Source organism: Megalops cyprinoides, chromosome 9 (assembly GCF_013368585.1).
Source record: "Megalops cyprinoides isolate fMegCyp1 chromosome 9, fMegCyp1.pri, whole genome shotgun sequence".
Lineage (NCBI taxonomy): Eukaryota > Metazoa > Chordata > Actinopteri > Elopiformes > Megalopidae > Megalops > Megalops cyprinoides.
The window spans coordinates 27,551,726-27,840,083 of NC_050591.1; the positions used below are offsets into that span (position 1 = coordinate 27,551,726).

The following is a 288,358-nucleotide window of genomic DNA, read 5'->3' on the forward strand; positions in this document are numbered from 1 at the left end:
TATAACCAAAGGCATTAAGAGTAAAATGCCCTTTGTAGTTTTAAAATGAAGTGTTATGAAAAAGGTTATATCTGAAAGTATGGGTTATAAGACTAGTGTGCTTCTAAAGACCTACACATTGTAGAATGGGGCCAGCACACCTCCACATCTAATGCACTTCAGACTGCTGTGGGAGGCTGTGTAAACTTGGTTTCCAGAATAAAAGCACTTTAGACATGACCCCTAGGCAGCCCTGGGGGCAAAGGCTATTAACGTTTACTCATACCCAGTCAAAACACACTCTTCTGTCCTGGGATCAAGCAATCAGTGTGTTAAAATGTATTCCTGACTGTGAGGACAGGTTTTAGTAATGGGCCTCTTTTAAAGCATTCACATCTCTTCTCATTTTAAAAGCTCAGTCTCTCATAGCAGAAACGGCTAATGAAATCAATGCTTAAAATAGCACACAGCTAAAGACGCACTTCAGTCCTTATGTATACTGACCTAGGTTTTCTCAGATAAACCATTTTATTAAAAGTAATAATAAAAAAAAACTTTCAAACATGTTCATACTTTATTTCTTGTGCGAGAACACCCTTGAGTACTGTTCAAGTACAACAGTTAGCCATAAAAGGGACAATAGTTCACACTGCTGAATTCACATTTTTATAATGTATTTTATATATTTTTAAAAAGGACATTAGAACCATTTGAGTAAAATAGCCTCCATTTTTTATACAGATCTCTTTATTCCACAGTATTTTCTGACAAGATTGGCTTGAGTCTGTTTTCATAACAGAGTAATGACCACAGTAAAGTATAAATAAATGGTAATTTACTACAGCAATAATCTACAGATTGGTTACCCTCTTCCTTTCCCTACCCATTAAAAATACAGCATAAATAAAAACACCAAGAAATGGAATCCTTCCCCTTAATCTCCCTCACCCTCCATGTACTAATTATGCCATTTGGTCAAGTTTGATGACAGGTACAATGCATGTAAACTGAAAGACAGACAAGCCACCACAGAAATTCACTGGAGGTGCAACTGAGACGCGTCCCCAGTTTAGGCATTGCCTGAGATTGCAGATGAAGGCAAACGTTTCTTTTGAAACACCACAAGAAATTACAACCAAGTAGAGGATCAGACGTTTGACTGGAACATAGACAGCAACATCTGAACTGGATTACTGTAGTCCCTGTTTATTTTTATTTTTTTTATTTTTTATTTTTTTACAGTGGCAATGTTTTCAAGTATAAAAAAAGAAGCGAGTAAAAGAGAACGTCTCTCCTTGGCTGAAGCGCGAAAAAGGCAGAATGGAACAAGCTTGTGAATCACAGTTTACTTGTCACTGGCAGCGGAGTAAACCACAGAACGCTATGCATTTACACCCCTGGCTCGTAGATTCCCTTTAACAGAATCAACAAGTGGGATACCAAACTCGGAGGGGTAAAAAAATTCACCAGAATCTAAAATTTCATCCTCTTGCAGTCGCACTTGAAGGGCAAAGACTGTCAAAGAATAAAAAAAGAAATAAACACCGGGGCAGTCTTCCTTAAATGCAGTGCATCTGTATACGACAATGTATTTTTTCTTCAGAAAAAAAAGTTAACCACAGTCAAAGAAAAAAAAAAAATAAAGCGGCCGCGTACGTAACTGTCTTTGGCAAGAAGTCCTTGACGCCGTCCGAGTCTGTCACTCGAGAGCCTCGTGTTCCTGTCACCTTCGGCCCATTTCGCTCTGTCTCATGAAGTGGATGTTGTTAACACTGTCCGACAGCTCGGGGTACTGGTCCACCGAGACCAGGTAGTAGCCGTCGTAGCCCTGGACCCTGCCGGAGCTCAGGAGCTGCTGCCGCTCGCCGTCAGTCCAGGCACGCGAGCCCTCCTCGCCCTCGCGCAGTCTCTGCCGCTCGCGGGCCCAAGCCTGCGCCACGGCGCGCTGGCGGGCCAGCTCCAGCACGCGCGCCTTCTCCTCGTCCACGCTGCTGCCGTAGCGCGTGTTGAGGCAGAGTGCGCCGTGCTGCAGCTGGATGTCGGTGATGCGCCTAGTCCTGCCGCCCAGCACCGCGTTCATCTGCGACACCGTCACGTTGACGCCCGTCTCCAGCGTGCGCCGGCCCACCGTCATGCCGATGAGGGACAGGTCGCCCTCCACGGGGCCCGCCTTGACGAAGTAGTGTGTGTCCATGCCCCCGACGGTGAAGTGCAGGTCCTGCAGGTAGGTGGCGCCGTTGAGCACCGCCGCCATACGGCGCCCATCCTCGCTAGCCACACTGATGATGTCGGTGGAGACCTGGCCATTCCGGATGGCAAACTTCACCCCTTTTCCGAAAATGGATCCCCCTGATGCGAAGAGCGTCTGCCCCTCAGACTGGGAGCATCCTGCACTGCTTGCTCCATAGACTGGATTGAAGCGCTCCAGCTTCACGAAGGCCTTCAGCTGCCTCTGTACCTCACACTGCACCCCCATCACCATCTGCAAAACAGGACAACCAGCCAATCAGTTAGACACTGCCAACACAAGAGCCAATCACAGCAAGCATCTGTACATATATGCCAAACTGTCCACTGAAACGCATAAACATTGTGGCACATATTGACATTACATAAAGCTGTGTAAATTGACAGTAGCTTGTACGTTGTCTGGCCAACTATTGAAACTTGGTCATGCTGCACTTCTGCACCTTATGTGGCTTTTGTTTGTGTTGTACCCTTCCTCACTTGTAAGTCGCTTTAGATGAAAGTGTCTGGCAAATGAATAAATGTAAATAATATGTAAGATATTTAAGAGGCCCCCAGATAAGGTATTTGTTATTGTGTAAAATCACATTCCTGTTTGTTATTGTGCATTTCGAAAATATTAGCGAGTTTCTGTGGCAGCTCTCTAGCTCCAATCCGCTCTGCATTCCACACCTCTGATCTCTGGTTTCATTGGCGCATGTTCCATTTGCCTGACAGCTTATTTGTGCGGAGTCACAGCAGGAAACCATCTCATTTGTTAAGTTTTATCTCCACCAAAAAATGTGGATTATGCTGCTTCATTAACACTTCAAACATTTCAAATGTTTTTTTCTCTCTATGCAACATGAACCATTCTTTTTCATGTTAAGTTGTGTCATTGTGATGGGATCAAATGTCAATAACTTTACAGATTTCTCTCACATTGCAAGAAGGCTTACATTTTTTTGCCGGCCAGATTGCAGTTTCTCCGATTTCGAAAATTTCAATAATCACATTTGTTTTCTAGAGAGGTTCAGTTCTTGGTAAGACAAAAACATCACATTTTCTGACAGCAGTAGCAAATGAAGACAAATTGGAAAAGTTCAAACAATAAACATAATGGAAAACTCTACAATACATTACCTCAGACTGGCTGACAAAATATAAAACAAAAAGGAAATGATGATAAACCAAAAGTATTAAATTGAGGCTTCCTTCAGCACCTGAGTCCTAGAATAAATGAAAATGTCTTCAAAGGATGAATCAGTTTGAGTTATATTTTCTCCAAGGACTTGTATTTCCACTGATGTTACTTTTAACTAGCAAGAAAAAAAAAACACTAAACTGTCAAATCCAAGACACATTAGGTGAATGGACTGAATACATTCTGAGGTCCAAGCCACACAGTAGACAAGGCTTAGAACTTCAGATGAAGGACAACTTTTGTTTCTGTGTGTAGTATTTGCCTTGTCAACATAGCTCTTTGAGGGCATGGCTAAGCAGCTGCCCTTTTCACATTAATTAGAGCCCTAAGACTATTTGCTTTAGTTTTCAGATCATATATCAATGTTCACTGACAACAAGGAAATGAGCACTGTTAATTGCATGATCACATGAAAACACCAAGGTCACAGCATTTAACATGATGCTTTTAGGTTAAGCTGTTTTGAAGTAAGGGCCATTTGCAATAACCCTTGCAGAGTTACCCAGAAGCAAGTGTTTCAAATGAGCTGAACTGCAAATTTTTCCAAACACACAGTAATATATTTTTGTATTTTCTTTAATATGAAGCTGATAAGTAGACCTGTTCATCTATAATGCTGTGCTCAATCCTTGAATTGTTGTCTCCCTCTACAGTATTATACAGTCATTCTCTAAGTTTACAATATCTGGCATCTGTGAGCATGAGGTCCCACTGCAATGTACAGTATGAAATGCTTGGAGATCATCTGTCACTTCTCAAGCTAGAAACCTTACCAGGATGTTCACAGAGATTACAGAGATTCCATTAGGCAGACTCAACTAGGTTTCCACTTTTTTGACACCTGTTCAAATTAATCAGAGTGTAACACAAAACAAGCCTGGCCGTGCAAAATGGGGAAGTTACAGACGGCCTTGTTTACATTCCTGCTGGTTTATGATATGGATGGCATTTGAGAATGAGGACAGACAATAAAGGGAAATTTCAACAGAAGATTGACAACCACAGTGCGTGTTAAAAAAAGAAATGAAAGGGAAACCAGCTGTTAAGTGTTGGTGTAATTCCTGAAGGGAACTGAGTTTTATGTCGATGTTTCGTCCGCGGGGGCTGAAAATAATCCTCTCCTCTAATATTCCTTGACAAGAGATCCTTCCCCGGAGAGAGAGACTGCATTATAACGCAGAAAATGATCTGAGATGGAAGCTAACGGACCATGGCGAGACAATGCCCCTGAACGAAGAACGCGTGCGGCAAAGCTGCCGACCGCCGTGTGCCCCGCAGCCCGGGCCCTGCGAGGGACAAGGGACGGAGAAAGTTTCCAGGGACTGCGTGTCCTGGGGGACCTCCATCTAAAGGACCCCACGTCTCGCTGACAGCTTCTAATTCTAACTCTCTGCCGGCTGTGCTCCCCCGCTGCTGACCCCGGGAGGTCCTCAGCGACCGGACTCGGTCATCAGTGCGCCTGCTGTGTGTGACACTGCGCCTGAGGGTCAACTTCCCCATGGTGGTTGGTGGGAGGGGAGGGGGCGGGAGATGGTTTGAATCACCGCGCACCGCCCCCCCTCCCCAGCCACATTTGTTTACAGCACCAGCTCTGTGACCCCGTGCACCGCCTGGCCCTCGCTTCCCAGAGTATCGTCACAGATGCCGTGCCACGCCTGCACGGACGAGAGCAGCGAGCCCGCATTGCTGAGAGCTCAAATAGCATGCGGTCCATCTGGCCTGACGTACAGTCAGCCTGCAGCACTGATCAAACTCAGAGGTGAACCTGGGGACACTGTGGACTTCATTGTACACGCACTGTGCATGCTATTGAAATTCCAATGTGTGTGATGCTCTGGGTAATGTGTGCACAAATGGAAATACATATAGCCTTTCAACTTCAAATGTGCCAGCGTATATAACCTATGCAGGTTAAAGGCTGGCTGTATGATAACCTCAGGATACAAAGATGTAAAATTTGAATTGCATAGAGTAGGCTAGCTAAGGTAAAGCCCCATACACTAATACCATAACTCAAAACACTGTTTCTGCAGGTTAATTTCTACAAGGAAGCAAGTATCTTGAAACTGAAGAACTTGTTACAACAAAGGTTTGCACATCTCCCCAGGAGATAAAGCAATAATATTTCATATTCTGTTTGTACCTGTCCTTTCATATAACGGACACATGGAGAGAACCAAGCTGTTCCAATCACATGGATCCTGTCGAGCAAACGCTCCAGACTGTCTTCACTTAACCGCAAGCAGGACCATTTGGAATTCAAATGCTGTGGTGTTAAAGCCCATTGCGAACCTCAAAAGAGCAATGCCAAATATCAGTCATTCAGGAGGCAATTAAATGCCGCACTTCTTCTGACAGCAGGGGAGGACAGTGCTAGTGGTGGGGCTGCTGTGAATTATTGGCACCTTCACAGCCCATGGCGAGACTGCAGGCACAGGAGTGCTGACAGATCATTTGGGGATATGTGTGTGTGTGTGTGTGGTGTTGGGGGCAGGGAGATGGGAGGGGGGGGGTGCTTTGACTTCCACTCTCCTCGACAAAGTGGAAGTGCAGGATTACTTTCAAAATCAATCGTCCCCGATGAACAGGCACACATACGCGATTTGATTCTTTTTTCTTTTCCACCGAAGTAGATAACATTTGAAATGGAAATACAGAGAGGATTTTTGGATTCAATTAAACTGGCCTTTTATGTGTCGTTTTTTTTGTTGAATGTGTGGCTGGAGTGAGCTCTGATTCCCTGAGGAGCTGCGGAGGTGAGGCGAGGACAGGAGACCTTCCTTTAGGGCTCTGGCGGGACCTTTTCCAGAGCATTGGACTGCAGAAGCACACACACACAGACCATGGGCACTCTTCCTATCTGAAACTGGCTTTTATACAGAAACAGTTACAAATGCTAAAACCACCTAAAACACTAATTTGTGATCTTACCTGACATTGTTGTTTTGTTCTTTTGTCATGTTTCAATCGCAAAACATTCAATAAATTCCCACATATTCACACCAATGACTTTTGCTTCTTGACTCAAAGATGTACTGTTTTTACTTCATTATGACTGTAATGAAAGGACAGATACAGAATACAGAATTGAGCAGAACTGTCTATTACATATAGACTGAAGCCAGCTAGTATGATGTCAATTTCCTTATTTCTGCTTCTCTTTCAACCAAGAAACCATTTAATATTCTAGCTAAGCACTACATTGGTTTAATAGGCTATATCTCAATGATCCTTAACTTTTAATGAATAGCTATCTTAAAGGGCTAATGATAGCAACTCCTCTCTTTGGAACAACACAGCAGATAAACCCAGATATATCTTCTAATGTAAAACCGGTTTCCCAATCATGTCTTTAATTTAAGTGAGTAAGTTTAAGTAAGTTTTCATGCCTAATTTTCTTCCTGCTCTACAAGTGGATGGAGAAGGCGCTTGTAACAAAGTGAGCAAGATAGTTCCTGGGATTTTATTATATAAGGAAAATGTTGACTCAGAGGGTTGTTTGCAGAGTGTCTCGTCCAAAAGTAGAATCTGGGAACTCCACAATGACTCAGCTGATGTCACTGTTTGCTCTGAAACCATCACATCTGTTCAACCTAACAAATGTCAAGCAGTATCTTTAAGCCAGTCTTTCCTTGGTGGTTTCAAAGAATGCTTGCGGTTATTTATGAAACCACTTGCATTGTAATGAGCAATGAGTAATGTACCTCTGCATAAATGTGTCTCGGCAAGTAATAAACACTGTTTAAGACAGTATAATTAACAGTACGCAACATGCAAAAACAAATAATTTGTATTAGGACTTCAAGCTGGCCAAACCAGTCTAGCTTTAGGCTTTTTTATTTTCCATAAAATCCATACTAAATCAGTCAACCTGATGTGTTCCAATGGCCTTTTTCCATCACTTTGCAATTATCATCATATTTTTCAAAAGCCTCCACTCACAGCACATAATGTACTAAAAAACCATGTTGTAAGCATTTATATACAAGTTATACTGAAGCCAGCATCCTGCAGCCTGTAAGATTGATATTGCCCAACTCTTACTGCGTATGGCCTTGCAGCAAAGTAATGTGAGAGTTGAAAGTGCTCTGCAACACTCCTCATCATAATCTAATTACGAGCACTGTCATTATCAGGGCTTTCAGGCCGACAGAAAGCTTGATGGGGCCTGTTCTCTTGAAGATGTATTGCATGCGTTAGTGAGTGACTGAGTGTCACTGCTCTTGGGAATGCCTTGAGCCGCCCCCACATTGCTGAACTGAAACTCATCTGTAGCGCGCTCTAACTGTAACCCAACCCAAGAGGACAACAACAACCTCTTCAATTATTCAGGGGACTTAAAGGCGGCTTTAACGGCCTGGTAAATGCAGGCTCCCAGTGAGCCTGCTTCCTTTCTGACCATGGGTGAGAGTGAAAGGGAGAGCCGAAATCAATGGCTGCTGGGGGAAGCATGCAGCATGGATCTACAGCCCCCCCCACCCGCCCCGTGTCTGTGGGGGGACTTTTCCATTAAAGAAAGACACACGGAACCAAAGGAAAGGGGGAGAAATCTCCCTAATGGCAAGGCAATAACAAGCGCTCTTTAATTTGACCCTCTTCCCTCCACCGAGCTGCAGAAACCCGTTAATTTGACTGCAAATGCAGGTGATTGCTGGCGGTCCGGTGGGAGTCCTACTGATGGGGAAAATGAGAACGACAGAGGTATAGACAGACTGAGCAGGAGGTGGATGAGAGGACAGGCACAGGATGGGAGGATGGCTACACGACGAGGGCGGACAGGTTACCTTGCTGCTGTCCCATTCCTGGGTCTTGGTCTGTGTGCGGATCAGCTCGTAGGAGGGCTCCATTGCGTCTGTGTCAGGCGTACGGTACCCAGGGATGACGTTGTACAGCTGGAAGCCGAACGTCAGAAGCCAGCTGTTCACATCTGCGGAAGACAAGATGTGATAAGACACAAACAAGTCAGGGCCGTGTACGACGCAAATGCCAATGCATACTCTAAAGCAGCAGGGGGAAGCAAGGCTTTAAAAAAGATTTATATGGTGACTATTGTGATTAGACCTGACTTTGAGGGGCTGTCTATTGTTGGAAGAACAAGACTCAACCAGACCAACTGGACTCTGTCACCCCATGAGGAGTTCTTAAATGACTGTTCTCTGTACTTCCAGATGTGCAGTACCAGAACCAACCTAATTCATAAGAACTGGCAATGAGTAGTCTTCAAGAAAAATAATACTTTTAACTATGCAGATGATTCCAATTTCAATATCTGCAATGCAGCAGAAAACATCAGAAGTATTTTAATACTTCAGTATCATGTTACCTGTAAGCTTTCAAAAACACTTATTAAAAAAAAGTTTTCTTTACAAGAGGTACTGTTCCTCTCTTTGTTGGAGAGCAGGGGATGTAGGAAATTTACCCTGACAAAAGATCTGTCAAGATCCATCAATTTGTCAGGAGCTTGGCTCACAGTTGTGGACAGCTTTGTCCAGACCCACAGAAATATATGGAAATATGCAAATGACATACAAATAACTGTCAAAAGTCCATCTGAGCTGTCACTGATAACAAAACATGTAAATCAGACTATTCATATGGCCTTTTTGTTGTGTATTGGCTGTCAATAGGGTGCAATATGGAATGCTCCCGAAACAAGAGCCAGTCGAGCTCTCTGCAGAGATGAAAGTCAGACTCATTTCAAAAGAGCTTTGAGTTGCTCATTACATGAATAAAACATAATTAATGCTGAACGATCATCCCACAAAATTATACAGAGTGGAAAATGCCAATTGAATATAATGTCATCAATTTGCAATTTATGTATATCTGTTCTGCATTATCAGTAGATGGTTTATGCAGGCTTTTAGAGTGTGACAGAAATCCCGACAGTAATTGTGGTTTCTGTTGCAAGTTTTAAAAGCCAAATCAAATTCTCTGATGTTTCATTAAAATGTAATGTTTTGTACACCCGGATCATATTTACAGGGTCATTAATGTCTATAAATCCTCAGTAATGTAATATGTAGGGCCCTATTGATTTCTACATTAACATAAAAATGAGATGTATCTTAGAGCAGGACAGTGCAGATCAAATCGCTGTCTCCTAGGTTAAAGACTTCACAGGGGGGAAGCTCCGTTTCAAAGACTGGACACAAAGTAATTAATGTGGTGAACTGAATCTCCTGACAATCACCTTTAGAGATTGCATTCATAGTTTCTTTTGCGGATGCAAAATAAAACGATCAATTCAGTGTTTTACGAACAGAAGAAAATTCTGAGTGGAGCTCTCAGACAGATGTCCCTCTTTAGTGTCTTTCTCATTTATATTTCACATCCACTTGCTCTTGGAAAAATTGTGCTTTCTGCTCTACTTGAAAAGGAATCTATAGTGTCTTATCATGTGACAGAACGGGAAGGAGCCATGACTGATAAAACAGATTTTTGGAAGGATTCAATTTTTTTATTTAAGATATTTGTCACAGCATTGCTGTGACACCACAGGGTCCTTTTGTCACTGCTTTATTCTGTAAGTATGTACTGACAGGGCTTTTAAATTATGAATTTGTTTAAGGACAATGAAAAGACCCCAATTCAAAAGTCCACAATTCATAAGGATGGAACAGAAATGCCAGCACTATCAATCACAATCTAGAGAGTGGGCCACTATTGTCTATCTAACTATCTAAAGTCTGCCTCACATTCAGTGGTCCAGACAGAGGCACAATGGCAGAGAACTGAGTTTGATGGCTCACTCTTGAGCTGGGTAGTAAATGCACCAATTACACAATAATACACAAAAGAAAAGAAGGCAAAGCCTGAACTGTGAGGAGTAACAGAAAATGTAGAAATCTTAAAAAGGGGCTTTTACACTTGCTCCTTCTTATATTCAGGTCCACGTCAAGTCCTTCAAAAATATTACAAAATAAAAGATATTCATCTGGTGTTGGCCATATAATATCCTTTGAAATATTTAACCAAATAAAACACACGTTTTTTAAAATAAGAGCCTGCTCCAAACAAAAAATTGTGATTATGATTATGTTCATATAAAACCAAAAAAAAAACATATATTACATATATATACATATATACATGACACACACAGGATATAAACAAAAGAAAATATGCCTTCAAATATTCTCCATTGTCGGTATCCTGTTATTTTGTTTACTTGGTTATGTTTTGCACAGCTGAGGCTGATGCGACAGCTGCTGTCCCTTGGTTGTGTAGCCCCCGATGCGTCCCTGCTGGGAAACATTCACTGCCATTTACCTCCCTCTCCACAGAGACACCAAGGAATAATGAGGTATTTCAGGAGAAAAGGACCTGAATGCTGAATAACACAGGACACTTTGCACTGCACTGTGTTCCCTCTGAGTGCTTTAAAAATGAAAGGCATTGAAAACACAGCCAGGACTTGGCAATGGGGACGCATTGAAAAATGACCCCTGCACCCGAGTGAGGAACCTTCAGACTTTCTTTATGAACTGATTCTTTAACTTCGATGCTGTAATCAGGCAGCGTGCCAGATTTTATATTGGCTGTGTCTCCTTTATACTCCATGAATTTCAATAAAAATGGAACAATAAAACAGGTCACAGTGGAATTTCCCTGATTTTGTCTATCTACAAAATCTACCATAGTGAACCAGAACAGCCCCCCCACCCAGCAAACCAGAGTCGCTTGCTGTGTTTGTGGACCTACCTGTCATGAAGCACTTGATATCCTGGCTGTTACTGATGGGGTTGTTGTTTTTGAACATGTAGAGGTTGAAGGGCACGATGTTATTGCCGTTCAGACGCCTCCAGATGTCGTGGTCCGGGGTGGTCCAGCGGCCGGCCAGGACATCATAATCCCTTCGGCCCATGTGCACCAGCTTGGTAAGTGGCTCATAGAGGCCGCCCTGGTACCCAACAATCAGCTGGAAGCTGGGGTTGGTGTCCAGGTAGACCTCGCCGTAGGCTGTGTGAAGGATCTGCTTGATCATCAGGCCGTTGGAGCTGAAGACAGCCAGTGGTGTGCCGATATTGTCACACGCCACATAGAACTCGTCCCCGCTGCTGAGCTCCATGGCAAAGAGGTGGCCCTGCAGGTCGTAGTAGAGCGAGGTGATTTCCGAGCTGGAGTGGTTGTACATGTGTGTCACCCGGGTCGGGCTGGACAGGTCCGCGTAGAAGAACTGCAGGTGGTGGCCGTAGCTGCTCTTGCTGGACACCCGCCTGCCCAGGCCGTCGTAGCAGTACTTGATGTTCCATCCGCCCACCTTGCTGTAGGCTTTGACCAGCAGGCCGGCGGAGTTGTACTCGAAGAACTCGCTGCCTCTTTGCTTCAGGAACCCGTCCTCGTCCATTCTGTACTGGACGTCCCCCAGCCTGGTGATCCTGTCTCGCAGGTCATAGCGAAGCGGGGTCAGTCGGGCGCTGTTGCCAGGGCTGAGGAGGTGGAGATTGCCGTTCAGGTCGTAGCTGTACCGCCACAGGGGCTTGTCATTGATGGAGACCGTCTGCAGCTGCCCGTCGGCATCGTACTCGTAGGAATAGCGGGTGGTGTTGGCATAGGGCCCCACTTTCAGCTCCTTCCCCACCACCCGGCCCATGTTGTCGTACTGCACCATCATCCAGTACATGAGCGAGCGGAAGATCTCGTACTGCACTTCCTTGACGCGGCCGTAGGCATCGAAGTGCTTGGTGTGTGTCATGACGGCGGTGGTGATGATCTGGTTGATGTCATAGTAGATGACGCCGAACTTGCCGAACTGCTCCGTCTTGCCGGAGACGTCGTCATAGCGGTAGAGGTCGATGGGCAGCGGCGTCTCATTGATGACAGCCTGCATGCTGGTGACCCGGAAGCTGTTGTCATAGTTGTAGTCGAAGCGGGCGTTCACCATGCCCTCCTCGCTGAAGCGGAAGATCTGCCGGTCGATGAGGGGCCCGATCTGCCGGTACCGGATGGTGCAGACGAAGCCCTCGTTCTGCAGGTTGACGGTCTTCAGCATGCCCGCCGTCTCGTCATAGGTGAAGGCCACACGCGTGGCGTCGTACAGGATCTCCAGCAGCTTGGACAGCTTGCCGTACTTGTAGATGACCCGCCGGCCCGTCCCCAGGTGGGTGGTCTGCAGCAGCTGCCCGTCCTCGCTGAAGTCCTGCAACACTGAGGCATTGCCCTCAGGCGGCCTGTAGGTGTTCCTGTAGTACCCGATGGAGCGCGTCGTCTCCAGAGTTTGCCGTGCCACGTTGGGCATGGTCACAGAGGACAGCCGGTCATTCTTGTCAAACTCAAAGATGTATTGTCTCTGGCTGTACAACAGCAACACCATAGACTGGAGTGGTTTGTTGGGAAACAGAGGTGGGAGAGAAGGAAGAGTAAAGGAAGATTTAGCAGAGGTAATTCAAGAAATTAGTTCAACAATCAACACAGTTTCCAGTTGTTTAACTGGTATTACATTTTCAGCTCTCTTCCACTTTTTCCTCATTGATAACCAATGAATGCACAGATGAGCTCCTAGTACTTGATCCAATATGATCACTTATGTACTATGGACAAATAAGAAATAAAGGAGGCCAGCTTTATGCAGATATTTGAAATTAAAAAAAATCCGAAATGTACTAATAGAAGAGGCATAAGCATGTCAATGAAGATAACAGTACACACAAGAATGATTAAGTGTGGGGAAAAACAAACATATCCAGTGCAGTTCATTGTGAGAAAGAAGAGCATCTTTGGTTTTTTTATGTCAAGGCATTTTGATCTCACACTACATCAGCGTGAGACACCTTTAATGAAAACCGTTATTTGGAAGATAAGTGACACCTTTGATGACTGCAGCAGCCATAACCACAGGCTGTCTACATTACACTGTTTGGAAGCAGCTTTTCAACCAGTTCAAATTGTGAAGACAATTAGAGGGTAAATCATTGCCTTTTTCTATTTATAGTAAAATTTGAGAATTGCAGCCTTTTACATTCTCCCTGAGGATCCTCACCTTCAATACTAAGTGACATTTTACTTCTTTCTACTGATTAGTGCTATTCTGGGTAAAACTATACTGTCAGCCTGTCTTCTGCTGCAATGTCTAATCCAGGGAGTGTGTGTCAGACAGCCTTTTGTGGCATCTCACTGATGTCTTGAAAACACAAAATGAGGCCCGCAACAGACAGGGAGGTTAAAAGTCAAACTTGAAAAGACGTCTAATATTTGATCTCAATTTCAAGGGGTTTTCTTTTTTACATGCCTCTTGAAGAAAAAAAAAAGATTCTCCCACACATTCATATTTCTTCATTAATCTTCAGAATAAAAGACAGGGGAGCAGTGAGGCAGAATCTTGCAGTCAGTGCTGCAGGGATATGAAACTTGGCAAATCTTTACCTTCTCGAGGTAGGTGTAGCTCCAGGATTTTCCGTCAGCAAAGGTCTGTGAGATGATCCGGCCGTTCTGGTCATACTCCATGCGCACTGACATGGTGCCCCTCTGTATGCCTGCAATGTGCCCCCCGGGGGAATAGGTGACGTTGATGCCGTTGAGTCGGCTGCTGGGAGCCCACAGCGTGGGCCTTCCCGCTTGGTCGTAGTGGATGCGCAGGGTGAACTTCCTGTGGTCGTCGTACACTTTCTCCGTCCTCGTGATGCGGTCAAAATCCAGTGACAGCAAGTTCCTGTTGTGTACCTGTCAGATGACAAAGAGACATCGGAAAGAGTCATAGCCAGACTTTAATACAAGCCTTGAAATGGACCACATTGTAGAAGAAATGCAAAATGAATGAGCAAAGTTTACATGATGATTAAAAAGAGGAAATTACAGATTCAACGCTCTTTGAAATACAAATTTGATGATTGCTTCAACAAAAAATGTGATTACATGTAATTGCGGTAGAAGTATGTGTCAGACTTCTTCCTTGAGGAAAAAAAAGATGTTATAAATATTAAAATATTTCTTTGTTGCTTCTGAAATGCAGGCAAGAGAAACACAGGGGGAGCCAGTCTATTCAACTGAAGCAAATGAAAAGCACAGTGATGATTAAAATCTCAAAGCCTTTAGAGGAGCATTATCACAAGTAGATGACGTTCATTTTACTTAGCCCTGTTTTTTTTTTTTTTTAAATTGAGGAAAAGAAAAATCAATTCCACTCCTCAGCCACAGATTAAGTCTGTGCCTCGTAACCTTGTTTGAATGACACTTTAGTTAGTCACAGTTTTTTTTTTTAACTCTCTTACTTTGTTTTAAGGCATGAGGCACTAGTGACACAGAGAAGGATGGAATAATAATCCGCGGGGCATTTGTGGGTCAGCCCACTGAGGACTGCTGTGGAGTCTGGTTGTGAGTCACATTTAGTGCTGCCCGAATGAGCTGGTGGCCTGGGACCACATTTCCCTATTAACACCCATGATGCTTTGCTTGCACGCCGCATTAAAAAAATTAAACATCTTAAAACAAAGCAAAATAAAACAATAACCGACGACCAAGGGAACTGTGTAATGACACAGCATTTCCATTGGGCCTACTTTAGATGGCAGTTAGGCCCTTTTCAAGGATATAATATGCACAGCTTTGGTCATCAGCTGGAAGAGTTCAGGGATTTGTTTATGGGGGAAATGATAAGATTTAATTAAAATGCAGCATTGGCTCCCTGCTCCTTTTTGTCACGCTGCTCTGATTAATCGGTTAGCTTCCTTCCAGGTATATTAGCACAGAGCTTGGCACAGCTTAACAGAGTCTTAAAAAGGGGGATTTGATGGCTACTGTTGGCCTCTCTCCAGTGTCACGGTGAAGAGCGGACAGCTTGTGAGATGGACCCCTGCTCTCTTTTTTTTCCTCCTTCTCACATTCGGCTGGCCACGCCGGACTCTCCCATCTGCGAAGTGACAATTACACCGGGGCCAATTAATGTCGCTAATATCTAATTGAGAGGATTATTTTACAATAAAAGCAACTGGTTCAGGAATAATAAGATTCCCTGTTGGGTAGGAACACAGAGACAAATTTGAGCAAGGCGAATTAGAGGTTGAGGTCCTGCTGGTGTCCTCCATGACCCCCCGCCATGTTATCACTGACACAGAACTCAGAGCAAAGTCACTGTACAAAAGCTTCACTGTTCTTGTACCGAATATCTTATTTTCTTATCATGGTTCCTCTCCAACATGTATAGGCTGTTGCTGAGATGATGGTTAAGAACAATGCAGAAGGGCAGAGGTTTGACACAGAACACTGGACAAATGGATAACTATCATTTAATCACAACATGATTAAATGATAGTTACTGGACAAACGGATGTTAGTATTTCTTTATTATTTCAATCAAACCTTGATTTTACCAGGAATGATCCTATTGAGATTCAAAATCTCTTTACCTATAAAATGACCTCCTACTATATACTGACGGCACACTGGATGGCATGACATACCCTGACCACATACTGTATGTGTGCCCTGCTGGGGCACTGTTTCTGTACCCTTGGGCAAGGTACTTAACCAAGGTACTTTACTGGGGTGTAGCAAATGTAATCCTCCGATACACTCACACGCCAGCTGTGACTATTTTTCACACTGCAAGTCGTCAAGCACACTACAGTGAGTGCAGTACCAGCTGCAGGATGGATGTGACTTCGCTGATGTCATCCAAGCAGCGTGCAGGTGCCAGATGAGTCATAGGCAGGGTGGTGAGATGAGCAGCCCCTGAAGACAGACCCCATCCTTATCCCCAGCGGAACAAAGCCAATTTGTTCTGTCACCGTGCGCCCCATCATTGTCGCCCGTTGCCTTGGCTGGAACAGAACCTGGGCCTCAGCATGCCCACAAAGTGAACGCTTTAACCAGTGAGTTACTCAGGAGCCCCCTGGATTTCTTCATTTCAAAGATTATCACACCTCCAACCTCAGATTTTAGATTGCACTGTGGTGCCAGAAAGAGTAACCTCTGAATATGAAAAATGATAGTGTTTTTAAGCTAACTGAAATTTCAGGACACCAGAGTGATAACACAGGTCTGTGCTCTGTTCTGTTTCAGTAAGAGGATGAGAGGAATGTTCTGGAATTGATACGTGGGAAGGACAGCTGTGGAAAATGAAGGCTCTTCATGCCACGTTCTGGTTCAACAAAGGCCCAACGGACTGGAAAAAGCTGTTTCCGCTGAAAGATCGTGGACCGCTGTAGGATAGAAATGCACTGAAGAGGAATATTTTAAATTGGACACTGCCTTGAAGAGGGTAAGCTTAAGCAGAGAGAATAGGTGGAGCAGGGTTTGAGGAAACAGCGAGCACATCCTATCTTTGCCATTCGAGCTCATTCCAATGTTGAAGGACGAGAACGCTTGGATGCTGAAAGCTAAATTGGTTCCATCCCATGTTGAGAAAGAATTCCGTGTTCCCTGGTTTCATATGGTAAACATTAACCCTTTACAGGCTACGTATTCAACTACTTTTTCAATTATTTGATCAAAAACAGATGTCAATGATATAATATCAATACCATGTTTGATTTTGCTGCTTTGCTCTACATAAAAATAGGTATCATACATTACGCATTGCATTGAAAATGAATAACGCTATCCATTATAGTGAATACAATGTGCATGTGAAAAAAACATGAAATGGGAATGAACACCTATTATGAAATATTTCATGAGGGAACTGTTTAATTAAATTTGACATGACCTGAGCTATCCTGAGATAACTACTGTGAAAAACACCACTATTTACTCTGAAATGTGCCATTATTCAATTAGGCTACAACAATTATAATTCACTGGCAACATTCTTGATATTAGCAAAAACATGTAAAAATGGCTGATATGTCTTCATGTATAAATAAATATGTATTCATTTTTACAGAATGTTGATATGTAGGCATGATGTCTGGAATCAGAAATCAGACAGAGAGATGTGTAAAAACAGAACATGTATTCCTAAAAAGCAATGATGTTGTACAAGATGTGTCAGCTCATATATCTATTCATCTCTGCAAGAACACTATTAAAGCACCCACTACGATTGAACACAATTTACTTTAGGGCCAAAGTGCGTTAATATCATTAATATTAATCAGGACATGTTATCATAATATCAAATATTAATGCACAAACATAATTAAAGTTTGATCATATTGGCTGTTTTACTTTCAAGACGAGCACATTAAGGCTATGTATTTCTGTACCAATACTTGGTGTATGTGATTACTTTATGTGCTCCCCGTGATTTTAGTATGTTTTTAAAATTTACTGAATTGTTTCTGATTTGAATTGTTTCTGATTGTTTCTGATTTGTGCGTGTGTGTGTGCACACGCATGTATACACAAATTTGTGAGAGATGGTTTACAGGTTGAGTATGTGACAGTCTCTCTATGCAGAACTTCATGGTGTGAGGCTGGAGGCAGTGTATGGCATTACAACATTAAGTGATGCAAACCTTGTGAGAATTGTCCAGGTGATGATTTGGAGACTTTTTTAAAAAAATATGTACAGTTCATGTACTGTAGTGCTGCAGCATGCAAAGCAGAAAAGACGCAGCATTATCACATCTGCCTAGAGGGCCCGTTTCTGTGGACAGTCACAACATTTTAAAGCCTCTGTGGAATCAATAACATGACCTGGGGAGACCTAACCAAATGGCAGGAATCTTTGCTGAAGTGGGGGGAGGGGTAAACTAAAAAACCACTATTGACCCCTTGGTCTTTGGGACATAGTGCGTGTATACTCACTCTCCATCCTTTCATGCTCTCTCTCTCTCTCTCTCTCTCTCTCTCTCTCTCTCTCACACACACACACACACACACACACACACACAGATCATCACGACTTTCAAGGTCGCTCAATGACTCAGTTGCAAGCCTGGGATTCGAGCTCTCCTCACATCTCTGTTCTCACCATTAGACTGCTCCCATTTCCAATCTCACCCCTGGGGCCACTGTCTGTTACATACATTAGAGGCTTTCACTTCTAAAGAGACAAGGGGGCAATTAAACTATTAGCCAATGACAGACAAAGTGGCACCTCCTGATTAGTTCTGTCCCTGTCAACCCCAGTTTGACTGCCCTCCTTCCTTAGGTTAAGACAAGATTGTGTTTCCTTACAAAACAAACAAAGAAAAAAGAAACAGGTTTACCATAACATAACGTATTCAATAAGCACAGGGATCTTCAGAATACATTCAGGGCTGCTGGTTCTTGCTGAGTTATAGTTCAAGTCACAAATAGGTTGTTTCTGCTCTCTGCTCCGTCTGTAAGATTTCCCATCTGGAATGGGAGCCTTGTGTTATTACTGCAATGGATGCCCTATTGGAAGGGCCTGCCAACTGGGTCACATGGATTGATTTGTCCTGTTATTACTTCTCTGAAGGGACTGGCTATTATGCTGTTGAAATTTGAAATGACACTACTTTTTTCCAGCTTTCTGCACCCTGATCTAATTATAATGTCGGTGTTAGTCAACAATGCGAGAACACTCTATGGTGGTGAACTCTGCCTGACCGCACTGCTACGGCCAAACAGCTTTGATCTTGTGATTACCTCCAGATGTAAATACAGATATATGAATATACTGAAAGTGCAAAATGACATGAGGTACAGAAATGGGACAAGTAACATACTACGTTAGAGTCTGCATTTTTTGAGTGCAAGTCATTTGCGAAACACTGGTAACCACTAAATTAGGGTTATGACCTAGTGCTGCTGCTCTGTAAAATATGACAGCCATTTAATGAGTTCACCTGTGACAAAGAGCATTTCTGACAGGTAAGGGGTCAATTCCTTCAAAGACCACAAAATTAATAAAATGCTAACTGTTCTGGCTGGCTAGAGCTGACCTAAGTGGGCCGTTTATGCTGACTTTAGGAGTAATGAAGACAAGACAGAAATATTACAATCAACATGCAATTACATGGTGGGAGAGCATAACTGAGGGATCTGAACTGACAAAAGGAGCAGAGATGGGTTGTGTGTGTATGTGTGAGTGTGTTGGGGGGTGGGGTTATATCAGTAGTGTGTTAGTGCACAGAGGTCACAGCCAACAAAGTAACTTCAGTAATTTCAGTAAGGATTTATCAATGCTCTTGCCCACAGTGCTGCATGTATGCACTGGCCACCCCTCCACATCTACAGCTTACCTGTATGTGTGATTATGTACAGTATCTGTGGTGCCCTTTGCAAACACACTGTACATGACTGTGTTTGTGCGTGTGTGTGTGTATGTGTAAAGGATAAGGATGAATGTGTATGCATGTATGTTTTTGCACATGTGTATGCATGCACACGCCTTGTGTGTGTGTGAGAGTATACGTGTAAAGTGTGTAAGTGCCAGGCTTAGCTGACTAACCCGGAGTCTGCGTCCATATACAGTGATCTGCCCGCGGGCCTGTTCCTTGCGCTGCCTCCATTCCACCAGGTTGAGGCCATTGTCGATGGGCAGGGTGACATTCCTCTTGCTGACGGTGGGGTTGACTGTGCCGGCCAGCAGGTGGGGCTCTGTGTGCAGGGACACCTCCATGCCATTGGCCAGAACCAACCGTAAGGAGCCATCAAGACCAATGTAGTAGCTGTTCCGCACTTGATCTAAAAGAAAACCACATAAACAGATTTTTTTTTGATAATTTAAAAAATCCAGTAGGCAATATCTCACTTTGTTTAATAGCAAAACACATTCAATTCCTCTGCCCACTGTACTGTTCATGCAAAGCTCAAAGACAGCAGAAAGCACCATAAATTAAATATAAAGACATCATAAATGAAATACTATTACTGAGCATGTGTACATAATGGTTAGAAAGTGTTTTACTGTCAGTTGTAGGAAAATTATTCACAACTTATTAAGCAAATCTAAATCTTATGCAGCAGAAGGTAGTTGGCATCTACGTCCTGGATGTGAGTCAGGTAATGTTTTATATCCACAAACATTTCTGTCACATTGGGACTGACTAGCTAGCAAGCTTATGTACTCATGGTATCAGGTAGCTAGCTTTCAAGCAGTCAGACTTGGAATGCAACTAAGTTCTAAATAATTCTGCAACCAAGATTCTAAGCAAATTTGCAGTAATCAGAAACCACACACAAATGGAGGTTACTGTTCATTTTAATGGTTCAACCATGTTTGGGAAGAACGTGTAAAGCATAGAACAGAAATGTCATCAATACAACAGATAAGGATGTAAAATCACATTTAACTAATACTTTGAGCTTATGTCATCCAACATGGCCACCCGGCTCTGGCTGCTGATGGACTGTGGAATTCAATGAACGGGCCTGGTGCAGTAACTTTATATCTGCGACCACATGCTTTCATAAAGCAAAGCATAAAGTTTTACAACTATACTGCTCCAGCAGCCCCGAGGACGGGGTGAGAAAAAGCACAATTAAGCTTCTCGGAGTGTGTCTGTGCCCTTAGAACAGACTGGGAACAGACAATGGAAATAAATCTTGGCCTGTCCGTTGCCATCCCCAGGTGCTTAAACAGAATGCTCCAGGTAGAGATCAGTGAGTAATGCTTCCTTTGTGCAAAGCTTTTACATTCATCACTTTCCAGCCTTTGAGCCTCCTGTCAGAACACCAGCAGAGCCCTTGATGAATATTACTCTCATTACAGACCTTTGTAAATTAAGGAGTTTGGGGACTAATTACTTGATTGCACGCTTTTTTTGAAAATCATACACTCTATTTAGAATTATAGAAACACAGGCAGACTGTATGATGGCCTGAGACACTGCGGCATAGAGTCGCAACTTTGCATTTGAAGAACCAAAGGGTTTGATGTATGTTATGCATTGACTATGAATAATAAGATAGTGGGCATCTCTTTGTCACGGGTCTAATACAAACATTTGTTGTAAAGTCAGAGAGAGATGAAAGAGACAGGGAATACAGGGATATTGCAGTGAGCCTGGTCTGTTTAAAATGAGATCTGACAGACAGTTTAAGGGTTACGAGGAGTACTCCAAAGAATCAACATCCCTGCAGAACTTATTTTACTGAAGTGAAATTGCCTTGATTAGGAGAAGTAGAAGAAGAAGAAGAAAACTTGATAGGGCATAATTAAACATATCCTCAACAGAAAATGTGGGAAAAATACAAATCCAAGCGACTACTTTCCTCCATTTTAATCAACTTAAAATGCATCAAATTGCTTCATTGAGATTTAAAAATACCAGCATCCGATTCAGACTTGAGATATGTGCGTGTAAACCTTGCACAAATGCTGGAGTTTTGAGCCTTTTTACAGACATGGGTCAACTCTTTTTGGGAGCTCGGGATGCATATCTCGAAATGAGGGAGACATGAATGACACACTTCATGATGTGGTCCTATGATCTAGCTGAGAAGGGATAATATACTTTTCTGTGTACACAGCCAGATCATTTTTTCTGCTCACTTAATCTGAAAATGCAGTAACTAGCTAGCTAGCAAGAAAATGCTATTATTAAGTCATTATGTTTTAATATTGTCGGGTTCAAAAGGGGAGAACAACTTGTTATTTCAACTGCAGTTATGTTTGCTACAATTGCAACGGTAGCTAGTTAACAGGGCTACATTGAATCTTCAACCACTCATATTGACAATGACAACAGGACTGCACCACAATTGCAAGTGGAATAGGCACACAGGGCTTACACAATTGTTCTAGCAAGCTAGCTGGCAAGCTAACTAATTTGTTCAGACAAAGGACAACCTTCAAATACTCGGTGTCCTTAAGTCTGAATCAGAGAAAAACTTGCCATATCCACACGCACACACACAGACTCTCACATACAGACACTACATCATGTTGGAGAACAGATCCAGATCAGCTTGACCGGTGAGTTATTACTGAGGTGTCAACTCACAAACTGGACAATGGCGAATCAATTAACATCAGAGCGCACACAGTGCCTCTCCCTGCCAGACGTCTGGCACAAGGTCGTCACACTGAGGTGACCGCCTGCCCTGCCCATTACTTTCAGCCACAGAGGTTGTCATCGTCCCTTTCAACTGCAGCTTTCACAGAGGGACGAGATCGATGTGGGAGGAGGAGCCGTCTTTGAAATCCAATGTTTCCAGGACAGCAAAAATCTTTACTGTCTCTTACAAAGTATGGACGGAGAGTTCAAAGCTCTGCATCGGCAATCAATATAGCAGTTTGTCAGGAGTCAAACGGGATACTAAAATACTGTGGTATGCATGGAAAATAGCAAGCTCAGGGACTGACCTTATGACCTCAATTACAAAGGGATCTGTAATTTGTCAGCTTCAGGTATAAGGTATTACCTAACAGTTCCCTTATAAAGCACATACTGTAACATCTTCTATTCCAAAATGCCTATTCCAATATTCATGTGAAAAATAAAAACAGGATTAAATGTGTATCCATGACTCTGGTGAGTGGAACTCCTCATTAGTATTGCATAGAGCATGTGCTAAGCAAGAAATTTATATAATTATTACTGTATCTCAAATCACATTCTATTTCTGGTTCTCACTCTGGAAAATTCATTTTATAATACTTTCTCCCCTTTTAGCAGTTGTCAACCATATAGTAGGCTTGTCTCATCATAACAACCTCTCCATTCGTTCAGGAACACTGGAGATGCCTGTAGCCTGCAGTGATTGTTTCATACTACAATCCCTACCCTGCACCATAGTGATGCAAATGCCAATTTGAGGAAAGGCAAGGCTCCATTGACATAATCTGTGTGGCTCAAAGGCACCAGACAAGGGTACCAAAGAGCGGTGAGACCCACCGCTACCACAGGTTTTTCTGTGGGCTCCTGGTCATTGTAAGATGATGACACAGCTGGATTGGAACCTGCACAGTAGGGCTTAGATTGAGCCTTAACTGCCGGAGCCAATTAGAGCCCATATACATAATTTTTACTCCCCCCTCCACTGTATTCATACATGCATAAAAAACTTACATGAACAAATACAAGTTTTGTCGCTGTTTGACATTGGTATCCAGATTACCACTGCCCTTTCCCATGACAAACAAATAGATTGTAAATCAGCAGGACATGACCTAACCTTTCAAATTACATTGCCACAGCTCACATTATTGAATAATAACCCCGTTATTGAGGTACTTACCCTGCATGAGTGTATAGAATGTTCCGGAGGCAGACAGATTTGTTGTAATGGTGATGTCCTCTTTGTTGGAGGCCTCTGTTTGGACGCTTACAGAGCTGTCAGAGTTGGTGCGAAGGCTGCTGACTTGCCCGCTGGGGTAGGTGACGTTGGTTAAGCGGCCATAGCTGTCATACCTGACAAGAAGAAGAGATGTGAGACCAAGGAAGGGAAGTACACTGTTCCCTGCTCATATATCACATCTTCCAGTAGGGGATGCTAATTAATATATTAATTTGTACATTTCTCTAACAAATCATTTCCTTATAAACTTACTGTAAATAGTAAATGAGTATAGGACTGGTAAGGTATTCATGTTGAATAAAAGATACAATTGTTATTATTGAAAGAAAAGTTCCCCTGAGTGAATGCCTATAACCTATCAAATCCATAAAGAATAAAATAATCCATCCTTTACAGAACTATATATATATAGTACAGAACATATATATACCCCCACACAGTCATAGCATTACACTTCAACTCGGACAAAATCTACTTTCACCTAGAAAACTTTACTGCTACAAAATGTGCAATCACATGCTTACTTAACATTTTCTTTCTCCAGACACAGGACTGACACAGCATAGCATTTCCTGTAGCAATCATCAATTTACCTATTGAGCCCTGAAATTAGTTACATATAGTATTTACTGCTGACAATGCAAGCATTTTAAAAGCATTTATTTTAAAGTCTGAAAAGGCCACACAATGCACCTTTCACATTTGGGGCAGCACTGGGCAGGAAGAAAAAATGACAGTCAGCTTTTTAATAGATGTTCAATCCCCATGGAGCAATCAAGTTATAAAAGAAAAACATGTTTCATCCTGTTTTAAGGAACAGATCTGTCAGTCAGTTAGAGAGGTTAATATTACTTTATGTATTGATAAAATATGAACAGGGAGGCAGAGATGAGGCAGATAACCCTGGTAAAACAGAATTCACACAAACAGAATCAACAAACAAAATAATAACAAAATGTAAACACACCCTGCGGGCTTGTACAGATAAGAGAAAAGTTGACGTAGGCCTACCAACAGCAGGTACCTCATTGCACAATTGGGTTTTGAGAGTGAGAAGAGCCGTGTCCTTTATTATCAGGCCTGGAATTATTCTAAATCTTTCTACTCCTCTGTCCTCCGCAGTCTGAGTGAGGGATTTGACATTTTATTGAACAAGGATTTGAACTGTAAGCCTCACATTCATCTTTTATCTTTGCTGTGATTACAAACTAGAAAGCACTCTCGACTGTAACCAGTTCCCCTAATGCACCTTAATAAACGTGATAGCCATTTCGGAGGCATTTTCACAGCTAGCCCCGTTGTGTTTAATCAAAATTGAAAAGAAAAAAAAAGGGAGTGAACTAGCATTGCCATGGTCAAACTTATCTCTAGCTGAACTCTTTTCAGATACAATTGCGCACAGCAAGCACTTACAAACGGAAGTGGACTGTGTCGATTGCTTGTGTTGGCTGTTTTGATGTTGATTTGAGACTACAACAACTGCTGCTTGCATTAGCTAGCAAGCAAGTAAACTAGCAAGTGTGCCTATAGTTTGCTGCCTCTCTTAGTGAAAGGCAGCAGGGAATTATTTAGTGTATTGGACTACATTGTGACAGGGAAGATTCATTTTATTTAGCTTTCTACACTGGTTTTATTTCAAGCTAGCTGGCCAGCTAGCTCCCTTTCATTTAGTTTGGTTCAGGCATTGTTGATTTTTGAGCAACGTGTGCATATTCATAAGATTATCTAGGCCACAGCCAGATAGACTGTTTCAGACCGGGAAAGCACTTCACACATATTATTTTGTGTTTTCCACTCACATAGGCTAATGGCTATGAAATACCTTTATATCTAGCATACCTGTGTTGATGTTATAGACAATTGGCACCTTGTAACCTTGATTTGTATTATGAAGAAGAGATGTGAAATTGAGAGAAATCTACAAGCCTCCAATTTTCTTCCCAGAAACAGTCTCAAGATGATTGGACATTATTCTTTAACAGCATCTAAACTGTTATCAGCCCAAAGAGGAGAACCCAAAGTTGGGATGCACTTATAATATTAATAAATGACTGCTGAACTTCACATCTGGCTGACACAAATTCAGGTAAGTATTCTCTTGTCAGCAATTTACCTTTGCAGGAGGCTAGGGGTGCAAAAATATATAGTGTTAAAACATGGCAACCATATTATTCATTCAGGCAACCAACCAATAATTGATGACTGGTTGTCCAGCTGGGACAACCACATTGAAAAGTAAGTGCTGAGCCCTGCCTCAGGGGTGGAATCTTCAAATAAAATCTTACGAGGAGTCTGACAAAAAAAGCACAGAAATTTGTCCCCTGCTGAAACGCCTTGATGACTCAGTGCTGGTGATGTATTAGTGGTGCATGTTATCCTGAGGAAGCATGGGGATATTGATATGGGACTTAAGATGGACGGAGAAGCTCATTCTACCCATAATTCAGTCTCCTTCCAAAGGACTCTCCCTAATGCAAACTTTGCCATGTTGCACCAGCTTCAGTTTGTGTGGAGCTTGTGAGATGGGTAATGGGCACTGAGGTGTGAGGTGAGAGCTCTTCCAGAGACAAGCTCCATGGCTCATTCTGATAAGTAACCCAGAGGTCTCTCTGTCAAAGCCTGGAAAAAGAAACCCTGCTCAGGCTCCAATGCTGGGCTCTTATGGCTTCAACCTGCTCACACACTGAGCCCCTTCTTATCTCCTGCCACTGGATTTGAGTGCCTGCCATACCAAGGCGCATACAGGAAGAAGGAGGACCTGTGGCTTTTAACTTAGATGCCCAGAGGCCTTTCGGATTTGTGCCATGTCATTTTCTGATGCTAATCCACTGACCTGTGGCGCTGGGAGCTTGATTATGCTGGACTGAGCCCATCCCAGAACCACTCTAATCTGCCTACAGGTCCATGGAATATGGCCATCTAAGCCATTCCTTTGCCCAGTCACTTGTTCTCCCGCAGCTTTATATCAAGGAGGATTATGGGACATTAGCTTGCCCTAATCACAAAAAAACAACATTAAAAGGTGCCACCAAAGTACAGCAGAGGTTGCCATAGGGTTTAATCTTGGGTGGGGGGAACCACAAAACAGATGTCATTGTTATTGCAGGCCCTCTGTGCTTTGTTACAGCACAATTACTAAATTAAATTCTGTCTATAGGCTAAACGCCCGGCACAGAAATTAATTAATTTGAGGCTAAGCATATGATAAAACAGCTGTCAGAGTGGAAACAATGTTCAACACTTTGTTGTGTGGAGATTAATGCTGAAGCCTGTTCAGTTCCAACGTAAGGAAATTGTGTCTCTGACCCTCAGGTGGCAACATGACCTTCAAAGCTAATTAAGCAAAAATAACAAAAAGCCTTTTTATTGGGCTAAATTAAACATGAAAACCCAGCTCTGCCGATGGGGAAAATGTAACGTTTAAGTCTAATTGCTGCGTAAATTATTCCAAATTAAAGCAATCGTTATCTTATACTTGTTCTTTCTTTCCTTTAGAAATGTCAGTTGCTGAGCTTCTGTATTTCTGTGGTTATGCCTGTTGCATTATTTAAGGGAGAGTAACTGTAATGGGATCATTTTCACTGTTTCAGGAAGTCTATGCTCTTAATTACATTTCTTTTTCATAAGAATAAAAAAGATTAAAAAGGAACACATTTTTATTCTTATCAAACTATAAAAATGTCTGTGACATAGCAAGAGTCTTGATGTCGATGATGAATTCTGAACAATCAGAAACCACTTATGCAGGATTCTAGTAGCACAAAAAGTTGAAAGTATCTATGACAACATATGAACTTTCATTATGATGACCACTACAGACTACTAATTAGCGTAAGAACTTGATCTGTGCAGTTAATAGTTGACACTACATAAACATATTCCTGTTTAACTTGGGAGACACTGGATAAGCCTGAGGTTTTGGGCACACAATACATGTGTAATTTATTTATTTGCCTCAGCACTATATAAAATGAGGAATGAAATGAGCATGCATCCCCTTTTCACAAACTCACAGTGAGTGTAATTGTTTCAGTAATAAATAGACTTAGGGGAGAAAGTGAATCACCAGTGGGTAAAAATAGCTATGCAACTGCACTAAAAATACGGCAAATATGGAAAATCAAATAAGCATGGAGTTCAAATAAGACACCCATGTAAAGTGTTCCTTAAAGCCTCTCCATTTCCTGAACCAGCAAATTTTCAATACCATGTCTTAAACTCTACCCCAGATGTCAAGCTGCTGCCACATGCCCACCTATATAGGCCTGCGGTCCAGTGTGGACTGGGCTTGCAGCATTCGCCTGCCTAAGAAACTGTGCCCTATGAAAATAAACTCTTGGAACATTAGGCAGGATCCAAACGCATTTTTTCATTATCAGTATAACAATTTTGGGATGGTATTTTTACAATAACACCACACTTTAACCAGTAGTAAAATCAAATCCTCATAGCTAAATGAATTTGCTTTCAACACTGTCAGTCTTAGGTATAACAGTTGAAACAGTTGAAATTGCTAACAATATGGTGCCATTTTTGTAATAGCTAGCTGAACCAGTATGTAGTGAAACACAGTAACAGTAGCTATACTAGGACGCCTCAGTGTAACTATTCAGGAAATGTGGGTAGAACTTCAGATCAGTGATATGTGACAAAGGTAAGGAGAATGTGACAGTTTAGCAGTGAAGTAGGGGATAAACAAATCCTTTACATGCAATCTCTCATGTGAGCTCAGCTAACTCTCCTTCAGTCTTCCAGTGGATAATTCACTGATCCCAGCTGATGGCAGGTTGCCCTCAGTCACAGTCCCTTGCTACACCTGTCCTGCTCAGATGCACTTGTGCATTGTCACTGAAGTCTAAGGCAAAAGCGTGCCGTCCAGTATGCTTTACTCTTCAATCCAACAGCACAGCGGAGGCTATTATTTATAATCAGTTCCAGCAGGTTCCAAGCCTCCGGGTCCTCTCTAAAATATTCACAGACCCAGGATATGTCATAACAGCAGGCAGAAGTCATATTCTACATCACTGCATGTGAATAGGCTTATGGTGTGTCCAGGTGAGCAAACCTCACAAGAAATGTCTACAACAGATGTCTACAGACAGCAAAAACACGGCCTATTTCTGGCACAGCATTTTTTCTTGTTTAAATCCCTGCAACTGAATGTAAAATCCAAAACATCACTAAAAGGGTTGTTTTCTGTTGAATTTCCACCACAGTCCCTTTCAGAGATATCTGTGTCAAATTTTAGGGTGGTGAATAAAAGGTAAGAATCAACTTACTCATAGAATGTTGTCCATCCATTTTCATTGGTCTTTGTTGCCAGCAGCCCTGAACTCCCATGATAGGTCATCATGGCCAGCTCTTGCCCCTGCGTAGCCACACTCTTGAGGGCACTGTTAGTTCCAATGGTCAACCAGAAAGTCTGACCGTCGGGGACCAAAACCCAGAGGGGCATTCCGGTGCCGTCCCTCCGGATGCTAATGATGTTCTTGTTCTTGTCGATGATGGTGCTGACGTCGCCCTCTCCGGTGTAGGTGATGTTGTACAGGTAGTCTCCAGTGGTGAGGCTCTGGGTGTAGATGTGGCTGCCGTTGGCGTCGAACAGGTAGAGCTCGTCTTCGATGGGGGAGGATACCTCGTACAAGTTGAGCGGGCTCAGGTAGGGCTTGTTCTTGCGGACGTAGCGAATGCGGATGTTGCCCAGGTCGGCAATGAAGAGCTCGCCGTCCGGGGACACGGCCAGGGACGAGGGCGCGTTAAGCTTGGCATCCTTGGCGTAGCCGTCGTCCCCAGAATAGCAGTCGCAGTTTGCGTCGTTCTTGCAGTCGCAGCCGGTGGGGGCACCTGCCACCAGGGAGATCTCCCCGTTGGTGGACACCTGCCGCACGCGGTTAATCTTCTTCTCATCCGACTCGGCAATGTACAGGATGCCGCTGTGGGACACCGCCAGCGCCGTGGCAGACTCCAGGGTGGCGTGGATGGCTACCTTGCTGAGTAGAAAGTGGTCGATGCCCGGCACCTGGCAATGCATGGGGCGACCGGCTACGATGCGCACCTGGTGGTTTTCGGAGATCTGCAGCACCACGTTGTTATCCAGGACGTACAGGGAGTTATCCATGGGGCTGACTGCAAGGTCAGTGGGCCATTCCAGACGAACCTGACAGTAAAATATCACACCATTGTTACAGACCAGCCTCCAAAAGCACAAGGCTTTTTACTTTTTAAACATGCTACATTAAAGAGATCTGTGATAGGAGGAAGAGAATTGCTACGACTTCACAGACACTGAAAAATACTACAGTGCTCATTAAGGGGTTTCCATTCTAAAGAAAACCCAGTGCAAGCAATTTTACTTCTCAGTCTTTGGGACTGAAAGGATTATTTCTGAGACGCTGACCATCTGATAAAAAGGCAAAAAAAAAAATCATTCACACTGTGGTATTGTTAACCAGAGACACACAAGACAGGAGACCTCAGATGTGCGCGGATAACAACCAAGGGAGGAAAGGACAATAAATGGGGAACACGTCAAATAATCAGATTATCCCAGGGAAGAACAGTGCCATTGATCATATGCGATGTGTTCGGCTAAATACTTGTGCATTTGTCAGCACATGTAGAGGATGTCTTTTTTTGCTATAGGTTATTAATTCCTTAATGGAATAAGACTGCAGGAGACAAAGTCCTTGAAAATAAAATGGAGCACCTTTATCAGATGAAAGCCCTGCCTGTTTCCAGCCTCCCAAATTATGACTTATTGTTCAGAAAATAATGCATCTGGCTTTTAACAGGCAGCAATTACTGCCTGAAAAAAGCTTCAGACCTTAGTCTGTACTCCATTGAATCCCTGAGTGCTTTCTCTTTCTGAGGAGCAACCAATGAAGTGTCTCATTTTAATAGCACTCCTAGAGTAACAGCAAGAGACTGTGATTAAAATCTGGTCTTAATTTACTGGAAAAAATATTATAAAAATGACCCATGACTCACTAGGATGCATGAAAGCAGAGTCAACATTGATTTGGGTATTTTTAAGATTCAAATATCTATTTCTCTGTACATATGGGAAATCTACTGCGGGATAATGTTACCTTGCAATTATTCCACTTGATCATGTCATAGTGGAACACTGATGCAAGCCCCCCCACCCCCACCCCCGCTTCCGAACCCAACTTAATCAGAATGAAATCCCAAATGTATTCCATTACAGGTACAAATGCCTAAAATTGATTTTTGAAACATCATAATTAACATGGGGTACATTTTTACTATAAACATAGAATGATGATGAAGTAAAACATAAATCCATATTCAATTTCATAGCCCATTTACAGAGATATAACATTTTAGCTCCAGATATTTTTGAAGTGAAAACTTATCTTGGAGAACAATCACAGCACGCAGAGAAAAAATATCCAGATTTAATATTTCAGTACACAGTGCTGTCTGCTTCAATTTAAAAAAGCTATTTGAGTTAGTACATTGAGACGAACAGTTGACCTTTGGAGAGTACACAGTGAGGCTGAAGCATCACTGAATTGTGATCTGGCTTGCAGCAGCTAACAATTCAGCTGGCGACAGTTAAACAGTGCATCAGCAAAGAATCAAATTTTTTAAAAAAATCTTCAAATTGCTGACTTGTACAGTAATATCCCCTATGGGATGTACAGATAACTGTGTTTGATGGAAAAAAAAGTTGAGGTTGCTAAATTAAATTCCAGTTCACATGCAGCCTTACTCTGCAATCCAAAACAACTAAACCATTTGTCTCAGGCTTACAGTCGAAGCACCTACCTTGTCACATAAATACAGTATCAGCAGTCAATACATGATGACATATTCATAGAAAGGATTTATGCATACACACATATGCACACACGCAGACATAACCAAACCAAAACTGTGTTTGAAGTTTGAGCTTAGGCTTTTGCTGTGCTTAATAATCTCACTTTAAGACTACCAGTGAACCTGAACTTCTTGGAAGCTAGCCTCTGAAGGATCTGGATATATCTGAATATTTTATGCTCTTTTCTTGGGTGTTTAGAACTTCTTAAATTGTTTTGTGATTGCAAGGCAGTTTACTATTTGCTCTACTTGCACTTGCATCAATTAATATGAAATTAATCACCCTGGGTTACAGTTTATGCCGTAGAAATAAATCAATAACACCATCTGTCACACAGCCGGTAATTAAACGTCTCTTCAAGAGATATGCGCTGACCCCTCATGCAACTGCATGTGAGAAGGGGAACTCATGCTGGGACTGTGAAGGGGGAAGATGAAGCTCTGTTGTTTGACCCTTACTCTGTGTTGAAATTCTGATTTGTTTTTAAACTTATCACCCAGATTTCATCCGGAGACAATGGCTGCTATTACACGCCTTTCACTAATGTGTACCCCATCTTTAAGATTGCACTTCTGCAGAAAATTCCCTGATCATAAAAATGACGTCAGACTCTGGCCATTTCCATGGTGTAATGTACTTTAGTGCCCCATATTATACAGGAGACAGACACTAGATAAGTCTGGCCTTTCAGTGAAAAGAAAAACGAATAAGAATGCATTTACTTTCGGAATGAGAGAGGGAATTTTCAATTTCTTAAAACCCATTCCTTGTCAACACTGGCGGTTAAATATTTTATGACCTGGAGTGTGGAGTGGCTCGGGGGAGTGGGCTGTGAGAGCTTTTTCCGCCGCTGTGAATGATGAGGGGATATTTCCCCTGGCACCTTCCCCCTTCTGGCAACCTTCAGCCCCGGAAGAGCTGTCATGGGTGCCTGGCGTAACGACCCATGCCGGACAACAGCCTCACCCAAGAGCAAAGACTGGGTTGGGTGTCAGTTTGCAAATAAATGTGTTAAAAGAAAAAAACTCCTTTGATTTATAAACCCTCGGGTATTCATCATGTTCAGGTACCATTCATGCTAGTTTTCTTATTCATTGGATGCCTACCTTGGGAAATAATCTCCCAGTCGGTTTAAAGCCCTACTCTGATTTGAACCGGATATCACTGACAATATGGTACAGATGGAACTATGAGGAGCACATAATGTCCTTGGAGTGAAAATATGTTTAAAGTTATCTCATTTCAGGGCAGGACTTTTCACTATGGACTCAGGATCACTGGGGGATAAAGAGAATACCAGTGCTAAAAAAAAAAAAAAACACAAATAACATTTTCAATAAAAGAGTGCTTCAATATAAAACTGCATCAGCAACATTTCTCAAAGGGTTGAAACCATTAACCTCTCGCAAAAGGAACTGCAAAGTGAAACAGAGCAATAGATTGCATTTGTGGATATTGTTTCACATATACTAACACACAAACATTAATGAATGCGATCTCATGTGACACCATGCAACAACCATAGCCAAAAGACCTGCATTCTAAGAAGACTCCAAAGCTGTGAAATAATGAAGGGAAGCTAATAAGGTGGCCTTGGGGAGAAAAACTGAAATAATCCTTGATGAAACTGTGCAAGAGGAAAAGTGGAGTGCTCTCTAATAAGTCCTTAAAGGAGGAAGCGGGCTTAAGCAAGACAGGCTCGTGTTTGAAGAGGGTGTAGCATACTGGGGCTGAATGCTTAATGGATGCCTTTTACATTCTGATGATCTCTGGCCGTTAGTGAGCTTTGTCAGATTTGCCGAGCTGCAGTCAGCCTGCCTATGTCACCCTTACTGCCAAGCCGAGGTGGCAGGCATCCCAAGGGTGCTGGGGTAGCAGACGTCCCATGAGGTCTGCGGGGGGGGGGGGGGGGGGGGGGGGTCCTGAGGGGCCTAGGGGGGTGAGGAGGGTTGAGGGGGGTGAGGAGGGTTGGGGGGGAGGGGGGGGGGGGTGTTTCAGCTTCAGGTTCTTTCCTCTGCTCTGTTTGGCTGCATCTTCCCACAAAAAATAAAACTCTATTGGCAGCTGGGGCCTCTGCTGGGCCCATTTGCCAAGAGCCACAAATAACCTTGTCTCATTCAGATCCTGCAAATGTGGACAGAGCTTGAGGATAGGAGGGTGCCCAGAGAGGAAACAGAGCACAGCCTTCTGAGAGCACAGAGCGCTACGGCACAGAATGATGATGAATACACGCCTTGATAACATAGTGATTAATCTCCTGTGTCCCGCAATCCAAAAAAGTTGCTACTGTCAAAAAAAAAATGTCTGTATGGACACTATCATGAACATTATTACCACCATTGCTATCAATAATACTCTTCACTGTTATAATGTAATTTACTCATAATAATATTATAGTATTATGCTTAATGGAGGTCACTAGGTAAGTAATGGTTCATTAGCTTTAAACGGCACTTGAAAGTGAATGATTATAATGATATTATACGAGGAATGAATGGTAGCAGGTGGATCATTTCATGATTTAAGGCTCAGACAGTAACACCAAACCTGTGAGATGATGCCATCTGCAGCTCTTGGACAGAATAATTAAACCTTGAGGACAGAGTGGCATCCTATCAGAGGAATGCCCCTGTAGGGGTCAGAACCTACCACTTTAGATGGCGGATGGCCTTTGCCTTTAGGGGGGCAACAGTGAAGCCACTGCCATTTTTTTTACGTCCCGCAGCTGTGGGCCAAAGTTGGCGTGCATGGGGCATTATGTGATCTCTCTTGACATCCCTCCATGGCCCCACGGCCGGAGAGGCCAGCTGCAGAGCATAGGGCTGAAACGCTGCAGGCAGGAGGATCACAGAGACTGCGGACAGCCATGAGGCCCGCGATCAGAGCTGAGACAGGCCTGCTGTGGGGGCAGGGACTGATGGGGTTGGGTGTTGGTGATTGGTGGGGGTGGGGAGGGTGTTGGTACCTGGGAAATATCCATCACAGAGTCGCAGCTGAGGGGCCGGGCCGAGGTGAGGTCATTAGAGCCCAGTAGTGTGGAGATGATTCCGTTCTGGTCGATCCGACGGATCATGGTGCCGTCCACAAAGTAGATGAGCCCGTACTTGTCCACAGTGATGCCTGATGTGGAAGAGTTAATGGGAAGGGGTGCAGTTAGTTAAACTACTGCTCAGCAGTTAGTATTAGCAAGCTCATCAGAAAAAAGCCTGTCAATTTTGATTTTTATCCTGATGTATGAACACATATTAATCATATGAAAGTACACTGAGGGCTGAGCACAGGCCTGAAATGGTCATTAATCAAAGGAAATAAAGCACCACAGGGTAAGCACCGATGCCAAATTTAGCACATTTATTCAGTTATTGTATGTGGGTCATTACATGCCAAGTGTACAAGACTCGTAGCCTCGTAGAGTTAAGAAATAATATAATTTAAAAAATGTACTTCATGTTGTGACCCGGCAAGAATCAAACAAAAGGGATATACTGACCTAGACTATTAAAAATCATCATAGGCTCTCATTTACTAAAGCCATCATGTCTACCAACTTGTTCAACTTGTCATTTCTTGTACTTTCCAGAAAACAACCAAAAAGCCCTGAACTCATATCGGAGAGGCTGCCAGAATATGGATCATTTGAAAGGTATTATTTCAACTGCATCCCTGCCCTTTACCCTATGGTACATGCAACTCATAAAACATAGGTATCACTGAAAGTATTTTTCAGAACAGTTTCTGAGCAGTCCAAATGCTTCTGAAAACCTTTGGCTTCAGAACCCCCAACTTTTTAAGCTAAAATTCTTTGGACAACAGACAAGAAAAAAAAATGTTTGTTAATTTTGTATTTCTGATTATTGATTGAAGTTGCAGTTGTGTTCACTCAATGCGCTACAAACAATCACTTTTGTGAGGTTAAAGTACAAGGAGGTTCTTGGTATGGAAAATTATTCAAATGAGTAAGTCAAGGGTTAGAGTTATTGTGGCATCAGCTAAGAGCTAAAACAACAGGCTAATTTGTTCGTCAGGCTGTTTGTTAGCTCATGACCTCATACACTTGTCACGAAAGGACCAACACAATTTTGAACATCAAAGAAGTTTTGGTCCATGAAAATGCACTTTTCTGCATGAGGAAAACATGAACCATTCGATCTCTGTGGTGGACAATGGCAAGATACAATGAACATTATCACCGTGTAACATTATTCCAGATTCAATACAATGACCCTGAGCAATACACATGGAAAGACACCATTTCTGTAACCAAGGGTTTTTGTCAGGAAAAACCCTGCTCCTCTCTGTGCTTGGCAACCCTGAGCCGGAGAATGGGCCAAGTATTGGCCTGAGAAAGAAAATATCATTATGTGTCTGAAAATTGAAGTGCATTGATCTGACCTCCTAGAGCTGTGTTTTCACCATGTTCTCTGCTGGCCGTGTCAGAAATCACTCCTCAAGTCCTGACAAAGAACTCACCAGACAGAACAGTTACCCTACGCTGAAGATCCAACTCGTTTTTTCCTTCTCACAGACGGTGACGAACAGGTATGATATTACTTTGCAACTCAGCTGTCAATCAATCAGCACAAAGTGCTTTGATTGAACAGATGCAGTGAAAACAGGATCCTTACTTAAAGTTTCAGAGCAAAACAGGACAAGCCCTTTTTTTCCTCCTGAAACAGCCTTACATCTTTTCCCTTTTTCTCTATTTTCATAATTATTTATTATTTACACATTTTTCCCATGATAGTTCTCAAATAGCTCTCCATGCCCATCACACTCCCCTCCTCAAAGCCTTAAAACTTGGCAAAGACTGAGACTGTCTCGGAGGAACTGTATGCGCTAAATATCTTCAAAATAATTCTCCAGCGCTAAGACTTGGAAGACACCTTCAAAAAATTGCCGAATCTGAATATTGCCCTTCTGTAATGTGCTTTGCATTTATCATATCCATAAACTCTTTACCACACTCCTCAAACAAATATGTAAGACTAAAGAGTAGCAACTGATAGTACTCACTGAAGAGTCTAGGTGGGTGTAGCTATCATTTGCTCTCAATTTCTGACTGATATGAAACGACCCATGCAGTGCCCTGCACCTTCCCCACATGAACAGATATGAGCAGGAAGAGGTTCTTGGCATTTGGCAGTGGGTATTGTGTTTGGTCAGTACCTCGAGGGTTGGTGAGCGTGGCCTCCACCGCCTTCCCTCCGTCCCCACAGCGCGTCTCATCGAAGGGCAAGCACTGATCTCCAGTCCCGGCCACCACCTCCAGGTTTTTGGCCACATCTTTAACCACAGTCAGGGACTTCACCTTCAGCACTTTCCTGCTGCTGGTATCCGACAAGTACACAGTCCCCGACACAGGACAGGCCGCCAGGTAGTATTTGTGCGCTGGGCTGTTGCTGAGCGAACAGGTGAAACGCAGGTCAAAACATTAGACAAATCACAAAGAGATAGACAGTAGTTAAGTCTCTCAAAAATGGCTTGGATCATTTCTATTCACTGTAGGAACACGATTAATTCCATGAATGATAATTTCAAACAGGGAGACACTTTGTCCATAAAAACATTTGTATCGGTATCAGATGAAGTGTGCAGCAAAAAGGAACATGACTGTTATGAAAATGTGAAAGATTTTCTTTATACTTATATGCATTTCAGGTACTTTTGAACATTTTCCAAATATATACATCTGATCAACAAACATGCCCTGGTTTTAAAATAGCTTAACATGTTTATAGTACATGAATAACAGGTTTCCAGAGACAAAATGTGCACACTGCAAAATGGCAACATATTCTGCATGCTTCTTCTGAAACCAACAGCTAACACTATTCCCAGGGAGTGGTGTACTCATAAAGGTACATGTAGGTAGCTGTGTTGCAGCCTCCCCTCCCGGGGATTTCTGTTCTGTATAGAGATATATGCACAGTTGTGGTCCTATCTAAACACATTAGGTGGAGCAGGCCGCCAAACTACCCCATTAAACCACGGCACCATTCTGACATGGTAATCTGTCATCTCTGTACAGGGGGTGCAAAAACATGAAAGGCTGCCAAATGTGCCGGTCGGTCTCAAGCAAAGGAAATCGGCTACCTGCTGAAATGTTCCATTCAGGAAGTAGCTCACAGCACACTTTCATAAAACAGAAAAAGAAAAAAAAAACTCGTATTCATGACTACAAAGGGAAAAAAAAAATCATGGCTGCATAAAAGTCCCACACTGCCCATAACTCCGTGCTACTGGGCATTCCAGCTGTCCGACTGCTTGTTCTACATCCAAATTATGCACTTATAATTTCAATATCAATGTGCAACAAAAGTCAGTTTGAGGCTAAACCTCCTCACTCAAAGTCAGAAATAATTTGCACGTGATTTGAAGAACAGATTAAAACTGTGCGCCAGTTATATACATGTAATTCCTCAGCAAACGTTTAGGGAATAGGGCCCAGTGTGAGGTTGCAAAGTGAAATTCTCAATGGTTTATTGGTGGTGAACAATGTCTTCCTCAAATACTGCAATTTCTCTTGGCCAAAGAACGAGAGGCCATATTTTCTGAAAACAGAAAAAAAAGCAAAATAAATATAAAATATATTACTCAGACAGATGTCCCATGACTAGTCCACACGGACACATCTGCTGGTTGACTATTAGAAGCGTAGTGTACTGCCGCCTTAAAGATGACTCCAGTTGTTGGATCTTGACATGGCATTTCAACAGACGTCTGCCACACGTCATTATCGTTATTTAATAGCCAGGCATTGTGATTCAAAGTGGATAAAAACATGATATTTTTGTGAAGCTGTCAAATCATATCTTGCAGGCCTAGCTTCTCAGTGTCAAACCTTATAACCTTAGAAGTGTTTATAGGACAAGGACTACAAGAGCTTCACAGGTCACAGCTTCATAGCCTCATTTCCTTATTGTGAATGACAACTGACCTTCTCACCACATCAAGGTATAAACCTGAGATAAAAGTAAAAATAAATAAATAAATGAATAAATAAAAAAATAACACAAAAAACTGCCACCTGAGTACTGGAGTACTGGAGGACTGGAAGACTGAAATGGTCTGTGCCCTATTCTCAGTTTCAAAGTGGCATACATTAGAGGGACAGTTTGAGAGGATGGTGGACAAACTGTAATTCCTGAGAGTCTCTGCTTGCCCTCCCCTCTATTTTGTCCACTCTCTTCAGATGTAATCACATGGTACATTATCAATCTGGCATTGCCTACAGAGGACTGCGGACCCACCCCCCACTGTCCCCTGAACAAAAGAAAGGAACGCTCTGACCTTCAGGCACGTACACACCATCTATATTCTTTGCACTGACAACATCTGGCTTGTGGAGGATAATTGAATTTAGCTGCATGCTGGTGCGCCAATGGAGAGAACCTGCTTCGGCAGGACCAAGAGACAGACTCACAGTGGGGTGGGGGGGCCTCCCGGTCAGATCTTGGCCTCCCCCTCCACACACCTTTCACTGCACCCTGCTGCCAGGCGAATATGGTTGAAATGTATTTGCAGTCCCTGTGCTGCTCAAAAGGAGCTTGCGAGTTAGATCCGACTCTTTTGGAAACAGTCACATCTTAATCCAATTTACATTCCTTTAAAAAATAAATCCTTTCTTTAACATTCTCCTCTCGCCTCATCTTGAGGGAGAATAAAAAGTGGCATGAACTATCCTATGTGATATGAGTCAATGACATCCCAGAGTCCAGAACCTATATGTGGGACCATCGAGAGACACACTCTCGGCTCTCCAACACAAGGTGTTTCTGAGGAGCTGCTTATGGGAAAAGAGCTGGAAATCTTTTTCGGAATCAAAAGAAAGAGTACCTTCACCTTCCTCCAGCAGTCACCACCATAAGTCAATAACATTGGACAAATACAAGGATCAAAAATACAACAGATTATTTCATTTCAGCATATTAAATAGTCATACACTTGGATCTTCTGTTTTCCCAGGCAAAGTTATAAAGTGATACAGCAGATCTATGTGACAACATGACAGCCAGACCAACTCTTCCCTTTCACAGTGATATTTCAGTGAATGGCTCTACTAAGTCTAACATTTACGGTACAACAGAAATTTGTTTCAAGTTAACACAGCTCTATCTTGTCATTTTGCGTTTCCTTGACAATGTTTCTTCAGTATGAGCTCTGTATATTTAAAAACCTTTTCCATTTTGCAAACCCAGGATCAATACTGTTTGGCCATCTGTCTTTTCATTATTGGAAAGGTCAGGTTCACATTCTGCCATAGCAGGTAAGCCATGTACCGTTTTAGAAGGAAGAAAAAAGTGATTATCTTCTGTAAAAACCCCTTAATCCCCAGACGGAGCCCCCATTTAAAACCTGAAACAGAGCACCTTTCATTAAATCCTCAGCCGCTCTCCATTTTTATATCTGACATTTAAAAATATGGTCCATGTTCTCCTTCACTCTCTCTCTCATACGCTCTCCCACACACAAAAACACAAGTATTTTAGTTTTCTCACTCTAACTCCATTATCACAATGGAGGGCCCAGTTAAATCCTTCCACAAAGCTATTAGCCATGCAAGTTTAAGTGAAGGATGAATTACCTTGTGTTAACAACAGACAGTTAAATGTGACCCTCATGTTTGAGAAACTTTCATTTACAACTGTGTAAGAGATATAATTTCTGCAATGGTCTTACCTATGCCTGAAATCTTTATTTCTGACAGAATAAGCCAAAGGTAGCAGGGAAAGGGGAAAAACAGCAGAAAAAGATGTTAGCAGTTAGAGAGAATAAGTAACTAGATGTAATATTTCAGTAAATAGAGGTGTATCAACAGCTACATGCACAGAGGATTTTTTTTTCAAAATCAATTCACGAAAATCTAGAACAGAACTGAACAAAATGGAATCCAAAAGTTAGTTATTTATTTAAGAGGTGTTAATGTTACAAAGAAGAACTGCCGCCTGAAGCCAGTGAATGTATGCACAAGACTGAACCAGGATAATCACCTCTGTCTGTTTTTGGGCTACAAAAGACCACATTGCTACCATTGCCATGAAAGGTTTACAGCCCCATAATCAGGGCCGCGGAGGCAGAGGAGAAACCTCCCACCCGCTTGGTTACCTCAGCTCCAGGACGCTGGTGACGTTTCCCGTGGAGAAGATGCGGCGGACGTAGTTGAAGTCGCCCACATACAGACTGCCATCAGAGCCACAGGCCAGCGCCACGGGTGCCAGGAGCTTGTTGCCATCCGCAAGGCCATTGCAGCTCGGGCAGGAGATGCTGCGCCGCCGCCCGTTGCCCATGACACTGCCGATGATGGGCGGTTGCTGGGAGATGAAGACGTTCTCCCCATTTCCCTTGTGCAGGATGCCTGTGAGAGCGGAATGGACATCACTTTAAGCCAGGTTCGAACCACCGCTGCTATTGCAACATTAACAAGACTGTCATTACCATAAAGACCACTACTGACATTATCGCCCTCTGACACAATAAGAGGAACGTACAGATGCACACAGGAGTCTCCAATCAAAGCTGGCCTCTGCTAAAACCTGGTACACTTTCACCGGCATCAATTTGTAAGACACTGCTTTTTTTTTTTTCCACCGCGGGCATCTGTTGACCTTAATCTTGCATGAGATGCGGAGCCTTAAGACATCAGAGCTAATGATGAAGATCGCCACAGCCTTTGCTACTTTGTTTCGTGACATTTGTGTGTCTCTTTTTGTCTTAAAATGTGACACAGCTGGCTGCTGAGGGCTGCTGCCCGAGGAGCGGAGACAACCAAATTTAATGACAACAGATTTTTTCAATTTCTGAAGCGTGAACTGGACGCTGAGAGGACAAGAGGACTGGCACTCTGCCGCAGACGGGAAAGCGTTTCAGTTTAAAGGGTTCAGGCATTCTTGCAGAGTGCCTTTCCAAACAGGACAGATCTTTCTCCAGCACTTTTCATGTAACTACGCCTCATTTCCTTTGATGACACCCTCCTGACAGCAACTGGCTGGGGCCTTCTACTCGACGAGAAGCGTGAGAGTTTTGTCTCTTACTGGCTACTCAGCGATTCAAAGGTAATTCAGTCGAAATAAGAAAATTGACCCTTTTCGCCCATCAGAGACAACGGCAGTAAAAGTCTGACTTCACAAAATAAATAACAGCTCTTTTCAGTCAGGAAATGACACAAAGCTATTATAGGGTGGACAATTCCTGAATTTGCTCAAATTTCTCACACCCTGGTGAGTTGCTCTACCTCAAGCAAATTTTATATGAGCATAAACGTACTACTGCATCAACAGGTTTTCGACAGAAAAACCCTTTCAGCTGATATTCAACTTACTTTAAAGGAATGGTAATGGAGCAAAAATAAATAAATAACAATATGGAGTGTTTACCAGGACACACACACATGCACTCAGTTTTTACTACTACATTTACACTACACATATAAATCCAAATGTTTATTGAGGAATGGTTATCACAGAGGAAAACGGTAAAACAAGCGTGTGCGGATTCAGCATGTACATATTTCAGTTTATCTTCGACCGTTGTTGTACTTATGCTGTTTTTGGCCCAGAAAACCTGCTTTCTGTTCAATGTCGAGGTGTTACATCACATCACATTACACATGAAACTTTTGTGAACTGACCGCTCTGGATGTTGAGGGCGTGGTGTTTGTCCAGAGACCAGCCGCCCAGGTTAGAGGCACTGCTCTCATACCCCTGCAGGACTGCAGTCCTCTTCTCCCAGAGAATAAGGTCAGGGCAGGATTCATACTCATAGCCCACTGAAACTGGAGGGAGAGAAAACTCATTAGTACATTAGCATCCTTCTGACACCAACATGTGGACTAAACAGCATAAAATCAAACTGGACATACAGGTGGTTATTATTCCCCACTTACCAAAGGCCTCGCATAGCCCGTAGACCTTCTGGCTGTAGACATCGGTCTTGTCCCAGATGAAGTAGTGGGAGAGGTTGGGTGCGGCAGCAAACCATTTCCTGAAGAGGCGTCCCTCAACAGCCACCATGAGGTGGACCTTCATCAGGTTAAAGGGGATGGTGGCGTGGGTGAGAGTGACGTGCAGCACCGACTTGTAGCCTGGGGTACGGCTGCTCAAGTAGCCCAGCCTCATGTCTGTGCCAGGGATTGGGATCTCCTCCTGAAGTGTCTGTTGAAGAGGGACCAAACGGGCTGTAACACTGTCATACAAGCCTTTTCGGCATCAGTTCAACTCAAAATGAGACTGACACAAACTACGTAGGACATTTTGTGTTAGCAGTTGTTATAGGACATGTAGATGGCCTTGCACCTGTACTTTGGACAGTCCCTTGCTTCTGATGGTCTTATAAATCATATAACTTATGTCCTTGGATTGAGATGCACACTCATTTTGGACCAATTTAGGAGGCCACGTGCTCATTTAGAGAGATGCTAGTCATGTGTGTCTTCAAGTTGTCTATGGGTTTGGCTTTAAAAGCACCCCTACATGCCTGCTTAATTGATCAGAATGGAACGTTACAAAGTCTCTGTCAAGTGATCGATGTCCCAGAGAGGGCTTGCGGGGTGTAGGGTGGAAGAAAGATCATGTCATTATTAATAGACTGCTGTGCAGGCTGAACTCAGTGGTATGTCATTAATCTCGTAAAATGGAGTGGAAAACATAATAATTAGAGAGGGACAGACACACAAAGAGAGCCACGATTACCCTGAAGAAAAGGGAGTCATGGCCTTTAAACTCTGACTCCTTCTCCCATCTGTGGAGAAACTCAATGAGTTCTGACTGTTCTTTCCCCCTCTTTTTTGTGATCAAATCCTAGTTCTTCAATGCATACCAAACTGAAGTGGCCAGTTACGTTCAAGACATGCAATGACAGCTGCAATGAGTCAGAAATAAAATATAGTATAGATGGCATGATGGCAAAGCATCACAGTTAAGGAAGTGAATTTGTAGCTTGTTCAAACCCTGGATAGGCACTGCAGTTACACCATCACACAAGACCATTACCTGAATCATCTCAACAAATATTTCCCACTATACAAGCAGAAAATAGGTAAATATGACATATAAAGGCCCTTGGATATGTTTTTTGCTGACAAAAGATTTTATAACATACAATTACATTTCTCATCCCTGTCTGAGTTTGACAACAGTCTTAGCACTGTTGAATCAGTACCAATCACTGTACGTTTATGAGAAATGAACAGTATTAACGTCTGCTTCAGTCACTGCAGGACACAAGTAGTGATGGTTCCTGGAGGGACAAGTCACCTGGATCTCTGGGACGATGGCCCCTCTCTCGGAGCAGGCCCCTGCAAAGGCGGTGAGGGGGGCGGGCGAGACGACAGGGCTCGGGCGAGCAAAGCTGCTGAGATCACAGCTGGGGATTTCGTTCTCTTCGTGCCGCATGACGATGGTGTCCATGACGAAAAAGCGTCCCCATGGCAACCATAGTGTGTGCTCCTGGGTAATGAACGGAGCTCGCTCGAACCGCAGGCCGATAGCAACGCCCCCATTGGTCACCAAATCGAAACTATAAGATAACGAAAGGAGAAAATTAAGTCTTTCACCTTGGCATGGGGCCAATTTTTCAAACCTTCAATCCAGCTGATTACAACTCAGCACCACATAACTTATTGTTTTGGTCTGGCGCACAGCAACGTAAAGACAAATGTGTGTTTGTGAAGTACAGCAAAACTCTTTAAATGGGGCTAGTGAGAAATGAGAGAGTGCTTCTGTACAGGAGGCAAAGCTTCCCATCTCTGCAATGACCCTTCACCAGAGGACTGCACGCTGACACATTGGCCATTAGTTTGAAAGCCCTGTAATGTAATTACACTCCTCTGCACAGAGAAACTGCCAGTGATGGACCTCGCCTCCTCGCTGCAGTCAAGCCTCTCTGTGATTCATTTACCTGCACTGCCTCCCATGCTGTAATAACTACAGGCCTGCACCTGCTCTGCGCAGCAGTGCTTTTTAACAGGCAGTTAGCGCCTAGATATCTGCAGCACCCCAGGGAGGGCCCTGGCCTCCATCTAGGACCCCTTGCCTCAAAATTAAGGGTAAATCAGCAGAAGCCAGACGCGTAATCTATGAATGCTAATTCTGGAGGATTTCCCAAGATGCATTGCTATAAAAAGCCAATCAGCCCTTGACGCCCTCTAGTGAGCGCAGCAGTGGCAGCGGTTGCAGTTTCCTTACACTTTCCTTTGCAGCTCCAATGCCTGTGGTCTGGGTGGGCCCAGCCCAGCTGCCTTGCCTGATTGAAACCCATTAAAATACATCCACATAGGTCCTGGTGGCTGCTGCGCCAATTGATAACATACTCAAAAGCAGCTATCAATCATACTTACAGTCTTTTTCCCGCTGACAAACTTAAGCATGTCATCCACAGTGTTTAACTTTCTTAGGCCCAAAATGCAAAGAGCCAAAAAGGTACAAGCATGAGCACATATTAGGTTCACAATTTCATCAGAAGGTCTTAAAATGTTTACTAAAACACATCTTTTTTCTCTTTGCAACAATCAATAAGACTAATTGCAAAAGTGAAAGACTACTGGACATAAATGGATCTGAATTTTTCACCTCAGTAGTTCTGGAAAAATCAACCCAGTGCAAACTTTCAGGAGTTTCACCGCCTTGCTGGACACACTTGCCGGTGCAAATTTCAAGGAGCTCTTCCCTCGGCTAAAAGTTTTCCGATGGTGAGAAGGCAATTTTGAAAGCTAAGCCCCTTGGACAATAAAAAACACATCATAAAAACTATGTGAGAGAGCTTTCCCATTTCTGAGTGGATGAACAGGTGCATTTCTGATTTCACGCTGCAGTGAACCTGTTTACTGTGATTGCAGAGGGGAGTTGTGGGAGACTGGGCATGTTTACAGGGGAAACTGGGATATGGAGTTGTGTTTACAGATATGCTGGGAGGAGATCTGGACAGAAGTGGGAGAACAAAGACACAGAGAAAAAGAGAGAGAGAGAGAGAATGTAGAAAGACAGATTAGTGTACAGAAAGAAGACAGGAGCTGAGAAATGCAGTGGGAGTGCAGTGACAGAGAAAGAGAAAAAGAGAAAGACAGAGAGGAGATGTGGAGGCAGAGAGGGCAGTAACGGAGAACGGAAGTACGGAGTCACACTAAAAGTGGAGTGTTGAGGAAAGTTAAATGAGCTCAGGAGTGGGGACAGGAGAGGGATAAGAAGAGGGAGAGGGAGTGTGGGAAGAAAGAGCGAGAGAGGAAGAGGCAGAGGGAGATAAGGAGGGACAGAGAGGAAGATCACGCTTACTGCAGGGATGTGGCCTGTGAAGATAGCACTGACTGATAGAGATGCTTGGGGGGTAGAGGAGCTCTGAGAAAAGGAGCTTGACCACCTAGATGGTTTATGAAAAAAAGGTGCTGTCTACTTCCACAAGGAAGTTTAAAGAGCACTACTTTGAAGACAGAATCCAGCTGAAACTATTTTGGAAGCAGGGATGAATCCAAGCACAAACCTGCTTTCCTATGTACAGTACCTAAATCAAGAAATGTAAAATAGTAACCTTCAGTCTTGCAACAGTATCTGTAGCAGGAGATAGATTTCTGAAGTGTGCTCAACGGAGAAGCAGATTCGTTCACCCTTACACGAGAAAGGACCACCTCACCCCATGTTTAACAAAGCCTGCAGTGGTGTCTGTAGCATTCACAGTACCTCACAGGTATAGTCTGACCTAATATGGGAGCAATTTCTATGGCTCATTTCCCAACCTGACATTCATATTGTTATGTACATTGTTTAACTGCATTTCTGAGAGCGTCAGCTACAAAATGAAGAGAAAATTCTACCAAAAATCTTATCTGCCATTCTTACTGGATCAAATTGTATCGGATGACTAATTGCTTGAGAATGCAAAGGGATCCTTAATAACTGTGCTCACTGAATTTGCTAATGAAATAATCTATTCTGAAAGTGTGCTGTTCTACTTAAGCTTAGCCTCTGTCCTTCTCATAAGATCCATTTTTAAAAAAAAAAAAAACTAAAACACTGAAGAAGTTTTTAAAGTTCTTCAACTGGCTTCAACTAGCATTTTACAATATACAATTGGTCCTGTTGCGCCTTTACATGTTTTAATGCTGGAGTGATATTAACCTATAGGAACCACTTCACTAGCCAAAATACATGGAGAACACAAGACCTTCATGAGTTTCATGGAGCATGGTGAGAGTCAGAGGTGGCAGTATCTCACCTGCCATCTTGTCTTGTGATGGTGTACCCATAGGCAGGGTTGTTGATGAAGCTGATGTTCACTCCGACCAGAGGGGTCCCATCTGAGGTCACCACTTGTCCCCGGATCACACAAGCGTGGCTGCAAAGGAGAAAAAAAGTGGCAGGCTATTCAAAATGTAGCTACATGTGTGATGGCTGTGATTCAAGCTCTAAAGCTTTCAGTAATTCTGAGAGGAAAAACTCAGTTACAGCTAGTTTAATGGTGCTGAAGGAGTCTCCACTGGGATGGAGAACTGGAGATGATTGGAATCAAAACACAGAAAATTGTGAATGTTTGTTTTTATGCATGCTTCAAGTAGATACACAAGCCGCTACAAAAGGGGCCCACTGTGGATTTTATAGGATTTAAAAGAAGATGAGAAGTAAATATGAGCTTTACAAGCTTCTTTACAAATTAGAAAAATGGATTTAGATTACTTTCTTTTCATCTCCTGTTATCACAGCACGTAAACACATCACAAACGTATACAAGAATGTCAGCTTTACGTGCATTTGCATTTAAAATATGCCACAAACAGTGCACAGTCTCAGCTACCAATGACAAAAATGTGCCATATACATTATTGCATTTAAATGGTAAATAATGTGGATTCAACAAAATGCAGCTCCTTAATATAATATAAAAACTGTAATATGGACCAACTGTAGTCCTCCATTCCCAGTTAAAATCCAGACTCCAGGAGCTACGGCATCCCTGCATGTAACGTCACAGCTGTTTTTGTGTCCCACAATGTATAGTAACCCAAAACACAGGCCGACGACAATGTTCAGTTTGCCCTCTGAATTCAGTCCCGCTGCATCCAGGAAACAATTAACACAGGACTTGTAAGCAGCTGCCCTTTGTGATGTCAACTTGCCCTTACTTGAGGCAAGATCGTTTACCTGCAGTATTCTAGTCCCCAGGAACCAAGCTTAATGCTAATTTAGCCCGCTCTCCTTTCCCTTCAGGAGACCTTGGCTGAACACTATTACTTTGTAAAAAGGCAAAGAGATGGAGCACAAACCCTTGGCACTGACACAAAGATCCATCTATGTATATTTGCACAGCGTTACCTCAGGAGCAAACACACGCTGCCTAGCCTTTTTTGCATTTAATTATTCATGCTGCCAGTTTAATTTAGAAATCCCTATTTGAAAGGTGAACAGTCTGTGTATGTGTGTGTGTATATGAGTGTGTATGTGTGTGTGTCTGTGTGTATTTTTTTTTTTTTTGAGAGAGAGAAGGAGTAGAGAAACTGGAACTATCTCTTCCCTGCCTTACTGAACCACATGGGGAGATGATTCACTGCTGTCAAGACAAATGATTTAAATATTGACATCAAATACAGCAGGAGCTGCAGCGAGGAACTGTGAAGACTCCGCTCCAGAAACTTTGCATCAGGTGAGATTTCAAAAGGACTGGCACAGAGCTGAGCTGGAATCGCAGACACAAAAGAACTGTAATCTAATGTTTATCTCATGACACTCAGACACATGCAGCCACAGAGACACGTAATCGTTTTTAAAATAACACTAACACCGCGTTACAACTGCACTGCTGTATAATAAAATGGACGACCTACAGTTTTGTACTATGCTATCCAAATCCAGACATTCCGCTAGCTTGTCTGCAGGATATTGTCGGTTCAGTTTGTCAATAACACACGCTGTGTCAAGCTGTCACTAACATTATGGTTAAGAAATAGGTCTTATCACACAAAAACATCAATTCATAAAGAAAAATTGACTAATGGAACCCTGAGCTCATATATTTGGCATGATTACAAGGTAACCTGCAAGGCAAATAAAGACATTAGCACTGAATAAATATGACTGCACCACTGCCATTTCAGTGCTTGTCTGTGTAATTAGCTTCTGGTAAATGGAATCAAATGAAATGTCATCTCCACCTCTGACTCTCCAGGTATAAAAGACTGGTTTGGGAAAATGCATTAGGTAATAAGAAAATATATTCAGTTCAAGTAAACAGACTACTTTACCTGAGTGCACTTTCAGCAGAATACATTTATGCACTACTCAGGCCATTGTTATAGGAAAAACTACATAAAAACTGATCAGTATACTGTAAAATAATTATGAGAAAGGGCATTTATTAATCATTTACTGACTGTATCAACACAGAGCAATCTTCCAACAAGAACTATAGATGGTTAGCCTATATGTTCTCTTCGATTCCATACCAGTGTCCTGTAGGAAGAATTAAGATTGCAGTAACGACCACTGCCTGTGATAACAAGCCACAGCGTCTGATGTCGCACAGCGTCTGATGTGGCTTGTCACAGCTATAGGGCCTTGTGCTGTGTACTTTGCCGGAAAGGCCAGCTGCTTTCAAAAAGGCCACCCTACAGTACTTGCTCCTTGTGGTAAGAGACATCGGGGACAGCACTTGAACATACTGAACAGCAAGGGGAAGTGGTTAGTCGATCAATAGAGGGAAGATCAGGTGACGAGGGGACGGGAGGGGCGCTATGATCCCAGCTGAGATCCAGACTCCGATGTGACCCAGTCGATGCACCTGCTTTCCTTGTCCCTTACCATAACTGCTGATATCGTTCTGTAAGAATAAATACCACTGATACATAATTTATGGTTAAGGACGATTTTTAGGTGAGATTAGGTCTTGAGTCTCATAGTTTAGTTTTATCTTCTGGGTTATCATTTATTTATGAGGACTTTTGTTTAGAGAGAGACAGAGTAAGGACTGAAACCTTGCTGTAGATGTAAGGGTCTATTTAACCTGAGTTGTATGTGCAAATGACATGTACCATGTCTCAATCAAACCACAATCACCAACCACTGCTATGATGGTCAGAGTAAATATGTAATTTATCATGATATTAACAAATGTCTAGCTGTCTGATTAAAAAAATGCTCACAAGGTGGAATTATTCAAGTGAACACAGCACTAAACGGCAAAGGCTCTCACGGATGGGAAAAAAGTGCCTATGTGGTAGAGCCCTTGTTTAAGCTTGAGGCCTGGATTGCAGCGGTGTGTGTGTATGTGTGTGTGTGTGTGTGTGTGTGTGTGTGTGTGTGTGCGTGTGTGTGTGTGTGTATATGAGTGTGTGAAGAGGATGATAAAAGCATGGATCAGACATAGTCAAAAGGACATGTGACACAAACACACAAAGGGAAGGCACTCCACCTAATGACTCCGCATGGCCTGACACACTAAGCCAAAGCTGAAGCACTGTGATGTGTGGCAAATTAGAGCAGCGGGAAGCATCCTGCTTGAGCACAGGAGCTTCTAAACATGGCGTCTTACTGGAGGGACAGGGCATCAGCTACACTAGGCTAAAAATAGAGCTCAGTAAACCTGGGACCTCTTTGGCATGGTATTTTTTATCCTTCTGGAAGGAAAAGGATACCAGACTTCACCAAAAAATGTGTCTCCTGCCAAAAGATCTTCTTTTCCTTTTTATTCCTCTCTTCTTACTTTTCTTTAGTCTTAGAACAGTTTGGTGTGTGTGTGTGTGTGTGTGTGAGTGTATTGGGGGTAGGAAAATATAAAAGAAAAATAGTACCAAATAAGAATGAGAGAATATGAATCAGAAACAAATGCAAATGAGGTGGCACAGAATCTAAGCTGCGCTTAAAGATGAAAAGAAATGAGACAAAGGAATAAGACACTGCGATCTGACATGGGATTTGGTGAACATGGCTCCCTGGAATATGACAGCCTCTCTGATTCCGATCCCGCTACATCACTCAAAAACACTGCCTTAGGGTGTCAGCTACAGCTGTGGCAGTGTAAAAGTCGATACTATACTATACTATACTATATATATAGTACTATATACAATACTATAACTACAACATTTGCACAACATTTTCTCTCTGCCCTTCAACCAGTCCAGTACCAGTCTCTTTCACACTGCTAGTGACAGCCAGCTGACATTTTTTCCCTGGGACTTCTACCCAGATTCATACGCCCTATGCATTCAATGTTGACAAAACAGAGCAAAAATCAAATACCAATAAAACAGCTTTGCCTGAACCAATGATCTTGGCATACTGAACTACTGACATATTGCAGAAAATTCTCATTGATGTGAAGCTCCAATTTTATATTGTATTTATTTACTGATTAAGTTTTTAATGAATAATCCTCAGCGACCTTTAAGTAAAGTATGTTCAGCCATTTTAACCCAATTCAGTCCTTACTAGAGTGTAAGCAGATTTGTGCGTAGCAAAATAGCAACCTTATTCATACCTGTGAATTAATGCTATTGCTATATATTGACTGCATTTATCTTGCACTGCTTAAGTCAGTATTAAGTGTGTGTGCACACTTCTAAGCCATCTGTTGCCTCACAGATGTCACACAACCAAGTAGATCGAAGAGAGACAGTCTCAGCAGTGTTAACAATGTGCAGAACGTTCATTTGTACACATTGCAATCACACTGGAGTACCCATACTTGAGACAACTCATCTATGGCTAGATCACTGTGTCCCTACACACCACTGTGCTCTCCATCTCTCTGTAACTGGAAAAATGGAGGAATTCAGTGCTTCTCTGAATGTCTTCCAGGCAGCCCCTGCTTCCTCAGTGACTCACCGGCCCTCGAAGGGGTTGGCTCCTGGGATGACGTGCGTGCTGTCCTTGCCCACCAGGAAGCGCACCCGGTCGTAGAAGGACTGCAGGCTGCTCTGGGTGGAGGGCGTCTGCGTCTCCTGGATGATGTCCAGGGGGTCCGGCGAGCCCACGCACAGAGAGGTGACGTGACAGGAGGCCTGCAGACAGCAGTCCGGGTCCATGCAGTCCACCAGCCCGTCTGCACACAGGACCGAAACTCATATCACCCCCTCAGGACTCCCACCTGTGATGCTTCGACATTTACTTTTCTACACGCAACGAGCACTCTGGCCACACTATAAGAACTCTCATTCCACAAGCTCAGCGCAGGCCTACGCCACCCACATCTCTGTGAAAGCGGGAAATTACTTAAATTGCTTATAAGTTCATCTGCGATAGAGTGGTGTTCGAGTACATCAACCACTGAATAATCTGAGCCCTCAGTTGTTGCTCACTTAGCAAAACACTTTGAATCGAGATCTTTACATTGCATTGTGAAGAGCCGTCTCTCTCCAGAGAATAACACCCTTGCACACTTTGGCTTCAAAGCGCTTTGCCTCCTTGACGAAATCAACTGAAATAATTCAAACGCTGTCTAACAGCTTTAGAGTGCACTTCCTCAACTGAACTGGGTCATCTGACTCGGTTTTCTGGATCCTATCCGGCCAGATGGATGGTAAAAATAACCATGCTGTCATAAGTTAGTCAATCCCCTTGTAGGTCTCCATCTCAGCCGGTGTAAGCCTGGGCCCAACGGTCAGGCGATAAACAGCCTCTATAAATAAAAAGTCCTGCTGCATAACGCAGACGTCTCAATCAGCAGTGTGATTTCAGAAATCACATTTGAGGCATGTTCTGGAGGGCGAACATGTTTTCTGGTAAGTGTGATTTGTGCCTGGCTCTAGCTGGCAGTGATTTAGAAAGCTCCCCGTTGAGTGTTCCCGGGGTTGTACATGCTGAGTCTCAGAGGCCTGTCACTCAGTGGGTTTTCAGAACCATCAACAGGCTCTCATTTAGAGTCTATTTAGAGTCTATCTTAAGCATGCCCGTACAGTCTCTGAAAAACAAATCCTGAGAACCAGGGCCCGCTCAACACATGCCCTTACTTACTTTGTCTGGAAAAGGTAAACAACACATAAGAAAGCAAGCTTCTTCCTTACATGTACAATGTCTTCCACAATGCCATATGATACCAATCAACCTAATTTTTTGTGTTTTGATTGTCTCAGTTTCACACGCCCTCACCTGCGTCGTTGTCCTTGCCATCGTTGCAGGCTGTTTCCATGGACGTGTCGCACCCGGCCCCTCTCCAGCCCAGCTGACACACGCAGTACCAGCCGCTGTTACCCAGAGTGCACCTGCCATTGCCGTTGCATAGCCCCGGACAGCCCTCTGCGCCCCGGCAAAGACCCCAGAAACAAAGCTGTGTTGGTGAGGAAGTTAAAATAACAAAACCTGCCCAAAGCATTGGACGCAGTGCTGGTAATATGAGACAGCACAAAAAGTGGAGACAACTGCACAATGGCAGCAATACTAAGAAAGCAATTTCATCATAACTAATTGAGGAAAGAACTGCAGGAAACATCTTTAGCTTAAGTGGTTTAATTTGATACACATTTTAAAGGCTCTCCCTTCCTGTTCTATTTTGAAGTAGAATTTCTAAGCATGGATTTAAAACAGCGATATTTACTCATTAGTATAACAGATTGGGTTCTAAGCTCAGAGCGAGACAAAGACCTGCCAGTGTGTAGTAATGTCATGCTTTTTCCTAATATCCTATTGTAAAAACTTTAAGCTACTTTCCCTTCGCTGTTGAGACAGAATTCAAGGCCATGTAGGGCAGGTTCTATGAATGACATCTAAAATACACAATGTTATGGGTGCAGATTCAGACAGAGTGGTACTAAACTGCCTAAGCACAGTTACAACTAAAACACTTGCGAAAATGTAATATTATTTGGTTTTATCACTACAGATACATAACTATATATCCATCCTGTCCCACAGGAATTTAAAATGTGATCTGAACATACTGACAATATTAGTAAATGGTGATCAGAACCATTAAAAGGCACAAAGGACAACTGATCAAAGCAAATCTGATTTGTCTTGACATGAAGTTGCTTGACACAATGATACATGAGAAATGGATAAACAGCTCTTTTCAACCCGGTTTTGAATATCAAAGCCCCGACGAAAGCAGCACCGGGGATGGAAAGATTGACTGGGTTCGAGAGCTCCGACGCCAGCATGACCAGCAGGGCCCAGATGTCATGTGACCAGGGGAGAGCATAATTCTCTGTCCCCGCTTCCCGAGGACATAGATAGTGGCGGATTATTTTTCACCAAACCTTCTCCCTTGCCACTTATCCACTGCCTCCCATTCCAATCTTGCCCCGATGCAAACAGAGATGAAAGGCGGAAATCCGGATAGTTTTGAAATGCAAAATCTTGACATGTTTTACATCAGAGAAGAGAGACATGAGGAGGTTGTAGAAATGCTTGTTCTGCCCCATTTCTGTCAGTGAGGGCTGTGCCATCAGTTACCTCACAGTGCTTACATCATGCATTCAAAAGAAGCTGGCGAGAAGTGAGCCAGCCAAATGGGGGTAGACGCTAGACAGGGACCCAGGTTGGCAGCCACTGTACATTTAATCCCACTGATCGAATATGTCTGTGAGATAAGGAGTCCCAACTTTTCAGTAAAACTTATAATAGCGAGGACTCTGTACTGTGTATAACTCGCACCTGCTTTTCACCCAGTAGGATACATTAATATCTACGTATCTTTACATTCATTAGACCTTCACTGTTCCATTTCAAAATATATATAAAATGTATATGTGGAAAGGCTGATCCAGAGGGACCGCCTATGTGGCTATGCTTGTATGAGCCCAAATTGGTACATACCTCCTACTGTCCTCCTTTGAAACAGGGTGCTACTGTGCAGCTCCACCAGCCTGGCCCATTTCCTGTCTGCTTTAAAAGTTCTGCTAGTTATACCAGGTAGCTTTTAAACACAGCAGGTGAGGGAGCCCAGCTAAACACGTGGCAGAGCTAGCCGATTAGCTGGCTCAGGACACTTATTAAAAGAATAAATACGTTAAAAAGCCCTCTCTCCGCTGGCAAGCGCTCAGCTCAATTGGCAGCCTTTTAAGGAGGGGGGCCCCCGTGGGCCATGTCTGTCTGAAGCCGCTCAGAGCAAAACCTGCCTCGTCAGGAAGACTCCAGCAGGGATGTCGGCTCCCATCGCGGGCAGTCCATTACCGAGGATGAGGGAAGGAGAGAAACCCCCCCCACCCCACCCCCTCGCACCATCGCACCATCGCACCAAGCAGCCCATGAACTCTTTTAATTAGTGAGGATGCAACTTCAGCACCTATCGGACCCTCTTCCCAGCTCTGCAGTCATACATTATGCATCGCACGAGTTACAGGACCCTGCCTCCCCGCCGTGCAGAGAGCTGCAGTACTGTACCGTGTTAAGGGCGCACAGCAAAATGACACTGTGTCCCCGCAGACCAGTGGCCAGAGGACTCCGCTGCCACAAATGCAGCAAGTAAAAAAAAGTAAAAATATCTATATATCTACCTATATGGTATGACCTTGGTACTGTAAGGTGCACGAGCAGGAGGAGGCTGTGGTTTTTCAGGGGTTGTGGGAGATGTGAGGAGAGGAAGGGGGTGGAGCCATGTGTTGATGCAGGACAAACAAGGCTGGCTGACATGGACGACCGACACCGAGTTGAATCGAATTACAGTAGGAGAAACCAAAAACACAGGAGGAAAAAGGAGTGCCATACCTTTCACTACCTTATCCAGATAGTGAGCTTTGGGAGATAAAAGACAGCACATATAAGGGAGGGTTGAACAGCGCCATTTCCACCACAGATGTGACGGCTAAGGCTGTGTTAGTTGTTTACACTACAAAAGGGAGAGATAAGAGTGATAGCGAGACACACTGCATGCACTGAAAGCGTCGCATCAAGCACAAGCCAGGACAGAGCTTGGGGGCGGGGGTGGGGGTTAGACAGAGAAAGAGAGATGGAAAGAAAAGAACATTTCAATCCGTTCCTCTGTATCGAGTCCAAGGATCAGCAGAATCTCTCGCGGACGCATCGTCCCGATCAGGTCCAAACCAGTGATGGATTGGCTTTTGCAGCCTTTTAATCTTTCGGGCAATATTGTCGTGACAGCGAGGCGAGGGTGCTCAATAGAGAGGAGATTTCGAGCCGAGATCGTCCCTCTGCGAACAGCGCAGCTAAACGAAGGAGGGTGCACGGAGGATGACGTAAACCCGGGCTCTCACGAGCCCTAAGTCTGATGTGTGTCCTGGTTTTCCATATTTTCATTACACCTCACGCTTTTCATTAAATATTTAAATTTGGTCTAGATTGTAATCTTCGGCTTCTTAACACACAACTCTGCTGTCAGAGAAATTCCAGCCTGTACTGTCTATGTCCATACGACATATATAAAAAGGGGTATCAATAATGCACACACAGCATATTAAACATTCACAGTACTTACTCTGCCTTTGGTTTCAGCTGAATGTCTCCCTGTCATGCTCAGTGAGAAATAATCTTTCCCCATTCTAATTCTGGAATATGCTTTCACCTTAATGACTGTGATTCTGTGATCTTTTTTTCCCACTTTTTGGCTGCAATACTAGTCTTCAGTGTAATAGCTTAGGGGGCCACATTGATTTCCTACACTCTCCTCACCTGAAAGGAAGCAGGGCCACTGACGTACATAAACAGCATAAAAGTAAAAATTACAGATGGAAACACTAATGGCAGCAAAGAACTACTTCTGCCACCCACTTCTGCTAATAGATGCAAAGACGTTCTTTGGGGAGAGGACAAGAGGGAACACATAAAAGGAATTGCATCTGAGGAGTGGGAGAGATACTGACAGAGAAATAAGGCTTTAAGAGATAGGCAATCTGGGAAAAGTTCCTTGGAGTATGCCTTTTCATTGGAATTGGTGTTTTGAGTTGTCTGCATATAGTTTTGAGCACATACAACATTGGGACAAACTTTGAATAAAAATATAAATAAGCCGTAATGAAAACATATTATGTAAAATGCCAGTCAAAAGCCAACACATATATTAATACATGTAATTATTACCAATGCATATAATTATTTCACTCTAAACAGACACCAAACTGTTCTCACTAATATTCAAATGGGTTAAGATCAACAAGATCAACAAGCTATTGGAGAGCACAAAGATCAACTGAAGACTTGAAAGCTGGATGTTTCTGAAAATTGCCTGGAGTGTGAGAGAGAATTGGTCACTCCAGCTTGTACAGACAAGAGCATGACAGCCTGTTTGTCACAGTGATGTTTACATCATGCTGTTGGGCCTCCTGCAACACTGAGCCTCAGCGGAAAGATAAAACAGTTTAACACATCCAAACAGTTTGTGGAGTACTGAACGATTATTAATCAACTGGACAGGTAACTGTGCTGTGATTTTACGTTACTTAGGACATGTAATATAATTAAGAGAGGTGAAAGAAAAAACTAAAACCTAGTTTTATGAAAATGATTTTTCACTTTTCACTAAAATGTACTGATGAAATTTCATGTGTGAACATTACACAAAACTGCCTAAATTTTTCAACTGTGAAAATTAAATAAAACTCCCTTAACCATGAACACATTTTTTTTCCACAGTCAACACATATTCTAAAAGAATGCGGTTCCAGTCATTGCACTCCTCACTGTGAAGTAAATGTTTGCCTTTGAAATGAACAAGCAAAAAAAAAAGGAGAGTGTGGGGGAAAGACGAAGGGAAAATGAAAGGACACTTCAGCGCATTCCCACATTAAAATGCATGTCAAAGCCTCAGATCCACCAGCAAACCCGCTCATGCTAAGCAAACTTTCACAAATTCATCTAAGCATGCTTTTCCTTTTATTCTACCTCTGCCCCCCAGGACCCAAGGCCCCCAAGCTGTCCCGCTCCCCACATCTACACACACACACACACACACACACACACACACACACACACACACACACACACAGACACACAAACACACACACACACCCCTACCAATAGTGCAGTGCTCTCCATTCCACCCCGGGCTGCACTCGCATTTGCCGTCCTTGCATGTCCCATGCTCGTTGCAGCGCGGGTGACACGCCCTCTGGTCACACCCAGCGCCCATCCAGCCGTCGTCGCAGCGGCAGGTGCCCGACACGCAGATGCCGTGACCACCACAGTCCGCTGCACAAATCTCTGTGGGAGAGACGGAGAAGAGTGAGCGGAGGGAAGAGGGGGGTGGTGAGGTGTGCACAGGGTAGGAGGAGATGGCGTGTGTGAAGAAAAGATCATTCCAGGAGTTATTGTCAGAGTGAAGCCGCCACGCTCCACTACCTTGTCTGATGGGCGCTGAAAAGAAATTCCTGCACCTCATAAAGGCGATCCCCCTTTGACAATACAAATCTAATAAGTCCATTACAAAGAAAGGACACGGGTTGCAAACGCCTTAGTGGACCAATTCCTCCACTTGTCTCTTCTCTCTTTTGTAGAATTCCTCCCATTGTGAAAGGAAGGAAGAGGAGAGGCAAGAGTGGACCAAACATCCATTTCCAACTTTCAAAAACACATGCCAAAGCACATGTCAGATTTAATTATGGCCTGGTATATGGCACTGATAATGAGGTGAGGACTTCTACAAAGAAAGTCTCCCTTAGTTGATGGAACAAACACCGTATTGGTGATTCTTATTTTCTCTAACATGTCTTATTTTAAGCCTCTTGGGTTTCACTGCGAGAAAACACAAGTGGATCAGCAAAGCAGCTCTTCACAGTGAAATCTATAAACTCTATAAAACAATAATAATTCAAGAAATAATCACGTTAAAGCCAGTTCTATCTGGGAAGCTGTCTATGCAGGACTACACTAATAGGGAAGACTGCACTGCCATGTGAAGTTTGCAGAGACCTCATGCAACCTCCCCAAAGAAATCTCTACTGATCATTCATCAAACAGGAGCTGAGTCAAATGCCTACAGACAGGACAGAGAGACATAAATAAAATCAATTCATATAATATGCACAGGCGTTGTTAAATTTGCTGAAAGTTTTTTGCTAACACACAATTGAATCATTGTAGGTGAAATTCAGTCTAAGCCAAAAGAAATAAAACTGTGCCTTTGTGTCCTTGGCTGCGCTGGACCAGCAGGGCACCATTGTGGAGGTACAGTCTATTGAAGCCACTCACTAATGAGTCAATTACAGTTTATCCGGTACTCTTTTGTCATTGTTGGAAATGAAATTGAGTAAGTGAAAGTCTTTTCAGCCACGGTTCATAGCATGAAGTAAAAACCCCATAATAGAAGGAGAAACATCCCTCCTCCTCGCTAATTATTGGACAAGGCTTTCTCGAATTAGGCAAATGCACTCTCTTTCACATGCAAGTTTTCAATTAGATGCATCTTAATAAAATTCCATTTGGAGGTACTTAAAGTAGTCTAGGCAACACACACACACACACACACACAGTGATGATCAGTGTGCATTTTAAAAATATACCGCTCAATAATTTATTTTGGGAGAATGCTGTATAGGCTGTACTTGTACAGTAAAACAAAATTAATTCCACAGCCTGACATATTTAACGGGCTTGTTAAATGGATGTGGCTAAGTGTCACTTTATTGTCATACAGAAGAATAAACTAATACAGTATCTCTTGCATATTTAGCAGAGAAGGAGAGCCAACTGATATTGAGTCCTCCTAGTATCTTCCCTGTGAGTAAGGTTTAAAAACTGCCCAAACACACACAAAAAAGAGCTATTTTCTGGAAACACTGCCTTCTTCCAACAGAATTGAAAACAAAAGCAAACAGTAAAAAAAAAAAAAAACTGTTTACTTGGAACTGAAGAGGAACCAAACGCCTCATAAAATATTTTGTATTGAGAGCTTGCAACAACAACCTTCATTACTGAGAGCATGTACTGTTCACAGTGAAATAAAATGAATGCAATTTCCCATGATGAAATTTACATTTTGGAGAAAACATCTCTTTAAAGAGATCTCTTTGCATCTTTTTAGAACTCAATGTAGTCAACAGAGTAAGAAGTCACACATTGCAAGGAGCATAGACATCTTTCTGAGTTTGCTGCTGGTGGCTTTGTTGAAATCTCTTGTTATGTTTGGCAGTACAGTGATGTTTGTGTCATGCCAAAGTGTCCCTGAAGGATGCCACTTGGGGGTAATACTGAGGTTAGTGTTCAAGTCGGGACTCATGACTGGCTCAGAGCAAAGAAACTGGGGCGTAGAGCTTGGGTTTTCAGAAAGAAATATAAGATTTAATTGCCATAAAGGCAATGTTCTAAAGTTTAAGCACTGTGCAGGCAGTGCTTCCAGTATTCTGGACTTGTGACGTGTGCTCTAAGTGCTGCCCTGGCAGGTGGGTGACATAAGGCTACGACTGCTGACACTCCAGGCCACAGGGGGCATTGTCACAGCAGTGGGGCAGTGCAGATGCTGATGGCATACTCCAGTGTCAGTGACCGCAGAGACCCACAGGTTAGGCAGCAGTCCAGCTGCACCCTCCACGCTTCCCTCTCCCATTTCCTGCATTCCCGTTACCATGACCACCTATCACAGAGAACTCAGACACTCTCACTCCAAGTTCTTTCAATCCCCATGAAAAAAAAAATGCCAACACATGAAAAAAAATGCCAACACATAATGATTGAGATCAGCGCTTCTTCAAAGCAAAAGCTCTACGCTGATCTACGTTCCAATTTCCCTCAAAATCCCCAGATTACCTAATAGGCCAGGCATCCTATCTTACAATCATGACATTCAAATTAATAAATGCCAAGGGTTCCTTCATTTTCACAAAAAAAAAATCCTCCTCATTCCAATCACATTTTGTACAGTTTGTTCAGCCAGCTATTAAAAATATAATACTGTGAATTCTGCAAAGTCCTGGGCAAAGGCTGATCTTTTTTTAAATATTGATAACCAATAGGTCACTGCTCTGTGGTCAGTCTAAGATAAGAGAGGTTAAATGTCCAATCGTTTATTGCTTGGAGCACAGAGAGCTTGCTAAATTTGGCATGTTCTAATGTTGCAGTACTATGAAAATACCCTCAATCCCAGATGCCCAATTTTCATTGAGAGCAAGGCATTTTATGACACTGTATCTAGGTAGAATGGTTGTACTTAATTTTAGATCTAGGATGTCAAAATCCTCCTCTGCCCTGTACTGGCAAACAAAGGAGGAAAATGCAGGGTTCTGCTAAGCAGAAACAGTACAGTAGTAAGATCAGCAGCATCAAGAGCTTCTATGTGAGGGAAATAGCTTGAGCTCATCATGTAATTAATTCTGTGAATGTCATGGGCCACTGACCCCCTATAATTAAACTCATTACAAAACCGCACCTTTTCTGAGCCAGGAAGTGAGAACTGACAAAACCTTGCATGGTCCTGTGACTCTGACAATGCACTTACATAGCTGCCTCATTCCTACCTGCTCAGTAACTTTTGTGTGGAGCTCTACAGGAAAAAAAGGAAACATTCTAAAATGGAAAAGTGGCAAACTCTGTCTATTTATTCAGAGCCCTATTTGTTTGCCGGCTTTAGAGCATCTGCTAAATCCCATCAATATGAGTAACCGCTGCTTTTATGAGAAATGGTTCCCTTTTATTCAGTCACAGTACTTATCTCCTGAGAAGTTCTCAGTGTTGGCTCCCCATTACTATAAATCCAAGGCAATCAAATCATCCGGCGAGAGACTTAGCTTTAAATAAAAAATTGCTTTCCACGTTGCCAAGGCATAATGACTCGGAAGGACTTTATCAATAGTAATGCAGCCAAGGAGACTGAAGCACTCAGAAACAACACTGCTTACTGTTCGTAAGCAGAAACACAGACAGCACCATACAAATAAATATCAAACAGAAATAAAGCACTGAACTGCATCACAAACACTGGCTTGCTTTTATGGGCCACTATTTTATTCTGTATCTCCTTATACTTTTTAACACTTTGAAATTCATCAAAGCAATTATTTTAATGGAAGTGAAATGCAGACCCATTTGAAATACAACCATCATTTGTTATTTTCAGATCTTGTGTTTATGAAGGTATTTATATTCTGAATGCAGCACTGAAAGCAGGTACTCTGTGAATTCCAATGATGACATCAACATTTAATCTAGATTCAGATGTGCATTTAGCAGTTGTACTAGCAGCCCTGTAGCTTCAACAGTTCTTGTTGCCTGCAGTTACACCATCACATCTGTAGAGGGCGAGATTCCATACACTGTGCAGCCACTGCACCTAACCTGTAGGGTAGGGAGGTCTTCTACTAACCACAACTACAACTTGGGCCTCATCCTTTGCACCAGAGGGATTGGCTATTCCTGGATGCATGAGTCACTCACCTGTAGAGCAGTCGTGTCCGGTCCAGTTTGGGTCACAGCTGCACGTTCCGGTGTCGGAAAGGAACGCCCCATGCCCTGAGCACTGGTCCATGCAAGATGCGCGGGGGCTCTCGCAGCCAGGTCCCCCCCAGCCCACCAGGCAGTGGCACTCCCCACGGACACACACCCCTCTCCCGGAGCAGGTTGGGTCAAGGCAGTCGACTGAGTGGGAAGATAAGAGACCGCCGTCATGGACGCCGCTTCACGCTGCGCCCCTCGCGGGAGATGAGCGTTGCGTCTCTATCTGAGACTGAGAGGGACAGGAGCACTGCAGGGGGTCTATGCTCCACCATTGCCTCGACAAGCCAAGAAATCCATACAGCCATGTGGGTCGGACACGAAACAACATGTGAGGAAAGCGCAAATGCTTTGAAACAGACAGGGTTTACAGTAGGAGTAAGTAGGAGCCTACTCAGTGTAGCTTTCTGCAAAATAATCAGCAAGTCTGGCCCGGATTTCGCTTAACACTCCCTTAGTGTGCAGTAATGAGATTTCCTCCCAAACAGTGAGGGTGTCTTAAACATGTCTTGTTTTTGTGGGTGCTCTGCAATTGTGCTCGGCCCACTGCAGTGCTTAGATCAGAATACAAAGAGGGAGACCTTTCCGGTAACATACATCTGTTATACAATATGGGTTTACCTAAAAAGTCTATCATATTGTGTGAAATTGAAAAACAATCTTATTTCTCACACGTATATTAAGGAACTATCACAACAGGTTTACTGTAATAAATGACTGTGTGGTGTATGCACCACATGTTTAACAGGTTTAACATGACAATAAACCTGATAGAAATACAGATGACAATGCATAAAAATGTATACTGAGAGGTTTTCAAGTTGCACCTTCAAAGAAACCAGGAAAAAATGCTACTCTTGATTCAGTCATTGAGGTGATGCAAAAAAGCCCATTTGCTGTGGTGTTGCTGTTAAAATTAAAACCTTATAACATCTGAACTTAGAGAGCGAATGAAAACTGAGGATCTGTCATGTATAAACATGACGTGTGTTACTGTAAGTAACTAGTAACTACTGTAAGTAATTTCTAATTTGAAATAGCACTGTATGAAAAGGTAAACAATGACCGTCAAATAGCTGTGTGCTTATAAAAATTGTTTGCAATGGTGCTGCTGTGGCACATGAAGCACAGGGTATTGTGTACTTACCAAACACATCGGACTATTGCTAGCGCTATCGATTTTAGCTGAAGGTTCTGTTTGCTCACAGTATCATTCATTAGCGGGTGCTGTGCAGACCCATGTTCATCTAGATTGCCTGGCAGTCCAAAGTGACTTCTACACGGATACATCCACATGCTAGCAATGTGAGTGGATGTGTGTACAGTGCTCAGAGCCTGTTATGCACTGATGTACTTGAAAAAAACTTATTGTTAATGGAGGAAAGTCATTAGAAAGTTATCTGTATTATTTACATATACTGTCATTGCATCATTGCTGAGATTTTTATATACTGCTCGCTGCAATGGGAAGTGTTATGCAGTGGTCATTTTCAAAGTAATGTAAAAGAAGAACTTTTGTGGTTGGATACCACAGAGTTTTATACACACACCGCTGTTCGACAAAGAGAGGATGAAAAAATTTGCCGATTTGTAAAACAGCGATGTGGCTTTATTGGAAGCTGGGGCTTTTGGACATGATGTAATGAGAGTTCCATTAATCAGAAGTGCGGTTACCATTGGTGACAATACCTGTTCACAGATGGCCAGTGAAAGCCAGGCGAAATTGGCGTCTGGGCACTAGGATCAGAGGGGGCTGTTTCATGGCAGATCCCCTTCACCATGACATAATGGATATAAAGGCCATTATAATAAGGCAAACAGGATCTCTCATCCCACGGCAGATGGTTTAGGCTCATGGCACAGAGATCACAGGCTAACTGACACGAACCTCTCTCCTGGCAATTAATCACTGTGGCTGAAGGTCGCCAGAAAGAAAGGTAAAAAAATGTTAAAGGGCCCCTGCGCGCTCTCCTCTCCCCTCTTTATGACTAACGTTGGAACCAAAATAGAATGGGGAGTTACGGGTGTCAGAAACCCCCCATTTATCAAAATCCCATGGCCCATTTTTCATCTTGAAGTGAGAGCCTTCAAGAGCTGACAAAGACAATGGCGACTTCAATCTTATCGCTGCTCGCCTTATCCATTTAGGGAGGTTGCAGCAAGGAGACTGGGAAGGGATTAAAGTCACACTTGCTTCGCTGCCAATTGAGCTGAAGGGATTTGGGACAACAAAGGCATAGTTTTGCGTTGGTCATGGAAAGCTATGGACCACACCAAAGCAGACATGTCTGCATGGAGGAAGGAGTAACGTGAACTGAAACGTGCAAAGAGTTGAACATCTTTGGATTTGGGTCCCAACACTCTTCTAATCTAATGATTACTGCAAAATTGCCAAAACAACTGAAATGGGATCTTTCTACATCATTAAAATATCTTATTTGTAAAGCCGCTAACTTACAAATTTATTTACATATACAGTATCTGTAAACCTATTTAGGAGTTTAAATTTATACATTCATACAGTATCATTCTGCTGGTAGAAATGAATTCTGTTGTAGTTCGTGTGCAGAGAGGAGTTGTCTGAGTGTTAAATGAGCAATCGAGTGAGCTGGTGGTTGGTGCAAATACAACAGCCATTTCTGAAACTATCCAGGCCTGTCTGGGTTAACTGAATGCTGACGTCACCTTCCTCGCAGTTCTCGCCCTTGTAGCCCGGGTTGCAGATGCACGTGCCCATGATGCAGGTGCCGTGGCTGCTGCAGGTGACGTCGATGCACTGGCTGGTGGGGACGTCGCACTCGGAGCCCTTCCATCCGCTGTGACACATGCAGCGCCCTTTGAGGTACTGACCGTTTCCACTGCACAGCACCGGACAAGAGGCTTCGGAGAGAGAGAGCAGGCGACACACATGCACATTTCAATGGGCTCCACGGATCATGATTTCACAGAATTTAGCTAGTACTGCCATCTGCTTGAATGTTTTACAAAGAGTTGATTGCTTTTTTTTCTGTTCAGATGAAGACAGAAGCTTGGGGGGGGGGTCAATACTCCAGTTTGAACATGCTGTCCTGTTTGAGTAATGTGAGGTCCCTAATTTTACATGTCTGTTTATGACTAGTGAATGGGGAAACAGACAAGATCAAGATGTTAGCATACGTATTGTTTCACCAAATACAAATCTAGCTGAGATATACTTTTTGTGCTCTAACACTGTTGGAACTATTCCAAAATGTGGCATCAACAAGGTGTGAAAAAGCCGCATTTCTTGTTTTTGAACACGGTGTTGTGAGCTGATTTTGCTGTATTTTTTTTTGGCGGAGAAGAAAAAGAATGCTCTGAAGATCCGGCACCTTAAATTCCTCATAAATATTTAATGCACGTTTATTTACAGATGATCTGTGAGCAAAGAAGAGGAAATTGTCACTCCTGCGGAGACGTGATTAAATCTGTTTTTAGAAGTGTGACATGTGACACAGGCACACAGAGATGAAGGCCTGCAGGAAAGCAGGTATCTTTTCAGAAGGATGGCTTTTTAAATTGATGACCATATTGAAACCTGCTGAACTGGAAGGGAGAAAATCAATGTGGCACAGATCAATCACATCAACTGTACAACAGATGGCTTGGTGAGCCAGGACTAAAGGGGGACTAGGCCAAAAATGAATAATAGCAGACCCTTAATATGGCCATGTGTTAAAGATTCAAACTTTCACAGGAGTAATCTGTAATGTGTTGGCATAACCTTCCCCTCAAAGGATAAATAAAGAGTAAATAAAAAATGAGGATGAATTCTGTGAGAGTGATATAGTGATTGCTGTTCTAAAATTCAGACAGGACAGCATGCTATTTTGGGTACCTAGACTTTGCCTTCATTCTCTTTTCTCTGTAGAATTCAAGGCATCTTCAAACAAGCAATGGTTAAAAATGAAAAGTGAATATGTCAACAGACAGTGCTATGTCCTCATTATTTGTGTAGGAGTATATATATTTATTCACCATTTCACATTTATATCTAACGAGTGTTTAATGTTCAGGAAAGCAATGTAAAGTCAAGTATGTGAGACCCAGCAACTGAGAAGTTAAGTAACTAAGATCACTTGAATTTCAATAGCAATCCTAAAAAACACTTACAATGTTTAAAACATTTAATAACACTTATTTTTATACACTAAAGACAGTCAGGGCCTGAGACCCAAGAAACATGGAGGCCACTCTCTAGTCAGAGGGAAGGGCCACAAAAAAGGGAGACTTTAGCTCACCTCTTCCACAGTCCGGCCCCCGGAACCCTAAAAAGCAGTGGCAGGTTCCAGACACACATTCCCCGTTCCCAAAGCAGTTGCTGGGGCAGTCGTCAATGGAATCTGGAAGACCACAAACAAGGGACAAGCTACATCAGAGGTGTAAGAGGTGTTATTCACACTTAAAATCTATATCCAGAAATAAAGTGACTTATTTGCTAATGTTGACACCGGTCTTGTCACTGTAACAGGGGTGTGATGGCAGACTGCTGCCTTCAGCAAGTTTAGGCTATTTGTTCTGGGCATGTAACGGCTGTCAAATTGCTGTATTTTAAACGTGGAAGGACAACATGTCTATGGCTATCTGTATGCAATGCAATCGTTAAGCAAGAAAAGGATATGATCTCCATGAGTTCAGCTAATCCTTCTGAAAACGTTTCCACTTAGAAATCAGAGCATGAGCTCTGACATCTTCCCTACCACCCTGAAGTTGATAAGCATTAATTAGTTTAGGTGTTAAGAATCCACTTAAATAAATGTGTTTGAAAGCACTGCCAATGCATGTCATTAGATGGACAGGTGTTCAATTTTTCCTTACAATCCACAACACAGCTCTATAATCTAATGAGTCGGAGAGTGAAACGCGAGATCCCACTGAATGAGATTCATTCCTGTCCATTGCCTACAGGCTGCTCCCGCTCCCGGGTAGAGCTTGTGGAACAAAGCGGCTTTTGTGTTTGACAAAGGGCTAGAAATGTGACAGAGGGTCAGAAGCTGCAGGGGCCTGCCATTTGAATTTCCTCCCACAAGTACAATTATGCAGGAATGATTCCTGGTGTGAGTCTCATGTTACAGTCGGGGGAAAAGTGGATTGGAGGCTGGAGGCACAGCGGTGTTTTTCTGTGCCCCCCCCCCCCCCCCGCCCCCCGCCCCAAATACCTTTTCACGGACCCTTTCAGCATGCAAATCCATCCCTTGCTGGAGGATGCAAAATGTGAAATCAACTTCAGGGTTCTACACGAACCAGACCATCAAGTCACTGTTTGAAATGTTTTTGCGCAAAATTCCATCTGTTTCAAAACAAATTTACACATGTTCGATGCCTGATCAACAGCGCTTGAAATACTACCTGCAGCCACACACCAATCTCCCAAATGGTAATCCCTGTTTACAAGGAACGGGAGATGTAAGTCAAAACTCTTCCTTTCTGAACCCTGGAGGAAGGATTTTCTTTTCTTCCTGTCTTTCGCTCTTTCTGGACCGTAAAGATGCACAACACATGGGCATGTAGAGGAGACACTGAATCCAACTACCAGCAAATCTGCCCAGGAGAGGAACTGGCCCATACACTCTGGTGTGAAGATTTACACGCTCGAAGGACTCAGCCACACAAATGTTTTCCCCACAGAAGCTCCTGTCAATACTGTATTTGGCAGACCCCTCCTGCATAGCATCAAGCCTCCTTGTATAAGTAAAGCATAATTATCCCACCACCTTCCATTAAGAAAATGGAAATAATATAAGTCCATTGATTATACATCAACCCACAAGACACATGCGTGTCCACACGTGTGCACTAAATGAGCATCAGCAATGCAGTTCTAGGATTTATCTATGGAGAAACTGGCTGAAACCCAGTTGTTCATGTCATCTTCAATTATTTGAAACAGAACAGAACAGAACAGAACTCCTGACAACCCTTTCCACCCTCATTTGTTTGGGGGTTACAAGTTTAATTAAACACTGAGCTCCAGAGCAACAGAATCAAATGTGCCACAAAAAAAAAAAAATCTATCAGGTCTTAAAACATCCACTGTTACAATAGCACAATTTTATCTATGATAAAATCCTAAAAACACATTCAGATTAATTGCTTTTTTTGGCCTGGGCCAGATTCTCATTTATTTCTTCCTTGCATTCAAATACAAGAGTGACCGCTGCCTTTCATGTGGGAGGAAACTAAAGCCCTCTGTTGAGCCCCCTATCGCATGGAAGGAGAACAAAGCCGCGTGCATCAGTGCACCCTCGTCAGCCGCAGTCCGAGCGCCCATGAGGACGCGGAGCGCCGTTGTTGAAATCGGACCCGGGCCAAGCGGCAGGGCCTAAAAAAATTCCCCTCAGAGAGCCACTGTAGGATGCGTGTGCAGGGGAGGGCACGCGTGAAAGCCGCGTTAGCGAAGAGGCGGACGGCCGCAGCAAGGCAGAGAGCTGCTTTCCGTTACGGCGGGCTGTGCGGGAACCAGCCTGCCGGAAACAACCGTGGACGGCCGGGGGTCCGTCACCATGACACGAGTTGCCGCACGCAATCAAATGCAATCGCTCCCTTTCCCCGTTCCATTAATTGCTGCTGGTCTGAGGCACGCAAATTCAGCAGAAGACTAGATGAAGCGTCACAGCTGCTTTTTGTTCATTTAACCTAAAAGTACAAGACAACATGCGTCTATTAAAAAAAGATTCATTTGGATGAGGTTGAGGGACAATGATGCTTTTGAAATGCCAGTCTTATTCTTAGAAAATAGATCATAGAACTATTAAAAAGCAATGAGTTCTGACTCCAAATATTTTTTTTTCAATAATCTAGTACAAAAGTAAATAAATAAACAACACAACATATAGTATTAGCAAGCTTGAAAAGCAGTCTCCTCCAAAACAACGCTCTGATATCTTCCAAAACGCCATACAATTTAGTCAATTATTCATTTATTCAGGGCATTGTTCAGACGACCCATTTCCAAAAACAGAAACATGTCCTCTCTGGCTCCCTCTGAGCTACACTCTGACCTAATCAGCTCCTATCCAAGCCAACAAAGGCAGAGATCAGTGACTAAATATGTTACAGTCTGGTGTTACAGGAGATAAACAATTTGGTCCACTTGTGCTACATCACACAGTTTTATGGCCTAAGACTGAACCCTTCAGACAGTGGCCCTCACAGTCAACCCTGAGCGATCTCTTGGCTTGTTTGAAAGTGGCTTCACTGATGGAGTACATAGCCACTGCTCCTCCTCGTTGCCGAATCCAAACTGGCAAGAAGGAAACTGACACTCAGCTGAGCGCAGAAGCAAAGAGCTGAAAATAGTATTTTATTATAAATATAGGTTCAGGCATAAGTCAATGCGTCTGCCTGGGCCCCACATATCCTACCATCACACTGCTGAACCAGGTGGCTGTGTTCTATTTTTTGACAGATATAACAGAGGCTTCTCTTTTGGTTAACACCACCAGCCCAACATTTTAAATCTCACTGGTCACATATTTTACTTCTCACTTCTGCTTTCCTGCATAAACAGCAAAAGAACCTGTACCGATGACCCCGCACTGATGCAGCGTTGTTTGCACACAGGGCCTTACGACAGTTATCAGTTGACACTGCATCTGAGTGAAATGCAGATATGCCTTTCTAGTCGAGGCTGTAAGAAGCTGCAAGAAGGCAAGGGTGACAGCAGCTTCTGAGTATGTAGATTGAGGCATGTTGTTAATCCAACAAACAGGAAGACTTCGTACTCAATGTAGTGCCGCAAATGTTGGCCTCTGTGATTGCTAAGCCACCCGGTGTTTGAAGCTCTCTACAAATCACCTCAGAGGGAGAATGAAATCAGACTTCAAAAAGCTGGCACAGTGCCAGGTGGGCTGCCAGCGGACCCTTTTCACAGTGGTGTGAGGGCAGCTCTGATAGCGGGTCAAAGCTGGAAAAAAGGCATCTTTTGCTGGAGTGCGAAAGAGGTTAGCTTTTGATTTTACGCTGAACTGCTGCTTCGCACAGTACTGTCACCAATTCGTGGACCAAGAGCGTTCAAATAAAAAAAAAAAAATGCAAAAGAAGATGGCACCCAGCTCCAGTCTCTGTGCAGCCTTACACCTCCTGCGTCTCTACAAATTCAATCAGGGTTTCTTACACCTGCCCTTATAAACCAGCAGTCATCAACTGATCTTTAAGTAAACAAATCAGCACTTCCTAAAGAATATACTAAGAGAAGTCACCTCCGCAATACTTGCCTGAAAAAGACATCTGAAGCTGCTTATTTAGAAAGAGGTAGCCATGGAAAATCATTATTTTTTACACAAGGCAATTGAAGTAGTTGAACTGAAGTTGAATCACAGGGCATGAGTAGTGGAGTACAAACACACACATTGAAATGGCACAGCAGCATTACAAGCTCTAAAAAATGCAGAAAACATATGCAGCTCCACACACCTATGGTAATAGTGCACTATCAACTGAAAATGAGAATTCCAGGGCAATTTAAATGTTCAGTATAATACTCTCCTCTAACCTGCTTATGTGCGTAGCTTTGCCATTTACTTCTTTAAAAAGATGACTGACCTATTGCATCATTACCACACATGCCTCAGAACTTTAAAGCAACGTGAGTGCACCATGTAAATACCATGTAACACTGACGGTTACAACACCCAAACATTGATTTCATGAGCACTTTTCTGCACATAAGTTATCTGTTTTGGGCACAAATAGACTAAATATCTCATTTAATTAGGCGTTTTGAATTTTATATCGCAATGTGCCCATCCTTCCTTGATGTGAAAGCACATCTTTAAATTGGGTACAGATGAAAACCTTGAACCATACACAATGGTCAGAAATAGCCACCGGAGCCGACTGGGATGCTGGATCAGCTGGTGCCTCCCAGAAACATGAAGCCCACCTATTGCTGTGGTGATGAAGGAGATCTGCTCGGTCTCTTTGCCGTCATTGTAGACCGCCAGGTGCCAGATGCCCGAGTCCATGTACTGGATGAAGCCTGTGTCGTGGTTGGTGACAGGCGCCAGACCGCGCTGCTGACTCTGAGGGCCCTCCAGACCGCGGACTTCTGGGGCCAGCAGCCGTCGGCCATCCAGCAGCTCCACAAAATCAAACTGCACAACAAAGAGGACCACAGACATCCTTCAGGCTGACATTGAAAACTGAAGGCTGACCACTCTCTGCAGACGTACTGTATTGACTCTGTACTGTCACTGAAAGCGAGCAGCATCTGGAAATTTGCTCAGCATTTTTATATCAGGCTTAGGGTAAGCTGTACACAAAAATGCTTCAATATAAAATCTGTGACATTTGTCAAGAAATATTTTCAGACCACGTATGCCTACGAGATAAACAAAGGCAATAACAAAGACAAGTGCAAAATAACATTTGCACATATTACCGTCTTGCATAAGAGACGAGAGTAAATACAGTACAACAGATGCTTTATAAATGTATTGATATCTGTTTGAGACTAAAACAGTGAGATATATTGTATAAGGTATGAAAAAAATGCCAGACGACCCCCCCCAAAAATTGCATAGTTCCTGTAATGACTTCTATTGTTTTTTCTTGTTATTGCTAAATCAGGCACTGTTGTATTGATGACATCTGTCTGAATATGTATAATTCATTGATATTGAGTAAAGCATGAAATCTAATGACACACTTGAATAAAGGGCAATGATGAATTCTTCCATTTAAGTTCAATACAAATACACAGCTTAGGGCAGAACCACCATGTGTGCTGGAATTTATAAATACCAACAAATATATGCCTAAAGAGCAAGATGAAATTATGTCCCCAAAGCCATGTACCAGTAGAGAAAGCTTGCCATTAATATCATTCACTTGGTTCATTTGCTCCACTCAATGCATGCTCACTTACTGTACATTAGCTTGTGAGAATCGATACAGATGTAAGATTAAGATATAAAATGACATAAATTTTGAGAATTATGCAGATTCAGCTCTAGGGAGATGCGTGAAGACAACATTTCCTTATTCTATTTATTCATGAATGTGCTTTGAGACAGTGTTTTCTAATTCTGGCCCTGGGTAGAGCATTGGCTTAGCTGGCCTTTGCTCAAACTTCTGTTGATAAATTAGTTTGATAAAGTGGATAACTGCTGATGTTGATTTTATGTCTACAGATTTAACTGTTTAACTGATGTAGTGCATTTTTTGGAAGTGTTTGTACATGTCATTTCAATGTTCAACTTCTTCAAGTTATTTTTTTATTAATAAGTAATTTGTTGAAGAGGTACAAATCCCCCCTCCCCCCTGCTGCACTTGCAATACTAACTACCATCTAAGGATAAGGTCAGTTAAGTGTGCAATAAAATGTTTTCTGTATTTCATAACAATTCTAACACACTCTACTAACTGGGTCCCCTCTGGCAAAAATGCAATAATCATTATTCCCTCAAGTAATCCTCTTCTAAGTCTGCTCTTCACAAAAAGTCTTTTTCTCATTATTACTCAAATTAGCTAGATGCTTTCTGATTCATTACACTGTTGTAGGAATTAAATCAACAATGCAAGGCTTTTAAACATTTTAGATGAGAAAAAAAAGAAAAATGTCAAGAAAAAAAAAAGAACACACAACAGCACAACTGGCGGTACCCAAAGCTAGGATTAGGAAAAAAAAAACTTAAAAAGATCTTTCATGCAAGGATGTTAAAGGTCATAAACACAGGTCTAGAACACATGTACACCAGTTTGATTTGAGGCTTTATCAATGGGGACGTCCCCTGAACCACCCTCATCACGCCTTCTCACCTGCGTGTGTGATGGAGGCAGACCTCTCCTTCCATAGATTCCCACCAAGGCACCCTTGCTCAGAGACACGTTGAATTTGAGGTACATGGGGTGGTCAACAAAAACCTGGGACCTCCAGAATATCCCAGGGGGGATCTGCTGGGCCACCTTGCGTCCCACGTCAATCTCGCCCATGTCTATAAAGCTGTCGTCTGGGAACAAGCCATCCAGTTTCCCTGCATCGCGCACACACATTGGATTACATATGTATTATATATGATTACAACTCATGGGTATCAGTGATGAGAGGGACCATTCAAAAATGTGTATGTACAGCACATCGCTACACACACAGACACAGACACACACGCAGACACACATGCAGCTGCAAATCATCCCTCTCATTATCGACACAATAAAATAAAGGCCCTACATTTTTCCCTCAGTCATAAATTGATTATTTTATTATGAAATTCTGATATTTCCCCACAAGCATCAGGGAACACATGGCATGGTTTCACTCTCCACCGAGTCAGACCCCTATGGACATGTCTACATCTGCTATCCAATGCAGAGAGGCCAATTTCAGCAATGATTTCTATTACCTGGAGATGAACATAACAGTGCTAACAGCATTTTCAGACAGACTTGGCACTAAGCTGCACACACACCACGGCAGATGGCAGTGTGCACTTTTCAACAGCCGATCAATTCTAATGTATACAGCACTATCTGAGGACATTGGGCATTCATGCTCACCTACCTTTGATAACCTGTTCAAAATTGAATCATTCTGAATCTGGGATAGAATACGTTTTTCTTCTTCAGCTACTCAAATGACAAAAATCTCTAATCTGCAGTATGTCACAGCTAGATTTGGGTCAAACATTGCATGCACTTCAATGAAACAAGTAATGCAAAAGATGACCAGCATACAGTGTTGAAGTGATGTGAAGTGACTATATGTAATTTGATGGAAAAATGTCAGTTTAGCAAGTCACACACAGAAAGGTGGACATAAAAACAAAAGTGTGTGTGTGTCTGTGTGTGTATGTGTTTGAGTGTGTGTGGACACAACATAGATTGATTTGCTGCATTGTTGTTGACAATGCTACACTGTCAGGCAGAATTAGAAAGCCATTGCTATTGATTTCCTTTCAACAACCCCTGCCACTCACGCAGACAGTTTGACAAAGGCCTCAGTTTGCTGCTACCACTGTTTACACAAACTTTCTGCAGTCTGGTATATGAGACAGACAACCCTGGCATTCATCCCTATGGTAATGGTGTGCGATCCCTCACCTTTGCCTGCTGTCTACTATGAACAGAGTGGTTAAATTGGGAACATTTGTTCACGAGTTGGGGTGGACAAACTTTTCAACTCTGTTCTGGGGTACTCCAGGGCTGGTGCATGCTTTCTTCTGCTGCCAGGAGCGGAGTCCAAATCAGAAGATGAAAAGGAACATGTCCGGTTTCAGAGGGTACATGACTGGTAATCCGCCTCCAGCCCCCAGAAACAGAATCCTCAAAGCTGCCCGATTTTTGCTCCGCAAACAAACAATATTATTCCACTCACAGCAACTTCCCACACTTTCTCACTGGATTACAATGAGGAGGGAGCCTTGGGAGTGAGCCGCAACGCAGCAGCAGACGACAAATCGTTATGACTTTTCAAAAGAGGGATTTGACGGAGAGCAAAATTTGTCAGTTCCATTACAAAGGCCTGCAATTTGCTTTAAGCAGAAGGGCGAGTCCGTGTGGGTTCAGCCATTATCATTACGAAGTTGTTTCTAAAATGTCCCTGCTGTGCTGGAGCAACTCCCCTAGGATGTGTTGAAAGCTGGGACCAACAATTGCGGCCACAACAGCTCCCAAATCCTCCTCCCTGAACTCTCAACTTTGCTTTGACCATTTTCTACACGCAAGCATCCTTTAACTTCTGGACATGATGCTTGCGTTGAACAGGGAGCTGAAGTGGCATAACTGAATACAAGCACCTCTGTCTATATGTGACCAGACAGAAAGTCGATGGAAGGTAGAGGCGGCTGCTTACCATCCTCCTTGCCCCTTCGGTCAGGAACCTCCAGGCCCGTGTTCCCTAGCGGTGGCAGGACCAGGTCCGTGGGGGTGGGTGAGCCACCGTCGCTAGTCTCTGCCAACTGGTACATCTGTCTCTGCATGGGCTGCAGGTGCCAGTTCAGCCCGAAGAGGCGCATGACTGTAACAAAACCCCAAAGACACCTTGTTACTTCCACCATCGATCAAAGGCACAGGTTTTAATGTCGATGGCGGTGGGCAACGACAGTCATCCGGAGCCTGTTTGTCCTTGCCTGACTCCAGGACAGCCTTCAACAAGCAACTTCTTCAGGCCTGGTTCAATTTTTCATCAGATAAATGTTATCTATTTTATCATTTTAAACCTCTTCAAAATCCCACACCAAGATGATTAAAGCAAAGCTAATGATAATTCACTGCTGCTACTGAGCCACACCCTCACAGAGCCACACCCCAAATGACAGCAATCTCTGATGAAACCTTCTTTGTGGTTTGAACATTGGCACAGGGATTGGATTTTGAGCAAGTAGCATCACCTCAGACGTGCAAATAATGAAATAATGAAAAGCAAATAATGAAAAATTCACACGCAGACACAGAGACACACAGACACAGACAGACAGACAGACAGACAGACACACACACACACACACCTCAGAAGTTTGAGGGGAAAGCACATTGGAATGGTGCAAGTAATGAACCACTCCATGTGCACTGACACACACATACATACATAAACACACCTCAGATGTTTAATGGTTAAAGAAATGTGTTTTAAGTGCTGACTCAACAAGAAGTTAAAGGAATCATCAACCTCAAAAGAAAATAAAAGTGCTGTGCTACCAGACTAGTTGTGTGATGGGGACTGTGTGTGTAGGGGGTTGGCACCGAGCCCCCAGACCCTGAGGAGAAAAAAGCTGCAGGGTGACTCCTTTCTTCTCATCCCTATTACCTAACTAATTCCCACCGAGGCTGGGGAGACAATGAAATGATCAAGTCAGCAGGAAAGCAATGGTGTTGAACGCTAAAGCTGGAGAAAGAGCCGCCAATGTTTCACTAGGTCAACAAAAGGAACAGCCTCTGGGACAGGACGATGGAGTGCAAAATGGAGGGAGGGGGAGGAGCTGACCGTGATGGATCACCAGAAAGAGTACAGACAAGACAAGCCCAGCAAGGCAAGAGCTACCCTCAGAATACACCTGTCAGCAGAAAAAAAGGCACCACGAACGTATTACAGCTATTAGCTTGCCAGCTCTCCAAAACATTCTAGTAAATAACCAGGCAAACTGATTATGAAGTGTGAAATTAGCAGCCGGTTTAAAGTGCTAGAGCTGAAGGGACACATTTGTCTCTGCATCAACACATGTGCTGGTGTTTATACATTTTCCATCTCTCCCCATTGTAACAGAAATGACTGAGGTTCCAAGCACCCTTTTAGTCCAGTCCCTGACAGCCACTGCTGACAGTTCAGGCAAAATGATTTTTCCACTCGGCTCAATACTAAATATAGATGTAAGCTTATTTGTTTTGTTGTGTGACTTACCATTTCAAAATACATTATCCAGACACACACAGATAGCCTAAACACAATGTTTTTAATGCTGAAACGTGAGACTGAAACACAAAGCTTCAGCAATTTTACAGCCTTGAATCAATGTTCATTCATTTGTGGCAGTGTTTTCAAATTTGTTAATTGCATTGCTTCATGTTCCAGCAATACACTATGTGTACAATATGTCAACACATAAAACAAAGAGAGGTATGCAAAGGGGGATTTTTAAACAGGTCAGTTCATAAAATCAATGGTGTCTAATGGTCTGGTAGGCTTATTTGGCAAGTTTTGATAGGTACTTCTGTGAATTGATAACAGCAATAAGTATGTGGCGGAAGTTTACAAAAGATGAGCCAATTTAGAATAATCACAGCAAACCATTACATGTTCAGACATTTCATTCATTGCTTTACCTAGCTGTACTCAGAAGAACCACTTAAAGGACCATATTCCTGGCTTTACATGTGATTCAGATAATGATCCTTGGGAATCAGTAAATCTTTACTTGCTCTGGTTAAATTTTTAGAATCTAAACATCAAAACCATAGCTCTATTGTGACAGTCTACAGATCAAACCTGTTGGGTTAAATGGAGTGCATTGTTCTTCTCCAATGGGTACCCTTCAGGCACACTAGACTGCAGCACACTTCCATTCTTGAACTGGAATACTGCTAAATATCTGGCCTGAAATATCATGACCAATTATGAGACCTTTCATAAAGGCTGCAATAAAGGATGAAAGCAATTTTATCCAGCTAACAAAATCAATAGCTGTTTTCAAAAAAAAAAAAATCCTTCAGAATCTTTCTGTAATCAGATTCCATGACAAAATGTTTTGCATTCTCTTTGTGAATAAGTTTTTGCCCTTGGTTTGAGTGGTTGTACACAGAAATTACAGATGAAAGAAAGGGTATCAATGAAACAATAGACACGAAAACAATAAAACAAAGCCACCCCCTTCAACAGCTTTTGAATCAAATGTGGCAAAGGAAGCTGAGCTGAGAGACTGATGACTTGGATTGCCCATATTGTCATTTTGTTGGCTTCAGCAAAGATGCTGCCTTTGATTTGTAGCTCTACATCAACCACAGATGCAGGAGGATTGGGGGGGGGTGTCCATTGCTGCTGTCAGAACACTTGCATTAAAGGCATTGGGCAGTGTTTCATTGCTAGTATCCAAGTAATCTCTTTTCTGCTGTGCCCATTTCTCATCTAACTGGATCCAAACTCTCCCAACACTACCAGGAAACGTCAGCCTCTGCCAAGAAAAAAACTGAGCATGACGTGTACTCTGTACAATGGCTTTTGGTTCTTGGCAATTTAGTAGGGCACTCCTTAATATCTGCACCATGTGGAGTGTTAAAGATGGCTTTGGAAATGCTTTCTGAAATTCACCTACAGGTTCCCAAAGTTCTTTGCCTCCACACCACCCACGAAAGATCTGGCCTGCTTTTGGAGGGTGCTCAAAAGAAAGACAGGTGTAAACCTAACGAGGCAATTTTAACGAGAACATGGCCGGCACAGACAGCAGGCTCGGGCACAAGGTAGGAGCCACTGACCTTCAGGAGTAAAACAAGAAGTGGAAGCCTGTTTTACCTGGAACACACACTGGGCTCTCCTGCCACTGGTCTTTTGGGCAGGAAACTGGGCAGAGCTGTGTGCCAATTAGATGTAGCTGCTCAGTCCTTACACAATCCAAGAAGAAGTTTGCCTATTATTGTGCTTGCTCTGCCTGTACCCAATTACCTCTGTGCTCTGTTTCAGCAGCCAAATCCAGCTTCAGTTCAAGAGGGCCCAAAATGTACCGAAATAACGGTGCTACAAAGCACAAATAGGGACACTACTACGCTTTTTGACACAATTCCAACATCCCAGACTGTCACATGAGATGAAATAAAATAACATCATAAAGCAAACCACAGAATCTACCCTAAAACCCTGGTTTGGCTTGAGAATTGTCTGTCTGCACTCATCTGTCAGCAAGTGGACTATGCACATTTGCAAGCATATGGCTAATTAATCCCTTTTAGACACTTGAATGGATGAGCTGTGAACCTGGCAGCCTTCGGTCACTCATTATACACCTAATTGCATTTGCACCTCTCCAACAGAAAGAACCCGTCGTGCAAGCGACAACTCTTTTGTCGGACTTTGCAAATCAAAACAGCACTTTTAACCATAGCAGTCCCACCGTAACTCAAATCGATATTTCAAGAAAGTAGGCAAGGAAATATTCTGGAAAGAAGAACTATTTGTGCCTTTGTTGTACTGTCATGTTAGCAAGATTTTTTATGAAAATGAGCATGAGGGACAAACAATGTCCTTCACTGTTTTAAAGGACCAGTGCTATTTATCAGGTTTGTGATGTGGATATTTTAATAGGTAAATTATTCCTTACACGAAAATGGCTTGAATGAACCATATTTCCATTCAAAGATACATTCATTAAAACAGGAAAGGCACCTGGAAACTGGTGTCGTAGCTGAAGTGTTGCTCATAAATAATGCATATCTGCATTCACTTCCTGGATGATTCCTGAAAGCCTGACTCATATGCTGTAATTAGAAAGCTTACCAAGGATTCTGACCATGAAATATGCATGTGTTGTACACACGCAGGACAAATTCTTTTACGTACATCTAGAAATGGACCATCACACTGACAAAAATGACACGGGGGGGAAAACTTCAGAAAAGCTTAAATGTTCCATCAGTTTTTACCCATTGTTTTGGATTTTTCACATAAAAACCCGTCTGAATTTTCTGGTGACTCTCTGTGACCAAACTGGCAAGACCAATTCTTTAAAGTATCCCGGCAGTATGAAAATGCTTTTCTAACATAATAATGGAAAAAAGTGTATTCTCAGCAGGAATAAATGTCAGTAAATCAAAGGCGCTACACCATTTTTCACTTCATTTTTCACTTCCCAACTGCAAGCTTGATCTTGGCAATAACACTTCTGTTTCTAAAGTTCTGTGCATGTATGAATGACACCTAAGAGAAAATCATGCTCATTTTAGTTATAAGCTTGCATCTTAAACTGGCCTGAGTAGGCCTACTTTTACACCATGCATCCCTGGTATCAACATTCCTGTGCAGGTATATATATATATATTGCATAGACTCTTGCAATTGAGTCAATGTCTACGTTTTATGGAGGCACAATTCCCAGTGGAGAACACATGGAACATCTCCCTCCTACACACGAAGAGCACACCAGGGCACTCTAAGCAATAATCAAATGCGAGGATGATACAGAGGGATGCGAGTGTAAAGCATGATGCAAATTCCCCCCTGAATAACTAAGAAACAAACAGGTTTCACAAAGGGGCTACAGTGAGGGCGTCTGCTGGAACGTAGCACGCGGTCCCTTCTCTGAGCCCAGCGAAATTTCGTGTGAAGTGGCAGGCACTCTGGCCTTTGAGTGCCCAGCGTGAGAGGAAGGCAGCGCAGGGGGGATCTCGATGACCTTATGAGGGTGAGCGGATAATGAATGCACTAATGAGAGTACCACCGCAGAGAAAATGGCAAGTTTCTGTGTCTCCAACTTTTCCGTGCTAAAAATGAGTCCGTGCAGCAAGACGAGCACGTTGCAAGTCAAAACATCTGTCACACAGTTTAATTGTGCTCATTAGACAACTCAGCCAGAGCTCCCAATTACAGGCCTCAATAATTCATTGCACTTGAAATTAAATATATTTTTTTCATTGTCGCTTAATTAAATATGGCCCTCATTCCTGATTTAAAATCTAGATCTCGGGGTGAGTTCTGGTTTCCAACATGTTTACCTCAGGTGCGAAGGGATACGGTGTGTGTGTGTATGTGTGTGTGTGTGTGTGTGTGTGTGTGTGTGTGTGTGTGTGTCAGTGCACATGGAATTGTTCATTATTTTCACCATTCCAATGTTCTTTCCCCTCAAACTTCTGAGGTGAGTGTGTATCTGTGTGCGCGCGCGCATAACAAATAAATATAACTAATTACATTGAGTAGTTAAGGCCTCTCAAACTGATGGGCCACTTGATACATTCAATAAAACAAAATCCTCATGTGTAGCCATATATGTAGTTTATTGTTATATTAATAGCCCAAACATGGAAAGCAAAGAAATTTGTCTTTAACTGAAATGCAGTCATTAGACTGGTTCTGGAACAAAATCGTTCCACTTTAGCCAAATCAGCCTGAAGGAAAAGCAGAAATTACAGTTTTATCATACTTGCTGTATAATGCAAATTTATTACTGTCTGATATGGAGAAACCGCTTTTCCACTCAATGTTTCATTTTCTGTTGCATACAATGCCATTTTATTTCCACTTCCAAGTGAGATGAAAATCTAAAGATGCAATTATTTATATGCTAAGCACATGCACGGCATTCATGACATTGTAAGCTCAAAATATGAAGCGGACCTGCATAGTACGTTATACATTCTTGTCACACATGTCTGTGTATTTGTATAAATGTATGCATAATTTGCTATTAAATGCCACTAGCCAAAATAATATAAGATGAAACCATCCAGCATAATTGTTTAAATATCACAGATGGAGGACACAAAGGGTACGGCAGCCAGCCCCCAGGCCACTTTACAATCACGGATGCAAATGAAATAAGAGACATGTCACTTACATAATACATTACATGGCAGAACTGGGAACAGTGCTGGCTGCAGGCGAGGCCACTCAGCTTCGAGCAGTGGATTCTGGCAAAGGGCATTTGCACAAGCTATCTATTTTAGTGGGTGAGGCATAGCTCTCCTCGGAGTAGGTTTTTTCTCTCCCTTCCTCTCAGGCCTGAACCCTGCATTTCCGAAGCACGAGAGATGAATGGTCACCTGACTAGGATCTATCAGCCCACTCCGGGCTGAGATACTGGGTTCCTGGGATTGGTCTGAGTGTTGATCCTACTCCTTTGCCTCTATTCTGGGATTTGTACTGATAAACACTTTTCTTAAGAGTATACTGTGATACATAGCGCTCACTTTTGAGATTGGTATTAAATGCGTATATTTTTAACTGTAACATGTATGTTGAGATACCAGGTGCACTGAATCATTCCCTTCTGCACTGCACCAACGGGCACTGAATCATAAGGAGGCACTCACCAATGAAGTAGGCCAGCAGGAACACCAGCATGACAGAGATGATAATGGCGCTCAAGGCGGCACATTTCCAGTTGCAGTACTTGTAGGGCTTTTTCAGACTGAAGGCCGGGCGGGAGAAGGTGCTCCGGGGCAGGGGGCGTGGGGGCGGGGAATAAACCGTGCTGGAGGTAAGGGGGTACCCCGGAGAAGTAGTGCAATACAAGGGCGACGTCCCACCAGGTTTGAACAGGAAGTGCCTGCAAAAACATACAGTTACCTCAAAGAGCGTGCAAGTATCCCAGCTAGCGCTGCAAGCCGGTGTTTCTCCTTCCCTCAGCCCGTGGCACAAAGAGCATGGTGTGCAGAGTGCCTTGTACTGGTCACTAATGCTGTCTCTCAGTCACAATACCAGCTGCTGGCCTGTGTATGTGCCCTTCTGTTGGGCTTCTGTCGATACAGAGGTGCTGAGGTTGTGCAATATGAGCTGTCAATCAATATTCAGCTGCAGGACTTGTGACCACAGCAGAGTCTTGTTCATTTAAAGTTGCTTACCAACAAATTAATTAACTCTGTTTATAAATTGTAATAGAAGCAATGTCTCGGACCTGGACTGTATAAAGAACAGTTTCAGGCAGGTGTTCAACCTCAATCAGGGCCAAGTTCCTCTCTTTAGAGATTTGTTGAGCTGCACTATAGAGTGAGGTATCAGCCCACCAGTAGGTGTACCAGCAGATCTTGCCCCAGTAGAAACAATATACTTTCAAGGTAATTCTGAAATGACTGGAGAATGATCTGTGTCTCAGTACCCAATGGGAACTTCTTCATGAAACAAAAATTTCCAAAGTCCATGCTAAATTGAGCTAAAGTACAGAAATTGGCGATCTTTTAAAAGAACATATCAATGTAACTATGTAATCAATTAGTGTCTATGGTGAAGTTAAGAGATCATACATATAATAAAGCTAAATGTATTTCTCTCAGTACGCTAGCATTGATTTCAAAACACATTATGAAATACGGACAGGCACAAGGGATGCATCACTACAGTGCATGGCAAAGCAGATCTAATCCTAATCGCTGTCGAGGACTGAATATGTAACATACCCGTCATTGTATGGAGCGTCTCCGCGTGCAGACGCCAGAATGTCCATCTCAATAAAGTTGTCCTGTAAAGTCTCTAGGAATGTCTGCTTTGCTATGTTTCTACACACAGATGGAAAGATGAATGAAGCTAGAGTGAGACATGCATGTAAGGAACAGAGACGCCAAGCACACACAAAGACAACATAGGTGCTCACCAAACAACACTGACGACAACACTGACGGCCGGAACAAAAAAAGGAGACCCTTATGGAACTAGACTACCGTCAACATATTAGTGAAACACTTAACACCTCCCTCTCCTGCTCCGTGTTTATAGACAGCACACTGGGCCTTCCCAGAATGCCCCATACCTTGTGTTGTACGATCCCTGCCCTTCTCTGTAAGCGTCTTGCTCTTCTCTGATAAACAATAGAGTATTCTGGCTCCTTTATGGTCATGATTAAAAGAAAACAGTGCATCACATTCAATCAAACCTTCATGTTCATGCAGTTTTGAGATACAGTGCAATACCACAGAATGACTATCATAAGCCCTGGTGTGCAGCGTTATCAGAAAAAGAGAAACAGGATTATCTTTATCACACAGTTGACAAACAAAGATCCGCTCACACCGTGAAAGGATACCATCGGGTAGGTGTTTGCCGCTGCTTCTGAAATGACGCAGAGCAGCGTCGCAATCTTTGGGTTTCGACAGTGCATAAACGGCATATTACTGACATTCTGAGGGAAATCTGAAAAACCCATCCCGTCCGTTTTATTTATGGATATGTGTTGTGCTGCCGCCATAATGCGCCGCCCCAGCGAGAGCGGTGTTCCATAAGGGAGGGCTGAGATAATGAAATGGAGAAATGAACTGTCAACGTGCAATGTGCAGCCCGAACATGTTCGATTGGACAGGAGAAAAGACTTGTTTTCTTTCTTTCCTTTCCAGCCTGCTAGCACGGCCTGTTTATTGCGCTACAAGGCTTTGCTTCAGGATGGAGAATAAAACTTTTAATGAAGGGGAGAATTCTGGCAGGGGCTCATCAGAACGCAGACGAACGAAAGGAAACAGGCCCGGCTTCTGGCAATCCTCCAGGAGGGAGGTTTGGTTCAACCCAAACAGCTGGGAATTTATCAGGACCATTCTCTCCTTTTGACAAAAACTGGGGAGAAGAGCCATTATAATGCCATTAACTAAGTTAAAACGACAGGAGATGTTTCAGGGCCCTTGTGGATATTACTAATGATTCCAATTTTATCAGCGCTATTCTAATAATTGATGGTACTTTAGGGAGACTGCTAATTCATATCGCTCCAACACACTCTCCTGCCTAAGACCTGCTTTCTAACAGCATCTGTTTTTTGCTCCTCTGGGAATACCTGCACAAGATTAAGCACAAATAATATACAACAGTTAATCATTCATTATTCCACTAACTGTCCTTCCACAAACTAGCGTGATGTTCATCTTCCTGTTGAGTGGACCATCTCAGACAACTGGCTGTGTGCATAGAGGGAACAGGTCGGCACACTGTAGCTTGTGTAATCGCCCGCCAAATTATCTTGGTAATTCTCATGTCAATTTAGGTCTCTCAAGAGGCTTGGCAGCGAGCGTGTGGGAAGATGCAAGATCCCATAGTTTCTTCTTAACGAAGGAGCTAGGCACATTGCCTCCATCACTCATCTTCAAGTGGCACCACCCTGAGCCCACAGCTGGTGGGCTAACAGAAGTGTCATCTTCTCCATCTGAAGGAGTGCAGAAAAATCCACACATCCCTTTGAAATTCTGCACCAGGCGGTTTACTTCCAGGGTGAATCAAGCTCGGGACCTTTAGGCTCAGGGATTCATGTGCTCCCTATTTTCTGAGGTTGTAATCGAAACACCAGAACAGTTGGCTAAAATCACATGGCCTTTGATGGTGGTTATTTCTCAGGGCTGAGTATTAAAGGCAGCCAAGGGAATCTAAAACAGCTGACTGTCAACACTGAGCAACACTTGACTGATTAGTGCCTCCTGTTGAGGGAGAGTCCAGGAACTGAAGCACAGACTAGTAGCACTCTCTGTGATTATCATTACACCTGATGAAAAAAGCAGCCATAGTATCAGCAGATAACTGGAACAACAAAAAAAACAACCTTTTCTCCTGTCTCTCAGCGAATCATGTTCGAAAAAGCAAGTTGACTGGTACCCATACAGGGTTAGTCCTCAGTTTTTTGACGGGTGCCTTCCACAGAACTATAGAAGGATTGGAGGGCATTTAGTAAAAGAAAGACAGATATCTTTAACATACTGTTAGGAGTGGGGAAAGAAGCAGGTAAGGAAGCTCTGTAGCCAGTGAACAAGATGCCCTGCATAACACTCAAGCGCTGCTTAATATGACAGAATCTGACAGTTATGCTGGGACTAACAGGCTGGGCCTGGTGGATGGTGAAGTGAGCGTTACCTGGTCTCCAGGGGGATGTTGCTGTTGAGCAGCCAGTTGTCCTGGGCACTCCCAGACTCCTGTACACTGCCGGGGCCCTCAGGCGGGATGGAGCTGTCTGTGGGGGCCGGGCTGGGGTTACTGCGGGGTGTGTAGTTCCCACGGTTCAGGGAGTTGACAGAGGCCGCATGGTGCTGGCTTGGCGAGTGGGAGTGGGACAGTGGGAGTGGGGGCGTCCGGAGCTGGGAATGGTTCTGAAATGTACCGTCTGAAACAGAAAAACAGAACACAAGCGCTTAGATTAATTAATACTTGACTACTGGTGCCGGTAACATTGAAATATTTGGACACTGATAATGTAAAAGGTTTGAGCTTTGTTCTCAATAAGCTGATTCACTTACTTAATCACAGTATTTGTTCTGACCACACAGACTCAGAACTGTTTCAGGAAAGAATATGTGAGCTCTGTGTACCCTTATGCTGTAATAGAGTAATTATTAATCCCCAAGAAAAGCAAAAAACGCTGTTCTGCCTCATCTGAAACTATTGGGATGGTATGTAGAGGCGTTCTGACACAAATTAATTTTCCACACTACATGAAAAAAAACCTATGTGAAGAAGCTTGCCAACTGCTTCTCACATTTAAAGGTTTTCTTTCAAAACAAAATAATGGAGTTATCAAAAAGACAAGTATATTATAAATAAAAAGGAAAGGTTGAAAGAGGTACAAGGGATAAAAATGCTAAATTTGTATTACCTGGTTTCCCAACTGGGAGGTAGGGCTAATCAATTAAACAATTCTCCAGTGTCTCAATGTAGGTTTTGTAGAAGTTATTTCTATTTTTATTATTTGGTAATTTGTTATTTGGTAAAATTGTTTATGTACATGGTAAATTAAGCAAAAATTGAAATACACTGAAATGGTTGCTGCACTTAATATTACGTAATACTTAATATTACTATTATTAGCATTACTTTTGTTGTTATTATTAAATAAAAGACCAGTTCCACAGCTGAATATTTCTTTATTGCCCTCATAAATACTTGCAGAAAAATGTGAAGCCTATGCTGCTTTTTCATTGGAAGTAATTTGATTGATCTGCGCCTAAGCAACAGAATTCTGATCCCAATTTACAGAATCCTGAACGAGACAGGTAATACACCATAATGGCCTCTCCTTTATGACAAGGTCCTCTTTCCTCTTAGGGGTAGGTGGTGGATGGGGCTTGAAACTTGGTCCAGGTTCATTTCAGCTGGTGGTGAGAGTGACCACAGCCATTAGTGTTTAGCTGTCTTGGCTCATCAGGCAGCTGGCCTGGTCCCACTCTTGATGCAGGTTAATTATGAGACCCCCGTCTCCAAGCAATTGCCACATTAGTGGCATGGTGTCAGATTCCAGGAGCTGTTCATTACAGCGTTGCAGAGATCCCCTCCGTGCCCATAACTAACAACATCACATAGCTTTACTGCACTTCAATTCCCCCCTGCACTGCCTTTTCCTGCACAAACATTTGCTTTCCGCCCGATTTTTCCATAGATACTTGTGACACTGGCTGTGCTTATTGGCTGTGCAAAAAACAGCCTGTGAGTTGGTTTGCTATAGCCATTGGCCTCTCTGTGACATCACATTACTTGCACTACTCATCTGCTGTGCAAGGAGTCTAAAACGTTATCTGCAAATGCTCAGAGCAGGCGGGGAAGCTGAATGGGATGTGTCACTTCTGGCAGGAATTAAGCAGCATTAGCTACTGTATCTCCAGGAGTGACAGTCTGTCATTTACCTGTGTTGAATTACTGCTGCCAATCTGTTTTTGGTTTCACTCAAACAATGAGGTTCTGTTGCCCTACAAGGCTTTACTGCCAACAAAATTCTGTTTTTTTTTTATTTTATCCACTTTTTAATACTACTAAACTTCAAGCAGATGCCTTTCTTTCAAATGATTTGCTTGGTTCTTTGTGCATTTAAAAGATCAAACTGTTAGAGCCCTTGAGCTCAAACACTTTTCACTAGTAGCTTTCTAAAACTGATTTGAAAAAGCAGGTGATTAGCATGAAATAATTATGACCTGAAAGTGACAAGCATCAGGCTCGAACGGGTGACAGAATGAGCCTGAAATGCCTGCCGTTCTGAATGCCTGAAGGCACCAAAATTGGTGTCGAACGTTAACCACAAACAAACAGCGAGGCTCATTTTGACTGCTAATTGTGACCTTTCATCAAACAAAGAAGCTTGTTAGTAACCTTTTTTGTCCAACAAGTGCATGTCAACGATATGGTGTTGGATGTATTCAGAATGTCTCGACTTGATGTAGATTCTCAGGTGAGACTGCAGGCTCTCTCACCAGGTCGTCACCTCAGTAGTTGACCTTTTGGTAGGCTATCCAAGACCCCCATTGTGTCTCATCACTAGTAAACATCAGCCTCTGTCACGCTGTGAAATATGACACTACCTAATTACGATTACAAATCACTTATAAATAATGCATGGACAATGGGGAAATAGAATTGCAAAATATTTTTATGTCATTCAAAATTGTTACAGTGTATTAGAACCCACAACATTGAGGACGTACTGCTACATGCATGAATTAATGAACCAGTGAGCTAACTTTCATTTTGGTGTGTGTGATTCAAGGTCATTTGGAGTTTGTGTAATGAGATGCAGAAATATGAGGATGACAATCTTGCCAATCAACTGTGATATCTTTTTGCTACTGCACGCTCTCTTAAACTACAGCATACTTTGATTCTAAGAATCACATCCGTTCAGGACAATTTGATTCTTTTAAGTGCTTGATCCTTAATAATGGTTTTTCAAATATAGGGGTAAAGTGATTCATGGTTTAAACAATGTTTCTCTCTTAATTGACTAAATAATGTCTTTAGACAAGTTCTTCAAAGAAGAAAAGTAATAGGTCTGGAGTGTTCAACAGTTTTATAGTATGTTTTATTAAATAATACTAAATGAAAAGACATCTTTATAGTTTGAATATCTCCATGTTAATTGCTAGCACTGTGTAAGCTACAATGCTGTGGTGCATTAACTCAATTTCCCAGCTTTTGGTCCTTGGTCTTAAGCTTATAAGACTACACCTTAACCCCCAACTGTGCTCCTTTCCCCTCCTAACACATGGTAAAAGATTAGTGGCAAAACTAATGGCAGTTTATGCAATGATGACAAAATTCTGGTGGTAGTTTAAGTTAATTTTTGAAGCAGCAAAAAATCCAACGGTGGCTAGTAATTGGTGTTAGTAGCATTACGTTGTGTACCTTATGACAGGACTCACTCCCTTTTTGTCAATATTTTCCACACTATAACTATACTTCATGTATGACACTGATGATTAAGTATCTATGCAGCCACTTACCTAACCCTGTTGAATGCACTTATTGCAGGTGGCTCTGGATAAGAGCATCTGCCAAATGAATAAATGTAAATGTAATACAAATGTAAGTCTGAAGAAGGCAGCACTTTGCACCTGTAATAACCACCTTTGTATTCCTTCTATTATGACTGGTATCCATGCATCCAGCTAAACTGCACAACTTTTTTTCTCAAAATATTTTACAGGCAAGTAGCTTTGGTAATTAGCACAAGTTAAGAGATCTACTGTCTTCAAATTCTAACGTTTTTTTATTATTAATTATGCACCATAGCACTCCACTGAGCACTGTATTACATGTTGTCAGCGGGCCCAAATTGATTCTTCTAAGCATACTGCTTGATTCTAACAAGCAGAGTTTTTAAACAACATTAATATTGGAAAGATTCTGTCTCAGTGTTTTTGATCACTATATGTGGCTAATTTGGCTAATTCTTATATCAGCATATCTCATAAGTGGAGTATACTGTATTACCATACATCCTGTGTCATGAATGATGCACAGGCTAACTGATGTGCAGAACTGGCAGCTTGTTGTCTCCATAACATTTGCAGCTATTGCATAACAATCACTCCTAATTTGCAGTGTACAAAACACATCCAGACACACTTGTACACGTTCCGATCCCTGCAAATCAGAGAGTGGGTTGCGGACGTTACACGAAACCCAAGATTTCAATTTGGCTTAACAGGGCAGTATTTCACATCTGCACCAAGACACATCCACATCAAGGCAGAGAATCTGAGGATCGCTGTGCTTTATTCAGATTAAGACTCTTCACACTAGGGATATCAGATGTGCATAAAACCATCCAGCACAATTTGATACTCCCAACCTACCATGCAAGATAATGCACTGATGTCCTTGCGCACTTTGTGTTAAGAACAGCACACTTTATCCATCAATTTCCATACTTGCTAAGCCATTCATCAATCAAAGGGCTTCTGCCTCTCAGTGCAGAGTGATGCAGCTTTTCTCCTTAACAGGCTGCCATCTTTTATTCAACTGATATCCACTCCAGACGATTGCCAATTATAAGACTGTAGGTTATAAAAAAAGGAAAAAATGCACACAAGTGCACACATCTGCTGAAGTCTCGCTTGTCATTATCAGTTTGCTCGCACACACAGTAGCATTCACCAGTGTTTCCAGGCACGCTTTCAAACTGATTCCTAGAGATTCCTAGCTGCGGTCAACATGTTGATTGAAATCATTATCCGACCACCGCCAACTGCTCCCAGAGGCAAAAATAAACAGTACAGCCAACAGAGTGAGACAGGGCAGTAGCTGCATTCATCAGAAGGTGAGTGCCAATATGACCCTCATTAGGACAACTGCAAAGCAAAGCAATCTGCACAGCCTGTTAATCTCAACACTCTCACCAATTCAAAATACCAGTATAATAGAACATATACACACACAAACACACACACACACACACACACACACAAACACACACACAAACACACACACACTGTGATGGAGTGCCGTCAGACACACACACACCAAAAAAAAAAAAAAAACGTTGAAATGATTTTTTTTTTAATACAAATAGGGACCTGCTTTAACTTGCAGTTCTCTGCACCAGCTGCATGGTTTATGGGTCAATATTTGTTGATGACACCTGATGGGAGGCCTTGCCCATGTCCATGGGCCATTAGAAAATGGAGAAAAGCTAGAATCCACCGGCTACACTGCCATGATATCAGTGATAATATGTTGACTCATGCAACATGGTGAACATATTTTCAAACCCATCATTAAAGAAACATCGAGCTGACAGAAATCCAGTTACTTTTATTCTCTTTCGGTTTGGACACAGACTATATCATTAGTCAGGCTGGGTGACAGATGGTTGCTCACAAAGCTGCTTTCCCCCATTGCTGCCTCCACAATTACTCATACCGCTGCAGTTCTGCGATGGACACATGTTGGCAATGGGGATAGAGACCAGCTATGAGTGAAACTGAGACAAGGTTTTCTCTGTATCCTGCAATTAGTAAAACTGATGACCAGGGTTAGGGCAGCCAACTTATGCAGACACAAAAATAGCTCCCTCTGGATGTACACAAAGTAATCTGTTTACCCTAAAATCTGTTTCAAACATCTTCCAAGGGCAAAAATACATTCAGATCAGACATTTCCTGGTGTGCACTCATTGTGTAAACAGAACTATCAGTCCCCCTGAGAATTACACTTAGCAAGACATTTACACAAACAAAACACTCAAAATACAGCAATCTTATAGTCTGAGGCTTTCACCAGCTAATAGCTTCTGACAGAAAATGTCAAAAACTATACATTAAAGAGAACTGAGGTTCACCAGTACTTTAAGCAACCCAATTCTGTCCTCCAATTCTGTTTCCTTCTGCCTTTGTCCTTGCTCCAGTCTTTGGCCCTGGAGCAGCTTTGCTAGCATTGCAAACTGGAGGCACCGTCAAAGGATAAGTGTTTCATTTTCGCTGAAAGGTAAAAGGAAGACATGGTTTATCACAGTCCTTGAAACAATCAGCAGTTCCACAGCAACACCAAAAAGAGTCCATGATTCAGCAACAGTGAGTCATCACAATTCAGCACAGCTGCTCTCTCTTCTACACAACCAAAGAATCACTGGAGTTTAAACTTTACCTCACTTCCTTCAGAAAAGAGCAAAAGGACCTCAAAAGCTGAACTTTAAGATGACAGAACACTGTCTATTCATAGTCCTGACCACCATCATTTTTTTCAATCTCAGTGTATCTATTGATCAGAATATTCACCATTCAGGTGTCTATTGATGGATCAGGTCCTGGGTCAATCTGGGTAGGAATAGACATCTTACTGCATTCAAAATTTCCAATAAAAGCACTAAGAATAATCCCTCATCATGGAACACCTGTGTAATAACATCCATATTGACTCATTACACTACAGCTTGTAACTGTGTGGTTCTGCACTGTGACCTTATTATGTATTGTATTTTGACAATCAATGTCCCACTAACAAATAACAAGCCAGTCTAATGACCATCAGCTATATTTTGACGTGGACTGCTCTACAATATTTTTAGATACCTCATAACTATATCTCCTAACAGTATGATGTAAGTAGCAATGCTAGTTTAGTGCATAATGTTGACAATTATAAAATAAATAACTGGTTAATACAGACTCTTTTTTTCCTTTTTGGTTCTGCAATGGCATATGCATCATGACTATTTTGATATTCATTTCAGGAAGATGTAAACGGGTTGAGAAAACCTGTTCTTCAGTTCAGTGTGTATAGGCATCAATAGGCAATTAAGGCTGGCTACGGACAATCTCTGAGGAAAATCCGGTTGCTTCAGAAGGCAGAAGGCAGTGTTAGTTCATAGTAGTGGGTAATACCAATCAGTAAATACCAACAGTGAATTGATGAATAATTGATGAAGCATGGGAACAGCTTTTCACAAAGAAGGCATAACACAGTGAGTTCTCATCTCTCCAAAGCGAATACTGAAATGCTAGGATATTGTAAATATCCTATATTGGATATTGTTTCCCCCACTGTCCACTGTATGTACACTGGAGATGCAAAAAATTATCTTGTGCTAATAACCTACTCACTTAAATCTGTGGATAATGCCAAAGAAAGAAAAAATGTAAAACAGAAAAATGTAGAATCCAAGCTGAGTAAGTCACATCCTAATAAAGTAAGTAATATTCCAAAAAGCACAAAGGCTTGGCATTTCCATACAACATTTATCAAAAGCTTGCCAAATAAACAGTCCACAAGTGTTCCCAACTGCTGCTTCCTAAGAAGCTAATAAAAAAACATCCCACCAAGTTACATTAGGCCAAACACAACAATAATATTTCTTGCCAACTCACTCTTCCAATCAGAACTCTATTGAATCTAAACACAATGCCCTTTGTTCCAAATATGAAAATTAAAGTTATTATTTTACTTCTTACACATCAATTTTTGTCATTTCATGTAAACTGATTTTATGTAAACTGATAAACTGTGAAAGAAAAGGTAGGAAAAAGGAGCTTTGTTCGGGGCAAAGCACATTGAGGTTAGACTGAAAGTGCAACTCTCCTTCTGAGCCTCTGCCACTGACAGAGGTCCCCCACATCACAGACTTCTGAGGGGGGAACCGAGTGGGAATACTTGCTGTCTTCACAGGGTTCATTTGAGAAGTAACAGTTTCAACAAACACAACACGGTGGGTATCGTTCTCAGCATCCGCTGGTCTCCCTCCCAACGTTTGAGTGACAGGCCCCCAGCCTGCCACCGCCACATCCCTGCCTACCTCCATTAATTAGCAGAGGGAAAAACACATCACGTTTATTTGCGGCGAATACCATCTTGTCAGTGTCTCTCACCCAAGCTGCCAGCTAAGCCCCACGAGACAAAGCAGCAAAGAAATAATGGCACAGGCTTCACAGCATCACAGTTTGGATTTGGATTTTAACACACTTTAGAGGCACAGTGCAAGAACAGAAATGGCTCTTGAAACACGATTGCAAGTTTGCAAAATGTTATTACATTTTGCAAATGTTATTACTATTTTTCCAATCAATGTAATTGCCCCAATCAACATTTTGTCATTCTTTTGGAATGAAGCCAAACCATCTGGATCTTGTGAATGCTGTGCATTGTAGATGAAACTTTATTAGTGTTTTTGTTACATTATATTATCAAAAGTATAAAGATATTAAAGGAAAATATATGTTATTTTTAGTTTTGCACAGGTATTTATATTGCTGATTTTACAGTCAGACAACATGCAGATGAATTATCTGATGACTGTGAGATTCAAAATTCCACTGGAAAATGCACTAAAATATGCAAGTTGTACGTATTTTCATGCCATGTATAAGTGGCCAAAGATGGTGTCTGATTGATGTCTTGCCAGATCAAAGAATGAAAGTATAAGTAGTCTTTCACCCTTTCACTCATAAAGTCTAAAATCAATGCTGGGACTGTTACATTGTTTTTCTTTTCCACTGCATGCATTCAAAATAATTTTCCATTATGTAGCTGAAGACCTTTATTCCCTTATTTATGCCTATATGATTCTCAAGTAAAAGACTAAATACTCACATTTTTCAGTCAGAGAGTTAACTAGGATTATAATCAGCCTTCTGTTGTTCCATGTACTGATTCCCAAAAGCAAACCAATCGCTGAGGCAAACATCTTGAAAAAGCATTCAAAATCCCCAGCCAAAGTGATGCTCTGTCAGCCTTCAGCACATCAACACAAAAAGGCCTTACTACATCAGCTGCTCTGTGGATTGCATCAAGTAATCCACCAGCATTTTTTTTTTTTTTGATGAAGGTGGAAGAAATTTAGACAAGTCAGACAAGTTGAATTCTTTGAATGCTTCCAATCAAATAAGCATTCAGAATGTCCAAATATACAGTAAGGCATGCCAGTGTAAAAACAAACATAAACAACAGCAGATTAATGTCCTTTCAAGTAGTCAGCTAATGTGAAAAAATTCAACTGACAGCCATATAACTGCCATATGCTTTGTCAGTGAAAACATTTTACATATACATTTTTAACTTTTTTTTTCTCAAAATAATCCATTGTCCCCCTTCAACACAGTTTTCATCATCATCATCAGAAAAAAGGTCATGGTAAAATTTAAATTATTTCACAAATATTACATTTGCTCCACTTCAAGAGTAGTTTTTTTAAATCTGATATTGGTAAAATAGGACAGTACATGTGATGTCATAACACAGGTCTTTCAAACCAAAATACATGATTCACTCACTTCAATATCATGTGATGCCAAGTTCATAATGTTTTCTAAGATCTAAGATGTGCTAATTTCTCAAGGACTTTTGAGTTGCATTACATTCCAGGATATTTTCCATTAAAGAAAATTTGCTTCTACCCCAACCAGGAGCATAATTAAATGGTTCAAAGGATTCTGGAATTATTGCAACAAGTTTTTCAGCTTCTTTCCTGCAATACACGCTTGATTTGTAAATGCTGGAGAGTCTTTAATCCAGAGTTGCGAAATAGGGTAGGGAAAACCTCACCCCACCCCATGTTGCTTTGCATTAAAAGATGCTAAATGGGAGAGATGCTGGGTCTGAGCTTGTTTGTGACCCAGCGGGGAGCTTCTCCTTCTGAGAAGCTTTAACAGGCAGGCCCTGTGAGAAAGCCATGGGCCTTGGTGAAACACATGCTCAACACAATGTCCGCGGGCTTCAGTGAACAGCCTAAAGGGGTACTGGGAACCTCTTCATCTTTTTTCATGGGGTGGGGTGTGTGTATGTGGGAGCGGGTAGAGTTTACACACTTAAAAGAAATCACCCCCCTGGAAAACTGCACACATGTATCCATGCCATGAAATAATATAAGAACTGCACTTTGCATTTAATGTTTCATTTTTAAATGCCATAGAGTGAAACATAACATTGAGCATATATTACGCGTGGTCACACAAATTTTTCACAGCTCTGCTGCGGCAAAAATGCCTGGTGGGCCAATGATTATTTGTTTGGTGTATCATATCCCAGAGTTCACTTGCTTGCTCACAGATTCTGCTTCAGTCTTTAATGGAATCTTTGTGGAAAATTGCTTAATTTTCATTTTTATAATGTTCCCAAAACTGTAATGCACAGCACTCTTTCCACAGATTCTCTCTGTGCCAAAGAGACTAGACTTTGCATCCTAGTCTGTCTTGATAACATACATTCTTGGATTCTTGGATTAACTTTTGTGTCTTCTCATTTTCAGTTTATACGACAATATTCTGGAGTAGTATTTTTATGACAAAATGACACAAACATTTTTTGACTAGTATAACTCCACAGCTGCAATGGAAGGCATTACTGGAGTGTTCCAAAATTCCAAACAACTTTTTATATAGTCTGAAAAATGTACACTACACTGCTCCACACACAAGGTAATAAACAGTCTATATTAAATATCTGACATATTTCTATTAAAATACATTAAACGCCATGCTCTCAGACATGCACACATGCAGCTTTCTCTCAGGGGAAATGGCTTGCACAGTACTGTTTGGTAGACGTTTTGTCACATCGTTAACATGCAGCTAGGGACTGCAGAACAGAGGAGGACCATGTCACAGTGCGGTCAAAATGCCATAATTTACTCATTCCATTTACTGACTTTGGATAGCTCCAAAAGCTGAAATGCAAAGGAAATACGACTAACGTATCTGGGGCATCTGACAGGTAATTGCGGACCACATTTGTTAATATTGGTGAGCATTCCAGCAGGAAGAGCCAATATTTAATCCACTGAGAAATATGACTTTTATTTATTGCTACAAATATGAGCAGCAGCTATATTTGTTGAACTGGGGTCAGGCACAAACCGGAATTAAAACTGAAATCTATCCAAGTCATTACATCATAAATGTTCCACTTCCATTAACTCAGGGCAAGTCACATTGAGATTTATTAGAACAGGAGCTGTCCAATGTGTCTAGAGACACAATTTAATTAAAACAAGTGAGTGCTTCTTAAGACTGACACAGACATTATGAGAACTTGTAATGTACGGCTTGTCGTTATTAAATGTTTTCAATATGTGAGTTTTGTATTTGCATAGTCTATTCGTACCAAGTGTAATTGTGAACCAAGAACAACACGCAAATAAGTCATGCATCACTAAAGGAAAACAAACCAGGATTCTCACTGTGCTGAGACAGAAGGACAAGTCCAGGGAAATGCATGAAAATAGCCTGGGACAGGCTTCAACAGTGCATAAATAGAAGAGTATCTCTTTATTATTGAAATGGGGCCCTTGTACTGTCAAACCTATGTTGGTACAGTGGGAAAACAATGCAAAAAGACAGTGAGCTCACAGTAAGCTCTATTTGCATAATTTACTGCTTATTTACATATGCTCAGAATTTGGGGGGAAAGGTCTTTTAAGAGTAGAAGTGCTTCATTGCATGCTTTGCTGTAGTTTTGTGCAAAAGGAAAACTAGATGTGAATTAAACAGAGGGAGAGCAAGAATGCTAAATCGACAAACGGCCGCCCAGAACAGTGAACATTAACACGGCATCTGGAAGGCAGACCGTCAGGTGGCAGACATACCCACAATGCTTTAGTAAAGACGTCATTTACTTTTACTTTATTGTGATCAGACATGTGAAAGTCTGCGATGTAATGCTACTTCGTGGGAGTCTGATAAAGTACAAAGTTGACAGTGGGTTGCTGGGAGGATGGGAAGCTCTCCACAGCTCCCCAACTACCCCTTACTGAGCGCCTTAAGGCAGCCTATATTTCCATGCAAATTAGCACCATTGTCACAAGATAAATCTCCTGAAGAAAAGGATGTCCTTTACCCCCCCCCCCCCCCCCCCCACGCACATCCCCCTCTTTAACACCCCAGAATCTGTGCTAGGTGATAAGTATCATGTCCCCATAAACTTAAATGAGTTTAGGCGATTTGGGGATTTGGTTGAAGATGATAAGTCTTGCAGCAACCCCCGTTGAACCAATTGCAACAGTCTGGAGTTTGATTTAATTTCAGCCTTTGGTTAATTAAGTTGTCAAGTCCTATCAATTATTTACACAATTTTCTAGCTCTTTGAACAACATGCCCCTGAGAGAAGCTAAGAGCTCTTTTCTCTAACAGAGACTGCTTTTGTTGTGATCAGCTACAAGAAATGGCTGAAATGGAAAGCAGTACAAGCTTTGATCTGACCCTGACATCAATAAAGAGTGTTATATTCACACCTACAATGTGAAATGATAAACTTCCTTTTATGAAGCCCTATGTTTGCCTCTATGAATTCTGGGCCTTCTGAAACCTTATCAAAGACATCCATCCACGTTTTCTACATGTGTACTGGTGGGGTAATATATTTCATATTCCTAACAGCAAATCATGGTTTGCCTCTCTGAATCAGCTCATCTTCAGATGGAGGACAGTATAATTCTATTCAGGGGGCAAACCACTGATTCATGGCACCTCATCCTCACTAGATCACCGGTAACTGTCACAATTACAAAATCACAACGTACTATGTTTTATTGAAAATTTAAGATGGCAAGAAACACTTAAGCCATATGTCTCAGTTGGCCTTGGTCAGCTATTCCTGAAGATGGTAGAAAAATGTAATGTTAGATTAATGTTACGTCCTCCTCTAAGTCTACGATTTACAACCTTTTTTTTCAGAATATTCAGAGTGAATGTTTTTGTTTTTGAGATGTGTAGGCAGACTATAAACAGATTGATATGCTCCAGAGTTAATTAATTCAGAATGCCTGCACAATACGTAAAGAGGTTATTGAGCATGGACAATCACAAATGCCCTGCAAGACCAGAATCGAGCAGTCAGCATTGTGTGTTCCATAGTTTGTTTCTGATTAATTGGATTGATACATTATTAAACAAACAGCAAATACAATGAAAAATGACCAGAGATGATGAAGAGGGAAGCAAGTGACTAAATGAAAAACTACGGCACACGTGATGGCCAATATTAAGTTTTATCACCAGCAAGACACACTGTGAGGTTATCAGAAAAGGTTCGGAGAAAAAAAAAAAAAAGAACTAATCTTTCTCCACTTTACATTTGAATTTCCCTCACTTGTAAAACTTCCTGTGTCCTTTCTGCCACTGCTTTAGGCACATTCTAGCCAGAATCAGTCCGGCACACACAGAGTTAGAGAGTAGTAACAGTATTACAGCGTGAACAGCATAAGATTTGTTTTCCATAATGTAGCTGAAAATATCATTGATGGTATAAGGTGGGTTTCCAGAAAGACTTTTGACAGAACATGTTCACCCTCCAAAAAAACGATCCTAAAAAGAGCAAAACAATAATTTTTTATACACCAAAGGTTAATACTGTGATGAAAAAATATTAGTAAAATGTTAATAATTGGGGGAATCAAAAGTGCATCAAACGAAACACTTGTCCTTCAAGATTTGAACGGGTAAGAATTAACAACGGGTAAAATTTGCCATGACAGCTGCCCTGGAGAAATATGGCCAGATCTAGATTTCTATCTGAAGGGACTAACAAAGGCAGAAAGAGTTCTACACCATGACATGTCAAGAATGATTAACAGAAGAACAGACATCACCCACTGAAAAGAAACTGTGGCAGGTATCCCTAGTTAATGTAGATCTCAACCTTGAGGTCCAACCTTGATGACCCTGAGTCTACAACTAAACTCTTAACCAAGTAAAATGGTAAGAATTGTGATGGTGATCATGATGACAACTATTTTAATGCGGTACACATAACATGCATTGTTGATTCGATAATCAAATTATTCCTCTTCCAAACATCACATTACATTGCCTGCTTTTACATGCACAGTAACATACAATAAGAGAGACATTTTCTCTTTTTATTGTGCGTTACAGCAGAGGAACTTGTAATGACGTATTTGAAAGGAAAAATTTGTCAAAGGAAAAAATAAATATAAATAACATGAAAATAATGTAACACAGCAAAACAGTTTGGCATATGAAGCATTTGCATGTTCAGGTAAGTCTGAAGCATTGGTGAGATGAATACCACAGGCAACAAAGTTTCACTGAAAAAAATCAATTCCAAGTAACAAACTTCTCTTCATCTCAAGCTATGGTTGTTTCTGTCTTTGATACGGGTTCTTCTTCCCCTCTAGAGATCTCAGTGAGGAACATTCTTGGATAACCTGGGGCAAATGTTAGCGCTAACATTTTGACTCTCATCTGCTTCTCCCCAAAAGATTTACACAAGAGGAGCACTTACTAGCCGCTGGCTAATTCTATGTGCAGTAAAACATAAAAAAATTAGGAACCCAGGAGCCTCTGTAGCAAGCAGCAATAGACTGAAGACCAACTCACCGGTAGCAGTCGCAGCAGAAGAAGCATAGAGGTTCCCTGAGCCAGTTCTAACTAAGAATGAGTTAGGGCCAAACTCATCCTCAGAGTCAGAGTCCTGGGTTGGCTGAGCCTCACAGTTACCTAGCAACCTTCTCTGGCTTTCATTGGCTTCAAGGGAGGGGGGAGGTGAGGGGGAATGTTCAACGGGGGTAGAAGAGGTGGATGAACAATGCAGGGGAGGACCTGTGGACCACAGAGACAACACAAGGGGGAAAAAAATAAAAAACACAATTCCAGGCAAATCTAAAGGAGGACACAGCACATGCAAGACAAACAATAAGCCATGCATTTCTGAAACAGTTCTGTCTTTTTCAAATCTAATGTGTGAAAAGAACAGCAAGGACCATGGCAGCAATGACCAACTCTGCACTGCTGTCCAAGATGTTTTCAAATTGTAAAAAAATATGCAGCTCTTTGGAGATTTTTTTTTTCTTGACCCATTTCAAAAGACAGATTTGTTGTCTATGCATGGTAAAACAGAATATAAAGACAATATATGGATGCACATAAATTAAAACAGCAATGAAATCTGTGTTCTGCAGAGGTATACTTACACTTAATCACCCATTCACAGCAAACAGTGAAGGTTATGTTACAGATTAGATTTAAACAGTAATGTATCTGTGATAAATACACATTTGGGCAAAAAAACCTCAGGGCAAATATGAAATATTTTCATTATGTTGTTCTTCAGGGCTTTAGGTCTTCACAGTTTAGCTCAAAAGACAGCAGCACACAACATGGAGCAGACAGGGTTTAGCTCAAAAGACAGCAACACGCAACATGAAGCAGACTAGGGTAAGACGATATAGCAGAAAAATGTTTGTTAAAAAGTAGTACTTTGACAGCATAGTAAAATATACCTAGCATAGCAAAAATATATTTAGTATAGTCAAATGTATACATACATATACATGTTCAAATCACATTCAAATCTTAGTGATATTTTTAGTCCTCTCTCAGATTCTAGTTCTCTGCCAACAGACACACTGCTGAAATGCCTTTGGATTCATAAGCTAAGGGAGGTTAATATCACACTGAAACCTACTCATTATCACCTTTTGAACTGTCTATCAAAGCTACATGACTGAAAATTGTGCTGTTTAAAAATTCACAATTAAGCCCAAAATACTGCTCTTACACCAGCTTTGTAAATCAAAGTCTGTGTTGCGAGATAGAAGCAGTGGTCCTTTTCTGGAAGAGATGAGAATTAAAGCCTTTGTCAATTTGACAATTGTTTGCTTGCTGTAATCCAGTCTTCCTCATTTAAATGTCTAGGTGACCACATAATGTCTTTAACTGAGGCTATTAATGCATAAAATTCCTCCTTTGTCAATAAGGCGATGACCAATAATGCCTCAGACAGCAATATACTGGGAGGTGTTTTTGCAAACACTCCATCTATTTGCTGCATGGCAACAAGCGTATTTAGTGGGTGTGTTGGTATCATATGTGTTCAGATTACACTATGAAACCTCTTTGTTTCTATTCTCAGTCTTGTTAGATAGAGTAAAATTACCACCAAAGTCCTTCAATGTGTGACTAACATTGATAGTTCTACCAAACAGTCAGAAATGTGGGCTTATTGCTTTAGAAATACTGCTGCCATGGCCAAAGCCATACAGGGTATAATCACATTTGTTGGCAGACTTTTCACTATCTTTGCTTGCACGTGTATATAATTATCTTATAATCACAGTAATGTTTTCTGTATTGATGCAGCTCAACCAATTGGAAACAATTTAGACATAATTAGTAAAATTAGCCCATTTGTTGCAGACATACGAGCAACCCACTCCAACAGTTCCTTGATACAGTCATGGCTCACTCACGTTACACACTTTCAACATTAAAGACCACGTTGTACACCAGCCAGGTCCTACAACAGCTTGCACATTGGCCAGGAAAGGCCATAGAAGAGCCCTCTTATCGCCTAGTGATGTCATCACATCATCTTATGGCTGACAGTCAGGACTTTGACAGTCTTTCTGTGAGGAATTTAGCATCTTATGTGCCACAGAAATAAGTCAGCCACAGAAGTCAGTCATGTGACCTAGTCTGCCTGCAGCCTACTGGCCATGTTACCTGCTTTTGTACTCACGCTGTAAGGCCCGTGCCACACTTATAAGTACATAGCCACTGCCCCATCTTCCTTTCACAGTCAGCCTTCAAAAGAATACCAGCACACATAGCTGTTTAGCCCCAGGTTCTGAAACTAATGCCCCCAATAAAACCAGTGGTGAGACAGTTTTTGTGAATGGCCCCTATTCTACCACACATTCACACAGATGTTTGTTTCATTTACACAATGAGGTACAATGAGGTACAATTGTGTCGACACAAAGTCACCAGAACAGACAAGTTCTATTTCTATGCATTAAGAAGGCGAATAGTATCAAAAGTCATGACTGAAGAGCATTTGACTCCAACCAGGTCAAAACTAACCTTGAATCACTGAATGTCTTTCAGCCTATGGATATATTCAAGACAAACTGATTGCAATGGTTTAGGAGATGTTCAATCCTGAGGGTATCCTTTCAGATGACAGATGCACCACATGCTGGTTGTAACATTTTACAGGATAAAATGTTTTAGAAATGGGAAGCAATATAACTGCAATTAACAATTTAAAATAATTTCCATTATATAATTTACATTATAAATGGAAATGTACTTTTATCATAAGATTTGTATTAACTGTATACATTTCCCTGACTTGTTGAATTAAGTGTGTATGTTTCTTGGACCTTCTGTGATCCCCTGCCAAAATTCCTCAGCTAGTTGTTTATATAATGCATTGGTAACTTATGTACAATGTACTGGAGATTTCTTTAAAGTGCATTTTCAAGTGCACTACTGCCATTACAGTTTAAATGCCTTTCTAATCCTTTTGAACTGTGGTTGCACATGATTCTATATTACTAAAAGAAAATGTGTACTCATTTAAAGTACATCCCCACAATAGCAAAGGTGATCTCCTCACTGTATCTTTAACACATGAAACTAATGCAGAAATACTTCGACTTGAATTTTCATCAGAAATGATTTATTCCCCTTAATCAATTCCTTGGTGATACTGGGAAATAGATTAAAGTCCTCTAAAACTGGTCCAAAGTCAGAACTTAGGTTAAAGAGTTGATGCTTCTTACACAGAGGACATTTGTCTTCCGGACAAAGGTTTTGCTGTGTGTCGCCTTGTTTAATTAATGTCGGGTTTGGGTATGCCTCAGTTATTTCCAGTCTCCATGTACCTAAGGCTATGGAGAAAGAAAAGCTTGCAAGGAGCAGGTTAGGTGCCGGGAGAAGTTTCACCGTCTGCCAAGGTTGATTGCTTTTGCCTTCACTCACCGCATTACAACAGCAAAAGGACCTTTAGTTAGGAATCCTCTGACCATGTGCTCTTGTTTAAGTTCTTGACAGCTACTCTCTAGAGGCCTGCCCTTCAAGCCTCAGTGATGACTGCCTCGCACTGAAAGCCCAATTCAGTCCACCACCCAGAGCGCCAAGTCTTTATCTTCTTATAAGCAACCTAATTAAATGACTGGATGAACAAATGGGCGACTGTGATCAGCAGGTAGGGAGAGCCATGGTCTCCATGGTTACTCATTGTATCCCACCTACTCCTGAGGGACCTGGCCGAACATACAGAGCCAGCTGCAGGACAAACAGTACAAACAGCAGGGCCAGATCCCACATTGCTTCAATGCTCGTGCTATAAGCCTACCTTTCTGGGCTTCTTCAAATAAACATCCTGGGCTTTCTAGGCAAATGAATACAAGCATTTCTGCAAATCTGTTTCAGGGCCTCTCACACACCGCCATCCTTCCGACACTGAACAACAGTGTCCCTGACAACCACTAATGCAATAAGAACTAGCTTGTAACACAATAAATAATGTTTGCATCAATAAAGCTTTCAACCGGTAATGTGCACACCCTCTATTTTGAACCTTTTTTGAAGGACCCAGTAAATTATGTCATTATGATCAATTTGGTTGTGTGTGTGGGGTACTTCACACGATAGAACAGTACTTACAGAGTCCTCTATTAAAATACAACCTGGGCGCAGAAAAAATTTCAATAAAAGCCAAAAAATGTTCTTTTATTGGAAAGAGGCAATAATACAGACATTACAGAACTGTATGATAAGGACTTGGTCAAAGGCTCAAACAATGGTCTCCCAGTAATGCCAAGAGGTGCAGTGGAATACCTTGTGATGTTTCTTTATCAAACATTCAAAAGAACATTTATGATTAGGTTTGAATTATTTGATCTTTGTGAGTATGTGCATGCATGTGTTGAAACAGTGGAATTACAGACATATGCTATAATGTTAACTTTAGAAACAGAAGCTTCAATATAACACCTGGGTCTATTTATTACACTTGAAAAAAAACTGCAGACTGCAGATATTGTGGAGTTGACTATTTCTCTTGAAAGCAAGACAGTAAAAAACCCTTACTTTACATGCATGTCTGGTATAAAACTGGGCACAAAGACAACTGATGGTGAAGCGAAGAGAGACAGTATTTGTAATTTTCAGGATATGCTGCCGACCAAAGTAAGTTTATTGTGCAGATGAGTGTTAGTCAATTTCATATACTGCATAACAACCTCTTCAACTACCAGAGTCTACATGTAAAAAGGTCATCGTGCAAAGTAAGGGAATATGTAGTGTACGTGATTCCTTGCTTTCCCATCCGAGGAAATATGCTTACATTTTTATAGACCGAAGCAAGTAAACAAAGGCTTTCGTTATCTTAGCCAGCGCAGCTTTGAGGTGAGAGGGAAGCGTGACTCCACCTCTGCCATGAGCATACTCGATTTGTTCATGACTCAAGTGCGAGGCGGGATCAGCAAAAGGGTGCACCTCTGACAGAAATTCTAACCTCTAACAAACATTCCAGGGCCTGTACCCTCCAGCCACAGGCTGCTCTTGCACAACACAGATGCTGGAACATCTGCTCACAGACCTTACTTCCTGCAGTATCAAAAGGTTTTATTCAGCATCACGGAAAAAATCAAATACACCTACCTATATGTAGTTTTTGTCTCCACACTGCATGGAGTGAGCCTCTCCACAAAAACAAGTCAGCACAGAATATGTAATTTTCAATTTAAGACTGCAGATTCTTTGCATGTCACTGTGTTACCATATCAACAGGACTAAACCCTGAAACATGGGAGTCCAGTGACCTTTTAAAGATATTTTTGACTGAGTCATCTCATCACATTATACTAATCTTTGCACTCCAAGAAAGAAAAAATAAATAAAAACATTTGTCCTATCACAGTGACCGTTATGATAGCCGTCTTTGCTGTTTCGTATGATAGCGCTGCTGCCAGTCAACAGCTTGTCAGCCTAATACATCGGGCCTGTCTGGTAATCCACACTCTAAACAGGGAAAAGGGCAGCCAAAGACTGAAAGTGAATCCTGAGCGAAGGAGTCAAAGTGAGTTACAGCACTGCCGTGAGGGATGCGTCCCTGGGCACAGGGCGCACAACAAACGTTATGGGGGGGGGGATTCAAGTCTTTCTGAGGATGTCTTACAACACATAGGCTTTGGGTTTCCAAAAACCCATGAAAAGAGGCTTCGAAAAGTCTCTTGTTTTCTTTAAATAGATTCGCTCTGTTGAGGCAGTGCTATCTAAGCCAGTGCAACAACCCTGATTGAATGTGCCCAGTGCTCTCCTCGTCGTACTTGGCTCAGCGTTATCATCAAAGACCAGCTGAAGTAAAAAGCCAAACGAAGGCCTTCGAGTTGAGCACATCGGCTTTTTCCCATTCATCGGCCCATTAATTAACAAACAAGGGGATGCATAAAATGCAAGTCACTTAGCTGTATTCGTTAACATATGGGAAACAAAAAAAGGCACTCATTAAGGATACCAGCACCCTTTCAAAGAACCTCTGACTGCACAACTTGTGTTTTAATGAGCAATCTTCACTCACATTGAACACATCTGGTTATCAAAAAATGTTTTGTGTATCATTTCTCCAAGGCCAGATTGGTGCAATTATATTTTTTGTCCATTGAGGACCTTAATCTCAAGCATTTTGTGCCAATGAGCTTCAACTGACAATTAAGCCTCCTTGCTCCAAATATCTACATAATTTGATTACTACGCACTCTCAAAATCTCTTCAACATTAGGTGTGCTTTCATCTCTCTTAAGTTTGTCTCTCCTTGCCAATTTCTATACAAGTGAGAGTCAACTGATGCATATATTTACGCAAAATCTCCAGTGAGTACTCACCTGGAAAATTGATCCTTCCCTTTGTAATAATTAAAACATTACGGAGGCTTGTGATTTAAAGGCAACATTTTACATCCACAAGCAACACATTGCAGAGTTTTTTTTTTCCCCAAAAGAACCAGAACACTTGTCATCTGCACTTTCTCATCAACAGATTTTGGAGAAGGCGACCCGCTGCGACTTGCAAATGGTGACTAATCAAACAGAGACGGTGAAAATTCTATTCTCAAAGTGCTGCTGCTCACATATGGTCAAAGATGGAGGCCACCAGCACCCAGCCCACCACTTTCACACCATCCCATAATCCACTTCCATCTAGCAGGAAACCGCACACCCAGGAAAGAAGTTGGGACTTCAAAAACAGGACTACTGAACTGCAACCTACAACGGAAAAAACTAATAAATTTTCTCTGACAAAAGCCATAAAGCTGCACAGAATCAATACCATAGCATTTAAGAGGCAATATAATGTATGTGAAAGTTGAAAACACACAGCAAATACCCATAAATACTTTTTTATAGGCGGGGCAGTCCATTAGAAGGAGAATCAGGAAATGATCTACACATCTAATAAAACACTTCTTAATGCCCACAAAGCCAGGGCTCAAGTTAAGACTGACTAATTGTTCTAATTGAAACTCTATATCCACACACCTGTCAGTTTCAGGCCTGTATGGGCAAAAAAGAGAAAATATGGATGGCAATATTTCATTTTTACTTTCATGCCTAACAACCCAGTCCAATCCAAAAAACAAACTCACAATTTCTAAATGCATTTGAAACTGATTGATCATTTTGTTGTGGTGACAGCAATATTAATTTTAATGTGATGATGAAAACAAAAAAAGTCATTTCTGTAAAAACACTGGATTTTTTTTTTTTTTTGTTAGAGTTTTTCCCCCGTTTAAAGCAGTACATTGGATCCGCCACATGGTGTTTGCCATTTAAGACAGATACAAGAGAAGAAGGAGGGATATTTGTGCTCCTCTTTCTGCAGGGCCAGATCCATCAGAGGACAGGACATTACGCTGGAGAAATGACTTTCTCACCGAGAGCTGCATTCAGGCAGTGGGCGTGCAGGGGGGGAATGAAGTGTGCGTCTTTCCAACAGGACTGCGGGTCTCTCTCCTTTACTCACGCCGCGGTCTCCAGACTATCTCCAGCCATTAGCCCAGAGGAGATGAAAAGGAGGACATGGAGAGGCTAAGCCTGGAGAGGCCCGCTTCCTCCGGCTGATTACGAGTGCACTTTCGTTTCCCAGTCACCCCAGCGCTGGCACGGGGAGCCAGGCTCTTCCTTTCTTATCTGCGGAATTCGCTTTGGAGAGCGAACGTCTTTGCTCGCCAATCCCCTCGCTTTGCTGAAAGGCGCCATCTGTTCGACTGCTCAGTGGCAGCGCGGGAAAGAGGGACCAGATTGAAGTCTGGAGATTGAAATCAAAAGTCCCCTAAATAGGGATTTTCGCCACAAAGGGTGAAGGCTCAATGAAAGCGGCGGCTTCTTTCCAGCTGCCTCTGTACGGCCCTGTACTTTTTGTTTTTTTAACAATATTCCTGACAGGTTTCAGAGACTATTTTTTTTCCAATTATGAATGATATTTCATATGAAATATTGAATTCGGCAAAAAATAAAACCCTTTATTTTAACTACATAGAAATACAGCAGTTGTAAGTTAAACGTATAGGGACAAGCTGAGCTAAAAAAAAAGGCCACTTATCAAATGACCTACTTAGACTAATGAGAGAGATTAAAAGAGAGAACTGCAAAGTACTGTTTGCCGGACTACTTCAGGCTCACTTTTTGACCCCGGGACATTTCCATTAGTTGAAGGATCCGCATTAATCTGGGGCTGCAGTTCTACATATTTTGGTTTTCAGATCCAAATGTGGCTCTGTTTGATCTCGACCTGGTCTCTGATAGTGATGTTTGCAATGAGCTGGTACAACATGACAAGGCCTGACATTGCCAAATCCTTTAAAGAACCTCCATTCAAATCTCCCCAGAGCTCCCTCTGTTGAAAGATTAAAAAAAAAAAGTTTGGATGTCTTCAGCTTCAACTCATTGCACTAACAATATCCTCCAAGAGTGTGATCAGTGTGTCACAGTGTCCCTCTGAGTGGGACTGTGTCATTTGGGGAGCTATTGCTGTGGTATAGTATAAGAAGAAGAGCAGCCAAAAAAACAAATTCACACAGGCTTTCTTTGCCTTCTAAACTACTTTGAACTTCAAAGAGGCACGTTAATCCATTTTCAACGCATTGCTAGAACGCCCTATCATGTTGGTAGTGCAGCTAAATGAACTTCAAATGTGTACAAGAGTTTCAAATAATGCTGATTAAAAAAAAATCTGAATTCAAATGTAATTTTCAAATGACATGCAGAACACGCAGTGCCATCAATAAATGGTGACCACACAATCCTCTAAAAGTCTCTGAATTTCAGCGACAACCCTGGATTTAGTTATGGAGTTCATTTAACAAAAATGATATGCAACTAAATAATCATCTTAGATTAAAATTTCTTGCTGAAACATGCTCCAAAATAGATACAAGCTCACAAATGCACAATAAATTATTTAACTACCAACCTTGACAAGCTGACTGCCTAGTGAATTGGATTCACTGTCATTGATTGATGTTGACTGCATGTAAAAGAGAAGCTATATGACGATACTGTATGATATTACAATTATGATGACTAAGTTAATGACAGTGGGATGATGCTTTTTTTCCCTTAAGTACAATGATATTGAAACCAGCAGCATTTGCAACATAATATTCCTCAAGTATTACTTTTTATTATTATGTATTATAATCTGCTCCATGGAGATGTTTAATATAGATAATGAAAGCATACGGTTTGAATGAATTTGAATTATTGTAGTTTGTGCATGGACGATAGCCATAGCTCACTGTAGAAATAGCCAGTGATCGATTTAAATTGTAAACTATAGATGTCCACTGCAAACAATGGTGACAAGAGCTGCACTACTTCATGAAATGCATTACTTACAGAGAAAACAAAATCAATAGCAATAACTCTTACAGAATATATAGTTTCCATCCTTTTAAAATATTCACTGATGTCCCTTCAAAAATGATGAAAAGAAACAGTAGCTGAAATCAAAAGTAATATTTACCTTAATCCAAGTGGGGAAATGGTGAGATACACTTAACAGTGAAGAGCATACATGTGTATCTGCCTCCATTCTATGCTAATGCACTATGGGTTGTAATTACAGACCAGAATACTCAACTGAATGTCACGTTTCAGCCTCATTGTGTTTGGCACAAAGAACTTAAATGGTTAAGCACTTTTGTAAGAGAAAAATACCCTTTTCTGAAATTGCATTTGGAAAGGGACAAATTTTATGTACTGCGGACTGTGTCTACGGGGTCATTCTTCACTCCAAATAGCACTAATTTTGCCATTATCATAATTTAGCACAGGACAGACGCTCACTCCAAGAAAACATGTCACATGGAGTACAAGGAAACTGGCTGATGAGTTTTCAACCGTTAACAGTGAAAGTCTAAGGTACACCTGCTTTTCATCTCCTTAATGGTATGACATCTTCTGCCTATTTTTTGAAAATATTTCTATCATGTTTCTTTTGATTCATGTAGTTACTCCATAGAATTGGTAAGAATTTGGAACTAGTAACAGTAACTCTGGTAAATACAAACATAGTTCTGACCACATCATTCTCTCATATCATTTTGTTTTGACACTGACAGTTGGACACATCTGATGCTTTTTTTTAAGTGCAGGGCCACTGAGGCAGACAGTGCAATGAATGAAACATTAGAGAAAGGATTGTATCTCCTTATGGCTCCTTTGTGGTTTATATGTGAAAATGCAGCTAAGAGGCCGTTTCTGTTCAGAACCTGACGGAGAAACTTTGTGAGGACTTCTGAAAGAATAATTTTGTGAATTTTCTCAAACGTATCCCAAGCAATTTTCTCAAACATATACCCGTGGAGGACATTCACTTTTTCCAGCACACTTACTCAGTACAGCATATATCCAGAAGCGACTGTTAAATTTCCTCCCTGTTAAGTGTTACTGCATCTTGGGTTGTGTTTTAGATCCATTTTAAGAGTGTATATGTGGGCAATAAACATGAAATTAACATTTCCTCTCAGTATCATTTCCTAACATTTCCTATCTGACAGAGTTTATAGGAAATAAAAACAAAAAAAATTGCTAGGAACAGAATTAGCTGATCTTACTTCATTGATATACTGCCAAAAGGTCTTGCCAATTTTGGCAGTAGTTTTCTAAATGCTGCACTTGAATCAGTACGTTTCTCACTTTTGCAGCAGGCACCAAACAATCCATCTCGAATATTCAAGCATTAAATATTTCAGGATTCAGATCATTACACAAAAATTGCATGCAATCACAGAAAGGTCGCATAATGTCACAGCAATGTGTTACATAAAACACTGAAGCTCAAAAAGTGCTTTATGTGTACTGTTAGTATTTTATATAACACTTGCTGTTTTCTGAACTGTTCAGCCATTATTATTTTGTGACTTTTGCTGTGCAACCAGCTCTGTTGACTAAATCATAGTCATCATCAAAAATTAAATCAGATGCACAACACTCTACAATTACACAGAATTACATTATTTTGATTATTTTTATTTCATGATTTTTATGATTATTAGCAAATCGGTGATGACAACAATAATAGCAATAATAATAATACTAATAATATGATATTTAATATTAAATACTGAAGTGGTAGCACCAAAACCTTTCTTAGACTTGGACCTGCAACCTTTTGATTACAAGCCCTAACCACTATACCACACATAATTTCAGATTTATGAATAGTAATCTCAAATACCAATTGAGAAACAGTGTTTTCATATAGCCTCAGAATACACAGTAAACAACTTACACAAACAAAAACCATGCACTACAAACACAGTAATAGCTAAGGGTGATGTTGCCAATTATTCAAACTGTGTATTTTACATTTATAATATGTATCAACAAACACTAACATAAATGTGGGGAAAAAAAGGATTTGTCCTATAGTGCACCACTTTATCTGTGGAATGATGTGTCTTCAATTATTGCTGCCAGAATTAAAAAGAAACCCATTTCCATTACCGTTAAGAGGCAAGACTTCAAATTCATAATAAGGGTAGGGTAATTTTTTTTCACTTTCCATTCATTTTTAGCTGTACCTAACATAATAATGGAGGAAACTCACAAAGCTAATGAGAACTTCAAAGTTATTACCTTTTCTTGTTCCTGAGGAAATATCTAAGACCCTTCTTTGATAGCTTTCAGAGGCCCACACAACCTGAACAAAACCCCTCACCTGGTATGGCACCAGCTGAAATGACAAAGAGCCCCCAGCACAAATGCAAATACATGTATATACACTCATATGTACACCAAAGAAAACAAGGCAACAGGGTCGGTAATGCACAGATGCTTGGGGAAAAACTGCCCTAAGTAATCATAAAAGCTCCAAAAATCACAGCGATGAGAGCAAAAAATGCTCTTGAAATTATTACTGCAATGGCTAAATAACATTTTTTCTGTGTCTACTAACTCAACATAACTAGACAAATGTCATCCAGGTGAACTAAAGTTACAAGGTCTTGTTCAAGGTTCTCACTACTTAATTACGGCATTAGCTAAACATGCTCTCACTCTGTGAAATGTACTAGTAGCTAGCTAACTATGATAAGCGTGTTCCTATACTATATCAACTTGAAGTGATACAAAATAGGAAGATAAACCCAATACTATCACACTACTTAAGTTTTTTTTTTGTTTCAGTGACTTATGCCCCTCTCACATGCACATGCGCACGCACACACAAATATCAAATAAAATCACAACACACCATGTATTCCATATTAAAAATATCAAAACTGAATGCATTCAATGTCCTCCCTCATCAACCTCAACAGCAATTTCTGGGAAGAGACCCATCTTAGGACATCTCCGAATACCTTGTACAGTCAGGATAAAAGCACTCATCAATATCATGTGTGCACACACACACTCACAGAGCAAGGAACTACATAGGGAAATAAAAGGAGCCATAATTCTCATCTGTCTGAGAAAATGGGGATTAATACATTACATTAGAAAAGCCTGGCGAGCTTACAGAGTGAGTAACGGAGTCTACAGTATAATTACAATTGATTTAAATGCAAAAACGGGATTAGAAAATTAGCGCATTCATTAAAGTTCTTTCTGTGTATTCAATTACATCCAGTAATGAGACTGTAACTATTATCTGTGACCGAAGCCACATCTTAGGCTTTAGACTAAGCCAATGAAATAACATGGAAACTGTCTGGGAATGTAAAATGTGATGTAATGTCACAATAAATCCCCTTTGCTTTAATATTTAATTCATCACAAGCTTTACATTCAGCACAGCTTCGATATCTCTCTGTCTTGCTTGAGCGAGTCCATTTTGCACTGCTACGCAACAAATGGAAGAAAAAGAAGAAATATCGTGTTCATTTATAACATTGTTTCAAGAGATCCCAACACCATCACCTCTTTTGCTTTAAATCAGTGCAATGTAAACTTTTTTTTCAGTGTGCTCCTGTCTGTTCTCAAAGAAGCTCATAAATCCTAACCAGGGCATTTTTGGAAGTGACAAATTTGAGCAATGATTTGATTAATCAATGTAGAGGCAAAATACATTCCATTTCATCTTTGGCAAGTGCTGAGCATATAAGGTACATGCATTCATTCACAATTAATATTGTCCTGGACATATTACTCATTTCTGAGGACAATTTCTTCTCGAAGTAAACAAGTATAAACAGAACACTGACCTATTGGGCCAAAAATTTACGCCTTACAGGCAAAAAATTTATGGCAAATGAATTTACACTACTTTTACAGAGGATGTTATTTCAGCATAGTTTTTTTCAGTTTGTCCAGAGTAGCAACAATATTAAAGACAGCTCTGTACTGAGGCAAGTAAACAAACTACTGTTTTTCTGTCAATGATTGAAATTCCAGGATGCTTTTATTAAGATCATTCTTTTTGATCTGCTGAAATTTATGATGGCTGTTTGAATATAACTACATCATCTAGTTAAATTCAGAAAACCAATTTATTTCTGTTGTTGTAGCCATGAATTCTAAGATTGGGGGGTTTCTACCAAGAGCTTCAGATATTGCTTCAGGGAAGAGAATAGAGAGATAATGCCATGGCACACTAAAAAAAAAAAAAAAAAAAAAAAAAAAACATTTATTTTTTTCAGTAAAAAGAAGGAAAACATTACTGTCATTTTAGCAAAGTCCCTTTCGAGAGCTGAAAAAGACATTAACAAGCATGCTTGATTCTGAATGATGCTGAATTATTAACTTGATAAACATGCAAATAGGAAAATACTGATGTTTTGTTGCATATGTGGCAGCTAGGGCCAATTATCAGTTAACAGTGTAGAGATTGCAGAGCTACAGAGACTGAGGGTGGCTGTTTTGCTTGGCACAGCTGAAGAAGACTGAGAGGGGTATGAAATTCCTCTGATAAGAGACTGGGGCTATCTACAAGGTCTTAAAAGACTCTGTAAATTAGTCTGCAAATGAGCCTGAAAATATGCAAATCCAGGGGCAGAGGACTTAGGATGCCAATTACATGGCCAAAGTTAAGATTTCTCCAATGGCTCACTTTAAATAATAATACGCATCCCACCCGTAACACATCACCCTGAACTGACCCAAAACAGTATTCCATTTTATAAAATAACAAGCAAGTAACACAGTTCTGGACGCAGAGCTAGATTTCATAAGCATCTCCTGAGCAGCATGACAAACAGACGAGGGATGTAACCAATTTGTGGAACAATCGACTATCAGTCATCAGTGTGCATGCAGACATTAAAATCTTACCATCAACAAACTCTTTTTTTACCCAAATTGTTCAAAATAAGAAGACTATTAAATGTTATTTGGTGATATTGGATGATAGGGGGGATGGGAAACTTGTGCATGACTGTTAAAAATACAGACAGACGTGGGCAAAATTCTTTTAGCTAGAACCTAACTTGCTACAGACAGATGCTGAAGACACTATAAAGCACCTAGCTAACAATGACTAAATTTTTAAGCAACAAGATCTGATTAAAAGGACTTGTGTGACATATTTTTTGAATTAGTTTTCTCATGAGCTAGCTGGCAGCAGTAATGTTAGATTAGCTTGCTAACAGATGCTAGTTCATTGATTGCTTTCTTACTAGCTATCACACTGAGCTAGCATGGTTGGCTAAAATGTGAGCAAGTTGGCTAGTTAGTTACATTTACATTTATTCATTTGGCAGACGCTTTTATCCAAAGCGACTTACATAGGTTACAGTTCTTTACAATGTTATCCATTTATACAGCTAGATATTTACTGAGGCAACTGTGGGTTAAGTACCTTGCCCAAGGGTACAGCAACAGTGACCCAGCGGGGATTAAACCGGCAACCTTTCGGTTACAAGTCCTGCTCCTTAACCACTATGCTACACTGCCGCCCAGTTGGCTAGTTGGGATTGAGATTGCAATGAAGATGTCTCTTTTCAGAGAACATCTGATTCTCCAGCATCTAAATCATGCTCAAAAAGATGGCTATCAGGAACTAGCTGACATGGCAGCCAGCAAGCCTGGTTAGCTAGCTAGCTGTCATTAACATTAGTGAATTTTTATTAAATTTATCTAAAGTGGCAAAATGGAAAAAATGTATTTCATTTTAATTATCAAATAGTTCATATAGAACAGCCAATGCTTTTCAATGGGCCTATTCATTACCCTGTATAAACTCCTATTTCATTAAATAAATGCAGTGGTGTTCTGTTGAAATGCATTTGCAGAAATAAACACTTTATTCCCTTAAGTAAATCAAAATGCTTTTGAAACACTTTAGGCTTCTTCTGACAGGGCTTGCTGTGGTGAAACAAGATGACAGAGTTTGTGTTAGCCAGCAAAGTGCGCAAAGAAGACTAAAATGATAGTTTTAGAAAAAAAAATACTAAATCAAGCTGGCAACATTTGCTTCATTTTTTGTTGTTGTTCTTTTTACCTTGTGCTCCCTGTTCAATGTGATCTCTGGTTCAATGTTTTATTAGTGTAATCCTATGGAAAATTAAAAAAAGCACTCATTATCTTATCAACGGTCAGAAATATGTCATTTACATCCCCAAAATGGACAGCCACATTCTTGCACATAAGTATTACAGTGTCATCTTTCACAGAAGTGGATACAGTTCCCACATTCTAAGAAACATTTAATTTAACAGCTGTACAGATTATCTCTAAAAGAACTATTAAACCTGAAAACGTAATACAGTAATCTACTGTGACGGTTAACCAAATTTCAAGTCAACAAGCAGTCAAGAAGCATTAACATATCAAAGGAGGAATGAGTTCAGTTTACAGATTGCAATTATATGAGTTACAGATCTCCCAACATGGGATATACTTACAGTTTTAAAGAGAGAGTGAACCTATGTTACCTTACATATTATTTGAAGGCTGCTCACTCTTTTAATTGATTCAGTGATATAAAATTTAAATTACAAACAGAAACATTTAATTAATATTTTTTCATGTTTCTGATTCTTTCATCCACTAAGCTCTAAAGTAGAAGATGATACATGTTCGTCACTGCTTGTCGTACGTGTCATAAATTCTTATCCTTTCAAGAGGACAAAAGGCTGGAGAAAATACACTGCTGTCCTTGCAAAGATCTGTAAACAGATTTCTTCCATCAAGACACTTGAAGAATAATACAAAGGAGAGCCTGCAGACCATCTCTGCTGTGAGGTCTATACGCATATATATGCTCCTTACTGATGTTGCTACAGTGCTCCAAGGTCATGTTTTATAATACTGCTTCTCAGACATTCAAATACCATAGGGCTATAAAAGACAAAAGATAAAAGTTTTTTTTTTCACCAGATGCCCTTCATTCACAACAACTTACAATATTACATTCTGTGTGTACTGTAATTAATTTATACATTTGGACTTTTTACTGGAGCAACTGAGATAACATACTCTGCTCAAGGGTATTTATTCATGCAAGATTCATTTAAGGACACATGAGATCTGAACCTGATGCTTTCATGATAAAACTATCACTTCACCAGTTTACTCCACAGACTCTTGATATGGCAGCAAGGCTCTGTTCAATCAGTTCAAAGGACAATGTGAAATAAGAGCATTCTAAATCAAAAGGAGACTCCTGTTGAAAATACTTTCAGTAGAGGGTTTTATCATGGGTGTCAATAATAGTTTTCACCCAGAATTTCACTTTTATTATGAGTGTACTGTTTCAACACATGTTAAAAATCTTTTGATATAACTTCAATGGTACCTATTCAATTATACTCTGCATTTTGTATCTTTATTCTACTATTTAGAAAATAAAGAAATATAGCACAGAGGTCTGAAAGCTTCACAGGCAATGCAGAACATAATTTCACCAGATGATGTCAGGGATTTCTGGAAAGGAAACATGGTGGCAATAATAATAAAATAAGGTAACAATATTACCAAATGAAGGAATTACATCCCTTCAAGATTCATTGTTTCACTTGCATTTGCATTTTTTCACTTGAATTTTGCATTGACCAGGAAAAGTCAAATATGGATTGAATATGAAGCTGTAAATCATTTATAAAGACTTGGTACTTAAAAATATACATATACAATTTTCATGTTTTCACTAGCTTTGTTTTTCCTCACAGCAATGAATAAAGTAATATAGTGATCAAGGATGGCAAAGCCATTTTTGAGTAGTTCATTTTTGCTAGACTTCAATGGACAGTGACAAATATAAACACAGATATGTTCACTCAGCTTTTTACTGCAGGTAATGTGAGATCCCCTAGTGTGGGAACATTCACACTGAACAAAACTAGTGCTGAACCTTGGAGCTTCATCGCACTTTTATATCCACACACACGCACACACACACACACACACAGGAACGATCCATGTAAAGATATTGCATACCCACACCGCATAAAAGTGTAATTACATCAGCTCAAGTGATCAGCTCCATGCCTCAGATGACGCTGATCAATGGGGCGAATGTAATCACCCAGCGAGATATTAACTGAGAAATTAACTGAATGAGAACAAATCTCCACATCCAAAGGTCATAGCAAATTCTTAGTTATATCACAGTTTTTCAAAGGGATTTCTTTTTTTGTAAAGAACCAACATTCAAGGACAGTAGGTCAAACTACATATGAGGTCTTGGACAAAGGACAGAGGAAACTACTATGTATATACTGTGTATATATGTGTGTGTGTGAGTGTGTGTGTGTGTGTGTGTGTGTGTGTTACAGTTAACCATTGAGTAAAAATGCACAACTTACAGAACAACTGGTGCAACAAGAAATAAATGTTTCAGCAGTTCCTCACATACAAGATTTGTGTTTTTGTGTACAACTCAAATATTCCTGACTCAGTTATGACAGACTGAAAGAAGCCTTTTCAAAGACTAGAAATGTCAAAGGACAGTCTGCACAGTGGCCATACAGGCAAGGGGCTTTGAGTATTACTAACTAAATGGGGGAACCAACAGACTGGCAAAGATCTAGCCAGCTGTAATGGAGCAAATTTTTACATGACTGACCACTACACCCCTGCCCTACATCCTGCCCTTGATATGATATTAATTAAAAATAATAATAATGGTGAAATCAAGCCCATCTAGTGTATAATGAAAAAGAACAACTACTCTAGCTAATATCACTCCACCCAAGATAATGGATAACCCACTTCATTATTCAGCATTCAGTTAATTTTTACTCTTTGCTGTCATTCGTAACAAGCTTATGAAACGCATCAACAGAATTCATTTAATAAATGAACCTTGGAGCTTTCGAGTGGCTCAGTCAACTAAAACCTGGTTCGAGTTCATGTCACCAGCTGAAAATGACCAGGAGCCCACAGAGGCAGAACAAATTGGTTTGAAACGTCAGGCGTAGGGCTTGAGAGGCACCTTAAGAGGTCCCTCACTGATGTCAGTGGTGACACTTTCGTTCTCCAATCTTTGCTCCACTGTAGTGCACTTGCTCGCAATAGGACTTGCAATAGCTGTTAGCAGTTTCCAGGTGTATTGGTGAATTGCGCCTGTCTCACTTCAGCACCCCTACATGAGCATGGAAGGTGTCCACAGAAACGAGCCTAGTGCACAAGTGGCAACATTAAACTGGGTGAAAAGGGGGGAAAAGCATAAAATAAAGTACAAAAAATGAATTAATAGTGAACACTTCTGTCAGCTGCTAAAACTATAATTGTTAGTATAACTAAAAATGGGAAAGTGCAAAATAGCACCATAGCTTGGCATAAGTTCAACAAATTACTTTGTTTTTGACCTCCATGCACCAGCCAGTCAAACTGTTCACGTATAACAATGTCAAACAAATCAATTCAGCAGACAGAGAGGGAACAGAGCCATGGTCAGGCCACACAATGTTAAAAGTAATTACATTACAAATTTACATATGCCAATGGCTGGAGATTTCTATTCAGAGATATTTGATGTTTGCCAGCTTTTTCTGAGTGCCCCTGAATGCCATGACCACAGTGCCCAGCCCGCCTGTCTAGTTCAACATGAAGTCACATTTGTCTCTGTTTAATCCCAGCTGTCAGAACAGCTGGACAGAGGTAACATACCTGGTGTTATGCTAATTATTGCGCAAAAAGTGTCTTCCAGACCTACAAAAACAGAGATCCTCAATGGCTGCTCATAGTCTTTTGAGTGATCGGAATAAACAGTTCAGAAATACAGATGTAGAGTGTTCAATAAATAACCTACATCCATTTAATCATGATGAAAATATAATGCCTGTTGACAGAGTAGTTTAGAAGTCAGTGCATGCACTGCTCTAGCGCTCAGTTTAAATGTTGATTATCCTTGCAGCAGGGGTTCATGCATTCCATCCTTCTGAAGATGAGGAGCTTTAGTTTAGCGGAGCCTTTTCAGCTCACAGTCTGCATCGTACTGTAGAACACCCATACACGTGTGCTGATCATCATGCGTGTTCATAGCTCCTGCATTCTTTTATCCGGGTTACTGCAGGGTGGCGGTGTGTGTGTGTGTGTGTGTGTGTGAGTGCTGAGGGGGTTGAGATTCAGATGTTCCTGACACATTGACAATGCCCACAGCACCCATCTGCTCCATCAGGCCTGTCTGAGCGGGACACTACCGGCGTGGGGGTCACCGTGACTCAGCAGCAGACCTGCTCTGCTAAGTGCCTTGGAGGCTCTCCCTCGGGGATCAGCTGCAGCTCTCCCGTACGGCGGCTTACGCGCTGACACGCCACAGCTCGTCTAGACCCACTGCAGACATCACAGACTCGCACCACTGATGGGCAATGACTGCATCTGTTGCTAATTACGGGGGTGGGGGATTGTTTAGTCTGGAAATCAATTCCCTAGAGGTGACACTGATGCAGATTAACTGCTTGCCATCTTTAAAGAAAAAGAAATGCAAAATCAGATATCGACAGATAACCAGGCTGTGACTGTACGCCTAATGTAGTTGAACAAAGCCCATTTCAATAAAAAATATGGATGCAAACTGGTATATTAACAACATGATCATATCACCATAAGTTATATTTATTATTTGCTACACACTCCCAGTTAAAGAAACCACACAACAGAAAAGGACATACAGGCCCATGACAAGAATGCATTACAGGAAAATACGAATGGTTCGTGGATGTAAAGAGAGTAAAGCACAAGCAGCTCAATGGCATTTAACTTGTGGAATACAGACTGTATGTGATTAGGCTGTGAGAATCTGCATGAATGAGTGCAAAAGAGGCTGTTGAGGATAATGACTGTTTTGGTATACACAACTAATAGCATATAGGAAATTGTAGCATAGAGGCTATTTGGATGCTATATTTTTCCACTGCTGGCTCATCTTAATGATGTACAACATTCAAAATGGAATGGTTTCAGAGGATCTGCAGTGTGGAACTGCAACATGTCAGAAGTAATATGGTCTGTAGGACTATGACACATCACAGCCATTTGTGATATGAGAGTAATACAACATATGCTGGGGTGCACAATTCAGAGAAGCATTGCACTAAAAGGTAAAATGATCGTGGTTTAAATGAAGATTTGTAGGCTTTGTGTAGAAACCATCAGCTAAATTCATTCTGGCTTCCACATCATGGAAAAAGACTGACTTTAGTAAAGATGAGTCATAAACAGCTGTAAAATTCCACTTTTCACAAAAAATATAAATAAATAAGAAGTCTTTCTGCATTTTCTCTAAATCCTGTACTCCTGCAGTCAAGACATTTACATTTGACATTTACTAAAATACATCTTGCAGCTTTTATTTCTCCAGCTACTTTTTTTAATACTCTCACAGCAGCTTAATCGTGTCCGTCTTTGACATGTTTTATAGTGACAGATTCCTGGGACGAAGTGACCTTCCTCGCTGGCACAGAGACTCATTGGACCCTTGGGGGCAATTTAGACACTCCAGCCCACAGGAAGACACAACCAGTAAAGTTAGTTTTATATTTTCAGGAGCTCTGGTGTCAACACTGGGACCTGCCACTCGCTCTCAAAGCTGAAACCAGCCTACACACACACTTGAGGTATGTTTACACCAGCTTAGAACCAGCTATTTACAAATTTCATATGATGTCATACCCATGAGCGCAGCCATTCTGATTTTCATTCGGATTTTTGGAAGGCCCTTTTGCTGCTTAAATTTTGTGGAAGATTCCAAAGTTTGCATTAGTCATTTGTAATGGTTATATCAGTTACAATTTTTGAAATAACATCCATGTGATGAATCCTGGGTTATTACAATCATATACCAAAATGCTCAGAGACTTTATGTTTTATATTCTTCTGAAGGATGGAAACCAATCAAAACATGACTCCTTGTCAATACCATTAGTGATCGCTGGACCACAAGAGAGAACATGCATTTATGATGCTAGGAACCAGGCAAGCTACTTATTTCACATCCAGTGGCTAGTTCGATAACATGTCTCAGTTTGATACTCGATGGATATGATACTCAAAGCAGACCAAGTGGAAACAGACAATTTTAATACAATGTTGTGAAATTAGAAATCAAGATGCCTCCATTTTCACACATCTGGCTGGCTTTTTTGTGTCATTGTGTTACACTGACAGACACTATGGGGGAAAAGAAAATGCATTCAATAACTGCTTATATTTCTACACAGTACTGCAATGAATGAATTTCGATAGAATACTGTAATGAATAACATTCTCCCACATGGGAATGCACAGCACCCCTCAACTAGTTGCATTTGCATCAGTGGAGGAGGTGATTTAAGTTGCTATTCCAGCTGAGCTGCTGTGGGGAATGCAGACAGAGAGCTGGCTGGAGACACACAGAGCAGATGAATCCTGAACTGAGGCAGTTTGCATTCTCCAACAGCCAGGCAGACTGATCACACTTTGATCTACTGATGTACCTAACTTTCTACCAAACAGCCCCTTACGTTCTTCACACAATGTATGCAAAACAATGAAGATATAGTGCCATAACTGTTCATTTAAACTGATTTTTCACAAGGGAAAAAGTAAACAGTATGAATGCACAAAATAACAACAATTTTCCAGCTGTGTTTGACCATGTTGTATTAGGCGCTAGGATGTAGGGGTAGAATGAGGGGCACTTGAACTCTGACACTGCTGGAAGGGATCCAGGAACAATTATACCCATGGGAATTGAATGAGAACACACAGCCATTTTTAATGACTTCTAGTAGACAGCACAGGCCAGGTTCACTTGTGTGGTCAGTAAGAACACAGTATAACATGTATATGCAGTATAGTAGTATGCATTGTTTTAAAATGCACACACACACCCACACACTTTAAATAAAGACATCCCCTCTGTTCATATACAATACAGTAAAGCTTGATGGAAATTTGACCTATTTTAAGCTTCAGTCCAATCATGTACATATCACTTACCACACATTTGTTTGCACTTCATTGCTCCTCATCTATTCCTCTTAATATCTTTATTTTTGTTGTGGCTTTGTTTATCTTTATGACAAAGAAACTATTTGCACACTAGCGATGTACCACATGTAAAAAAAAAAAAAAGAACTGGCATAAACACATAAAACATAACATAACACATTTTTCCAAAATGTGTAGTACATTATGTATTCACTCATATCCAAGAGTGCTGACAGGTTAGGAGAGATTAACTTAAATTCACATGACACAGCTTAGTACAGCCATACTTGTACATTAAAATGAAATATTTATGACACAGCTTTCTACATGCATTTTAAGCATCTGATGCAAATGGTTCATGTTCTGTCTATGTGGCAGAAAAAATATGCATAAATACATTTTTGGCAGATATTGCTTGCTTCCAAAATCAAACTCAATTCAATTTTACTGACTGAGTTCTCAACCAGATGTCAGACTGAGACAGCAAAATTGTACCCACCATTTGATTTATAGCGTTGCTTCTCTGTCTCAGTTTGTACAGCACATAGACAAAGTCACATTCGCTAAATAGGAAAACAGGAGAAACTGAAAACAGCTTTAACTCCCAAAAATCAGACAGTATGTTTGTAGAGGCAGGCTAAAATAAACAGCAACCCTGGCAAATCATTGCTGAATGATTTGTATACACTGCAAGGATAAAAACAAATATGTTACAGTCAAGAGGGCACTTAAAGATAAAAAAATATAAAATCATTTCTGGTTTTGGCCATCTGATAACTCATGGCAGAAGGTGACGTGAGCTAAGGTAGCGCCTGCCTTACCGTTCTCCGTGTTTTCATGTTCCGTGTCGGTGAGCGTCAGGTTGGAGTTGGCCCGGCTGGACAGACACGAGCTGCGGCCTGACTTGATGTTCCTCCCCCAGAGCCGCACGGCGTGTTCCGGGGACATGATGCCTTCTGTCTCCGTGTCCGCATCGGAGCCGGCGCTGACCGAATACCCGCGGTGAGGCAGTCCCAGGTCTGTGCGGTACGCCGCCATGTGGGAGGGCATGGCCTCGCCAAAGCCCAGCTCTCGGAGAGAGAAGTCTGCCCCTGCACAAACACACATGGAGATGACTTTTTCATTACATTACATTACTGGCATTAAGCAGACTCTGTTATCCACAGTGACTTACATTAGCTTTAATTTTTCACATTACCCATTTATACAGCAGGATATTTACTGAGGCAATTCTGGATAAAGTACCTTGCCCAAGGGTACAACAGCAGTGCCCCATCAGCGAATCAAACCGGCAACCTTTTGATTATGAGTCCTGCTCCTTACCACTACGCTACACTGCCACTGCTACACTTTTTCTTATAACTATTTCGACACATCGGTTTACTTGAAAAGTATGGTCATTTTATCATCTGCAGGCAATCTAATTCTAAATCAAGTAATTCTAAACCAAGCACCGAAGTACAATTTAACTACTTGCACCTGTAACATAACAGCATACCTTCCTTCCTATCATTTAACGTATCATCAAAAAATAACCAGTATGATGGAAACACACTACAATTCTCACACAAGTCAATGCTGCCAGTAATTTTTTGTAATAAAAAAGTTAACAAATAACTTATACTTGTTCCTAATACTCTTGCTCTACATTTGCTGATGATCCTAAGGATAGCTGAATGCAGATTTTTAACGTTACTTCAATTAGACAGATAATGACTGCCTTGTAACAGCTTTCAAAACTACTTTTTTTTCTATATTTATTACTCATCTTCCTATACATACATTCACACTAGGTTTTCATAATCAGTTGTGCCAGAATCCATTGTTTTTCCATTGAGAGCCCTGCATTAAAAGACAGAACATTTGTCATCTTGATACCAGCCCTTGCTCTTTCACGCATTGAAAATAGGCACAGAGTCTACAAAGCTATTTTGTTCCCTCTAACAGTGCTTTAAATAAAGCCTGAAAGACGCACAAGCTAAACATATCGCTCCAAAAATTTTACTTCGTTACAGAGTGGGACATAGCAGCAATGTGAACACCAGAACTCTGAGCTCCAGTAACACACGTACACTTGTATTAGCTGAAACTCTTAGGGTGATTAAAGACCTTGCTTTTAATTCTTGGTACTTCTAATACTTAAATTCCTCTGATTTCTGAGAAGCAAGTCATAAGGTTGTTTAGTAGAGCTTCATTGTTATTCGTTACACATGTAGATGGATTTATACCTGCAGATCACTGGCAAGTGTTAATAAGTATACTGTACATATACTTGATATCATTTGGAGAGAAACAATGACTGTCAGCACAGTATTAGAGGCCTATTCATTATTATGTGCAACTTCACTTTGTGCCATGTACGAGCATACACTTAAATACAGTCTTCAGTTACAGTCATGGCTCAATGTACATTGTAGTACATTGTAATTGTCACAAAGGTCATGGAAACAATGTCAATACCCCCGCAAAGGGGACATTGTTTGAGGTGAGTCATCTAGTAGCCAACTACTATCTCAGTTACAGGCCCAAGTGCTTTAACTCAGGTTTCATTTCAGGTTTACTCTGGAAAGCTACATTCATGTCATATTCATAGCTTGTAAAAAGTGTGCAAATATTTGCAGGTTCCCATCATCAGCAAACATCTGGATGTCATAAACCATCTAAATGGCATGTTACTGCAACCCATCCATATTAATATTAGGGAGCAGTAATGGCATATCTCCGATATGGCTAAGAAGTAACAACTCATTGCATATTTAAAGCATTTAATGCTGTCTTGGTCTAAAAAAATCTGTGAATATCTTCAAAAGGATCAAATTGCGTCACCGTTCCAAACGCTTATTCACTCTTAATGCTCAGTGTGAATCAAGCAGAATGTATTATGGCCCATACCAAAGCTAATTACATGGATTTTAATGCAACTTGCTGCACTCTAATATCAAACAGGTCAACTACAGTACTACTGAAAAGCATGTAAAAGGATATATATGATACATTAGGGATGAAAGGAACAGTTTTTTTTTTTTAAAGAAGGCACATCTTTAGAATGCAAAGGTCTGATTTATTTATGTCTGTAAATATGGATGCCAGTTTTCAAACTATAACTTCAGTTAGCCCTCCCTTGATAATTGGACGCAGTATGTGCCAATATCTGAGGAGGGAGAGGTGCATCAGTGATACAGAGTGGGAAAAGCATTTCTCTGCTTCTGAGCGGATATGTGAATGCATGGCAAGCGCTCACTCAGACCTGTAATGAAACCAATCTTCAAATTCTGATCTGACAGCCGCAGAGATGAGGACGAACCAATAACAACGTCTGATAGGACAGTGTATCACACTGCATGGCACTCCCTACCTTACTGAGCTCTCGGCTGCACTTTTCAACCTTTACCTTCACGGTAAAGATAAATACACACAGCATTCCACTACAGCAAGACCTAGGGCCAAGCTAGCTGTATTGGCATTTACTTATTGCCAGTTACATTCCAGATTACCCGACCCCTTGCTGGCTTGGTGTTCAGCATTTGCCAGGGCAATCTTCACTTCACAAACCGCTTCACTTGGATGCTTTACATTCCCACCCCTTGTGCGACACGACCTCCAACAACTAATGCCAGTTGCTGAAGCTTCTGGCATTGCTCCTGACTGCGTAGCTGGAATCCACTGAAGTCTGAGCTAATCTGTGACTCCTGCAAACTGACTTGTCATGTGCCTCTGTTTCACTGGATCTCCGTGGAAGTCACCCTCTTAATGAGATCAAGGAGGTTCAATTGTTCAAAAACCAAGAGTCACTGCCAGACTTTGAAGCTGCATCATGTGTCAGTAAATGTGATGAGAATGGTACACAGAGCTCATTTCCCAATGCAGCAAAAGGTATTAAACAGACAGAGTAATCTTAACACCTATATTTGCAACATCTTAAACAAACAAGGACTGATATTTAACTTACTTACACTGAAAATTAAACCATAATGACAAGTATGTCACAGTAGTGACCATAATGAAAACGAATGATGCTGCATCTACTGCATGTAAAGCATTTCATTTCACTCATACAGAAGCACTTTCTGTTGGACAAGTGGGCCTTTTGACTTCCAAGCAGGCTGCTGAATGGTGGGATGCAATGGGATGGTGCCTTGTTCCTGTTATACTAGATGCTCACCCTGTCTACAGAACTCATCTGACTCTTGGTGCACCATTTCCTTGACACGTGTCCCATAGGCCAGCCTGGAGTCCTGGTCAAAGGCCTTCAGTGTCTCGCTGGAGCTGTAGGACTTGGGGTTCAGCTTGCCGTCTTCGCTTTCGGCCGAGGAGCTGGTATAGCGTCGCTCCGTGTCCCGTCTGGCCGTCAGCGAGCGGTAGGGTTTGCGTTCCTTCACGTCCATGGCTGCCTCTTCTGCTGCCTCTTCAACATCAAAGGTCGGTGACAAGGGGAACTCAGACCCAATGATTCTGTGAAGGAAGACAACAGAAATTTGCTCCTTATGTTTTATTCACCATATTTATCCATCTACATATATCTATTAGCACAGTGTTATTTTGAATATTATGTTAGATTACTAAAGTCACTCAACAGTTGATGAGGCTAAAAATATTACTGAGGATAAATGAAATAAACAAAGAACTCCAATTGAGGGTACCATCTGTATTTTTCTCACTGTATGTAATCCATAAAGCTGCTGTTAGTTATTCTCTATATAGTGTTAATGCTATTTTTGGTCGACAACTAGACATTAATGACTTAAATATCATCTGACCTTACATTAATGCAAATAGCATCCACTGACAAAAATACATAAAGGACAATCATTTGTCATATGTAAATAGGCAGCAAAGGAAGAAATATTCTAGTCAGATGCTGTTGCTAAGACATTTACAGTTACAGGAATATATATGAACTGTGTATCATAACCTGCCATACCCTGTTAAGGCAAACAGCTCATCTGGAGTGCAAAACGTAGTTATTTTTTGATGTCTTAATTAATGTCCAAAAGTACTATGTTGAAAGTGTGTTTTCATGTCATGGATGTTAAACAAATTGATGCAGACTCGGTACAAATGGAAGCTGCAATGCAAACCTGTCTGCAAAATCTACACCACAGAGCTTTCAAATTTCTATTTAACAAGAATAATAATAAAGCTACTTTCTGGTAAGTAGTATGTAATGTAAATTTATTATATAATGCAAAGCTTGTGGAACTCACACAAATACAAACACAAACACACACACACACACACACACAGACACACACACACACACACACACACACACACACACACACAATAGAGCAAAAAGTCCAAACACCCTACAAATATATTTTTAAGGTGGCATACAAAATATCTGTAATTGCAACACTAAAACAACTGCAACACTAAAAGTGTACTGAGCTTTTCCATAGTCTGTGATGTTTTAAAGATATTAATCCTCACTAGAGGCAGAGGTATTCCTGAAAGTCAGAGCAAGAGGCAGCACTAGCATGGTGGTTAACGCACACATCTCCCATGCACCACAGCAACGTTACACTACAGAGAAGGGAAACATGAAAACAAGAACAGAATATTCAAATAATCAATCTACAGTCTTAGACTTCTCAGATCATGTCATATTATGAACACAGTTTAACCTGAATAACCTGAGGAGATAATGCAGTAAGGTTCTATGTGTTAATCTGGTACACACAGTCATACCCAGTCAGCTTGTCACGTTGCCGGATTGCTATTGGGGAGGCTTAAAGCACATCAATGTGGATTCATAGAGTTGATTAGGAGGTAAGTCATTCTCCTCTCTGAGCTTCGGTTGAGGTAGACTGATTTTTCCATTGTGAGCCAACTTTTCCACAGACACCTTGTTCCAAATCAAGAGTGGCAAGCATATCGATACATGCTATCAAGTATATCAAAAGCATTTACCTCAAATACTGACTCACAGAGTTGCAGATGCTTCTAAGCCAGCAGCATGTATACACTGCTGCAGAAGTTTACTTTTCATTTTCCTTTTTTTGACACTTTCCTCCATAATATCTTCCATCTTGTTTTTGGTTTTAAGCGATGCAAACTTTAAACTCAACAGACATTATCAAAGGATGTTTCTGATACTGCTGGTGGAGCTGCTAAATTTGAGCATTTGAGCATAAATAATGAGTCTCTGGATATGGTGAAAAGAAGACTGCCCTGCACAATGAAATTTGAGATTTTATAAAAAAACACAAACAAAAAAAATAACTTGCTAAAAGGTAGATGCTTGGTTGGAAAAATTGAGTCTAGCTCTTGACTGCTTTTCCTCTCTAAAAGTTTACCTCTTTTAGAATACTGTAGTAATTCTGCACTGGACAGAACAGTAAACCATGGCACACTATATCTGGTCCTTCAAACAGAAAGAAAGCTTCTTTAAAGGGGGGCTCTTTTGCTGTGTTTTGGGCGTCATCTTTTGTTAGCACTGACAGCTGAAAAGATGCATGTGATTAATGACTTGCAGCCCTCAACATGAAAACCTCCACTGTCGACCAAAAAAAAAAAAAAAAAACTTATTTGAGATGAAAACACACACTGTCTGCATTTAAGACACTCTGAGAGCCCTGCTTCCAGGTTACTAATTTCCTTACCTTTTACCCAGGATCCTCCATTTTATGCAAATTTTATGGGTGGCAAAAGGCAAGCTTTCTGAAGTTTAAAAGCGTACTGTAGACACATTGTTTTTACTTCAATAGATCAGGTTTCACCGAAATGACCACATCTCCTTTGCATATCCTTTCTGCTGCTTTAATTGTCTGGCATGCCTGGGGTTCTGCACCTTGGAGGCCATGGGAATGGCAGACGGGCTCTTCAGTAAAGTGACGGGCAACATGCATATTTTGACAATTGATGTGTAACGCAAATAATAATCTCTGAAAGAATACTTGATTACAAACGTTACTTGCAGGATATGAGGCTATCGTGCTCTCTATGCATCTGTGTTTAATAATTAGCACAATTAATAATGTTTAATGATTATTTTATATTCTATGTTTTAAATTCAATATTCCTCTTAATATCTGGTGTGCAGAAAATATTCTGTACATTGAATACTTGAGTCATATTGCCCAGCACTGAACAAATTACATGTACATTGAATACCTGAGTCATATTGCCCAGCACTGAACAAATTACATGTATCCCTCTCTTTGTCTTCATGACCATTTGGTTGACTGATATTCCTTTAAGTAACATTTTTCATGCAGCAAAAAAACACCACTTCAAAAGAGTGCAATGTATTTTAATGTTTGATAATTCCTTGATAGTATAGGCAGTATCTACATGTAATCTGAGCATTTTTTCTTTTGTTTTTTGGTCTAAGGCTAAATCCCCAGATAGCTAGGCAAAACACAACAAAGACTTGAAACCACAATCTTACATTTCTTGCACCAGGATGTAAAAATATTCCATACTGTAAAAGCTACAGAGCCTGAAATCTCAGAGAGTGGAGCACACAGAATTATCAAAAGTCTCTTGCAGAGATGAATCTGCAGGCAGGTGGTGTAAATAAAAGATTAGTCTCAGATTTAGACATCCCATACTTACATTAATATTTATTTTGTAGAGTCTTTTTAAAAATAGGTTTTTAATGTATTGAAAAAATGGTCTAAAAAAACAAACAAAAAGGAGTTTAGAAAATCAATTGCAGAACAAATAAACTGTGGTAAAGTTCTGCTCAGATCATTTGATTTTAGCCTGATTCTAGTGGAAAGCTATTCCAAACAAGGGCTGGGAAGACTCCGATCTTTTCTGAATGCTGTTCAGCATAGTTAACTAAAACATGGGAAAACAAGTAGCAGAATAAAAGAAGAGAAAGAAAGGAGGGCTATTTAAAAAGTCACACTCTGAGAAATGTGCTTTCCACAGAGGAAAAAAAAAAAAAAAACTTAACACTACAATAGCCTGAGATTGAGAGAACTGGGGTATAATATTCCTGCCACTGTTTCAGACACAAAGCATTACCAATTAAATGTTCTGTCAGTTTACAGTGCATGGGGAAATATGTATCTATACATTGTTCACAACCTTGTTGTTCATTCATTAGACATCATTGATAGCTCTATTTGCTACAAAAACAAGTGGCAGTGGAGCTGAGTATTCTCAGGCACAGGGAAAATACAGTACATGATCATTTGGACAGAAGACATTAAGCGAATTTTGAATGTACAAATTTACATTCATTTATAGTGAGTGGAATGTGGTACATCATAACATAATAATCCAAACCAAAACTGCTGTCTGAAGGAGTCTGTTCATTTTTTTTTTCTTTTGATGAGGAATTTCGTGACGAATAGTGTGGCACATAATAGGAGACCGGCTAAACTATGGATTATTCAACTGTTCAACGATGAGGTCTGTCGTCCAAATAACCCCAAATTAAAATGATCATGCTTTTAAAAAATTTGATAAGGCTAAAAAAAAATCAACAGGAAAGCAGGAGCAGGGTTTGTGACTGGTTGCATCTGCCATTGGCTAAGCTAGGAGGGGACTTGACCCTTAGAGATTAACTTCTCAAAAAAACATATGTGTGTGAACACTTAATTTATCACCAGTTGACTTTGAAAGCTGTGGATAAATTGATTACCAAAGAAATTCTGTCATGAACATCCGTTGAGCTTTATGTTTGAGATTTTTTTTGGAGTTTTAATGATTGGCCAGTCCGATTCACTCTTCCTTCTCAAAGAACAAAGCAGGCCTGCGCAGCTGGCCGGGGTAGACCCATTCCTTAGAGAAATTACCATGAGTAGTTCCAAGAAACCACAGCCTGTATCTATGAAGAAAACCACCAGCATGAATTCTATTAAAAGCCAGTTTAATTTATTCAAGCTGCCAGGGAGCGAGGGGGTCACAAAGTGGTTCTGCTACCCATAGTCTCTGGCTGGAGGGACCTGTTGTGGCAGTAATTGTCTGTGTTGAGGTGGGATTGTAAAGTACTGAATCTAAACAAGGCGAGTGAGAGGTGCCATATAAATGTAAATTGCCCTGGTCCATTCATCAAATAATTAGCGGTTTGTGTTGAATATTGCCATTCAGCTCTACTGCACATAAACCTGACCAGCTTGAGACGGCCTTGTTTCCTGGCTATTCACTGGCCCCAGGGGGCACACCTCATATCACTTTATCCAGACTTGCAATTTGCTTTTGAATTAAAATACAAATATTTTCAGCATTATTTTCCAGTAGCTGCTGTAGAAAATGATTTGGGAATGTGTAAGCTATTCTCATTAAAGGTTATACAATCTCAGTTGGCTAATATAGGGCTTGTGTTCTTACAATTTGTTCTCTGCCCTCTCAAAGGTTGCTTTTTATGTATGGGCACTCTTCCTGACGTATGTGCATATAGGCAATATATCTGCAATATATGTAACTGGCTTTACGACAAGAGACTTGGCTGAAATACCAAAGAGAGAGCTGACTGAGCTAACCAATGCAGTACAGACAGCAGGTGTAATTCAGGCTAATATCATGACATACAGTCAGCTCTTTTTAAGTGCAAATTGGAGAAATGCATACTCTTTTTTATTGCACAGTATGCAGCTGGTCCAATTTCAATCCCACTGACCTTACTTACCCTCCGGACATTCCAGTTAAGTACACAGCAACACAACAGTCCCAAAAATATTAAATGATTCAGGAGTCAACTGTATTAAAAAGCCATGGTTGTCTTAATTCTAAATTGAACAAGTTCATGAATCTTACCTCATTCTTTCTAAGAGAATGTTTATACGATCGCTGTTCGGCTTAAATGTCTATGTGATGTCTCCTGCATCATTTGGGTGCAACAGAAAACACGAGGAATGACTCTGGAACCACTATTACAGGTCTTCACTGATCCCCTCAAAAACCTCGGTACTTTTGCGACACAATAGTAATATCTTAAATTCTCATGATGGACGTGTGTGATAAGATGAATGTTTCCCTATTACAAAGAAGAGTATGGATCCACTCAAGGACTGACTGACTGACATCCACGAATACACAAGATCTAACAGCAAGGCAAAGGCTCATTCACGGCATCTCCTCCAAAGAAGGGGGAACACTTCCTGCCCTATATGTGGGGACCTCAGAACAGGAATGGAAAAACCACCTTTCCAAGACAAACTGAATTTCACATTGTCATTAACATCAAATAATAGCTGGGTGATCACACATGCCATAGAATTTTAGGATGGGAGAGTTTTCTCCATACCTTTGGAACTGTAGGTGCATATGTGCATACCCATTCTCAAGCCTGTCACTCTGTGGTTCATCCTTTGACTAGCACATTTAAGCAAAGCTTACTTTCATTAAGACAGCATTTTTATTAGGCTGTGGCTGAACAGTGTTGTCTGCCAAGAAAAAAAACAATTGCTCAGATTTGCTGAACAAATTTTACGATAAAAAGAGGAACAGTGCTCCAAGACCTCTAAATCACAGCAATGAGTCAAATCATGAACATTACAGAATGGTGTTCACCTCTTTGCAAAAACAAAAAAGCACCATGACATATTGAACTCATAAGTGACTAGAAGCCATATATAGCTGGATGGATAAAATAGTCACAATTTTACCCTTAAGTGGAGCAGGGTGCACAGTGGTCAATCTATCAGAAATCCTCTCCTCAGTCAAATCAAATGAAAATAAATATAATATAAGAAGCGATAAGCTCATAAGAAGCTTATATGCATTTAAAGAAGCAAATCGCCATATGGCTACAGAGCTACTTCATGTTGCTTTTTTTAGAATGAAAGTGGCTTTTGCAGTCAATCCTTTGTTTCCTACTTCATAAAATCTGACATTTAACAACGGCATAACTACACTTACCCATGTTTCTTCAGGTAAGGACAATGAAGAGATATTAAAAAGGCATAGTATTTTACAAATGTCATAGCTTTTGTATTGAGGGCATGTTGTTCAAACAACTGCAAGCAATCACAAGCACAATATTTCACTCAATATATTTGAGATGAATCTTTCTCTGAGCAAACTCTCCCATTACGGAAAATTTGACCACCCAGCTGTAAATCAAGGATATCTGGATTCTTCCCATTAAATAAAAAACAATTAAGTAGCTGTACCTGGCGCAGAGGACATATCATACAAGTTCTCAGCAGTAATGAAGACCCCTGGAAGCCTTCATTATGCCCTTCATTAACAGTAATGCTCCAAGATTCTTTGCTAGAAGATACTAAATGTATGAAGTTTGTGTTCTACTTCCCAGAGCCATGTAGAGAATCGCGTCAACAGAAGTTCAAAATGCTTGATCGTCATGTGATTCATGTAGACTTCAGATCGCTCTCTTCAAAAGCTGGTATTTGTTTACCCTCCCTTTCTTCCAGCTTTCTTTATGTCCTTGTACCGAGACGCAAATCAGATGACAAACTTTACATGTTCCTCCACAATTATCCTAAGTCATTCTAAGTTAGCTGAGCACCAGTTCACAAGTTTTTACTCTGCCACCTACTTACCTTTATTTTACATTTAGTTAGCACTTTCAAAATTAGTACACTCAAGGGCACATTCACACTAAAGGTTTTAATTGCAAAAACTATAATACTACCAGAATTGTGTGAATCATATGAGTTTGTATAAGATACTATCAAAATACTCTCAGGCCTAACAAGCTAAATGATTGGTTGTGGATTGTTTGACAAAAGAGCTCAGTATCATTACTTAGGAAGAAATTCTGTGTTAACATGAGGTCTTGGTTCCTTTTTGTGTTTTCACAAAAAGCAGAATGCAGAGCATTCCAACTAGAGCTAGCAGCAGATGTACACATGCTGCAAAATGTGAGAAGTACCAGGAAGATTATATATTTATTTTTATTTTAAAAAGTCACCTGTTGTATGGCATTGCTGTATCCTGTCAGCTAATTTGTCCCTTCAAAAGCCTCACTGAGCATCTGTGATGGTGTGTATGAAAGCAAGGAACACCCTTCTTGTATTGTTCTGACTTTGTCATGTTCTGCATCAGTTCTTTTGTTTTTCAGAAGCAAGCAGTTACAGCATGACAGAGCATAATATTAGAAAAACAGCACTGACATCGTGATGAGCCAGATTTTAAGGCTAAGTTTAGCGTGACCATCCAACAAAATGATCCTTTTTTTTCCAAATGAATTGAATTGAACCAAACCATTTGAAACAAACCTAGTATGAAAAGGCCCTTAAACCATATTCAGTATTCTCTTACAGAGTCAAACCTGTCGCTTATGTAGAGGCTCCCTCAATCCTTACACAAACACAAAAAATATGATTCACCAAAACAGGTAATGGTAGCCCTGCCACATTCATCCTCAAGGGGTGTCTGGAGGGGAGGTACTCTTACTTCGCTTTCAATCCCTCCTTCCCCAAGAACTGAAAAATAATTCAGTTCTAGGAATAGTTTACGGGGCTGCCTATTGCCACACATGTTTAACACTCCCACCCACATCAACCCTCACATGCCCACAAAGGGGCAGAGAAAAGAAAAGGGATGCCTGAGCATGACCGGAATTGTGTCCGCAGAACCCTTTCAGAGGGTCCGAAAGCGGTGGGCAGGCTCCACTCACTCCTTTTGGAAAACATTTCACTGGTCTTTCCTCCACAAAAAAAGAAGGCCTTGTGGGCCAAAAGAAAGGTGTGTTTTCTAAAGGAAAGAAAAGAGGGGGGACGCAATCTCTCGAGGGGGAGTCTGGGAAAATGGTTTGCTTACTGATTCTTAATGCGGCGGCCTCTGAAGTGGGGAGGAGGGGATGTGCAAAGCTGGCGGCCGCCTCCTTCTGGGATCAAAGGCCAGCACCGGTGGGGCATAAATGGTATAACCATAAAAGCTTTAACATAAACAAAAGTAGCCCAGGACTGCTGTGCCCCTCTCCCTGCTACAAAACACCTTCAGGAATTCAAGGTAAAGGCTGACACAGTAGGAAGGAATGCTGTGTCCCAATCAGCAAAGAACAGGGGACGAAGGACATTATTCATTCTTCACACTGATTTCTGACCTTGACTGGGCACTATAAAATGTTAACTGTGTGATGGTAGGTCTCTGAAATTTTCACTGATCCATTAACAATATATCAGGGAAAGATGCCATACTTCAAATTTACGAGGGGTTGAGACAAAGCTGAAACACGGGCGGGAGGAGCTGTGGACAAAGCAGGGAGGAGAGGTGAGAGATGTTAAAAAATGTGTATCGCTGCTGAACAGCAGAGAATAAATAACCCTGACTCGCTCAGTCCTTTATCCATGCAGAACCAATAAATGGAAGAGATAAATAAGAGAAATCTTCTCTTCAAGTGTCCAGTTCAGAGGTATTTATTTACGACATGTGACATCAGGCATACCAGTACGGGTCAGTGTTTGGTGTCACGGTTTCTCATTTGGAAGTGATTGCTACACTTCATCCAGAGCTGGTTAGACCTGGACCTAATATGCAGCGCTGGACAGAGCGTAACCGATCTTAATACGAGCTAAGGCATAATCAACTGGGAAAATAATCCCCAGCACTGGAGGCATGCCGAGGCAGTCCTACACCTCTGACCTTTGACATGTTGACTTAAAGCTGTGTAGCTCAAAGGATAGAGCTGCCCCTGTGCTAAATCTGACAGATATCAATAGCCATTTTCCACTATCGAAACCTCAGCTAGTGGGGACTACAAGCATGAACCATGGCCTAAAAAGCTGGCAGGGTACATGCTTGTGTTTACTTTGGACGTGCTTTCACAGAGCCAACACCACCCACGGTGAGGACCAGATGATGAGGTGTCAAATTCCTTTAATAAGATGATGGATGTACAGAAAGCAGAACCTAAATTTTTATTCTTGGCAGCTCTTAAATTGCTAACAGTTCGACATATTTATCTTTGAATTTGAATAAGCTTTTCCACCCAAAATGTAGGCTCATAGTTTGCCAGCATCATAAAGTAGCTACTAAGATAGTTTTAAAAAATTGAGATGTCCATTGTTAACTATTCTTTGTCTAACCCCTGTTACCAGTATCACTTGTAACACTCCCTTCCCTAAGGAATAAGATAAAGACTTTGGGGGTTCTAGTAAAGCTGAACACTGGCTAAGTGACTATTTTCCTCTAGTAAGCCTGCATTCACCGATTTTTGCCAGAAATGGCAAACAAGCTTCTTCATTGCTACAGTGAGCATAGACAGTATTAAAACAGGTGCTGCAGCGAGACCACATTGCTGTAAATGTCAAAGAAGAATCTTTCAAGAAAATATCTAGAAGATTGGCAAGCACAGTCTAGCAAGGAATACACATATTTGAGCTGGCTTATCAGATACTAAATCAAGGCTATCATACTCAGCACATTTATCAGCTTGAGTCATAACCTAAAATATTTCTCCAAAAACACACACACTTGTATTTTACTAACAGACAGCACACTACATTAAAACAAAAAAGAAATTGATACCTCTCACCTAATTGGCTGGGATTGTCAGCAGTCAAAACAACTCTGCCCACAGCCCTGGTTCCTGTTAGCTAAAACCAGCTTAATTACATTGCTGAAGCAGCATCGCTCCACATGATATGGTTCTCATTTGGCATGACAGGAGAAAAGAAAGTGTTTTTGGGTCTTCCGCCACACATTTGGCAACTGGAACAAATCTGCATGACAATATATCCAGTACTTGGTTCACAAACAAACCTAATGCTGTTTTTAAAGTGGCATCGTCTTCAAAACTGTGCTATCATAAACACCTTACTGAACAGCTTCCTGCCTCCACCACGAGTGTGTTCACCGAGCGGTAGGTGTCAATTCCCAGGCTGTGCATTTCTTTTTTTCACACTATGGCATCATGTGCTTTTGCAGCAGCATCACTGCTGCGAACAGGAGATGTGAGCTTGATGAAGCAGGTGTAACAATTGTCACTAAGTTTCATCAGGAAGCTATGCCAATTTACACCTGTGTCTCGGGAAAGGGAACGACCCCGAGGCACTGAAAAACAGCAGAAACTGAATGAACTGCAAGACCTGACAACATACAGTCAAACAATAAATTGCAAACTAAAAATATTATTGGATATTTGTTTTTCAAGGTTATGTGCAACATGGTATGTTTGTAAACAAAAACCCCACAGGCAAAGAGGATGACATTAATACATCATGGTAATAAAGCCGGGTCATTGAATTGTTAGTCTTGTAATACACAAGATCTCATGAAGTTGAAGAGCCAAATAATCATTTGTAAACCATGTTAACAGGCAAAAACCTTAACTATGCGTGTTGTACAACATGATCATGAATATATTTTACTTTTTACTGTAACATAAAGATGCATAAAATTGAACCCCAATTACAACAGATATAATTGAAATTCCAAAGGAAGATTCAGACGGAGAAATTTCAGATAATCCCTATGCAATTAACCAACCCTTGACAAACTGGTCCTATCTACAACTATAAAAATAATAATAAAAAAGCACTTACCAATCCCTTTCCGTGTCACTTGCTCATGACATCCCTTCTCCACCCCATCTACTCTTTTCTTTTCCCTGCTTATGACATCCAGACCTTGGCCCATAGCCAGGTGCAATCCCTTTTAAAGACTCCAGTAAAAATGAAGTAGCTCTACAGCCAAATAAGATGCAACCTTCAGGCTTTAATTGTACATAAATTCATAACTACTGAAACAACACTATGACCTCTACTTTAGTACTTTTGAGCTGTGGGGTGCTTTGTAGAATTTCACATTTAGTCACATACTGGTTCAGTATTCAGGAAAAGTAAAGGTGAAGGTTTCCCTCAGAGGATTTATAAAATAAAAAAGAGGCACAATTTTTCAACAACAAAGAGGCAGCTATTGGCTGACACTCTTTGTATTATGCCTATTTGTGGTTATTCACAATGTGATAACATTTTCTCAATGCCAAAACAGACTAGTAACATCAGATTTGATGGGAAATTTGTACTAATCCTGCGATGGTCCAGTTGTGGTTCTGAACGTTTCTGTTGTCCAGAACAATCAATGTTCCTAAGTTTTATGTCCTGCAGAAGTCCCGCACATTTCTCGCCTTTGAGTGCATGTGATTGTGAGTTTGCTTGTATAAAGTGCCATCTCTGTTAATGAGGACACTGTTTCCTCAAACTGTGAGGCCTACCCACCTGGGGCCCCAAGCGATTTGCCCTAGTCAAACATCACAGCAGCGGAGCACATGGACTGCAGCTCTGTGAGTGCTGTCAGATGCTGAAATCCATTAAATAGCTTCACTACAAAGAAAGTGGCATAAGTATTATTTGTGTACGGTAAGATATTCCCATCCCACACATTTGCTGATCGTGTCACGAAATAGCACATACAGCACTGTATCACTGTTAAAAAAAAAAGCAAACTAACAGTCACAATACCACCCTGACATGGGAAATGACACATGATCACGTTGAACTGAATGAGCCTTTTCCTTGGCAGGCCTGGCTCTGATTAAATGTGCACATGCATCAAAAACGAAGTTGCTTTTTTTTTGGACAGCAGGAACAAAAGACATGCATTAACTAAAGGCTCTCTAGATTCCTGTATTCTGCTGTCCTTATGAGGAAATTATTTTGTGATCATATTTCACCCTCTTTCATACGCTGTACTAGGCAGAAGTCAGCGCTGCTTTTAAATTAGGACCAAGCCAAGGTGAGATAGCAGGGAGTCCGGCCCAACACCCCCACCCCCCACCCCCCAGAGACCAAATGGAGCACACTCTATTTGATACAAAGATGTCTGTAAATTAATTAGAATTCCACCACAGTAGGGGTGTTGAGATGACAAGGCCACTTTTGATGCTTTACAATTCATTTCCCTCAGACGGGAACTGCGCTGCAGCAGGCAGGGACCCGGGCGAACCTGCAATCCGACTGCAGTGTGCCATTTGCAGGATGCTCCTCCCTCCCCCAAATCAAACACCTTTGCTATGGTAGCCAGCAATTCAGCACTGTCAGTCCTACCCATGATTCCACTGCACCATAAACACAAACAGGAAGCAAGAAGCTCGTACCGCATTCCTGTCAAGACAGTCAGACAAATGATTTAGAGGGCAAAACTAATCTGCATACTGCTGCTGGAGAGCAAATATCCTCTAACCAGGAATAACCTGGATTATGCGATGAAATGTGTTAGGGTGCTAAATCACTTTCTGGACTGGTATTTTTAAAGTATGTCATTGCTGCTTTGTTTGAATTGCACTTATGCCTGGGCTGGCTAGATTAATAAAATTGAAAGCAGGCAAAGGAGTAAGGTCGCCAAGGTCTTGGCGAATAATGCTCAGCTCTCTGATATTAAATCCAGAACACATTGACAAAAAGGTTACAAAATGATTATGAATCAAACTTTGAATTGGGCCTGCCAAAACCTGATACACAGATAACCACAGGCTGAGCCGATTCATGCTGTATCTCAAACACCTTTCTATTTATCGTTTCCAGAAAAGGTGTCATGATCAATATGGTTGTCCTGTGTTTGTCAAAGAGGCACAACAACACACTTTTGACAATTTTCTTCAGAAGCCTTTTGACGGTTTAATTAGACTCAGTTTGTATTATTGGTGAGAGCACCGAGATAAACACTGCCTTTTATAAAATTGAAGGAAGGAATGTCAAGTTGATGTTAGGTGTAGAGCGCATTTTTGTAAAGTATTCAAAATTATTTTTAATAAGTAATATTTAAGTAACAATGCCTGAAAAAAGATTCCTAATCGATCAGAATAACTGATTTGGAATGCATTGAGCGTACCAGTAATTTATAGAAATGGCAATAGGAAAAAATGCCACTAACTTGCTATACACAGGTGCCTTTGGATTCATGAATATTTGCACAGCCTAACAGACAGGGGCACTAAAGCAGCCATAATAGCCATTTTAGAGACAATCAGTCCAGTCGCAGCTCAATTTTAATGGTAAGAATCAGCACACGCAGCAAAGCTGAAGAGGAGGGCCTGCATAGTGATGAGCTTATTTGAGCTGCCTGACTGAGTCAGTCCTACCTCCCCAGCTCCCAATGTTCCGTTTCCCAGCATCCCCTGGGTGGAGGAGAGCACTAAGCAGCTTCACTGAGCATTCTCACTCTGAAGACATAACCAGTGCAACAGATTGTGTTGTTGCGCAACGAGACGGCACATAAACTAAATGCTTCAGAGAGGATTTTCGATGAACCCTTATTCACGAAACGGAATTATCGCCTATATTTGACAACCTGGTTACTTCCAGAACAGTTGCTCACAAATCATTTTAGCCCGATGCACAGTGTATTTCAAGCAAAGCATTCAGTAAGGAATTAGAATGCTGAATATTTAAAGTGAATAATTTGGATCCATTTTGCAGAGTGAATATGCTTCTCTGTGGTAAAGCGGTTACTAGATAACGTGTCTTATCCAGTGCTTGGCACGTCAGCAGTGATCTGTGCTTTCTTTGTCCAGTGCTTCAGACAGATTGTGTGGTCTCCTGCTAAACATCCCATGACTAATGACTGAACAGGGAAGATCTTTTTTATCATATCATATCAGCTGTCAATTAAGTTTTATTTTTAAAATAGGAGGTCAGGCTTTTCTAAAGGGCTTACACAATTAAAAAAGATGGGGTGCTTTGCTATTATTATTATTTAAAATTTTTAAGTTATCTATTTACATTTTTTTCTTTTGAGAATTCATGCATAACAGGGCAATGTCCTTGCAGTTGTCAGGTCAGCATCTTTTACACACACTGCATCTTTTAATATATTAATCTAATTTCCCCTGCCAAATTAGGATTGATCACTGCAGCTGGAGGCCACACTTACCACCCCAGATCTAATCAGACAGAGGCACTGGATAGAAAAGGATAGCTCCATAAATAAAACCCGTTCGAGAGCTGGCGAGTGCCCATGCCGGTGAGCGCCCACAACACTGAGGGTAATTTGATTAGCCTTTCCTCCTCCACAGGTGTACGTTCCACCTCCTGTTCTCGAAAGGCTGCCAGCCTTATCTAATGGCACACTCTGTGCGTTATTGTTGTTGTTTTGAAGGGTTTTTTTTTTTTTTTTACATCATGCTTGCATCAGCGGATGTGTTCATGCGGCGTGTGCTGGCCTGGTGACGCTGAGGAAACAGAGTGGGAGATGGGTCCTGGGAGACAGAATCTGTCAGGGAGAACCACCACACCCCCCAACCCAGAGTAATGAATTACCCTGAATCAACACATCACACCCATCCCCAAGCCTCTCACTCTCTATGCTTTCTTCTGTGCTTAATGGAACTATTAGCCAAATGGATGTGGGGGCAAACTGCTCTCCAAGCTGCAATTTACAGCACAGACACATGAATTTTGAAGTCCTATGGCACAGCCAGGGAGGACTAGATGCACATTCTTGTTCCATTTGTTCTTACCCTGACTCAAAGTGCTGCCAAACATTTTGGAAAGCAACTGCTAGCAGGACTCATAGGACTTGAACAGAGGCCTAAAAATAGCTTCCAACATTTCAGAGAGAACACTCAACTGTATTTCATACTACATAATTAAAGTAAATTTTTAATTAAGCAGCAACGGAATGTGGTAAGTCGCATTCTATCTTAAGAATGGGTAAATGGCTAACTTCAGGCCTTTATGGCTTTAACTCTGATACTGAGACTCTACTCTAGATCTTTCTGAAAGGGATCCATCCTTCATCAACACAAGAAATCAAATTGCTCCAAGACCTGCACCTCTGAGGAGAGAGAGATACTTGGCAGCACCATTGTGATTTACTGAGAAGTCTGCCTCTGTGGCAACTGATAGAACACCCAGCAGGCGCTTGACCCTGAAGGCAAGAAATGCTTGAGGAGAGCTCCAAATGCTAGCCCTACACCCTGTACAACCCTGGCATCTCTATCATCTAGCCAAGTCTCTCAGATAGGCTCACAGCATGACACAGAACATACCTGACATCGTATTAACCCCTTCTCCTCAGCCGCAAAAGGGGATTTAGATAAACCAGAGTCTATGATTCTGTGCCATGACTTTTTGAACCTGGTTACATTGGCTTGCAAACAATAGTAGTAACCCTTGTAAATATCCTCCCTGACATGGTGCAAAGCTCAGTAGTTCTTCAGAGCTGCAGTCTCCAAAACCAAGATTTTTTTTTTTTTTTTGCAATAATAGTGCATATAGGACCATGAAAAACATCAAAGTTACATGGCATTAAAGAGACCTGACAGCTGTTCACTGAAAAGCTCTGTAGCAACGAACCTTTAAAAAAGTCTTTTAATATGTATATCTAATTTCCCTTTACATAAGTAACTTTACATTAGTTTTGCTTTCTGGCATTAAAAAAATAATGAATAAAAAAATAAATGCCATGGTTCCTGAGTAATTAAAGCAGTTAAGACTGAACCCAACAGCACAGAACAAGGGTTCACTCTTAATTGGGCTGTGTTATTAGCCATGACTGGCGCTCAACAGCCAAAGAACGTAACTGGTTCTGCTCTGCAGGAGTAGGGTGGGTTATGTCAGCCAGGGTCCTCTCATCACACCGTGCACGAGCATCCTCTAGTAACCTCTCAGCACTAACGAGTTACTCAGGTAACATCAGTGGGGGACATACCCATCCTCTGCTCAGCATCTGCTCTCCTGCGGTGTGCTGTAGCACTTGAGGTGCAAAAAATAGCTGTTGGCAGCATGCGAGTGTGGAAGAGTTTTCAAATCATCGTGCTTCGGCACTCCTTCGCGAGGGCAGAAATCCATTGCTACGGGGTGAACTTTATGAGTACAATGGACGACTTCAAAGTCAGGGTGAAAAAGGGGGAAAGCACAACAAGATCAATGCCATGAAAACCGTTTAGCTGGATGAACCAAATAGGCTAATGCGCTTTACAAGGCTGACTGAAAATGTCCAACCAAACACTTTACCTGGGGTTTATTTTCTCACAAAACCAACCTTGATGCCTCTAACATCTGCTTAAATGACAATCATTCTTTATTTACCATGGCATCTGGCAGATAGAAGAGTGCAGCCAGGGCTTCCCAAGACGGTATAATACCGATTTGTGAGGCAGCCCTTCCTGTCTCTAATACGACTAGAGCCCACTGATGATGCCTATAATTATGTGCAAATCTTTCTGCCCTTGCAGGACACTTGAAAAATTTATAACATCTAAAAATACTCAGATATTTGCCAAGAAGCAGATGGCTTTAAGGAGAAAAAGTAGATACTGAAAATAGAAATCTCAAAGAGATCTTATTCATAAGTCATATTTGACTTATTGCTGATAGTATTTTTCAGTGAATATGACCTTAATATAGGACTTCTGCAGATGAGGAATTGTTATGCAGTGCCAGATGAAAAGATGTGCTCAAATGCTGAAAAACAACCTCAGCCCTCAGAACAGAACAGGGCCTGTGCGGAAAAGGGTTCACTTATAAATACACTAACGGACAAAAAGTATTACTTGCCTGAAAGATAATAGCTTGGTCACGAAACAACTTGATCATGATCCCACACATGACTACATACATAAGCCAAAGCGTCAGTGTAATATTTCATTGATCAGCATAATTTTAACATCTGATTCACACCTCCCACAGCTGTACGCAGTAGAATTACATTCAGGGGCGTTTGTGCAGTGCTTAAGACAATCAAGAGTTCCCCAAGCCCTCCTGCTCATGTACCTTGCTTACTATCTAGTCCCAAAGGTTTTTAACAGGATTTAAGCCTTTGAGCTGCAATGGCCAACTCACAGCCTGAATTCCCTGCTCCTGAAATCATTCCTGAGCCCTGCCAGTGGAGCGACAAGTGGTGCTACACTATTATCCTCTGCTTCCAACATGTTCTGCCCACATTCATGTCAGGAGAGCCTCCGAACCAACTCATCAGCTCAGGTTAAAAAAAAAAAAAAAAAAAAGTTCTCAGTATATGTGCACATTTCCATACGTGGCGAGTAATTATTTTATGCAGTGTAGTGTAATGTACATTTTTAATGAGCCGGTTCATTGGGGAGAGGAAGGCCTTGAAAGTACCTTTCAGTATTGACTTTGTGGATCTGTTGAGACCAGCTGAGTGCTGCTGTGAGACTGATAAGCATGGTGGGGTTTCAAGAAAGCTCCTCTTACTCTACTTTGCATTCATCAGCCATTTCACTCCTACCCTTAAAGGACCTTCAGTACACTCTTCAAACACATTACAGATGGAAAAAAAGTATATCTATAACTTACATGATTTGGTGACAAGTACTTTGGATTTTAAACCCAAGTGAATGGCAGAGACAGAATTCAACAAGCAATTACACATGAGCTGGGGCACCTCGTATGCTTTCTATATTTTTCTGCCATATATGAGGAACTGGGTGAGTGAAATGCCTCCAGAGGATACTAGGATTTCGAAAGGCACTTTCATACAATGCAACTTCCAAAGATTCGCCTCTGCCCAGAGGAATCAACAGTATAAATTGGCTCCATGTTAACTATACTCAAAACAGACTTTTGCTTACCAGAGGATGGGGCACAATGGTGGGGAAGCTGCTCTCACTGAAGAAAAACACCACAATGGTTACATGATATCTTGGCCTTGGGGAACCACGAAGACAGGATTAGACCAACTTCACAGCTCCAATACCACATTTCTTCCCTTAAATATAAGGAGCCGTGTCACTCCTGTGGCCACCAAATAGTCACTCACACAGTCAGTAGTGAAACGTAATTATTTAAATCATATGGCAAAAGGCATGCATCGCTCAGAACACTGGAGTGACATATGAACTTACCAGAAAAGAAAACAACCCCCTAAAATGAATCCTCTGTGAAGGCTTTTTGCATGTATGCCTACAGCAAGAGAGAGAGAGAAGGATGGGAGCTTTTAAAAATGGCTTGAGGTAAAAAGAGAAAAAGTAACAGAGGTAATAAAAGCTGCACAAACAGCACTTAATTGAGGTGAGTATGATTGGGCCCCGCCGCCCTGCCTCGACCCAGCGTGGTTCCAGATGGTGGGCTGTTATTTCACAGTGCCCTGCTAATGCTGCAGGATACGGCGCTGGTAACTCAAGCGTCCCCGGGGGCTTGCTTATGCACTGCGCTGCAATCAGGGCCAGATTCCTCAAGGTGCTGCTCTTCTGAGCCCCAGCCGCGGTGCACCGGAAGGGAGGCTTTCACTGGGGTTGGGAGTGGCGGGGGGGGGGGGTGGGGGGGGGGGGGCATGGCTTGTTAAATGTGTTCCATGTTTAACTCGTCAGGGTCCTCGCTGTTTCCCAGAGAGAGATCACCCAACATGCCTGGTTAAAAGCCACACAAGTTCTGCCATGAACTGATTCACATACCATCATCCGAACCAAATCAGAGCCCAAATCCATTGTACCTGCAATGGCAAAGACAAAACCCCCTTTATCTACAGGCTGATCTATCCTATGCACTAGCTACACAATGCAAGTCCTGCACTTTCATTACATTACATAAACTATGATTGAATTTAGTTTACAAACAACATTGGCCACAAAGCTATCTGCTTAAGTTGTTGACATTATACTTTAGACATATGTTTTAAAATGAACACTGAACAACATAATAAATCAGTCTTGAGGTCATATTTATGTCGAAGTAGCTACACACACACACAATCTTATTTATTTACAAAGGTAGGTAGCTAACATTTCAAATAACTACACTCCCATTCCAAACATCAAGGGTTTCTGATCATCAAAAGGATTCAAATATTACTTCATCACCTGAAAAGTCATTGGTGCTGTTTGAACTATACTACATGTCTGGGCCAGAGGGTGGTAAAGCAAGCTAGCTCGAGAGCAGAGATCCAGACTCATGATAGTACAGAGCAGAGATTTGTTCTGATGCAGGGTGAAGAAGGAGCTATCCCTCATTAATAAATACAGCACCAGGAAATAATCATACCAATAACCAATGATAAGACATGAAACAGACTGCAGCATCCAGAACTTAGGTACCGATTAAATGGAAGTGACATAGAGACCATGCACCTTTCTCTCAGCTGCACCCTGTCTTTGAAATTGGCTGTCAAAATGAGGGACAAGAGACGCCAAAAATCGAAAGATTGCAAACATACATAATTCATAGGCAATGCCGCAGCTGTAAATTAATGAAACAGTCCATCCACTTACATGTATTCCATGCTAATCTATATTTCCAAACAAATTGGATGCCATACATAATTTAAAATGCCAAAGCTTCTTTTTTATCCTCTTGCAAAATGTTTCACATGCTCATTAAAGTCACAGCACAGGATTAACAGTGCATGCACGGCGCAGTTTCCTGCACAGGATTCATTTTGAAAGAGGTTGTTGTTTTTTTCGCTGCAAAATGTCAAACTCAATTCGCAGATTGAAGGGATTTGCAAAGTGGCGATTATCAGAAACTTTGAAAGAGACACTCGGCCTTATCATTACTCAGTGGGGATGTGTGGACGAAATTACATTCATTATAGCATATTACACAGCATTAATTACCAGTTACACAGGCACAAATTCTTGTAATTATATAGACCAGTGAGTTTGTGTCACTTTCAATAGAGGGACCAGGGGACACAGACTTTACCTAGAGAATTGTGGGAAATTAAAGATTTCCTTCATACCCACAAATAAGACACTTACTGACTGAAAAAGGGGAAAATCATCTTTTAGGAAGCAAGCATGTTGTAACCTCATGTTGTTGCCTCAGAGTTACATGCAGACAGAAGAATACAACTACTTGTGTCTGCAACTCATATCTACAATGGCATCCAAAATGGCTCCTTTTTTCCCCAGAAATAAAAACATGTAAAACCTGCGTACAGTACTTTCATCTCCACTGGATCCTCCTCAGTGCCACACGTCTTTCTTAATTAACTCGTCTCTTTCAGACCTTCTGCTCGGTGGTGTTTCAAAAAATACTGCGAGGAGATTTTTTTTGTGCATTTTGAACAATTATCCCTCTGCTCAGAAATGTCAGATAACTGAACATGTCCAAGGGCATGCTGAGATGTGCAGTATTTTCAGAGGAATCTCTCTTGAGCTTAAGTAAAGCTCTCTTCTTCATACACGCAGCTCCACTGGCACATTCCTCCTTGCGCTTGGGCTGGAAAATAAAATGATTTTCACTACATTTAATTGACTGGCACAGATGAGGGTAAACGTGAATAATTACATGCATGGTATCCATATCGCTGCTGTCATTACTTACTCTAATCAAACCATTTCAAATAGATGTATAAGCAACATGGGAATGTCATTTTGAAATGTGCATCTTCCTTTCAGTTCAGCACAACCACCGGTGTGCTTATACTGTGACACAATGCCAAAAACGAATTTAGTTAGTTGTTCATGTCCCTAATTATCAAATAGTTACATTATTTTAAGTGCCTCCCTCCACGTGGTCATGACCATGTTGATAAACACTGCTTAGGCCTCATATTTTGTTATAACTGTGTGTAAAAATCAAACTCAAACTCAATGATACCAGTTGCCAATTGTTTGTGCTCATTTCAACTCCCATCAAAATTAACTCCAGGAGAAGCTAGATGGTAAATTACCACCTACATCTTTTCTAAACTGGTAAATGAAGAGAGAGAGATGGTTATACAGCATTACAAAGCATTATTTCATCAAAACATTATGAATAATGCCGTAAGATCAAAGCATAGCCAATACTGCAATATTCATAGAAATGATAGCAACAATAAAAGGACCTTTGAATGCACAGTTGAACATGTTTATGTTGTTAAAAATGTTCATCACAATAATGACATTTATATTGCTGTCCCAACTCTGGAGAATGCTCCCTAGAGAAAGCAAGTCTGCTGACGCTTTGCAAAATCACTTGTTGATGATATCCAGTTATGTCTTTCACTTGGCAGGGATAAGGAATACAGCTGGCTGAAAAAAAAAACCCAGAGAGCTTATTGCAGACATTAAGCCCGTTCATAATACTCTTGTTTTTAGATGCCCTACATCTCGTTCACGTACATAAGAGAGAGCATCGATACAGCACTTCAACAGATTAAGTGAAGCCAAGCTGAAAATCTCAATATGGGTTTGTAAGCCAGGACAATTAAGAAGCCCTGATTCTTGAGAGCAATGGATGAACAAATACTGAAGAAGACTCAGCCGTTTAAAAGCATCCATTAATGGCTGCCTTAAGATCATCCGTTCCACCAGACTGTTTGTTCTTTGACCTCTATTGAACACTTAAATGAAAAGAATAAAGGATATTTTCATGCACTCAAAACTGAATGTTTTCCTCTAGGCACAGCCACGGACAGATGCCCGATTTGACAAGCAAGAGATGACAGAATCTCTGCAGGTCAGACGTCATGTCAGTGCACACAGCCGTGACAGAGATCAATAACCTGATAGTGCATGTACCATATTTAACACTGTGATGCGCAAACCACACAAAGGGGCTTGTTTTTCACTTAGTGTGGGGGTTAGAAGTGCCAAGGAAGGGTGTTTGGTATGCAGCATATGAGCAGAATATGCACACAGCAAGAGTTAAAAGTGCTGCTGCTGGTGTTCTCCTCAGGACCATCATTGTAGAGCAGCACAAATTTAACAAACGCCCAAGGTCAAAGTAGAACGCAGGTGCAGTTTGGAATAACGGGCAACGCTGATCGGCAGACCTGCCAAGAACACCTTTGTATTTTGTTTCTTCTGGATTAATTACTCTCTCTGGGATCTCCATAGCAACATACAAATTTAATATTTCCAATTAAAAAAATATAATAATATTTCTTGTTGCATTTATAATGCCCCTAAACTGGACAGAAGACTGTTCTACATAACATTAACAATTAGTATGCATCTGTACTTTGCAACATATTTCAAGAAACAGGTCGTCATTGCCTGTCAAATAACAATTATATTATATTATACTATATTACGTATAATTATATGTAACGGAAATATAATGTAAGACATTACACTTGTAAATAGCTTTTGTCAGTGTTACTGAGCATAGTTTAAATAGTTTAAGACAGCTCAAATTTATATAAGCATATTTAGGTAATTTATTGTTTTAACATACACATAAAATAGTTAACTTACTATTTGTGCAACATAACATCTATTTGCAATCTCAATACCACAACTCATTTCCCCAACAAGAAAACTCCCACATAAAATTAAAAACCAACACACAGACACACACACACACCATAAACAAATAAATGAAGAGATTTACAAAACAACTCACCTCCACAACCATCTTAACAAACCAAATGTCTGAGGTAATACTTTTTATAATGCTATTTTTACCATTTCAACTGAATGATATTATCATCTACCTGTTCATTAGCAAATAAAATCCCACTTGATGTAATTAAATTCAAACTCAACTTGAAAGAGTAACAAATAATTAAAAAGATACTGTTGAACGGACAGAGTGAAATATAAAACTGCTTCAATAAAGGGAGTAGAGAGAACAAATGTGGAATCATAGTGCTACCAATGCACAAATGTTTTTCATGAATCTAAACTCTCCATATTTTCAATTTCAATATACCATTAGTAACTTATTTTATACATTTACTGATTAGTAAGGTCCATTTTTAATCAATTATTTCTTTATTGTGTTTTATTAAGAGCTCTTCAGTGTAAGAGCAACAACTTTGCTGTTAGGTTTGGTTGTTGTTTACAACATGGCCTCAAGGAATTTCACATATAAACCGTGTATTGATGATGATAATGTCCGGCATTTCAAAATGTTATCTTACCTGTATTTCGTATGTAGTTTAAATGCTTACAAAAAGCACTGGAAGAAATGCAGGCACTGAGCACAAGCAATGACACTTGGACATTGTTAAGGCAATGGACATAGCCTTCCTTCCAAAGCTTATTGCATCCAGGTGAGCTCAGAGAAGCCAGAGGTCCAGCAGGGCTCCTTGCATGTCTGATCACAAATGCAAGGTTGACTCATGCTGAGATACAAATCAAAGAGTACGTCTCTGAAAGTGACCCACTGCTTGTTCTGTGTACACATTTCCCATCAAACCTGTGCCCATCTAGCTCATAGTGCTAGAGCGGTCAGTATTATCATATAGCAAACAAACCAGATAAGAAGCTGATTAAACTCACTTTTTAAAGGGTAAACAAAAACATGAGATCTGTTAGTAACTTAAAAATACCATTATTAGCCACTTATATTACTTCAGTTTGAGAAGGACATCACTAACATGTGCTCAAGCTGTGGTCTGCATCACTTCATCTTTGTAACAGCCAGCTTTTGCAGGAGAGGAGTATAATTCATCAAACAACACTTATGGTTGAGTGTCACAATCTACCATCTTGCTTGCATGTTTATCTCAAGTTTACCATTATTTTAAAATAGAAATGAAAAGTGACAATCCAATCCCCTGCTAAAGCAGTGGAGCTGATGTTCACCTTGAAGATACGTCCTGGCAATGTGGACTTGTGATAAAGCATTAACATATCCTGATTTACTTTGAATGCACACGTTTATTTTGATGCCTTGTGGTGATGGGGATATTAACTTTATCTAAACCCTATAAAGCTGCACATATAGGCTTAGATTCTGGGAGAAATGTGTTAAATTGCTAAAATAACAAAAAATGTCCTTGCAGGCACACAGCACATTTATAGATTCCCAACTGAATGCTCTACAGAGCCAGCCAGTCAGAGAAGCCATGATTCTCACTTTTGAAATGGCTAGAAAAAAGTGCAAGAGCCCGCAAAGAGTTTGTTGCTGAGTTATGCAGCCTCTTTGATTTGTGTCAGTTTGAATTGATGGGTGGATTCAAGGCAAGGCAGATTGTTCCAACTATTTAAGAGGAAAGGAACATAAGAAACTGTGATTTGCTGTTGCATCACCCTTTTAATTATCAGAGCTGAGAGAGAGAAGTTGAGTCTATAAATCCATAGAAGTCTTTTATTCACTCACATCATTTTTAAGGTTGTGAGATATTGACATACACTCAAATACTTGACGTCAAGAAACAACAAACTGACTGATGAATCAAAGATGATCCCACAGCACAGTGCAACCAATCCAGCCGCTCTTAATTACAACATATACAGTATGTGTTTCACACCCCCCAGTGTTTATGTTTTACTGTTTGAATTGCACCAAAGCACAGAGGCGCAAGGCGGAGACAGAGATTCAAACTGACACACCGTCTTTCATCACAGACGATCCATAACAACAGCACAAATCCAGATAGGTTTCAGGAAAAAAAGAGGAAGGCTCCAAGGGAGGGCATTTCGCCCTGTAACACTGACTCCATTATTATTTCCTATACTGTTCTGAGTACATGAAAAAAGGAAATATGTTGACAAGCCAGAACTCACTGTCAGCAAAATGTCCTGAAATGAAGTTAGAAATGGATAGTACTTGCCTGGTGCTATCTTCTGTGCATGCCTACTTCTAACATTTCACTATTTAAAAGATACTCCTGAAACACATAAGTTACAAACAGATGTGTTTATTTGGTTTACTTTTTACCCTTATGTTTCCATGAACTTCAATTCACTGTCATGTCTATGTCAAATTACTGATGATATTACTGATATAAATGTTACTATATTTTTGTACACATTCTGATGCAAAACCTCTCACAACTGATCAGTGTGGATGTTGACACGCAAGATATTGACAGACAAGATGGTTACAGTTTTTGGTCACTTCGGGATTAAATGGTGGGTGTGTGTACAATATGTGATTGCTTTGAGGTGGACTCTCAAGAAGGGAATTGACAGTGGCAGAGGTTTAAGAACTTCAAGAGATGTGAAAACCCCATTCCTCTCTAGTTAGTAAGCTATTTAAATACAGTAGACCTCTATTACAAATTCATTAATTGTCCATGTAGCTACCACTGCATTTTACACAAGGTGACAAAACACCAGCTATTTAGTTACATTGTGAGAAGCTGACATGGCTGACTTCTGTTCAGCCTGGGGCATGAGTAAATTCAGATTGCATTCAGGGGTTCATGGGCTGCACCACAGCACAATGGATGAGCAGATGTAATCAATCAGTGGCACTAGTCAAACTAACCTTGTAAATGCACCCTCTGGAAATTCAGAGAATTTGGAAATCAGTGTGCAGTTCAACATCACCCATCCCACATTAAGGTCACTTAACATTTCCTGTGTATGTTTCATCTAGTCATATTTTGGCAATCAGACACAGTATGTGGAATTTGACTGAGCCTTAACTACAATTTTTATATACATCTGCATGGCTATTTTACATGTAAACGCTGAGACCAATCGCAAGAATCAAATGTTACCAGTGACCCATGTTAATATTAAAGGCTAGCACCAGTATGTTTGTCTTCTTTTCCTTTGTATCAACAGACTCAATGTTTTTACATTACTGTTCACAACCCAAAGGCAATATGTAAACGTATAGGTTTCTGCCCTCCAAATCCACTGACATTCTGAAGACTGAAGACACTATGGAATATTATTGCAATGTTGTAAGCTGTGTTTCCATGGACCATTATCCCCTAGTCATCTTTAACAGATTGTGTAAAATTACAGATCGCTTCAGCATGTATCTACTCTGTGTTGGCAGCAACGACTCATTTTCTGAGAAGTCTTTTTCTTCCTAAATCTGCTGCTTGTTTTGCTCAGAATGACTAAAATGAGTATACCGGAACTATTGCTGTAAACTTCATAGGCTCTTTCAGTAATAAAGAACAAACATTGTACACCTTCAGAATTTACCTAAGTAAATAACCATATTGAAATAGATTATCATGAATATCATAACTGTTTAATAGCATACACAACACCATATTGTAGTACATACTACAGGTATATAGCAATTTAATCTTTTAAACTGCAATCCAATTTTAGCAAAAAAGAAAAAAAAAGGATTAAGCAAATATTCTCAGAAAAGATTCATTTCTTCCCACATAAAAATGAATCAACGGCATTTCCCCATCCCACTGGCCATTTCACCACGTCTGATAGTACTAAAAGATGTTTAATTCTCACCACTGAATGTGCCACAGGGACCTTACTAATGTAGTCTTCCCTCCTGAATGAAAAGAGAGAAAAAAAATGAAGACACTGTGCTGCCGACAGTAACAGTCGGGTTGGTGCTGAAAAACAGAAAATACTGGGGAACTCAGAACATCCTCCAACAGGAACACTGACAGATTTCCTTCAGTTAGAGATGGGTTAAAATATAATATAAGCACTGGGAATCACATAAATAACCAGTTAAAATAAGGCACCAGCTTCATCTTAAACACAGCTTTGTGATTCATGTTCTGGAGAAAAGGCTTTTTTTTCCCCTGTAACTGCTCCTTACGAAAGCATGGTCGGCTGGTACCATGTGCTGTTTTATTCCCCAGCAGAGCAGACCGTAGAAATTTATTCTAGGTAAAAGGAGTCAGTGAAAAACTGGGCCAAGCATTACGGAGGCTAACCACTCAGTTTAAGAAAACCAAATGGTTTTTCACACTTCCATCACAGCTTTTATGGGCTGTTAGTTCATGGAATTCTAAACAGAACACTTCTTTCCAGGCGGCAATTTTCAAGACATATGTGGCTCCCATGAAAATAGTCATGTACAGCCTTAGCAGGCACAGACCTGCAAGCACTGTCAAGCAAGTGATTGCAAACACATTAGGAAGACAAACACCAACTGAAAATTTCCTTCTTTTTGCTGCACATCCTCATTGCCAAGCAGTCATATATAAAGTTGAATAGATATAATTTAAATACAGATTCCTTCTGCATGATTACAACTGCCTTCAGTTTAATATTTCAATTTAGTAAAAATTCTCGACAAAGAACCCTAACCTAAAATTCAGTAGTATTTTTAGTATAATATTCTTTAGTAGAAAATCATCACAAACATATGCACGCACACCGGGTGCCTGCTTTAAATCTGTATTAATTGTGCATAATAAAGGAGATTTTTTAGAAACTTGCAACAGAGTGGAGACACATTTCAGACTGTTTCATGCATAGAGACATCACACCCAGTTGTCTAATTGTAGAAACTCTTTAAAATTTACCTATTTTACATTTTTTGCACCTGTTCAGGAAGTACCTATTAATATCCGACATCCCATGAGGCAAAAATATGAAATAGTCACCACTGTTGAAAGAAAGAATATCACTTTCAAACCATGCTTCTATCAACCACAATAAATCAAAAATCTCCAACCAACAACCAACTGGAAATCCACTGCCACTTAATAGATTACAACACGGCTTAATATTGAGATTCACAGCCCATATGGTTGGGTTTTACTTAAAGGGGCAGGAGAAAGGTTCCATGTATGTTCAGAGACTGCTTGCTATGTTAGGTTACACTTGAGAGAAAATACAAGCTACATTAAGAACCAGCTGTTACACTATTACACTGCACTGCATTCCACCAATATTCCAAAGAATATCTGCTGAAATTTTTAACAGATGCATTACAGTTAGACTACCTTCTTCAGACTGGTAAAAAAAAAAAAACCCACAAAGTATATTTATATGTTATATATTGTGTTATAATTGCATATAAGAAGGTATTAGGATTTTGACAGCATACTGTTTGCTGTATTTTTGGTCCATTCCGGTGTCAATTAATACTGGACAGCATATTAACAGACAGTAATTACAATAGAATACAGGAACATAATGCTTAGGTAATCCATATGGCAGCAAAAAAAAAAAAAGAACAGCAAGGGACCTGACCATCTTCCCGCCTTTATGAGAGAGTGTGGCTTCACACACATTGTATGGAAGTAATTTACTCTCATTTTTAGATGCAAGCCAGTTTAAGCTGAACAAGGCCATTTAAACTGACTATATGCTGTGCTTGGGTTAAAAGGATTAGGAACAAAAGGAAAACAGACAACTAAAGCCTTTTCAGAGAACTGCATTAATGTTTTTTTTGCATCCTCATAAGATACTCCTTCACAGCCAATTTATGTATAGCAACTGAACTGCAAGGCCTGCATTTGACATTCTTGTGATAAAATCAAGTGCCTCTTGCCACCTTACAACCTTACCTCCTCCGTTCCCCTCCTAAAATACAACACTGATCCTTAACTTTAAAAGGATATAAACACCTAAAATCAGAAAAAGTAATATTTTAGTTTAGGAAAAACATCTAATAATACCCTCAAACAGATTCTTCTCTTAAAAATAGGTGTCTGTGCTAATTTCACAGTAGCAATCAAACCAAATAAAAGCCCACTAATACACAGTATAACATCAGAACTGAATTACCTACTTTTAATACCTTTCCCATTAATGTATGGGCCTGAAAAATGACCTGAAAATATAGATTACAATAACAAATAACAAACCTTTGCATAAAACAAACACTTCATACATTTCAATTTGCGAGATTTAATTCTCATGCGGTCAATACGATCTTCCAGTAATCACAACAGATAACGCAGTTCACTCTCATGGTAGGATTTTCATAGCTCAAATAAAATGAAATTCAATAGTATTGATGCAGAGTATATCTAAGACAAAATATAACAATGTAAGAAATTAATCATTGGCTGAGAAAGGTTAAGAGAGGTTAAGATGCCGATCTAAAATAACAATAGGAATTAATTTAGATGTAAATAAAAAGGCTGGGTGAAGGTGGAGAATACACTGCTTGTTTTACTAAGATTCTAATACCAGATTAAAGCCTGACACGCAAACACAACATGGCCAAGAATGCCTATGCAGACATGGGAGACCAACCCACTCGGAGTGTTGGGAACATTAACATTATAGCACTATGGAGTAAACACACCTGATTGAATGAGCTACTCATGAATGCATATTAAAGAAGCATCCATTTAAAAAAAAAAAACATCTTCCCGTCTGCTTTGGTTTATGATCCACGTGTACAGAACTCTGGTTCAAATTAGTTATGCTCACTGGCACCAACAACTCATTCTATGAATCACAGTGGAGCACTTACAAAATTGCCAAATTGCTCCAAGTATCAGGCATCATGAAGTACACTATGTACACTATGCATCTCAGCTGTAATTAACTTGCTTCACTGTGTCCCGATAAAAACTATTGTAGGCAACCTAATTGAAAAAATGGCCAGCTACGGCTTACACAGACTAAAATTATCTTTAAATATTACTTTTTGTTTTCCACCAACAACATATTTCTATTCTTACAAATTTAATATGATAAATATAATGCGGCAAACCAAATTTAAAGCATCAGGCCTTTGATTCTACTAATTATCATGTAATTTCAGGAGGCAAGATGTAACGGTAGAAAAAAAATGTAGGAAGTAGATAAGACCCACTGGATAAACTGAAAGATCCGCAGCCATCAGCATTAAATACTTTAACTCTCAAGACAAGCTGTAGTAGTAACTATAGCAGTCTTTTTTATATATTAATATATTAATTAATACTGCTCCTATTTGAATCTTCATGTTACATGACAGCCACATTATGTATCTGTTTTCCCATCCTGAGTTTATCATAAGCTAGCTATGTCATCTTTCAGCGATGAAATTATTGTGCAACTTCAATCGCATGGCATCCTATTTAAGTAAGGTAGAATAGTTCTAGGAAGAGTCATATCTAACTTGCAATGTTTGCACTCACACAAATACCACTCTGTAGGTCATCCTAATTATAAATCAGCAATCCATTTTGAAGACTCATTGAGAAGTATTATGTGAAACTGCTGTCTCGGTTTTATTGTCCTGTCTATGGTTAAAAGGTGAGACAAAACAGACTCAGTCATCGTGATGTCTTTTTCCGAACAGATTCAATAAAATGTCAACAGCAGCAAAATTTAAGAGGCACAATTGTGCACTCTCATATCCTTTGCAACCTTGACCATATATGATTAGTAAATTAACATGGCTTTATTGCAGTTCAAGTATTAATGCACAGAAACAGAAATGATAACTAGTCAAACCCTGTAAGTGGTTATGTGTACCCATGCATACCTTTGAGAAAGTTTGCTAGTGATTCAATCATTATGGGCCTCAGTAAAAAATAAAAAATAAAAACCCTTAAATGTGCAGCACGTGCAACTGCCTGGACCACAATGTAAATTGACCTTGACCCAAAAGTTGTAACATTGATCAAACCATTACACTTCTAGTGTATGTCCCTGAGAACAAAAAAGAACAAAGTGTTCAAGAATAACTAAGAGCCATGATTTCAGCTCTATAATATTGCTTTTAAGGTTATTCAATAGCTTTTTATAAATTAGCAGTAATATTTTATAACAAGCAATCATAGTAAAGAAAATATGGTGTGAACCTGCATAAAGTTACACTGCATAAAAAATTATTCCAAAGCACTGTTGAGTTATTCAGATCAACACAATAGCTGCTGACATTTGGAAACCACATTCAACTAATTTTATGATCCTTGCGAACTTTACGATCCTTAAACCCGTTGAGAGCATTTTCCAATGTGTCGTGATCTTGCCATGGCCGGAAAGAAGTGCTGTTAGTCAGAAAAAGGAAAGAAAAGAGATAAACCACATCACGGACAGCAGATGAAAAGAAGACGCTAAAAGAACAGCAGTTTTTCATGGACCACACATGCAGCTTGCTGCTTTTTACCCAAGCCCCCATTTGCATATGGCTGCACCAATACACAAGGGGAAAAGAATGGAGACCTTGTAAGCTTGGAGCTGTGATTATTTTACCAATTACTAAGTCTTCTTTTCCTTGCTCTCTGGAGCTATAGTAAAATGGCAACTTTTATCCAGAGAACTAATGATCATCCCTTTGAACTCCAACAGAGCAGATGTGATCTAAAGCCAGCTAAGACAACGGCACATACATTCTTTAAACAAATAGATTTGTCGACTAAATAACACTCAATTAAGTTCATGAGTCAATGTCGACTTAACATCAATTCAGACAAGATTTGCACATCCCATGCAGGCATTAGCCAACATTCTTGCATTATTAACTGAACTGTGTGCAAACACAAACCAGTGAATACTGGCAATTTACATGAGTAGAGCAGGATGTACAACCCAGTGATTAAAACAAGGCTATGCAAATATGACAGCTATGTTTCAAGTCTTACCTTATATACCTGTCACTATAGGACAAGATATGGGTCACCTGCAATATTGTCACAACTCCTTATTATGCTGCTGTGTTCCACAATTAAGACCTTAAGACCTAATTCATCCCCAAGCACAGAAAACAAATGTTCAGATCTGAGGTTGCGTTTATTCCTCATTTTACGGATGTACTCCACACTGCAATGTTTTTAATGACAGATATAATTTACAATAAAGTACATGAAAGGTGTTTGGACAATAACAAAAAGCATGTAGACTGAAGAATTTTAAGAGACGCATAATTGATGTGATGAGTAATACTGCATTATAAGAAAGCAAAGATTGATGTTTTCGCTAGGGTAATGCAACTCGCCTTGTAATTACAGAGCAACACACACACAAACAGTAAAGTGCTCTTGTTTAAAGGTCACTGAGTCACGCACAAATCACTTTCGCTATGAAGTTAGAGAGAGCATAAACTCTTTTGACAGCGCCCAATGCATAATGTACAGAATGTTTATTTTTATATTAGGATCACTCTTCCCTTAAATCCCTAAACACAATTGATATTGTTCAAAAAGGTCAACATGCACTTTTAAATAACAGTCCAAATAAAAGAAAAAAAAACAATTTAAAAATGTTTAAGTGGGTTTTCCTATGATCAAATTACAGCATTTTGTTTCAACCACAAATGATCCTCACATTCAGAATAAAACCTATAGGCCTAATCACACAACAAAAAAATATCTTTCAATAACTAAATACACATGCATATCCATGGCCATTTTCCTTTGGTATAACTGTACAAAGGGAAAGAAAAGTTCTCATACACTCAAGATGTTGACTCTCTAACTCTATGCATTGAGTAAAATTGAGGAGGACAATGTTCTTAAAGTAATATGAACTACATCTGTTTCCACTGACCTTGTTACACTGTTTTTTCACATTGATTCCTGAGAGATGATTCTACTACTTCTGACAGAACCTTAACCACTGAAATATAGCTTTGAGGATAAATAAACTAGCTCCTATCACTATAACAATATCTGTGAGTCCTAGTTTAGGGCTGCCCATAAAGCTAAAAACAATGATAAACTGTAGTATTGTGTTTCTTATCATGTGTCTCAGTAGTGATTCTTCTTTCTATTACTTTCTAAGTAGGTTTTGAGAGAAGAATCATGAACAAAACTAACAGCATATAAACTCAACAACAACATTAACTGCCAGGTTATGCGGACAATGTACGTGGTACCATGTAGAACAATGTGTCCAGGTGGAATGACAGTCTCGAGATGTCCATCTTTGTTGCACATGTGAAAACACAACAATTGTTTTCTTTCAAATGAAACTTTTAGACAATTTTAGAAGTCTCCCTTTCTGTATATAATTTTCTTCAAGTTTCTTTTTTTGTTTTTGGTTTTTTATACACATAATGTCATTTCATTGCACATAACAACCTGCACAGTGTTAATTTAACTAATGGGGTTAGTTAACTTCATTTAGAAAGTTAATTTTGACCATCTCTTTTTTTGTCTATAGATCCAGTACGGTGCCCTGGTCTCTATCTTATCAGTTACAAAACAGATTGGTGGTATGGTGCACACAGTTTTAGGCTTAACTTCTGCATGCTGAGCAGCACCTCTGCTGAGAAATTTTCAGTGGTGGCACACACCTACAATAGTTTATGCACCAAGTAAAGAATGACTCTACCCAAGTAGATGGAAATCACATACAGGAGTGGTACTCTCTCTCTTCCCAAGTCACCAGAGAAGTACAAGAAAAGTTCTCCCAATCATGACAAATGACATGCCCTACTATTTATATTTAAAAAATAATAGGAGGCTAAGGTGAGAGTGCAATGGTCTCTGTGCCAGTAAAACTTCAGGATGCAGTGTATAATCCAAGTTAAATACAAAAGAAAATTTATAGACCAGGGTCAATCCAATGAAACCAATGAGTGATGAATCACCTCTCGCTGTATGGAGTCCTGTGCATAAAAACTAAGTTGGAGTATGTAAAGGGAAGGCTGATAAATGTTTTTTTCCCCACACACATTTTGTGTTTGAGGTTGTGCAGCAAGGGGCACCACACCAAATTTGAGTTAAAAACCAAAAACAAAGAAGAGGCATGTCACTAAATGTCATCCTGTCTTTCCCTTCACAACTTGTCATGGTGAAGCACAGCCAGTGACATGGCCCAACCATTGTTATCTTCCAGGGAGGCTTGTGGGCCTTATTAATATTTATGGAAAACTGCTTAAGGGCAGTCCCCTTGAGGGCTATCACTCTGCTTTGCCGCCTAACACTCGCTAAAAGATATTGACAACCCCCTTTCAGCACCTCCCAGCTCTTGAAAGCCACTCTGACCAAAGTGCACGGCAATGACAACTGCTTGACAATATGCCAGCTTTAGAAGGTAACACAAGACAGTTTTGTTTCTTCTTGTTGATTAGGGTCTTCAGATTCAAACAGGATCTGCCCTATTACGTCCAACGTGATTTTCCATCTTTGTTTGTCAATGTTAATCTTTGTAAATTGTAGTGTTTTCGGCTCATATATTTATTTCTCCTGTCCTTTTTTTCCATCTTTAATGAGACGTGTACAGGCATAACAGCTGCCATGAAGACAAGTCAAATTCAAATGAAGTTAGGGTAACAATAATAATTACTGTCAAAACTGAGACTAATGCACCATTCTGAACACTTTTTTAAAGATAATATTACACGTCTATTGCCTCAGTGCTTTTATGAATGGTTTAATGCAAGATGCATCAAAACAACCCCTGACATACTAACACCATAATGGTGTCACATGATGTGTCACATTTAGATAATGTCACTCTGCCTTGTCATTGAGGGCAGACATTTAGGTGTAATACTGTCACGGCATTGCAGCCCAAATGCTACCAACTTGTTGATGATTCATGTAAAACCTTCATATTCTTCATATTTGAACTGATAAACATGAAATGAAATATTATGCAAAAGTAATTCCAGTACACTAAGATCTTCTTGATAACAGTTAAAGGTGCTCAATGCTAACAAGTCCCTTGTTGTTGGATGCAACCTATATTTGCAACACCTGAAAGGGTAAATTTAGACTGGCCATTTTGATCAGGAAACTTCAATTAAAGGACAGTTTAATGCCTAAGTGGCAGCTTAACACTATGATTTCATTCCTAGTCAGTATTCTTACAATAATAAGTATACATTTCCAAAGGGCAATGTCAGGAGTGCTGGTTTGGGTGACATTTAAAAATGCCCAAACATGGGTCCATTTGCATGATCAGCTCCAACATCCAGCTGAATACTTCTGTACTGTTCCTCACTGCTTTATGGGGATGGGGGTGACATGTACACCCCCTACTTAAAGCTGTCAACACTAAAACCTGAGAACTGCTCCTTGCGAACTCCATCTAGTTGGCTTCCTGATTAAAAAGAAAATAAATGTGGCCAGAGGCTGACACAGGTGTGTGATGTAGGGTCATACGAAGGCCCAGACTGTCAATCAACAGCAGCACAATGAATACTGATGTATGACCAGGCACACCTCCTCATTCCAGAGACTTGTGAAGGTTGTAATAGCAAAATTTCAAATATTTCTAACCAATTTATAATTATCATTGCTTCACTTCACAATGAACCTGAAAAGTAAGAATGGGTTGTTTTATTACAGACTTTAGTATGCACTGAAATATTTTCAAAATTCACTATAGTGTCTTTAGAAAGACTGTATTCTTTTCTATTGTATTCCAGGGAACAATTGGGCCTATCCATCATTCACAGCTGGCTAATTATGTATGTTATGATAGGTCTGATGAACAGCATGGAAATATGAAATTAAGTCATCTGCTTTAACTAAAATGAAGGGGCAAAACAGAGAACTGGCACCCTGCTTGCAAATTTACACACTATGGTCTCTAAGGACTGTCAACTCATTAATCAACTGGCTGCTACCCTCACAACTCATGTACAAATTATCAAACAGAAATGATCACTCATTTGCATTCCTGTATACATTTATTAATTATATTATATTTTATTATATTATATTATATTACAATACAATATAATGTAATAGATTTCCACAGTCAGGATTGGGTATTTTCCTGTGTATTTTTGCACATTTGTGCTTTGGAACGTTCCACTTCTGTAAACAGTTTTAACATTAATAACTGCAAATATGCTAGAAAGACATCCTCTCTTAGATGTGACATATGTTTGTATGTTCTAGTAGTCACATATTACCTTTTACAAGGAGCACAGCCACCTGATTTAATTTAATTTAATTAGGTTGCATGAGTGGAAGTGGATGCATCCATAGTCTGTAAATTAGCTTACTAGTTCTCTGATCGCATTCTAAAAGCTTTCTTCATTAATGGAACACCATGCATGAAGTGTATGGAAAATAACACACCACCATTAGACAGACAACTACAGACAACTGGCACTTCTGACCACCATGTAAACATCACAGTTACATTTATGAGCTATAAATCTGCTTGCTGTATTGCATGTCTAGCTACACTTCTACAAGGCCACATACAAGGTCAAGAATGATTTCCATTATGCTACAAGACTGGGCCTCTGACACTCTGTGTTTTAAGCACTGCCTACTCTTTCTTTTGAAGACAGTGGAGTATTTTTATTCCTTATTCACATTAGTTGCAGTAATATAAATCACCACATTTCATTTCATTCAAGAGGTTTAGAAAACACAAGTCCTGCTCGAATCAATCTACTATACCTCAGTCACATCGAATGACAAATCATAAGTAAGCTGAAAGAAAACAGTTTCCTTCCCAGTAACAGGTCATTACTGTTAGTGGCAGGTCATTGCTATTGCCATTACAGAAGTGGTGAGCCAGTTGCATTTTAACAGCAGAAAAAAACAGCAAACCACCTATCAGATAACTTTATGATGCATTCCATATGCATAAGTGACAAAACAGCAGTGTCTTATAACAGATAAAACAGAAAAGCCACTACTAAATAGCTACTATTGCCTCAGTGGTAGTCTACTAAACATGAAAAGACCTTGTTCTCTTCCTCATTTATGAAACAACTATTTATAAATTACCAGCAGCATGAGGGACAAAGTCAATTTTGTTTGCCTGTACAGCTTGGAATTTGAAAATTAATACCCACACGTCCTATGAACCATACACAATGAAAGTTTTAGCGTAATAAGCAGTATGTTGCATTATAGTTTGTTTTCACATTGCACAGTACACAGCTAGTGAACCTATGCTCTATTACAGCAAGCATGGCTGGTGTTTTAGACAGACTCAGCTGAATCAGTGTTCCATTGCTTGGGGGTATAAGCAACACTGGGCTCAGACAGGCTCGCTAAAATATGCTCAGATCCAGTTTGCCCTAGGTTCAATCAACTGGACCCGTGAACACCTCCGTTACAGACTATATTTGTTATGTATATTAAAGTCTCTCTGTTACTCAGTAAATAAACAAAAACGTCCATTATTACTTGCATGTGGTAGAGAGATGAGCAAGACAGCCTGCTGTAGTGTGCTGATTTCAGACATGTCCCTTAAAAAAATGACACAGCAGTAGTTAGAAGGCCTCATTTTAAATGACTGCATTTGAACTGCTTGTGTCATATTCATGGCTAATATGCCTTGAATTTACAGCAAGTACACTGTTCATCACAAAATATGATTTTTAGAGGAGCGTGATACATCTTTTAGACGCTCACACTCACTGAGGCAATTATTTCATAAAGCCCTGCTCCCTACTGTGATGTCACAATTCCCACTATATTAAAAATGTACGCCGTTTCTGACGTAGCTCATTTTACAGTTATGTCAAGGAAAAAAAGCACAGCATCTGTGCTATGAGTGGCTTGGGGCAGAGTGACTCTAGCCTCCTACTACAGGTACTGTCATCTTTGTCATAGAGAAATAACAGTATGTTGCTCTATAAAACATGATATCTGCATATATGTTAGTTGGATGATCCCAGTATTCTGTTGTATCCTGGGCCTTGTTAAAATGCCCTCTTGTACGTGTGTGTGTATGTGTGTGTGTGTGTGTGTGTGCGCGTGTGTGTGCGCACATGTGCTTTCCAGACAGGTTGTCAAGCTCAAACTACAGTTCCTACCAAAGAATTTCTTATGTCCAGCATATATTTCAACTTCAGTGGCACACCATATTTCAACTTCAGTGGCAATTATATCATCTGTTTTCCAAAATATGCTGTTACAATATGCACTTGTTCATTAGATAAATGCAGCATCTGTATTCATATGCAGTGGATGCATCCATAGCCATCAGAAGAAATGAGTTCACCCACAGGAAAATGGATGTTGTCTGCCCATCATTAAAAACCCAATGGAACACCCGAGCCATCTGACCGGAAATGAGAGATTACAGCAAATGAAGCATCGCTTCAAATTAATTTTCACTGAAAATTAAGTGTGCATTCAGATGAGACATCAAAACATTTGACAACAATGCAGATAAACAGCCACTCGCTTCTGATAAAATGCTCAGAGTTACTTTCTTTGTGCAAAGTAAGATCAGAATGTTTTGGGTGTTCACATCAAGTATAAGATTATGGTTAGTATAAACATCCCTCCAGGCACCAGTTAAATCAGACCGTAGTCAAGAAGAGCTCGAGTTCAACACTGGACTGAATTTAATGCACCTACAATTAACAACAGAGGGGAAACTGCTGCTGTGTTGCTGTCTGCATACTGACTGAGGAGTTAATGTTATGAGTCTTGGATAACAAATGATCTAAATCATAATGAGGTTTTCCCTTTCGGAGGCTAAAAAGACCACAGGGAAGATTTGGTTGGGCGTTAAAGTACATTGTAGAGCTGAATACATCAGGACATTCCACACACATTTTTAGTATCACCTTTTTTCAATTTAAATCTTGCTGAAATGTCACTCATAATTTAAAGAAACATCTGCAAGCCTTTCCAGAGTGACTTTCTGGATGCCTTCCTGCATTCAAGCCTCCTGTATTTGTACAGTATAATGTTTCCAGCAATGTTTACAGAATAAGCACCAGTGCAGTTACTACCCTGGAGGGTTCAGTATTATGTCCAACTCTGGAAAAATGAATGACAAGAAGAAAGTTCAGCTGCTCTTTCACAAAATTGCACCTACTTCAAAAACCGTGAGGCTTAAGACAAACGAACAACAGCTGACAATACTATTTATGCAATTCCACTGACTACAGCCTAAAGTGCCCTCATAAATAGGATAGATTCCCTGTCCTCCATTTATAATGGTAAAAAAAACCTAACATCCTACAATACAGGCATCATCAGTAATAACAAAGGCTGCATTTATTCATTCACTACTCCACTGGAACATGCTAAAGCTGCAAATTGGTTTATTTTCAATGTTGCCTTTAATGACCAAATTAATTAAACTCTCTGAACTGCCACACCCTTCTGATTTGCACACGGGGTGATGATGAAGTGCGTCTCTCCTCAAAAGACAGTTTACTCCTCTGTTCTGTGCTTACCCTTCATTGTATATCCCTAGCTCCTTCCTCAGCTGTGTGGGGGAGCATCTTCTGTTTACGTATCTGCCCGAGAGTGTTTTACATTACGAGGCAGAGGGCGTGACGTAGCGATGCAAAGCAGATCAGTCACATCCGTTTCAAGCATCCTGCATTGCAGAACATTTCACCCCCTTGCTCTGGTCATGTGCTACACAAGCTGCGTAGATAATGTAACAGACAAATTGATCAATGTTGCCTGTGAATAACTGCGTGTCCACTAATCTTGCTAATGCAGTAATCTGCATTATGCCTACACACATTTTAGTAGGAACACAGAGGGCCTACAAAAATTCCTTGCATTTCTGAAATGCATGCAATCTTGACTGCCAATTCCCCTTTCACCCTTAACTCCTGAATTATTAATAATGTGCCTCATGCAACTCATATGCTTCCCTCTTCCATGTATTCCTCTTCACTATGTCGGCAGTGAGACTTTGTATGAGCAGGACTTAGCACCTCCCCTACAATTCACTACAGAGTAGTCCAAAGTAGAGTCTTTAGACTGTTTAAGAGAAACCATACTTGTAAATGAACTACAACAGATTGTGCATATGAGGGGAAAAAACATTCCAATGCAACTGAAACATGCAGCTCAGTGTTAAAAATGCACCATATAACAACGGAAAACCAAATGATTAAATTAGCAAATGTCCTACACACATAGTAATAGGTCTTATTTGCACGTCTTAGTTTCAGATGTAGTTGCACTGCTTAGTAATGGAATGTTCTAGATCTCGTTCACACATCCTTCAAGTACAAGAAAAAAAAAACAAGACAAGGAACAAAGTCTTATGTGCAGGGCACGTAGAAAGGTAATAACACTATTTTCTTCTGTAATGTGATGCCTTATTTCTCCCCACTTTCAATATTCCCGCTGGGCATTCCCCTCACAGGACAACTGAGTCTCTCTCTACACGTCATTGGCTCCACTAAATAGGTGTGTCAAGTCTGCCTGAAGACTTTTATTGTCAAAATGAATGCTGCTCAAAACAATTGGTTAATTCATACAGTATCTGCTTGCATATTGTAATGGGTTTTTGTGTGGGAACATCACAAAAAGCTCCTAAAACAGACCTGTTCGGGTGCTGATCTGCAGTGAAATAAATGCTATTTTTTGTTTTGATTAAAGTTCTTTCCTTTTTTTTCATTTGCAGCCTAACCCACCAGTTCCTCCACCATCACCCTGTGAATATATCAGCTGTGATGACAGGGTAGATATGCTGCTCTGAAGTGCATCCTTGATTCACCAATCAGCAGTAGAGAACTGTTTCCACTGCAGCTCATTAAAGTTAAACAAATGTATTTCAGTCAAAAATAAAACTGCTATGGATATATTGATAATTAGGGATATGTACATAATATCAGAGGAAAATATTATGCACAAATTCTAATTTTAAATATCTTACCTGTTCAAAGTGTACATTTTTAAGTGCAGTGTGCCAACTGTTATCATCTGATGGAGGAGCCTAAATGACTGAAGTCTTGAAAAAGGTACTGTATCAATATCCATCGGCGCTAAATAGCTACAGTAATTATCCAGCATAATAATATTATTCTTAATTCTATCCATGCAATTGCCTCTCTGACATTCTAACCCAACTTGCACTTAAACGTTCCTTCAACTGTAAATCACTGGGGCCTAATTACCTGCAAATTAACTGCCATTTCACCATCTTGCATAAGATTATCCTGCACATGATGAAATGACACAGGGGACACTATTCTGCAGGGAAGAACCATGCATGTAGAAAATGTGGGAGCCACTTTGTTAGATGGGACTCACAGATGTGATGCCTGTCAAAAGATAAGCTCTGGTGACGCAAGCTTCGAAAAGCACAATGTCTTATTATATTTTCTATGGCATTTTGTTTCTGCGCAGTGTGACGGCTGCTGCTGCCCTTTCACCATTCTCTCCATATTCTCCGCAACAGTGACACAGGGTATGATGAGTGTGGCCCTCGTCAGCAGATTAATCACTTCATGATTTAGGAAATGGCAATCTGAACTTGAACAGCTGTCTATTCAGTTCGCCGCCAAAAACAACTACATTCAAGGCTGAATGACAGGCTTTCTCCTCACGCACAACAGAAAAGCTCTGCCACCAGGTCTGATGCTGAAATCAGTTATGTACTGTTCTTAGTGTTTTTAAGACAACACCAAACAGGTTACTTTCTATCTTGTTATTTTGTGAATATTCTGTTTTGTTATTGTGTGCATATCTTATGGAGGCTACCACAAAACCTTTCAGCCATCTGCAAAAGGACAAACAATGCATCTTGTATTAATGGGCTCTGAGTTGTTCCAGAACAAATGTAGAAAGAGATGAAGGGTACTTCTGGTCCAAAATAAAAATTTGTTTTTTTTGTTTGTTTTTTTATAACACATAATAGGTACTCTTCCTTACTGACAGCTAAAGCTTTCCTTTAAAAGTGAATGCAAAAATGCAAAACCCTGTTAGCAAAATCAGCTTCAAGTAACCTATAATCACGAAGTATCACGAAGTAAACCGTGTTTGCATCTCAATGTACATAGAGATTTATTTATTTTTTCAATTGGGCAAAAAAAGTTACTACAACTAAAACAAGGAGTGAAGTACATTCTGTCGGCTATGACCATGTATCATCCCGATTAGCCCTGGCCCACGAACTTTCATTGGTCACTTCTCTCACTCCCAATATATTCCAAGGCAACAACAAGTGCGGTTTTACATCAACTTTTGACTGCACTTCTCCTTGAAGAAAATACCAGCTTCAAAATCATACTACCGGTGATTTATTAAATAGTCTAAATCATTTCTCAAACCAAATATAAGCAAAGCATGTCCTTTCTGGACAGAGGCCCAGAAATGACAAATGCACAATGTGTGAGACAAATCTATAAAGGCGAGTAATACAGGTGTTCAGAGAGATCAGTGATAAGTCAAGCCACCGCGACAAGGGGGAAACTTGAGCCTCACACTTGGAAACTCAACTGAGTGAATAATCTAAAAAATTGCTACATGGGTACTGTACTGCACAGCACACAAAGCACTTTCTGTTGCTGTCCCAGTGAAGAAATACGATCACCCTTGCTAAGGGTGCAGGTGCAGAAGTCCTCCACCCACCTCCATCTCAGAGATTTTGTCAACATACTGCAGCTGGGTTAAAGGTCCCAGCCAAAAACATCAAGCAAATGTGTTAGAAGACAAAGTATGATGAAGTATGATGTTACTCCATAAATCAAAAACTTCTCAAAGACCCTTGTTCAAGTTTCCGCTTGTCTGCTTATGGGAGGAGGTGAAGTAAATAACAGTACGGCACAAGCACCAAAAAATAATGCTGATCCGCTGAAAATGTAACAGGACACAGAGTTGTGCTTTTACAAGTACTTGCATACCCCTTCACAGGGACTTTTTGGCCATTTAGCTGACTTCATCAATTTTACTGATTTGAAAAGAAAACACAACAAGTTTATTTTAAAACTGCTAAATAGGTCTGACATTAATTGTTGAACTGTAAAAAACTGAATTGTAAAATCTACTGTTCTGATACAGTAGTGCTACATCTCTTGGATACCTACAGATAAGAACTTTCACTGCTGATCCACCTGTGATATTTTATCATTTGTGCGCGTGTGTGTGGGTTTCTCCTTCACCTCCACTGCAACATCAGACAGGATTCCACAAAGAAAGCACTGGCACATTTGTGAAAGCCACTGGTCCCATTTTCTTCCTTATCAAATGACCTCCTCTAAAATGATCCTGAATGCAGACATTAGCAAGACTGATGAGAGCGTAATGCATTTCTCAACAATCCCAGAATGGTTCCATATGTCCTCAGCAGGCAGGCTTTAATTAAAATTTTAAACCCTCTCCTTCTGAAAGAATTACCATTGATACAAGGGACTTAAATGACACACATTTTTGTCCATCGATTAGTTGATGGCTGCAAATGTTGATCACTGATTTATTGTTCTTAATGAAGGATGAAATATGTTGACACTAAAAAGTGTTTTTTGTTGTTGTTGTTTTTACCTTTTGATAGGATTTCACATTGCACCAATCACTAATCAATACAGGTTGCAAAACAAACACATTTTTTTTAAAAATGTATAAATAAAAAGTGTAATAAACGTAGCCTGCAGTATCCTTAATGAATGTCAGGCCTCTTTGCACTGAAGCTCCATTTATGACACTAAAGACACAAAACTTCTCCCCCAGGTAATCGGCATGGAGTGAGAAGCAGGTAGGCATGGCGGGGAAGCAGCACCGCTACTAGCCGCCATGAGACTTAGTTAAAAAGATTTCTAATCAAATGAGAGAAGAGGCAATGCAAAATGTGATGGGAAACTGGCTATCAAAAATGTTTTGAAATGATTTAAACTGTTCCCTTACCCAGTATTGTTTCTGTGGTTGCTTACCATAAGCTGTTAACACACTATGGGCAATTAAACATTGAAGAGGTGATGGCAGCATATAGTAAGTAACAGGATGGAACAGGCTTTTTTTTTGAATGGCTGGAGTCAGACATTTACTCAAATTTGTTTTTTTAAATTATTTTTATTTGAAAACAGTCTCTACAGTCTGTCTTTCAAACTGTATTGTAAAACATACAGGCTGATTAACTACAGTCAAGTTGGCTGACTCCAAAAGATACTTATTTTAAGGCAGTTTTTATAAAATCTTTCACATAAAGGGTAGCTGGTTACTCTAGGTTCTAGTTCACCTGCTTATGTGATGGTATGAACATTTACATAGCTGGCTTGCTATCTGTATTGCCTTTATTGATAAAAATGAATATCCAGAATACCCACCCTCCTGGCCACACTAATTAGTTTATGTTGCATATCCCTCCAGACATACAAAACATGAAAATCTGGTGAGAAATTCCCATAAATGGTTGTGGATTCATTCTCTAGGTACACTCCTCCCTAAACCTAAAAACAACTCAACATTTGTCGAAGACATAGTATGAGTACCCTGTGCATGTATTGTGGTTCATGGATGATATGCATGCCTCTAACAGCTAAGTCTATCCCTGTCTGAACTAATTTTCATTTGATGTATGTGTACTGTACATCGCCTTGACTACTGATAATTAGCAGCAAGGACCGTTGTCTTTGTGAGTTTAGTGCCATGCTCTGAGTGTTCAAAGTGTTGTATCTCCTTCCATGTAGGCAAAAGAGGAGTGAATCCAGTGAGTCCAGTCACGGAGGGATCACTGGTGATTATGGAATACGGACTCACAGACTGCATAGTAAGCAGGGACAGACTGCTGTGCTCAGAGGTTAATGAGCAGCACCTGAGGAAAGGTGTCTTACATGAGCACAGAGGAAAACTATGAACTGCAGCTCTCCACATATGCCAACAGTAAGCCCAGAGTAGAGCAAAGTGTTGGGTCTGGAATATGGAATGGAAATGCATGGAAAATGAAAAGCTTCAAGTGAGCTTCACACGAAGAAAGGAAAGCTACAGATTCAAATCATTGCTTTCAGCTGTTATCTTGGAGCCATGTTTGGTGAAGAACAGGTTGAGGAGAACACAGTAGCATTAACAAAGCTGTGACTCAGCATTTACATATACCAGGAGATTCAAGACAGTCATTTAAATAGTGTGATCAATCAAAAGCATAGAGAACTCGGCTTTGCACACAGCAAAGTCACTCAGTGATTTTGTCCAACATCAATGACAGACTGAATGACGAACCCTTTATTGTGTGACTTTAAGCCATTGGCTGTCATTTTTTATTAAATGGTGACTTCAAAAAGTATCTCAAACTGAATATGTTTTTTTACAACATTTACGGCAATAGTAACTTCTTAAAAAGTTAATTTCTTACAAGAATTATTAAAACAATCTATTTTAGAATCCTTCTATGTTTTTAATGAATGCCAAAGTATCTTACCCTTACAGAAAGCCAAGAATCTGCTGCTCCACATCTACCTCTCTCAGTGCAAATTACATTTGCAAACTGCATTGCTGTTACCCAGTCAATAAAAAATATTGATCTCTAAACTGTAAATATAACCCCCAGTGCACACTGAGCTGGTATGTATCATGGTGGGTGGAATTTGAATTTAACATGCTAACAGGCTGAAATGATGCAAGCTTCGCAGTACATTCTGGGGATAACACACCAAAGACAGGGTGAAGATTTGCTATGTGTTTCAAACAGAATTTTAAGAAACATCAGTAAAGAAAATTAAATGGGTTGAGTAGTGGACGAAGACAGATAGCCGAACATGCTTTAAAGACTCAATGGAGATTTAAAAAGGATGACTTGTCACAGGGAGTTAGAGATCAAATCCTTTATACCCCTCCTTCGTTTTAATATCTCTAATAGTACTGTGTATAGGCTTATATCGCTGTGTGTTGTTTGCAGACAAATATAGGCTACAGATGATCCACAATGATGCCAAATTAAGGCATTTAAGCACTCAATATGTTTGATAATTTATCTATGAATTCAACTGATCGGACATCTGAAACTGTGTTAGGCTTATGTATACAAGTTAGAGCTTCACAGAAGTAACAAAATCTTCCATTGGTCAGAATTTTACAAATATTCCAGTCCATCCTCATGCAGCAATCCTAAAGGAGAGGTGAAGCCTCACTCTGCTTTCAAATCCAATAGAATTTAGCAAATCTCGACAGCTTCCTTTTCCCCCACCGTGTGATAAATCACTGAGTGACAGACTGCAGCTTCAACAAAACATAATGCCTCGGGGTGGAAAACACACCCCTCCTTTATTTACCCACTGTGGCCATTAATAGCCATCGTGTTGAGAAGGTGAAAGGGGAGGCACAAGGTTTCTCGGAAGGTTAATACATTTTAACGGCCAGATCTGACACAATGATTTATTCCATCATGTCTGAAAGAGATGGTGGGCTAGCAACTGTCTGCTTAGTCCGCAACAGTCAAACAGTAACAGAATTCGACATTATCTGCAGTACAGTGATGCTGTACTGACCAATAATGCAATTCCCCTTCACAAAAGTAACTAAGCTTGACCATTCTCATCAACTTTAATGGCAGGCACAACAACAAGCCAAAGTCAGGAGTCCACTGACACACACAGTTGGTTTTTCATCCCTTATATATAAACATTTATACTATTTATAAGATTTATGTAATATTGCTTAGAAATATCTTCACATATGTTAGGTGTTTCTGTAGGATATCTCAGGATACTTATACGCAATGCAATCGGTGAAGCACCCTGTGACAATTCTTTTGATAAGGGTTCAACAACAAATAAATGGACCTGACTGATGGCTGGAGAACATGATGCCTGAAGTGATTCCACATATAGTGGCATACCAGTTAACAAACCAGAGTACAAGCAAGTAGTGACATTTTGTTTTGTTTTGTTGGCATTATCTTGATGCTCTTGAAAGCAGTACTTAACCACGATAACATGTGAGAGCGTGGCAAAATTATGTGTAATACTGATCATGGGAGGCCATTTGTCAAGTGGTCTGCATGGAATGAAGAACAATAACATCATTCAGTATTAAATAAATAGTATACAAGTGTTAACAGAGGATATGAGTGATATTAACACTGTACAGGTTATACTGTAGAGAACATAATACAAATTGGTAAATATATATTTACTGTAATAAAAGTCTTTGAGAAATGGGACTTGTCTTTAGTTCATACAAGATTGATTTTTACATTCTACTGTGCTCAAAATATCCACACCAAGAATGCATACAGAAAAGAACATCAAAAAAAAAGAATGCATCTGACTGAAGCTCTCACAAAAGTTGTATAATTAACTCAACAAAGACCCTTTGACTGTCCGTGTCTAATTTTGTGCAGTAAAACCACAGTTAAAACGTTTTATTGGTTTTCTTTTCTTTCTATGACTCTGCATTCTATGATTAACACTCCAAAATGCTCCAGTAATGCTATATTCAGTATCATTGTTACACTTAAAATTAAGTTCCAATTGTGACATCGTTTTGATACTGCCATGAAACCAATTTAATTAGCAAAGAAGTAAAAGCCAGTTGCCTTAATTTATAACAATTCTAAGTATTCCTTTTCCAGTACAAACATATTTAGTGTCTTGCACCATTAACTTTACTCTTGTTTTCTGAGTATGTGATAAAGTGTCTTTGTACAACAGGATTTCACAGAACCAGGGCATCTAATGAAATCTGTCTATCACTCTGTTTAGTTTACCTTTGCATCTTTATGCCTAAAACCAGAGGCTGAATTCAGATACAGTGCAGTGTAACAATTACTCATGATTCTAGCAATATGACACATCATACACATTGTTTTTGTAGATCATTGTCTGGCACCTTATATACAATATGATTTAAAGATGCGTTGCTTTTTACATCATTGTAAAGCTCTCTGTTCACATATAAATAGGCTGTTGTTAAGAATCACTGTTACGCATTGTCATTTTACTGTTACATATTTTTATTTCAGCACTGTTTTCTACTCTCGACCCATTTACTGTAGCTGTGGCAGCTTTCTACTCCTTATTGTTATGTTCCTTTGCTCCTGCGATATTAGGCTTACAAGTTGCTCTGGATAAGAACATCTGCCAAATATTAAATTATAAAATAATTAATGTGAGTATCACAGGTGATAAAACACAATTAATTGGGCAAGCCATTCCTCCAACTGTGTTTTAGAGATTACAAGGGACAACTAGCTATAGTCTCCTGAGACTGGCTCTGATGCAAAACTGCACAATGTCTTCAAAATCCAGGATGTTGTGGAGAACTGTGATGATGAATCTGCCTTTTTGTGTTGCCATACTTCCCAGTCTGCAAAAAGCAGGGAACGAAATCAGCATAATTTCTTTTTCCAGGCCGAGAGGCAAAGGTTTCCATTTAATCGTGATTACCATTTTTTTTCAGCCATCCACAAAGCCTGAGAGAGGAAGAGAGGTGAGGTCTTCAATGGCTCAAACACTTAAGACTCAAGTGGAATGTTAAAAAGGAACAGGGATGGCATGCACACATTCCATTGAACCTGCTTGGCATCTGCAGCACTTGTTGACCACACAACCCCTTGGCCCAAGAGCCAAACCCTGGCTTCACCACGTAAACCACCCCTCAGACATTATTTATTCATTGGCTCTTACAACAAAAAGCCGAAATTATATCGAGGAGCATGTCTTAATTTAATCTTCACACAATTCCACAAGTCCAGCCAAAATTAATTTAAAAACATTTGTATTTGCATTTGCATTTGCAAAGTTAAGGAACATCCAGCAGGCACAAACTCCAATGGGCACATTGTCCCTGTATATTTCATTCAAGCTGCAGACCCAAATATTTTGCTCTAAAGAGAAAAACTAGCAAGTAACCAAGTTTTAAAGGAATGCATGTAGTTTTGCTGAATAGCAAAGAAGTCAGAAGCATAATGGTACATTTTTGTGAAAAAAGCTGAAATTCATGACTGTTTTTGCAGACTAACACCTGGCCATCTGTTGTCTGCAAGTCAGCTGGGCAGTATTTAGGCCTTAAGACAAACATGAACTTTCCATGTGTCTCTAATACAATCAATGGCTCTTCACTGGGTGATGATAAGAACAGAGGTAAATGAGTCACACTTCACTAAAAAGCATGTCTGCTTCAAGGAAGGCTTGATTTCCCCATATTACTTTGCTGTAATGTCTTTTGTAAAGTCTTTATTACTTGTGAGACACAACATCCCTTAGAAAATTCCCAAAAGAGCAAAAACAATTCATTATATTCTTTTTGTTTGCTGTTTTTGTTGTTGTACCTCAAATGCCTTTCAGAAGGCATTTTTACTGAAATTCAACCAAGAACTCAGTTACGATGTTTCCAACCAAAAAGATTAAAATACCCTGAATTCTACAATTCTGAAATATGAGAATATGATTTCATTATAAACATAAAACAACAGACACTGAACCATAGCAGAAAATTTATTTGTAAATAAAATTTGATACTACGGCATCTTTGTCCTTGTGATTTGATAAGGGCAAACTGATTTTTGACCCATTTGTATAATGTATTCTACAGGTATCAATGCCTTTATTTCTTTTGGGTCTGTAGTTTTTAGCACGGATTTTTCTTACACCATGTGTGCTTACAGTTCTCTTTCTACAAGCAAATAAAGCAAATAACAACAAAACGCAACCTATAAATCCAAGAATCCAAGGCAACTGAAGCAGCAGCTACATGTGGGAGAATAAAGGGAACACTGTCTGTGCTGTGATACAAAGAGCTCGTGCTGTGTATGTCCACAGCGCTCATCAACCTAGGCCGTACCACCTTCCAGAAAACAGCGCTGTCCTGAAAAGGTCAACTTCAACAGGGACTGAACAGCTCCGAAGTCCTCCTTTACCGCCTCTGCAAAACTCTCAACGCCCTCTGACAGACCTCCTCACACAGCCTTGGATTATACCCAAATGATCCGGGGGTCACCGTCCCCCACTATGGCCAATAAGAGCACTTGTGAGCTTCGCCGTGCACAAAGAATCCGAGACCAGCTCTCTTGAAGGGTTCAATAGACAGCGGGTGACGCGTCTGATTAAGAACCTAACAAAAAAGAAAGATTTGCATGATTTCGGGGTGCTTTCAGGAAGAGAAGACCTGGTCCTGAAGAACACAGCGCCACTCATTCCACATGAGTGAACACAAGAAACTTAGGTATTTTACTTCTGATTCCCCTTCCAGAGTTGCTAAGGCTACCAGTACTATAAACTAAGTCTTCATATCCATTGAAGATCCAGACACAAGGAAATACCAAACCATTGTTTGAAACCATTGTTCTTCTTTTAAAATTTTTATTGGATAGCCATGTATCAATTCCATAAATGTTAGTTAACTAATCTGCAAGTACAGTTTAAGTAAAAGTAAACTCAAGTTTATGCACAGAAGAAACCAATTTAATTACCCTGTGTGTGTGTGTGTGTGTGTGTGTGTGTGTGTGTGTGTGTGTGTGTACGTGACTGCACATTTGTGTGTGCTTGTTTTGCACAACTGTTAGGCTGATTCATTCTGTTACCGATTTCTAAATATTCGAACTGAACATACCAGTTGCCTGCATTTTGGCAGAGTAGATGCCGTTATCACAAACACATGGGAATAGAAAGCTGAATTTCATTTTACTTAATTCTAGTTTCTGGCATTATATGTTAAATATTTATTTTTAAGTCACAGCAGAATGTCTTTTTTCTCCTGCCACAAGTTAATTAAAACGAGGCAGCCTGTCGCCCTCATGTGCATTACAATTAACGACTGACAAACAATTGCTTACTGCACCATCACTGCGGTAATACAGTAAATGGCGCTGGTAATATCTTCCAAATGTATTTATGCAAGCGGCCAACTGCCTCTTTTTCATGTGTAAGCTCTCCTGTGGCAGTTTTTGTTAACTACACCTACGCTGTACCCTTTGGCATAGCTATGTTCACGTTCACTTTACACCGTGAACGCATTAAAATGAGGTGAGTATTGTTTATAGAACGGTAAACTTTAAATACAAGTCATAATAGCGAAAATTATCGCAGGAATCCACCACGCCAGTGTTTCCCCACAAATATTCTTTGTTTTATTCTTTAGTGAGCGAATAAATAAAGCGTGTCTACCTATTAAGAAATTAAACCCGAACTGTTCCGTTTCTGGTGGTGCTTTGAAGACTAGAGGAGGGACCCATAGTCCAATATTGAATTACAACAACAGCATAACTATTTGCAAACCTGACACCGCTGGGCACCAGATTCGATCATATAATTTTGCCTCGATCGCCTAGGCTACTTATTTAACAGGCTTCAAATGAATTCTCTCTGCGAGCACAATTGTGAATTTGTATCTGGGAGATATATTAACCACTGTTGTAAACTCGGTGCTAACCCCAACCTCAGCAACTTCACCTTGCCCAACGTCCGTATCTGGCTTTCAACGTGCTGTATGCACTCTTCGTTCCCTAGGGCACAATTCGTGAAAGAACGAGTAGGTTTCTGCCGATATCTATGTTTGTATGCATGGAAAAAGCCTCCCACACACCGAACCAGCGCAAGTCTTCGCCGGTGCCACTATGTGAAACGCGAGATCTGCACGGATGTAGGCTACGGATGCCAATCGGTGCTTCCACACGGAGAATCCAACGAGACTGAGCACAGAAATCTGCAGCACCGAGTCCTGCGTGCAGCCGTTTTACAACACAATACACTTTTCTCAAAGAAGCAAGGGCTTACCATTCTGGAGACACATCCAACGTCTGTCCGTCGCTTTCCGATGTAAATCAGCAAAATGTAACAGAGGACGGCTTCAGTACACTTTTTTCAGTTGTTTCACTGCGATGCGTTTAATACACGAGGTCTCTCATCGTTGCTTGTTCGGCGGAAAGAATAAAAAGCGGAGACACACCAGCAGCATTCACAAGGAACCCGACCGAAAGACGGATAAAAACACAGTATGTCCAGGGTTCTCAAAACGAGCAGGTCGTTTTAGTATTGTCCAAAAGAACCCCAAATTAGAGTGCTGAAATCCCGTGGCCGCACAAGGGGCGCGCACACACACACATGCATCAGCTGAATGAAGAGGCAGGGAGCCAGCCGAGAATGCCGAGGAATGACAGGCAACACACATTCAGGATCGGCGTGTACCATTTAGGCAACAGGGGTGTGCGTGTCATCCTGCAGGTACCACTGGATTGTGTTTTTTCCTTAGTTTAAAAGGAGCATTAGCACTCTTGTGTCCTAACGATGATCATGTACGCTTAGAATGTGCTTTCCAGTCATTTTAAATTGTAGTTTCTGCCAACACGCGTCAGTAATGCGGACGCAGGCAAATGCATAACTTACAATGTTTGCCAATGCAAAATTTGACTACTCTCTGAAGAGAACGCCTCGTTCCAATTGTGGTCGCCTATGCTTCAAAGTCGGTTTAATTTTAATGAAGCACCAAGAACTTAACAGGCTTCCCACTGAACTCTGAGGCAGTCATATGACCCATATTCATACTAAATTTAATCTGTAATATGAGATAGCGGAATCAAATTGCCATTTCTCTGATGAATTATTAAAGCCCAGACTGTCATCCATTCTTCTACAAGAAATAGTAACTCAATCAGTTCAAGGTGTTGACGTTGCATTATCTTCCGTAATTCACATATGGCCCTGCCATTGCTCGTCGGTAAAGATTAATGTGACTGCATGCAGAGGGATGCTACCATTGGTTTCAAGACAACTTATTAGTTATTATGCATTCATGCATGCTGACTCATTCATATGCATTTATTACCAACTTTTTATTATTTATTTATCATTGGATCCCATTGTGTTTTTTCCTGTCATTTGTTACATAGGAATGTGTAATTTGTAAAAATATTGCATAGATATGTGCTCAAGAGCTTATTTTATGCATGCACAAATTAATTTGGGCCTATCATCTGACTGAAATTTTACACATGCAAATATGCAGAATTGTTTTGGGTTAGGGAAATATGAAAGGAAGACAACTGCTGGTGTTTTAACCATTGGTCTATAAACATTATGTACCTGCTTAAAAGGTCAAAACTCTCTAGCTAAACACTTCAAGTGCTACCACTTGCAATTAGCGTATCCCAAGGTTGACACCACAAAGCAAATAGAATTTCATTCTTTTATACAGTCTTGGGGGGTAATAATAAATGTAATGTGTATGTGGAAAAAAATAATATCTTAACTTTTATTCATTTTTAAAAGTCAAAGAAAATGTAAATTATTATGATCACTCCCCCCCTCCTCTAAGTGGTGGTACATGCCAATGGTCAATCATTCTATGCATGAGAAGAACTTCTGACAACATCTGATTTATTGGATTGTTTGCAAATCTGGCGCTTTGATTGGCTGTGCGGAGCTGTGTGATTTATGGTGAAGTAGGAATGATGTATGATTGCGATTAGAATGGAGAGATGTTGCAAAGATGTTGCCAGTGAAGGTGAGTATGTCAGTGTACGTATGTGTGTACTGAAAAAATCAAAGAACTTCACATGGCACAAGTTAGGACAGGACTTTATGCTTTCAAGCTTTATGCTTTCAACCCGTTTTTCTCACCCTATACCTAAACTATCAGAACTGTACCTTTGTCTTTTCCTATAGATGCTCATTTGTATCATCTTGTATGGCCTCCATTTTCAAGTGAAGTTCACAACTGGCATGTGTGCTTACAAGTTGACAGAATACAAACATGGGCATACACAAACATGGGCATACACATACACACACACACATAATTTGCCAGTGTTTTGATAACCAATGTATCATGTGGTATTTTTTTCTAAATATATGCATACACTAGTGGTCAGAATAGTAAGTGCTTACGAGTATTGGATTAACTTTTGATGACAAATGTCAAAGAATAAAATTGTGTTTGTCAAATGTGATTCAAAACCTAGTTCCAGCCAGTTATTCAAATGTGCAACTCCATACTTTAATTTGACTGCAAAAACCAACAAGCAACAACAAAAAACTCAAACTGCACAATTGTCAGTAAAATAATATCCTGCAATATCTGGATGGTTTTGCAGCAACCTCTTTGTGAACCTCTGACACTGAAGTTTTGTAGGTTAGCAGGGGAAAATACCCTTTTGTTGTTCTGTCTGACACTACCTTTGTTCTTCCATGCCATTTAAGTGAGTCCTGTTACTAAATCCCTGGCTATCTCAGACCCTTTCTCAATGCCCTGGTTCTCCTGAAGGTTAAAAAGAATGGTCAGAGGTTCCTGTCCCTTGGAGTATGTTTGGTTGCCCTGAGAACAAGAGAGGGGCCAGGAGAAGGTCTGTGTGGGGTTTAATTCACCGCATTATCCCTGAAAGCTAATCTCAGCCAGGCTTAGGGTCTTAGTACTCGTTGCCTGTGAATAGGCCAGTGAAAAGTTAAATATTCTTTCAAATGTAAAACTGCAGGACCGAGGGTTGGATTGTCATCGTGTTAATGTGGGACACAGGCAACAGGAAGAGAAGGCCAGACTAATTATCAGGGCGACCGTATGTGTGTCTCTGAGCATGTGACCTGGGGGCTGGACATGCAACCAAAAATTAATAAAAGCTTTTGGGACAAAGAAGAAAGGGAAAAATCTTTAGATACTTGTATGCTCATCTAAGTATTAGCATTATATTACTTATTTGCAGAACAAATACACTCATCAGGGGTAACTTACATAGCTTGTTATTATTATTATTTAAAATATCCCTTACGCAACTGAATATTCTCTGAAAGAATTCAAGTGCAGTACTTTATTCAGGACTTCAAGAGCATTACCCCACCTGGAAATCAAACCTACAACCTTGAAGGTACAGGCACTGCACCTTATCCACTATACCACACTGCCATCCCTTTCAGATTTCTTTTCTTCAATGCACATATATTTGTCCCCTTTTAGTTTTAAAAGGGGCAGTGGCTTGGCCTTCTCTCTAAAAGATTAGGAGCAAGACACCCTTAATGATCAGATGATTTACGTGATCAGTGATTGGATATTGTGTGCAATAGGTCACAGGCTCACAGCAGTTTGTGGAGTAGAGTGTATGTCACGTGAGTGCAAGTTTGCAACTTTAAAGGACGTTATCGAAGCTCAATAAATGGTAGAAATGAAAACCACACTCTATCAGCTCTGGAAACAATATATTGTTAAGAGCTGTTGCATAAATTAATCATCCAATTAACAAGGGCGCCGGGCAGGCAGCCTACTAGAATCAGTGTCTGTGTCAGACATATACTCACTGTGTTTAACAAAAATATCAGCAGCTAGCTGTGTTTTTTTTTCTTGAGAGGTAATTGGACTTTATGCTAAAACTGCAGATGGTCAGGATGTTAGTGTTATCTTCCTTGATGAGTTTAGCCCATCTGTATCTAATGAAAATAATATTATGATAAGGGCTATAAAAGGGAGAAATAAGGCATCTAGGTCTTATATGAATTTAAAGACCTAACTATATGATACAGTGAATCTTTAGAAAGGTAATTTACAATCAACAGTAAAGATCCATATCTATTCAAAGAAATGATGTCTAGGTTGAATTAACTTTTTGTTTTTTCATTAGCTGTGGGTGTATTATCAAGAACTACCAGCAAAGCTACTTCCTGAATTATTTAAATTCTCAAGCCCACACTTTAGTTGCAACATCTACAGGTATAAGAAGGGTAGGGTGGTAGTTGTAGAATGGATCCAAAACAGCAGGGTATAGGATACCTGTTCCCTTGACTGCATAGACAGGATGTATTTCTCAAAACTGAAACACAAACAGAAGAGATGACCTTGAGGCTCTTCACAGAATTCAAAACCAAGTACCATCTCAAACAGAGCAGACTTGAGCTTGGACTAGAGAAATGGGTTGGGGTCACTGATGGCTTTAGGTGAGGAGTTCCAAATGAAAGGAGCAAAAGTAGTTGAAAGACTTGCTGCTTGTCCCAGTTTTCAAGTGGGCACAAGGGGTCAACATTTTATATTACCCAGAAAGGGCTATGCCATGCATGGCTTTGTGTGTGGAGAGAGGGATTATTGAATCATTCATGTGCAAGAAGGAAACTGATATGTGCTGTCTTCCTGGTTTTAATCACAGAATGTGTTGCAGAATTGAGAAAAAGTTTTATGTGATGGATCTCAGAAAAAATAAATACCACCAGAGTGGATGATGAACTCCAATCAAGCATAGGACTGAATTTAGATCACAAGGATGGGAATTTGTTGCTGGGAAAGCAATTGCTATGAGAGATAGCTGCTACTTTCACTGTATTTAAAACAGCAAGCTTGTCTTCTTTTATTACAGTTATCTAGATTAAACCTAAAGTATTGAACACTGGATTTTCATTCCAGCAATACTTTTCTGTAGCTACTTGTCTTTCTCATGATGGACCAAGAGAAAACAACTTACACTCATGATATTCCAGCTTTACTCAGCCACTGAGGTCATCTCTTCCAAAAACACATAAAACACAGGAGTAGGGAAACATACCTGTAGCAATATGTTACCTGCGGAATACTACAAGTTAAACACTCCATGTATCATGATACATATTTTTTTCAGCTGCCTTTACTGTCCAAGGGATGGACAATGTCACTGAAGTCAAATATGTGAATGGTCCAGGGGAGATTTGGCCAATGGCAAACTGTCGTTGTCAAACAAAGACCTTCTTTTTGGCTCATTTTACAGTACACTGTTCCTGTTAATCATATTTCAGATGATGCCATCAAACAATGATGGGTGAAAACGTGAAAACAGACAGACCAAAAAGCTAGACATAATGGAAACTCTGTGTTATTCGGATCTCGTTCTATTCCCAGCTGAACCTTTGTCTCTGTGAATGCAGCAGCACTTGGCTATTTTCCAAGTGAGAAATACTGTACGGCACAAAAGCAGCAATATTATAGGGTCATTGCAAAGCTCCACCCTTCAAGATTAGAATACCTTTGAAAGGAGGGGAGCCCCACTGCGAATAGATGGTTGTATTTGTGAAGTGTATTTGCGTACGCCACAGATTCACCTTTACTTTTCTTCTCCCTTTTGCATTACACCATGCTGCACAAAAAATAGGTAGGTAGTATGTATAGGTAGGAATCAGTGTAAACTGGTTTTAAAGGTAGGTAGGCCTATAGGTGAGAAAATGTAAGAACCAGTTGTTATCTTATTGGGGATGAACTCAGTTAAACTGTAAGAATAATTGTTTCCTCACTGGTCATGTACAACGCCGAGAGATCCCGATTCTCTGATCTTACAAGAAAACAGGGCCTCCAATGTGAGAGCTGCCGCTGATCTCAACATCAATGAGCTTTTAGATGTTCCAGGATATTCAGATTTGCGTAGTGTGTCCGACACCCCGATAACGAGGACAGAAAGAATCACGTAGTGCCATTTGGAGTCAAGGTTATCGCTTCAAAAGACTTAAATTACATGCACCATAAAACCCTTAATTACTGTAGGCTCTGCTCTGTAGTGTCTGTATTAATGAGATGATCAGACCCAATCATGAAGGAATTCAAAGACGACAGTGATCCTCAGATCAAAATCTACTACACTTTACAAGATTGGGGCATAGAATGTCACTTAATGTATAGTTATTCGTGCTTTACAATCGATTCAATACTTATGAACATGTGCATTTGTGTATGAATTATGCTATCCTGGAGCTACTAATTTAATGACTTGCTTGTATAATAGGGTCTTATTGGTATTTTGTGATAAATTCTTTTCATCTGTTAAATCCACAATAAACACACTGTTTATTTTATTATTTTATTTTCAGAGGAAATCACTTTAATTCCAGAACTTTTCTGTGCTAGGACTTTATTATTATTTTCTTAATGATGAATATATGTTAGACTTTGCTTTAAATTAATCATTTAATCCCTCTGTTCCTTCTCACTGCTAACCCCGGAGCATGGCATTTTGTTATGACAGCACTGGAACTGTAGGGAGGCTGATTAATTAATCGTGATTAATCACTTTTAGATTGTGCTCATCCTTAGAGTAATTGAAAAAAGGGCTATTCCAGCCTATAAACACAATGTAATGGTGTAGCTTCCCATCTGAGTTGTTACAAGTAGGACATTAAAGAAAATCGGTATCCTTTATTTTCTGAAACCACTGGAAGAACGTACTATGAAGAACTTTATTGGAGGATGAAGTCACTTTCAAGTATAGCATGTTCATCAATTTACCATTCTGTACTTTGTATTCATAAAAAGCATTTTACAGGTAGCGGTGCAAAAGATTGTTAAAGTCAGGTCATGCACAGCAATAATGAATTTTTATTACAACAATAGCGTTTTCACAGCATCATTGGCGAATAAGAAGCTTATCTGTTTTTATTTGGCTGAGATAGCATTTGGGGGACTAACAGGTACTAAGAAAATGTATCAAAGACAGTATTTAAGAATATGTTACTAAATCAGATTGAGCATTCTCATCCAGCATCCCTCCAGATAACCACTTACATTTTCAAAAAGGAAATCAAACTGCTTATCCTGTCTGCAAACTCATTCCATGCCTTTTTTAAGGGAATGTGCATTTCACTCTCACTTGTTTATTTATATTTTCTCTAATTCCAACTTCCGTCTATGGATGATTGGATCTTTCAATTGCCCAATCAAACTTGTCATTTACCACTACCTCTTTGCAGCCAGCTTTCACTACAGATTGCCAACTTGTCTTTTTGTAGGAATAGCAATTTCCCCCTTATGGTAATAGGATCAGGGGCCTTGTGGTATTCCGACATGATTGATGAAAGATTAAAAGGATTGTAGAGATTGCAAAGGCACTTTTAGCACCCTGCCGAGGTCCAATTTCCAGTCCCTGTGCTGGTCATGGTTGGCACTATGCAGATGAGATCACAGCACAACACAGAGATCATATAAAAGGAAGTACTGAGGAAGAGAGGAAAGATGGCTGGAGAGATCTGGCGAGAAACATAGAAGAAGAAAGCAATCTTTTAAAATCTGCACTCACTTTCCTCAGAAGAACTAAAGTCAAATATGAGCATAGAGGTTGAGACAAAAACACTTTCAAAAAGGGGCCAAAAGGACAGAGATATAAAACGTTAGACCTTCAAGGTGCAGCATTACAGAGCTGCTTTCTAATTTAAGTGACAGTCATATACAGGATGAGTTGAGAGAGAATGTTTTTTTGTCGTGCCCTGAAAGCCAGACAAATGGATGTGGAAACTGAAACCCAATAATATGCTCCTTCTCCGAGGACACGTCCTTGTGCCTAATCAAACGCTGAAGGAACGCCAGAGCAAAGACTGGGTTAATGAAAAAAGAGGAGGAAACTCTTTTTGCCCCGTAATCCTGTCTGCACTGGTCAGGCCAGACACCTTTACACCTTCCTCCCTCTGTGCTATATTTGATGCACAAAATGTTACACACTCTCATAACCACACAAATGTACATATGGTACATACAGTACCAGTCAAAACTTTGGACACACTTTTCTTTCTTTATTTTTTTCATTTTCACATATTAGAATAATAGCAAAGAAATCAAACCTATAAAATGACACAAGGGGAATTAAGTAGTGACCAAAAAAGTGACCAAAAGAAGTTCATACATAGATTAATATAATGAAGTCGATGCCTAAGAAACAAATTTCAAGCATTTAAGCATAAGTCTTCAGATCAAAATGTCTTTAAATGCATGTTTCCCATTATTTTAATCAGGTGTGTCCAAACATTTGACTGGTAGTGTATATGCAACCATTAACTATTACCAGTAGAGAACAATTTTATTATTTTAGAATAATATTTCATATGGCCATCAAACAAAGCATTAAGTACAAAGAACCCTGACAAAATTTGTCCAGCCATGTAAAATCATTACCACTTATTAGTTTAGAGGCATTCATCATTAATCAGAGCAGACTGGCATAATTAACTGTACTAATTGGGATTAATATTTTAAAGCAGTTTTATCTGTGAACAAGATTTTATGTCGATAGTTAATGCATTTATACAATCTTCCTCAGATAGGGAACCATAAAAAATAATCCATTTATCTGCCTCTCACATGATCCATTTCAGATTATTAGCATTTTAAAATAAATGATACCTTTGTTAAAAATAATGTTTTTAGTGAATCATAATTGTCAGATTGTCAATACTCACAATACAGTACAAGTCCATTCAAAAATTAAATGTTTTAGTCACAAATTAAAATGTTTCATGATATGTAACAAGTATTATTAACATTCTGTTATTCTCCAGTTGTAAGCAATACTGTTTGACATAGCATTGACAAGTGGGACAAGCAATATCCGATAATGAAGCATGCAGTCATTGTCAATTCATATACTGTTGATCAATCAGTCACTACAGTCAAACACACATGCGGAAACAAGCAGGATACTGTCCTTTAAGTATTGTTTGTCCTTCAAAGTCTTCCAAAGGAGGATAAAGACCCCTTTTCTATCCAAATCAAGTGGCAGCCCTCCACAGCCTGTCTGGATGTCTTAATGCAAGCTGACTGGCAGTGTCACAAGCCCAGATTCAGCACTGCATTAAGTCAGCACTCAACCCCAGTCAGCACTGGTGACATTTATTAACACATTGCCCCCAAGCAAAAGCTCCATCAGTAACTGACCTGCTACCGTAGCCACCTCTGGATCCGTGAGAAGTTCAAACTGTTTGAAGCAAGCGATAGAAAACCGCAACATAAACCTATTTTCAGGGATATAAGATTAACCCAGAGAGTGTGGCTTAGTTTAGAACTGCATGCAGTTGTGCTGTATCATAAACATACAAATCTAGGTTTAAAGCTTATAATGTGCAATTCTATGATGTCAGAAACAACTACCTAATACTTAAATTTTTAACAAATTATGTGTTTACATATGAAGCATTTGGTCAACTTTCTCAATGGTGCAACAGCACTGCTCCACCAGGAATCTGAATCTACAGTTTACTGGTTACAAAAGCAGTTCCCTAACTACTATGCTGCACTGCTGCCCCCATAAGAACAACATATTGATTTTTTTTCTTTGTTTTGTTTTTTTGGGGTGGGCTTCTTGTACAATAAATCCCCCATCTCAGTGCCACTGGGTGTAATTCTGGGATCAGCTCAACATACTGACCTGTATAAGGACAGAAAATCGTGCAATTCACATAGACAGAGGCTTTCTTTTCCTGGGCTCCTGGTTGTATCACAGAAGGAATACTTGATCAGCTCTGGGTTAGCCATGTAGTGTTAGCAGGACTGTGATTTAATCTGGACCCTGGGATAATGATCCACCTCCAGGTAGATGTATCACAGGGAGCAGATATCAAGCACTGCAGGAGCTGGCCTGGGTGGCAGGTATATGTTCTGACCTCATTTAGCATTTTCAACTTTCAGATGTAGAAGCAGAGCTGGCATTAAGGCCAGTGTGGCTACTGTTTTATAAATGGATGTGTAGCATCACAAATCCCTCAAACGTGACATGAGCAAGCTCATTACAGATCGGTTTCTGTGATGTTGAATTGACAAGGGCAATAGCTAGGATCAGATGAAAATAATGTATGTAGATCTCAGATGAAAGATTTATAGACTGATGTAATGAAATTTCTGATGAAATAGTAATGAAAAGGTGAAATGTATTCTTGTCTGCACTCAAACCTGTTAGACTTTCAGCTATCTGCAATGTTTTTTTTTTTTCATGAGAATTATTCATTGCTTATGGAAGATTCAAAAGTAATAGCTGAGTTGCCATAGAGGAAAGAACAACACATTTCATATCTTGTTGAACAGAGTACCTGATAACACCAAATTCTCAATGAAATTTGGGTGTAATGTTGCTGTTATACATCATATTTCAGCACTATGAATACATCATTATGATGCAGGGTAGTGCTGTTTTTTTAATTACTGTTTGCAATCATGAGATCCATACTTATGCTGTTTTAATAGGTCGTTTTGGACCTATATGTGGTTGTTTACATATTGGTATGTTGTTTTTAAGGATAATCATTATTATGTTGTGTCAGTATGTGCCTTGCTGAACAATTATGGGTGTACAGTATATTCAAACAATGAAACTGTAATCGAAGTATGTGACTGTGGATTTACAAAAACACAGATATGTTACACACAAAGTGTACAAAGAAGACAGACACTGGACTGAAAAGCAAGAAAAGGCAGAGCTTTAGGAGCCATGACATGACATGTAGCCTTTTGATGAAGTAATAACCCTAAGAAAGCTCAGTTTACATCAGCTACTATTAACGAAGGTTCCTCAGAATGCTGTGTGCATGTTACAGAGTTACAATTGTAAGACATACCTGCAAATGTTGTGTTGAGAATCACTAAACATGCTGTCAGCTTTAACAAGCCAGAGAAATGAGATGCAGATGAATACATTCTGCACTAATCTTATGATCTCAGCTAATCCATAAATGTATAGCAAAATAAGGCAGGGAGAAACATTTGCATTATAAAAATTGTTGACTTGTACATGGACCCAATTTTCTTTCCAACTGTCAACAGTAGATATAAGCTTGGTGCCTGACATCTCGACATTAACTCTCTGCCCAGCTCTTGCAGAGTGCTAGCCATATCAGTCTGCAATTCCTCAGGAGACGCCATGCCAGCTCATTGGATGTGTTTTGAGAGCATGTGGCTTTGTCGCATCTAGACTGCTAATGATCTGACACACACATACTCCTGAGAAAGTATAATTGGTTAAACCAAAGATCTTTTGATTTTTAGGCTGTATTTCATGTTTTCCTGGAAGAAACATTAGCCCTTTTGAATAAAAGGAAGCACAACAATGCTTTTAACATGATTTTTCTGCTTTACTTTTATTTGTCGGATTTCTGTTTTGAAAACGGAGAGTAAGCTTGCACAGTAATGGTGGCCAGCAGCACCAATTTGTGTACATTATCTTATTCAAAATTCTGTCTTTGTATAGAAAATTTAATTGCCCTTTCAGTGAATAGCTGAACGCTTTAATGTCTATTGGAAATATAGTTTTGCAAGAGTTCTAATTGAAGCTTCTTTTAGAAATGAACAATTTAAAAAATATTTTAATAGAGAACCACATCTAAGTGATTCATACAAGTGTTTGCTTCAAGTGAAATGAGATTAAATATGAATGCCACATTCTCTCAAAATAAGACATTAAAAGCAAAATAGTTTGTCAGTTGTGTTCAAGTTCAGATATTCTATCAGAAATATGTTTGAATTCTTAATGATATTGACAACATAACAAAATTAATGTATTCATAAAAAATATTCTGGTTCAACTGGCAAAAAATAATCTGTATAATCATGTTTCCATTGTATTTTTAAAATTAAAATTCCTATATCTAAAATATATTCCCCAAAATTAGATGAGCACAAAGTCACCAAATCAACTGTCCGTAAACAAAACCACGGCTAATGCACCACAGTAAATATGGGGGATTGTTCTTACAGGACCTGTGATTCAAAAAGTCAAGATTAGTTAGGAGACTATTAGAAGAATATACTGTATACAGTGCACCAAACAGTCATCTCACCAACAGACCTATAACATTATTGCCTTAATCAAAAGTCCCATATATCTACCTGCTCACAGCAGGTTCACTTGACATAAGTAAATTAACTATGGCCATTACTTCACACCAACAACAACTATATAATGCAACAAACAGCTACATGGTTAAGTGCACAGTATTTTACAATGGCAGTAATATATTCATACACACATCCCTTGAAAAAGCAACACAACATGTAGTCCTGTATTGTGTATTGTATTGTATAATCCATTCTTATAAACCCAAAAAAACACTAAGTAATTAAGCAAACAGCAGCACGAACCGACAATTAAAATATGAACAACGTGTTCTTACATTTCTTTAGTTACAACAGATGGATATATTGTCAGCAAAGATCATCTTTACATATATACTCCAGTATGAGTATTTTTACTCTCTAACCAAAATCCCATGTGTGCACCCATGCAGCAATGTAAGTGACCGCCAGAGACATGGGACAGAAATAGAGGCTCGCACATGCAGTGGTAATATTTTACTGACCAGTGGTGTTACTTGTGATGTAGTGAATGGAGTACATGTTCAGCTAGAGTGCTCCTGGAGGCTGGTGGCAAAGTGTTCTGTCACACCATCCCCTCCTCCTAAAGATTGACTCTGATGCGAAATAAGGAAAGATCACATTCTGCTTCTTAGCCTTGAGCCAAATGCTGAACCTGGAAGATTGCGCTGCCAGGTACAGTCTCTTCCCATGAGAATTTCTGGTCCTTCTTTGATTCCATGGGAGAGCATGGTGGTCAGTGCCACTCTGTCTAGCAAGCAATGCCCACCTGATTGCTAGATAGTTCTTTCTGACAAACACTTTGTCTCCTGAGAAAACATCTTGTGACAGAGGTAGATCACTGGATGATCTCCCATTCCTTCCCTTGAGTAAGGACTGCGCTAATAGTCCCCCCCCAGGGAATGAGAGCCATAAACCTCCCCACAGAGTCTAAACTTACAAAGAGGCCTGGAAAAGATGGTTTTTCAGGGTGTTGAAGGCACATTCACACTCCTCAGTCAAAAACACCGGGTTACTAGCTGCCTATGGGCTGGGTCACTGCACAGTGAACTGACAAAAGCCCGGGAATGAGCTTGCTTGCTGTTAAGTGTGAGGACATGGGTTGTTTTGATGGCTAATTATTCCTCTACTGAGATATCTGGCTCTCCCAAGATGGTAGTGGAAGTATACGGTTATATCTTTTGCACACATACAGTACATTTGTAGAGTTCCCTTGAAACTTGTGCAGATACGGTGCTGTGTAACAAAATCCACATAGGCTTTCCTAAATCCAACCCATTAGCTGCTACTGGATAGTTGCAGGTGCCCTTTGCAACCCAAGTGGCATGCAAAAATGTAAGTCTTGTGCGTATTAGAACTGAGAATAGGTTTATCTGAATCTTTGGAAACCTCATTAAAAATTGGAAAAAAATGTGGAAATGAAATAATCTAGTCATAAGGAATGTATTTGAATTTGAGCTGTAAATAAAGAAAAGTGCATCCAGTAAATGAAAGTCAAAAATAAAATATAAAACAATGTTTACTCAATTACTTGTAAGCAGTCTGTGTCTAAGGCCTTAAAGGCTCATCCAAGTGCTATGCATAAATTCATAAGTGTGAAAATGTGCGGTATTAAAAAAGAATTATAGTTGTTCATTTTCACTTTGCATGCTGCTAAAGGAAACCAAAAGAAATATTTTTTTTAAATCACATCATCAGAATTCTACAATTTTCAGATGTTGTTCTGAGAATATTCCAAACAACAATATCAAACATATACTTGTAAATTGCATCAAAATGGCAGCCAAAAACTGTTAACTACTGAGCAATGGACATATTACTTTAATGATCTGTTCCCCAACAACTGGAACAAATAAACAATGTGATTTTCATCTTACAACTGGTAACTGGCATGACTAATCAGTTACAACTCTGAATATTGAGATGAACAGTTATCAAAGTGTATGTAGGCCTATCTCAGACAGACAGTCTGAATATAATTCACTGTGTGCGGTGATAGACCACCTATCTGTAGTTATGCAAATGAGGATTTCAGGCATGACTCTTTGCAGATGAAATGTTCTCCTCCTGTCCTGCATAATCAGGTTCATGCAAGTTTCAGCACGTCAAAATCCAGACCTCATTTATTTGCGACATGAAATAAATACATGATAAAACATTGTTCAGAAGAAAAGTTGTAATATCAACAGAAAGCAGCCACAGTGACACTGTACATGCCAGAGCTGAAGACATACAGATCATTCATGTTAATTGCCCTAGATAAATGTTAATGCCAACATAAAAAAACAAACCGTGCAGTACACATGATATATGCTTAGCCAGGATCATGGTGTATTTAAGTTTCCTGGTGTATTTAAATTGATAACAGCAACTGAGAGTTTTGTAATGAACTGCAGAATTTCTAGAATTTCTCTCCTTATATACAGACATTTTTTGAGAGAGAACATCTTTATTTTGTTTTGGTTAATAGAATAATTTGTCATATTGCAATACTGTGTAATAAAGAGTTTAATTCTGCACTGGTTATGGAGCTTAGATTTTAGCTCTTTTATAGTTTTTGAATCAAATCAAATAAAATGTTCCTTATTTTCCTCCTACTCTGTCAACATGCTGTGAAAAAGGCTTATAGCAGTAATAGGAACATTATTGATCAGTGCGGACCATGTGCATTTGTAGACATGCTGTATGTTCAATACACACTTTCACAAGGGGATATCTGTACCCATTTTTATGGGATTAAAAAGTGTATAGAGCATGACTTCAATATGAGTCAGCTAAAATGTTACATTTCAGTGTGAAACTGGCTGTAGAGCCAGATGTACCATAAAGTACTCATTTATGTTTCAAAGAAATTTCGACCTCTGTAATCCAATTTTGCCCTCAATCTAACTACAATATGCTTTGACCTGAAGTCTAATAACAAGCTAAAGCAAGTCTTGCCCTTTTTCATTTCTTGTAAATGTTTTGATAAAACAAGAGTGAAGTTAAGATTACAGCTATACATGCTAAAGGCAGGCCTACTCACTTCATTTTCTTCTTATTTTGTGGTCTTTACAGGTCTCCCACTGCCAGATGCTTTTAGGATGCTGTATTTCCTTTAGCATCTACTTTAATCTGTATTTATGCAAGGAAACTCAACTCCTGATCAGTGCAGATAACCTCTTCTACTCCAGATCCTGTGCCTGCCCTTAATAATAACAATAATAATGGCAATTCTGTAAATTATGTGCACCTGCTGATCTTTAACTACCTGTTATGTGAGCTCAATTCAAAAGTGTTATTATATATGTGTAAACTGTACTGCTACTCATCTTTCCAGGTCTCTCTTGCAAAATAGATTTTAATCTCAATGAGGCTCATATAGTCAAATAAAGGTAAATCAAATCAAATAATATAAAATTAATCAGTTCTATCATCTAATAATATATAATCTATTAAAAGAGAAGTGCATTTCTGCTTACATTTTATCTTTAGCTGCCATTTTAGGACTGTGAAGAAATGTTTCACTTTTTTGATAATGTATATATAGTGCAATGATATTTTTTGTCCTTTCATGTGCAAATCATACATTTGTTTAATACTATATGTAACTGCAATTCAGCTCATTCAGTGTAGCAGACATTCTGTATTCAGTGGTGTTTTTTCTTTGTCTGTTACCAAAAAATCATAGTTCATAGCTTTCATATAGAAGCCATTATAACTTGCACTTCTTTAATGAAATATGCTCTGATGATGCACTTTTGCGATGCATTTTGTGACAGTTCCTTTGTTAATGAAGATAGACTAAATGGAATATGATTGATTCATTGATTGCTTGATTGATTAGACTGAATAGCAGCTTTGCTCTCCATCTCCATTTTATCCATTTTTTTGTCAGATAAAAATATGTTGATTTGAGATTGTTTCCGTTGTTGATGTATACACTGGGATCTTACAGGATCATTATACAAATGCAATTACATGCACAACCATCTTTATATTTCTGGACAGTGTGCCATCTGACAACAATGATCCTGAGACTTACAGCAAGTTTACATCTACAACAGGATGTGGATGTGAAAGGCAACAGGAAATGTTAAATGTAGCTAGGTTAGTGCAGTAACAGCATTGCAGGCAAGAGGAAAGAATGGGCTTATGATGAATACGCTCCACCTCGTCATAAATCAGAATACCACATTTAATGAGGGGCTATTGTGAGGCCATTAAGAATCTGCACTGTGGAGAGGTTCTGAAGTGCACTTAAAGTAGACTGTCTCATGTTTGGGCCATCTAGTAAAGTTCGCTCTGTCACCGTGGAGTCACCAGTTTTGACTTCTGTCACAGGGAACATCCCGCTGAAACGGTTCTTCCTCCCGTGACAGGGACTGTCAGGCTGAAATAAAAGAGTTCACATCAAATGCTGCAATGCTCTGAGAGACCTGGCTCTCTCCATCTCCCTACTCTCACTGTGAGGGCACAGCAAAACACAGTCCTGTCACCAATTTCATATTAATTGCAAGACAAGAATCCACTTCTAAATTAAGCTCTCAACCTACAGTGGGGTCTCGAACAGAGTCTGGGTTTTGTTAATGGTCGCTCTGGACTCTTGACACTAATCATTTCTTACTGCAAGAATTTCAAGAATTCCATTTAAGTTTTTTGAAAATTAAACATTAAAGAAGACCTCATGTAGTGCTTTTTGATGAGCTATATAGTTTTCCTGGCTTCATTTCAAAGGCATGTTCCCATAAACAGGTGATGCGGAGAGATAGTATGAAAGTATATCTTGTGCGACACAATCTACTTTTTTGCTGCTGTTTTATACCTGTACTGTACCTCCTCATTGGTGAGATTTTTGAGTATTCTAAGCTGAGCACATGAAAACTACTGGAATGTTGTTACTTACCTACTAAGATTCTATTTAGACCACAGTATTTTCTGGGAAGACAATATTTGCTGCCACACATTAGTTATCTCACAGAACTGTTTTCCCCTTGCATTTCTTTTAGAATTACCAGCTGGATGTCTCACCATGACAACTTCTACATTCATGAATAAACACTGGGTGTAATCCTCAGATACACCTGCACACCTACATACACCTACACCTACAAAACTTCATTTTTCACACTACAGACCTCACCATGCACAAAAGTGAAGTTAACACTGATTGGAAACACATCTCCACTGATGTCATCTGAGCAGCTCATAGGTGTTTGACCAGTCGCACATTGCCTGAGAGACAAGGAAGGCCTGCCAAAAAACCCATCCCTACCCTAGCGGAATGAAGCCATTTATTCTGCCACTGTGGGCCCCTGGTCACTGTCAGCTGATGATATGAATGGGCTTACATGAGCTAGTGCAATGATTCAGAGTTTACTTTCGCCCTTGGGCAACCTGGAAATCTGTTCTCAAGCATAGCTGTGTTTGACATTGGTTCATGACCATCCACCACATATGAATGTCATTACATAAATAGTGATCCATGAATGCAAGTGACTATATAAAACCTGTATGGCTGATCATAGCTCCCATCTGAAGAATTATTAGAAAATCAGTTTTGAATTTACTATATCCATCTTATTTTCTGATGCAACAAAGCCGTCCCTCCATCCCTCAGTGTTTATGGAAAAAAATGGACAAGCTTTAAGAAAGATTAATTTTGCACAAGTATGTATAGTGTGAATAGTCCTCACACTGCAGCATTGAGTACCCTTTGGTCTGAAGATGTTTATAATGCTTCCATAGTCATTCACAGGTGTTCCAAAGACTATGCAAGAAGAGTATAGCCTTGCTGATGCATTTTTTTTTTGAATACAGTCTTATTCCCCTTACATCCCTTCCTTTCTTCCTCAGGGTCAAATGGGGCTGTAGTAGTTTTTTGGCACCAGTCCAAACCAATCTGGAGCTGATCCTTCTCCTGCATAACCTGTCTAGCTCACCAAGTGAAATCACTCAGGCCTTTCTGGTGGGGTGGGGGTGTTGGTGGTGGGAGGGGTGCTCTTGCTGTGTTTCTAGACAGCATCCGCCTACAGACCTGGGACTGTGTCGCATGTGGACGCGCAAGTAGGGAAGAGGAAACTCTGATGTAAAGCCGGTTGGATGGAAACTGACAGGTCCATCTTGAACGATTTTATGATGCTCCTCTGGGGAAAATGCACGGGGATCTCCCTTCATAAGCCAAACTCGCTTCTTGTCCTGTGAGCAGAGCTGATTCAATAACTTCAGGGGATTCCAACACCAATAGAGAAGCACTGGTGCTGAACCCTTTGAAATACCTTCAAAAGGCTGGTATAGCTTTCGATACACATTTCATCATCACAAACAAAATTTCTATATGTTTATATTGATGGTTTTGCATTCATTCATTCATTGCATATTTGTTAAACATTTAAGACAAACATACTGCATAAGGATTTGCAGGACAGAAATGAAAACAAATGACAATAAAATGCAAAAGGCATCCGCAATGTAGAAATGAACATGACTGATGAAATGGACGTCACATTTTGGATGCATTGCATTGCACACTTTATTATTCATTGTTTAGCGGACACCCATATGACTTAATCAAATGATTTTGAATAGTAGCTGTCCAAATTAAATGTCACACCCGGATACAACTATGAGGTCCAAAACAATTTTTCAGTTGAAATTAAAAACAGATACTGACAACTGGTTTGAAGCATCATCTGTTAAAATAAATCTTGGGAAATCTGAAACTTTACTGAAACTTTTTTCTGGCAGATTAAACTATACAGTATATAAAATAAAGAAAGCAATGACTTACTGATGCATCCAGATATAATCAGTTTTATAATGTGCAAATATCTGTGTAATTGGGTAATTAAATCTGTTCCCTGCATATATACCATACTAGTTCCAGTTAGTAGAAGTAATAGCAGCATTATGGTATGAAAGTTTGGAGATTGTCCATAGCTCATTTTCCGTGTTTGTGTATGAACGCATAATATATTGTAACATGGGGCCATTTGATTATATTAGTACAAATAATAATAATAATCATATTTTTCTGCCTTGTGTACAGTGAGGAGAGTAATGACCTGTTATGTAATGTACTAACAGGAAAACCAGTGGAAAATCTAAACATGCTATTCAAGTGTTTGTTAGCGTTTGTTAACCACCATATTCAATGGTCCAGATGCTGGGCAGTTTTCTGCAAACTGATTAATAAAATATTCATGTTGTACCTATTCTAATTTGCATCCTGCTGAGTCCAAAGCAGCAAATGTAAGCAAATTTAGAGGTGTTCCTATTCAGTACTGAGGATAATAGTCTTGATGTTTTAGTTCTAGCTGCTGTGATATGACTATAAAGAAAACACCCAATGCATTTATGCCCATATTCCACATTAGACATTACTTTGAGTAAGAGTGAAGGCATACTCCCGCTCTGTGACAGCTGTGTGCCTGAGGATCCAAAATCATTCATCACAGATGCCTCCCTTTGCCTTCCTTTCATGAGGAAACTCGTGAAACTTCGTCTATGCACTGCTAAAGCTTTTCAGCACACTGATTTGATACATGCACAATACTTTACCTACATTGAGTATACTTCAGACAACATGTACTCACAACCGGACAGACTACTAAGCACTCACATTTAGCATTTTCCTCAGGGAAATAAGGAAATAAACATAAGGAAATAAACATCAAATCATCAAATAATCAATAAAGGAATAACCAAGTATTTGCTTACTATATGTACTCGGGGATTAGTTGCTACATAAAATATGTGTATAATTTTAGAATTATATAAAACAAAACACATAATTGGTACAATGATAATTATTGGCCCATAGGGGTGACCAGTTGGCCCTTGCTACTTTACCTGGGTACATAGGAGTATACTCAGGGAGGCAGAATAATTGTGGGCTCTCTGGGAAAAAGTGGTGGTGTGGGAAGGGCAACCAGGGTTCTGGAGGTGGCTATAGGCATGGGGTGGGGTGCTGCAGCCCAGCGAGACGTTGGGGGAGCTGGGGGTCAGCATCATGGTTGTATGGTTGATACTGCAGGGCCTCAGGCTGCAAAATGTTAGGGTGTTGCTATATGGACATCATTAAATCCAGTGGGGAATAAAGGCAGGATTTGATTAATTTGAATAACATTATTCTTTGCACTGGTAACTGCACTGACAATGCTAACATACTTGTGTCGTCTTACTGCATGGCTTTTTGCAGCTGTGGTTGTAATTTGTTGCTTTTCTTTGTCAGAGTTGGCATTTAAAATCTTAGCAAAGACTGTGATGAAATTTGACCAATTTGAATGCAAACTATGGCATAACAACTGTTGCTACAACAACTGTTGCTACAATAATCACACACTCACACACATACACACACACATATACACAAACATATATACACACACACACACACACACACAAGTAGACATATGGTGATTAAACCTTAGAATTCAGCATGATTTATTGACTACCACAAAAATCTAAGGACCACTTGGAATTATGCAAGTCTCCATCTCCACATTTGCAAGTTTAACCTTAACATAAAATGTCTGTTTCATTCTAGTTGGATATTAATTGAGCCATAGTGGAGTTGTTTCTCTGGGCACCTGTTTAAAAATTGTATATGCTCAAATAGCATACTGTACATATAGATTATATTGGTGGGTTAAATACAGTCTGATTACCTTTGGATGCAGGACACTGAAAAGAGCTGACTGCTCATTTGAGCTTCATTTAATAGTCAATGTTGACACATTTCTGAGCATTGCTCAAATCCATTATGGTGAGAAGCCAAAGCAAACTAGAAATAATACAAAGCAATTAATTCACCACTGACCTTACCTCCAAAAGTAATGTGGTTCACAGATGAGGGGCCTGATTATATGCTACACATACATGCATTCACATATTTTGCATTATCTAAACTCTCTTTGTACAATAAAACCTAATACCACACAATTCTTCTGTATGCATCATGAATTTAAGTGTTCGGCTCTTAAAGGGTATATTTAATGAAAGTCCAGCTGCAATAACCCATTTTATTTCATTTCCCTTCTATCGTAAAACAAAAAATCGAATTCTGCTCATGCACCATGTGAATTTGCTCAGCTTTAGCTCACTCCAACAGGGTATCAACTCTTCTTCTGTGCCAAGGATTTATAAATTGCTTTCAGCCAATTTAAATGCAAAACATCCCAAAGCAATGATTTGATTAAAATATATAATCCATATCTGCACGTACATTGCACAAAACATAGTGTACACTTTGTAGTGTCAAATGAATGTAAATGTGTAATAGCCAGCCAGAACACTGATAAAAATCACACACACTGACTGACAGAGGTATCTCTTTGAGCTGTCCTTCCCCCATTGAATTCCCGATGGTTAAGTATATTTTGATAAACTATAGATTTCAAGGGTATTGCTGAAGGAGAGAAAACCGACTGTAAAATCTTTCATACAGCCTCAGTGTTGTGGAGACCCTGCGTGACAAAGACCTGAGAACCTCCGGAAAACTCTGGGTGACCCCTGCTGGAGCCCTCCTTTGAAGTGCGCGACACATACCACGCATGCATGGCTGTACCAGGATGTTTGCATTTATCATAAATCAAGAACAATGCCACAAAGTGCATAAGTTGTTTGGGGTTGTTTCATGGCCTGATAAGGATGAGCAATCATGCAGATCTCTATTCTCTCCTCACCAAATGGCCAGGGCCATACTGTATACCATACATTTTGAAGATTCTGAGAATAAGCATTGTAATAAACTTGGTTTTGGTTGTAAATATGTGTCAACAGTAGAACAAACAAACTGTTGACTGGGGGACGTGACTGTGATTTGCAGTTAGTTCTGGAATGGATGCCATCTCTGTGATACAAACCAACAAGAAGATTTCCATTAACACTAATGCCTACCAGTCAAGTCATATGTATGAATGTACAATAAGTTGGAACAAGCACAAACAGCCTAGTTCCATCCCAGTGGGGCTAACAAGGAAATCAAACGCTTTAATAGAAAAAGGTTGACAGAAGTAAGTAGTAACTGTCTCTTACTTGCGGGTGTACCATTCATTGATTATCATACACAACTTATATAAATAACAATATTTATTATAATATTTATAAATAATATTGGGTCTACCTGAACACATCTATTCAATCCAGATATATGTAATATACTGTGAAAAGTTAAAATGAAAAGGACAGGCAAGAGTAAAGCAAGGACATTTTGTAGAGCCCAGTGAGGTTTTCTGTTCAAATTGAGAAAATCAAAGTGAGGTCACCGTTTATCTGTAGCTCACAGAGATTGTGTGGCAAAATTCTACTCCCCAAGGAAATTCAATGCAAAAATATTCCTTTTTATAAGCTTTAATTGTGTCATTTCATTTTGTTTAAATAATTCACTGTTTTAAAATCACAGATGTTGGTGGATGCCGACACATGACATTGTATTAGCCTTGGGCCACAAGGGTCTTCTATACTAATCAACATTACTTAGTAACAGTCAACAATCAAGTTCTGACAAATCAAACAGTCAACAATTCAAGCTTGTGAGTATTGAGATACTCAGTTAGTCACAGTGGAAATACCAATCTGGGTTCATTTGTGAATCCATTCGACAAACACATTTTTATTTGACATATTCTAAGAATAGTTGCTAAGAATAACAGGTGAAAGAATCAGAGTATGATTATACTACATAACTGGCATTGATGAACCCAACAACAGCAAGCAGCTGACTACATTAAACTACAAATTGGCATTAATGTCTTTGGGGTTGCACAGTCACGCCCCTGTCATCTGTTATACAAGGCACATTCAAGCAAATTACTTTCATGTGTACTGACTTAATATAAATGCTATTCCTGTATGCGTTTGTCTTTCAGGAATGGCGAGAACACATTGATGTGACACAATCGTGCAGATATACAATCAGAGCAAATGAGATGGAATGAGAGGGGTGCATAGCTGCATATTCACTTTACATTCATATTTATGCTCTGCATAATCAGGCACTGATCCAGTCTGGTTCAAATGTTTCATGTGAAGAGGAAGGAGAGGGAGTGAAAATTTTTAAATTGAGGCTGCATCAAAATGTGCTCCCCCATTAGCTCCTGACCCAGAGCAAGACAGAAAGGTGGTAATTGTTTTATAGTAAAGGCGGTTTTGTTTGACCTTGTCTCGAGCATAGTTGCAAGGGAATTGCCCTCGCATTCATAAAGTTGCAGGCTTGAATCCCAGACGTAAAGTAGTCCGATGCTACATTTACACTTCAAGCATAGATTTATTGGTGTAGTCTTCCTGAGAGCCTTGCAACCTCATGCAATGTGTCTGCTACATTTGAAACACACTTGGCAGCGCCTTGAAAATGAACCAGCCAATCAGATGATTGGGAGGGATTCTATAAGTGCCAGTGTACTTGAGGGGATGGTGGCCAGACCGCATGCCCATTACAAACATAGATGCATCTCTTTGCATGAAGCCACACATTGCTTAAAATTAATGTGAATGCACTGTGACTCAGGTGTTGATTATAATGAAAATGTATTGAGAGTGTATTTATTTATTTTCATACTGTCGCACTACATCAGCAGCAGTTGGGCATAACCTTAAAAAAGAATAACTTAAAAGTGCATTTTGCACTTGCCTTTAGCATCTTATGTGTATAATTACTGGTAAAGTTCAGCAATATGTTTCGTTACTGTCTGTTTCACATTGAGTAGCCGATATAAATAGCTACTCATTGTTTTATTCACCTCCACCCGCTACATCATTTTTTTAGATCATTTTATTTGCTAATTATCATACTATGTATTAGTAAACTGCGCAAACGTAAGTGACCTATATTATTCAAAAACAACATATAATGCATCACATAACCTGAGAGTTTCTTGTCAAGATGGTGACAAAGATGGTGACCTTCTTGTTGGTTACACATTGCCATCAGTGACAATCTGAATAGGCTTAGTGAGCTATTCATTACCATATCATCATATCACATTAACATACATTAACATATATTACTATTCAACTCAATGTGGCATGGAGTGTCTTGTGAATCCAAGGTGCCCTGGAGCCACTGCGAGAGGCAAATACAGTCACTCTTGCATCAACAGGGCGGATGGGTTTCAGAGTTCTGCTCCTCTGCTGTTTTCATTATGAACAAGGTAAACATTGTGATGTTCACTTGGGCTCTGCCGTGCTTTTGTGAACAATGCTTAATCCTCACTGGGCGAATTTTGTGCCTCATTGAATTCATTTGGAGAGAAGACGTTTTCATTTGCTGAGCAGATGCCCTTATGAAGCGCAACTTTCAACACTCATATTTTACATACTTCCTGTTTGTAAGGCTGGATAGTCACTAAAGCAGTTCAGGTGAAGTACTCAGGGGAGTCAAACCTGAAACCTCTGGGCTCCAAGCCGCTTCCCCTTATCCACTCAACCACACTGGCTAATTTGGCCCTTAAGTGCGCTTAATTGCAGTTGTGTATGCAGGGTGCATTGCTTCCTCAGCTACTGCCGTTTCCTCTTTCTCGTGCTTACTAAGCCCCTGACCGCAGCGGACGGTGGGATTTGTGCTCTGTGTGTGTCAGTGCAGTGGCCCATGGGGTAGCGTGTGGAGCAGATGGGAGCTGGGACAAGTGACCCACACCATGCGCGGCACTCACCCACACGCATATCTGAAGAACACCACCATAAAAATGCCCATTTCTCAAGTGAAGCAGTCAGCAGAGACCTATGAGCCCATGAACAACTCTCACTTCTCTTGCCTTTGCTCCATACAGCTGAGAGGCAGGCAAGTGCTGGTTGAATACACTGAACCCCTCCCCCCCATAAAAAAAGTAAAACGTGTATTTCTGAGTGCTGTTGCAAAATAAATAGAAGGTAGATATAAAGCAACATATGACATGCTGTAGGGGATTCTTCATGGGTCGAACTGTTGTGTGAGGAAAAAGAAAAAAAAAAAAACATGAAAACTAACATGAAAACTAATTTGCCTTAGTGGGTCATTTTGGGCTGCAAAACAAATCCGAAGGGCTATTCATCCATGCTAAATGAAACACATCCCCAAGGGCAAGAAATCCAAATGTGCAAGGAAAATAGATAAAGAAATGTTGCAATAACAGCATTGTGTTTATTATGGGAGACATTCTATTTTTATTGGCTTGCCTTTCAATATAGTGTCAGATTTAGAGCTGTTAAATATTTATTTACAGGATTTAGAGAAGCAGTGTAAGCCATACATGATATTGCCGCGGAGCTTTTGAACAATGCGATTTTGCCGGAGCCTATTGAACCCTGCATGTGTGTTCATATCTACAGGCCATTAGGGAGCACTGCATGTGGCGGCTGTATGTTCCTAAACTAGCTGGGTACAACTGTTTGGCACAGCTTTTTACTTCATTAATGCACACAAAGTACTTGCAGGCACCCCTGTCAATGCTAATGAGGATATTTGACTGCTCTGTTCTAATTGCTGGGCCATGCTACTCCCGCTCAGCGAGTTGATCGCAGTGGAGGATGCAGGGGTTCCATGCAGACAGTGAGGATGGGGGGTGACTTTCATTGCAGCCTTTGTGAGCTGTCAGGTTAATAGTCACTATGGCTGGGATTATTCTGCATCCCTAAGTATATCACTCAGTGGTAAGGATGATTTGTTTTGGAAGTTGCCATGCTTTGATGCTCTCTCAAATTGTTTACTCGAATAGCGAGCTGGTTCCTTTTCCTTATCAACCAGCTTTCCTGCTCTCCTGTCAAATGGATGTCATGGCCTTGCTGTGCATTCACTAATTAGCCTTGCCAAAACTCAGCATTTCATAATCAAAGCAATATACAAATCAGGGGTAAAAACTGAAAGAAAAGGTGTGGTCCTTTGTAAAATGAAATTCTGAACAGTCTTTCTCATTGTTTCTTTGTTCTATCTCTCCATCAGTTACGTAAGAGATATGGCTTTTCTTTCCTGTGACTGCACAAACTAAGCAGCAAAGTTTCACTCTCATGAAACCCAATTTTCAGACGAGAGCCGATTTCCCTAGCAGAACCTTACCAGACTCTTGCTGAGGTTGTTTATTTATTGCAAATTAGTATGCGGTGTAATGCCCAGTAGGAAAGCCTGCCTTACCTTAGACTGCCAACTAGACATAGACAAAGAAGCATTAGGCTTAAAAGATTTCCAAGGGTATAATTAATCTGTAAGAGGTATTATTTTATTTGAAAATTCAGAGGGGATAGGCTTTGTGTTTTTGGCTCAGGATAAAAACCAATTGCATATGTGTCTCTGTTGTACATGATCCCTTTCCATTGACAATAAATCCAGGATTCCCAATTATTTGCTAATGTAGGGTGGTTTCCAGATGAGGGGAAAAACACTTTAGTTCTGAGTTGGCTGCAGTTGAGGCCACTTCATTAAACCTGGCAGCGCTGTCAAAGAATCAACCGTGAGTACTTTATTATATAAACAGGAGTAAACAAGCAGCTTGCAAGCCATACCGCATGCAATATGTTTTTTTTCACCTCTCACATTTATTCTTTTTATTCTCCCATAACAGACAGAAAAAAAGCATTCACTTTTGTTTGCTACTTGATAAAATTAGCACTGTATTGAAAATTGCATGTTCCTTTTACATAATTGTCCTGTTTTGAAAATTTTGTCAAATTGTTTTGGTGTTTGAGCCACTGTTCTTCCCAATACCAAATATTAAATGATAGAAGCTTCATATGCAATTCAAATAAGAATTCAAGTAAGAATATTAAATTTTCAAGGTATTTGCTGGGACTGAAGAAATGTGTTTAAAATGGAATACAAAAAAAGAAAATGCTCAGCACTTTTTAACCCCTTAAGCTTCATAATGTACCTGAAGTTGACTTTAAGTGCACATAAATTACCATTTTGAGCTGGCATTCATTGCATTGCATATAATCAGAAAGCTTAGTCATCCTACTGTCCCCCACAGCAAAAGACACATGCGTAGTTGCTTACATATAGCCAATAACTTACAGTACAATGTACAGTCCACTGTGGTGACATATAAAACATCATGCCCACTGCTTTGGCCTTATGCTTCCCAGCATGCAAGGATGATGTTCAGGGTGTAGTATTCCTGGCTGATTCAAGTAGTGGTGCCATCTTTGGAAATAGCTGGGGCCAGGACATTCATTGTAACAGAGTTACATTGCAGTGAACCTAGCAGGTGAGTGAGAGGTTGGCTTGCAGCTAATTAAAGATATTTACCTCCAGCTGTGCCACAGTATTGCCTCAATTATAAAAGTGAAGCAAACTACCTGCACCTGGTTCATTCCTCAATGTACCGACAAGCAGATAGCAGCAGCTACCTTCTGTTATATAACTTATAGTTATATATAGTCAATATGCTTTCAACCTTAATCAGCATTATTTTTTTTAACACAACATGTGCAAGAACTGAAAAGGCATTGTTATGTGGCTGTGAATGCTTTTCTGGCCTTTGATGTTCTCTACTGGTAAAATATCATTACTGCAGGAGCTGCTCAGTTAATCAGTGATATATCACTCAGTCAATAGTCAGGTAGTAAGGGGCAATGCTGCATCTAGGGCCATTAGTCCAGTAACAGACTATATAAACGGCTTTACATGCATTGTGGAGTAGCGGATGTTTATTTCTGTGCAGCCTTTGAAAGAAACTATAAAAGCATAAAAAATGCCATCTCTTTACCATGGTTACATCACTTGTTGAAAGTAGTGATTAGACATGATGGCTCTGCAGCTTAAGCAGGTTTTCAGATGCTGCACACAATTAATCCTTGTCATTTAATGTTTGGGTGTATCGTATAGATAACTGTGGTGCTAACACCCACAGTACGCTTGTTGGATTTCTATTTGTGGTCCTACACAATTGAACTGGATAAGCAGTGTTCTCGGCAATAATGTTATTGTCTTTTTGATAACAACCTATAAGTCCAAATTACCAAGAGTCATGAATAATAAAACTTTATCTGTATTATACTGTATTACTTTATCTGTGTTATACTTTGTGGAGATGGTCCCCATACTTCTTATTTTGGCACACTGGTTCTAAACAGGGGGAAATATCAATGTAATCACTTCAGGAAATGAATACATTTATACAGCCTCCACAATGATGATTAAATACCTCTAAATTATCCCTTATCAATAAATAAGAAATATGCTTATTTTAGTATATTAATTGGTAAACACGGTGAGGTGTATGATCTTGGCTGAGCTCAGAGATGATTATCACCTCACTCTGTGAATGTGTGGTATGAAAACAGGAGCTGAGCACTGGGGATTGAGTGACTGTGGTCAAACGGTCCCCCTAGGTCAAAGCTTGGCTGGCCGTGCCAGGTAAGAGATAAGGACGAGGAGTCGGAAAAGCAATTTAAATATCCACCACCCGGTCAAAGAACCTGCAATGCCAGCACTATCTGTGAGCTGATGAATCAAACTCTTGCTTAGTACACAGCTGGTGATAATCCACCTGTTTTCACATAGTCTTTCTCAAAATTGTTGTTTAGGGATAAGCATTATGCTTCCTTGTGTTTTGTCAATTTAAATTTAGTGATACTTTCAGCTGGACCGATGACAAAACGATGACACTCTCAACCCTGTAAAATATTTTATACTAAGATATGCACTGTTGGAGTGGAGTGTGCAATAAATTCATCGCCGACATTTGAATTAGCAATAAATAGCAATAATTGATATAAAAACATACTTATTTATCTTTTTGTTGCTAACCACCTAATTATATCCTATTTCCTACTGGTGTGAGTTGTCTCATAGTGCAATCCATGACTCAGTCTCCCGTGTCCAGCAAACTTTTTTCCATTCACTTTTTTTGCACTTAACAATAACTTCACAATATGAACGTACATATGCCTGGGAATGAAGGCAGGCCTGGTGCTATGGGGACGCTTAGGGGTGCACTGCACCCTCAGATGGGCCTCAGTGCACCCACAGTTATCTCTGTATATCCCAATGTTTTGGACTGCAATTGCATCTCTGTATTTTCTCTTGGTGCTGAGCCTGAATGAAGGGTGAATATGTGAATACACCTAATCTGGAACAACTAACTAACTAGCTCACTAGCAATTACAAAAAGTATTCATTAATATATTATAATAATGTCTTATAATATTTTATTATGATATATATGATGCTCTTGTGTTTGAAACGGATAAGCAACTTGTGGATTCAATCGTCCATTTAACCACAAACTTTAGCTATCCAGCTACTCTAGCTATACAGGCTACAATGAATAACTGTTACAAGTCAAATTACAACCCTGATGCCACTGGCGTTTTTGTGGAAAACACTATTATGAGATTATCAAAACAAGATATGCATTTGCAAACGAGCTTTGAGTGTTATTTACACCAAGCAATAATAAACACAAAAGTGATGGCCTGTTTTTCTGTGGTTTAGTCCAAATGTTTTTGCAGATGCTGAAGAGACTTGACAAACATTTTTCATTTTGTATACTATAATGATTTGAATTTTTAATAGGTATGAACAGTGGCTGCAATTAGCAGTAATAAAAGAATCAGTTCTGGTGTTCCTCTAGAGAGCTAAAATGTTATAAAAAAAAAGAATATTATTTGTGGAAGTAACTTGTTACATTAATGTACATTTTCATATAGGTTATATCTATCTGTGTGTCTAGAGAAAGGTATAGAGAATTAAATATTATGAAGGTAGTTTATTTTTATCAATATACATAAATGTGTAGTGAAAGCTTGATTTATATATTTTATTTTTCCAGCTGTGGGAATCCTCTTACAGGATAATTTATTTCATCAACTGAAAAAGAGGACCAATATACTTGAAATCAATTACGTACACTGTGAGGTACAGTGTAAAAAATGTCACCACCTGCTTGATTTGATTTACTTTCCATAGCCAAACAAAAATCTTGATTTGATTTACTTTCCATAGCCAAACAAAAATCAGCATAATTTGTTTTATGAAAAGAATGAACATTACTAAAACCACCCCTTCCACTAACAGCAACGACTTGAAGGAAGCTCACTGTATGGAATCACGGGTGCTCTTCTGTGAGAATAAGAAGATCACTCCCACTGCTTCATTTACAGAGAGAAACCGATGTCACAGGGGTCAGTCCTCATGTCAGAAACCTGCCTTAAGCACATACTGAGGACATGTGCTCATTACATGCACAGCTCTAGTCGTTTCTTCCAGCAATGTCTTCACATTTCATCGCTGCTGCTTCAAGATATACTACTAGTACTTCCAGCTATGCTCAATGGTAATGTCTTTCTGCACAACAGGGATTCGCTGCAAGATCACATTATACAGAGTTCAAACTGAGAAGCTCTCTGGCTGCAGGTTACTGCTCTCTCCCCTGCACGACGCTCCTGCACTGCCTCTTTCTTTGCTGCGGATTCGTGCTTCAGGGGTGCAGATACCGCGCTGTCTGTTCCCCCACGATGTTTTCAATGTGTGATGAGTAAAAACCAAAAAAAAACATTAAAGAAAAACATGATATCCAATATATTTTCACAGCAGGTGGGTGAGCCGTTTTCAAGATTCGCAAGCCGGCGTGTTTGTGAAGTTTCTGACAATGAGACTCTTTTAGAGAGCTTGATTTATATATTTTAATTTCAATGTGTGATGAGTAAAAACCAAAAAAACATTAAAGAAAAACATGATATCCAATATATTTTCACAGCAGGTGGGTGAGCCGTTTTCAAGATTCGCAAGCCGGCATGTTTGTGAAGTTTCTGACAATGAGACTCTTTTAGAGAGCTGGTCTCACCGTGGTAAAGATGCAGACATGCATGGTAATTGTGCGGGCTGACATCCTCAGATAGTGCTGATATGCAATGCACTTTTGATTTTCAGTTGAAATTTAGATCTATTGATCATTATGGTAACAAGTGGAGTAATACAAATTTACAAGGGTCTTTTATAGTATTGATTTAATCTTGAATGTTAGAATTTGTTAAGCATTATCGCTGGTTTAAATTACATTGCCACTTCTGCAGACAGTCTGGACAGTTATGAATTTAATGAAAACAGGAAGCGATACAAATTGTACAGTACAAATTGTTGGGCTTCATTTGATTTTCATCAAATAGAGTTGTTCATTCTACCATTATGTTTAGCATGCAATTAACACAGACTGTCAGTGGGAGTGCTACAGTTTGTCATGATTCATATCATAGGTGACGTTACCATTACATATGAATGCATATATTGCAATGAATGCATTTCATAATTTTTTAGTTAAATAAATTGAATATACATTTGTAAGGACAGGTTTTTCAAGGCGGTACTGTATTAAAAAGGCTTCCTCACCCCACTCCTATTTGCTTTCAGATGGTCTCTTAAATATAAAGAAAAACAACCTTAGGGCAATCAACTATCTGAATCTTCTGCAGGCACAATGCCAATAACGGTTTTACAATGACAGAGCTTAAAACCCCACACAGCAAGGGCTGCTATCAGAGAGAAGATCAGCAAATCCTCCATCTCGTAAAGAGCCTGGAAAGTGACATCTAGAACAAATCTTGTCAGTTATTTAGGCTGACATGATCCATGATTCACTGTGCTCCCTCCAGCTTTGGTGCAAACTGAAAACAGTTTGTGTGTATGTAAGTGTATGGGTGTGAATGAGTAAATGAATGAGTGAATGAATAAAAACATGCTTGGTTATCACTTTAGAACTGTTTTCAAACTGATGCATTTTCTGCAAATGCATTTTCTGAATAGATCTCCCTCCTGTCATGCACAATGTTGTAATATGATGCAAGTTGAGCTGCTGTGAGCCAAATATTATACACTTTTTTTACTGCAAAAGTTGCAACATGACGTAAGTGACTGCTACTGCTACTACCAAATATGCAGTACACACGGTTGAATTACAAAATCATATTATATAAAATCTTTATTGAAAGAGTCCCTTCTTTACATACTGTAATATAATGCTGCTTCACTGTAACACTGGGGCAGGTAAATGCACCTCTATCTGAAGGAGTGAAGACTGAAAAGAGACACATTAAGCACCACTCATGGTGTCATGGAAACAGTCCACTATTCCTTTAAGCCGCTTCCTTACTCAATCCGTTATGAGAGGACAGAGACGAATGCACAACAGTCTAGCTAAGATTCTGCTTCACACTGTTCTTAATCACAAGGGAATGAAGTTGCTCCTTCGTCACTGTTGAGGATAATGCTCTTCTGTAAAAATGCAGCAACCTGTAAAGTAATGGGGATAAAACTAACAGTTATTGTCTTTACATCAGTTTGGAATTGCTCCCTGGCATTGGTCTTAAAGCTGCAAGCAGGCAATTGTTCTGGAATCCTAGCTGTCTAATGTTAGTTTTTAACCTCAATGGAAAATGAACAAATAAAGCATAATGTATCATCAGATTACATCACACAATGTTCCGGATTCCCTCATTGTTTTGTGTGAATGTGTGATTTTGTAACAGTCAACCATTTAGTTAGTCACAATCTTGCGAGCTAGCTAATTGTGATTTGTTGTTTATTTAGAAACATTCCTGAAAGCTATTGGATATCACCTTTCTGCCTCATAAAAAGGATTTTATAATGATTATATCTCATAGTTAACGAGTTATGTTTCCTGGATACCCATCTGTAACTATTAGCTGTGTTGCAAAGCATGAAGTCTGAAGAGCAAAACCTGAAAATCACATCAATCAAGACAAATAAAGTAAATACTGCCAGCTAAATAAAGGTCTTCATACTTCTATTTTCTACATTTGTTCATTTGCTTCTGCTTTAGCAAGTTGCTAGGTAGCAAGCACAGCACAACTTGCCACAAAAGGACAGACTTTATGTGAACATGCAGTGACATAATTTAGTGCTTTGGTCCACAAGAAACTAATTCATTGAAGGAAGTATTAGCTGAGTCTCATCATGCCTTTTGATAGGACAGCTGGAGACAGAAGAGACAACCTACTCCTGATGTCTCATAAGATGCAGGCAAAGCCTGCTGAGAGCCACATGCTAAATGCTTCTGCTTTCACATGCAAGCCTGTCTGCTGGCTCCTAACATGGTGTTCTGTATGAAATTTGCAACTGTGCTTGAGGGGGGGGGCTATTTGTGTTATCGGTCAGGGCCAGTTCTGTAGCAGCTCGTAGCAGCTGTCCTATGAAAAGTAAGCTAGTAAAATTGCCATTTATGGTTTTCATTGTGCTCATATACATGCACTGCATATGTATAAAGCTACTAAGACTGGATGTCTGAAGTAATATGTAGCTTTATAAAGCTAAAATGTAGCTGTAGCTGCATTTGCTGGTAGTATTTTTATCATCCTTATAGATATTATAAGCAGTAGGGAGCTGGATTATCACATTCATTTTTTGGGGGATTGTCATCTGTGGTGTTTGTTAATAGTAGCTAGATTTGTTAGCACTTTTTAGAGCTTTGCAGACTTAGAATTTTGTAATGTATTACACAAATTATTTGAAATATTTTGTATCATTATCATTATTTTTTGACACTGTTAGGATTTACTAAATCAATGTTAATTAATTATAATAGTTTTTTTTTTCCATGGACCTTTAGGGTGAAGGGACACTCTTATAGTAAAGAAAATGTGTTTTAATTGATTCAAGTGAGACCAGGATTGTAGGTACGTGCCACTGTCCTTGCCAATTGAGCATAAGACAAATTCAAATAAAATATGAAACCCTGATTCCAGTGTAACCTGCTCTTGCTTGAACCCCATTTTCTGAAGAGTATAGCAGGGCTGGAAAAGTTAATACACCTCTCCATAAGTACAGTTTATAGCTTCTTCTATTTTTTTATGCTTGTTTGGAATCACCCATCATACTGTAGGCTCCTCTCACTATAACAGTCTGTGCTCGTGCATGGAATGGGATGAATGCAGTCTGATACACTTGCATGCAGCCAAAGGTTATTTTTCACACAAGTCACATAGTCCATCACAATGAAGTGGGCATTAATTGGAGGATAGGTGCTACTCCAGTGACATCATATGAGCAAGTCGCAGGTACCTGATGAACCGCAGGGTGCTCAAGAGCAGTGAAGTAAGAAAACCCTGGCTGACCAACCCACCCCTTCACCCAGTGTAATGAATCCAATTTGTTCCACTGTTGTGGGCTCACAGTCATTGTTGGGAGATGGTTGTAGGTCACAGCCAACACTTAAGATGAGCATGCTGTCAACCTTACCTCTCTGGAGCCCCCAGTTTTGGCAAAGTAGTATATAACATTTTTGTGCTGATTTGTCCATATGCAATCTAATTGCCACAGTACTTTGTCACTTGAACAAATCAAATTCTTACATATCATAACTTTGACATGACTGAAATGAACAAAAACTACTGTCTATGCATCAAAAACACTTGTTCACAGAAGTGATTATAAATTATACACAGAAAGCGCAAAAGCTGTTAGACTGAATCTGGGTAAAAAGTAAGTTGGATGATTTCAAATATAGAAAAGTTTGTTGAGAACACTGATACAATTTAGTAGTGTTTAAAAAGCAAAGCTGCTAATAGCAGATCATTATGTAGTTGCATTTATATGGTCTAACAGTAGATAAAATTGTGAAATCGGGCAAAACCCATCTCTGTATAACAGACATATTGGATACGTATCACTCCTCTGGCACATTGTGATTGATTGAAACTAGACAGTAGCTGACGTTATTGAATTGTCATAAACGGAGGTCTTTTCGGGACGATCAACAGTATCTCCTCATCAATCACTGCAATTGGCACTGTACAGTTTATGCAAAATACATGGTGAGCTGGATGGTAGCATATGATATGGTAGCAGAGCAACATATGCCACCAATCCAGCAAATTGCTCTGTCTCAGGAGACTGCCTCAGGCATAGCAGTTTGTAGTAGTGTATTTCTCTCTACATTGCTGTTTTCCCTGGTTAATGTGACTCTATAATGTTCCTGGTGCATGTTTACATTCATAACTAGACTGCAGAGGGATCATAAGCATTTGTGGAATAAAACTGGTCCTACGGTGATATTGACAAAGAATTTGAATGAGAGCATTACTGGAGTTACGGTATTTAAATTTGACGCTGTACATTCAAATCCAGTCTTAATCCATAAATAGAAGAAAAGGGAAATTTGGCATTGGAACACAAGCAGGGACACACATTGAACAGTTGCTGCAAGATGAGAGGCAGCCTTCAGAGGGGTGCAGTGCATTTGTTCCAGTATGTTGCCGCACATCAAGCTTCCCACACTGCGGATCCACATCGCCTTGACTGATGACCAATCACATTTTTGCAAGGTCATGACACTGCAACTGGCAGGTGATAACCAGAGAAGTATGACGGTCTTCCCGCCAACAGATCTAAATGTCTGATTTCGCTGCTCAGTGGCATGGAGGTGACAGTCCTCTCAGCTGCCCCCACACTATAGTTGAAGCATGGAGCTCATTTCTTTGTTCTGGAATTGGTGCACTGGTGCATGTAGCAACATAGTAGATCTTTGTCTGTGCAGGACACTTGTTTGATGTCTGCCTCTTCCAAATGGCTATTTAAATAATAGCTGCAGTCCCTTATTGATATAGTGTGGGTGGTGATGTATGAGGTGAAAGAAAATATGACGATGAGGGAGATGCCGTCCACCGCATCATTCATTCTGGCTAATCAATTCATTAAGCATTCTACAAATGGTTGTAGTCTCTTGACTCCATTTTTGACTTAGTCTTCATTAAATCTTACATAGGTAAAATGCAAATAATTTAATAAGACCTCATTTACATATTTAATATGGTTAGCCCATTGGGAGAACAGTTCCATAATTTTATTGCTGCCATTAGAACATGTGAAGCATTCTAATAAAGATGCACAGACAGCTAATGTGCTTGAAATAGCTTGAAGCTGATAGATTGTTATGAACAAATCATTGTTTGTCTAAATATGAGAAGTGAATCTGAGACGGTACACATTTGTGCAGACCAACGGATTATTGGTTTGGATCACATCGCCTTGCTTTCAGGTATTACAGTTAATAGTTAAATTTAATTACCATGAAATTTAAAAATTAACCTTGTATTAGGCTTGTATTTGGCAAAATGTTTTTGCACTGTATCCTGCAAATGCACCAGCAATTGTTCTATTAGTCATCCTATTTAGGAACATTTCTCCCCTGTGATTCTGTTGGTACTTCTGTCATTTTTAAGATAAGCAAAATACATACTGTTCTGTTCCAAAAAAAAAACAACACTGTTCATGTCGACTGTGACCTTTTTTTTTTTTTTTTAACCTTCTAGTACCTCTAGTGGTTAAACATCATTACTGCTGAAGCTACCCACTGAAATCAGTCAGCTAGTGGGTGAGGGACAATGGTATTTGTAAGGTTGCTTCCTCTAGCCAAAAGCCAAAAATAAATGATTCACTGGCAAATAAAATGAATAAATTGTATGTGCAAATGCTGGTCAGTAGCAGTCCACCGTACAGTAAATAGTGTAGTATTATTATTTGCTAACTACCTGCCAAACTTTGCAGCAATCTAACATTCTAAAATATAAATAAAATATAAAGAAAAATAAGAAAGACAACATTACAGTTAACTTGTGTACAGTCTTATAGCCAAACAACCAGATTACTGTCATTGTGCAGCAAATGAATCTATTAGAGGCCTAGACAGAGCTGGGAACAATTCACCTCACATTTAGTGCTAAAATTTGGACTCACTTATCTGTCTTGATTACCCTACCCCACATAAATCGGCATTATACAGGGAGGTTGCGGGCACGCTCTTGTAATGTTTCTACAAATGTATGAGAAATTTGCTTGATAATATCACGTCAAGGAAAAGTGGTATGGCATTGGCCAAACTGGTCATACCTATGGTGGTGGTTATGATTAAACCGTAATCATTTTCAGAGAACAGTAATATAAGAATAAAGCAGTGTAGCTAAAGTCCTGTACTTTTACAGGACGCCTGTTTTGCTTATGTTCACAAATTCACAGGCTGAGCTCTTTAGTTACAGCTTTTTTATCCCATAAAAGCAAGCAGATAGGCCTAGTTTCATTTTTATTACACCAGGTATTTTCAACATTCATCAGAACAGAGTAAAAAAATTGAATGAGGTGTAAACCCAAGTTTGGGGGTCTAAGAATACGTTTTAAGGTATTTGTAATAGAGCTGTAAACATGATAATAATTTTCACAGGTTTTTGTGAATTTTATCTTTTGGTTCTATTTATAATTGATTCCCTATTTGCCTGTTGTGTTCTGTTTTGTATAATTACATGGTGCAGTGCACAGCATACATGGTTCATTCCCCCATTCTGTCTACCATTGGCTCATTCTTATCACCAATTTGTTACTATGGGGACAGAGATATTTCATTTATCAGACAGGTGTTGCAGTACAATATCTGGATGTGGCACAACCCTCAGCATGCAGTGAACTTGTGAACAGATAAATACAGCTTTCTTTTATTCAAACAATTAGTTTCATTTTTCTTTATACCAGCATTCTATAAAGTTACAGTTAAAATAACATTGCCAATTGTTTGGACATGCCATGCTAAAATGTCATTCTTGCTTAAATCCAGCTGTTCATGAATAAAGAACCAAATTTGCTTTTCTCATTTTCCTCTCTTGTAAGCCACTTAACAAGTAGAAGAAAATGTTCTGTTCTTTAAAAGGTCATATATACTTTCTATTTGTATAGCACAAAATTAAGAAATGGCAGGGCAGTGCAGACTTTAAGGGTGTTAAAAGAAAGTTTGTTTTACTGTAAACTTCATCTAATAATGAAGGCACAGAGAAAAAAGCTCACCTCCTGGTCGCAAAACAGTTGCACTTAGGCTTGTCCAATATAGGCAATCTACTTTACACCTTTAGCAGCACAACACACAACGGATGTGGTTAGAAGCCTTAATGAAGACTCAGCAGAAAGCTATAAACTCATTTAGACTGTGGAAGTTGTTTCTGACTGGCAACATACACCCCAAAGCATACAAGCTATCTTGCTTCAAACAGCTTAGTATCAGAAGTGGAACCCTTATACACTATAAGTTTGTCTCGATCGAAAACAGACTTCGACATGAAAGGTGTTACTGGATTTACACCATCCACCCCCTATCCCCTCATCTCCCCAGCACTGAGCCAGAAAATGGGGCCTCTTTCAAATGTGCAAAGCATCCCCATAGCTCATCATCTGTTTAGGGCCCTGAGAGCCTTGCGTGGGTTGGGGCAGCTGAAAAAACAATGTGCCGGAGCCAGAGAGTCCACAGAGTGACAGCTGGGAAAACAGTCTATGCTTAAGAATGGTGTGGTGCAGTGCACTTAACTATGTTGGAAAAACATAATATCCACAGACTAAACAAAACTAAAACAAGTTAGTCTGAAAAAATCAATCTGTCCCTTAATTAGTGAGGATGTAGACAGTGACCTGCCTTTACTTTCGGGGTCAGAGGATATGTAAAAGAGGAGAGAATCAATGCACCTTTGGTTTCAAATTCCATTAAATTACAAGTTGAGCTCAGCTTTGTGGTTTATTTTCTATTCTGATGGACAACATATTTAAAACAAAGCCCCTGTGTCCTCACAACTAGATGAAGAAAGTTTATGAAACTCTTTTTAGAAAGAGTTTGTAACTGTTCATCTGTTTCTACCAGATACATCAATGTCTCATTTGTCATAACATTCTGAGCAGTCCAAGTGAGGTTGTATACAAATGTTTTGTCAGCTCCAGGGTAGACAATTTTTTTATAAAATTCCGCCAAAACAAGATTTTAAATGCTTCTTCCCCTCTGTTTCCTTTTATCACAACCATTTAATTTAGCTGTATTATCTGTGAGACCACCTACGGATTTTGTGAAGCTGCCAATATACGGTGCACACTTCTTTTTCAAAACGTATTTATTTTACATCCCTTGGTTTCAAGTGCTCTGGAATCAAGTATTGAAATGGTTTCAGTGAAAGGAAGAGCCTTTGCAGCTGAATAAATAAAACCTCTAAGAGAGCCCAGCATAATGAATGGGTCCACATCACATACAATGAAAAGTTATGAAAATGCTTAAGACTGAGAATGATTACATCGTTTTGTTTCTTTGCACAGGGAAATGCTCAGAAACTCTATAAGAAGGCCTGTTGTGATAACAATATCAAGATATTACTTCTATTCCCGGTTTGCTTCAATGAGTCACGATATGGAACAGAGTTATGGGCCATCCTTCCGAGAAGGAAGAGCAGAGAAGATGATGAGTTTGGGGGGGGGGGGAAAGAAAATCCTGTAGGCAAGAAATTTTAACATGCTGTTTGACATTATGAATAATTGACAAAAGAAAAATATGCTTGTAAATAAAAAGGACACAAATTCAAAAATGTGTATGCTTACATGTCCTTACAAAGGCTTGGATCAGATCTTTGAAGCATTTGTTTTTTCCACAGTCACATGAAATATACCTGCATAAAAAAAACAATAACCACAAGCGTACTGCATGTCTGTTGCTGATACAATTAAAACACTAAGCTTAAAATTCATTATACTGATCTATTACATACATTTTACATATAGCCAGTCTTCTGGTCTCTTAGTCTACTACATTTAAATTTAAAAAGTTGAACACAGTTCTCATGACTTTAAAGTGGAAAATAGCCTATTGATTTATCAGAGCAGTGTCAGACTACTTCACACTAAGGGCCAGACTCAAGCTAACCATAGTTCAGTTTTTCATGAACTTTGAGTAACAGATTTAAGCAAATATTACTAAGCAAGGCGCATTGTGGTTAGATTGAACTGGTCTTCCCTGCATGTGGTGGCAGCTACTGCACCATACCACTTAACAGTACACCATTACCTATTATGTCTATCTTCACTTTCTCTCTGACAGTTATACACATACAGGAGTTCACATTAAAGTGGTACTGTCTATCTTAAAGTCCTCTGAATTCCAAATCTTGTTTTGTTCTCCTTCAAATGCATCCTTTCATGTCATGAATGGTTTAGAAAATCCCATTATCCAATTGTGTGTAGGGCTTTTATGCAGGATCAGGGTTAGTCTCCAATAGCCGGCAAAACACTTTTCTAAAGCCTTCATGCATAAAACAATAGCAGGGTGTTTGCTGTATTACTTGCATACATAACTCCTACAGATTATTCATCATTAATTTGCTGGAAAGAAACAAGGTTGATTTTGGATCTGTGGGTCTGGATTTTGCTTCTATCCATATTTTATTGGAATTTTATCAAGAGCTGTGTCAAACCATAATAAAAAAATAAATTAATAAATAGAAATATGGCATCTAACAGCTAATAGGTTCGTGTTATTAAACAGATACATCTCATACTACTTTGAAAAACATCTCATAGAACTACTTATCTAAATGGTGAAATGTGGAGTGAGATTAAGTGTTTTCAGATAAGATCTGTTTTTTGATGTAAGGCAGAAAAAGGCACCCAACAAAAGTTACCTGTGCTTTGATCATGACTTTTCCTTCTGTTTTTTTCCCCCAGAGATTTTTCTGAAACCAATTAACACTTATAGTAGGTGGTGGGAATACAGTGGGAATAAAATAATAATAATGGTACAGCTGTTTTGTGGCATTACATAACTGCATATATGGAGTGAGCACATTCAAGGATATGGTTTATCACTGCAAACTATAGCCCTTCTTGGGAGGAAGGGCCTTTCCTGAATATTTCTGAAAATTACAATTGTCTAACAGTATAGGATGAATCCTGGACATTTCAGTGTCATTCAACACAAAGTTTGAAAACCTGAAGCTAAACTGACATTTTTTTCAGTGAAAGCAAAGTATATGAGTTGGGTTAAACACAATTAGAGAAAATTTTTGGAACATAAAGGTCAAAACCAAACACTTAGATAACCATATAAACAAATCTTGTAGAATGCTATGAATGACTTTGAAAACCTGGACATTACATTGATTGGCTCTCATTACCTTTCCTGGTGGACTAACACTTGTAGAGGGAGACAGTGTACAATTTCCATGATTTCACAAACTGCCACATTGCAGCTGGATTCAGTTCCTTTTGAGCACTGAAGCAAGTGACAAAGAGGGTGCCTATACCTTCTGTGTGAAAGTCATGGATATCCAAGGTCCAGAGTTGAAGGATTGAAATTTAAAATCCATTCAATAGAGAGGAATCGTCAATTCCTTTTTTGGTACATGCTTGGTTTTGGCCTCAAAGGCATAGCTGCATATGCTAAGTAGAGCCTCCAGAAGAAGGCCCACTCAGGGATGCAGCTTTCCTCTGAAATGCGGGGGGGAGGGGGGGGAATCATTTGGTCACACCAAGCCCTTGAAAAAGGACTTTTCTCATCCATTTCACATAATGGAAGAACAGTTCTGTGTGACAACATAGCTCAGTGTACCAAGCAGCTTTTTCCCCTCACGCTGAAAGCAGGTCTAAGGATTCAAGTCATTTTACTTGCTTATTGATTTATTTTTCCAGAACATTCCACCTAAAGAGAGGATCTCACTTTCTTTTCTGGTGTGTGGGGAAAAGGGAGTGATACAGCATCGTGAACGATTTTTATAAATGCAAATATGTGGTTCTGTTCTTTGAAAAGACCCATTGCATGTATAAATAATAGAGGTACTGTAAGTATAAATAAAATGCGGTTGCATCTGGTGTTACACAAAATATAGCTTTCAATGAAATTTCCGTGCAAATCCTTTCATTTCTGGGTTTTGGAATCTGGGGTTTATTCATGTTTTAAGAATAAACTGAAAGGCCATAATGCAGATTTGTTTTGTAAATGAAAATAATACTACTGATTAGACTGCAGTTTATATATGAACAGGCTGGATAATACTGGTAAATAATATGTTTGTATTTTATATCATTTTAAATATGCAGCTAAGGATCTCAGGATCTATTCTGACCAACCTTATAGATGATAAATAGTAAATTAGGTAATAATGAATAGTAAATTATATTTTTTCAATTTTACTGTAAGTATACTTATACATTCTCTGACTGTACCTATGTCACAGAAATAGGTAAGCTTCGTCCAGATATCAAACTATGTTTTATGAACCATGTTTGCAGTGTGTTGGGCTAAGATGTTAGCTTTGCAGTGTTTTTCAGTACCAGCGTTGTCTTATTTATTTTCATTTGGTGCTGTGTCTCATCAGGTTACTAAAAGCAACTTTGGTAGCATTGTAACTATTGTCTGCCTCTTTACAGAGGATACAGTTATGGTCAAAACAGATTGACAGGCATAGCACAGGCTAATATTACAAAGATGAAATGTACAGGAAGCTGGGCAGCTAATCCAACCAGAAACAAAATAGAAAACTCTGGTCTGCCCTGGGAACCGAGTGAATTGCAGCATTTGCAGAATTCTCAAGCACTCAGTGAAGACATTTCCAAGGATCTTCCATTGCCTTTTCAGAGCTGATCTGCTCTATATAATGACCTTCCCATTCTTCAAAGGGCAAAATCATGAATGCAGTATTTATGCAGGTGTTCACTAAAAATTCCCCCTCTGTGGTGTGGCTGAAAATGAACAGGTTCTATTTTCAGACTTTTTTTCCCTTCCCTGTGCTCACAGTTTTCATTGTCTGTTTCTATTTTTAGTGGGAAGACTTGCATTTCCTTGTCAGCAGCAAGGTCTGCGTTTTTCATTTGTTTGTGACCCCCCCGTCACTTCCTCAGTGCCAGGGTCACAGCACAACACTTATCATCTAAGTGTTAGAAACAGCACTGAGGATTGTGTTTAACCACGCCTCAGCAATCTGTCCAGAAGCATTATTCTGGGAGATCAACCCCCCCACCCTCCTCCCTGCCACACACACATGCACACACAAAGAAAAATTGCTATGCAGGAAAGTAGATACAAAAATACAATAATAGTAAAATACATAGGAAATACAGAGCACCAAAGATATACAGTATGTGATAAATGTGGCTTGTTTTACTGAATAAATCCGGCAAAGGCCAGAATGCATTTTTGGACCTTGCGCACTCACTTGCACACTACTGTTCAATGTAAGGAAATGTGCTCCTTTGAAGAAAAGGGGAAAAAACACGACTGCATTTTTTCCACATACAAAAGAAAGCGCTGATGTCAGCTTTGTAAAGAGAATGCTCAATGGGTGAAAGTCATTGTACTTAAAACATAAGTCACTTTCAGATGGGTTCAGAAGATGAGTCATTTTGGAACAGAGAACCAGTCACTACTGAACAACTGAAAAGTGAAGTGTCCAAACACTAAACCTGAGCAATTACTTTCTCTAACATACACAAAATATTGGTTAAACTACCGAATACATTCTAACCTACTAAATGTTTAAAACTGATGGCCTTACATCTGCCAAATTAATTGGGAAATAATTTGCTGCTATTATTCAAGACACATTTTGTGACTACTTACTATGTAGCTTGTAGCTTATATAAATGTTTTATTTTAGCTCAAATTAGTAATTATATGTACATTATAACTGATTCTGGCATGTGTTTTAGAAGATATGTTTGAGGCAGGTGCATTAAAAATAAGATTCTACCTATTATTCTTTTTCTACTGTAAAGTACTTCATAAGAATCTTATAGTATTGCAACCCTTGTCCATACCAATATCAATTCTGCCATTCCATCAGGTTGAAGCCAAGTGTACTATGGCAGGGGAAAATGTGATGATTCCTTCAATTTCCATTTCCCATACCTTGACATCTTTCAACCGACATCTTTCCACAGCTAGTAATTAAACTGTCAAGGGCTGGTTATATAACAGGTAGCCATGCCTATTATCAATGCATGTACTTCATATTTCATTCAAATGAATGGCCATAGATAATGGGTCAAATCTAGAATAACATGCTATCTTAAGTACTGTATGGTATCAGTTTTCCTTCTTCTAGTTAATAAATTGTAATAATTTAATAGTCAGCAGCACAGTCTAGCCATAATCATCTTAGATGAGACATGCCTGTTTTTTTGAAGCTGATCAATTTTGTGACAAACCTCCTGAAAACTCTCTCACACTTACTTACCCCCATACAAATGCAGGATGTATGTTTTTGTTGCCAGCAAAAAAAATCTATAAAGCAAATCATACTACAACATAATTTGGGGAACAAACTGTAATGCTGAAATAATGGAAATGTTCCATTTCACAGAAAGACTTTCTTTGGGATTTACAAACATCTAAAGATGTTTGCCAGTAAAAGGATGAGATTTGCATTTTGCAAGTTGCATGACCGTCACATTAAAAATGTGCAGCATGAACACGTAAAACTCCTTGCAGTGTGTTCAAGGCAGCACAGGTAATCTCTTACTCATTAATATGCTATCATAAATTACATTACACTGGTGAAATCAATCTCTGCCTATGTTTCTTTGAGAATTTCTATGTTGGAGAAAGCATTATTCAATACGCATTAACAGTATACTTTTTTCAGTGGTGAGAATCTATTTATTTTGTCCATTGATTACTTAGTGATAAAAAAGTGAAGAACTATTATCACTTCTTACTTTTGCACAAACAGATTTTATTTGTTTGTTATTCATTCTTCATTCTGATGACAGCCTTTAAAATTACTTATACCTCTTTCTAGGCAGACTGAAGCTGAGGTAAAATTTTAAAAAACTTCTTGAAAGTCTTGAAAAGATGTCATCCTTTGCTTCCCAAGATTGCTCTATAGCTCTATGTCCTTTTGCAGGTCCCTTTTAGGTTGTAACTTTGTGCACTGACTTTGTAAAAGGGATAGATAAAAATCTGAGCTTTAATTATTTACTCTGCAAAGGGAATCATGGTCAGAACAGTTCACCAAGCTCCTCTGTACTGAAGCACCAAAACTCCTGGGAATTTTATTAAACAGACTAAACAGAAATGAAACGCTCAAATCGAATGGTAAGGGAAGAGCCACAGAGATGTGCAGTAAAATGTAATTAAAGGATAGAAAATGGATTTTCGAACCTTTGTTACCAAAAATGTAATCTTTCCACACTCATTTATGGATTTAGCTTTTCTGACTCGATACCATCAGCTTTAAAAAAAATTGCAAAAGGGTATTAGTGCTAAAGGCAAACCCGATATACATGGAAATATCTGTTCTCAGGAGGTTTGTTTGGCTGCATCCATCACAAAATGATGACAGTATTCAATCCTCTCTTATTGTGGTGTATTCTTAACTTTGTAAAAAATGTAAGCAAGTGTAACTTTTTTCTCACTTTTCATTTTTGAGACTGTCAAACTCAATGGGGTGCATGAACTAGAAAAAATAAGTAATGCTTTAAAATAAGGAATCTCCAGTTACGAGCATTGCAAGGACAGGAATGAATACAGCCCTGATTGGTCTCAGGTCAGATCCATTAAATGAATTACTGAATGAATGAATGAATGAATAAATAAATAAATAAATAAAATGTATGTAGACAGACAGATAAATAGATAAATAGATAGATAGATGATAGATAGATAGATAGATAGATAGATAGATAGATACACTATATGGACAAAAGTATTTGGCCCCATCTGTTTTTCAGGGTTTGGGCTAGGCCCCTTATCTCCAGTGAAGGACAATCTTAATGCTTCAGCATACCAAGACATTTTGAACAATGCTATGCTTCCAACTTTGTGGAAACAGTTTGGGGAAGGCCCTTTTCTATTCCAACATGACTGTGTCCCTGTTCACAAAGCAAGGACTATAAAGACATGGTTTGATGAGCTCGGTGTGGAAGAACTTGACTGGCCCACACAGAGCCCTGACCTCAACCCCATCGAGCACCTTTGGGATGAACTGGAACGGAGATTGTGAGCCAGGCCTTCTCGTCCAACATCAGCGCCTGACCTCATAAATGCTCTACAGAATGAATGGGCACAAATTCCCACAGCAACACTCCAAAATCTTGTGGAAAGCCTTCCAAGAAGAGTGGAAGCTGTTATAGCTGCAAAAGGGGGACCAACTCCATATTAAAGTATATGTATTTGAATACAATGTCATTACAGTCCCTGTTGGTGTAATGGTCAGGCATCCGAATACTTTTGTCTATATAGTGTAGATGTGAGAGAGAGAGAGAAAGAGAGGAAAAAAGCCGGTTTTTATAGTAACAACCATTTACCATTTCCTTTCCTTTGGACCTGATTGCAAAATAAAAAGAAAAAAACAATGACAAAGCAGCAATCAATATTTCATCTGAATTAAGGGTCACAAGCACAATGCAGTACTTCAGTTCACATGTGGGTCTTTCCTCTCTCCTGGAGTGCAAGTCACCTCTGCTCCCGTTTTGCTGCGTTGCTTGTTTTTAATCACAGCTGCTGGGAGGCATTTGCATATTGTCATGTACCTGTCATTGCTCAGTAGCTTGAAGGTCACATTCTCACAGCAATTTCCACCTATGCTGAATTAAATTAAAATTCAACCTTTTTTGTAAAAGTGACTCTTTGATTCATAAGTCATCCAGATGAAACCTGGATAAAAATGATTATATGTAATAAAAAGGTGTAATGTATTGGATACAGGTGGTAAAAGCTGATACCACAAAGGATTGCGTGTTGTTGAATGACATGTATTTATACACTAACAGTTATTACGTTAGTCCCCACACAGTATTTGATTTGATTTTGGAGGCCTAAAGTTGATTTTATTTTATTGCATTAACTCTAAATGATTGCAGTGTGGCAGCAGAATCATGGAATACTGGTCTTTATTCCAGCTCGGGTCATAATCACTTAATTGGAGTCACTGATTGGGTGGAAAATCGAATTACCTGTTGCTCCATGTGTCAGTTGAGTGTTTAGGTGGAAGGAATCATTAAAACTTTGAGACTGTGTACCTTCAGCTCCACAACTGAGCATCATAGTCACACAGCAATCATGGTGACTGATTGTTGTGGTTCCTTGAGTATTAGGCATGTGGTCCAGATTTAACACAGACTGAATTATGCCGTTACACCATGTGGAGTTCAATCTTTTATGTGGAGCAGGTGTCTTTGTAAGTCTTCAGCATTTCACAGGCCAAAAACGATTTTACCCACAAGTGCCCTTTTTTATCCTGAAAGGCCATCAGCAATCACTGAGTGACATTGCAGATTGTCTATCCTTTAGTAACAAGAGAGTAAAATACACAAGATACAGAAGTTGTTAAAACACAATCAAATGGAGAGTTACAGAAGATGACTTGACTAGTAGAGTCTAGCGGCATGTGCTCATGACATTCAGCCCTTACAGCTAGAGACAGACAGGATGGGTCCACTGGTCCTGTGTGCTTTGAAAATGGGGATGAACATGAATGGGGATTTACATAGGGCCATGCCAAAGGGAAGTGAAGAGGTGGACAAATGCCAGTGATATCACATTAAAAACAGTAGTGTAGCTGTGTATCAATCATCATGGTTCCTTAAGGTATGATATGAAGTACAGTTGCAAGGGATGTGCTGTCACATGAGCAACTGCAGCGTATAAAAAGTACAAACGTGGATGATTACAACATAGCAAAATAACTTCTGAATGTGAACCCCGTCAGGCAGGAATTAACCATTGTAAGAATGCAAACAACATTTTTCCATGTATTAGTCCTTTCTTTAAAGGTCATGTCTAATCCACCCAACTGGCCAAGTTTACTCTAACAGTTGCCTTGAAAGTCAGGAATGGTGCCTACCTCATTTCAAAATGAGCAATGGCGTCCAGTGGAGGAGGATGTGTCCCTTTGCAGTAATTGCACCAATTGCCCTCATTATGACTTGAAAATGCCTGACAGAAGTACCAACCAAATCAGCCTTCGACTACTGTATGTTATAAAACTACCATAGATAAGACTAGAGTACTGAATGTAATTTTTGAAAAAATGCAGTCAGACTTTTATAAAGCTGTTGTGTGTGCACAATATATCAACCTTCTCAGCTCCGGTCTTTGTTAAATAGCTTTACAAAGGCATTATGTGTGGGATACGGAAGTGCATTTTGCAGTAAGTGCAACACTATCCTGTGTTGTAAATTCATCACGCATCATGCATAATGTGACGTGAATATTTTATAAGGCCTCTTTGCGCTGCTTGGATAGTTCTTACTGTAAGTATGTTTTATATAGTTGCAGTTCAGATGCTAACTTTTGAATCTATCAAAAGCATATTTAATTGGGATTATCACATGATGGCTATTAATAGCTATAACAACATATGCTTTGGCCTACATTATTTCAGCCTAAAAATGGATAAACAATCAGAGGACTAGATCTTATAACAAACATTAAACACTGTTACCTAAAACTCAGACTGGGATGCTAATATCTGAAATACTGTATGTTCCTAATAAATGAGGTCATTTTGTGAGTATCACAGACATAACCATTAACAAAGCCTTTGAGCCTTTGGCCTCTGCAATGAATTTGTCAAGCAAAATTGTAAATTACTGTAAGAAAAAGCTTTCATAAAAAAACATCACAATGAACAGACAACCATTCATGGCACGTGGCTTCTGTCTATGAAAGGAGGTAAATTAGCACTCAACCAAGAGATAAAATGTCATGCCCGTGCGGGTTCAGCCATCTTCATAATATTGTAATTAGAATTTCATATATACACGTTTCTCTCTTGATGAGATAAGTGGATTTATTAAGACCTTCAGTCTCTGCAAAGATGATGCCAGAGAAAGCCATTTAAAATTTTACATTTTAATTCACATTTTAGCAGCTCTTAAACTTTAATGCAGCAGAAGGACGGCAGGGTTCTTTTGAAATGGAGGAGGCTTTCAGGATGCCAGTATTTTATTACCACTTAAATAGATTAAAGGCAAGGCTCTAGATCCCTGTCTTGGAAGTGCAGTTTTGAGAATAGAGATTGCTGAAACACAAACCACTGCAGTCAGTACACAAAAGACATTTCCTTGAGGAAACAAAATACCATACGGCCGACTGTGACAGTGCACCACAAAAGAAAAAGAATAGCTTATTTACAATACTGCCACCCTATGCCACTGCATAAAACAAATAAATGAAAGTTTTGAAGAAATTTGAGAAGATGTGACTCTCCTCAGGGTCAAATAATAAGCGCCACAAACTCATTTTATCGTATTTCTATGACCCCACTGCACTATGCACTGTCAAGCTGGGTTTTTTTTTTTATTGTTGCTCCTAATCTGAGTTGTATTCAACATATACAGTACATTTGAAAAGGAAAACATGGAGTCAGCTTACATGAGCAACAAATCCACACAAAACTATTTTTGATTTGTGCAGTTTTTTTTTTCTTTGTTCCACACGGTGTGCTGAATTCATTGGGCTTGTTTGTTTATTTTTTGATATGTTTTTTTTATTCACATCCAGAGCAACATTATCACCCATATAAACAGCTATTTTTGAAGCAGTTCCATTGAAGTACCTTGGTCAAGGACAATGCTCCACCTTAGAATCCAATGAGAAACTTTTGAGGTAGCAGACTTGCTCCACACCACTTCACCACGCTGCCGTTTTTATTTGGGAAACAAGAAACTAGTGTACTCTATCTATTCCCACTTCCTGTTACTTCCATGTTCATCTTCCTGGGAAAATAATAATGAGAAGGTGCAGCTATAAGGTAGATTTATGTAATCCTATATTTGCGTCTGCATGACTGTTCTCCTATTAAGAATGATACACATGTAAATGCTGTTATGATTGAACTAAGATATATCCAAGGTGCCCTTCTATACAGCTTTTCAAGCTGTTGGGAAACAAAAAGGTGACCTTAAAAAGATTGAATCAAATGAGATACTGAGAAAATGTACTCCTGCAGTGTTGTAATATAAGTGAATGCTTCAATACTGTACATGTTTTTCTGTTTGAGTCAACAAACCTTTTTTTTTTTTTTTAGCGTGTGAATCATTTTTTGGGAACATCATTATTCCCCTTATTCATTCCATGATTAGTCTCCAAGCTGCTTTTGAATTCTACATGGACAAGGACATGCTGACATTTTACTTTCAAAGAAAAATCTTCATTGAAATCTTTTCAAGCACATTAACATAACTTTAATATTTATGAGTAGAAATGAAGAACAACAATTTAAATTGAATAGAGACATTCTGGACTTTTCTGTAAATTGATACATTTGGTACAAACTACTTTTTGATGGCTTGTTTTGTATAGTTGCATGTTCATTCAATTAGGAATAGCGTGCTTCCTAGAAAACGCAACAGTATATCGGACAAACTTATTTTCATTCCACACGGGTTCCAAGCACAAATAAATCAATAAATAAAGTCAAGGGACAAGAAACAGAAGAGTTCATAACATGCCATTTGGAAAAATTATGGTTCTTTCTGCCCTTCATTATGAGTTTTATAGCTGGGTAACATTGTTTGAAAATCAGATGTAATGTGAAAACATCACAGCATCTTTGTTTTCTGAGTGCATTCCAGGGCACTGCTCTCCCTAAGGAGAGTGTCAGTGAGGGAGGGTGAGGAGGGGATGGCAGGATTTCTCACCCTTCAGACTGCCTTCCATAACCTTGGCTGGAAAAAGAGAAATGCCCTCATTCTGGTGGGGAAATTGCTTGTGTTACGAGGATGACAGAATGCTAACCCTGCTCACCTGCCCTGTCTCTCGCCCCCCCGGTGCACTTAATTCTGCCAGACTGGTGTTAGCTGAGGTGGAATCACTGCTATTCTGTCTGTGACTGGCAGCTCAGTGGGGGCCTCGATCTAACCCGATGTGAATTCCCCTGATCTGACACAGTGATATACACGTAAATAGCCTTCATTGTGGAGGGAGACAAACCTGTCTACCAAGAAGAGGCTTCCTCTTAAATGCTGTCTCGGCCTTATAATTTGAGCACAGAGTGTATGCAAGAAACTGGCTGGCTTTCTAAGTGAATAGTTAGGAAGTAATAAAGTTTCATAATAGTATGCAAATGAACCTTTTAATGATACTTTACTGAGTTAGAATTTTAATGACTTGGTGTGGGAGCCCCGTTTCCTCACAGCATTGAGTACTGAAAAGGACGGAAAGCAATAAAGTAATCTTGAAGGGAACCGCTTTAGATCAAAAGAATGCCTCAGAAAATATGCTAAACAGATGATACATAAACACATCCACAGATTTTGCTTCTGTGCAACTTTCTGTCTCACCTTTAGCTCCAAACTCCAGGACAATATTTGTTTTATTTATGTGTCATCCCAAGGGCGTCAGTTTGTTTTGAAAAGTGCTGGGGACAACGACGGGTTCAATGTGTTCACACCTTTTTAAAGTGGTGGGGACGAAATGGGCCACGGCCATTGGACATGGTGGGGCCATGTCCCCAGCGTCCCCAGCGTAAATGATGCCTATGTGTTAACCCCAGACACTTCATTACATACTCCAGGGGTTGCATTACATTTAAGTCCATGATTAAAATTTGTGTTGGCTTCACATTTCTGTGTCAGCTTACTGTCCGACTGAAGAGGAATCAGCTTACTTATGTCAGGTTGGAGTTTTGGGCTGTTATGAACTGACCCAGGCCACCTGTCTCCCTCTCTGCACCATATGCATTCAGTACATTAGTATACTCCCAATGTAAGGGTGAGATTTTATTACTACTTTCACATTTCAGTATTTATTGATGCAAATACATGTACATATATGACTGAAAGAATTACGTACGTATGTGCATACGAATGAACGTAATTCCAACACAATATCAACTTATCCCCAGCATTCAGATCTATACCTTTAGTGCCATTCCTACGCAACAGAGGTCTGACTTGACCTCTTGAGATATAGGGTATTACTATTACAAATAATATTGTCCATAATATATGGAGTTTATGCAATCGGTAAAAATCAAGTCTAGTTTTTCTCTTCTACTGTTTGCACTGATTTGTGTTATGCACTACAGTATGTGGACAAATTATAATAATTTTAAAAGGATCTTTTAAGATCCTTTAAGAATTTATCATCCAAGATACTTGCAAATGAATAATTGAATTAAAGCTTAACCTTCCTGGTAGCTTTAAAAATACCACCACCACTGGTAACTGTATGGCTCCAGTTAAACTGCATGATTATACCATCTCCAATGATTGTTTAGCTCCCAAAATCTAAGTATACGTTTGGCTATATGACATGCTCGTAGCAGTACCATTTTCAACAAATGATTTGATATTAATTTAACAACATATTTTCTGCCCCGTTAGAAAGGCAGCAATGGGATATCACAACAATAATCTGTACATGAGACTAACATTGGCAATTAGAAGTCATGTACCACTTCCACAAATTAAGCAGTCGCATGCTCTATGTTTCAATTTGTAAATCAAATTGCATAACATGTGTTCAGTTTATTAAACGCTACCAACTGGCTGCAAACAATCAGCCTCCAGGCAATTGGTTGAGATGAGATTACAAGAGGAAGCAGAATCTGGCAATACAAGCCACCTTAATCACAGATCAGATTCTGGAAAAGCAAATACAAAATTAGCATGACCACTGGGTAGCACCAGGCCATATTTCAGCAAAGCATTTGCAACATTTGCTATGTTTTTTTCCTCACTTAAAAGCACTTTCCAATGAAAGAAATAAAAATAAAATTGTTCCACACAACCTTGTTTTACTATATTTTGGGATATTCCATAGATGCTCCATTCCATTGGAATCATAGCGGTCATCAATCATGATCTAATTGGTTGGCCATGTAGTCTGCGAATATGGCTATTCAGGCATGCAAGTCACGGAGGAATTTATTTTGTTTCAAATTCTGGTAGATATTTCATAGCAGGAAGATATATCTATTCTTATTTTATACTCCCTGAGCAGTCCATTTTCATTTTAGAACCTCTCCATACAGATATGCAAAATACATTTGAAATGATAGTTACTTTTTTTTTGGTCTGGCCATTGCTGCAAGGCTGAGTGTAGCACTTTTGACAGTTGAAGCTGTGTATTTAAGCCAAATGTATACATATGGCTGACTTTTAAGATAGCTAGCTTGCCGTTTTAACCAACTAGTAACCAAATCTGCTCTCAACTAACCAATAGTTGAAAGCGGAGTTTTAATTTGCCAGCCAATTTCTTTGTATAAAAATGACAGGTATCCCTTTCTGACTATTTATCAACAATATTTGGGGTTCTGAGTGTGGTTTAGCTTGGCTCTGTCTGGTTCATTAACTGCTGATGGCCTGCTGTGTAAGCTACACAGCTACATGTGACATACCCTGCATGTTCTATGCAGAGAAATGGACATTACCAAAAACAGCACTGAGAATAATGCAGTTAATTTGTAGGTTTCTCTATGTCACACCCTCTCTCCTTGCTTTTCCAAGGAGTTCCAGTTTGTCCTCAGCAGTGTCAACGCTCTTATACTCATGGTGTGAATGTAATGAATTGGCCCCTTCTGCAGTGTGTGCCTGAAAGACAGAGCAGTCAGGCGGTATTAATGGGAGTTCCTCTGCCGGGGAGACAGGCTGACCTTGGGACTATCTCTGTGACCTCATGCATGATTAATAAATAAATATGAAACTCAAGCCATCTTCAGAGGCCGAGGCATCTAATCTCATTAGTGACAAGTTGCTCAGGCGCTAGTAGGGACGCGTTTGGAACTTAGCAGAAGTTGTGCGTTTGAATTGATTACCCTAAGTATCTGATCAGAGTGTGATAGGAGGGCAGAGCAGCGGAGAGACCAGACACTAAACAGCAACTGCTGAGCTAATCCATATTCCTTCAAGCGCATAGTACAATCTGAATCTGATATGAGCCACTTAAATAATCACATATTCACAACAATCCATATCTATTTAATGATGCAATACTCTTTATTACAACTGTCATAAGGCTTATACTAATGCAATACAAATAACAGATTGTGGATTAATTTAAGTCATACAAATATTTTGGCATGCATTCTTGTCAACATGCTAATAAAAAAGTAATGAAGCACTTGATGTTAAGAGGCTTATCAGCAACGGCAAATGTTGATGTGAGGTTTACAGTTAAGCCCATTTGGAAACAAAACACAAAACATGCAATAGAAGCTTAACTGATTAAGAATGAGGGTGACAGTATGAACATGCCACTTGGGAAAAGTGTCTTTGTACAAGAATAAGATATATCAAAAGTGAGATATGCAAGATGAAGAATATCCAAAATATTTACCACTTATTTGTTGGTGAAACCCATGGATAGGTTTGTAAAATATTTTATTCCCAGATGAACAATATTACATCTAGTATTATTGTTCATTTTTAATGAATGTAGATACCTACAGCACACAAGACCATCTCAGTGCTTTTCATGGTTTTTTGGAGGTTATTACCACTTTAATGCTACCATTACAACTTTACATTACACATAGTGGTTAACAGAACATAAGTAATGATTTCCTACCCGTTTTTTGGTCCTAATTTAATTTGATGATTGTACATTTTAGTAAACGCTGTACATCAATTGAACAACATTACAAAATACCATTTTCCCATACCAAGAAGCATTCTGCTGAATTGTTAATCAATAGTTATTTCAGGCAAGCGCTTCTGTCCTTGAAAATGTATTTCCATAGATTTTCAAAGTTCTCCTTTAAATGAAATGGCTTTATAGATTAATTACTTCCACCCCTCTGGTTGTTAATATTACATTCAGGTGACCTCCCAGAAGAGAGGCCTTGCCGGGCAGAATGCAACATGAAACTCAACTAATAATATCCTAGCCTGTCTTTGTATAAGCAGTGAACTTACAACAGAACCTGGAACAGAAAATACAACCACAAACGCTAACATTTGAATACAGAATTCAATATATAAACAACGTCTAACGATTTCCCTGAATACAGATATACTGAAGTTTTATGTGTGTGTGTGTGTGTGTGTGTGTGTGTGTGTGTGTGTGTGTGTGTGTGTGTGTGTGTGTATACACCCTCTGTATATCTTTCAAGCTTGTTACAAATCAGTACGTCAGAGCTGTAGAACTGGGCCTCATCTCTCAGCACTAGTGGAGTTTATGATGTGTACTGTATGATGAATGAACGGAGAGTTCTTCGAAGTCTTTGTTCTGACCTCGTTAGTAGTAGTTCGACACCTAAGCACCAGAACCTGTTCAGTCAACCCTGAATAAAATGTAATGTAATGTAATGATGAGTGTAATGATGCTCTTACCAATCGATGTTAGGCTCTATGAATAAGTTATCAATGCAAGGTAATGCCGATTTCATAGATCACTAGGTTCTATGTGTATATTTGTATGACCCACACATGTTGCAATTGGTAATAGTTTTTATGCACTGTGCTAATTTACTGTATGCTTGTATTTTAGCATGACACTCGATTACTGTGTTACTGTTAAAGATAAAGGCTGAATCTTCAGCAATATGCCCAGCAGTGAATGGTAAGTAGCCTAACATAGCTAAAGTATCGTAGCATAAATCAAATGTGCTTTACGCCCTTACCATTGCATATAATGAGTATAATGCAGAGGTAATAGCGTTTTCCAAGCATTTCGAAATGAATTCGAACACTTGCACGAACTTATTTGGAATAGCCGTTTCGGAGATGAAATGCCGGTTTGGCAACGTGTACCGAGAGCTACAAATGGTCGATAAAGCGTCGAAAACCCACATTTTCAACAGAAAGGGGTTGGTCATCCAGCACAATGAATTCAGCGACTTTCTCTATTATCAGCTTTGCTTTGTTGCCTGGAGGAAGTTTCTCATGCTTCAATTGTTTCCAGCAATGTTTGTTGTTGCGGCACACCACTTCTTGGCACGCGTTGCCTGTATAAATTCGGCATACTCCTTTCCATGATTCTTCTGCAAGCGTTTAATCAAGTTCGTGGGGCCATTTTGCTTTTTTTCTTCCTTGAGCTTAAAATAACTCCACGCAGCAGACATGACAGCGCCACTGATAGGTCTCACTCACGGTCTAACTACTGTTCACGTGAGACATGCTGCTCATCCTACCATCCTGAAAACAAATATGCTCTGCCTATGGTACGGTGTGTGGTAATCCCTTTTGCTCAGTCTTTGTCAAATATTCACCAATGATCATCACTTTCAGAGATATCAGGTAGGCAGGGTCAAGTGGAAAGCAACATCCTTCAAACGTTGGAGTTGTGTCGAGACAAGACGTGTCCTGTGTTGTTATATTCATTGAAATGAATACAAGTTACGGTAACCATGGTGCATCATGTTGATTGCTTCAAATTCTGCAATAAGATGTAGCTTCTGCTTCCATTCCAGGTCATGTGTGGTGTTTGCCAGCGATAATGGCTACATCTAGTTTGGCAGATACTACGTGGTCTCATGTGACATGATACTGTGTGACTATTAATGCCATTATATCCATGGGGTAGTACACTGAACAATTCATTCATTTTAAAATCTATAGCCCCTATGAATATTCATTCGGTAACACTTGCTGTTACCAAAAATTTTGGTAAAATGATTTTGTTGAATTTTGCCAGATTTCATGCAAAGGTGGTTTGTGTAAGTATAACATGACAATTGTCACACCATTATGCACATATTTTCCTTTTCAGAAAATTTTTGGAGCACCTCTGAAGAGAAGTAGTTTGCCTGCAAACTGCAAATATAGAGAATGCTTTCATTATTTATCAGGTAAATGTATATGGCAAATGGCAGTGAACCATTTAACTACAATAATAGCCACCACCTTATTCATAAGTCATGATCTGCACACTGCAGGAGGCATGTTAGAATCTCCCGGAGGACTTTGCTAGAGCTGCTACCAAGTTACACTGTATATCATTCACACAATTCCAGTGTCAAGCTGGTAGGAGTCAAACTGTTATACCTGTTACAAGATTTTATAGTAGGGGGGGGGGGGGGGGGGGGGGGGGCTTCACATTAGCCCTTAACATTGAATTTAAGATTGAGGGAGAACCACTGTGTGTCATGTAGAGAATTATGCCCAGCTTAGCTTAGCTTAACAGCACATGAAAGAGCATCATACCACTTTTTACTTAGTGTAAAAGTTGACTGAATTATCGACTATGTAAGAGCATTATACAAACATGACACATGCCTGCACAAACACATCTGATTCAGATCCAGTCTGACTACAAAGTGTTTGAGGAAATGGTTAGACAATTGCTAATCACTCATTTTCCCTGGTCCCTGATCACTCATTTTAGGTCACAATGAATGCAGATCGTGCATGTACATGTGCATGTGCAACCAAATAAGTCGTGGGATGGGATCACCTGTGTGGGCTTCACTATATAGTGCAACCCAGAGAATGTTTTACAAGTTCACTGGGGGCTCTGGGCCTTTGTGTACTTTTCTAACATGTACAAACACAAATGGCCTTAAGCAAAAGCAAAAGATTGAAGTATGCTGTAAAGGGACCATTACATCTGGGAGGGTCACAGGGGGCACACAAGCAATTTACTCTGAGAAGTGTTCATGCTCAGACTCTAACATGTGAAATATAGGCAGATTGATTTTATTCAGGTATCGATTTGTGAATTTATAAAGTATATATTTATATATGAGAAGTCACAGAGGATTAAAAAAAAAAAATCCAATGTGGATCCCATATTGAACAAAAGCAAATGACAGGCAGCATAGGCTACATCAGACATTGCATGTTCAAGTGACATTTAGTGCATTTTCCAAAATCAGACCAAACCTGCATTTTGGATTGTGAAATGTGTAATGTTTGTAAAACAGAAGGATTCAAATTGTTAGTGACACTTACAAGAAACTAATTTTTAACCACATATAAATGTTAATATTTAATATAACTGCATATGTGCCTTGCCATGGAATAACCCCGCTTTTCCTTTAAACCTCTTAGAAGTAATATGTTGTAGTAGTTGGGAATTTTCTTTTCATTCTCCAGTAATACTGAGTAACAGCATGCATTTGATAGCCCTTTCAGTTTCAGTTCATATAATTGAATATTACAGAGTATAAATTGTAATCACATTTAAGGTGCTGTCACTTTCAGTTATTTACAACTTATTGCACATATCCAAGTGCATTCAGGAATAACTGGTTGAAGTCAAAGTGTCAGATTTTATACTGGGGGGTGGGGGGGCACGCACACACACACCCTAACTTTACATCTGAGGAAAAATAACCACCATCTCATTTCTCTACCAGGAGCGTGGTGATCTCTGAAAAAAATGGCACCTTAGGCTGAATATAGCAGCTGTATATAACATTGATTGTGGCAAGTTTGCATCCAAGTTCAGCACAGTATTACTTTTTAATGTGGCTTTCTCTTGGCTGTGGGTGTATTGTTAAAAATGCAAAGCATTGACATTTCAGGGCCTTTGTTTAGACCTGGTATAGCTTACAGCTCCCATCCTCTACTGTATAATTGCACATACCAATAGGCCAAGAAGAGTTTTGCATGTGGGATACAGACAAGGGATATTTTCTCATTCTCTGACAAGGGGAACGTGTGCATTGTTGGTTATGGTGTAGGACGATAAAATTTATGACATCGTCAACATTTGATTACATTCAGGCATGCTAGTAACACTTTTCCTAAAGTAGTTTATTCATATTTAATAATGATTTTTGTATGAAAGTATGTAATAAAAGGTTATGCAAGTTTGAACTCCTCAGTAACATTATCTATACCAGTTATTTTTTAGCCATTATAATATATAAATTTTACAGTGGTCATCATTACAGCCAGTTAGTTGTTAATATTGCCATTCTTATTCATGCATTTCGCCACTTACCAGAAAGGCATATCCTGTCAGGGCACAGGCATGGACTCAAATGCAGACCAGGCGGGTACAGGTTCCAAGGGGGTTTTATTAGAATCGCAGGGCAAGTTCGTAGTAGCAGTACAGGCAGGGTCAAAAAACCAGGAAGAGCGTCCGAGGCAGAAACAAACCAGAAGCTGGGATCAAAGACAGGAACAGGCTGGGTCAAAACCAGGTAGGCAGGCAGATCAGGCAACTAAGGCAGGACAGCAGGCAGGGACGAGGTAGCAAGTCAGGCAGAAGTCAGTACAGGATCAGCAACACAAGTAACAAGGCAGGACCATAACAGAAGAAACACTGAGATGAACTGGCAACAAGACCGAGACAAGCAGGGTAGATATAAGGCTGGGCTGATGAGGAGATGGGATGCAGGTGGGCAGGCAGGCAGGTAGAGGTGATCAGGAAATCAGGTGGGCGGGGACAGGGTGGAGATCGGGACAGGCCCGAAACACATAGGAACAGTAAACAAAAGCACATGGACAAGACTAACAGACAGGGAGAACACCAAAACAACAGCTAGGGGGCCAGAGTACTGACATATCCACACTGACTTGAAAAGCACAGGTACATGTGCTCTGCCTATAGTCATGCCACACAAATGAATCAGTTTACATTCCCTATGAATACATACAATTTTACAATTAAAATTAATCTGTTGCAATAAAATATTGTCATGATGCTGTGTAAGTAGTGCTACAAACAAACAAATCAAAAACAAAACCTGAGCAGCCACCAGAAAAAATGTATCCAGGTGAAAGTATATGAATTTGCAGTATGTTGTGGATGGTACATTTGAAGTTTGCAAAAGTAGGAGTTATTCAGCTCTTGTCTGTCCATTGGATAAAACAAAGGTACACACGTAATAGAAACTGCACATCACTGACTTGTTCCAGCCTATATGAATGCTTCCACTTTAAAGTCACCTGACCTGCTGGATTTGGCAACAAGGCCTTTGCATTTAAATCACACATTCACTCTCCACATCCTTCCAGTCTACAGTCTTCTTCCTTTTGATTGAAAAAAATGAGCCGACATTTGAGTTTACCTAGAGCCAAAAAATCCAAATTTCACATCATTATACTAAAAAAAAAGAAAAATACAGTTGCTGTGGTGGGTAAGATTTTCTTTCTCAGTGTTGGACAGTGGTTGGTCTATCATTTGCTCTGAAATTGATAAAGGGATGCAGCTTCAATTCATTCATAACTCACCCTGAGGAAAACTAGCCTTGGCTCTGCACTGTGGAGTGCACAGTGTGAGCGGCTCTCTGTGGTATAATTAAATGATCATAACAAAGTAAGATCTGACTGCTGTGTGAACTCCAGCACTGACACATTTCTGAGAGTCTTAAAAAAAGATATAAGAAAGGCGTGAACTCTGAGTGAGCAGTCATATACAAGAAATCATATGTCCATGTTATTAAAGGGAACCTTTGGTAGCTGAGGCCCTTTTTGATTCCTTATCAAACATAAAAGATGGCACATATGCCAGTTTTTTCATTCCCATGGTAACCCACAGACATGCCCCAAGACCATCTCCTTCAGGATAACACCAGAAAAGATATTAGGATATTACAGCTTCTGTAATGACACATCTTCCAGCAGGTGATAATTTGGTGCTATAATGCAGAGTGAAAGACACGAGGACAGACAATAATGTAGTTACACACTGACTTTAAAATTATATTTAAAATGTATGATAACCAGCCATTTTCATTTTGTGGTTTCACAATGGAGTACAGTGTGGCTTTTGCAATATTTGTCTTCTTTGCAAAATGCACCTTCATTTTCCACACAAACTAAGGGCATTTCTGCATTAGTGCTCAGATTTGAGTGTATATGATCTTATCATACATGTAGTCTTCTCTGTGGATTGTTTCTTTTTATTGATTTTTTCTTTGACTACGAGTTTGCCACAGAAATACATTTCTGATCATATCCTCTGCTTGCACCCCAGTGAAATCTGATGCTTGTAGCCAAAACAATACAAAAAAGTTTAGTTTTGTTTATTTGTTTTTGATCCAAATTTTGGATCATGATCAGAAATGGAAGAATTTTGATGGTGGGGAATTTTGCTTGAACACATTTGTGAAACTGAAACACATTGTGAAACTGATATATTGACACATTAACTGTGTTCTCTAATTACATGTGTTTGGGCCTTTACTGCTGAGTATCCACATGGCAGAGATAAGAGACCATGGAAACTGAAACAAGACATGTCTAAAAATATTAAACAATAGCCATTTGTTTGGTAGTCTTTGACACATTTTCTTCCTGAAAGGGAATTTTAAAGTCTATTAGATGACTTCTTCCTCAGAATGTCTTCATATTAAAGGAAATTTTCTGGAAAAAAAGCAGTTTCAATTTGGTTCTGTGCCATCCATAGTATGTTGGTTCTACTGCCCCCTTTATAATCTAGCAAACCACAGGGCTAACAGTATGTGTGGGGGGTTGCTGTGTAATATATGGCATGAAAAAGGAAGGGATGACTTCTTACTTCTGTACAACTAGGTCGGCCACCTTATATAAGTACCCTACCTAGGAGTTTAGAGTGAAATTCAGGGACATTGAGACTGGAGTTGGAGGGGACATGGCAGGGTAACCCACCCTCAGGCAGTTGAAGTAGACTGCATGTGCTGCCATTGAGTATCACAGTGCATGTCTGTGTCAGCAAATATGATATACTGTTTTAATTAAAAGCGCATTCTGAAATCGTTCTTGGACTCTTTCACAATGCTACATTTGAAAGCACTCTCAGCTGTTTGTTTTTTTTGTGATTTTGCTGTTTGTATGTTAATGGGGTTATTCTGTGAGGGAGGGGTTGTTTTTTTATGTTTTTTGGGAGCTGTGGTCAGTGTTGTACATCTCAGCGTGTGTTGTGTGCATTTATGCCTTTCCTCTATAAAAGTAGATAAGACCTATGGTCATTTTCAAAAATATGTCACATAGAGCAGGAAAACACTGCATTCACCATACAAAGAGCAGCATCAAGGTTTAACAAGTAGCTTTTAAAGTTTAATAGAAATTCATGCTCACAGACATGGCGCAAACATGATTCAGCACTTACGTCTTCTTTAGTGCTTACAGGTTTAAGAATACAAGTGGGCGTACACATTCATCAAAAGGTTATACCCAATATCCCTTTCATAATCACTTATTCATCAGTTGGTTTTAATCATCATTCTGTAAGCAGAATAAACATCATAATGACAATGAAAAAACATGTTTTTTTTACAAGAAATAAAGTGCATGTGCAAAAGTGTAAAATAACCCTACCCAAGTAAAAGATCCCTTGGGTGATGCAGGGGAATGGCTAATTGTTTTATTTCACTCTACAGTAACCTGTGGGAAACACACATGGTTAAAGACAAGGAATGATAAATGGTAAAAATGAAATATACATTTCTTCATTCATCCCTTTAGGGAGGACAGAGTCTAAAATGTAGATCCACTTAGTCTCACCACACAGTAACTTTTGTACAGTAACACAGTAACTTATTGTTTCTATTCCCACCTGTTTAAAGTCACTGTTTCTATATCCAGGAATCTTAGTGTGCAGATATAGTGACTACAAACATTGAAATGTCTTGCCACTCAAGACTTAGAGCCCCTGTTGCAGATAACAATCCTATGTTCCGTAATTCATTTTTTGTAATTCACAAGACGTCTTTCCAATGTAAATATAGAATGGGAGTAGCCATGAGCAGTATACAGCACATTGGAATGCATTGAACTTGACTTGCAACACAAATGTGGAGCACATTTGCACCCTTGAGCATGGTACTTAAACTAAATCGCTTCATTACATATCTAGTTGTATAAATGAATGTGTAAAATAGCAGGATAATTTAACCATGGAAAGGGTGTCCACTCGATAAGTACATAATCCACATACTAATTTTGGATTCTGTATGATGTCCAGAATTTTAAATGAGTATCTCACATTTAATTGCAAGTAATTTTTCAGATGTAACTTGAAAATGTTTGTTCTCCTTTAATAGCTTGCCTTGCTGCCTTGATCTAACAGAAAATGTACTGATTTGTGAAATGAATTTGATATACATTCGTATTCATAAACATCATGTGCCCAGGGGAAAAAAATCCCATATCCACTTTCACAAATGGAAGAAATAGTCCTCAGACATTTCTATCAATGAAATATACCTCCCCACCCCCCCACCCTAAAAATGAATAAATAAATCCTACCAAATAAATAATTTGTCTTGAAACAAACTGTCACTTTACATCAAAAAGTCTTCCGTAACCTGTCTTGTTTCCTAGAATATAATGGCAGAATGTAAAACTATTCATAGGAACTTTGAAAGACAGGATGCTCTGCAATTTTCACCATTAAATATTCATCACAGCCTGAGATACTTTGGTCTGGGCAGTGTGCCTTGATGCATTTCATCAGAGGCAGTAGAATGTTGTGTACAACACAAGCTTTGGGTGAGACTGACTTCACTGTAATGCATGTCTCCTCACCTAAAGTGCCAATTCATTCATGTTCAATAAATGTGTACATTCTTGGTTAAAATATTAGAGGGTCACAGCAGACATCTACCACTGTTTTTCTTGTTTCTTCTCAAAGCTCATCAAAATTCCTCTCTCCAATAGTGGACAGCTCTCCAATATTGAAAATTGGGGAAAAAAAATCACTGTGACGTAGTCATTAGTGAGCTATTCCTCTGGGTGTACTTATGTCACCTCTGTCTACTTCCTCAACATTTCAGCTCTTTCAGCTTTGGGAAGCTGTTGTAACAATGATTTCTCTCAAATCAAAAAGCCATCTTGTTTTGTTTTGTGGGTTAATTTGAATTTAAGTAATAGGTTTGCTTTTCCTGGACATTGATATTGGCAGAATATGAACAAAGTCCTTACAGAAGGACATGTGTAGTGCATGGATTGAAAGCAAATTGTGTTATAGACATAAGAAAAAGTTTCTTCCTTCCCTTCAGAATGTTTAGAATGGATGTCCTCACTTAAAGTTCATTGTTGTCTGTAGTCATACAATAATATAAACTCGGAATCCTGCAGAGTCACTGCATCTTGTAATTTGCTCAAAACATCACGTCCTTCCCTGCTATTTCTGAATGTCTCACAACAACAGTGTAAAATGCATGCACAGCAGTGACCTCACCAAAGATTCTACTCAAAGCAAATGCAATGTTGGGAGTTGGGAGTTCTTAATGTAACTAAAAATGATTCTTGCATTGCAATAATTTGTATCTCTTTATGGGCAGGTACAGAAAAATCAGAATGGTGTTTTCCTAAAACCAGTAAATGCCCATTGATATGAAAAGACTGCATATTCATCGGTGTTACATATGCTATGTAACACCTTTAAAAATGATCACTTACCTGAATTTGTCATTCAAACCACAAAAAGGAAGGATCAAATCAATACATTAAATTGGTACATTAATCAATCGATCAGTATTTTGAACTTTATTAAACAAGTGAGTGCAGTGCAAGAGCAGATGACCATCAGGAGGAAGGAAAGCTATGAAATCTAGTATATTATAAGTTTATACTGTAGCTTCTAAAGATCTCTGAACAACCTGAAGGTTGAAGGAACTATGTTTTCTGAGCAATGCTTTTTTAAGCAATGCACAGTGCCTGGTGTGGATTCCAGGGTGGATTTGCCGTAAGCAAAATTAATTTTTCATGTGTTCAATGCATTTTTTATCATAGAGAAAAAAAATGAAATGTATGACAATGATTTTTGAAGTTGAGTTTCATGTTTCCACCCATATAAAATGGCCATTATAATTAACAGAAATCCCTCCCTTTCTCAGAAGAAAAAAGCTGCTGTATCTACCCTCTTGAGGATGACGATAAATTTCTGCAGTCAGGTTGTCTCTGTTTTGTTCAGATATAAATGATTAATTAAGAATAATAGTAAGGGTACAGGTCAATGATTTCATTCAGTGGTTCAGTTTTGAACAAATTGTACATTAAATATGTAGAAATGTGTTCTATGTCACAAGCACTAGTGTTTCTCAGACCGGGCCTTATGAATTCACTATGTATGCTGATTCTCCAGCAGTGAAAATATGTAAAAGAAACATAAAGAACTAACAGCCTACACTGATATCACACTGATATCAATTGTATTCAATCCTAATTAAGTCAGAGCTCAGCTGGAAGGAAAAACAACATCATACATAATCCCCATGACCAGGTTTGAAATGCTGACATACACTAGCCTCGAGCAAAGTTATAATTTAGCTGGTATTTTCCCATTGGCTTTCTGCAATAGAAATAAATAATTAAATAATTAACTAATAGAAATACCTAAGATACCCGTGGGAGTGGTCTCTTCTGCCTTAGTCATCCTAGAGTATAACTGGCTACAGTGGTTAACATGAGAAATGGAAATTTGAAAATGCCTCATGTGGCATTTGTAAATTTCACTTTGGGGACTTTTATTCTGAAGATAAAGTGGTCATCAATTTCAATACATCTGCTGTGTCACGTGCACATAAGGCATGCATTTCAGATCCACTGATTAAAAGATGTAGCATTAATGAAATCACAGCTCTTCATATCTTACATTTACTCAGCCACTGCCTGGGTACCTGTTTGCTGATGACTAATTACACAATCACTCCTGATTATAAAAAAAGTAGTAATTTTTTTTTTTCAATTTGATTATTTGTGGAATAACATAACGTGCAAACTTTTTTTCAGAGAACGTGAAAATTGGCCTGTACTTGGCAAAGCTCCTCCAGTACTTTTTTAAGCTCTGTGAAATTTGAGTGCTTGAGGGAAAAATACCATGAAATGTCAAAACATACTGTACTAGCAAAGGTTTTTGTATTTTATAACGTGTGCAGTAATATATTATTCTACACTGGGAGGAAAAAAAGGAATATGGTTTGCTTTCTTTCTACTTGAACACTCAATTTACATTCAGATTCAATTTAACTCAATCACAGCGGTCACATTTCCAATGCATGGTGTTATATGACCAGGCATAATAAGGGAATCCTGATATCAGAATGTTTCCTCAGGATAAGAAACAGAAGGAAAAAAAATGTGAAATGAAGATATTGTTGGATGACATTTAATGTTCTTAGCCCTTGCTGTTTTCACATTCAGCAGTTGCACTACAGCAGGCTTACTGCCAAAAAAAAAAAAAAACAAGCCACATGGACCTTTCATCAAAAATTCATAGAACTTTCACTTGTATCTTTATCACTCAAAGCATCAAATGGCAATTTGCTTTTTATATGTTTATCAGTCTATGATGATTAACACTGACTTAGAATACTGCCAATAAGATGCAACTACCTTTGAAAGTAATATCATATTACATCTGCAAAGCCATAGCAATGTCACAAATATAGAAGCTTTCTATATCTCACAAATTATAGCTGAAACAGTGCAATGTTTATTTTAGGTGAAATTGAAGGAGAAATGTGTCATGAATATAAAGTTTAGAGAGAGAGAGAGGGAGAGAAAGCAAGAGAACGATGGAGGTGAACAGATAGAAATTAGTGAGATAAGTTAGATAGATAGATACTTTTTGAATTGTCTGCTACCTTAGCTATGACTTATTAGGTATGCTGGACCCCTTGCAAAAGGTAATGACTCTCATTCTTCAGAATCTAGACTTCTCATTCTGAAAGACAGAAGAAACCTGCTTCTCTTGAGTGAGCACATATACTGCATGCACATTGTAGATAATTTCCCTTTCATCTTGACCTCCTGTGGCACTGCAGCTTTCACAGGATAATGAAGCACACCTGGGGAATGCAGTCATGCTGTAAGGTCTCAGTGGGATTTATCAAATATATGCATTCGGTTGGGAATCGACACTCGTTTCTTCGCGGTGTTATTGTTTCTAGGAGCCTGTGCTTAAGCGCTATACGTGAGATTATATGTGAGAAGAGTACATTGTGGTGCTCATCCAGTCATCTATAGAGTGTTATCTTCAAAAGTGTGTTCAATGCTGTTGCATATTGCATATTGATTCATAGTCCAATGGGTAGTAACCTTTCCTTCATGCCAGACCAGAGGCAGTTAAAAATATACTAAACAAAACATTATAGCTCAAATTTTGAAGTTAAGTCAGTGATGACATGGAGCCAATCACAAAGACAAAAATTCCCACACACGCACCCACACACATACAGCAGGGTGCCAACCTTGCTTGGAATTACGAGAGATGAATTAATCAGTTTAAGGTGGGAGGCAATGGGGTGTGCTGCCTTCTCGTCAACAGTACATCGCTTGGTTCGGCTGGAAGCATGCCCGGCTCCACTTGGCGACACGAACAATGAAAAATACTGCTGTTGAGACGTTTTCCACACAGCTGCACAGGTAACCACAGTCTCAGCCCAGGAATTCATTGCCACTGACCCTGGGTGACTTGTAATTCATTCAGATTTTTATTGCCGAATTAGTGGATCAAGGTCCCGGCAGTATTATGCTTCGTATCCATGGAGTACTTACAAACTGTCCCTGAGCCATTTCACTCGAATAAGGTGAGCAATGTGGGTTATACATGCTGTAAATTCATAAGGGCAATACTATTTCTTCTTTAATAAGCTTTACAATTTTTTAAAATAATTTTTGTTTTCATTATATTTACTGTAAATCATAATTTTTCTGTGTTATCTTTTCTGGGTTCCCCCTGCCCAATTCATATAAAGAAATAACATTTTAAAAATAATTATGTCATGAATTGGGCTATTATTTGGAGGAGTGAAGTTTATTTATTACCAGGGTGACTGACAGGCTTAAAAAAAGAAGATAAGACCATGATTTAACCACAGAAATCAATCCTAATAAGAATCCTCTTCCCAGCCCTCTGCTGGTAGTTATGGGTCCCCTTGCCACACTAAATACAGCACAGCAAAAGTTCAATATCTTGGTTTATTGCAAGACATCTCTCACAGCAGACAATAAGGCAACATTTGTTTCATTAAGATGATGAATATTGCATATGTGCTTTTTGTTTTGACCCTGACATTCAGCATCTGAGATAATTTCCCAGTAAATAGAAACAGAAATACTTCAATGAGCAAATTTAAGGTTATATTATGTCTTATAATATCATTTTAGCTTTATTACCATTAGAAAATCACATAAATGGTACAGAAATACAAACATACAGCTGGGTAAACTTAGGCTACATCCTAAAGGATCAATCTATGTCTTAAACTCAAATTTTCCACAGGTACATTCATCAAGTAACAGTTTTGCCAATTGCTATGGAGACTCCTATGCACTGCCACTGGGCTCTGATTTCCAAATAAATGATCCCATCAAACAACATGTGTACTTAGTCACACTAACAGAAATTAAGCCTTTCGTCCTTTTTGTTTTTAATGATTTAATAATAAAATTAACTGCCATGCCACTTCATTCATGAAGTGGATAAACTTTACTCTGGGACTTTTGTGACATGTCTTTTTACTTCCTTTGAGCCAATGGTCTAATACTGTACAACATTCCACAATACAGGATTCATTACATGTTTGTAAATATTAACAAATTAAAATCTATCATGCAGTTCATGTAAAGTGAAACAATATATTTTAAAGATGAGAGTGAAGCTGAAAAACTGTAGTAGTTAATAATTTACATTCATGTGAAAACACTTGTACATTTTAATAATTGGAAAACATTATTTTATCAATTATGTATATATAAATATGAAAACCATTTCTTAAGGGTGAAATACAATATCAGCTCCCATGATGGCTTAATTTATAACACTAGTGTCACCATGGTTAAAGTCCATTTATCTCTTTTACCACACACATGGCACAGCAGTATCTTCTGTCAGTCACAAATAGGGTCAACAAAGACTAAATACAAATTCAAGCAAACAACAACGAAAAAAAAAAAATAAAACTGCAAAACAAAACATAGTAACTAGACTCAATGTTGTGCAAACTGTAATATCCTTACTTATTGAGATTACTGTTTCATCAGGTGGAGGCACCATAGTATTATGAATCTTGTTGAATGGTGTGCAGTAACATGCTAGAAGAGACTTTCTGTAAGTCTCCAAAACACTCCAGATATCAGCATAGCTTGGAATAGATTTTTTTTCCTGCCATTTCCTCAATGAACCTCTTAGAGTCTCTTATAGCGACAGAGCCACTGCCAGAGTACAAGGGATGAAGGCAAAAAGTCGAAATGAGTCCAGGTTTAAGTAAAGTGACAGCTGCCATCACAGATAAGGTAATTGAAGTAAAAAACCCATCAGTGGAGATCAAAGCAAAGGCCTGCAGAGTCTAACTTCAGGGGATGCTTCCCCCCCTTCCCTTTTTCCTCTTCCTAGATTTTTTTTTTCTCATTTCCTTTAGTTGTTATTCCCATACTTTCATTTCATATCAGCCCTACTTGACTTCAGAAAAGGGGCTAGAGCTGTGATCTACCCCATTAATGATGCACTATCCATCTCCTTCCAGGGCATTATCCTGGAGCCCTGCAGCATGTCTGCAGTCATAAGCTGAAAAACTGTACAGAATGGTCTAAGTCTATGCCGTACCTCTTGGCCTAAGGTAATATAGAAAGGGTTGCCATGAGAACTGTGTCCTTAAAAAACAACATCTGATTATGTCAAAGGGCTCCAAATGTGCAAACCTCTGGGAAACTGTAAGTCCACTCAGCTGCTGTACTATAATATATTCCATGCAAATACATGCATTGTAAAGATGAATGTGCAAAAATCTGTTTCACTTCTTGGTTCATTAATATGGTATTTGTATTCGGGGAAGTAATTTTTTCTTTCTTTTTTGAATAAAAGAACATTATATATTATCATGTAAAAATCTTTCTACTGTGGATGGGAGCAGAAAACAGTTGATCATGATACAAAGACAGTGTTTACCTTTATGTAGGTCCAAAGGGGTAGTGATAATAAAACTTCACTATAATTCAGTCCTTAATTAGTTCATGTACTTCATGTACCAAAATATTTCATTAAAAGTCTAAGCAATAACAAGGCCAGGTGAAGCTTACTTTTAACAAAGTGGTAAAAGGGTCCAAAGGGACTTTTGGTTGAGATAAATTGCATTATTTTAAAGATGGTTTATTTAAGCTTACTCACAAAAGGAGAGTCTGTAACAGTAATTATTCCCCCCTCTTATGTAGCATAAATTTGCTACACATATGGAATGCAAGCTACCCTATGCTAAATATATCAGCTAATGAATGTGTTAACCCTGGAAACATATGAATCAAGAGAATGTATGGTACACAGCAAAATTATATTGGTTTCTTGCTTAAAACTATTAATTTCTGTCTATTGGTCACTGTTTATATAATATGTTTGCTTTTATGACGTTCTCTAAAAATATGTTCCCCTCCATGGTTGAGCATAGCTGTTTATACATAGAGAGGTTTGATGTAAAGTGTATTCACAGTTCCAAAATATGCTTGTTTTCTATTCACATTCGCTGCTGGACTTTCGGCCCATAACACTGAAGAACAGCACCACAATTGAAAGGACCACCATGGCACCAGTGGACATTTCCATTAATTTCAACACATTCTAACCCATCTCCCCCTTTTTTCCCTGTTTATGATGTGGCCAGGTGTGTTTTCTTCATTGGACTCCAAGTCAGAGCAGTACCCCTATACCCTCATCATCAACAATGCTTACATTTTCCTTTCAATTTATAATTATCAGAGTATAAAAAGTGAAGCTGTATGCTTGAAAATCCACTTACACAACCAATAATAATAAAACATAATCAATAATCATAATCAAGTTTTTTTTGTGAGCAAGCATGACAACTGTGCCCTGTACAGTATGTTGCAGTGTACATTAACTACATGTATAAGTGCTAAACAATCGTTTGCTTCTCAACATTTACTCTCAAGAAATCTCTGAGGAGCTACGTTTGATCACATTTTAGCTTATTTTCATCCCGATCACTGCAGTTGCGGTGGTAGTTGCAGTTCCACTCGCTTTTTACAAGCTACAGTATCTACATACTACACACCATGCATTCCACAGTGGCATATATTTTCAACACACAGCTTCACTTCAGGGGCCTTCCGCTCTCATACATAAGGTCCCCAGTGCCTAGCCAGACAGTCTGCTGAGTGAGTTTGTGAGAGGTAATTGTAACCCCCAGCAAACTGAGCACCACCTGGCATTAGAATGCTGAAAGCAGGTTACAAAAACAAGTCAGAGCCCCTTGTACATCATTTGTCTCTTTCACAAAAAATTGCAGGATCCCTACATTTTGCTAAGCTGTACATATACTCTACTTTCTCTACTCTAAGATGGTTTATGTCTGAGGAATTTTAATTACTGGAGTACCTAAAATAGAACAAAGGGGATCTGGGTTGTAAACAGACCGCCTTTGAGCAAATACTGTGGATATCTGTTTTAGCAGTACATTAGCCCCATCCTTTCCTAAATCCTGCCACACAGATGTGTGTGGCTCACATCTTGTTCACATGCTAGAAGACCAGTCACTCAGGATATTTACAAAGTCTGGGTCTACATAGTGATCTATGCGTTAAAATTTCGCGATTAATCGTGAACGAGCGTTAACACGTTAACGTTGACAGCCCTAATAAATACACCTCAGTGGTGGAACATTAGTTGAACAATGCATGACAGAGGTTTCAGGCTTTTAACAATACAGCTGTTGTATGGTATAATGTGGTGCTATGAACAAACTGAATGAGACCCTGTGGTGTTAATATACTGTATGCTTAAGTCTTAAGGAGTTAACAAAGTAGAACTGCAGGTGTTGATTTTTTAGCCGTAATTGAAAGAGATAAGCGAAAATACTGCTAACAAGTGCTGCAATTGTTAATTTTCAACAACTCATAGTGTGAATAAAACTGTTGTTCTGGGTGAAAAAAATCATTTAAAAAGTACACATTTCACATCTATCTAAGTTACTCAAATTGTGTTAAAATGCATGTGGTTCATTTTGGGTTTATAGTGTATTTTTGTTTCTTTTTTTTCAGGATGTAAATGAAATGGTGTAAATGAAACAGCTGAACAGTGTCTACATAAGACAACAGTCAGATTAAAGAAGGCTTACATTCACTTACTGTCCAAGACCAGGCTGATTGCTTAATTCTGCTGCACTTTAGCATGCTTCCATTTTCCTTTCTATATTGTCACAAAGATTACCATTGAGGAAAGCTCACCCTTTAAGCCAACTGTAGACATAGGTGCTTAATAATTTACATTTGTGTGAAAAGTGCAAATGGTAGGTCAGAGCTGATGCCTATGGTCCAGGAACAGAAACTTTATTCAACCTACATTCTAACAGATATTAATTTTTTTTTTATATTGATTGGGAGTTTTTATTGTGTTGAGGAGATACAGTGTCAAAGGCATAAAAATCACATAAGACCGAATTCTGACCCTTTATTATTTAACAGATTATAAAAAATGATAATAGAAAATCTACTGACATAATGGCATCAGTGTTTTCCTGTAGCAAAGGCCAGATTCAGACTTACAACGCCCCATTTTGAATCTTGCAGAGAAATATGCAGTACGAGAATGTGCAAAATATAGGTTTTATGTCTCTTTTTGCTTAACCAGATGAAGTCATTATAACAAATTACCTACAGTAGCTGGTCCCTTATTTATTTGTATTTTATTTGTACCTTATTAACAGTGGTAGTATATATGTGCTACAGATTCCCATAATGAAAGTAAAATGGTCACTTGAGTACATGATCTATGTAATAGTAATGTGTGTGTTTTTTTATTTTTAATTTGTAGTAGACTTGCCCTATACAAAGATGGGGAAATGTGTAGGTCTATCATCAGTTATAGTGTAACAATGGCAAATGAGTGATTTATGGATCAATATAGCACTGTTTCATTTGGCTTTATTCAGATATTGTTTATCAGGAAGAGAAGCACATTATTTCAGGGTTCATAAATAAGATATGAAATTGTTATAGCTGATGAGGTGATGTCATTTGGAAATGTGTTTTCTTCCCCAAAATCCCCATTATGGTTTATAAATGTTTCAAAATATTTGCTCATTTGAGTGGCATACTCTTTAATAGTTGTACACGAATGACCTTCTTTGTACAAATGATTAATTTGTGACTTTAGTGACTAAACGTAATTACTGCATATCTTTTCATTAAAATATACAATTTGAATGTCAACAATGTTCAAGGAGTAATTGGTGTGTGTTGCCTTTTTGATAAGAACACCTCTTCTGCAATGCTGACATTTACAGATATCAGTGTTTTGTGAAGGACAACCACATTGATGGAGATATTAACAAGAACATGGCAAGGCTGGTCTGCCTGCCTCTTGTGCTTCAGTGCTCTGTCTGAAACTGTACACTGAAGAATGCCAGGTTAACAATCGCAAGACAGTATTTTCAGCCAAGCTACACATAGGCCTACAGCAGGGGCTTTCCTCTTATGCTATATACAGTAAAGTAAACACAAGAACACTGTGAAGGGAACACCATACCTTGGAAATAAAAAAAAAAAAACCTCCTTTAGCATTGCTCCATTTAATGCATGAAAATGGACTGATAATTTGTGTTTTTTTAATGCTTTTATTCCCATGAACAGCCACAGGATGATGGATTACACTTGTGACCATCCCTGCAGATACTGAGGTCACTCCATTGCTGTCGGATACTGGCAAAAGAACAAGGCTAGTAAGGTTAAAGACACCATCCAATTACAGTCAAGTACAAGAGAGATAGTGCACACCTGCTCATAACACTGATAGGATGCCCTACAAAGCTCCTGTTTATATCTGAGTACATAACCTTAGAAATAACATTGCCACAGGCCTACAGTTATATTTATATTATTATATTCAGCATGCACTGAAATTTGCAAGAGTGGTCTTATTGTTACAGTATGTTATGTGTGTAGCACTAGGCATTTAAAAACTAAGCTTAAGACGTTTCAAAACAAAGAAAAGTTAAATAACATAAATAAACTACTAATTAATACACTCATTTATGTTTTTATATATTTATGTTTTAAATTCATGACAATATTGGAAGTGTTAACTGCTGTGTACAAGAAAACTTATTTTGCACTTAATTTTGACTTGAAACAATGTGATGAAATGAATGTAATGTATCTGTTACCTTTTAATTACCTTCAGCTCACATCAGTACAAATCTACTGCATGCTTGCAGCATGACCAGCAAAGAAGACAGTTATTCTGTTATTGTCATTTATTATTGTTGGTTTATGAAGTACAGAGTTATCTGAACCAATGGTTCCTACTCCTGGCACAGATGGACTGGGTGTGCTGGTTTTTACTCTTACAATTTGATTCTGTTAACTTGTTTATTAAACACTAATTTATCTTGGAAATGTCCTTTGTGAAATACAAGTGTTTCTAAGCATGTTTGTGTTATTAAAGATGTAAAAGTAAATGTATTTTATGAGTTTATTCCAATTCACTTTTGAGCAGATTAATATTCATCTTAATTAAGGTTCATGAGTACTTTTAATTAATTGCTTTAGTGCCAACAACTATTAATTGGACAAATAATTACCATCACTAAAATAGGTTAAGATGAAAATACTAACAGAAATTGAGGAAATAAATTTGTATGTATCCATTTTAATGATACATACAGCCTCAACTTGAAAAGACATACTATATAGCAGATAGCAGATTTATAGCAGATTCTAAACACAGATTGGTATTCAACTTACCACTAAATCAAGTATAATCAGTCAAAAGCAGTTGAAAAATGACCCATGAGGACTGGGAACCCCTGTTCTAGCCCATGATGGACTGGCTGTTTTTGTTTGCCGTTTCAAGACTCGTGCAGCATCCATCCATGTGTTGACTACAGCATTGCGTGCAGAGAGGCTTCATCTACCTGCCCACACTCAGTTTTCCTGAGGAAAGCAGAGATGCTGTAGAGCCCCCATCGACAGTTGGGCTCAGCTGTGATAGATGGCTTCCTTCCTTGCTACCTAATTAATTACATTTTCAACTTACTGGAGTATAGCAGAAACATTAACCAGTGATTCTAAAGGGCTTAGATGGTGATTCTAAAATTTAGAAAAAAATGATTAATGATTTAATTTACTTGCCACGTTGCACTGAATTGAAAATGGAATTCTTTTTTAATTAATCATTAAAATTGCAAGGGCAAACCAATTAGCACTAAATTAAAAGCAATTAAACATAAAGGGTAAGCCACATCACCAACCACACAGCACTGCTGGTTTCCTTGTCTCTGAGTATTCTCTTGTACCTGCATTGAAAATTATTTAGTAATAATTATATTTGAATGGTTATATTTATGATGTTGAACATGAGTATAACTGATTTTTTCCTTTAGAAACAAAAAATAGCTTGAATATTATCAAAAATGTGTTATAGATAACCTACTTCTGTTTAGTACACCAGCATTAGCTGTTACTAGCATTATAAGTACTTGATACACATTTCTTGAATACATTCAAAACCCAAATGGACAGCAGAGATTGGGGGCATTATCCATATCCTCTGGCAGTGCTTGCTTAGCATGGCTATCAACATTGCATTTGAATAAAAAGTGTTAATGCACCAGTCTGACAAGTACTACTGTTCACGTGGCATTATACAGTATTCACTATGGTAGGTTTGCTTTCTAAGCCAGTCTGGATAAGAGTGTCTGGCAAATGAATAAAATTAAAATTGAGTCCTGGTGTGAGTGGGCCTTAGTGGAATGAGCATTTTTATAAATTGGTTCTGGTCATTTTTTTTGCATTGTGAAGAAATAGAGTTGCTGAACTTTAAAAATAACAACGTTTTTAACTAGCTAGCTACAGACTAATGTTTTTGAAGACTAGCTAGCTAGCCATGTTTGTCACCTGTGTCCAGTTCTGCTCAATATTAGCAGGCTTGTGAGCTACTATAGAGACATGTTTGCCATTTCTGTTACCAAAGTGAAAAAAGTTATACATTTAACCTTTATTTTACCAGACAGGGTAAACTGAGAACCAGTCACTTCACAATTACAGTGTGGGGTAGGAAATTTTTTGGGGAGGAGATTATTCAATCATTTCATCCAGGGGAATATTAAATGCCAGTCTGAAAGAGCCCTCCTGTCCTGGAAATTAGTCAGGACACCAGGGAAGTTATGAGGCTGGTGAAGGATTTTTGTGATGTCGCTTAGTGCAAGTAGCCTGAGAACACTTGAAAACAATTCTGAACAGTATTACTTAGTGAGTATTAATTAGCGACCCTTATCAGGGGTGCATCTAGCTGAATAAAAAAGTAAATCCCAGACTGAAATATACTGGAAAAATGAGTTGCCATATTATCAGGGAATTTTAGACTCTGTCCAGTAAACATATAGTATGATAACCACAAAGTTATAGCTCAATCCCCCTTAGCAACAGCCACTACCTGAACCTGCACTGATGATAACACACTGGCACCTTGCATGTGAGAGGCTCCAGTTCAATATCCGTAGGGAAACATATTGATCTGCCTCCGGTGCAGTCGATAAGCAGTCAGCTCTGTTCAATAAAATATCACCAAGTTCTCAGCATGCCACCTGTTATGGATGTATTTGAATCCAAATACACTATTTGAATATGCAAGACTAATACTTATATCCAGAATATTAATGTTAATCACATGCTTTCAGCAATATTTCGAGAGAGACAGATACAACAATGACAGAGACATACACTACAATCAGACAGACGTATACAGGTACTACAATGAGAGAGACATGATTCTCTGTGATTCTACAGTGACAGATTCAGATAAGCCTCCCCCGAGTATATCACTGCATCCTATAAAAGGGCAGTGGCGATGACTACCCTTTTAGACCTTTTACTGACTATCGGAGATTGAGCAGCACCACTTGAATCAACAGTTTCAGAGGTTGTCTTTTTACGTTTACAATTGGTCCAGTCAGCTCATCTGTTGAGTCTGTCTATCGATGAGTGAGTGTCTATGCGTATGTACACATACAGTATTATGTATACAGTGTGTGTGTGCGTGTGTAATGGTTTGCCTTTAATTTGGTCCTACCTCATAACGTTACTTTACATTTGTTAATAGTGATGCAAAGCTGCGTGGAATGTTAGGAGGTTGTACTTTTTTTCTTGTTTGCTTTTTGCTTGTTATTTTTATTCCTGCACGCACAACAAGAACCGTGACAGAAACCTCTGAGTGGGCCGTTATGTGTACTGAGATGCATCACCACTCCATGGAGGTTGTATCGTTTCTTTTATTGTCTTAACGCCCACTTACAGGCTAGTGGAGTCGTACATTCTCCTAAACCTTCTCACCTTACTGCCATTACCTGGGTGGTACCGAGGGCTGCCTGGCTAAAAAGGACTGTCACAGGTGTATGTATATATGGTTAATATAAACAGAGATCATGGGTGGATATGTATGACCACGTTATTTATTTTTCTACCCAACCAGACGATCCATTGCAAATAAGGTTACTTGCAATGCTGTGAGTTTAATACTGAATATCCAGTTTCACTGGCCTCAATTTAGTTGCAAAGTACAAAGGTCATTTACTAGGCAGTTGATATAGCTTCAGCAAGGCACCTATCATGAAAGCTAATAAACTGAACAGCACTCCCATTTAACTGGACAGAGAAATGAAAATACATGCCCAGTCCAAATGGAAACGTATGCATTAATTATTTTGTGAAAGGGAAGGGATTCAAATGTTCTGGGAAAAAAAAACACACACACACACACACACACAGTGGATTGCTACATCACCGACAAAGTAACAACAAAGGATGGATTAGAAATTGTTTGGAAATTTGTCATAAATTTGTTCTCAGACGATCACATCTCCCACTGACAGGTGACATCTTGTTTTTTCATCAAGGTAACCTTCCAGAGTAATGTCTGGGCTCTGGCTACAATGAATGGATGGATGGATCAATGGATAGATTGATAGATAGATAGACCACTATTCAACACCATTTTTGTGTCTGTTAAGTTTACTCTGTATTTCTTTTTCAATAGTTCAGCTTTCACAGCATAACATGTAAAACTGTGGTATCAGTCATTACTGATAATGACCTTCCATGATTTTCACATGAAAGCAGGCTGCCAAAATAGGTATTTGTTTAACGCCTGCACTTATGGACACAACAGAGGCAAGGTACCCTCAGCAGTCTATTTTAACAGAACACGAGAAAAGTTCAAAACACATTTAATTGTTCCAAATAAAGCAACCACAAATGTCAAAAAGAATCTCAGTTATACTTGCAGGAACAATTAGGGTAACAAGACACGACAGAGCGCTTTGTCATCAATGCATCATTATTATTGAACAGACTCATTCTGGTGAGCACGGGGGTGGTAGACTGCTACAGGCTGTCGATTTCCATCGGTCCCCTGGCAGATATTGCAATAATGATAGGGAAAAGTGTTTACTGGGTCACTCACCTGCCCTGTCATTCAAACCGGTTAACTGAAAATGACAACTGTTGCAGATTGCAGTCCCAGCAGGGTGGGTTTAATCTGATGGGCTCTGGGATAAGCAAAGAAACTGGTCAGAGGTCACTGTACCTCCCTCAACCACTGCTTATTGCAGAAACAGTGCCTTGTGATTTCACACAGAGATTCATTCTCCCTTCAGTCGTACCTCACAATGGAATGCAACCACATTTGAGGGTGTTTTTTTTTGTGTTTTTTGTGAAAACTGATGATGTATTTTTGAAAAGTTGCAAAAGTACAAAAATGTGCAATTGTTTGAAAAATCGAATCACCTGTTTATAAATGTATATTTAAGACAAATTATGTATAATTTGTCTGAGAGTTCTTATTACCAGGCAAAGTGTCCAGCCAATAGTTTGCTCTTTACTGGTGAAAATAAATAAAAAATGCAATCATTTTAGTAGTGTGTGCATTGATATCCCTAATAAAAGAGCAGCCCTTAGCGTGCTGAGATACTCTCTCTCTCATGCACAATACCTTAGTGTTGAGCTTTGACCCCACAGTAGGACTACGAAGATTATTCTGTTGCTCTGACGGAGGGCGTATCAGAGGTTTTGTAGAACATTTGCATTAAATGTGCTCATGCTGTGGAGCTGCCCCTTCAAGTTGGGAGTGTTTCTAATATACCTCTTCTCCTGCAAAGGGAGAAAGAATAACTACCCATCCTTCTACACTCCAGTAGAGTGAATGAAATTGTGCCACTTTCATTATCTTACCCTTATATCAAAAAGAGCACAGATGGCAAAACAATTCAGAGGCTCTGATTGGATTGAAGGTGGCATGTAAGAAACATAGTTGATGGTCTTTATTATGAATGTCACATTCATAAACAGAACTTTTCCTTCTAGTGTATCCCTATTTCCCCTGAACCCCTCTCCCCATTGCCAAAATAATGATGTAGGCTTTTGGCCATGGTGTTTTCCCCATTAAGCAGAGTTCTTTAGCTTGAAAGAAGCCCATTACCCCATTCCACTAAAAATAAAAGGTACAGATAAAAATACAAAAAAAAAATACAATACAATAAAAAACACAACAAAAATTCAATACAATAAATATAATATGCTATAATGTGCAATATACTAATAAACAATAAAACAACAAATAAGCAAACAACTGTACATGTAGTGCAAAAAACAGTGAGCAGTAAACAATGAGCAAAAACAGGTTCAGGTATTTACATGTGCAAAATGGATGATAGGCTGGGGGGGAGGGGGGGTGGCACCTAGGGAAAAAGGCATTGGCTGTGGGTCTCAGGCGCTGTTGTAAATCGCTCCGTCTTGCACTTGGGGAAGATGAGCCTGTGGCTGAAGGTGCTCCCCATCTGCCACAGTTCATCATAGAGGAGGTGGGAGGGGTTTCCAAGGATGGTCCTGATTTTATCCCTCATCCTCCTCTCCATCACTGCCTCCAGACTGTCCAGTTTTTGTCCAACAGCAGAGCTGGCCTTCCTCACCAGCTTGTTAAGTCTGTTGGTCTCCCCAGTCTTGATGCCGCCTCCCCAGCACACCACAGCAAAGAATAGTGTGCTGGCTACCAAAGACTGGTAGAATATCTGCAGTAGTCTGCTGCACACGTTGAAGGACCTGAGCCTCCTAAGAAAGAACAGTCTGCTCTGTCCTTTCCTATAGAGGGCCTCAGTGTTGTCCTTCCAGTCTCAGTTTATTGTTTATGTGCACTCCCAGGAACCTGTGAGAGTCCACCATCTCAGTTTCCTCCCCCTGTGTGGTAATAGGGGTTGGGGGCTTCCCACTCTGTCGGAAGTGCACCACCAGCTCCTTGGTTTTGCTGACATTGAGCTGGAGGTGGTTCTCCCCGCACCATCTGGTGAAGCTTTCTACCACCCCTCTGTACTCCTCCTCCTCATCCTCACTGAGTCAGAATAACAATTTTATAAAGTACTTTTTAATCATAGCTTTCCTGAAAAGTAATGGAGAGAATGCATAAAGCAAGCAAAAATTCCACTGACATGATTTATTTGGGAAAAAAAACACTACATTCTAGCTAGTTAATATAAATCTCATGGTAATTTGATTTTGTGACACGTTTTTAGAGCCAGGAAACAGTCAATTTCTGATTACATGAAATTCGATATTTCAATATTTCGCCTCATGCCTAATAGTCAGACATGTAAGCCAAAATAAATTAAAATAAAAAATGAAAAGCATAAAATAAATTAAATTTGTCATTCAAAGCATTAAGGTCTAAAATGGCAATCAGATGAGATTATACCATATGCCATCAGTCAATGACACTGCCATGTGCCAAAAAGCTAAACAAATACCATGTAAGGCTGTATACTATGCTGTCAACAATAACAATATTTGAATCTCTAAGTTTCATCATTCCTTTATGACTTATCTGTAACATGCATAAGCATGGCATTTTCATTTTAAACATTATGCCGTGATTTCATTAAAAGTTTTTACGTTCAGATTTTATTTAGAATTTGCTGCCACCTGCTTTCATTCCTGCTATGTGAATCACTTGGATCAGATTAAAGTAATTTATCCTATGAAAAAGACCGAATACTGGGAACATCAGAGTTAACTGTATCGTCACACTATTACCCCCATTCTCATGCAGTCAAAAATACATGTATAAATGAAAACACTATTTAATGGGTTGGATTTCCATGACATTACAGACCACAAACATAGGCCCTATATTTCTCTGTTAGGTGACACCAATTCCAACAGCATGAAGGCACCTCTATGAATATCTTTATCACATTTGATTGGGATTACAATACAAGCCTGGGAGAAGCAAATGGAAAATCTTAATGCATATTTAACACTGTTCGTTCCCTATTATCAGTAATGCAACTGTGGTTTTGCTTTTAGAGAGCTGCATTTCAGTGTTTTTTTTTCCGCCCCTATCACAATTTGGAGTTTATTTAAGCTTTATTCCCTTTCCAAATCTGGTCTGAAAAGACAATGCTATGATCTCTCTGTTTTAAGTTTTTGCTTTGCTAGTTTGCTTATTTAATATTAGAATTCTTAAAACAGGTCACAAGGATACACCCTCCAGTTTTACTCATAATTTCACCCTGCTATCATAAGATACCAAGATTAAAATGGATTCCTTTGGGAGCCAAGAAAATTAAAACCAAGAAAATTAATTTGTTCTGTGTCACACAATTACACACTAAGCCTAATTACTGCACGTGGAAAGTCACACATATTGATATACCCACAATTCAACCAATTCACAGCCCTGCTTTTTCCCCTGGTTTGCTTTCAAGTAAGCAAACGGGTCAATGGTGATGGATGTGAATTTGACATCCATCACTGTCCAGGTGAACAACATTGCATAGTATGTGTTATACATTGACAGTTTCAATGTTCAAAAGATGTCACAATAGGTAATTGAAAAATCTTCACAGATGCTATAAATATGCTACAGTAGCCATCATAAGGTCACTCCTTTTCACCCACCAATATAACCGGATACATAAAGATTACAGTCCTGTCACTTTGTCAGGTAACTGCATATACCCTTATCAGTCTATGAAATTCACCTTTCAAAACTGAATGCCTTAGTTCTGTGATGATTACATACATTAATACAACTTATAATTATCCACTTGGATGAAAAACAGTTTGGATCAGTCCATAGAGAGGAGAATAAGTATGTATGTATATGCATGTGTTGTGTGTGTAAAAACATTGAACTGAAAAACTGAGCTGTATGCCTTTAATATTACATTATAAGTTCATTTGTTTAATTTTGCCAAAGTTGCATTAATGATTGTGCCACAGCCTACATGTTATTTTTAACAATATGGAAGATCTTTTGTTAGCGTATGACTGTTATATTTTTATTGTTGTGGGTGGCTATGCTACACTGGCAATTGTTACAGGCGGCAGCGGGGCATAGTGGTTACGCAGCAGGGCTCATAACCAAGAGGTTGCCGGTTTGGTTCCCGGCTGGGGCACTGCTGCTGTCCCCTTTGGTGAGGTACTTAATCCCCAGTTACCTCAGTAAATATTCAACTGTATAAATGCATAACATTGTTAAAAATAACTGATATAAATTGCTCTGGATAAGAGCATCTACTAAATTCCATTAATGTATTGTTTTTCATTTATATTTTCTACCCAAATAACTCTCAATGTATTTCATTGTAAATTGACTTTCATAGCTTGAATTGCATGGCTCTCATATATTCACTGATATGTTCATACGAACCAGATGATTTGGTTTGCAGTGTGTTCTTTTTATGTGATATTTTATTGCGATTTTAAATTGATTCCGTTGTTTCATATACATCAAGTCTCACATCACTAATTTTACAATACAGGTGTGACTGCATAATACATAGGCACCATCACAAGTTTGCAGATACTTTAGATGCCTTTAACGCTGCCCCCTTTTACAAGAACCCTAAATTTATCCCTAAACCTGAACCACGTATTTCATTACATTTCCTTGTGGCTGCATACCATTTACATGGTACTTGCTTGCAGTATATGCTTACCCATTTAAAAAGTACAGTACGCTTGTAATGTGATTACTGCACATCTAACATGTAAACCATATGTACAAGTGTTCATGCTGTCTACAGGTCAAAGTGCAAGGCCTATAACTGAAAGAAAGTATCTTGCTTCTCTTTGCTCTCCTTCAGCTGCCACCCTGATGCATTCTAATTCGGGTTATCACTGCAAGAGCAAGCAACGGCACGCTGAAAATAAGAGGCTTTTCCTTGTTAATCGCTTATCTCCTGTGCTCTCCATCAGTCAAATATAATTAAGGCAGAGACTGTGCAGAGTCAATGTTACAGTCTGCTAGCATCATAAACTTGGTCTTAGATGAGAATGAGAGGGTAGTGTTCAAAGAGGCTGGCTCCTCTGCAGTGTGAGGTCATTGGCTCTTTTGGCAGAAGTTAAAGTTGCACTGTAGAGTTGTACTGTAGGTCCAAAACCGCTGTCATATTGACTAAGTGAAGGCTGATTTATGCTTCAAATCTGCATGCAAAGGAGAATGAGTATGTGCACTGCGGTGCCCTCTGCCAGCTGAAGACCCTTCATGCTCACTGCAATTACATCATTTCATTTGCTGACCGAAATCAGCCTTCAGAGTGGGTGTGGGACAAGTAAGTGAATTGAGTCTATGTTGGGATACTTCACATATTTTAGATACATATTCAACTTCATTGAATGTATTAAAGTTAGTAATATTGTAATATTGATATTTATTTCCAGTATTCAGTTTTATTCTTTGTGAGTTGAATTACTGTAACACTGGTCATTTGGCTATGTAATTACACCTTCTTTGTTTCCTTTGTCAGATTCAAACATAATACTACTTGATTAAATAGCTCATCGGGAGAACTTCACAATGACGTTCCACATAATTGCTCTTTTGATGGCAAGACTTATACTAAAGAGCACATATCCTTTGTCTCCTGAAATATACCTAGATATGAAACATTTGTCTAACTCCTTTAAACATTTTCTCTCCTATTCATTAAACTAACAGTTTCTTCAGGATCTTCATTTAATGACACATTGTGTCTTTCATGTAGATAATTCAATCCTTTGATCTGCACCAAATTCAAATTATTATTGCATATTCATCCCTGACAACATTTGATACTCTAAAAGCCATTGATTTTGTACAGAGAGAGAGAGAGAGAGGGAGGGAGGGAGAGAGAGAGAGAGAGAAAGAGAGAGAGAGAGATACACACAGAGACAGATACACACACTCATGGAACTAGTTTATCTATATTTGGTTAACTGTGTAGATATTGTATGAACATTCTCCTCTCCGCTCCCCTATTTAGTACTTACATTTACTCACAATTCCTTCAAGGAGGAATCTTACCACGGTATTCTGTGCTGCACCGAGCGTCGCCCACAGTATCCTGGTAAGTACATGTATTAAACATTTAGGGTTTCTTGTGATGTAGGAGAAAGCACATTTGACACAAACCCAAAGGTGTCAGGCCAGATAAAGTCAACAAATGTGCACAGAGACACTGCAACATGCAGCATTCCTTAGACACTACACAGAGACCCCTCATGCAATAGTACATGTCATTATTGGACGTTGCAGTTGCACTGCACTGGGAAAAAAAAAAAAAAAAAACTTACATCACTACTTGATGACTCATGCACTTTCATAAAATCAGCACAATTGCTTGCAAATATACATGTGATAATTGAACAAGATTATGCACATTCAAGTTTAAGGTATATACAGAACTAAAGGTTGAAGAGTTCAGTTGTTTAATTATGCTGTTGAAGTCCTTATCACATGATGCATTTGAAGTACAAATCAAGAAATAAATGAAACACCATGGCCAGAGCTCAGCATCCTGTGTACCTGCCCTGTTCTAATCACACAGCTGCAACTGTTTTCCAGCCCAGACCTGCACTCTCAACAGTCATAGATCGAGAAGCCTGTGAGACGCAATACATGACATTGATGTTCTCACTCTCCCTTTGGTCACTGTCAGGATGTTACGTGTCTAGAGCCCATGAGCGTGCTTGCTGTTGTGTGTGTGTACCAATACATGGATAGAAATTTTGATAATGACAGTCTGTAATACACATACAACGTATAATATTCTGTCTTACTAACCCTGAACTGTACAATTCTGTTGCGATTATTTTATCTGTGTTGCTGTGCCAAAAACGCAAGACAAGAAAAGATTATTTCCATACAAATGGATAGTAAAGACTTGGCTTATCCTCATTTGATCATATCCTTTCTTATCATGGGAATAGTGTTTGTGCTGGAAGGGTATACAGTTTCTGCACTCTGTTTAAGTCCCACTAACACTCTGTTTAAAACCCTACACAGAACCACAGGGTTCCTAACTTTTAAGAGTAAATCTTAAAATCCTAAAAGGCGTTTATGCATCATTTTCAGCCTGATGTCTAAATTTAACAGCAAGCCACCCACAATATTCGCTGTTGAATTTTCTTTGAGAGTGCAACTTTCAATGCTGTGAGCTGTTATGAACAGAGGGCAGAGGCGGAACTATGGGTGGGGCCAGGTGTGCCGACCCATTCAGATTCATGAAAATAAATATTTTTTATGATACAATTTTTTTTAAGTTTAATTTTCACTAATTACCTTGAATGCAAATTGTTTTGTCTTGGGAATCAGAAATATGTATTAATAATAATTATATTCAGAACTTCCTCTCTTACATTTGTTGACTGACGTTAGGCTACATTACGTTTTGTTAACTTTAACTCATAGCAGCTGCTTGGCAATTGTTAGGTGCAACTATGGCTAAACAGCTATCATGCCTGATATCATCCACGTTGACTGGACGCTAAGTGGTGCTCTTTAGGTAGGACACCGCAACAATTGTGGCTGTATTACTGTTGCGGTCACCACATTGTAAATATCTAAGCCTGTTGAAGAAAACCTGCGGTGATGAGCTTCACTCAGGCCTACCCAGATTTTTCCAGGCCCACTCATCAGCCACTTTCTGTATCCACCACTGATAGAGCGCATGGTGTATTGCCATCTGGAAACACTTTTCTGTGTAATTTTAAAATGTCAGAAAATACACTGAACTGATTTCACCGGTGACCTGCTTTATCATGGGTAATACAAGTAGCTGCATGTTTAAAGCTTATAAATACATTTCACGTGTTTTACATGTTTTGTTACTGACAACAGCAGACAACTCATAACCCTACCTGTTAGTCTTATAATTTTTCACCCGAGACTGAGAAAGTGATTGCCTAGAGCAGAAAAACTCCAATTTAATGCTCACCTTAATGAAGCATTCACAGGTAAAGTATGCATATCTGGATAGTCTGCCATTGGAAGCTGGAGTGGAGAAGGAACATGGCCTACATAGTATACTGTACTTCTACCACACCAATACTTCTACCAGAAAATGAGTGCACTTTAATTATGAGTTTCTTTTTAAGAATGATCACAAAGTTCCTTCCCAGCTTGCCATCTTCAAAGATAAAAAAATCATCTGTAGACATCTGTTCTCTCTTCACATGGTTAAAAGACTCCATCACTAAAACATAGTAAGAAATAAGAACCTACGATATCACTGAGATCATGAAATCTTGGGTAATGGATGATTGTTAATAATCCAGCAATCTTCCAACTCAACTTTACTGGCCATGAGTGAAACTGAATATATACTTATTAGCATATTCATCCACAAAATCACCAATCAATTACATAGATCAGTGTTCAAATGTTGGATAATTATAAAAAATGACTAGAAACAGAGTTCTATTCTTTCTTATTAATATTCATGAAGACAAGACTAAAATAGCAGCATAAAATAACATAATTCGCTGCTATTATTCATTTTCCTGTCTGGAAGTGTGAATGAAAGCACCTCTTTGCGGTCCTTATGTACACAGCACTGGAGTTTCCTCTACAGCTCTTTTGGGAAAAGGTGTGGCTCAGTTATTCAAATATGTGAACCTGGGAACAACAAATTATGCAGATATGAAAATGCAAATCACTACTATTGGGTGTCTCAAGAAAAATGAGAAAAGACTGGAATTCAGACTGGATAAGACTGGAAGAACTGTTGCAATATGGCTATGCTTATAAAAGAGAGAGGTAAAGCAATGTAAGAACAGTACATTCATTGTAGAAAAAAAATCTTAAAAAATTAACTAGCCCTAGCTAAATTTAATTTAAGGATAACCAGAGGTAGTATCCATAACCAATTTCATAAAAACACTGGCACTATATTGAGTACAGCTTAAGCAGGTCAGGTTAATCAAATTAAAGCTGTGGTTAACTGACTGATGTAAAGTGATTCGTTTTAACCCTTTGATACCGATGTTGTAAATATGAACCAAGGACATCCTGTATTTCATTTGAACATTAAAGGGGAAACAAACAGTAAAGAGTCAACAGTAAGATGTCGCTGTCAAACAGTGGTTCTGTTGTCAATGACTACCTGCCCACTGCTCTCCTGTATTTGAACTGAATAACCAGCAGCAGTATTACCTTTTACCCAATGTAACCAGTAGTTGCTAGTGTCTTAATGTTAAAGACACCATCAGTTGTCTATTTCTTCACAGCCAGGTTTTTTTTTTTCATCAAAGTAAGTGAGTGAGCTGTGTCATTTGCTAGCTAATTGTCAAAGCAGACATAAGCATTCTGTTCATTCTATGTTTCCCCGAGCATGTGTTCTTGATTTTGCATTAAACAAATCACTGAAGGTCACAAGGTTAAAAAGTAGACCCAACATCTCCTTCCATTTTCCCATAACATACCTTACACTGTGATAGTAATTAAGATGTCTGCAAAACATTGTGTTCTTGAATTCAGGGAATTTCACCCCAAGATGTCATGAGCATTATATGTCAGACATTTTTCTAATTACTTTGTATTAATTATACTAACATGGCTACCATATAATACTGGACAGTTGACTGGTTGCCACTGACATCATTGCCAAATGTACTGACTTTCTATGTTAGGTTCTGGAAAAATGTCACTGATTTTAATTGTGAAATTAGTTGCAAAACAGACACAAAAAATGACTGAGAATAAGCAACACAACAAGAAGTTAAAAGTCAAGCAAAACTGAATGACTGCAAAACTGATATGTTCAAGAAGCAACCCTAAACTATCATTTGCAAGAGTGGAGAAAAAGTCACTGTCAAAAGGCAAATTGCGCGAAACCAAAGCTTTGGCATAAGGTTGGAATCGCTCAAACGTCAGGGCTCAACTGATCAAAACAAAAATCCAAAAGAACAATCCTTCCAATCATAGTAATTGTGCACTAATCTATTAGAAAGAAGAGATAATCATTGTGAGCTTGCCTTTAAATACTCACTACATACACAAGGGCTTGTTCCTTTCCCATGATGCATGCATGGATATGATATACAGTATCTATTTGTAAGTTCTGAAATCAGAGATATACTTTTCATCATCCCCATTTTTTCCTGAATGAAAGGGGCATGTTGGCATTGAAATGACATCAAAGCTCACCTACAGGGGTAGAGAGACACTTAACAGGAGAGTTACTAAAAACCATGAAATAAAAGCCTCAAAATGAATCTACACCTCTGTGACCCAGTCCAAAACAAAACTGTACATTTTGAGCTTCATAGAGCTTATATTTAAATTAGGGTTATATGAAGAAGCTGGCAGACACTGCTTCCCCCCAAAAAAGGAATGGAGAGGTACAGGAAAAACCCACTTCATTTCTTATAACTATGATAGAGTGAAACTGGTAAACAAAAGCGAAAATGGTTAAAACAAGAACTAAACTGTATAAACCACCTAGGAGTAAAAACACCCCCCCCCCCCCCCCCCCAACCTTTTAACATCTGGTGGGTGTGGCTGCTCAGTTAATCAATTTACCAATTAACCAATGCCCCACCAGATAGACAAACACATTCTCATGCTTTTAACTGTTTAGAAGTGATGACAAAGTGGATCTGTCATGGTATGTGGCAGCCATAGGATGCACTGGGTCTGATTATTACTCTGTTCACTTATTCCAAGACAACAACACTCCCATATGCACAACTAAATAGATTCAAGAGTGGTTTAATGAAACACATTCCATGGCCTCCACAATCAACAGACCTGAACATCACTGAACCTTTATGGGAAGTTCTGGAACCAAGAGTGCATTGTTGATTTCCACCTCCTTCATCCCTCAAAGATGAAGAGGCTTTTCTGCTTGAAGAATGGTCCAATATCCCACTAGAAACAGTTCAAAACTTTTAGAACAAAATTCCATGTATTAAAGTATTGTACTGAAGCTATTTGGAAGGCAACCTAGGCGAAGGTGACCCAACTTCATATTAGTTTTATTACATTATTTAATACTAATAAATTGCTTGGTGTTTCCATTCTTTTGTCTACCTCTTGTACATTTCCTTCAAGTTTTTATTCACTTTCAAAATTTTAGGCTCATTATGCATCACCTAAATGCAAACCATCTAATCAATAGTACTTTACCCTCTTAAGGTAGGGTCTAGTACTCAAGAAGAATATTAAGAATAGTACACTCTTATTAATGTTGATATATGATACAATGTCATGCTCGTGTTGCTCCAGGTAAAACAAATTGATCCTTGGCTGCATTTCTATTACATCTTTACTGTGTATTATGCAGTGACACTACATTCCCTGGGGGTAAAGGTGTATTTATGACCCTAGAAACATCAACTGCCATTGAAAATGGGTGATACACCACAGATTACTGAGAAAAGCAGGGAATGTAGTACCCTGTTTCTGGGAGGGTAAAAAACCACAATCCCACAGCAGTCTTTTATTATTTCATCTTTTCTTCTTTTAATGTGCTGATATGTAGAGCATATATAAAGACATTGTCAGCAGAGCCAAGAAAAATCACCAGACAGAGGGAGGCAAAGCTATTGCAGTCAATCCTTGATGGATAGCACACTGCCTAAAGATGATGCGCCTCACACTCTAATGATGGCTTCTATGCCGCTGCAGAGCAACCACGGGTTTCTCAAAAAAGGTGTTTGTATGACTGGGCCTTGTGAAAGTGCAGATGAGAGCTCTTGCCCACACAAGGAGATTTTGCAGCTGGGAAGACGTCAACAGAGCTTTCACCGAACTCTGGAGAGTACTTAAATTCAATCAAATAAGTCTATGTCCTGCTCAGTATTGATTTCATACCGCTAGCTCTTCTCTTTTCATCATTAAGAGAAAAGTGGAAATAACAGAGGAATCCTTGATCCTGTGAACATAATGCAATTCACCCCTGTGGTTTTCAGTCATGCCTTGTTAGCCGAAACCGGTGCTGGGACACCACGGATGCCTCAGCCTTGCATCACAGGTGGGATGAAACCAAGAGGTGGACAGCGAGCTTTGACCTTTCCTATCCAGCCCTGTCAGGCAGAGAGGTAGCGCTACACTTATCAATGATAGCAGCATGCTGAGACTGGTAGGGTGGACAATCCCCCCACACCCACATACCCAAACATGCCTTCCACAATTTCACCAAATGCATTCATGGGTAGAGGTCTGTAGACCTCTTGTTCCGCCCGTAGCTTGAAAAAATGATGAACCCTGTTGTGGTTTGTGTGTTTGTCTTTGGTCAATCATTAGCTTACTGTCACAGAGAGAGACTGGGATTTACACAAAAGGGAGGTTTCCATCCACACAGACTCTCTAATCTCTCACTCTCTTGCTGTGTCATGCACGCATGCATGTACACGTACGCACACGCGCATGCACACACACACACATACCCACATACACACACATACATACATACACACATACACACACACATACACACACATACATTTTTCAGCTCCCTAAATAAAATATGCGGAATGTTATGTTGCAATTAGGGATATTATTAGTGTTGTAAATGAGGATCCATTCAGATCCACAGAACCAGACATGGCGCGTACATGTCTGCTTCCATTGATCTGGATTCTGGAAACAATTTCCACAAACATCATCTGAAATCAATTCTCATCCAGCTCTTAAATTGCTTTGTATACATTACTTTGATTAGTTCTGCACCATTGCTTGAGTACAGAAAATTGACTGTTTACCTACCTTTAGGTGAGCTATGACCAATTCATTGCTGCTATTTAATCGCATTGTAAATTGTAGCGTCCATGGCAGCCTTGCTGTCATGCTGATGCTGAAAAATCTTTTCTGAAGGCATATCTTTATTTACTTTAGGTTAATTTATTCAAAGAGGGCTTGTTCTGAATCTGAGTGACTTAGATACATACTGTATGTCCAGTAATCAACCTGAAATTATGGTTAAAATTACTATCTATTTCTTCTCTGCTTTTCACTCAGCATAAAAACACTGTTGTACTTTTGCACAAGGAACAGTTTATATTGCTCAAAATATATTAGAATTCTTTAAACATAACCACTGTAGGGAGTGGCAAAAATGGTAATTACTGAACAGTCAGTGCATAAATAATATGAAAGAAATAATAGAGAAAGGCATATCAGGGCTCAGGTATCATTTATGTCTCATTTTGATTCACACTATAGCAGGAAACTTTATTTTTTTACTTCACAATTTAATGTCACAACTGGATGTATGCTGTCACCTGCTGCTGTCAGTAACACCACGATCTTCTGACCCCAGTGGTAATGGATCTGAAGTTGATTCCTGACCCTGTTGTGTCTTCCGTCTCAACTGCCACCTTCCTCATACTGTTCCAACTTTTGCAAATCTTATACCCCAGTGTTTCCCCAAACTATTATCCTGGGGGCACAACACACATGTGCATGCTGTTTTTTTTTTTTCATTACAGTTGCTTCCAATCAATTTGTTTTAACCGAGTTGTTAATTCATTTCTGACGTGTATTGGACATCTACACATCGTATGCAGCATATACATTATTTGTGAAACTGCCCTGTTGGAGGTGTTGTACCAGTATAAAAATATAGTTTATTTAATGCATGTTTTGTATATTTTTTATTCCTAATATCCGTGCTTCATTAATCTTAACTGGTTAATAATTGCTCCAGGTTCCACAGAACATCAGGCTTTTCTTAATCATTGAGGCTGAATACCAGTACATATTACTAATGTGGGCTTCAATGAAATTAAGAGGAATAATTTACAGAAACACTTCCATATTCTCCTTTAAGAAAATTTCTACCAACCAATATCTGTGACATAGTGACTACAGATTTTTTTTAAATATTCAGGAAAGAAAAAAAGATATGAATAAATCAAATCTAAATCAGCATTTAATCAACAGATCTATGAAACCTAAATAATTAGAAACAGCTGGAGCAGCACCCAGTGTGTGCTCCCAGATACTATGTTGGGAAGAACTTATGTAATGAAATCACTGTTATTAAGAATGGGACTTCAGCCTCCAAAATCATAATTGTTTTTGAAATGTTTTTGGAATGTTTGATGGCCCACAGATGTAAGCCTGAAAAAAAGACAAAAATACACAAGTTGGAAAATTGAAAAAGAAAGGCTAAAAACAAGTCAGAATGAAGAGCAGCATTTTCTTCAAAGGTTATATTTTAACATTCCTAACAATTCCTATTTTAAAAATGCATTTTGTATTCAGTCACAGACAGAAAATGTGCACTGTTTATTGGGACATAGGGAAGAAAAAACAACTGTATTGGCTTCATTTCAAAAGGATTTCACTAAATTTTCTCTGCACACCATATAGTATTATAATATAATCTCTCTGTAAAATTTAATGCAGAGACTTATTGATTTCATTTTATAGCTAACATTATATCCCAGGCTTCAGCTAACACCTAGACTCACACAAAATTGATTTATTTCGTTATCAGAAGTGTGAGATTTTTCAGCATTTTGTGATCATACAGTATCCTGTCAGTTTGTATGACTGTTTTGCACAGAAAAAACAAAACAAAACTCTAGAGATAAAAATATAGCATAGCTCAGAGTGAGACCCTACAAAAAATTGGCCACTAGGCAACAAGTTTATTTTCCTGACACCGAGCTTTAGGTAACCAATTTCATTAAATGCATCAAAATGCAGAGTGCTACAGCTTTAATTTTCCTCCTCTTCCTCTTTTCAGTGAACTCAGCGACACTAATACAAACTGTCAGCCTCAGACTTGAGAGAGCCCATTGCCAGTCCACGCAGCAAAAATAACATCTCCTCAGAATGAATAAATTCCCTCTTTCAAGCCACAACATATGATTCATTTATCAGCAGGTTTTAGAGGGAGTCTTGGGGAATGTGATATGCTGTTTTATGGTGGCTCACAGTCTCAAAAGAACATCTGGCTCCCAAGGGGAGAGAGAGAGGAAAAAAAAAGAAAGCATCTGTCACGTCACTTTGGGACTCTTCCTCGCTTTTTTAGCTTACACCTGTGTGACAAGCTGACAATGACATTTTTGTGGGTAGGGGGGACATGTCTCCAGATGATTGCTTTTTTACCCAACACCTGCGGACAGGGGTAGGGGTGTTTGGGGGGTTGGGGTGGATTTTTTATCTGTATTAATTGTAGGAAAGTTTGACAGTGAGCCTCTATATGGTGTGAATCAGCAATCCAGCAAGATCCAGCAGGCTGAACGTCATCCCCCATTTGCGTTTCATACTGTATGTCTGTTCATAGAGGGTCACATTACTGACTTCATTGATATTGTAACACCTAAAAGAGTAACGGTTCTGTACACATACATGAGCAGTTCTTAGGAATTAAATCTCTCTCACAAAATACAAAGCAAGCCACTACATTCCTGTTAGCTGGTTGTAGCCCCTTTTTATAAACATTTTGCATTGTTTAAATCAACGGAAATCAAAAATACATTGCAGTGTTTGGTAAGTGGACACTTGTACTCTTGTACAACTTTGCCCGTGACACAAACTAATTGCGTAACAGTCTAGGGAGGATAGGTCTGCTGGCTTTCACCTTCTTTTATACACCTTCATGAAAAACAAAATTCCCAGAGATCAAATATAACCCACAGGCAGATCAGAACTACATCAGCAACAAATTGGCTTTTACTAGGCTCCAGCATGTGTGATTGGCAACACCTGAGCCTCTGATTCATGGCGGTTAGGTTCAGTTAGGTACAGCCGCTCCTTCAGGGGTGACCCAGGCTGCAAGTACTTATGGGGCCAATAAATAGCAAGGCTCCCAATAACAAGAAACGAATCAAACGCTGCAAGCCTATAAAACGTACTATATAGCTGGCAAGAGGAAAGCCTGCCTTGTCTTTATTGTGGCAAAGCAAATAAAATACTATCCCTTGCCCTGTTATTTAGAAAGACAAATGATATACAAGCCCCTGTGCTGAAAGAGTACAGTGTAACTGAGTCAGTGTCTCCTGGGTGTTTCCTGGCACAGGTGCCGATAGAGTAATTCAGGGTTTTCCAAGTGTCCTTTCACCTCCCAGCCTTGACCTTCTGTCATTTTTTTGGACTTATCTTTAGAGCTTCAATTTCACACCGCCACACAAATGCCATGCAAGCGCTCCAGAATGACCACTTCAGAGCAGGAGCAATATTTTCCCTCTTACTGAAAGACAAAATGCAGGCCTGTGACCTTTTCTCGCTCTCTCCTCAAGTGCTTAATGAGCTTCAAATTGACACTTTTCACAGAAGATTGGGCGACTTTCGCAATATCCGCAAATGTCGTCTTTGATGTGGGGAAGGAGTGGTATACCCTCGGAGAGCAAGAAGCATGTGACGATAAGGGAGGGCATATAATCTTGCAAAGCGTTTGATGTTCCCTTCGGTGCAGTCCGCTAAGGTTCAGAGGAACCGACGTCACTCCATCTAAATTCCCCTCAACATCAAAACTGTCAACGCTTGTTTTACAAGGGGGAGCTGAGTGCATCACAACCCATCTTGCTTAATGTGGTTTCATAAAGGACATTTTTGGTTGACAATGAAAAAGAGAATGAGCTGCTGTAATAAGAATGATAAGAGTGATAAGGGTGAAAAGGAACGATTCAAAACTACACAGAACACAACACAACACAGCGTTAATATAAAGCTTTCACAGCTGTGACAACTGTCACCAATGATCAACATCACTTTTCTGGTCTAGTGTAACACTGACATGACCTTCCTTGTTTTTTTTTTAAGAATTGGATTGCAGGCTGGGAGACAGGTGAAAGTGACAGCAAGAGTAACAAATATTGATTTGAGGCTTGGGCAACTGGCCCACATACGAAAGTTTTTTAAGCTATAAATCAAGACAACAGAAAAAAAAATTGCAATGTAAATATTTTAATAATTTTCAATGCTGAACATAGCACAGTAACCCACTGAAAATGTATGTCCTGCTATAATTAGGGAATTTAATACATGGGACAGGCAGTTGAGAGAATATAGAAAAAATGCAGAGTGAAAATCCATTAACAAAAGCATTGGAAACCAAATATCTATTCCCTACAGCTGAGGACTCCCAGATCACAATATTTGTCTCTTACCTTGCAGTTTCATGTCTTCCATATCAATAAAGGTGTACTGTAATTAAATTTTATTTAATCAAAGTAAATGAGTGCATTACATAATTACAAGTAAACTGACATCTCTGGAAGTGTTTCAAAACTCTGTTACATTAACTTAACTATTTTGGCAGGAATCATAGCAATACTTGTTGTATAGGCTGCTCATGGGCCATTGTAATGTCCACATCAATTCTTTTTTGACTGAAACACTTTGGATGAATTTCAGGAGGTGAGGAAGTGTTACTTTTACTTACACAATGCTTTCCTTTCAGTTAACAAGTAAACAAAAAAAGGCTACAAACAGCAGTATACATTACTCAGTGTTATAAGACTAAATATGATCTAAGGCTAAACATGATCAAGGCCCCTCTGTCTCACAAAATGATAGTAATCTCAATGTCTCTTGCATAGTCCATGGTTTTGTTTAAGTATAATACAAACCTGCAGAGGTCTACATGCTGATAACAAAATTAAGCATGTAACCCTACACATAATTCATTTTTCCAACCACAAGCAATAAATGAGAAACAGCACGTTGTCAAGTGCTGCGAACAAATGAACCAGATTTCATTATTAGAGACTAGTCATTATAGCATCAAATGACTGGCATTCTCAGTTGTTCCATTCTCAATTACATGATGGAGTATACCTTGATTTTATGGATTTTATGGGTACAGTTAAAATCTTGAGACTTGAGACTTGAGCTTGAGACACCGTGTTATCCTTTTTTTAAAAAATAATATTTTCCATCCATCAATCATTTAAGAGGGAACTAAAATCCAGGAAAATGGATTACAAAACTGTTTGAAGTCATTTAATGTGTGTGGTATCCTCTGGAAAACTATAAGACAGCCAAAAAAAAAAACCTGACATCTCATTTAAAGAGGAGTCACTGTCTAACACCCACATTTGAGAGTTGCATGAAGTGACTAATACATAATACACATGACACATGAGGGAACTGTTAAAAGGATTTCTGTTCCCTAAACAAGCATAACTGCATTTCAATCAAAATTGGACACAGAAAGCCCCGAATAACACAAATTTTTATATAGAGCAATCATCGGAGATAATGCATGTGGCATCCACCTCTCTCTTGCTGTCTGTCTTGCTCTCTCTGTCTCTCTCTGTCTCTCTCCTCCCCAGGCAGGTAGCTATAGGCCTCTGAAGCTGTGGATGTGACCATGGCAAAAAGTCAACAGAACAACCCTTCTGGTGCTTTGTGGCCCGCCTCTTCTCAGCGAGCCTTTGTGAAAGATTAATTAAGTAAATCGCTGGAGACAGCGGTGATTTGCATCTCATAACATATCCTCTCATACCCCCATAGCCTCCAGACCTGGCATGCCATCTCCTGCCAGGGCCGTTCTTATTGTCCTCCACTCAGACATGAAGTGTTAAATTTAGTTGCTAAAATTACGAGCACACATGCACACACACACAAATACGCGAGCACGCACACACACACACACACACACACACACACACACACACAGACACGCACACACACACACACGCACACACTCAAGCACACACACATATACATAAACTCAAGCACACACACATACATACACTTGCGCACACATCCAAACATGTACATACATAGGCAAATGCACATGTGCTCACACATACACATGAATGCACATGTCCACACATGTACACACATACATGTGTGCTTTTTCTCATTTGAGGGTTAAAAGTTATATGACCTACAGAAGAAGTTCAGTAACTGCTCATTCTCATAAGCAAGTAAGCTGTGATGAACAGACAACAGACATTTAAGACACTTTAAGTCAAAATAATAAAAAATGAAACTGTTTACAGAAGGTGTAATCAAAACCATAACAAGTATTTATATTGCAACACTGTAAATATATTGGCAATATGTTTCAATGTCATGCCAGCAAAGATTGATTTGAATTTAATCATGTTGTCCGCAGATTAAAAAAACTGAAAATTACAGCTGCTGTATAGATAAAATTAGCAATCAATATTTGCAGTATCTCTTCATATAGCACTCATCTTTTTTTCAGAGTCACGATGGGAAAGCTTGAGAAAGGACACTTACCATCAAGCTACACCATAATACAGTAAAAGTATGAAAATAGGGCGTGAATCAGCTTAATACCTATAAATGATTGCACTGTTTTGAAAGGGCATACTACACTTACAACGGTTTGTGCAAGCGCAGAAGCCATACCAATGTACTCCGTGGGAATTTTAACTAGCACCTGTCATGCTATGATACTGTTTAAAATTATAATTATACCTGTTGCTGGAGGCATTTAGCCTCTGCTAGCATCCTGACAGTTTTGTTATAGTGGGCATTAGTCATCGGATACATCCGATCACTCAGTGCCAGGCGGGCAAATCGGTACCTTGTCACTTTCGAAATGGCATTTTGAGCCACAGTCAGCTCTGTAGCCTGTCTGTTTCCTACAGACGGCCAAAGCCTCTGAGCAAGCAATAAAAATGATTAAAGCATGGCCAATTTGAGCAAAACCAGTTTACAGTTTACTGTGCACCTGACAAAAAAAAAAAAGAAACAAAGATGAAAACATTGAGAAGACAGCGTGTTCCAGGAACAACACTCTTCCCTCTGGCACTTGACATGCAATGGAAACATACACCACACTATTCGTCATGGTGGGCTTCTGACCTTGAAGTCTGTCAAGATGTGCTCACAAGACACTGCTCTGCATTTCAGTGCTATTGTTCATCTCCTGCATGCGGGGCTTTTCAAACACGTGCCCTGTGTGTAACAGGTTAATAAAGTATTACAGACTGAAATAACACAGGACAAGCATGCAAACCTACTTCACAGTCGAGCGCCTGCGACTCCACAAACACAGCGTTATTCCGAACCCTGTGCAATGCTGAGCTGCTGGAAAAGGTCAGCTCCGCAGCGGTCTCTACACTGAACTGAGCCCTGGATCCTTCTGCATTATGACACTCTCCAAAACCCACCCCAACTTCATATGTATATATACAGAAGCAAATACAGTAAACAAAGGATTGTGTGGAATTACCATATTCAATATGAAGTAATCCTGCCTTGTCACAACAAGACAGATCAAAAGAATTAAGGGCGAGATAAACCCATTATCACGTCTGGCTCTGCATTGCCACTTCCCAAAGCTGCTGGTGCAGCGCTGTTAAAAATTCATTACATGTCACTTTCGATGTTGCATGTCCAATGATAAGAATGGACCAAAATGCCCTTTTTCAAAGTGTTGGTATTGCAATTCCTGAAGAACATAAATTGATTGCAATGCAAACTCATTAAGAGTGCTCTTCAAAACCAAGGGTGTCGTTATTGTGGGTGTGTGGCAAAACCCACATTGGTTGTTTGTTGTTTTTTTCATAGTTTTTCTCGTGAAAGTAATTTCCATATCATCTATTTCTTTAGAATTGTCCCCTGAGCATGCCTAGCCAATTCTTTGTCCATCCATTCACTAATAACCATGGAGCTCAAAATATTGAAAAATGCTCCATTTTCCTTAGCAGGTATACTTACATTGGCATAGCATACTTACATTGGATGAGTATGAATATTCAGCCCAACACAAGGTGACCAGCCAAATCAATTATTATGTATTATAGCGCAGTAATTGTGAATATGGAATACATCTGAATTTTTACTGACCAATCAGCAAACAAGACGGGAAATGTCATTTTTTTTAAAAAAATATGAATAAAACACAATTTATATTTTAAAAAAGGGTGCAATGGATGATTATAAATGCTCAAGAGTTATTTCCTTTCTTCTGACTTGGATGACACAAGTACAATACAGTAATTTGAAAAAAAGACATGACTTTTGATGCTACGCTTTTGTGGAATAATGATGACAGAAAATCCTTCAGTTTTGGATCACCAAGACATCAAAATTTAAGAGCTAAGACAGCCAAAGTTTTTGTAGCTTGCTTTTGAAAGAGGCTTCTTCCTTCCAATTTGACTATGGATGCATCATTCATGCATGCAACTTTAAAAGGTTATTTCTGATACTTTGAAACCCAAATATGCCAGTTTGTTTAGGAGAACTCCAGCTCTTGTTTTTCGATTTATGATTGCCTCTGAACCACTTAGGTTTCACAGCCCATGGTGGCAAGACAGAACTGCATCCACTGGTGGGCAGGGTTGCCATAGTACCAGTACCCTTAAATTTCTTGACATTGACACCACACTAGAAAGTGGTGCATTCAGCTTTACATGAATTCCTTTACAGCCATCTTGCAACTTGTGGAAGTCAATGACATTTTACCTGCTGTTCCCAGACAACATTGACCTCTGTAATGATAATGCATGCTACTAATGAATTGTGCTTTCCCTGCTTTCATTTCACAGGGAAACAGGAGGCCTTTGGATGCCTCTGTGTAGTTCCAGAAGCCTCCACTGAACTTCAGATAAGTAGAATGCTTATTTGGTGAAAGAGTATCTGTCTGACACGAACTGCCAAACAAGCAAAGCACTGCTGTGATGTTCTGGGCACTGTGTGTCCAAAGCAGCACTGCATCATGGCCTTACTGACAATGCTGCCTCCCTCTGCACGGCTTTAAGCATTATGCAGGCATATCTTAATCATTCAGACAACACATTCAGGAATAATATCTGTTTTGGGTATGCACCAGCAGCCCTGCCACATTTGGAAGTAATAAATGACTGAAATAATAAGATAAAGAATATAATGCAATCAGAAACATGTATTGAATGTGTCATCTGATTTTTGATGCCCATCAATCGGTATATTTCATTTTATGCAGGTAAAATTATGCCTTGCATATGTTGGAGTAAATGAATGAAATGTGAGATTACAGTCAGTTTTAAATTAATTATCAAAAAACTTTGTACCATCTCCACTACTATGCTGAAGAAGCCACAAAAATAAGCTTCACAAATAAATCTTTCATTGTGACAACCTGCTGTCTGGTCTCATTAGCATTATAATATATATATATATATTATCTCATTGTCAATCAGGAGCACTAAACAAAAGGCAGTATTGACAATTAAATTCTTTCATTGACTGAAAGATATAATTTGAAATCAAAACCATTAAAATCCAAGTCTGTGCATTATTAGCCAACATTTTTGTTCTCAGGAAGCAACAGGTTTTAAATATACACACGGCCTTCTAAGTCATACCACTTGGGCACAACAGTCATGAACACTCATGAATCTTGAGCATTTCCCTTACACTTGCACACAAACAAATCAGCTCATACTGTAGAATTTGAGTACCATGGCATGCCTAAAGACCTATAAAGAGAGACAGACTATGATCAGTGGACTGAGGAGGTCTTTGCTGGGGCCCAATAAATGTACCCATAGTAAGGCATCTAAAACTGAATTTAATTAAGGGAAAGCTACTGGGTGCACTTAGATTTAGGTGCTGCCAGGCAGGGGGTTAATTCATAGCATTGCAATTAAATCATTTTATATCTTTGGTGAGGAGGTGGGAATATTTACTTCTTATTATTTTTTGCCATTAAGATACAAAGATACAACCAGTATTGATATACATCACTTCAAATCTTTCAGCTAAGCCCTCATTTTTGTTCATATAGTGTGAGGTCATCAAAACATATTTGATGCTTATGCCCTTCATATGTCTGTTGTATGTGTGTGTCTGTAAAACTAGAGCAGCTCTGTTTTGACAATAACACATAATTCTAATTTAGTTTTTGTTGTTATTTAGTTCACTTCATTCTTAAAGACTTCTCACCGTAGAGTAACCTCAAGGTAAACCCTCTCATTACACAGGCAACCCCAGTGCTACATTCCCATCAGTAAAATTGTTTTCAAGGTGAGTGATTATGCATGCATTTTTATTTCCAAACAATTATTCTCAGGCTTGTATGACATGCCAAGGAAGTGCATGCTTATTTAATTAATTTATCCTGATTATTTGATTTTCAATGTATGCAAATTTAGTTGCTCTGACTCCATTCACAAAATGAAACCCCCCTGTGTGCCTTATGGTAGATTGTTTGTCAGGGAGACAATATGCTGCATACACATGGTAAATACAGATTTTCCCTCTTGTTACATCACAAAAGATCAGGGTCATCCTGACCTTGACTGAACAGGATTGAAGGCTTGTCTAGATTCTCAAACTAAACCATATTCAACGTATATCACTCCTACTGGGGTTGCAAGTGGAAACCAAGAATACGCCTAGGGGGTACTGAGGGTTGAACATCTGATGGCTGTCCCCCGGGTATCTCTCAGAATACAATTCTAAAAGCATGCTATGCCTTTAACTGTTGCTTGTTTCATTTGTTATCTGAAGGACACCCAACAGACTGCAGAAAGGTTGCTTCTCTAGCAAGAATCTTATGTGAATGATGTGTTGACGCAAGGGATAGTTACAAACCCCCTTGGTTCCTCTTGATGTTCAGCTCTCTCTGCGGAGGTGGCACTGTGTCACTGTGTAAGAACAAAGGTTTTAAATCTGAGTTTTGAATATTTCTTCTGAAATTAAATTTATCATGACTCAAAACAGACTTCAATACAGACATCCCACAATACTGTTCATTATTCAAAGCAGAAAACTGGTCATTATGTGTAAGTTGTATGAATGGAATTAAAGAGACTGTGGACACAAAATGCAGGGCCTAATTTTCTCCAGAACACTATCTGCTAATGCAGAGGCAGGATCAGGAGAATACTACCATTCATTTTCTAGTATTTATTTGATTAGCAGCAGTGCCCCTATCAAGGGCATCTTACATAACAGAGATTTTGGAATATTATCACTTTATAGAGCTATTTATTGAATGGAGATGTGAAAGAAGTAGCTCAGTTTCCTGGAATGTAATCAAAGTTGCAAAAGCGGTGTTCCACCTGCAAACCTGCAAATGTAGCTCCTTAATCACTGCACTACTATGCTGCCCATTATTACTTTAAATATGATCTGGGATAAAATCTGAGAGGTAAATCTGAGAGAGATTAGCTTCTCAAGCAGTGTGGTTCAGGAAGGTAGCATAAGCCAAAATCCTCTATGTCTAGACCTGAAACAACACAACAAACCAACTAGAACTTTGTGACCAAAACAACAAAGAAGTAAAATTCAAACACTCCCCCTCGCTCACAGACATAAGCCATAAAGAAAAAATACAGTTTGCTTATAAGTGACAGAGATGACATGTTAGTTCCCTGTCCTTTTATGCTTTCATGGGCAGCAGAACTCTGATTTGACAGTTGTTAGAAACACCAACATTTTGTAGTCTGTATTGATACTTTCCCTTATATATTCAGCACCTAATGATGCACCTAGTCATGGTCATATTAGTGAATCGGTATGGGCCAGAAAACATATTGATGAAGAAAAAAAAACAGTTATTCTTTAGATAAACTATGCACACAGCAGATGTTCATATATTAATGTATTCATATATCCTTGATACAGAGGTCACACCTACACCTAATGATATCATCACCTTTATATCCTTCAGCATCTAAAGTTTTACTGATCTGTCCTTATAACTGCATAAACCATCCCAAATGCTGTATAATATACACAAATAATAAAATATCTAAACTTCACTATTGTTAAATATTATGAAATGGAAGTTCATATCAAGGGGTTGAATGCAAATGGCATGTCTGCTATGATATGAATGCAAAGACCCAATCACTTACAGGGGCAGACCAGCAAGAATCTGTCAAGTATTTTATTTTTTTTTATTTTTATCTGTCTGGGGGAAATAGCATGCATTTAAAACCTAATCAAACAGGTCCAGGAACAGGACCTGAATGCCCATGTCAAGAAAAGTCAGACAAGGAAGACATCCTATTAAAGTTTTTTCCCATTTCTGGTGACACCAGTAACAACCTATAGATGAGAACTCCTTGGAACACCTGCCACTGCTAGATTAAGTGACACTGTACATTTATAGCTACTAAAGATGTACTTTTTCTCTTTATAATAATAATACTTTTTTTTGTTTAGCAGGGTAGGGGATGGTGGCAAGGTGAACAATGTTCACGTATTCCATTAAAGCCTATAAAGAAGGTGCTGCTTCATGACATTGCTGTGAAACTTGAAGGTGTTTTTGTACTAATTAAACCCATTTTAGGCCTATTGAATGCAGTCTATTGGATTCAGGACCTGTGCAGGAGCACTTTAATTAATCAAATGATATTAACAAATTGAAGTGTTAAAATGTGACTTTACCTAACAGACCTATTTGCATAGGCACAGATATTGTAATTGCCAACAAAATTCAGCTGTTATCAAGAAATACAAGGTGCACTCTTCTCAAAGGATACTGAGAGAAAGGAACCAAGCCTCTGAGGCCATATTCTGTTGGTTTACAGTTGTTGTCAGATACACAATATTCACGTAAGAGTGATTGACAGGATGGACTCTTGCCATCTCAAGCAGTTATATACCTAAGCAAGAACAGGAAGCTTTGAACAACTTTGTGTTCACCGCTTTTTCAATAATTTAAAATTGCTTTAATTTGTCTCACTGTGTGATACATTAATTAGTCGTAGCCACTGGGCCTGTCACCGTGAGCCTGCAACAGGGCTACGTGTTACAGGGAGCCAACGAAAGCAAATTTCAAACCGTTAAATGTTTAAATAGCATTTTGGAAACTGTCAATTTAATTGTAATTAAACAGTTTTCTCATACATTCCTTGCTGAAAAGTGTATTTTTACAGTGATGACAGAGTGCCTGAATGCATTATTGAACAGTGTACGCCACTATAAATTTGTGCACCAAGCAGAAGATAAGTGCCTTACATTAACCATTAATGATGAACAGATTCTTGTATATTATCTGAGAACTCGGCAGATGACATATTAGAATTTCCAGGGGTTGTTTTTATTTTAGTCGGTACAGTGGGGAACTGTGCAACAGACAAGCCAGTCCCAGGAAGTCTGTTGTTCTTTTGAAAATGCAAGAAACATCCATTACAGCCGGAGAGGAGAAATGTGTCCTATTTTTAGAGCTTTGCATCTAACATTAACATTCATAATCACCATCAAGCAAAAATGACAAATACAGTTTGGGGGTTTTGTTTTAAATTGCCACTGCTGGGAGTTTAAATAATCTTTTGTCATTGTTGTCATCTCTTTGTTGCCACTAGTTGACGGTGGAGTTGGGTTTGTTTGCTTAGAGCTTTTTAATCTGTTCCAGTCCGAGATGACAGGCTGTCTGTTTCCTTGATTCATTGGCTCAGCTGGCGTGACAGGCTTTCAGACACCTGCTTAAACTTCTCATCTTGCGCTGAGGGCTTGAAACAGACTTTTGTAATTATGGGGCTTTTTTCTGTAATTCAGTATTTGAAATGACTCCTGGGCTATTTCTCTGTAACCTCAACACTTGATCTAAACTGTGATCAGCTAAAGGATCTTGAAATGATCAGAAATGAGCTTGAGTCTATAAATGTTAAATCCAAGGAAGTGATTCGGCTCTACGTACAACGCTCATACAATTAGACAAGGCAATTACACAACTATTGCTCGAAGCTTAGTAAATTCCAGCATTTTTCCTGAGTTTTTTCTTTTTCCTGAGAGCCACTTTAGGTGCCCTTGAAACAGCTCTATATATAGTACAGCGACATCAACAATTGTACTGAAATCAAGTGTAAAATTCAATATGCATATATGTATGCACTGACTCCTCAGGGCAGTGATGTGTTCACCAAGCAATGAACCACATTCAATTATACCCCTTTTAAATCACTCGCAAGATGTGTAGGACCATAATCTGTAGATATAATTAGGAATAATGACATTTCTATCTTAGTAAGTGAGTTGCCGGAGTGACGTGTGTGCACATTTATCGTTCTGGTCATTATACAACTTTAGCCAATAGGATTACTCCATTACTATGTGATTCTATTCAGAATCCATTGCTCATTAACTTAATTGGTATCAAAATCTCCTTAACGTTGCAGAGGTCAGTGTGCATGTAAGTCCATTACAGGCACTGTCGTCACCCCCTGGGGTCATGACAAAAAGGTTGCTCGTGTGTGGGCCCTGGGCTGTGGGCTTTTTGTGTCCCATGTTTGGAGGTTTTGCCGTGTAGCTGTGAAGGTCATGGTGTCAATCCCCGCTCTGACCACACCACTTTCACTGAGTTGATTTGTTACATCACATCTCACTTTCCTGTCATGAGAATGGGGAAAAAAGCTTAGGGATAAAAAGATAAAATGGGACTCCTTTCTAAGTAAGTCATTTAACTTAGCACACAGCACACAGCAGTATCACCATACAGTAGTGACACTCCCCTTCAGGACATCAGTCCCTGCACATTTCTCATTGATTCTCCACAATGGGAAAACAACTGAAAGGCTTGCAGGTCCTCATTAGCTTTGCCACGGCAAGCTGCCTGCACTACACACGATCTGGTTAGAAGTCTAGTGTTCCAAGGCATATCATCCCAGCGCCATACTGTATGAGGCTGACCTGCGTAGCATCCTGAAGCAATGTCCTTGTGGGTTACCCCTTTGTCTGGCTGAACAAAAAAGATAGGATCTCTTAAGAGCAGGTTCCTATAGACACAATTCTGCTGCTGACGCGGGCACAGTGCCTCACGCTGCTGCCTATGCAACAAAGCCTGGAGGTGATTCAGAGGCCTCCTGTCACGAAGATAAAGCTTTGCACCTTCTCTGGCCTCCGCAAGACTCCCAAGGCTTAATGAGGCCAGAAGTCTGGTTTTCTCAGAGAAGGGCTCATAACAGAAGAGTCCTGCCAGACTCCTAGCAAACCCCTCTCCTAATCAGTCACCCCTCACAGATTCTCTAGAACACCGAAGCATTGTGGTCCAAAGGGACTTTTTCTCGGGGGTATCAGGAAGCCCCCTCCTGTAGCATGACAACAAACAGAGAGCTAGCATGTCCCCCCCCCCCCCCCCCCCCCCCGAGTGGGCGTTCTTATTTCAGGTTATTTCTAGGTTTGGCAATCTAAGGAACAACACAAGAGAGGATGACAAAACACTGACCATGAATTCTTCAGACCTACCAGCCCGTGACAGCTGCTTGTATCTCTGACAACTTTACACTAGAACACGCTGTTTGTCCCCTCCAACCGCATTGCCAGTAAATGCTAAATACTGTAGACTCAGAAAACATGGGCAAGGCCATTGCAGAGCCGGATTTCAGTTAAAACGTCTTTTTCATCCTTCTGCGCAGTATCTCAGCCATGCCCTCTACTCATCACACACACACAGACACAGACACAGACACACACACACGCACACACTCAAGCACACACACATATACACACACACACATACACACACACACATACTTTCACTGTGGTAGGACACGTCACTTGAATATTATTGAGGTCACAGTAATTTATTTTTTTCTCCCTGCACAGATAAGCTTTATCAGAGAGTTTCATGCTATTATATTTATACATTGACATTGACCATTTTCTGTTTTATTGTATTTATTTTTTTATCAGCAAAAGAAGCCTCCTCTGTGCAGGGTGACAATTTGAAAATGAGCAGATAGCAAGACACTGAAATCCAATGTACTGACATTTGACTCACAGAATCATCACTGATGATTCCAAGTGTACACTGTATGCGTTTGTCCTCCCAAACTGAATTTTCGTAACTGTGGAGCTTGGTGTTGTGTGAGATGCAACTTGTCATATTATATGAATAGTGCTGGTAACAAAAACAGCATGCTTCATGTTGTGCGAGGGAATTGCAATGCTCCTTATCTTCACAGAAAACCAAATCATCGTGAATATCACAACAGGGAAAAACATTCAAAATAGTCAGTACAATATATTATAAAATCATGAAATTATATCATAAAATATAAAACATACATGTTTATTTTTGTTATCGCTATCTGAATTATTGTTATTTTATTAATCATACAAATTTATTCACTACATTATGCTTTTCTAAAATGGTGAAAGAAATCTGTCATACATTTCTGGAATGTCCTCAGTTCGAACCCAAAATATGAAAACTCATTCCTTTTGCCATTCGGCGTCGTTTCAAAATCAAGAAGTAAACTGAGAAAAGGTTTCACAGAGAAGGCATTGATGCAACTGTGTGTTTAACTACCCAGGGCAGAATGACAGGGCAGAAAATAAGCTTGTCAGGGTGAGTGACGCTTCCCATTTCTATGTATAATTCATTGCAAACTACCACCTGAAGAAGCACAGTCAACGTAGCCTCACAGGTAATGAAGACAGAGTGCACACTCCCAAACTGTCAAGACCTATAGCAATAAATAAATAAATAAATATCATAAAAATTGTCTTGCCGCTTAGAAAATGACATTGTGGCTCCACCTTCATTCAAATCAAATCAGATGAAATACGGAAATGAACAGAAAAAAACTAAGTAATGGGAAAACAGGGCAGAATAAATGACAATAAGAAGTATTTTGGTGGGACTGGATCACACTGAGGAGAACAAACGAAATGAACTGTGAGCCAATGAAATAAGAGATGTGTCTGTGGCCTGTATAATCCCAGCAGTTTTCCATAATCCAGTTTCATCCCAATGCTTTACCATAAATATACAGTGGTTGCATCCTCGGTTGAGGCTAGTTGCATGATTGGCACCTCAGCAAGGCAACTGCTCAGGGCATCAGTGGTGCAACAGTGCCATCTGTGGTGGTCTGTTAAATGAACCCCCTCGTTCATTAAGTTTCACTCTGGATTTTATAGCTCACCTTCAATGCCCCTATCTTTCAAAATCAATCACACTTACAACTAAAATGGCCACATTAATGGCAGATTTGTAAAATACCTGTCTAAAGCAAAGCTGATCACATGTTGAGTGTTGCTAATGTACCTGAGCATCACTGCTGTCCCAATGATGTCCTCCAATGGTTTCAATAAAGGAACTAAAAAGGGAAAATAGCCAAAGATTCTTAAATTCATGTACTAGGTAAATCAGAGTGCAGTCAGGAGATTCATTGCTTACTTCATTACTCATTCAAAGATCCATTACTTAAGTATTTTTAAAATTAAAATACCACACAACAGAGCTAAAATCGATGTTTTAACAAACTACCACTCTCAGAACTCAGGTGCTTAGGTACAGCTAAAAAACTCCAAGCCTCAGTTATGAATAGTTTGTTTCAGAACTATCTCAAATGTAAACAGTCAAAGCTCCTCAATTCATAACAAGCTCCTTTTATGTTACACACATCAAATATTGCTTATATTGACTTAGTCCAAGAATTCTCCTTTCATTACTAGGCAGTCAAGGCCATAAAATATGCTGTATATTCTATAATTAACATGAACCCCTAAGAGACATATGTTTGTGTCTGAAAATGTTAACCTTGCTTATCTATATTGTTATTTTCAGATTTCTTATCATTGTTCAAAGGATGTGAACGTTTTAAGAACAAGGTAATATCAATTGCTGAAATGTCTTGTGTTTCATTGTTTTTGTGTGTATGAAGGTACAACAAAAATCTGTATTTTTCACTGAAGTAAATAATGTATTTGTGTTTGTATCTGTGCACTCAGGACCCATACTGCATCCATATCAAATTCATACACTATTGTCTATGTATTGTCATGTCTCCTGTGGTTCCCCTACCACCTTATAGTGGTGGGACAGTATGGTAATCAGCACAGTATGGCAAATGATATGAATTGTAATTTGAATGAATGTGTCCACCATTTCCTGGGTGGTGTAACCCAGCAAAATTGGTTTTGTGCATACATGTGTGTAGAATCTGATTCCAGAGAAAAGAATGGTTTCATATAAGGCAATGTGAAGAAATTGGAAAATGACTGTGTAAATTATATTGCTAATTATATGAACAATACAATTAATATACTGTACATATTTTAACAAAATATGAGTTAATATGAACAATTAATATTACAAATATATTACCATACTAATTATGACATTATATCACACATAAATGAACTATTTTGAGTGATATAATTAAACCGAAAGTATGATAATTTTATATGAATTTGACTATATGCAGAGGTGAAATCTGACCAAAAAGTGATATTTTTTCCTGTGAATGAATAATATGACCATATAACCACAAATGTAACACTATGCTATAATTACTGTATGCATTTATACAGGCACTGCCCACTAGGTTTCCCTTTCATAGCAACAGTACATTTACCACATAATTATACAAAACTACCCACTGAAAGTAAAGTGCAAAACCTGGGTCATTCTTTTTTTAACATCAGTAATAGAAACCTATTCAAATAATTTAACAGATGTTACACAAGTATTTTGTCAAATGTAAAGAGCGGTAAGACATACAAGCATACACATGTTAAAAGCATACAATAAAACATGGCAAACCATTATGTACAGGTAACCCTTACATGGGAGACAGTCATCGCCATTGAATGTTTAACTGTGTTTCTGCTACGCCATTTAAAATAAGGACAGGTGAATGACATTTTATGAATTTCGTTCATGAAGTGGAACTTTCGTGCTCTGTGAATCACTCACTGTGTAAGAACCAATCAAAAGACATTGCCCTCAGCAGCAAAACACTATAATTGGTTCAAATCAGTGATAACACATGATGGCTTTAACAACAAAGCCTCAGTCTCCCATCACTAGTTTAAAATAAGGCCATCAGTTTCTCTCTTCTCCACACCTCTCAGCTGAAGACAAGAAGAGAACATCTTTGGGCTCATATGAGTCACGCCAGGCCTCAGCTGTGGAATCGGAACTCCATAAGCTCTCTCGCATGAAGCCGAACACTCTCTCTCTTTCCCTTCACTACATCCAGGCTGTTCCCTCTGATGCCGGGGATCTATTTGTGTCCGGGGTGTGAGTTGGAAGGAGTTTTTGATATTGTTGCTGAAAGCTGACTGGCTTGAAGTTACCACGCTATCAAGTAATCTGAGAATGGGTATTGAATGAAATGCAGTCAATCGATTTGGCTTTTCAGATGTGTGTGTTTGAGCAAGAGTGAGAAAGACAGTGAGAGTATGAGTGTATGTATGTGCATGCACATACCCGCAATTGCAGATCTGTCTTGTCCATATCCAGATATAAATAATTGTTCATGTTTTAAAACAAACTTCACTTGCCATGACTCATGATAGACAGAAGCTCAGGGCAGACAGGGAATAACTGTCAATGTACTGAACTTCGACACTGTTTCTTAAGAGGAAAGCTACACCCAGCCAAAAGCGATGCATGGTTCTGTCATGTCCTCCCATCAGATTTTAAAAGACCCAGAATATACTGTCATGATAGGATCTTGACTGTGGCATTATGGTATAGTCATTTTTTACATTAAAGTTGCTTTTGGCAGAATTCAGTTTCTGCACAGAAAATACACAATGCTTCTGGGAAAAAATCAGTATCAATGTGAAGACTATTCAGACAACCATTCTGCAAGACCAAAGTATTATTATTGAAGAAAATTATTTTCATTTTGACTGGTAACCACAATTTCTTTCATAAGAAATATTTCTGTTTGTTTGTGGAACATATTTCCCTGCACCCCGTTCTACGACACCCATTTTATGGTCCTTCTCTACAAGTAAACAATAAGCAATAAGAAGGAAAACAATGCCTCCACACCCCCTTGAATCTAAGCAGTTGAGGCTGCCAATGCCTGATGTGTCCAGTGATCATCATTTTGTATGTAGGACAACATTCTGCATTTGCAATAAAGGTAAGGATCTCAGGCCCACTATACCCATGGCCCTGTATATTTCAGTTAGTGTCTGTACCAACCTTCAATTAATCAGGACCTGATTTCAACATTATCATTCAGTGTGCATTTATCTTTCAGTTCATTTATTCAATAAATTTTATCATTGCTGCAAGAATATGACTTCAAACATCAAAAATACAACAGTTGAATGAATTGAGTCTCATTCTCTGGTAGATACCATCCCATTCTTGGACAGATATTCAAAATTTTAAGTTCAGAAAAAATATCCTTAGTTCCACTCACTTTTCTCTATTTTAAAAGGTCTTCTTAAAAATCTGTAGAATAAGAAAAACTAAATAAATTAAATGAATGAATTAAATTTATAGTATTACCTGGACAAGTTTCATGAATATGAAGAAAGCCTGAAATTAAATTTCATCTCCAAATGTATTTGTGTGTGTGTCCCTACATATATCCTAATTTGAAAACCAATTTCATAAGTGTTTACTCAGATAATTAATATGCCCACATAACCTGGCAAATACCAAAAAAGAACAGAAAGCAATTATCACTCCTTCATTCACATGGTCTTGTTTAAAAGATGTCCTGCTGTGTACAAAGGAGAAATCACAAATCCATTCAACCCTTTCAGCAGCATACCTATGGAAATACAAACATGGGGGCTTGGGAAGATTTCATACTTCTATAATGAGCTATCAAGAGACAACATACAGATCACTGACCCAGCAATCTAAGCCCATAGCTCTACATGGTTATATATGCAGCCTATCTCTCCCACCGATAGAACCCGTCTCTGCATGGCATTCACAACCACAGTGCGTGCCTGAATGTTATTACACCTCATGTACTGGATTAAATAAAATGGCTTTGACAAATGCATTCAAACTATGACACAAAGGCTGAATCTCGTCTCAGCTAAGCCGGCCCAGAAGATCTGCCAAAACATGAAGAAATACACTTGAATAACATTCTCATGTAAGGCACCGTACTGAGAAAATGGAGTGAAATAAGAGAATGAGTGATTTTTAAAAATGCTAGCAATTTCTCCTCCTGATCTACACGTCTGCGACATTGTAGGGATTTCTGATTCACCACTTTGAGTGAATGCTCGATGGACTATGTTTGAGAAAAACATTGTTAAACTTTTCCTTCCACTTCTGAGAGTTCACAGGTTCAAAAACCTGTGGCTGAAAAATGACACTTGCAATGAAATGGAATTTTAAAATCTTTAGAGATGAATAGCATGAAATACAATATCTGTATCACTATTAAGGACTTAATCCTTTGCACTCATGGATGATTTGCTGTATTATTAAACCCAGTAAGTCATTTTTCTTCTAACTACAAAGTGATTCATAATATAATTATGTTTCACAAACCATTAGAAATATCATGAACTAAATTTGCTTTATGTATGCAGTAACAGGAAGTGACAAGCAATTTCTAAAGCACATGGGAACAATT

General features: G+C 39.6%; 1 protein-coding gene across 3 annotated transcripts; it reads right to left on the minus strand.

The window, feature by feature from the left end:
* Positions 1 to 1,135: 1,135 nt before the first annotated feature.
* On the minus strand, positions 1,136 to 125,435 carry tenm4 (teneurin transmembrane protein 4). Of its 3 annotated transcripts, XM_036536217.1 has the most exons (31): positions 125,213 to 125,435; positions 121,872 to 122,141; positions 98,783 to 99,004; positions 84,612 to 84,858; positions 82,537 to 82,611; positions 81,104 to 81,339; positions 74,448 to 74,612; positions 72,416 to 72,630; positions 70,539 to 70,749; positions 65,896 to 65,997; positions 64,322 to 64,516; positions 61,580 to 61,780; positions 57,230 to 57,415; positions 54,968 to 54,994; positions 52,412 to 52,558; positions 51,149 to 51,365; positions 46,548 to 46,667; positions 43,598 to 43,859; positions 42,229 to 42,496; positions 41,974 to 42,117; positions 40,452 to 40,701; positions 40,026 to 40,046; positions 36,513 to 36,745; positions 34,312 to 34,466; positions 28,783 to 29,660; positions 23,444 to 23,616; positions 19,710 to 19,945; positions 13,775 to 14,071; positions 11,114 to 12,728; positions 8,194 to 8,336; positions 1,136 to 2,461 (listed from the first exon to the last, which is right to left on the minus strand). In XM_036536217.1, exons 1-31 carry the CDS (start codon positions 125,433 to 125,435, stop codon positions 1,703 to 1,705), a joined length of 8,493 nt encoding a protein of 2,830 aa, XP_036392110.1. In that variant the 3' UTR covers positions 1,136 to 1,702. The 3 variants fall into 3 exon arrangements, with proteins under 3 accessions (XP_036392110.1, XP_036392112.1, XP_036392111.1); XM_036536219.1 differs by lacking the exon at positions 98,783 to 99,004; XM_036536218.1 differs by lacking the exon at positions 82,537 to 82,611.
* Between the last annotated feature and the right edge of the window lie 162,923 nt (positions 125,436 to 288,358).

Coding starts and splice junctions, on each gene's coding strand:
- tenm4 (XM_036536217.1), bottom strand. CDS start 125,435: ATGGACGTGAAGGAACGCAAACCCTACCGCTCGCTGACGGCCAGACGG. Junction 23,617..28,782: donor GGATGGACAACATTCTATGA/GTAAGTTGATTC, acceptor TCTTCTTGTCAG/GTATGACAGCTATGGCCGCT. Junction 19,946..23,443: donor ATTCTATACACTCATGCAGG/GTAAGTACCTCA, acceptor GTTTTCTTTTAG/ATCAAGTGCGGAACAGCTAC.